The sequence below is a fragment of the Sarcophilus harrisii genome, chromosome 2 (genome assembly GCF_902635505.1).
Source record: "Sarcophilus harrisii chromosome 2, mSarHar1.11, whole genome shotgun sequence".
NCBI classification, from domain to species: domain Eukaryota; kingdom Metazoa; phylum Chordata; class Mammalia; order Dasyuromorphia; family Dasyuridae; genus Sarcophilus; species Sarcophilus harrisii.
Window position 1 is genome coordinate 602,211,888 of NC_045427.1, and position 288,358 is coordinate 602,500,245.

The 288,358-nt window shown below is 33.0% G+C and overlaps 1 long non-coding RNA gene across 1 annotated transcript; it reads right to left on the reverse strand.

Annotated features, from left to right (window-relative positions):
* Nucleotides 1-28,497: 28,497 nt before the first annotated feature.
* LOC116421934 lies at nucleotides 28,498-145,849 on the reverse strand. The gene is made up of 4 exons (XR_004232530.1): nucleotides 145,730-145,849; nucleotides 128,161-128,278; nucleotides 70,482-70,575; nucleotides 28,498-29,887 (listed from the first exon to the last, which is right to left on the reverse strand). It is a non-coding gene; the product is annotated as an uncharacterized LOC116421934 (long non-coding RNA).
* Nucleotides 145,850-288,358: the final 142,509 nt, after the last annotated feature.

Consider the following 288,358-nt stretch of genomic DNA (forward strand, 5'->3'; position numbering starts at 1 on the left):
ATTGCATGCAAAGTGATATAATGAGGTCGTTGGTCACAAATATATTTTCCTTCTACAAATGAAACATACACACCCGTGCACACAAGCACACAGAGGCAGGTCAATTCATCTTTCAGACTCTCTGGATAAAGACAAGCTAATGAGGCTCATCAAACATTTACTTGCCCAGTCCCACATCAACATCTGGGAAATAGGGGTTACCATATGTATTATCAGGGTCAGGTTGAAGCTGGTCGAACTAATACTCCAGGTGATTTTTTAAAGCTTTTAAATCAGAATGATTTCCTGTCACTCCAGATGAGGCAGGTACTAAAATCACTTTCCATCACTTAGTGCTTGGGTGCATAAAAGGACAGGACACTAATCTACTTTGTCACTAAATCCACTCAATTACTTTTTCTAATCTTTTCAACATTAAGGTTTGGGAACAAAGGAGAACAGGCACCTACTTACTTGGGGCACAAATATCAAGAAGAACACAATGGGGGAAATTGTTTTTGTTTTTTTTTTTTCCTCCTTAAACAGAACATTTGTTTGGTTCTGATCATTATCCAAATCTTTAAAGCCTAAAGACAGACAAGGAAGCCTCCAAAAGCTTGTGTATTCAAAATTCTGTAGGAAGCTGTTATTTAAGATATTATCAGATGCTATGAATAACAAAGAAATCCTTGTGAAGAATTGCTATCCAGGAGGGAGCTCAACTTAGAATTGACAAAGAAATAGTATATTCACTCAAGACAAAGCCTATGATAATGAATACATGCTGCTAAAATTTTAAAAACATGGTTTTTAATCACTTAATTCAGTGAGATGCTATTGCCAAAAATTATGTATTTATCACCTTTATTTTTTTAATCATGCTTTTTTTTGGGGGGGTGTAGAAGAAAGGTGATTTTTCTGGGGTGAACCTAATTTTCATTGTATCCTACTTAAAAGTAAGAGTAAACTAATTTGATTTGAGATTTGGAAGAAATTCAGGCATTATATGGGACAGTCAAGTTTTGGAGTCAGCAGTGTTTGTAGTAGAGAAGCTTAGATACCAAACTTGCACTCTCATGGGATGCAGAGTTCACTCCACAGATTACTTCTCCTCAGTCAACACTATTTTCTATTCTTGCTGGCTGAAGGAGAGGAGGCTGGTGGAGTTTAGAAGGAGTCTGAAAAATAGCCCCAGAAATTCTTAACCTGGAATCTGTGAATCCATGTTCTGAGCACTTTGATACCTCCAAGGGTGTTCTGCAGGCAATTCACACACCTTATGATAGAAGTTTTTCACAAATTTGAAGAAAGAATTACTAAGCAACTGAAGTCTTGCTCATCTCCATAGTTGGCTTAAAAGATCCAATTGTTAAATTTTCAGCATGACCATTTACAACTCAGAAATCAGCAGTTCCATGAATCCAGACTGGATTAATTTATTTTTTGATTGTCCAGACTTCAGAGAGTATTAAAATGAAGATTAAAAATAAAAATTAAATCAGTATGTTTTCCCTAGAGAACTTCATTGTTAAAACACTTACCAACACACCTGTGTTTTGTTCTATAAACATTGCTTGAGCACAGAAGCAATTAGAGAAAGGTTCATAGAATGAAATCATGGAGATGGTGACTAGAGACTAGTAGTTGTAGGAGTGGTGATAAAAGCAGTGGTATTATATACACCTCTCAGATTGGCTAAGATGAAAGGAAAAGACAAGGATGAATGTTGGAGGGGATGTGGGAAAACAGGGACACAGATACATTGTTGGTGGAGTTGTGAACGAATCCAACCATTCTGAAGAGCAGTTTGGAACTATGCCCCAAAAGTTATCAAACTGTTCATGCCCTTTGACTCAGCAGTTTCTCTGCTGGGCTTATATTACAAAGAGATCTAAAAGAAGATAAAGGGACTCACATGTGCAAAAATATTTGTGGCAGCCCTTTTTGTAGTGGCAAGAAAATGGAAACTGAGTGGATGCTCATCTGTTGGGGAATAGCTGAATAAATTGTGTTTTTATTGTTCTGTAAGAAATACAGAGGCTTGGGGAGACTTATATGAACTGATGCTAAGTGAAATGAACAGTAAGATTGATGAAGTTTAGGTTTTGGGGTTCCCTTTCATAGGGAACCAAATGATGAGGTTTATATTTAGGGAACAAAAATGAGATTAGGGTTCCTGGTGATCAGGGAGTTAAATGATAAGGTCTAGTGGCAAGTTCAGGGTTCAGGGAACCAAATGGAGGGATTTGGCTCCCCTGTACCCCCTTGGGATGCAGTGCTTGGGTAGGGAATTTTGGGGAACCCCCTTCTGGCAGCTCAGAGATTCTCTGTAAAGGCATTTACAAACCTGAAAACTTAGATTGATAAAAAAGGTTTAATATAGGGATTGGGAAGTAAGCTAAGACATCCGGACAGAGAGGCATAAAGTCTCATTAGGGAAATAGAGAGGGTAGCACTGGAAAAGAATATTATCTAGTGGGCAGAGGCTTCCTTGGCATGGCATGGCATGGCATGTTTAGAACTTCTGCAAAGAAATGAGTTTTTAATTACTATTTTTATAAGGAAGTCTTTGGATGCAAGGGAGGCTTGCTCCCCCTTCCATTGAAGCTGGTGGGTAGAACTGAATTGAATAGAAGATCTTTAATTGAATAGGGTTGGAATTCTTTTAGCTCAGGACTGAACCAATCCCTCCTAGATAACAGAATGAAACTCGGGTAGGGTCCCTCACTGAGGCAGAGTCCAAGGAGAATTTCTACTTCAAGGAGTTTTATAGTTTTGGGGTCCCTTCTTCAAGATTATAGGATGATCAATGCTGATGCACATGGCTCTCTTTAACAAGAGAAAATTCAGACCAGTTCGAATAGCATTGTGATTAAGAGAGCCATCTACACTCAGAGAGAGGGCTGTGGGAATTGAGTGTGTATCATAACATTCTCCCTCTTTTTGTTGTTTTTCATTTGCATTTTTTCTTACTCATTTTTCTTTCCTTTTTGATCTGATTTTTCTTCTGCAGAAAGAGAATTGTCTAAATATGTTTATACATATTGGATTTAACATATATTTTAACATGTTTAACACATATTGATTGCTGTCTAGGGGTGAAAGTGAGGAAGGAGGAGAAAATCTGAAACATAAGGCCCAATGTTGTCAAATTATCCATGCATATGTTTTGAAAATAAAAAGCTTTATAGAAAAAAAAGATAAGAACTAGTGTTAATAGTGGCTGTGGTGATGGTAGTCATAGTAGTAGTAATTATTATAACTAGAATTTATAGTCATGTGAGTTTTCCATGTTCTTTACATTCACTATCTCATTTGAGCTTCATAATACCTATGTCCTTGCCCTAAGAAATCATAGATAACTCTGTTTCAACATAATAACTTTTATTTGTTTATATCTATAATTATTAATACATATTTATATATGAGTTTATATAATAAAGATATAATAAAATAATAAATATGTAAATATTTAACATTTTATATTTATATTATATATAATAAATATTTTATATTTATATTATATATATAATACACAAAGGAAACTAATTTTTGTGTGTGTATGCATTTTATGTCTTTAAAAACATTATTCTAATAAATCCATCAACTTCACTTGTCAAAGGGACATATCACACACACACACACACACACAATATATGACCTAATCTGAGAGTGGTAATGCAGCAAAATGATGAAAGTCAGCAATTGTATTGAGGAATTATAAAAGAAATGGAAACAATGGTTAAAAAAGGTTCAGCATTCCAAATTGAACAAACAGTATCAGATATAGGGGAAAGAGGCAGCAGAGTTGACATGGCAAGAAAAAATGGAAAACATCATCTTGTATTTCAAGACTAAAGTGGATGAGACTGAAGTCAGAGGTGTTCTAAGATGTGTCAATTACTCTAAAGTGAAATATTACCTACAAGAGAAATAGTTCCCCTATGCTATAGGTTTTTCTCAAATTTAAGGAAGAATTGTAAAGGCACTTCAGTCTTGCTAATCTCCATAATTAAAGGAAAAAGGGGACTTTTCTTAGTTCCAGGATTAGTTCTTTATAATCTGAGTGAGAAAAGAATAGTAAACACCTAAGAGAGTTGAGGACAAGGTGACTAAAGTCTTATTACTCTGAAAAAAATGGGGGGAAATCTGGAATGAGTGTTTCATGCCCTGGAAAAACAATTGTATAATTCACACACTTCTACTTGTAAACACACACACATGTATACTTATATATATACAAGATGTCATGAGGAAGACCCATACTAGTATTTTCTATATTACAATCAAAAACATAGATACCTAGTACCCATGTTAGTCTTCTTGATCATATTGTTTTGAAAATAGGAGATAATGAGTTCTCCCTGCCATTTGTGGTAACTTGTACCTCAAATTCCTCTTAATCCTACACCAATTTAATTCAAGAAATAATTCTTAATTAAGTATCTACAATATTTCAAGACCTATGTAAGACAAGGAGAATATCAAAAATAAATAAATGGATGAATGAGTTAAGGAATGAATAACCAAACAATAAATAAATAAATAAATGGTCCCTATTCTCAAGAACTTTTATTCTTATCAGGAGAGACAACAAATGCACGAGTAATAGAAAATATAAACAAAATGAACATGAGGTTTTGGGGGGGAGTTGTTTTGTTTTGTGGGGAAGAGTTACTCATGGATCAGGAAAGTGCTTTATCTGTTTCCAAGGAAACTCAGTTTTTAGTACAAATTTATTAAGTATCTACTATATGCAAGGAATTGAGCTATGTTCTGGAAGTACAAAGAAAAACAAACCAATATCTGATTTTAAAGAGCTTATATTCTATCTCTTACCAGCATGAAATGTTGGTATGAGGTTGTTATATTTTCAAGTTGAGATTCAGGTGGGGAAATTTCCAACAGAGCAGATAGCGGTGACTTGGGGAGGTGGAGATTGGTTAGATCATATATGTGCAATATGTACAATCAGGCTTCTAACCAAGTCTGGGGCTTTTATAATGCTGCTGCATTCATGCAGACATATATGACTTCTACTTGGTCAATTCAAAGTTAACATGACTCTATGGACCTCATTGAAAGCCAGAATTTCTCCACAACTTCTTGGGACAGAAACAAATTCCAAAAAATTCTTTAAGATATGTGAAAAAGAAAAGAAAAAGACTTTGGAAGTTATGAACATGGTAGAGGAAACTGGTTCCTCAATATGTTCTTGATTTCTGTTTTACTTTTTTAAAGACTTGAGAAAATTTCTCCTTAGGTGATATTGGTGACTCTGGATAAACTGAATTGATATCTTCTTTAGCTTCTATTTAATAATATATTCATTTTTATCTTGAATCTAGTATCTTCTAATATGTATAACTTCTCTGATTTTTATTTGCTATTTACTTGGATAAATGAATCTTCCCTATTTATGAAGATCTTTTGTATATACTAAGTATGTTAATTTTTTTTTTCTTTTGGGGAGAAGAGTTACTTGGGGATCAAGTAAGTGGATTTAGCTGAGTTTTCAAAGGAACTCAATGCTTAATTAACATTTATTATTAATGTGGAGAAGACCAAGACAATATGTATAAATTTGGGATTACTCTCCTCTCTTTTAAGAATGACTTGGCCAAAACATTATTTTGCTGTACAAAAAGAATCAGACTCTGAAATATTGTACAATTAGCTTGTGAAGGAAATCAAAAATGCAGGTGGGCATAAATATAGGGATTGGGAATTCAATGTAATGGTTTTTAATCATCTCCCAGAGTTCTTTCTCTGGGCATAGCTGGTTCAGTTCATTACTGCTCCATTGGAAATGATTTAGTTGATCTCGTTGCTGAGGATGGCCAGGTCCATCAGAACTGGTCATCATATACTATTGTTGTTGAAGTATATAATGATCTCCTGGTCCTGCTCATTTCACTCAGCATCAGTTCGTGTAAGTCTCTCCAGGCCTTTCTGAAATTATGTCATGTATACTTATTGTGTATCTAATTTATATTTTAATATATTTAACATCTACTGGTCATCCTGCCATCTAGGGGAGGGGGTAGGGGGTAAGAGGTGAAAAATTGGAACAAGAGGTTTGGCAATTGTTAATGCTGTAAAGTTACCCATGCATATATCCTGTAAATAAAAAGCTATTAAAAAAAAAAAAGAATGACTTGGAAAGTGTCTTTGTTTTGAAACAATCTTAGTCTTAGATCAGCAATTTGTTAAACAGAAGATCTATATTAATCTAGACTGGCACTACTCGTGGGGATAGGCAAGGAAAGAAACAAATGTCAAATCATGCATTTCTTCTCTCACAAGAGAAATTTTAGTCTCCCTTGGAGAGGGATGGACCAAATTCCCCCACCAGCCTCATTTATACATTAAGGCAGTCTCTCTGTCTCTGTCTCTCTCTCTGTGTCTCTCTAAAGATAGCCAGATAGATTACATATATACATACATATATATGTATCTATCTATATCTATATCTATCTATCTATCTATCTATCTATCTATATCTATCTATCTATATAAGCTTTTGGTGTAGGGGAAGAAGAAATAAGCATTTATCAAGCACCTACCATGTAACAAAGGGACAGCTAGGTGGTATGGTGAATAGAGTGTTGGGCCCAAAATGAAGAAAAAAGACAATCTATATTGACAAACATATTGTGTATGAGCAGACACATATAATAGTAATGAATTAATTATGTTTGTAATGGGAATGGCATCTTGTTGATGGGGTACATTAATACAGTTTTAATGTACCTGAGAATTTGTCTAATTATTCTGAAAAGCATTTTGGAAGTATGCTAAGGCAATGTCTAAATTATTCATATCCTTTGAGCCAAAGATCCTCCTGCTAGGCATATGTCCTAAGGAGGTCAAAATTCGAAAGAAAAGTTCCAAATATATCGAAATATTTATAGCAGCACTTTTTACTGGCAATGAATTGGAAACAAAGTAGGTGTGCATTGGCTGGGAAATAACTAAATAAATTTAATTGTCTTGCAAGAATATAATAGAATATTATTTTGCTCTCATGGCATAGTAAACAGACATTGGATATGAGGCCCCAGATACCTAGATTTATTTATTTTTGTATTTATTTTTTATTAAAGCTTTTTATTTACAAAACATACATGAGTATTTTTTTTCAACTTTGACCTTGCAAAACCTTTTGTTCCAAATTTTCCCCTTCTTCCCCCCACTCCCTCCCCTAGCTAGTAGGTAGTCATGTTTAACATACTTAATATGTTAAAATACATGTTGAATCCAATATTTGTATACATATTTATGCAGTTACCTTGCTGCACAAGAAAAATAAGATCAAGAAGGAAGAAAAAAAAACTAAGAAAATGCAATCAAATAATAACAAAGTGAGAATCCTCTACTGTGGTCCACACTCAGTTCCCATAGTCCTCTCTCTGGATGTAAATGGCTCTCTTCATTCCTGAACAATTGAAACTGGTTTGAATCATCCCATTTTGAAGAGAGCCACACGCCTTAGAATTGATCATCATATAATCTTGTTGTTGCTGTGTATAATGATCTCCAGCAGATACCTACATTTAAATCTTTTTCTTCTGATACTTACTAGGGACACATACAAATGTGTCCAGTTAATGCAATGCAATGCAAGCTGATTAACCTTTTGCTGCCTAAGAGTTTTGAACTGTAAAATTAGTAAGTTGAACTACATAGCCTTTTCAGGACCTTACACTAAGATTCTATAATACTACAAAGTTGATGAATATAGAGAATCATGGGAAGATTTATTTGCAGTGAGGTAAAGTGTATATAATTCAAGAAAAATAATATTCACAATGCTTACTGCAACTTAAATGGAAAAAAAAAACAGCAATGGGAGCAAAACTGAATGTTGTGTCATAATGACCCAATGTGGACCCCAAGAAGGGATGTGGAAATGTACCTCCTTTTCTTTGCAGTGGTGAGAAATATTTTGTATAAAACATGGCATATACTCTGAGACTTCATTCTTTTTGTACTATACATTGCTCAGAGAGAAGATTCCTTCAGTCATGGGCAAAACTAAGTGGAGGACTATGAGTTTCAACTTACCACATAGCTTCCTCTATGGATGATCCCAAAAAATTATTAAAGGAAATCTTTTTAGCCATAGTAATAGAGTAGATTTAGTAGAAAGTCAAGCACATAAGTTTGTCAGAAAATGGAGCTCAGCAAGCAGTAGATTTTTGATATAAAGACCAAAGGGAAAAGAGTAATTGGTAAATGCTGTGCAGACTCAGTTTAGTGAAAATCCACAAATGCTCCAATGATAATTAATTGAAATGATAATTTTATGTTTTTATAATTATGAACATCATAATAATATGGTGTGATATATAATCCAATGATAACTATTTAAAATATTTGAAAATTCACTGAATTATCAGTCCATGTTATACACATTTCACATAATGTTATGTAGTTTCAAATATCACTTTGATGATCAAAGCCATTCTCTCAATCAATAAATCTCCCAGCACTTATTAAACATCTATTTTATACAAAGAATAAATCAATAAGTATGTTCCAGCTATAGTGGTATGCACCAATCATAAAGACAAAAGTCAAACAGTTCCTGGACTCAAGGTGGATAAGATTCTTTTGGGCAAAGCAATATATACATGCATAAATACTTACAAAATATAAAAAATGCATGATAATTTTGAAGGATTGACTTTCCATTAACAATAGGGACTAGAATAGTTCTAATAGTAAAGAGGTTTCTCGATTTGAGCTTTGAGGAGATCTAGGGTTTCAAAGAGGATGAGAAGAAGAGAGTGAATTATAAGCATGGGAGACATTATGTTCAAAGACTCTGAGATATGGCTTTACATGTCATCTCTGAAGAATATAAAGAAAAACAAATTGTTTGGCTAGTAAATAGTGTGAAGTCCAGGAATATGTGTAGGTCCTTTTAAAGGCCCCTGGGGGAGATGATTGATTTGTCTCAGAAAATTGACCTCCTCAAAATTGAAAATGAGCTTCTGCAGCTTCCCACAGAGTTGTTATTGCCAGAAACAGGCAGAGATAGTCTGGATGGGTACTGTGTGGTTTCCTGTGTATGTATAACCATCTTGAGGATTATTAAAATTAACTCAACACTCTCTCCTCAGGTACATTTAAAAAAAACTGTAGGTGATTTGGGGTGGTCTTACTATAAGGCAGAATAATAAACCAAATCAACTCCGGTGGTCCTTTGTCCCAACTCTAAACAGCTAGGATCCTCAAAAGGAGGGTTTGCATAGCCCCTACTCAAGCCCAGAGTCTTTTATAAGTAAAGATCCAAGAAAGTTTAACCTTTTTTCTATTCCAGAGGTATTTTCAGATCACAAGAATGGATCCTCAGTAGATCTTCTTCCTTTTCGCATTCCCTTTGACTTTCCTCTTTTCACATTATCTATTAGGTAATGGGTAAATTTGACATCACTGCCTAAGATTCAGAAAGACCAAGTGCTTTGTCCATGGCTACTCAGCCAGTTTAGGCTTCAGAATTTGAATTTAGATCTTCCTCACTTGAGGCCCAATACTTTTTCATCATTCTCATTTCTCTCTCTCTCTCTCTCTCTCTCTCTCTCTCTCTCTCTCTCTCTCTCTCTTTTTTTTTTTTTTTTTTTTTTTTTGCAGTACTAATATTAAAAAGAAACTTCTGTATTAGGATATATTGACCTTCTTCTCCTCAAAGCCAAATCTGTTTTTTTTTTCCCCTAGGAAAGATTAAAATTAATCCCAGTTTACAGGGACAACCCCTTCATAAATTCTGGAATGAGTGCTGTCCTTAGGCAGAGACAATGTAAATAGCATTAACTCTTTTTGTTCACTGATTCAGTATTGAATCAGACTTGTTCCTTTTCTTTGGGCAGACCTAGGGGATTCAGTTTCTCATTTGCTACCTCTTGCTTTTTTCAACAGACTTGTATGCTCTTGCTTTCTTTCTCTCTGTCTCTGTCTCTGTCTCTTGGCTCTTTTTCTCTCTGCATCTCTGTCTCTCTCTCTCTGTCTCTCTCTTTCTGTCTGTCTCTCTCTGTGTGTCTCTGTATATGTTTTTATGGTGATGACACAGATGATTATTATAAAGGATCAGTCTTGGGGATAAAAAGGTTAGAAAGCAGTATGCTGTAACAATTTAGGTATGAGATAAGGATGCTAATCAATCCATTAACAGTGGGAATAAAAAAAAAGTGTGGATGTGAAAGGCATTGATTAAGAATTAACAGGCTATGACAACCCATCAAATCTGATAGTTTTAATGGAAAGAGACCAGGCAAAGTTTTTAATTTGGGTGACTGTCAGCTGTTCATGACTAGAATTTAGTCCTACCATCCCCACCCAAAGAAGTGAACAAGTCAATATGTATTTCCTGAAAGTCATGCCCACCATTCAGTCTCATGAAAAAACAGTTAACTCTCAAACATGGAGATTGAGAGCCCTGGCAGACAGGCACACAACAATAATTACTTGGCAAGCACAGCTAAGGCATCTCCTTAGCTACTGTTTTTATTGATAGCAATTAGTTAATCCATTAAAAAATTAAAAGCAATTCCACACTAAAGTGTCTGCTCTCAGACAGGAAGCTTGAACAGGTCCCTCTGACCCAGAGACTTTTTCCCCATACAATATTAGGGGATCTCATCTGTCACCCATCTGTGGTGTGAACTTCTGTGTCTTCCTTGAGATTTACCAGAGAGATATCCAGTGTCATAATGTTTCCACATTAGCACAAGACAGAGGACTATGGTACTCCACAGATATCAGAAATTAATTGGGAAATTGTTGGAACTCTTCAAATTATTAGCAGCCATTGGTGAGAACTCTGAGGATCCTGAAGTTTTTCCTCTTGTCATTTTGTTCTCAAAGAGGACCAGAATGATATCACTGTTAGAGTTAAGCACAGTGAGTTACAGTCTCACAGCGGCTGATCTGACCAATATGAGCTCAAAATGTTCTGCCCTAGGTTGGGCACAAATAGTTCAGATGAACATTTGGGGTAATTTCTCTGACTTTGCTCATCTCGAGTCCCATCTGAGCTAATTTAATTCTGTTTTGCTCATAAAGCACCATGCCTTTTCTGATGAGGGCACACCATTCTAAGCAATCCTATGCTAGTCTCCTATGCCATGCAATCAGTTCTAAAGTTCCAAAGGGAAACTTTGCCTTGCATTGCTTTTTCTGACCATCAAGTGAATGTTTGCCCTGAGTGAATTCTCCACAAAATACTCTTTTTGGCAAGTGTACCTTTGGCATTTGAACATTGTGGCCAGCCCAGTGGAGTTGTACTCTCTGCAGTAGAGTTGGACTTCTTAGCAGATTAGAGCAAGGACTTCAGTTTCTAGTATCTTATCTTGCCAGGTGATCCTCAAAATTTTCCTAAGACAATTCAAATAGAAGTGATTCTATTTCCAAGGTGGCACTGGTATACTGTCCAGGTTTACCTGGCATAAAAAATGAGCTCAGCACAACAGCCCTGTAGACCTTCAGAATGGAAGTCAGTCTAATACTTCTCTCCCACACTTTCCTTAGGAGCCTGCCAAACACTGAGTTAGCTCTGGCAATGTGTTTGTAAATCTAATTATCAGCATAGATATCCTTGGAAAGTATACTGTCAAAATAAGTGAACTTATCCACAGCTTTCAAAACTTCATCATTTGCTGTGACTGATGGCTCGACATATATCTAGAAGGTGTGGTGCTGGCTGATGGAGCACCTGTGTTTTCTTGGTGTTAATTGTTAGGCCCAAATTAGCACAAGCAGCAGAGAATAGATCCATACTTTTTGCATCTCAGTTTCAGAGACTGCAATGGGTGAATGATAATCTGCAAACAAAACAAGTATGCACCAACAATCCTTTTGAATTGTAGCTTTTTCAAGTTTAAAAAGTCACACAATATTTGCAGATCTGATTGCTTCTGATACTGTCAGTCATGAAGGCAATATCAAAAGCACTGATCAGATCAAAAAATGTGTGAATTGTTAAGCTGGAATTTTTTTTCAGTTTTGTTATTTTAACATTTTTTCAATTGGAAACTTTTTCAAAGTGTATTTGCCCAGAAAAGTTGATAAGTATTATACATCCATTTCTCAGTATATGCTTGCCTAGGTTCTGTGCAACGAACAATGCTTTTGCACTTTCCCAGTCACAGAGGGGCTTGTTCCTATTCTTTTCAGCATGATGAAGATTAATACAATATCAAGGTCAGCTCCTCTAACCCAATTCTTAAGGGAGAAGAAGAAACTAAACAATAAAGTCATAGTAGGAATATATTATTTGAGAGTTTGTAGACAAAGTGATTTAGTGGGTAGAATATTGGACCTAGAGTCAATAGAACACATCTTCCCAAGTTCAAATTTAACACAAGATATTTAGTGACTATGTCACCCTCGGCAAGTCACTTCATCCTGTTAGCCTGTTTCCTCATCTGTAAAATGTAAGAAAATGGAAAACCACTCCAGTATTTTTTGCCAAGAAAACCCCAAATGAGGTAATAAAGAATTGAACACAATTGAAAAAATGAATCAACAACAATATATATGGTTCAAAAACCTTAACTAGACCATGGTGACCATGGCTTTACACCCAAGAAAACTTGGTAGCCAATATGAGGTTAGTTTCATGATGGTCCTTTAGTTTACTGAATCTATGTCTTATGGTCTTATACTATTCCAGAGGCAATCACCTCCCCACTCCCCCACCCTCCAAGGCTGCCTCCTGCCACCACGTTCTACCATCTCTTGGGGAAATCAGTCTTAAAGGACTGTCATATCCACACATACTCCCCCCTTTCATCCATTCAAAAAGTACTGTGGCTGCTTCAAATACCATAATTTCTCCTAATGTGTGAATGAGAGTACAACTAAGAAAAGGTCCAGATGTGAGGAACAAAGCAAGGGTCCTGTAGCACAATTAAACTGTACGAATCAATTATATAAATTCCTCTCAGATGTGCTATAGTGTAGAAATTATTAAGCTGAGTTCTATTAACTTTTTTAAAAAATTCATATTAGTCTTTAATATAATTGGATTTCTATGTTATTCTCTATATTTTAGTTTATGCATTTATAAATATTATTCTAGAAAAGATCTATTAGCTTTACCATAAAGACTCTTTCCCTCCCTCCCTCTCCTCTCTCTGTCTCTGTCTCTCTCTCTGTCTCTCTCTCTCTCTCTCTGTCTCTCTGTCTCTCTCTGTGTCTTTCTCTGTCTCTCTGTCTCTGTCTCTCTCTGTCTCTCTCTCTCTCTCTCTCTCTCTCTCTCACACACACACACACACACACACACACACATACAAAGAGAGGGAATATTTCAACTATGCTTATTCTGTCTTCAGTGCTGTTACACGCTTGTCAGATCAGACCAGCCTCTGTAAGACTCATAGTACAATGTGAAAGAGACTGAGGAAATAAAAGGCAAAAAAGGCTATGATAAAATGATAGATATTCAGCTATGATGACCCAGATTTTCACTGCTCTCTAACCAATCAATCAATCCACAATCATTTATTAAACAGTTTTTATGAGCTAAATACTACACTTCCTTGTATACTGTGGTGGTCAGCCGTTTTCCAACATTCCTCTGAGCATCTCATATGGTCTCAAGTGAAGCTCTGTGGTTTTCTGATACCAGAACACACAGCATATTTGAGGCATATTAATGAACAGTGGTGATGAACCTTGCTAAATTGGCCTTAGAGATACATACATATCTGATCTACCACAGTGAGTCCAATCACCCACCACTGGGAAAAATTGCCCAAAGCAGTGGACATCTATATGACAGTGATAAGTCCCATATGAGGAAAAATCTGGGTATAAATAGGAAGGAGAAAAGAAATGTTATAATAGAAAAATTTCAAAAGTGATCTTGTTAAGAAAAGAGAGCCCAGGTACCAAAAGCTAAGGTATGATAGCTAAGGCAAAAGGACTAGGTTCAAGTGGACATGTCACTGAATAAATTCAAGAAGTTCAGTAATTTTATAAAAGGGAACTCTAGATTATAGACAAGCATGTCACAAAATGAATTTTCAAACCTATTGCAGAGTAAATATTTGGCTATACCCCAGCTATATTTGTCTGGGCCAGAGTTGCTAGAATAAGCACATCATAGAATGAAGGCTGTCAGTAAAAACTGATTATCTCTTAACAACTATAACCCACAGAGTGTAACACAATTCTGACTGGACCACTTTACGGAACAGTGATATAGGTTGACAGCTCAACCAGGGTGTGAGTGATATCCTGTGATTAGAAAATCAACTTTTACAAAGCTTGTAGGGAGAGGGCCCTAAGGCTAGCTACAGGTCAAAAGATCAAATTAAGAGTTGAAAGAAAATAAAATGAAACTCTTCTGAAGTAAACACATGGCTTACTCTCTGAATTATATTTTCACCCTGAGTGCTTAATATTTGGAAGCAGGACCAGAATCAGAAATCCTAAGTCCTCATCTCTGTAGTAAATCTATCAATCAATTAATTAATTAGCAATCCTTTTTTAACTTCTTACTATATTCTAGGCATTACCAAGCTATGTGACTACTAGCAAGTTCTTATCTTCTTCAGTTTTTAGTTTTTTTATTTTATAGAAAAGATCTCTTAGTACCCTTTCAGCTCTGATATTCCAGGCCTTTATCATAAAAAAGGACACTCTATGATGCTGGAACCAAGCACTGTGTTGAGTCAGGAGACCTAAATTTTAGGCCAGATTTTACCAATAGCTAGGTGACGACTATAGACCCCATCTGCCATATGAAGGAACTAGACTAGAGGGTCTCTAAGGTCTCTTCCAGCTCTGAAATGTGGTGATTTTGTAATTAGAAACACTGAAGGTTGTGGCCAATTCTGAGCTTGAAGGTTACCTTATAAAGAAATAAAATTATGCCTGACACATTCTTGGGAATGTGTCAGGGAATATTAGGATTGTGAGCAAGAACTAATTTGAAATCCCTTACATATCTATGACCCAGTCTGTCCTTCAGAGCACTGGATAATATTAATGGTTGGTAGGTAAGAATAAAAATGACTCCCAAAGCCACAAGGAGTTCTTGTGGCAGGCAGCATTCTAAAGGCCTATGTGCTTATCAAAAGGACAAATAGTCATTAAAACAGGAAATATTTAAAAGAGGTTTATTTTACATTGCCTTGAGTCTCATGTAGGTAAAATGCTTATATAAATCTTCCAAGGAGAAGGGAACCAAAGGACCCACTGTGTTTATGTTTATGTATGTATGTATATGTTTAATTCTATCCATCTGGTGATACATACATATATGCACATACACATATATGCAAGCATGCACACACATACATAAAGACAGACAGATAGGCAGAAAGACAGACAGATGGTAGATAAATATTTCTTTCTTGTTGCTATCCTTAATCTGATTACTCAGTTGATAGGTCTCTGATACCCCACATCTGTGTTGAAAGAAATAAAATTCACTTTAGTTTTGATATTAATTTCTATTCCTTGTTCAAAAATAGAAACACTGCTTCAAAAGAGGAACAATAGTAATCACATTCATGTCTCTTTATGAAAAAAAGAGAATGAATATTATCATTACTCTTTAGCTCATTCTAAAGCTCATTGGGACACTATAAGGTGTCCCAAAAGTCTCAGTGTAGTTTCAGGTTATTAAAGCTTAAAGCTCCTCTAAGAATTATTGAGCACCCTGTATAATGGTGGCATTTAAGATAGCTCATGTTTACCACAATATACATTAAAAAGGGGAAAAATTATTCTTTAATCATTCATTTTCTACATCTCAAAAATGAAAGGTTGAATTTCAGTGTCATGTACTTTAAAAAAAAATGTACACTACACTCCCTGGGAAAGTCCCATAACCTACATATATTATGAATCTTCAAAACAAAAGGTTTCTTCAAATAACTATAGAAAACAATGATTTAAAGAATCATATTCTAATTATTTCCTATGCATGTTGAATACCTACCAATTATTCCAATAAACAGAGGAATGAAATACATATCTTGTAAAGAAATAACTCCAAAGAAGAAAGTTATGGGTCTTTAAAAGGGAAAAGCCCAGGCTAAGCCCTCCTTTAGGTTTTATTTACTCTTCAATGAGCCATATCCTTTAGTTAATAGAATAGCAGTGCATATGCTCTTTGTAAATCAATTAAATCAACAGCATTTGAGTTTCTATAATGTGCCAGGTGTGCTAAACTTTGGGGATATAGACAAAAGTGAAATAGTTCTTGTCTTCAGATTACCTTCTAATTGGAAAGGATGGGAAAATTGTGTGTGTGTGTGTGTGTGTGTGTGTAAGTACATAAAATGAATGTAAGAGAGTTTTGAGTACGTTCCCATTGAGACCATGATGGCCAGAAAAGGATGGATGTAAAAGATGGTCCTTGAGCAGAGTCATAAAGTAAATGAAGGAAGAAAACTTGTCTTGAAAGTGTTAAGAGGAGAGAGAAAATTCTTGCCATTGGATCCAGACAGGCACAAGAAAACTAGGTAATATCTTTTTTGTCACTTCTTGAACATAGGACATCATTGGAAATACATGTCCTACTAATATGCTCCATGCAACTCTATGCCTTTTGAATCAAAGTAATTTTGATTCATTAGAAATAATGGTGCTTCAAGACACAATATTAATGGGAGAATATTGCTATTAGAAAGAGAATTGGTTTGTATCAAGGAGCAACTTCAAATTATGTTGAGATTAGAAACACTGTGAACTTAAGTTGGTCACAAATACTTTTAGTTGATAAATGTTCAACAACAATGCCCTAGTTGAACAATGTTCAACTTGTGTCCATCAGGTTCTTGCCTAACATTTGGTGTTAAATGTCATTTTAATCTAGCTTATGTTACAAGCAATCAATCATTACATTGCTTAATATCCTATTATATGAATATCCCAATATTTTTTTCTTAATAATCATGTTCCTAGCATTTTTATTAGCAAAATTGTCATCATTTTACTTGTTCTTATCACCAGTAGTAGCAGCAGCAGCATTACCTTTCTTGGGTTTAAATTTAATAGTAGTAGTAAATGAATGAATTGACATTTATATGGTATTTTGTGATTTACAAAACTTATTTCAACAAAAAATGAAATAATTCCTTTTCCTATTTTAAAATTAGAAAAATGAGGATTCAAGTAAGTGACTGGTTTTCCCAAGGGCTCATAGACTTGTTAGCAACAGATCTAAGGCTTAAAACTAGGTCTTATGTCTTCATTATTATTTTTCCTCTACTATGCAAATTAACCTTGCTACAAAATATGCATTAAAATATTTATGAGTTGACATTATCTTTAGTAAACTTTTTGATGTTAACTACTATCATGTTAATGATACATGGCAATTTGACCTAAAAAAGGACAATATATGGATTGTAGATTTTCTTCTTGAATTTTTGGTATTTAAAAAAATATATTTTCAAAGTTTTATCTTAAACTTAATCAATTTAGTGCTCAGATCCATGGGCATATAACAATGTAAACAAGATGGTTTGGAAGAGGGGCAAAATAATTTCTAAATTATTCCAACTATAATGTGGGACTCTGATAATTTTTCTGTTATGTTGATAGACTGGGGATAATCAATTCATACAAGAGGCATTCTGGTTTTTTTTTAGGTAAATAACATTTTCCCCAATTATAGATGAATATAGTTTTACATATTAAGTTTATAAGATTTTGATTTCCAAACTTTTTTTTCCTTCCTCCCCTCATAATACCTCCCTAAGAGAGTAAGCAATCATATATACATGAACAATCATGTAAACATATTTCTACATCAGGCATGTTGTGAAAGAAGAAACAAAAGGAAAAAGCCACCAAAAACCAACCAAACATAAAAGTGAAAACAGTATACTTTGATCTGCATTCAGACTTCATAATTCTTTTTCAGAATGTAGAAATAATTTTCTATCATGAGATTTTCATATATGATCATCACACAATGTTGCTATTATTGTATACAGTGGTCTCCTGGTTCTGCTCACTTTACTTAGTGTCCATTCATTTAAGTCTTTCCAGGTTTTCTTTTGTTTTGTTTTGTTTTTCAGAAATCCATCTGTTCATTATTTCTTCTACCACAGTAGTATTTGAATACATATATTATATTTGAATATATTTTATATACTCATACATATATATTTGAATATATAATACATGTTATATTTTAAGATATAATGAAATACCATTCTTTCAAATCCAAAATTTTTGTCACCACAAAAGAACTGCTAAAAATATTTTTGTACACATGGGTCCTTTTCCATTTTTTATGATCTCTTTGGGATATAAACCTAGTAGTAGTACTGCTGGATCAAAAGGTATGTGAACAGTTGATTGTCCTTTGGGCATAGTTCCAAATTATTTCCCAGAATGATTAGATCATTTCAAACAACTGACAGTGCATCAGTGTGACAATTTTTCTACATCTTTTCTTTTCTTTAAGAGTGAAAATGCTATGTTGTGAACCATACTCAGTTCCCACGGTCCTCTCTTTGGGTGTAGTTGGCTCTCTTCATCACAAGATCATTGGAACTAGTCTGGATCTTCTCTTGTTGAAGAGAGCCATGTCCATCAGAATTGATCATCATATAATCTTGTTTTTGCTGTGTATAATGATCTCCTGGTTCTGCTCATTTCACTCAGAATCAGTTCATGTAAGTCTCTCCAGGTCTCTCTGAAATTATCCTGTTGGGCATTTCTTACAGAACAATAATATTCCATAACATTCATATTCCATAACTTATCCAGCCATTCCCCAACTGATGGACATCCATTCAGTTTCCAGTGTCTTGCCATTACAAAAAGAGCTCCCACAAACATTTTTGCATATATGGGTCCCTTTCCCTCTTTTAAGATCTCTTTGGGATGTAAGCCCAGTAGAAACACTGCTGGGTCAAAAAGTACGCACCACTCAATAACTTTATGAGCATAGTTCACAAAGTCTCTGCATGTATATCAGCAAGCAAACTTCCAAATATTTTATATCATTCATAGTTATTTTAAATGGAATTTATCTTTTTATCTCTTGCTTTTGGGCTTTGTTAATAATATGTAGAATTTCTAATAATTTGTGTGGGTTTATTTAATATGATGTGACTTTTATTAAAGTTGATAATTGTTTCAATGAGTTTTTTAATAAATTCTCTTGAATTTTCTAAGGATAACATCAGATTATTTGTAAAGAGTGACAGTTTTGTTTCCTTGTTTCTTCTGCTAATTCCTTTATTTTTCTACTCAGTGCTAAAGTTAACATTTTCTAACAGTTTTGTTTCCTTGTTTCTTCTGTTAATTCCTTTATTTTCCTACTCATATTGCTAAAGTTAACATCCTCAGTATTATACTGAATTATAGTGCTGATAATTGGTATCTATGTTACCCCAATTTTACTGAGAAGGCATGTAACATCCTCATTGCAGATATTGCTGCCTGATAGTTTAAGATATACAATATAAATCATTTTAAGGAAAACTTTATTTATTCCTATGCTTTCTATGTTTTTTTTTTTTAATAGGAATGGATGTTTTTTTCCTTTGGAAAAGTGTTTTTCTGCATCTATTGAAATCATACAATTTCTGTTAGTTTTGTTATTAATATAGTCAGTTATGCTCATAATTTTATAATATTGAACCACTCTTAAAATCCTGCTATAAATCCCTCTGTGGTCTTAGTGTATTACCCAGCAAATAAATTATTGTAATTTCTTTCTTAATATTTTATTTTGAAATTTTGTTTCAATATTAATTCAAGAAATTGACATAATTTTTTTCTCTATTCTGGGTTTTACTAGTTTAGATATCAGCTCAATATTTGAATTACAAAAAAAGATTTTAGTAGGACTCTTTCTTTGCCTAGTTTTCCAAATAGTTTATATAATATTAAAATTAATTATTATTTAAATGTTTACTAATAATTTGCATTATATTATATATAGTTATATATATTATATAATATATATTATATGCTAAATATTCACATTTGACTTTGAAGATTTTTTCTTAGGTAGTATATGGATAGCTTTTTCAATTTATTTTTTTCTAAAATGGGGTAAAGTATTTCATTTCCTCTTCTGTTAATCCAGGTGATTTATATTTTTGTAAATATCCATCCATATTATTTGGATGGTTATATTTTTTGGCATACAATTGGACAAAAATGTTCATCATCATTGTTTTAATTCTCTCTTCATTTATGGTGAATAAACCCTTTTCATTTTTGATACTATTAATTTGGTTAACTTCTTTTTTTACTCAAATTAACCAAACATTTTTATTGTTATTTTTAATAAATTGAGCCCTTAGTTTTACTTATGAGTTCAAAAGCTATTTTTTAACTTTCAATTTTATTAATCTCTTCTTTGATTTTCAAAGTTTCTAATTTGTGATGTTTAATTAAGAATTTTAATTTTCCCCAAGCTCTTTTAGTTGAATGTTCAATTTATGAATCTGTTCTTTTTCTGTTTTATTTACGTAAGCATTTAGAGATATAAAATTTCCCCTCAATACTTTTTTTGGCATTATTCCCAAAATTTTGGTATGTTGTCTCCTTATTGTCATTCTCTTGGGTGAAGTTATTGATTGTTTCTATTATTTATTATTTGACTTATTCATTCTTTAAGATTACATTATTATTTTTTCAATTACATTTCAATCTATCTTTCCAGTCCTTTTATTACATGTAATCTTTATTACATCATGATCTATTGAGGATGCAATTAATATTTCTGTCTTTCTGTATTTGATTGTGAGGTTTTTTTGTGTCCTAATACATGATCATTGCTTGCATAGGTGCCTTGCTGTTGTAAGAAAAACGTATTACTTCATATTCCCATTCAATTTTTTTCAAGAGGTCTATCATATGTAACATTTAAAAATTCTATTTGCCGCTTTACTTTTTTTTTCATTCATGTTTGGTTAGATTTATTGAGTTCTGAGAGGAGAATGACGTCCACCCGAAATTACAGTAATTTCTATTTCTATTTCTTTTTTTCTAATTCCTTTAAATTCTTCTCTAGGAATTTGGATGCTATTCCACTTGTTGCATATATGTTTACTACTGTTATTAATTTATTGTCTGTGGTACCTTTTAGAAAGATGTAGGTCCTTTTCTTCTTTCTTTAAATTAGATCTATTTTTGTTTTGCTTTGTCTCAGCACAAGATTGCTACCCTTGTTTTTTTTTTTTTAACTTCAGCTGAAGTATAATAGATTTTTCTCTAGCATTTTACTTTTAATCTCTGTGTGCCTTTTCACTTCATTTGAAAAAAAAAATAACATATTGAAGAATTCTCCTTTATAATCCATCCTTAATTTTATGGGAGAATTCATTCCATTAGCATTCATTTCATGATAATGACTGTGTATTTTCTTTCATCCTATTTTCCTCCGTTTATACTTTTCTCCCCCTCCCATGTTCTTTCTCACCAGTCTTTTGCTTCTAACTACTGCCACCCTTAGTCTAGCTTTCCTTCTCTCGCTTCACCCCTTTTCTTTTCTTGCTGCCCCTCCTACTTACCTATATGATAAGGTAGGTTTCTTTTCCTGATTAAGTATGTATGTTATTCCCTCTCTTAGCCAATTAAAGTAAGGTACAACAAGGCTTACCCTCTTTCTTCTTTTCTTCTACTGTAATAGGTCTTTCATTACTCTTCATGTGGTATAATTTACTCCCTTCTGCCTCCCACTTTTCTCTTTTTCCATTATAACCTTTTTTTCAACCATTAATTAATTTTTTATCATAACAATGCATTACCCACATCCTCTAAGTATATTCCTTCTAATTGCCAAGGCTTCATATACTTTAAGGTAGAGGCTGCAAAGTTCTATGTAATCCTGACTGTGGCGCTGTAATATTTGAATTGTTTTCAATGGCTATTTTGCCCTCTAATTCTAGAATATTTAGGGGAGTTCTCTTTGATCATTTCTTGAAAGGTGCTGTCCAGGTTCTTTTTTTTTTTTTTTTTTTTGATCATGACTTTCATATTCTCTAATAATCCTTAAATTATCTCTCCTGGTCCATTTCTCAGGTGAGTTGTTTTTCCAAAGAGATAATGTTGATTTCTTCTACTTTTTTCATTCTTTTGAATGTTTTTGATTAATTTTTGCTGTTTTATAGAGTTTTAGCTTCCTTTTACATAATCCTAATTGTTAAGGAGTTATTTTCTTCAGTTATATTTTCTACCTCCTTTTCTATTTTGTAATGGTAGAAAACTAATCTATTTATACCTTCCTTTTTCTAATGACAAGAAAAATAAGCAATACATATTTGATTATTAAGATGTATTTAATGGATATATTATTTGTTTTCAAGATGGACTATAAAAGAAATTAAAATTACACTCATAAGGATATACTAATCAAACTCTTCCTTTTTCTGTTGCTTTTAGAAATTAAATACTCAGTCTGAAAATCGTGTTTTGTGTAAATACATACTAGCATTGCCATCACTTTAAAATATTATTTTCATTTTTTTACATAAAGGTGGTTCAGATCTTAAATTTGTATGACATGATACATGGCAACTGTTATATTTCTGTATGGGGTAAGAGGGTGAACTAGATGACTCTTACGGTTGATTTCCATTTTGAAATTCATTGATTCCATGAATCAAATATGAGAAAAAAACACAAAGATGAATCAATACATTGAAGAATTAATGTGCCATACTACATCAAAAGCTGAGCAATTTGAAGTAATTTTTGAGACTTCTGATGCATTAATCATTTGTTGACCTAGACCATTGGAATGAACATGGTCTATTTCCTTAATAGAAAGTGATGGTCAATGCTAGACTAACTTTGGTTCTTGAGTTGCATAGGGAATTTCGTAGAACTGGGATAGGAATTTTTAGTTGTACATATATTTATCATAGGAATTTTTGAAAAATATATAGAAAGCAAAATTAACTCATCTTCTATAGATTGTGCTATGTGTATGATGTTCTAATACTGTATGGTCAACTGGATTGCTGCCATTTTACTGCTTTTTTTGGATGAAGCAAGTTACTATAATTTTTTTTACAAAGTCATTAAATGCTAAAGGATACAAATGAAAAATGTCCAAGAATGATTCATAGACTGAAGCATGAAAGAGACTTTACCCTTAAACTTTCTTATCTAATGCAAAAAAATAATAAAAATATACAATGCATGTAGAAAAAAATCCAATTATGGTATACTCTCTGTTCCTATAAGGTATACCATCATACATAACTAGCATTATGTGAATCTTACTCTCATCAAATTTGGCTCAAATAGAAAATATCAGACATATTTAGTTTCACAGAGAAATTGGTCTCATCTTATAGGAAAGTGGGAGGGGAAAGGGGAAAAGAAAGTGAAAGCCTAATAGAAAGGAAAACAAGTAGTAGGGGAAAGAGGTGCTCATGGGTAGGCTGAGTGAATATAATAAAAATAACAATACTAACTAATTTAACCTATTTATTTAGTGCCATGCTAATCAAACTTTTGATTTGAAATTTTACAGATCTAGAAAAAATAATAACAAATTTCATCTGGAAGAATAAAAGATCAAGAATTTCAAGGGAATAAATGAAAAAAAAAATTCCAATGAAGGTGGCCTAGCTGTGCCAGACCTAAAACTATATTATAAAGCAGCAGTCACCAAAACCATTTGGTACTGGCTAAGAAATAGAATAGTCGCTGTATAGAATAGATTAGGTTCACAGGACAAAATAGTCAATAACTATAGCAATTTAATGTTTGACAAATCCAAAGACCCCAGCTTCTGGGATAAGAACTCACCATTTGACAAAAACTGCTGGGAAAATTGAAAACTATTATGGCAGAAACTAGGCATTGACCCACATTTAATACCATATACCAAGATAAGAATGAAATGGGTTCATGATTTAGACAAAAAAGAGTGGTATTATAAGCAAATTGGAAGATCATAGGATAGTTTACCTCTCAGATCTGTGGAGAAAGAAAGAATTTGTGTCCAAAGAACAACTGGAACTCATAATTGAACACTAAACAAATAAATTTGATTTTATCAAGCTAAAAAAAAGTTTTTGTACAAATAAAAGTAACGTAGACAAGATTAGAAGGGAAGTAATAAATTGGGAATACATTTTTACATTTAAAGGTTCTGATGAAGGCCTTTTTTCTAAAATATATAGAGAATTGGCTCAAATTTATAAGAATTCAAGCTATTCTCCAATTGTAAATGGTCAAAGGATCTGAACAATTTTCAGATAAAGAAATTAAACCATTTATACTCATATGAAAAGATACTCTAAATCACTATTGACTAGAGAAATGCAAATTAACACAATTCTGAGATAATACTACACACATCATATTATTTCAGGAAAAGATAATGACAATGTTGGAGGGATTGTGGGAAAACTGTTAAAACTAATACATTGTTATTGAAGTTGTGAACTGATCCAACCATTCTGGAGAGCAATTTGGAATTACACTCAAAAAGTTTAAAAAAAAAACCAAAACTGTGCCTACCCTTCTTTATTTATTTATTTATTTATTTATTTATTTATTTATTTAATAGCCTTTTATTTACAGGATATATACATGGGTAACTTTACAGCATTAACAATTGCCAAACCTCTTGTTCCAATTTTTTACCTCTTACGCCCCCACCCCCTCCCCCAGATGACAGGATGACCAGTAGATGTTAAATACATTAAAATATAAATTAGATACACAATAAGTATACATGACCAAAACGTTATTTTGCTGTACAAAAAGAATCAGACTCTGAAATATTGTACAATTAGCTTGTGAAGGAAATCAAAAATGCAGGTGTGCATAAATATAGGGATTGGGAATTCAATGTAATGGTTTTTAGTCATCTCCCAGAGTTCTTTTTCTGGGTATAGCTAGTTCAGTTCATTACTGCTCCATTAGAAATGATTTGGTTGATCTCGTTGCTGAGGATGGCCTGATCCATCAGAACTGGTCATCATGTAGTATTGTTGTTGAAGTATATAATGATCTCCTGGTCCTGCTCATTTCACTCAGCATCAGTTCGTGTAAGTCTCTCCAGGCCTTTCTGAAATCATCCTGTTGGTCATTTCTTACAGAACAGTAATATTCCATAATATTCATATACCACAATTTATTCAGCCATTCTCCAACTGATGGGCATCCATTCAGTTTCCAGTTTTTAGTGTGCCTACCCTTCTATTTAGCAGTGTTTCTACTGGGCTTATATCCCAAAGAGATCTTAAAAGACCGAAAGGGACCCCACATGTGCAAAAAATGTTTGTGGCAAGAAACTGGAAACTGAATGGATGCCCATCAGCTAGAGAATGGCTGAATAAGTTTTGGCATATGAATGTTATGGAATATTATTGTTCTGTAAGAAATGACCAGCAGGATGATTACAGAGAGGCCTGGAGAGACTTACATGAACTGATGCTGAGTGAAATGAGCAGAATCAGGAGATCATTGTACAAAGCATCAAGAAGAATATACAGTGAAAAATTCTGATGAATATGACTCTTTCCAACAGTGAGATGATTGATACCAATTTCAATGATATTATAATGAAGAGATCCATCTATCCCTAGAGAAAGGACTGTAGGAACTAAGTATGGATCATAACATAACATTGTCACTCTTTTTGTTGTTTTTATTTGCTTTTGATATTCTTATACATTTTCTTTCCTTTTTGATCTGATCTTTCTTGTGCAACAAAATAATTGTACAAATATGTGAACTCAACAAATAAATAGCATTAAGATTGGCTTATTTTTGCAGACAGAACTATTGCCCACCATCCTTCAGACATAAACTCAATATACAAAAAGTTAACAAGTAAATTTTAATGAATAATCTTATTTATTTTTATTAAACCAGAACAAATAATCTTAATCTTCAAGTAATACTGAATAAAAATCTTTTGAAATATTAACAGCTAGCAGATGTTTTAGCTTAAGACTTTATCCAGTCATTCAGACAGATCATCTCAACATCTGCTTGCTGCCCCTCACCTCTATGTTGTTTCTCTCCCAGAAGAAAACTTCTTCAGTAATCTGCTGCAATATGCGTAGCATCCCCCATTAGATACAAACTTTTTAAGGCAAAGTCCTATCTCTGGGTTTGTTATTGTTGTTGTTGGATTTGTTTTTGTTTCTGTTTTTCTTAATTTTTTTTTGTTCTAAGTGCTTATCTCAATGTTTGGCATATATACACTTAATTGATGTTTATTTTTTATTATTCATTATTTATTATCTTATTATTATTAATGAATATGCATATTCATTATATTTTATTATACATTTAATATTCATATATTATTATATATCATTCACATGAAAGATATCTCAAAAAGTATAATCAAGTTCTCAAGATGTTTGATTCTTATCTAAAGCATTGCCATCAATACATTCCCAGCTGACAATTTAAGAAGCTTATAGGTCCTTCATTAATATATCTTGCTATAAATTTCTGCTCCTTAAACCCAAATAAAAGTACCTGAATTTAGCAGAAGTGCAGGATAATAGTGAATGTAGGCATATACTACTTGCATCCTATCTTTCTTTCATGTATTTGAATATATCCATGGATTCATGGTCTTATTGAAAGGAATACTTCTTTCAATGTTGAGTACCATAGTTGGGGATCTTCTCATTTTATGCAACTCTTGCTCATGTCCTTCAATAATCTATAAAAGACCCACCCAACCTAGCATTTTTAAAGTCGTTCTTCTTGATAAAAAATATTAATATTAAAAAGATGTCTTTTCTGATACTGGGAAAGTTGATTGAACTGTTTTTTGTTAGTTTGTTTGTTTTGATATTGCCATAATTATATTGCCATAAGACTTGTATCCATGCAAAGATGATGTCCCTGTTAAGTAGGTCAAGGGTATAATCTTAATTGTGATATATAGAAAGCAAGGCCATCTGATCCTAATAAAGATATTTGGCAAATCCTAATATTGCAATCATATGGGTGGAAGGATAGGAAGAGAGGAAATAAGAATTTAATAAGCACTTTATATGTACTAGGCACTGGCACATAATAATAGATATCACATAATAGTTGATATTTATACAAATAATTTCATTTACAAAGCTGTACCTTTACTCATTTTTGTCTCATTAGAGCCTTACAATAACCCTGTGAAGTCCATGCCATTATAATCTTCATTTTACAGTTGAGGAAACTGAGGCAGAAGTTAAATGACTTACTGAAAGTCACACAGCTACTATCTGAGACTGTGTTAGGACTTAAGTCTTCCTGGTTCTGGAACCATAAACTCTATACACTGTGTCACCAAAGCTGCTTCTCATCCCAAGTAACACTATTCCATGAAACTAAATCTTCTGATCTTCCGAAAGTCATGGCCAGGAGATAGCTCAAAGAGGGAAATGACAGTTAACCTCACAGTCACAAAAAAAGTAAAGATTATAACTCAATTTCTTGATTTCTAATTAAGCCCACTTTCTACTTTCTCTCACTGCTTCACTCATTTTCCCCCCAACTATTCCTTTTCTATGTTCCCAAATCTGATTCCATCCTCTCTTTGTGTGCAATGGATTATAAAATCGATCACTGAATTAAAAAACTCTGATTACAAAATGTTCTACTAGCCAATTGTCACTCAATGCCTTACAAAGCATCACTCCACCAAAACTGTTTATAGTGTAACAAGTCTTTTGTTCATGTTTATTATGAGAGTTGAGCAAACTAAGACAGAGGCCCATTTTGATATATACATCCATCCTATTGATTATGAGATAGTTTATTACATGCAACATTATATAATTCATATTATCCCAAAATTCTCCCTAAGGCTTCATCTATACCAGACATTCCAGGAAGATAGAGAAAAAAGTAGGATTTTGATTAGATGGAACTACTATGTGTTGGGCTTTTAAGTTATCTGCAGTTTGTAGGGGAGAATTTGAGACACATAGAGACTCTATCATCACTGCCCAATATTTGAAAACATTTTCCCAAATATAAACAGCCACAGTCCGCAAGTTTCCCAGGAAAAGGAAACATAAAGATAAACTCATTCCATTAGGATGCAAGTTCCTCGAGTGTAGGGACTATTTGTATTGTTTATTGTTTATTCTTGTACACTTGGTCCCTAGTAGAATAACTGGCTCAGTGCTCATTTTCCTTGTATTCTCTGTGGCTTTTGACACTGTGGCTCATTCTAATCTCTCCTCCTTGCTACTTTCTTCTTGTTAAGTTTTCTGGACACCACTATGTTCTGGTTTCCTAGTACCTATTTGATCACAATTTCTCTGTCTTTTCTATTGGATCCTAATCTAAATTATGCCCTTTAATTTAATTAGATATGTTCCATAGGATTTTGTCTTAGATCCTACCCCCACCTCTCTCTATGTGTCTCTATCTCACCTCCCTTCTCTCTGTCTCTCTCTCTCTTCTACTTTTTTCTCTCTATCCTTGTCCCTCTGTTTCTGCTTCTCTCTTCCCCTTCCGTTCTGTTTTTCTCTGTTTTTGACTCTGTCTGTCTCACTGTCTCTCTGGGTTTCTTTATGTTTCTGCCTCTGTATGTGTCTCTCTCTCTGTTTCTTTATCTCTATGTGTGTCTCTCTCTCCTCATACTACTTTTCTTGGTAATCTCATGGACTTTAATAGATTTAATTATCATCTGTGCTGGTTATTCTCAGATCTTCGTTCCTGCCCTAACCTGTCAGCAGAACTCCAGTCTTGCAGTTGTAATTGGAATTCTAGAACTTACAATTCTAATTCAAACATTGGAACTGGATGTCCAGTAAACAGCTTAAACTCAAGATGTCTAAAATCCATTTCGCCCCATTAGATCCTCCTAATCCCTATAGCTTCCCTCTTCCTGCTCTTACTATCCAGAATAGTACTTTAACACAGCTGAGTAAAGAAAATCTCAGAGAATTACCTTGCAAAGCACTGATTCAAAACAATAATTCTCAACTTTCCTATCATCTCCCACCAGAATACAGAAATTCAGGTCTCTCCCATCTAGCACATGTAGAGTAATATAGGATAGCAATATACTGCAATGAAAATGTTCTGTTTTGGAACAAGCTTTTCCAGTAAACCTGCCTTTGTGATTAATCACCACCACAGACATCAGTACTAAAATAGCGTCACTCAGTCAATTGTACTTAGATTCTCTACTCATCCATCTGCTGACTAGAAATGCGTGCATATTTTTCACTTATGACAAATGATCAGTCACTGAAAAGAGTAAAGACTTAGCTAACCTTCCTGAGACAAATACCTGCTCTACAGATGAAATGCAAGAAGAGACTGTGTGGTATGTTAGCCAAGGAAACAGACCCTTGTTCCTTTTCCCCATCTCTTGAATGAAAAGTAGAAAAAACACAGAATAATCTATATATCATTCAATGTCAGTGGCAGCATGGAATGTCATCAACAGGTTATAAAAGAGGTGAAATTAACTTCAGAATTAACACATATTTCATCCTTCTGAGATTGCAGAAGTGAAGGAATTTAACATATATCAGTAAAGTGTAATATGGGCCAACAGCTAAAGTAGGGCAGCTTGGTGAATAAGATATGGAGATGGAATAGGGTAGCCTAGGTACTTGGCTCTTAATGATTCTGAATTTAAGAGCTAGTTTTTAAATGAATATTCAATTTATTCAATTAGCACCTTAGAAAGAAATCATTACTGGATAGAACAGAAGATATCTCTCCGTACTTTATATCTTACTGTTCTCAAACACATAAACACATATTAGCCCAAAATATATCTTTTTTTGTTTGTTTGTTTTGGAAGCCAGAAACTGACACTCTTTTATGACAGCTTACAATTTGTATAGCTGGTGGCTAATGTTCTGTAAGGTACAGTTTTTCTTGTTCTTCTAAAAGCTTTATCTGGCTTGTCTCTTGGTTCTTTCTCAAAATAGCATCACACTCTTCATTTTGCCAAGATCTTCATCTTTTCTAAGATCTAAAAAGAGAGAAGCAAGGGAAAAACATCTAAAGTGAATTCCTTTTAAACCAGATTTGAGAGATTTTATTTTTAAGAAAGCTGGAGAAATACAATATTCAAATAACTTCTTCCACTCTTCCCCACTATCATAAATAAACAGCAGGAAGCCAAGAATTGTTTTTATGTTAATATTTTCTGTTTTCCTTTGTGCTTTATTTTTCATTTCTAAGAAACACTATTGCCTTTCAAGTAAAATACACCAAAGGTAGGAAAAAAATGTCAACAAAGGATAGTTCCAAGTAAATAAAAGAAGTTTCCTACAGATCTCCTGCTAGGAAAGACACTCCTTACATGCCCTGTGAAGGGGATAGTTTTCTGGTCCACATGAAAGAAATGTGCTAGCCTAGAAGCCATTGAGGTCTTTTGAAGTTCATTTGAAGATAACCTAAGGGTGTTAGTGAGTCATGCATGAGACATGAGTTAGCAGGATGCTCATGTCAGTCAAAACAGCTCATGCAATCTTTAGTTTCAGTAACAGAAGTACAGTGTTAGAGATAGGAACTCAAAAATCCTGGTACTCTCTGATCTGGTCACACTTCAACTATCATACTATTTTGAAAGTGACATTGCGAAGCTGGAGCATTTCACAGGAGTGTGATGAGACTGGAAGCTATGCCATATGAAAAACAGCTAAAGGAATTAAGACTAGTTCAGAAAGTGTTTAGGAAACATGATACTTCAACAAATAGTCATCAAATATTTAAAGACTAGGTTTTCTAAAAGAGAAAATGGATTAAAATTTTTTCTTAACATTCTAGTCACTCAATCTTCATTTTGAATCTTACTTATTAGAAAATTAGAAATAAACAAAACTATCCAATATAGAGATTATATATAACAAATACATATTTTGTTCTAATAGTCCATTCTTCCTTGTCCCTTCCTCTATCTAAGGTCATAATATGATTCACTTTTTCTTTTCTAGGACTGTCATTGCTTTCTAATTGCTTAGTGTTCCACTTACTTTTAGTGATCTTTTTTATGTTTTTGCAGTGGCATATATTACCTTTTTAGTTCTGCTTATTTTCCTCTACATAAATACATATTTCTCCAGGTAATCTGAATTCTTACAGTTGTAATTTCTTATGTATAACATTGCATTGCATTCATATACTACAGAGATTTTTTAGTCATTTCCTAATCAATAAGTATTCCCTTTTTTCCAGTTTTATTACACTTATCATACCCCTTTTATAGATTAAGAACCTGAGGTTTTGTGAGAAATTAAGTAATTACACAGCTAGTAAAGTACCTGAAATATAAGTTGAATTCTCATCTCCTGACTCTAAATTTAACACTCTATACTTTATGTGACACTGCTTCTCAAATTGCTCAAAACAATAATTTTTAAATGAAATTTTCAAATTTTTAATAGTCATGCAAAAGCCTTTTGCTTGTATTCTTTATTTTAAAAATCAGATACAATTTGAAGAAAATAGAAAAATAAAAACAAGTATAGCCTGGCTTAACTAATTTAATCATGTAATATATGAGTGATTAATCTGATAATTCATTATTTCAAATATATTAAGATTGTGTACTTTTTTTTCTGAGGCAATTGGGAGTAAGTGATTTGCCCAGGGTCACACAGCTAGGAAGTGTTAAGTGTCTGAGACCAGATTCTAACTCAGGTCCTCCTGACTTCAGGGCTGATGAAGATTTTGTATCAAAGCAAGCTAACATTAAAAATGATTAAATGTTATAAAATCAATATAATTCAAGAAATAGAACTTCATAGTTTTGTCTTTGAGCATACCTTTTTTATGAACTGATGAATTTTAAAATTTTGCTTGACTGCCTGCTAGAAGAAATTAAAATATATTTCAATTTAAAACAAAATAACAGATGCCTATACTCCTAAATTAATCTGATTTAAGAGAGTCTCTGTCACCTGCTGCTTGTGTGAACTTACAGACACAAATCTGGCAAATTTCAAGTGGTAGAAGAATTTCATCATCAAAGGGAATATTAATATTAATATTATTTCCTATAGAAATAAAGGCACAAGTACAGTTCTAAAAGAGAGGCTGCCTATTGAAATGGGAAAAGCACTAACTTTATAGTAAGAAGACCTTGGTTTGGTGCCATTTGAAACATGGGGAGGCAGTTCAGTCAGTTACTGACTCCAATTTTACTACTATTAGGCACTTTACCACCACTGCCTTAAACTTAAAGCACTGTATTAATATCAGTTATTAGGATCAGGATTGATATGTTCCTGCAATCAGGAATAGTTTTCCCATAACAAATGAAGCTGAACTGGTGGTTAGGATCTTTGTTCTGAACTGGATATAAGGAATTCTTGCCATTTTTATGGAATTTCAGACAAAAGTAAAGTCCATAATACCTCAGTTATTTTTCAGGAGACTCAGAGTGATTTCACATTTTTTACCTGAAAAGTAACAAAGATTGAATACCACAAAACCGAGTATTGTAAATTGAAGCTCAAATACAGTCTAATAAGTCAAGTTAAGATTTGCAGGGTTGGAGAAAGAATAAGAAGTATGAAAAGTAGCATAAAAATAAAGAACTTAGTGTCCAATGCTATTTTATTTTACTAAGTATCTTCCACAACTTCAATTTTCATGATTCAATATGGCATCTATAGCTCTACTAAGTTAGTGAGGGTGGTACTGGAGTTAGAGATGCTGATCACATTAGAACACCAGCTGGTACCCATTTCTCAATACTTTTGCCTACATTATCCCCACAACCGACAATCGGAATTCTGTTGCTGGCAGCCGTACAGCACTGAATTTCATAATGATCTGCCAGACCATTGTGGTGGGCACCTGCAGCTTTCAAGAAGTTGTCATTTAGAATCATCATAGGGACAGACAATGGGTAGCAAAGGAATGCAGTGAAATGGGATACAAAGGGTCTGTGAAAGTACGAAGAAAAAATGAGTGGGCAATCAAGAGAAAGACAAAAAGGATTTGATGTTCCCTAAATATTTTGGAGAAACAAAAGATCCCTTAAGGCTATAACCTTCCAGGAATCAGAGAGAGTACATGTGAAGTACTTTGTAAACTTTAAGTCTCTGTGTAAACTACTATATTCTCTCTTGACTTTTTGCATGGTTAGAAAGCAAAAGCTTAGAAGAGATTTGTTCATAGGCAAGCTGAAGACATAAGAAGATGAGATCCCAAGGGTTATGATTGGATCACTATGTTGACACTATTCAGAATGCAGTAAGGATCTAAGCATAATCCAGCATATGTATACAAGGGTTTGCTTGTAAATGTACATATTTGACTGATCAGGGTGAGGGGTGGTGGAGGGTACTGTATGTCCAATACCCATTTATGTTTAGTCTGTGTTAGCATTTCTTCCCAACACTTTTTAAAATCTAGACAAGACACAAATTTATCAATCATACACTGATTTGTAGTTTGCTAATTTCTAATGTATACATGTTCCCAATGAAAATTTAACAACCAGTTCTTTTATTTTATTTTATTTTTATTTTTGCTGATACAATTGAGATTAAGTGACTTTCCCAGCGTCACATAACTGGGAATTGTTAAGTGTCTGAGGTCAAATTTGAACTCAGGTCCTCCTGACTTCAGGGCTCCTGCTCTATCCACTGCATCATCTAACTGCCCCCCCCAACCAGTATGAACATATATTAATCACCTTCATTTCAATAAGGAATTAGTCTCTGAGTGACATTTTAGTTAAATGTAATCCTGTAGGCATGGGGAAATTTTGGAGTATTGGGCCCTCCCCATCTCTTTTCCCTTAACTAGATTTTTTTCCTATATACAATTTACTCATAATTCCTTTGTCACTTTCTCTATTCTCATAAACTAAGACAGAGAAACTACAAGTTAAGGATTAGAATTTCATATTCTCTCATGAGACTTCCCATGTCTTCTCAATCTCTGCTATTTCAGTACTTATGAAAATAGAAAAATAGTCAAATTGGGCTTTATGTGTTTTCCTTTAAAATATGTCTTTTAATAAAGCCACCATGGGGAGATCTACAACTGTATTTTGATTTTCACACTGTACTAGGAAATCCAGAAGTTGAAAACAATTAGTAATGGTATATAATCAAGGGACTTGGGGTGCAATGGAAAGAATGACAGTTTTGGAGTCAAAGGATCTGAGTTCAGTGCTTAACTTTCCTAATTACTTCTTATGTTACTTGGGGCAAGTGACAGATCTGTTCTAAGCCCCAGTTTCTTCATCTCTAAAATGAAGAAATTAAAATAGATTGACTCCAAGATCCCCTTGAGATTTAGCTCTGTTTAATAAGATCTCTATGATATCTCTAGAAAAAGAGAACCAGATATCTCTTTATGATATTTAGCTTGCTTGAATCTGGGTAATTGACAATTTAGTATGAACTTGAGGATCACCTTCAAATATTTGAAATGTTGACAGAGGAGAAGATAGTGATTTATCTTCCTTGGTCCCAGAGGACAAAACTAGGACCACTACACAGAAGTTAAAGTAAAGGGATAGAGCTTTTGTCTCAATGTAAGGAATGTAAGGAAGAACTTCATAACAAAAATAGTAAAGGCTGCCTCAAGAAAAGCTTGAAGATCTCATTAAAGGTCATGCAGGTTCTTGTCAGTATTGTATGTAAATGAGATCTAGGTTATAGGCACTAGTTATTTCAGATGGACTCTGAGCTTTCTATGAATCTGAAATTCTATGATTTGAATGAATACTCCATTACTGCAGATATAAAAGTTGAAGTAGGAAGATTAATTGCTAGATGTGCTATGTTTAGGATTCTTGCTCCAAACACAAGTTATATTAGATAACTTCTCAAGAGGCTTCTCTAAAATTGGATAATTTCTGTTATAGTCATCCTCACACAGAATCCTCATCTATAAATATTTTACTCTCCTAAGAGATCTTGATACATGGAGCATACATGCTATGATCCAAAAAATACCCAATTCTATATTAAGGAATTTTGTTGTTGATGATGTTGTTCATTCTTTCTTTTCTTTTCTTTTTTTTTTAATTAAGAGGACCAATGACACTACAGGTTCTGATTTGTGTGTATATGTGAGTTAAGTGAATCAGAATTGCACTAAGTCATCATCCTCACTAATCCTGAGTGTCAAAGTTCAGTGACAAAACAAATGTGAGAATTACTGGTGATGGCCCAGGAAGTGGTGGATGACCTTTCTATTTTCAATGTCTGACCAAATTTTCAGCACTTGACAGCCACCCATTCTGGTGGGGGGAGTTTTCACATGCTTATGGTAGACACTCCTCTAAGTCGCTAAGGGGTCTGAAGCCCATTAGTTCCTCTCGACCTGATTTAGTCCATCTGCCAAGTTGATTTTACTAGGTTCTGGCTGCTGTGCCCTCTACAGCTTGAAATTACAGGTGAGATCAAACCTATGTCTTAACCCTCACCATTGCTATGTAATAATGAGAGATCACAATAATTACATATCCAAAGATGATGGTAGAGATTGTAGTGAATCATATCATAGAATAATTATCAAACTGAATAAGATAAAGTTGTGTAGTATACAGCTATTGGGACAGAATTGCCAAACTGGAAAAACTCTAGTGAATCTAGATCAATCTCAGGCTGAGATTAATTTATCACTCTAGCATTTATTGACTGTGCTGTTTTGTGCTCTGAGCAAGTGACAGTCTGCCTCAATTTCCTTAACTATAAAAGGAAGATTAATAATATCACCTTGTTTGTCAAATTGTTTTGAGGATCAAATAAGTTAATATTTGCAAAAGCACTTAGCAAACTATCTACTACATAGTAGGCTTTTAATAAATACTTATGTCCTCTCTTCTAATTTTGCTCTAAATTCCCTCTAAAAATTTTGGCTTGAAAACCATGTGAACATGTAAAAACTCTTGTAAATAATGTGAAACTGGAAGTTTTTTTGAATAAAGAATCTATAAGATGGGAACGTGTCAGTCATTCCAGAAAAGACAAGCAGATGAAATGAGAGGATCATTGCAAAGGGCTAACTACCAACAAAAGATTTTGTGTTCATTTGTTTGTTTCTGCGGTTGGTTTGGGGGGTGGCTTTTGGTAGATCATAATGTTATGTTAATTTTATTTTGCTTTTTGATACAAAAGATTGTGAAGATTTCTGAAGTATGCAACAAAAATTGTTTACTTTCTAGTAGAGGGGGTGCCCATGTTAATTAAATTATGTGTCTTTGAAATATTGAAATAGAATTACCAGTACTGGACTAGGAAATCCAGAAGCTGAAAACATTCAATAATGATATAATCTGAAGCAAGTATCAAAGGACAATATCTTTCATGGGAGAAGAGTGACAACTTTAAAGTCATAGGATCTGAGTTTAGTTCCTGGGTCTCCTACTTACTACTTATGCTATATGGGGCAAGTCATGTATTCTCTCTAAACCCCAGTTTCTTTATCTGTAAAATGAAGAACTTAAAATAGATTTGCCTCTAAGATTAAGAATAGAGGATTGTGGGAACCCAGTATGGTTCACAGCATAGCTTTTTCACTCTTTTTGTTGTTGTTTGCTTGCAATTAATTTTTTCTCATTTTTTCTTGTTTACTTTGATTTTCCTTGTGTAGAAAGATAATTGTATAAATATGTATGCATATATTGGATTTAGCATATATTTGTACCATGTTTAACATATATTGGACTACTTGCCATCTAGAGGAAGGGATGAGGGAAGAGGGGAAATGGGAGCACAAAGTTTTGCATGTGTTAATCTCAAAGAATTATCCAAGCAGATGTTTTGGAAAAAAAAAAAAAACTTTAATGAAAAAAAAGTTAAGTGTAGGTTGTACAGTAGACAAGATGAAAGACATGGAGTCAGGGAGACTCATCTTCCTGAGTTCAAATCTGGTCCAAAATATTTAGTATTTTGGTGACCCTGTGTAAGTCTCTTAACCCTGTTTACCTCAGTTTTTCATCTATAAAATGAGATAGAGAAGGAAATAACAAACCACTGTGGTATTTGCCAAGAAAGCACCAAATGAGGTAATAAAGAATCACATGTAACTAAAAATAACTAAACAACAAATCCTCAGTATGCTTGTCTTAGTAATGCTAGGCCATATCAAAATAGGGTGTATAATTCCTGCCCTTGATAGCTTTTGTTTTTGTCTTAGGAAATCTTATTTTATTGAGCAGATAATTATTTGCAATTTACACAGTAACTGCAGTCAAGATAAAAATTAACTATTAGCTATGAGGGGGTAAATGATCTTGCTTAGAAAACAGAAACAAGAGAAAAAGGGTAGTTTAGCTCATTGGAGTAAATAATCCCCCCATTTTATTTCTGCCAAGATCATTGGAGTTAAGTGACTTGTCCAGATTCACACAGCTAGTAAGTGTTAAGTGCCTGAGGGTAGATTTGAACTCAGGTCCTCTGATTTCAGGGCTAATGCTCTATTCACTGCACCATTTAGCTGCTTCCTACCCATGATATCCTTAACATATAAGGTATAGATGAAAACAATATATACATGCAAACATATATATATATATATATATATATATGTATGTATCAAACAACTGAACAAGATAGATGATCTCTGAGGTCTCTTGGGAGTTTATAAAATTACATATTTTGTTTAGAGATTAATTAAATAGAGAAGTGTGACACTGATCATATAGTCTCTAGGATTTTGTGGGAAATGATAGAATGTATTGAAATAGAATGTGGTAAGAGCTAAGATAGAGGAGAAAATAAGCATGGTATTAAATAGACAAAATGGACTGTATATTCTGGGGAGTAGTCCAATCATAATTTATAAACATAGGGCAGAGCTAGATCATGGGAAGCCTTGAAGACCAGTGAGAGAGATATTTTACATGATCCTAGAAGTCCATAAGGAATCATCATTGTTTCTTGAGCAGCAAAAAAAAAAAAAAAAAAAAAAAAAAAATACAGTGAAAGAAAAGTTTCAGAACAAAGAGACTTTATTTAAGAAAAAGGGACTTTAATTAATCACAGTGCTTGAAAAAGTATATAAGGTTGCTAAATTTCAAAGTACTAAATGAAAACACAAATATGTACATATATAAACACGTCTAAATATTATGTATGCTTTATATGTATTGCATATATTTATATATACATTTATGCATACTGATATAGATATATAGTATTAATACATACATATGTATATATAGACCATTATAAGCATATATAGGGTTTTATACGTTATTGTGTTAATAGTATGTATTTATGTGGCAAAACAATGCTTATATGTATATTTATAATATATATGAGTATATTCCAAGTTTTAAAACAATTCTAAGATTTTAAAGTTTATATATGCACTGGATACATATACATGTATAGGTATATACATATATAGATATGCTTGTATACATACATGTGTATGTTTATATGGACTTGTGTGTTTGTGCATATGCATTATATGTATATATACATACATGTGTATGTATATACATACATGCTTTCTTCTTTCTATATAGGTTCCTGAACTCTAAAAAATGTAAATATATAATATATATATAATTAAGATAATATCTCAATATAAAAATCTCTTATAACTACTGTTATCAAGAAATATATGTCCCAGGTTGAGCATCAAATTATGCAGTTTGATAATTGCCTTAATTAAAATATCCCTTCCTATTAATTACCAATTGCTTATTTCAACCCAATACAAAATTGTTTTATTTGTCTGAACAACTAGTTTTTATACCTATGAATTTCCCATTTGCAGTGTATTGAATGGAAAAAAAACATTTATCTAAGAATTAAATCCATGTAAGTTTAAAAAGTATATATTGTATTTGAAATTATTGTAGTAATATGCCCTAAGCTAAACCAAAAATTTCATTCTCATCCTTTTTATGTAAAGGAATATTATGTGTTTTTGTTCCTTCTTAATTAAAATAAAACTATATTTTTTCTACTCCTTTAAGGCCTGATTTTTCTATAAATATAATTCATGAAAATGTGCTTTTGGTATATTCCAAACAAAATCTTTATAGTTTTTTTTTTTCTTATAACATGATACTGTGTATAACTCTGTATATAAAGAGACAATTTATGAAATACCAAATGGGAGCAGGAAGAAAAAAACTGTTGTCCCCTATTCTTCCAAGGCCCAGAACTGGAAAGTTTTTGTTTTGTTTTGCTTTTTTTTTATTTTGTTTTGAATCCTAAATGTATTCCAGGGAGAAAAATAATTTGGAAAGCTTCAAAAATAAGAAAATGTTTGCCAATCCTAGTAGCATAAGTGATCTATTTCATATACTGTTTTATTATGTTTCTTCATTGAAGTCTACTCTCAAGTCTCAATGCAGCATAGATATGATTTTTGGCTCTTAAAGACTGTTATATTAGTATACTGCAAATTCTGGAAAGTTCCTATAAGCTGCAAAACCTAGTGAAAGAATATCAGTCCTTTCAGGATCATCAAGAAAATCTAGATAGACTCATTACACAGAAGATGGTTATCATTTGGCAATGCATTCATTTTGATCATACAACTCACAGATCTACTAAGATGTGAAGGGTTATGATTTATGGTGAGAGTACCCTCCACATTAGAAAACCATGAAAAAAAGCAGAAAAGCATGCCAAAAGTTTTATAAACTGACCCACAGCAAAGGAAGCAGGGCCATGAAAACAATATACTCTATGACTACATAAAAATAAATAGAAGTAATTAGAAAAAAAATCAAAAGTTAGTAAAATTAGTAAGAACTAGTATAACTGCAACAAATGAATATGAAGAAAAACACCCATCCTTTTTTTTTTTTTTGCATGTGAATGGTTTACAAATATTATATATTGGTAAGTTTTCCCTTTTTTTCTTTTCCTTTGATTTTTGTCTTAAAATATTATTTATTAATTTACTTGACTCTCTGGGAAGTGAAGGAAGAAGGATACTAGGAAAAAAGTCTTAGTGTAAATAAAAAAAAAAAGATAACTTTATTTAAAGGGCATGAATTACAACCAAAGAGAAAAGAATAACAGAGAATATATCAGAAACTACAAACCCATATATCTACTTTCTCATCTCTATAAAATATGAACATGCATCAAAGTTATGCTTTGTAAAAACATAAGAAGGGAAAAGGCAGGTTTTCACACTCAATTTTCTGTAATAGATCATGTGTACACAGCAACACAACTACAAAGGTGTAGATAAAATAAGATATTGCGGCATCCATTTTTTCTTGTAAAATTTTGACCTGATAGAAGAAAATTCAATCTTAAAGGTTCTTCTGAAAATTGTATTTTCATTCATGTAGATTAAAATCATAAAATATAAAATTCCAAGATGTTTTTGATGAATTTAATTTCATAAAATAATTTATCCTTAAATATAATATCATCAGAATATACAGAAAATAAGAAGAAATCATACTACTGCATATGTTTGAAAAAATCATGGAAGACACCCAGCACTAACTTAAAGCAGAAAAAGAATCAGAACATTTAGATATTAGATTTAGTGTTAGATTAATGGAACAGTTCTTCAAAAGACTTTTAAATCTAGGTCCCTCAACTATTTGAAGCTTGCCTTGGTTTAAATTGTGAGATGTTGGTGTATCTCTGATATGACATATATATACATACATATACATATTATATATATAATATATATATATATATATATATATATAATATAGTTATACAATTATTTTTGGAACAGGTTTTTATTTTTATTAAGCTTTTTTATTTTTCAAAATACATGCATGGAAAATTCGTTAAGATTAGCCCTTGCAAAATCTTCTATTCTAATTCTCCCTCCTTTCCCCACACCATTCCCTAAATTGCATGTAGTTCAATGTATGTTAAACATGGTAGAAATATATGGTAAATCCAACATATGCATAGATATTTATACAATTACTATGCTGCATAAAAAAATCAAATCAAACCAGTTAAAAAAAAAGAGTAGCAAAATAAAATGCAAGCAAGCAACAACAAAAAGAGTGAGAATATTATATTGGGGTCCACACTCAGTTCTCATAGTGCTCTCTCTGGGAGCAGATGAGTCTCTTCATCACTAAACAATTGGAATTGATTTGAATCATCTTATTGTTGAAGAGAATCACATCCATCAGAATTAATCATATAATTTTTCAGTTACAATGTACAATGATCTCCTGACTCTTTTCATTTCACTCAGCATCAGTTCATGTGAATCTCTCCAGGCCTCTCTGAAATCATACTGCTGATCATTTCTTATAGAACAATAATATTCCATAACATTCATATACCATAATTTATTCATCCATTCCCCAGCTGATGGGCATCCACTCAGTTTCCAGTTTCTGGCTACTACAAAAAGGTCTGCTACAAACATTTTTGCACATGTGGGTCCCTTTCCATCCTTTAAACTCTCTTGGAATATAATCCCAGTAGTAACACTGTTGGATCAAAGAGTATGCACAGTTTGATAACTTTTTCAGCATAGTTCCAAATTGCTCCCCAGAATGGTTGGATTTGTTCACAGTTCCACCAACAATGTATCACTGTCCCAGTTTTCCAACATCTTCTCCAACAATCACCATTATCTTTTCCTGTCATCTTAATCCAGGTGTGTAGAGGTATTTCAAAGTTGTCTTAATTTATATTTCTCTGATCAATGGTGATTTAGAGCACCTTTTCATATCACTAAAAAAGCTTTTAATTTCTTCATCTGAAAATTTTCTGTTCATAACCTTTGACTATCAATTGGAAAATGACTTGAATTCTTATAAATTTGAGTCAATTCTGTATAGATTTTAGAAATAAGGCTTTTATCAAAACCTTTGCATGTAAAAATGTTTTCACAGCTTATTGTTTCCTTCAATAGTTTTCTTTATACAAAAACTTTTAACTTAATATAATCAAAATTACCTATGTGTGTTCAGTAATGAGCTCTAGTTTTTCTTTGGTCACAAATTCCTTTCTCCTCCACTAGATATGAGAGGTAGACTATCTAATGTTCTTCTAATCTGTTTATAATATCATTCTTTATGTCTAGATCATGAACTCATTTTGACCTTATCTTGGTTTACAGTGTTAGGTATGGTTCAATGCATAGTTCCTGCCATACTAGATGTAACAGATTTTTTAGAAAGAAATAATGACCCAATAAGATCAGGGGTGAAACAAGGATGCCCATTATGACCACTATCATTCAACATTGTATTAAGAATGTTTGCTTTACCAATAAGAAAATAAAAAGAAATCAAAGAAATTAGAATAGGCAACGAGGAAATAAGACTATTACTCTTTGCAGATGATATGATGATATATATAGAGAATCCTAGAAAAATCATCTAAAAACCTACTATAAACAATTTATAGCTTTAGCAAAGTTGCAGGATATAAAATTAACCCATCCAAGTCATCAACAATTCTATATATTTTTGACAAAACCCATCAGTAAGAGATAGAAAGAAAAATTCCATTTACAATAACTGTAGACAAAATAAAATACTTGAGGATCTACCTGGGGTAGGTATGTCTGCAAACCCAAGAATAATATGAAGACAATTACAAAACACTTCTCACACAAATAAAGTCAAATCTAAACAATTGGAAATATATTAATTGATCCTGGGTAGACCTAGTTAATGTCATTAAAATTGATGATTCTGCCTAAATTGGTCTACTAGTTCAAGTGCCATATCAATCTAATTGCCAAAAAATTATTTTATAGAAGTAGAAGAAAGTAACAAAATTCATCTGGAAGAATAAAAGATGAAGAATATCAAGAGAATTAATGAAAAAAATACAGAGAATGATGACTTAACAGTACCAAACCTAAAACTATATTATAAAGCAGCAGTCATCAAAACCATATGGTACTGTCTAAGAAATAGAGTTATGGATCAGTAGAATAGAATAGATACATATGACACAATAATCAAGGTCTATAGTTATCTAATTTTTGATAAATCCCCAACTCCAGATTCTATCATAAGAACTCAATATTTTATAAAAAATTTTTGGGAAAACTGGAAAATGATATGTCAGAAATATGCCATAGACCTACATCTCACACCCCATATCAAAATAAGGTCAAAATGGGTACATGGTTGGAGTATAAAGGATGACACCAAAGGATAATTAACTTATCATCCACTTTGGAGAAGGGAGAAATTTATGACAAAGAAGAACTAGACAACATTTTAAAAGGCAAAATGGATAGCTTTGATTAAATTAAATTTTAAAGGTTTTGCACAAACAAAGCCAACAAAAACAAGATTAAAAGGAAATCATAAAACTGAGGAAAATCTTTAGAATCAGTGTTTCTGATAAAGGTCTCATTTCTAAAATATAAAAACAACTATGTCAAATGTATAACAATACAAGTCATTCCCCAATTGATAAATAGTCAAAAGATATCAAAAATTTTCAGATAATGAAATTAAAGTCATCTGTAGTCATTTGAAAAATGCTCTAAATCATTATTGATTAGAGAAATACAAATTACTCTGAGGTACTATCTCATAACTCTCAGATTAGTTAAAGTGAAAGGAAAATATAATAAATGTCGGAGGGAGTGTGGGAAAAATAGGACACTAATGCACTGTTGGTGGAGTTGTTAAATGATCCAACTATTCTGGAGAACAATCTGGACCTATGCCCAAAGGGCTATAAAACTGTTTATACCCTTTGATCCAGCAATAGCATTACTACATCTGTATCTCAAATAAATCATTAAGAAAGGAAAAGGCCCAACATCTGCAAAAATATTTGCAGCAACTCTTTTTTGTTATAGCAAAAAAAAAAAAATGGAAAGTGAAATGGAGGGACTAAACAAGTTATGGAATATGAAGATAATGGAAGACCTTAAATTTCTGAAATAAAGCATGTTGTTGATTTAAAAAATATATAGAAATAATGAATCCCTATCCTAATAAATTAGGTTGAGCTTTATACAGAAGTCTATTTTTCCCTCTTAAAAATTTCTTTTTTTAATATTTAGTTTAACGAAATCAATTTTCTTTCCTCTCCTCACCCACCCCACTCCACAGGGAAAAGAAAAGAGGAACAATAATCCTTGTAACTAGTTTAAAAAATTAGTTAGTTTAACTTAGTTAATTTAGTTAAATTTTAACTAGTTAGTTTAAAAAATTACTTAAGCAATATGTGGAGAATCAAAAATAATCAATTGAAATGATAATTAAATATAGCATAGACAGAAGATAATAATAGATAAAATGAATAATTGGATTGCATTAAATTTTTAAAAATTACCACAAGCAAATACAATAAAGCTATGTTTAAAAAGAAAATAAGAAAGCGGCAGCTAATTGGTACAGTGGATAGAGCACCAGCCCTGAATTCTGGAGGACCCATATTCAAATCTGGCCTCAGACATTTAACACTTCCTACCTATGTGACCTTTGGCAAGTCACTTAGTCACTTAACCCCAACTGCCTGAGGAAAAAATAAATAAATAAATGGAAACATGTAAGAAAAACATCTTCCTAGCAAGTTTCTGTGATAAAGGTCTCAATTCGAAATCATATGAGAAAGTGATTCGTTTTTTTAAATAAATAAAACCTACTCCCACTTACTAAATGATTATGGATATGAATAGTCAGTTTTCAAGCCATTCATATGGCTACCTATAGTATGCAGGTTAAAGAACACATTGATGTATTATTGGCAGACCTGTGAATTGGTATAATTTTGAAATACAATATGGAATTACATGCAAAACACAGTATTGCTAAGTCAAAAGAGAGTGAAGAAGAGTACATCCTTTATATGAAGGCAGATTTACTGGCCTTTTTGTGGTAGTAAAAATTTGTAGACTAATAGGATGTCAGTAAATTGGGGATGGCTGAACCATTTGTGGTATATGAATAATGGAATGCTATTTTTCTGTAAGAAATAAGGAAAGAGATGATTTTGAAAAGAAAATAACTTTTATTAACTGAAGCAGAACTGGCACCAATTAAGCACAACCAGAAGAACAATTTAGACAATAAAAATGACCATCTTGAAGACTCTTATAAATTGATGAAGAATTAAATGATCAAAATCAGAACAATTTATACAACATTGCAATGACAAACAATTTAAATGCTATAAGAATCTGAACAATTCAGTGATAGCCCATGATTTCAGAAGACAGAGGAGAAAGTGTAATTTCTATCTTTTGACAGACAGATGATGGATGCTGGGTATAAAAGGAGACTTTTTATTAAATATAACCAGTGAAATAAATTATTTTGTTCTACTATGCACGTTAGTTACAAGGATTATTGTTCCTCTTTTCTTTTCCCTGTGGAGTGGGGTGGGTGAGGAGAGGAAAGAAAATTGATTTCGGTAAACTAAATATTAAAAAAAGAAATTTTTAAGAGAGAAAAATAGACTTCTGTATAAAGCTTAACCTACAAATTGTACAAAGTTCTGGAGAATTATAACGATGATATCTGTTACTGGCTGCTGGCCTCTGGACTTCTCCACCATGCAGCAGAGTGAGGAACCTTTCCTTTCCTCTCTATCTTTTCAATTATCTTGACTCATTAGGTTGCAAATTCTTTGAAAGAAGGGTTATCATTCATATATATATATATATATATATATATATATATATATATATATGTATGTATGTATTTGTAATCCCTAGACTTAACACAGTATCTGGCATATAGTAGGTGCTTATATAAATGGTTATTGAAGAGAGTATTCTGGAAAGATGCCAGAGTACTTGAGAAAACTTTCAGCTTTCCTAATTTTCTTAAAACAAAAAGACAGGTAAAACAGCAGATATAAACATGGAGTAAGGCAGTTGTCCTCCTGAGACAATTTGAGAAGATTGTAGGAAAGAATGACCTGCAGGACAGGCCGAATGAAGTACAATCACCTCCCAATTGACTCTGGTAGCTTTAGCCTTACAAACATTCATCTTTCATATGGAGATTCATCTTCAGAGAAGATTGAAGGATGGGTGGTGATCAGAGGGAGATCCCTTTGTGGATTCCAAGGAGAAAGAACAAGCATAAATCTGGTGGATACTTTAATGAAGAGGAGGAACTCTGTTGGCTTTGCACCCTTGCAGAAAGAACAATCCTTGCTTTCAATACTGGCCAGAGAAGATAGCTGAATGATAGAGGAATGGCAGGGAAACAGATTGTGTATAGGATGATATGGCTGAGGGACTTGACTGAGGTTTACAAGTGGAGAAGAGAGCCCCAAACATTGAGTCCAAAGACAGACCTCAGAAAATGAACAATAAGAAGCACCTGGAGATTGGGGCATCATTCCCCAGACCTTGCAACTACAACTTGATTACTCTAATAGCCACTAAAACCAAAATAAAAAATGAGTAAGTGAAGGAAAAAGAAGGCAATTATAGAGATAGAGACGATCTGGGTTCATATTCAGTAAAAGATAATAAAGCCAAAAAAGTCACTCCTTTTCCAAACAGAAAAATCAAATGGTCCCAAACACAAAGTGAGTTCTTGAAAGAAGTTAAAAAGAACTTTAAAAATTATATAAGGGAGTTGGAGAAAAAACAGAAAAATAATTAATAACAATCCAAGAATATCAAGAATATTGTAAAAAGAAGTCAACCAACCAGAAAATAGAAAATCAAAAACTTAAAGAAGAAAATAATTCCTTATAAACTAGAACTGGCAAAGGAAAGCTAATGATTTTCTAAGACACTAAGAAATCATAAAAAAAAAGAAAAAGCAGAAATAAAAAAAAAAAAACAAAAACTACTAATCATCACTTGAAAAAGATCCCAGAAGAAAGATTAAAGGAATATCATACCCAATTTATAGAGCTCCCAGTTTAAGGAGAAACTCTGAGACTCTGAGAGCGTGCTGAGACGCTGTGCGGTCTCAAGGAACTCCAGCTGTTTGGGGTTGTATTCTTCACCCCTGGTGTTTTTAGCTTCTCTGCTGGGCTACTGACTTGCTGCCAGAGCAAAATATCCAATCCTGTGGTGAAGCTCTCCCCACAGAGATGGCTGAGATCACACCCCAACCCCCTCCAGTCTGCTCGGCTGTGAGCTGCCTGCCGAGCTCTCACTGCTGCTGCCTGCCCTCAGCCTGTGCCCGATCTAAAACCTTCCCGCCCTTGAGCAAAAACAGACCTTTGCTGGCAAATCTCAAGGATGTCTTCTCTTGGTACTGTTTGTGGGTTTTTTTCAGTCAGGCATTAATTCAGAGGCTTGTAATGAGATGGATTCTGAGAGAAAACATGGAGCTTACACAGCTGTGTGCCTCCTCGCCGCCATCTTGGCTGGAAGTCCCCTTTAAAAGTTAAAAAGATTTTATTTCTACATCGGAAGATGATTTGTTTAGCTCTTGAGATCTGTATCTCTGTTATGGGTATACTTAGAGGGTGCAGGTGTAATTGATGATTTACAAAAGAAACTAAGGAGGTACAATGATTCTACTGGAAGAAGAGGAAATGGAATTAAAATGAGGTTAATAAATTACATCTCATAAGGAGGCAAAAAAAGACTTGTTGCAATTGAGGGAAAGAGGGGAGGGGATGAACATTGTACAAATCTTACTCCCTGAGATTTGGCACAAAGTGAGAATGTCAGACACTTTTAGCTTCACAGAGAAGCATGTATCACCCTACAGGGAAGTTAGAAGGGAAGGAGGAAAGGAAAGGAGAAGGCTAATTAAAGGGAGAACAGAAGTAGAAAGGGAAAGGTATACTAAAGGGGGAGCAGTTGTAAAAGAGGAGAGTTGTTGGAGGGAAGGGTTGATCAGTGACAAAATACTGGGGATGAGGAAGAGGAAGAAAGGGAAGAGAATAATATAACTGAAGGTAAACAAGATAGGAGAAAATACAGTTAGTAATTTTATCTGTGAATGTGAATGGGATGAACTCTCTCCCATAAAATGGAAGCTGGTAGCAGACTAGATTAAAAAGCAGAATTCTACAATTTATTGTTTACAAAAAATTCATTTGAAGGAGAGGGATACATTTAGAGTAAAGGTAAAAGGCTGGAGCAGAATCTATTATTCTTCAGGTGAAGTAAAAAAACAAAGCAGGGGTAGCAATCCTGATTTGAGATCAAAGAAAAGCAAAAAATAGATCTAATTAAAAGAGATAAAGAAGGTAACTACATCTTACTTAAAGGTACCATAGATGATGAAGTAATATCAATACTAAGCATATATACACCAAGTGGTATAGCATCTGAATTCCTAGAGAAGTTAAAAGAGCTGCAAGAAGAATTAGACAGCAAAAATATACTAGTGGGGGATCTCAACTTTGTTCTCTCAGAACTAAATAAATTGAACCGCAGAATAAATAAGAAAGAAATTAAGGAAATTAGTAGAATCTTAGAATAGTGATGGGTGACATACCTTTGGACAAAATTGAATGGAGACAGAAAGGAATATACTTTTTCTCAGTAGTATATGGAACCTCTACAAAAACTGACCATGTATTAAAGTATAAAACCTCATCATCAAATGCAGAAAGGCAGAAATACTAAATGCATTTCTCTCAGATCATATTGCAATAAAAATACCATGCAATCAAAGGCCAAGGGAAAATAGACCAAAAACAAACTGGAAATTAAATAATCTGATCCTAAAGAATGAGTGGGTGCAACAGCAAATCATAGGAACAATCAATAATTTCATCCAAAAGAATGGCAACAATGAGATTACATACCAAAATTTGTAGAATACAATCAAAGCTGATGTTAGGTGAAATTTACTCTAGATGTTTACTTGCATAAAATTGAGTAAGAAAAGATCATTGAATTGGACTTACAACTAAAAAAGATAGAAAAGAACAAATTAAAAACCCTCAATTAAATATCAAATTTGAAATTCTGAAAATAAGAGAGATTAGTGAAATTGAAAGTAAGAAAATTCTTTAATTAACAAATAAAACTGAGTTGGTTTTATGAAAAATCATCAAAATAGATGAGCCTTTAGTTAAATTGATTAGAAAAATAAAAGAAGAAAATCAAATTGTTAGTATCAAAAATGAAAAGGGAGAATTTTCCACCAAGGAAGAGGCAATTAGAGCAATAATTAGGAGTCATTTTGTCCAACTATATGTCAATAAATTTGATAATCTAAATGAAATGGAAAAATACCTCCAAAAATATGCATTGCCCAGATTAACAGAAGAGGAAATAAAGTATTTAAATAGTCCCAGTTTAGAAAAAAGAAATAGAAAATGCTATTAATCAGCTCCCTAAGAAAAAAATCTCCAAGGCCAGATGGATTTACATGTGAATTCTACCAAACATTTAAAGAACAATTAATTCCAATACTATTCAAAATCTTTGGAAAAGTTAGGAAAAAGGAATCCTACCAAATTCCTTTTATGACAAAGGTATGATACTGATATCTAAACCAGGTAGGCTGAAAACAGGGAAAGAAAATTATAAAAAAATTTCTCTAACGAATAATGAGGCAACCATCTTAAATAAAATATACGCAAAGAGATTACAGAAAGTCATCCCCCAGGTAATACACTAGTAATGCAGGCCTGGTTCAATATTAGGAAAACTATTAGCATAATCGACTATATCAATCACCAAACTAACAAAAATCATATGATTATTGCAATAGATGCAGAAAAAGCATTTGATAAAATCCAACACGCATCCCTATCAAAAATACTAGGGAGTATAGAAATAAATGGAGATTTCCTTAAAATGATCAGTAGCATTTATCTAAAACCATTAGCAAGCATCATATATAATTGGGAAAAACTAGAACCATTCCCTCAAAAAATCAGGGGTGAAACAACATTCCTAGTATCACCATTACTATTGAATTTTGTATTAGAAATGTTAGCTTTGGCAATAAGGATAAAAATAAATTAAAGTAGGTAATGAGGAAACAAAATTACCACTCTTTTTAGATGATATGATGGTATACTTTGGAAACTCTAGAGAGTCAACTGAAAAACTGCTGAAAACAATTCCCAACTTTAGTAAAGTTTCAGGATACAAAATAAATCCACATAAATCATCACCATTTTTTATATTTCCAACAAAGTCCAAAGTAAGAGATACAAAGAGAAATTATATTTAAAATATACTTACCAAGGCAAGGGCAGAAACTATATGAACACAATTACAAAACACTTTCCACACAAATAAAGTCATATCTAATCAATTGGAAAAACATTGCATGTTTATGGGTAGGCTGAACAAATATAACAAAAATGAAAATATTACCTAAATTAATCTACTTATTCAGTGCCATACCAATCAAATTCCCAAGAAATTATTTTACACATCTAGAAAAAATAATAAAAAAGTTTATCTGGAAGAACATAAGGTTTAAAATTTTGAGGTAATTAATGAGAAAAATGCAAATGAAGGTAACCTAGCTTTGCTAGCCCTAAAATGATTTTACAAAGCAGCAGTTAGCAAAACCAATTGGTACTAACTAAGCAATAGAATAGTTGATCAGTGGAATAGATTAGGTTCCCAGGACAACATAGTCAGTCATTAGAAAGATTGACTCTAGTCACTCTAGACTAGAGTCTATATCTAGTGTTTGACAAACCCAAAAATTCCAGCTTTTGCAATAAAAACTTACTATTTGAAAAAAAATGTTGGGAAAATTGAAAACTATTATGGCAGAAACAAGGCACTGATCCACATCAAATATCCTATACTAATATAGGTCAAAATGGGTTCAAGATTTAGACATAAAGAGTCATATTATAAGCAAATTAGAAGAATATAGGATAGTTTATCTCTCAGATCTGTGAAGAAGGAAGGGATTTGTGGTCAAAGAATTGGAATTCATTACTGAATACAAAATAGGTAATTTTGATTATATTAAGTTAAAAAGTTCTTGTACAAACAAAACTAATGCAGACAAGATTAGACAGGAAACAATAAACTGGGAAAACATTTTTACATTCAAAAGTTCTGATAAAGACCTCATTTCAAAAATATATAGAGAATCAATTTAAATTTCTAAGAATTCAAGCCATTCTCCACTTGATGAATGGTTAAAGGATATGACCAGAACATTTTCAGATGAAGAAATTAAAACCATTTCTAGTTATATGAAAAGATATTCTAAATCTCTATTGATCAGAGAAATGCAATTCAAAAGAACACTGAGATATCACTACACACTGCTCATATTGGCTAAGATGCCAGGAAAAGATAATGATGAATGTTGGAGGGAATGTGGGAAAATTGGGACACTAATACATCGTTGGTGGAACTGTGAATGGATCCCAGCCATTCTGGAGAAAAATTTGGAATTATGCCCAAAAGGCAAAATGTGCAAACCCTTTGATCCAGCAGTGTTTCTACTGGACATATGAGATCTTAAATGAGAGGACCCACATGTACAAAAATGCTTGTAGCAGCTATTTTTGTAGTTGCAACAAACTGGAAACTGAGTTTATACCCATCAGTTGGAGCATGACTAAATACATTATAGTATATGAATGTTATGGAATATTATTGTTTCATAAGAAACGATCAGCAGGATGATATGAGAGAGCCCTGGAGAGACTTACATGAACTTATGGCAAGCGAAATGATCATAAACAGGAGATCATTGTACATGTCAATAACAATATTATACAATAACCAATTAGAAGGGATGTGGCTGTTTTCAGCATTAAGATGATGTAGGCCAGTTTCAATTATTTTTGATAAAGAGAGCCATCTATACCTATAGAGAGAACTATGGGAACTGACTGGATTATAACATAATTCACTCTTTTTGTTGTTGTTTGCTTGCATTTTATTTTCTTTTTCAGTTTTTTTCTTTTTGATTTGATTTTTCTTTTGCAGCAAGATAATTTATTGAATTTAACATATATATTTACCGTGTTTAACATATATTGGATAACTTTCCATCCAGGGGACAGGATGGGGAAAAAGGGGGAGAATTGGAATGCAATGTTTTGCAAGGGTAAATGTTAAAAATCATCCATGAATGGTTTTAAAAATAAAAAGCTTTAATTAAAGAACAAAAAGTAAGGAGAGATAAAAAAGGAGCAATTATCTCATGCAAATGAGGCATAAAGGAAAAACTGATACAGCAGAAATTAGTTGGAGCTCCCTCCCAGTGGGTAATACTGGACCCTCACTTTCATCAGGAATAGGCTAATGAGGGAACACCATATGTATCCATGAGATAATAAAAGTCTTTTAAATTCAGAAAGAAATAAGAGGGTACAAGGAGAGAGACAGTAAGGGAGGGAGTCTTGGATGGGTAAGTTAAGGAACAGAAGTAAAGTTGAGTAGGGAGGAGATAGGGTGACTAGATAAGAAGGATTGAGAAAAAAAATAGAAAGGAAAATACAAATAAATGTCTAGATCATGAATCCATTTTGACCTTATCTTGGTACATAGTGTTAAGTGTGGGTCAATACCTAGTTTCTACCATACTAGTTTCCAATTTCCCCAGCAGTTTTTGTCAAACAGTGGCAATTCTAACATTTAAGGAGCTATTTTCTTCACTTAACTTTTGGATTGACTTTCCCATTTGGCCTGTTTTACTTCTTAAACAGTTGCTTTCTTTTTCCAAACTGTTTACTCATTTTTTTTTTTACTTTTCTTTCATCACTCTCCTTTTCTCAACTTTTCTTCCATTTATTTCTATACATGATTTTTAAACTCATTTTTTATGTCTTCTATGAGGTGTTTTTTTTCCCATTTTTCTTTAGGCTCTGATAATAGGGATTTTGATATTGTTGTGCTCTTCTAAGTTTGTGTCTTGATATTCCCTAACACCATAATAACTTCCTGTGTTCATATTCTTCTTTTGTTGGTTTTTTTTAACACTTTTTGGTGTCTTTTTTATTTCTGTACATTTGAGCTCTGTTCTCAAGGTGGGAGGTGCTCAGTCTTAAGATTCTTGTACCTGAGCATGTAAGCCTTGGTTGTTTACTAGTTATTGCCATGATTTTGTCCTAGGATCCATAGGGACACCTCATATCTTATGATACAATGAAGGAATGGCATAGGGAGCGAGACAGAGCTGCTGGAGATTATAATGGGGCTGACAGCTTACCTAATCCTGAGCTGGGGTCCTAGTGCTGGTGTCTGTCATGTGCTGAGAATGGTGGGCTGTTTCTTCATTTCCCTGGGTTTATACTGAAGCCCGGGAACCCAGCACTGGTGGATGCTATTTGCTAAGGCACCTGTGTGGTTGATGTTTACCTGTTAGTGCAGGCCTTTGCTGAAGCATGTGGAGATCTGGCCAATGTAGGTTAACTATTTGCTCAAAGTTATGTAGAAGCGCATGGTGTTTCTAAGAACTGGAGTCTGCCCAATACCTTATGAGGTACATGGAGGATCCAGGTCCTATCTGTTGCCTTCTCTACATTCTATGCCTCAGAAAATCCTGCTGGATTACTTAGGAAGAGATTGCTGCTGGTTGGCTAGGATACCTCCTGTTCTATATCATGCTCTCCTCTTACCCAATGAGACAGATTTCCTCCCAAGTTTCCAAGTTTCTTGGGCTAAAAAATGTTTCACCCCATGTTTTACTGGCTCTGTTATTTCAGGATTTGTTTGGGAGTACTGTTTTATATTTGTTTGAGATAAATATGGGAAAATCATTGTGATTTACAACTTTCTCATCTAGGCTTCATGAAGTATTTCCTTTCTTTTTCATTATTGGTCACAGAATAAATTTATCTTTATTAATTGTAATCATCATGGAAAAGTGCAAAGAAAACTGAACTTAGAGTAAAAGATCTGTAAATGAAAGTTTGACTCTGATAATTAAATTAATTATGATATGTGAATGAGCAGGTAATTTGATCTCTCACAAACATATTAAAAAGAGGAATTTGGACCAGATGAAGTCTGAGATCTATTTTAGTTCTAATTTTATAATAATAAACTGCTTTATTCCTTTCATCAACAAGAACATTATAGATATCTTTCTATTTTAGGTGTAATTTTTAAAAGTATCACCTTTTTATTTATTTTTTCAGTCAATACTATTTTATTCTCCCAAATCCAGGTAAAGATAGTTTTCAGCTTGTAAGACTTTGTGTTCCAAATTTTTCTACTTCCCTCTTATCTCCCCCTTCCCCAACACAGCAAATAATCTGATGTAAGTTAAACATGTACAATCCTTTTAAACATATTTCCATATTTGTCAGGTTGATCATCATGTTTTTTATTTAGAATAACTATATATATATATATATATATATATGACTTTACCGAAATTATTTTTTGTTATTATTGTTCAGATGTTCAGTTGGATCTAACTATGTACAGCTCCATGGAATGAGATCTTCTTATCAAAAATATGAGAATTGTTAGCTATTTTCTTCTTTATTGTGTCCCCATTTTAAAGAAGAGAAACTGAGTTAAATATCAGCTAAATGACTTGTCCAGAGTCACACAGCTAATAAGTCTCTGAGGCTGGATATTAACTCAGAGTTTTACTGACTCCAGACCCATTGCTCTATCCATTATGCTGCCTACAATGCACCTGTTTATTGGTGCTTGGAACAACATTGCACATTGGACATGAAAGATTAAATTATATATGTGAATAGCCTATAAATCAAATGATTCTTAGCAGATGTAATCTTATTTTGGTCACTTGGTCATAATCTAGATGTAAGCACAAAAAAACTCACAAAATAAAAGAAGAATGATGAGCTTCTCCATATTTAATTTGACTAGATGTTAGACAGTAAATCAAATTTTTCTTTGTATCTGTACATCAGGAATTTATAATTTGCTGCAATTATTCAAGAGCTTGGTTTATGCTGTCATGCCTTTAATTAAACAGGGTCACTTCCATATTTTGCTGAGGCTTTCAAGTAGAGTAAATTTCTGCATATTATATATATATGTGTATGTATACACATCATTTTAGCCAAGTTCATAAAAAATAATTATGTTGCATCACAAATGAAAGAAAGATCCAGTTAAAACACAGTGTAATGAATAAGACATTTCCCTCTGGAACTTTACATTTATATTTATATTTTATTTTTTTTATTTTTCACTGAATATTTCCCAATTCAAAACAAGATTTATTACAGACTCTTTGTTAAATTGCGTTTGGGAACTGAAAATTGTGGTGTAACATGAAAATACTTCCTTAAGTAAATCTATTTTCAAGTCCTAAATAGATAACAGAATATGAAATATTGGCATGTTTGAGGATTTATAAGGATGTCAAACTCCACAATTTAAATACAGGGGGGGAAAAGGATGAGAACCAACATGCACACACACACACACACACACTCCTAAACAAAACAAATATAAAAGAGTCACTTGAACACATACAAGAAAATTTCAGTATGTACCACCTACACAGTTGTTCAAAATAATCACATGAGACTTATAAACAAGTCAGGATGCACAATTCAATCTCTAAAGAAGGGATAATAACAAATAAAGCAAAGTAACTTTTAGATACAATTAAACACATAATCATTATAGAGGTTTAGTTATACTGCTGGTTGAATTCTTCAGCAAAAACACAAATAATTTGCAAAAAAAATCCAATTCAATAAACATTCAGTTTTCTCAGTTACTGGCATCATGGTGGAATGGAAAAATAAAAATGAAATTTTCCTTGACCTCAAAGAGCTGACATTCTACCAAAATTAATGAAATCAAATCCACTTAAAGCTATAATTACTTCAAAGTACTTTGTGGGAAAAAATCTTTTATCACCAAATAAATACTTATGACCATAGATGTTGGTCTTTCATTAAATAAAATTATGTGCACTTAAAAATTAAAATATTAGTCATTTAAAATTAATGATATAGTTCCCAGGGTTGAAACAGGATGGAAGAGTGAAGGTAGCAAGCTACTCAAGCTCTCCCAATTTCCCTCCCACACCTCAGAACAGAGTCAGCACAAAATCGTCAGTTTAAGATAGATTGGAAAAAACTTCAGGGTTGGTGGAGCTAAGATGGCGGAGAAGGCACACATGGCTTTTTAAGCTCCATTCTTACCCTCAATATAAATATTATATCCAGCCTCAAAAATAGGGCTTGACTGCTACAACTCATAAAGATTAGCAGCACAACAACTCACCAGCCGAAGATTATCTGAAGTCCCAACAGAAAAGGTTTGCTCTGAAAGGCTTGGAAGAAGATTAGTATGGGAAGGAGAGAACTAGAGGCTTCGAGTGGAGCCCCAAACCGGAAATGAGAGCACAGAGCACAGCACAAGCTCACAGCTCCAACCCGCAGTGCGGGGCTTTTACTTGGGGCAGTTGTGAACCTGCATGGGAGGGGAGTACAGCCCAGGTTAGTCTCTAATCTGCACAGTCAGGTGCTTGGCTTGGGGCAATAGAACTTTTGCAGGGCGATTTGCTTCCCGTAGAAACTTCCAGGCAGAGACTTCCAGTCCAATCCAGGCTGTTTGCTGGTCAGCTGCTAATACCCACAACCACACAAGGGGCTCTGTCCTGGGGCAGTAACACCTTCACCCCTTACTCTCTGGCCTTAGGGCAGTTACTAAACCACACAGCTAAACTGAGCACTTTGATAGCTCAGCCAATGCTAAATCCACCTCCTGTAGGGGAAGGGGAAACTGTCACTCAAAACACTCCAGAAGCCAGTTTACATCTCTTGCTCTGCAGAGGAAGCTGGTAACCCCCTTACCCTGAAGGCATACCTCCAAAGGCTTTAAAAAATGAATAAAAAAATGAAAAGGATTGTCTATAGCTTCTGTACAGAAAAAGAGCAGGTCTGCAAACCCAAAGAGACGAATAGCAGTCACCAGATAATACCCCAAAGGAGAATGTTACCTGTTCCTTTTTACATAATACTCTCATAGAAGAGACCATTAAAGTTTCAAAAGAGAGTTAGAAGAAAAATGGAGAAAGAGAAGCTTTGAAATATGAATTGGAAAAGGTAAAAAAAAATTCTGAAAAGTAAGATTTGTAAACAAGAAAGAATTGTGGATTGGAAAAGACAAAGAACATGCAAGAAAGTAGGATCTTTGAATTGGAAAAAGAAAATAATTCACTAAAAAAAAATAATTAGTGAATTGGAAAAAACTCCATAGAGTAAAACAATTCATTTAAAAACTTAATTGGAAATATGCAGAAAGAAGTAAAAAAAAAGCTAATAAAATTCATTAAAAATCAGAACTGAACAAATAGAGACTAATGATTTATTAAGACAGCAAGAATCAGTCAAGCAAAACCAAAAAAATGATAAATGGAAAAAAACATGAAATATCTACTTGGAAAAATGACAGATCTGGAAAATAGATCTAGGAGAGATAATATGAGGATTATTGGACGTTCTGAAAATTATGATGAAAAAAGAGCCTAGATACTATTTTACAAGAAATCATCTTTTTTTTTTTTTAATAGCCTTTTATTTACAGGATATATGCATGGTAACTTTACAGATTAAAATTGCTAAACCTCTTGTTCCAATTTTCACCTCTTACCACACCCCTCCCTAGATGGGGATGAGAGTAGATGTTAAATATATTAAAATATAAATTAGATACACAATAAGTATACATGACCAAAAGTTATTTTGCTGTAGAAAAGAATCAGACTTGAAATATTTTACAATTAGCTTGTGAAGGAAATCAAAAATGCAGGTGTGCATAAATATAGGGATTGGGAATTCAATGTAATGGTTTTAGTCATCTCCCAGAGTTCGTTCTCTGGGCATGCTGTTCAGTTCATTACTGCTCCATTGGAAATGATTTGGTTGATCTCGTTGCTGAGGATGGCCTGGTCCATCAAAACTGGTCATCATATAGGATTGTTGTTGAAGTATATAATGATCTCCTGGTCCTACTCATTTCACTCAGCATCAGTTCGTGTAAGTCTCTCCAGGCCTTTCTGAAATTATCCTGTTGGTCATTTCTTACAGAAGAGTAATATTCCATAATATTCATATACCACAATTTATTCAGCCATTCTCCAACTGATGGACATCCATTCAGTTTCAGTTTTAGCCACTACAAAAGGGCTGCCACAAACATTCTTGCACAGACAGGTCCCTTTCCTTCTTTATAATCTTTTGGGATATAATCCCAGTAGTAACACTGTTGGATCAAAGGGTATGCAAGTTTGATAACTTTTTGAGCATAGTTCCAAACTACTCTCCAAAATGGATGGATTCGTTCACAACTCCACCAACAATGCATCAATGTCCCAGTTTTCCCATCCCCTCCAACAATCATTATTTTGTTCCTGTCATTTTAGTAATCGACAGGTGTGTAGTGGTATCTTAGAGTTGTCTTTAATTTGCATTTCTCTGATTAATAATGACTTGGAGCATCTTTTCATATGACTAGAAATAGTTTCAATTTCTTCATCTGAGAATTGTCTGTTCATATCCTTTGACCATTTTTCAATTGGAGAATGGCTTGATTTTTTATAAATTAGAGTTAATTCTCTATATATTTTGGAAATGAGGCCTTTATCAGAACCTTTGACTGTAAAAATATTTTCGCAGTTTATTGCTTCCCTTCTAATCTTGTCCGCATTAGTTTTGTTTGCACAAAAACATTTCAGTTTGGTATAATTGAAATTTTCTTTTGTGATCAGTAATGATCTCTAGTTCTGCTTTGTCATAAAGACCTTCCCCTTCCACAGGTCTGAGAGGTAAACTATCCTGTGTTCCTCTAATTATTAATAATTTCATTCTTTATGCCCTAGGTCTTGAACCCATTTTAACCTTATCTTGGTGTACGGCGTTAGTATGGATCAATGTCTAGTTTCTGCCATATTGGTTTCAATTTTCCCAGCAATTTTTATCAAACAGTAAGGTTCTTATCCCAAAAGCTGGATCTTTGGGTTTGCGGACTAGGTTGCTATATTTGTTGACTGTTTTACCTTGAACCTAATCTATTCCACTGATCAACTAATCTGTTCCTTAGCAATACCAAATAGTTTTGGTAATTCTCTATAATATAATTTTAGATCTGTACAGCTAAGCCACCTTCATTTGATTTTTTTTTCATTAATCCCTTAAATTCTTGACCTTTTGTTTTCCATATGAACTTTGTTGTTATTTTTTCTAGGACATTAAAATAGTTTGTTGGGACTCTGATTGATATAGCGCTAAATAAATAGATTAGTTTAGGTAATATTGTCATCTTTATTATATTTGCTCACCCTTTCCAAGAGCATTTAATATTTTTCCAATTGGTTACATCAGACTTAATTTGTGTGAAAAGTGGTCTGTACTTTTGCTCATAAAGTTTCTGATTTTCCCTTGGCAGATAGATTCCAAAATATTTTATATTATCAGTAGTTACTTTAAATGGAATTTCTCTTTGTAACTCTGTTGGGTTTTGTTAGTCATATATAAGAATGCTGATGACTTATGTGGGTTTATTTTATAACCCGCAACTTTGCTAAAGTTGTGATTATTTCTAACAACTTTTAGCAGAATTCTGGGTTCTCTAAGTATACCATCATGTCATCACCAAAGAGTGATAATTTGGTTTCCTCATTGCTTATTCTTATTCCTTTAATCTTTTCAGCTCTTATTCTAAAGCTAGATTTCTATACAATATTAAATAGTAATGGTGAGAGTGGGCAAGCTTGTTTCACTCCAGATCTTATTGGGAATGGTTGCAGTTTGTCTCCATTACATATGATGCTTACTGATGGTTTTAAATAGATGCTGCTGATTATTTTAAAAAAGAGTCCATTTATTCCTATACTCTCAAGTGGTTTTAATAGGAATGGATGTTGGATTTTATCAAATGCTTTTTCTGCATCTATTGAGATGATCATATGGTTTTTGTTAGTTTGCTTATTGATATAGTCAATTATGTTAATAGTTTTTCTAATATTGAACCAGCCCTGCATTCCTGGTATAAATCCTACTTGATCAAGTGTATTATCTTGGAGATGATTTTCTGTAGTCTTTTTGCTAATATCTTATTTAAGATTTTAGCATCAATATTCATTAGGGAGATTGGTCTATAATTTTCTTTCTCTGTAATCAGCCTACCTGGTTTAGGTATCAGTACCATGTCTGTGTCATAGAAGGAATTTGGTAGGACTCCTTCATTCCCTATTTTATCAAACAATTTATATAGCATTGGTGCCAATTGTTCTTTAAATGTTTGGTAAAATTCACATGTAAATCCATCTGGTCCTGGGGATTTTTTCTTAGGGAGTTGTTTAATTGCCTGTTCTTTTCTTTTTCTGAAATGGGACTATTCAAGCAATTTACTTCCTCCTCTGTTAAGTCTGGGAAGTCTATATTTTTGGAGGTAGTCCCATTTCACGTAGGTTATCAAATTTATTGGCATAAAGTTGAGCAAAATAACTCTTATTATTTCTCTAATTTCCTCTTCATTGGTGGAAAGTTCTCCTTTTCATTTTTAAGATTACTAATTTCATTTTCCTCCTTTTCCTAATAGATTTACCAAAGGCTTATCTATTTTATTGGCTTTTTCTAGAACCGACTCTTAGTTTTATTAATTAGTTCAATAGTTTTTTACTTTCAATATTTTTAATTTCTCCTTTTAATTTTAGAATTTCCAATTTAGTATTTATTGGGGTTTTTAATTTGGTCTTTTTTTTTAGTTGCAAGCCCAATTCATTAATCTTTTCTTTCTCTATTTTATTCAAGTAAGCCTCTAAGGATATAAAATTCCCTCTTATTACGCTTTGGCTGCATCCCACAAATTTGGTATGATGTCTCATCATTGTCATTATCTTGAGGAAATTAGAATTGTATCTATAATTTGCTGTTTCACCAATCATTCCTCAAGATGACTTTTGGTCTATTTCTAACTTTTGTTGAATGTAGTTTTTATTGCATCATGATCTGAAAAGAAAGCATTTGCTATTTCTCTTTCTTGCATTTAATTTTAGGTCTTCATCTAATATATGGTCAATTTTGAATAGGTTCCATGAACTGCTGAGAAGAAAGTATATTCCTTTCTATCTCCATTCAATTTTCTCAAAGATCCAACATACCTAATTTTTCTAATATTCTATTTACTTTTTAATTTCTGTCTTATTTGTTTTGTGGTTTGATTTGTCTAATTTAGAGTGCAAGGTTGAGATTCCTATATTACAGTTTTGTTGTTTTCCTTCTTGAACTCTCTTAACTTCTCCTTTGGAAGTTGGATGACCCTTGGTATATATGTTTTTGATATTTTGTTGTTTATTACCTTTAGCAGGATGAGTTTTTCCTTATCTCTTTTAATTGACAATTTTACTTTTGCTTGATCTGAGATAAGGACTACCCTCTTTTTGATTCACCTGAAGATAAATGATTTTTGCTCCAGCCTTTTACCTTTACCTATATGTATTCCCTGCTTTAAATGTGTTTCTTTAAACAACATATTGTGGGTTCGACTTTTGATCCAGTCTGTATCTGCTCTCTTTATGGGGAGTTCTCCCATTCAATTTATTAAATTACTAAATCTGTATTTCCTGCCATCCTAATAACCCAGATTATTTTCATTTATTTTGCCTCCCCAACACTCTTTTCCCCTTTTAAACTTATTACCCTTTTATCAGTGCACCCTTTTATAATCCCTCCCTTCCCCGAGTCTTTTTCCCATTTCCCCTTATTACTCTTTTCTTTTCCTTTTTCCCTCCCGGTTTTAATGGGCGGAGAATTTTCTAAAACAAATGTCAATTATTTTTTCTTTGAGCAACTCTGTAGAGTAAGATTCACACAATGTTCCTCCCCCTCTCTAAATTCCCTCAGATATGATAAGTTTCCTTTTGTTTCGTGGGATGGGTTTCTTTTTATTCCTCCTTCCCACCTTATTCTGCCATCATCCCTTTTCCATATCTATTTTTTTTATGTTATATCACTAAAAAAATTATAATGTATTCTTTTTGTATATCCACAACAAAATACAACTGAGTTCTTTTACATTTTCTACATCTTTGGAGTTCTATGGTTGAGATCAAATTTTTGTTTGTTCTTTTTTTTTCAGAAACAAATGGAATTATTTGTTTCATTAAATTCCATCTTCCCCAAGAAAATTTCAGCTTAATGGGTAGTTTATTCTTCGATCCCGCTTGTGCCTTTCGGAATATCAATTTCCAGGCCCTTTCTTTCCTTTAATGTAGAGGCAGCCAGATCTTGGGTGGTCCTTATTGTGGCACCTCGGTATTTAAATGGTTTTTTTTTTTGCCTTGTAAAATTTTTTTCCTTAATCTGATAGTTCTGAAATTTGGCCACAATATTCCTTGGGGTTTTTATTTTAGGTTTTTTCAGGGTGTTGATAATTCTTTCCATCCTATTTTCCTTCTGACTATTACATTCAGTTCTTTGATGATTTCTTGTAAAATAGTATCAAGGCTCTTTTTTCATCATAGTTTTCAGAAAGTCCAAAATCCTCAGATTATTCTTAGATTATTTTCCAAGTCTGTCTTTTGCAAGTAGATAATTTGGTTTTTTCAGTTTGTTTTTTTTGTTTTTGTTGATGATTCTTGCTGTCTAATGAATCATTAGTTTTTTTTTCAGTTCTAATTTTTAAAGAATTATTTTCTTTCTTAGTTTTTTTTACTTTTTCTGTATATGTCAATTGGTTTTAAATGTATTGTTTTGGTCTGTGGAATTTTTTTCCATTTCACTAATTTTTTTTTTTTTAGTGAATTATTTTCTTTTTCCGATTCACAGATGCTACTTTCTTTCAAGTTCTTTGTCTTTTCCAATTCGCAAATCCTACTTTCTTGTGAGTTCTTTATTTTTTCCAATTCACCAATTTTTTTCCTGCACTTCCTGGGAATTTTTTATTTTTCCAATTGTATTTAGGGTTGTTGTTTTCCTTTAAGGCTTTCTTCCTTTCCCCATTTATCTTCTAACTTTTTTGGCCTTTTTAATGGTTCTTCTGGAGAGCTTTTAAAGGAAGCTGATGATTTTGCGTTTGAGGTCCTTCAGGTTTCTGACTTGCTCTTTTTTCGAAGAAGCTGTCAATCGTTCTTTCATCTTTTTATTCATGTTTTCCCTTTGGTATGTCTCCAGGCAAGGGGATTACCAGCCCTCTGAGGCAGGGAGATGTAAACCGATTTCCGGCCCATTGGGAGTGCTCTGAGTAAGAGTCTTCTTTCCCCAACAGGAAGTGGTTCAGCACTGGCCGAGCTATCAAAGTGCCCAGTTGGGCTGTTTGGGTGAGGATTGCCCTCGGCTAGAGACTAAAGGGGGAAAGTGTCACCCCGGCCGGAGCCTCTTGTGGGACTGTGAGATTAGGTACCGGCCGGCCCGCCGCAGCAACTCTCCAGGGAACCCTGTCCAGTGCTTGCCTGTGCAACGGCCCTGGGTTAGGCCCCAACCACTCCCCCCTGCCAGATTGGGGCAACCCGGTTGGTCCTTCCGGAGGATCCCGTTTGCTCAAGGAAAAACCGTATAGGGGGTGGGACTTGGTAAGGTCTTTTTGGTTTGGGCTTCCGGAACCCAAATTTTTGCTGAGATCTCCCCCTGGCCCAAAATTTTTTTAGAAATTTTCTTTCCTGGGATTTTCCCAATTTTAGAATTTAGCGCCAAAACTTTTCTGATAAATAGAAAAGAAAGAAAGACTTAAAAGTCAGATGTTTTAGTATCGGCTCCGCCCCCCCATTTAAAGGGGAAGGAAGGAAAGAAAAAGAAAAAGGATGAAAGAATTATCTAAAGAAAAAGGCCCTAAAAAGAAATTTAAAAATTTGGGCCAAATTTAAACTTGGGAAAAAAATTGGGGAAAAAAAAAAAAATACCGGGGGAAAAAGGAGGTAGGGAAACATTTGTTGAATTTTACTCCATAAAGCCAAAAAGAAAATAATTCAAATTTTTACAGAAAATTTCTTTCCCTCATTAAAAAAGGGGATAGGAAAAGGGAAAAGAAAAAGAGTAATAAGGGAAGAGTGCAAGAAAGGGAAAGAGATTCAAAGGGGGGAGGGAGAGATCCTAAAGAGGGTGAGTAGTGTGGTACAAGTGGGGTGCATAAGTTTAAAACTGGGAAAGAGAGTTGGGGGGGCAAGTAAAAGAAAAACATAATCTGGGGATAATAAGACAGCAGGAAAGACAGAATTAGTCATTTTAACCGTAAATGAATGGGATAAACTCTCCCATAAAGCAGAGGCGGATAACAGACTGGATCAAAAGTCAGAACCCTACAATATGTTGTTTACAGGAAACACATTTAAAGCATGGAGGCACATACAGAGTAAAGGTAAAAGGCTGGATCAGAATGTATTATGCTTCAGGTGAAGTCACAAAAGCAGGGGTAACCATCCTTATCTCAGAACAAGCAAATGCAAAAATTGATCTAATCAAAAGAGATAAGGAAGGAAACTATATCTTGCTAAAGGGTAGCATAGACAATGAAGCAATATCAATACTATACATATATGCACCAAGTGGTATAGCATCTAACTTCCTAAAGGAGAAGTTAAGAGAGTTGCAAGAAGAAATAGACAACAAAACTGTAATAGTGGGAGATCTCAACCTTGCACTCTCAGACTTAGACAAATCAAACCACAAAACAAATAAGAAAGAAATTAAAGAAGTAAATATAAAGTTAGAAAAATTAGGTATGATAGATCTTTGGAAAAAACTGAATGGAGACAGAAAGGAATATACTTCCTTCTCAGCAGTCCATGGAACCTATTCAAAAATTGACCATATATTAGGACATAAAGACCTCAAAATTAAATGTAGGAAGGCAGAAATAGTAAATGCTTTCTTTTCAGACCACAGTGCAATAAAAACTACATTCAACAAAAAGTTAGGGATAAATAGTCCAAAAAGTAATTGGAAACTAAACAATCTTATCTTAAAGAATGATTTGGTGAAACAGCAAATTATAGACACAATAATTTTACTCAAGATAATGACAACGATGAGACATCATACCAAAATTTGTGGGATGCAGCCAAAGTGGTAATAAGAGGAAATTTTAATCTGTAGGGGCTTACTTGAATAAAATAGAAAAAAAAAAAAGATCAATGAATTGGGCTTGCAACTAAAAAAGCTAAAAAAAAGACCAAATTAAAAACCCCCAATCAAATACTAAATTTGAAATTCTAAAATACAAAGGAGAAATTAATAATATTGAAAGTAAAAAAAAACTATTGAACTAATAAATTAAACTAAGAGTTGGTTCTATGAAAAAACCAATAAAATAGATAAGCTTTTGGTAAATTTGATTAGAAAAAGGAGGGAGGAAAATCAAATTAGTAGTCTTAAAAATGAGAAGGGAGAACTTTCCACCAATGAAGAGGAAATTAAAGAATTAATAAGGGGAAAAATTGGAACAAAAGGTTTGGCAATTGTCAGTGTTGTAAAATTACCCATACATATAACTTGTAAATAAAAAAAAAAACTATGAAATAAATAAAAAAGAAAAAACTTCAAGAAAGGTCAGTATCACTGGGGTAAAAAGGATGTTCAGCCCAGCTCAGACAGACTCTGGGAAAGCTGGTGACAGGTCTTAATTACAGTGAATCATTAACTGAGTCACTCAGGCCTGGATCAGGGAGAAGCAGATCAGTGGGGAAGCCTCCAATCCCAACTCAGAAAGCAAACTGTGGGTAACTAAGTTGTTTCCTGAAAAGAGATAGCAAAGCTACCCCTGCAAACACAAGGTATCCCTCTATTCAAAGCCAAGATTCAAAGCTGCACAGGAAGCTTGGGACCATGCCCTCTTTGCCCGAGGAGCAAAGTTGAACCAAAAAAGTTTTTAAAAAAAGATGAAATACCAAAAGAAAATGAGCAAGAAACAGAAAAGAACCTGACAGAGAAAGTACTATGGTGACAGGGAATATCAATACACTAACTCAGAGAAGAATAAAAATGTCCACAGAGAAAATCTCAGTGATATAAATTAGTCTGAAGCTCAAAGAGGCTTCTTGGAAATACTCATAAAACATTTTAAAAGGAAAATAAGAGGAATAGAAAAAAATGAGAAAAGAAATGAGAGTTATATAAGGGAGAATCAACAGCTTGGAAAAGGAAGGTAATTCTTTAAAAAATACAATTGGCCAAATGCAAAAACAAACAAACAAATAAATAAATCCAGTGAAGAAACAACCACCAAAAATAGGATTAATCAAATGGAAAAAGAAAAACAAAAGATAACTGGAAAAAATACACATTAAAAATCAGAACAGGGCAAATGGAAGCAAATGACTTTGTGAGACAGCAAAAATCAGTCTAACTAAAAAGAATGAAAAAATGGAAGAAAATGTGAAACAACTCATTGACAAAACAGCTGTACAATAAAGTAGTGCCATCATTGGGTCTATCTCCCAAGGAAATGATAAAATAGGGAAAATAACCCCCTGTGCAAAATATTTTATAGCAGCTCTTTTTATGGTAGCTAAAGAATTGGAAAAGGAATAGATGTCCATCAATTGGGAATGGCTGAACAAGTTGTGACACATGAAGGTAATGGAATATTATTGTTCTTAAAAAAATGATGAATAAGCTAATTATAGAAAGACCTTGAACTATTTACATGAATTTCTTATGAGCAAAAAAACAAAATCAGGAATATATTATACACAATAAAAGCAAGAATGTGGGATGATAAACTATAAAAGGCTTGGTTCTTCTGAATAGTTCAGTGATTCAAAGCATTTACAATAAACTTTGGACAGAAAATGCCACCTGCATCCAGTAAAAGAACTAAAGTAATTGAATGTAAACCAACATATGCTATGTTCACTTCTTTTTTCTGTTTTTCTTATGTCTCCCATGGTTTTTCCCTTTTGCTCTGATTTTTCTTTATCAACATGAATCATAAACTTACTACAAGAATTATGCATTAAAATATGTATGTATTAAAAATAAATAAACTTACTACAAGAAAAGAAAATAAAAAAATAGGAACTTAGAAAATCTGGACCTCTGGAGAAAATGGATTAGAGACAGATATCTTTCTAAGAAATGTTCTTCCAATGATTATGTATTGGCAAAACCAGGAATTAATCTTTCTAGAAAGCAATACATAGTATCTTCCTTTCAAACAATGATAATATGTATAGTCAATAAAAGACTCAGGAATTAAATTGCAGACAATGAAAATTAAACTATCTAATTCTAAAATGAATGGAAACACAAATTGAGTAAAATCAAATTCATCAAGATACAATAATGATAGATCAAAACATAGGATAAACCAAAGTACTCATTAGAAAATTAATACTAATTCTAAAATATGCAAGTGAATACAAATTACAGAAAAAGTCCAATATTGCATCCAAGAATGACAATAACTGAATATAAAACCTATGGAATGCACAAGTACTCAATTAGAGTGACAATTTATATCTCTATAACTCAGCGAAAGATTGAAAAAATGAGAACAAGAAACGTTGACTAATAAATGAATGACATTGCAAATTAAAAAATCACAATGGATAATAGAATATAAATTAAGAAAACCCCAATTAAATAACGCAAATGTAGAAATAATCTATACACTTTCAAGGAAATGATAAGAATAACTGAAACTAAAGATCCAAAACTTTGAACTAATAAATCAAACTTTAGATTGTTACTGAAATAAAAAATCAACAAAATGATACATAGATATTACTTAGCAATAAGCAAAAGAATGAAAAGAATTATGAATAGTAGACAATGAAAAATATTAGCTATCACTTTTCAACAGATGATATGCATGAACTATACTTAGAGAATCCTAGAAATTCATCCAAAAACCTATTCAAAACAATTCATGGCTTTAGCAAAATTGCAGAATATTAAATAAAGTCCCACAAATCAGCATTTCATTATATTACTAACAAAGCCCAGCAGCAAGAGATAGAAAAAGAAATTCCATTTAAATTACTGTAGACAAAATAAAATATTTGGGCGTCCACCTTCCAAGACAAATACAGGAACTATATGAACACAATTACAAATCACTTCTCACAAAAGTCAGATCTTAACAAATGGAAAAGTATCAATTGCTCATGGGTAGAACAAGCTAATATAATAAAAATTACAATTATACCTAAATTGATCTACTTATGCAGTGCCATACCAAATAAACTGCCAAAAAAATTTTTTTATAGAACTAGAAAAAAAATAATAAAAAATTCGCCTGGAAGAACAAAAGATTAAGAATATCAAGGGAATTAACGTGAAAAAAGATGCTAAGTCCTAAAATTTTATTATAAGGCAGCAGTCACCAAAACCATTGAGTACTGGCTAAGAAATAGCATGGTGGATTAGTAGAAATGATTAGATACACATGACACAATAATCAATGTCTATAATAATCTATAATTCAATAATCCCCCAAACTCCAACTTCTAGGATAAGTCTTCACTATTTAATAAAAATTTCTGGGAAATAATATATCAGAAACTTGGTAGAGACTTACATCTTATACACCATATCAAAATAAGTTCAAAATGGGTAGGTACATGATTTGGGCATAAAGGATGATAACATAACCAAATTGGGAGAGCAAGAAATAATTTGATTACATTAAATTTAAAAGTTTCTGCGCAAACAAAACCAAAACAAACAAGTTAAAAAAATAAGTATAAAGCTCAGAAAAAATAATTTACAACCAGTGTTTCTAATAAAGGTTTCATTTCTAAATTATATAAAGGACTGTGTCAAATATATGATGGGTGATTTCAGATGATGAAATTAAAGCCATCAATAGTCATATGAAAAATGCTCTATCATAACTGATTACAGAAAGACAAATTAAAACATCCCTGAGATATCACACCTCTCAAATTGACTAAGATGACAGGAAAAGATAAGTGTTGCCGGGAATGAGGGAAAACTGGGGCACTAATGCGTTTTTGGTGGAATTGTAGATTATCCAACCATTCTGGTGAGCAATCTGGAACTATGCCCAAAGTGCTATTCAATTGTTCATAACACTATCGATTTATAGCCCAAGGAAATGATAAAGCAAGGAAAAGGAGCCACATGTGCAAAAATGTTTGTAACAGCTCTTTTTGTGATAAAGAGCTGGAAAATAAGTAGATACCCACCAATTGGAGAGTGGCTGAATAAGCTGTGGTATATGAATATAATGGAAGTGTAACAGTGATGATCCATTATAAATGACTTAGATTTTCTCAATGGTTCAGTGCTTCAAAGCAATCCCAATAGACTTTGAATAGAAAATGGCATCTGCATCCAGAAAAAGAACTGTGGAGATTGAATGTAAATCAATACATGTTATGTTCACTTCATATTTATGTTTTATTTTGTTTTCTCTCCCATGGCTTTTCCCTTTTCTCATTTTTTCTCTCCCAATTTGATTCATAAAGCAATATGTATTTAAATAAATAATGTAAAAAACAAAAAAATAATTAATGATATGATATATGATGTAGCAGTTCCAAAAACTTCTTAAAGTACCAAAGATAATGAGCAATTGCCTGAAATAGGTCTCATGGTAGTCATATACACAATATTGTGATAATATTTCCTTATGAATATAGGGAAGTGGTGAAGCTCATGTGATAAACTGATGGAGAGTTCTTCCTGACCAAAGTCTACTGTTGAAACAGAACAGAATCTTTTCCTCATTGAACAGGTTTTATTACCAATGTCCATCATAAAATTGTCTGTGATCCCAAAATTATAGTTTTTCTTAATAATCTATGTAGGAGAGCTTATCCAGATATCTAATTCATTTCAAATTCTATATCTGAATTGTTCCTCACTAACAAGTGACTATCATTACCTTTAGATGCTACAGATGCATAAAGGAGTGGCAATTAGTCATTTGAAGCTTAATATCCAAATATTGACCTTTTCAGGAACTGAACTAAATAACTCAAAGCAGAATAACAAAATGAAAAAAATGCAATGAAAAGATGAATGGTGATAAAAAAAATTTGAAGTGAGAATACGGAAGCAAGATATTTGGCATTTTGAGTCTTTAAAATGTAAAAAATCAAGCACATTGAGAAGTAAAACTTTAAAAACTGTGTGATTCTTATCTAACTATACTATCACATAAATGTTCTAAAAAACTGAAGTGAAATAAGCTTCTAACTCACCACCCAAGGTTCAGTTATAGAAAGAAAGCAGAAGAAAGAACCATAGCTATAGATAATCCCTTTCAAAAGGGGGGAAATAAATGAAAGATTTGTTATCCTTTATATATATATATATATATATATATATATATATATATATATATATATTTGTTATCCTTCTATACTCAACATTTCTCCTGTGAGGAAGGAAAGCAGTGTGATAAACTAAATCTCACAAAGGTAACAGCATTGGATGATAATATCTACATTTCAAAAGGAAGCACAAAAAGAAGGCATAATCACCTACTGAAATGAAACTATAAGACTAAAATTGCAGACACCATGGCAGCCGAAAGTTGGAAACATTTAGAGACAGGAAATACCATGTATTTGATTACCACTTTCTTAAAGATAAGAGTGTGTCCCATTTTTGTCTATATCCAATACCCATCATACCCAATACCTAGCACTCAGTGAATGCAATACTTTACCAACTAATGCTTGTTGAATAAGTTTAAATTGTTGCCTAACTTCAGTCACACCACAGATAATGTATAGAGAGACCTTGGCTTTTTAGAATACTCAATTATAACATCTTTATTTTTAAAAGCCTGGAAAAATCACTTCATAAGATTATCAAATCAAATTAACAAGTATTCATTTTGTTCTTATAACATGCAACACAATGTACTAGGAGTAAAATTCTATTATTTTCTTAAACATCAATTGAAAGTTGGTTTTCTCAAATTACCTTTTATCCAGTACTTCAAGTTTAACTGTGACAGTTAGCAAAGCTGTGAACACATCCCTCTTAGAGATAAAACTTGTTCTTCAATTGTGGCAACCTGTGAAAGAAAGAAAATTGTATGTTCCTCAGTCCTGGTGGCTTCCCTTAATTTTAATAGTGGCTCTTATTTATATGGTAGAAGAAACAGAAAGCATTGAGAATCAAAGGGCTTTCAGAATATCTGTACATTTTAAGCGATGGCATTATAAATCTTAATGATCACTGTGAAATCTTTAGCCAATGAAGAAGGAATCAGGGAAGCATCTAAGAATGATAATACTGATCATTTAGTGGTTTAAGAAAAGTAGATGGTTACAGGTCTCTTTCTATAGGAAATAAAGAATTTAAATAATATAATATCTGAAGAAGATGAATAAAAAATACAAGTTGGGAAAAAAAAAACAAGTGTTTTGTGTGAATTCTATCATTTAAATAACTAATTCTAATTATATGAATTGTTTTTAAAAATAAGAAATGGAGATCATCCCAAATTCCTTTTTTGACACAAATGAAGTTCTGATAACTAAACCTAGGAGAGCCAAATCAGGAAAGAAAATTATAGAATAATATCCCTAATGAAAAATTATGTGAAAAATTTAAATAAAAAGTTAGCAAAGATACTACAGCAATCTAGCTAGCTAGCTAGTTCCATACACTAGGACCATATTCAATTCTAGTAATACAAGATAGGTCCAATATTAAGAAATAGTTCATGTTAAATAACAAATATCATATGATCCTATCATAAAAATACCTTTGTCAAGGCAGAGCAATTTTTAACAGAGCAACTCTTAAAAGCATTAGAAATCATAGTAATAAATGGAATATTCCTAAATAGTACTCAGTATTTATGTAAAACCAAAAGGTGAAGGAATTTCCATAATATTAGGAATTTCTCATAATGTTAGTAAAGGAAAGAGGTCCATTATTATCATTACTACTTGATATAGAGTTAGAAAATTCCAGCTAAGGTAATGACAGAACAAAACAAAACAAAATAAAAACCCTTGAAATTGAGGGAACAAGCATAGTCAAAAAAAAGAAAAATACTGTTTTACATTTGATATTATGGTTTATTTAGAGAAATCTAAAGCTTCAAATAAACACTAATTTAATTTAATATTAATTTAAGAAATCAATTTGTTCAAGAAACTTGGAGAAGATAAAATAAAGCAGCATTAATCAATATTTCTATATATTAATAACAAAATTAATTGAAAGGAAGAGCAACAGAAATTCCATTTAAGGTATCAATGAAATATATATAATAAACAGAAATCTATCTATCTAGCAAGATACAAACAAGAATGACATGAACACAAATAAAAATACTCTATATAAATAAAAACTGAATTAAATACTTGGAGAAATATCAATTATTCATGAATGGGACAAACAAATATAATACATTTGACCTTACTAGATAAAATTTAGATCCTAAAGTATTTTTCTTTACCCAACTATAGTTAAAGTGCTATACCAATCAAACTCTTGGAGAGTTATTCAATGAGGAAAAGTCAAAAATCTCAAATGAAACAATATTTTTAAAAAATTAGAAAGTACCCTAGCCATACCAGATCACAAGTTATACAATAAAAAAACAGTAATTGTGCAAACACTTTTGCATTGCTGAAAAAATATATAAATAGAATTAGTAAAACAAATTAGACACATACACACACACCCCTCAAAAGCTAAAGAAACTAGTAGCTTAGTGATGGATTAAAAGAAGGACCCAAGCTACTCTTATTTTAATTCACTATTTCAGAAAAACTTTAAAATTTTGGAAAACAATATAGTAGAAATTTTATTACCCCCAAAATGCATACCATATACCAAGATAAGTTCTATCCAAGATATTGCTTGGATATAAAAGATCATATCATAAACAAATTACAGGAGCAAAGAAGAAATTATTTTTATGTATCTGGATAGGGAAAAAATCATAAGAAAGGTATAGAGAATATCACAAAAGATATAATCAACAGTTTCAAGTATATACAATTAAAAACAAATAAAATTTATACACCAAAATTAAAAGGAAAGTAAGTGTTTTAGTAAATATGTTTGCCGCAAATCTCTGCTACAGATCTCATTGCCAAGATAAATGAAGAAAAGATTAAAATTTAATAACAAGACCCATCGCCCAAAATCTTCAATAAATATTTACTAACACCTTCTATGAGCTGAACAACAACAAAAAAAAGATGCAAAAAATCCTTCCTGGACTCAAAAAGTTCACTATCTAATGGTGTAGATAAGAAAACAAATATATACAAACAAGCAATGTGCAGGATAAAGAGGAAAAAATAGAGAGAGAAAAGACTCCAGAATTAAAAAGTACTGGAACAGATACAATTTTAGCCAGGACTAAAAGCAAGTCAAGGTTGACTGTAGGTAGTTATGAGGATAGTCAGAGAAAATTCCTGGAGCTCAGAGATGGAGTGTCTGGTTCATGAAATAGTCAGGAGTCAGTGCTTTTGGATCAAAGAGTCTGTGATAGAGAGTAAAGTATGAGAAGACTGGAAAAATAGGAAGATGGTAAATTATGGGATGGTATTGCCCTTACAAGTAATAGCAAAGATATTCAGGAAAGGTAGAGAATTTCAGGGAAAAGATAATGAGTTTGGTTTGGAATATATATAAAATATCTACTGGAAATCTAATTTGAGATGTCTGAAATGCAGTTGGAGATGAGAGATTAAAGATCCAGAGAGATTAAGGAAGGATAGTTTTGAGAATCATTAGCATAGATGTGATAATTAAATCTAATTGAACTGATGAGATCATCAAGTAAAGCAGCATATTGTCTGCAATTCTTACAAATAGAACATATATTTCTATCTACCTTCTAGATTTTGTTGATAATATATAAAAATGCTAGTGATTTATGTAGTGTTTATTTTATATCCAGAAGCTTTGCAAAAGTCATTAATTGTTTTAACTAGGTTTTAGCTGATTCTCTAGAGTTCTCTAAGTTTACCATCATATCAATCTGCAAAAACTGTAGTTTTTATTTTTTGTTGCCTATCCTAAGTTGTCAATTTATTTTTCTTATTTAATTGTTATAGGTAGCATTTCCATTACAACATTGATTATGGACATCTTTATTTCACTCCAGATCTTATAAGAATGGAAACCTTCTAGATAATCTTGAGTACGAATAATGTTTGATCTTAGTTTTAGGTAGATATTCCTCATCATTTTTGGAAAAGCTACATTTATTCTTGTGCTTTCTAGTGTTTTTAATAGGAATTTTTTTTAATTTTTAATTTTGTCAAATTTTTTTTCTGCATCTATGCAATCATGATTTTGTTTTTATTATTGATATGGCAACTTATTCTTATCATTTTCCTTATTGTCAATCAGTCCTATATCAATGATATAAATCCAACCTAGTCATAGTGTATGGTTTTGTAATAAGTTGTTGTAATGATCTTCTTAATATTTAATTTAAAAATTTTGCAACAATATTGATTGGAGAATTTGATTTATATTTGCTTTCACTGTGTTTGCTCTCTTTAAATATTAAAATCTTAAGTGTGCCATAAACAAAATTTGGTAAGACTCCTTTATTTTTTCTCAAATATTTTATGTGATATTGGAATTATATATATAAAATCTGGGGGAGAACAGAGTTGTAAAATCATCAAGGCTTGTTCAATTTATTTTTTTCTGAGATATGATTAATTAAGCATTCTGTTTCCTCTTCTCTTTATCCAGGCAATTCATATTTTTGTAATTGATCAAGGTCATTTAGATTATCTGTTTATTGACATATATTTGGGCAAAATAGTTCCCAATAAAATCTTTACATTCCCTTCATTGATAGTTAATTCCCATTTTTTTCATTTTAGATACTAATGATTTTTACTTTTTAAAAATATTGAAATCAACCAATGGATTATCTATTTTATTATTTTTTTGTTTTGATTTGTTTTGTTTTCTTATAAAACCAGCTTCCCTCCCCTCTTTTTTTAAAATTGGTGTTTTGGGTTACTGTTCAGATGTTCTTCATGATTCCTTTGGAGTTTTTTTGGTAAAGATACTGAAATGGTATGTAATTTCATCTCCAGCTCATTTTAAGGATGAAGAAATCAAGACAAACAGTGTTAAGTGACTTGCCCAGGATCACTTAAGTGTCCATGACTTTACCTGAAGTTATCTTAAGCTGGATTACTGTTTCACTCCATTCTTTACTGGGTTCCATTCCTCCAGAATTATTTTAGAGTCCTGGTTTAATGTTGTATCAAAGGGAAAATGGGGAGAGTTCAGGAAGCTTCATCCCTTCTTTCTACCATTTTGACTCTATCCCTCCAGTTCTAATTTTCAAGAAATTATTTTCTTCTGTAAAGTTTTGTATGTCTTTTTTTCCATTTGACTGATTCTGCTTTTTAAGGGCTTCTTTTCTTCAGTGAAGTTCTGTATCTGTTTTATCATCTGACCAATTATTTTGTTTTTAGTGTTTTTTACCAAATATTAATTCTATTTTGATAATTTTCTTGTATTGATTTCATTTTTTTGGTCATTTTTTCCTCTGCCACGGTTATTTGATTTACTTGATCAATTCTTTCAAGAATTGTTGTAAGGCTTTTATCAATCTTCACTTTACTTTAAGGACTTGGTTTTACATGTTTTCATAGCACTTTGTTACTAGTTTGTGTCTCGTTCTTTTCTGTTATCATACTAGAATTTTATGATAACTCTGGAGAGAATAGTTTGGTAGAATCTAAGGTCAGAAATTAGATTGTAAAAGACTATGAAGAAAGTGATAGGAAAAAAAGTGGGTGCACCCATTCTAGATGATTTACAAGGAGTTTAGCTATAAGATGCAAAAGAGATATAGGATGGTAGCACTGATGGAAGCATCAAGTGAAAGTTATTTTTCTTTCCCTTAGATGGAGGTGATATAGATATATTCTTAGAAAATAAGATGATAAAAAAGTATAGATTTAAAATCATAAGTAGACTAGAGATGACCAAGAGGATAATATATTGGAGGAGATAGGAAAGAATGATAATTCTTGAACAGTAAAAAGAATTAGTCTTGATAAGGAATAAAGTCACCTTATGAGATAGAGAAACAAAAGAGGAGATAATGGCACATGATTTATAATTATATGAGTGGAGGAAAGGGGGAGAAGAAAGAGCTCCCTATACATAGCCTTTATTTTTTTTTTCTGTAAAATATGAGGCAAGGTTTTCAACTGAAAAGGTGGGGGTAGTAGGAACCATGGGAAATTTGGGGAAGATGAAAAGGTTTAGAAGAGCCTCTATAGAGAGTGGGACAGTGATAAATTGATGAGACAGGTTTAGAAGAATTTCCTATCAACAGTATGGGCCCAATTGAGGTTGTGTAATTCAAATTTATAGAAACCTAGTTAGAATGGCTGCATGAATTTTTATTACTTAATTCCACAAACTGCATGGTGGTAGTTATTCACAGTTTAAGCTTAGTAAGGTGTAATCCTCAAATTAATAGAGTAGGTAGAGACTCAAGAGAAGAGGACAGTGATGATTTGAATTGATTCACCAAGGGGACAAGATGAGGAAAACAAGAGAGAGTAGCTAGTGCAGGGGAAATAACCTGAAATGGAATGGAAGGGTCAAAGCTACTGAGGTCATGATGCAGATAGAGTTGAATTTTATAAAGTATGTTAGAGGGAGAAGTGGGGAAAATAGATTTAATTGTATAAGAGAATTTTAAAATTCTTGTATGTTGAGATATTATATTTGTGGGTGATGTCAAGATCAAGATTATGAAATACTTTGTGTTATGGCTGAGATGGTGTGGAAGAGTAAGTCCTGGGAGACTAGTATGTTGAGAAACTAAATGTTTGTACACAAACACACAAACACATATGAGAAAGAAATGTTTAAATCCTTTTTTTGGGTGCAGAAGTTGGAGAAAAAAAAAGAATAGTTGTGAGCCATGGTCTAAATTTATTAAAGAAGGAAGAAAAGTAACTTGGAAGTTGGTAGACAACAGCTATCAGGATTTTGATTTGGGTAGCAAATATAAATAGCACAAATCTAAAAGAAAGAACTGAGTAATATAAAGAATGGGGGCAAGAAGAGAATGAGGAGCAAGGAGTATTCCATCACCCCTACCTCAACTGATGAACTGAGGGGAATGAGTGTGAAAGGCAACTGGTACTGGAAAAGGTGGCCAATAGGTATATATTATTAAGGGGGATGCAGATATTAGCTATAACTAATAAATGGAAAGATTAGGAAAGGAAAATACTTAAGATAAAGGGTAATTTGCTGCCTATGAAATAGTCACTCTATAAGGCACATTGTAAAGGATGTGTGATTTGTTTAGGTCTTTTTGGTTGTTTGTTGTTGTGAATGTTGCTGGAATTTTTGGTTAGAAGAGTTGAGTGAGATGGGAATAAAGTAATTAAGCGGTTGAAAATAGAAAATGTGGTTTGAATTATGACCTACAGGATGTTTAGGATATTTGGGATGTATAGGAAATAATCAGTAGATTAATTTTCAAAAGATTTGAATACACAGTCTCATGCTAAAAATAGCCATATGAAAAGTTCAAACTACATAATTAGGCCAAATTAAATCAAATCTGAGGCTCAACATCAAATCATGAAATTGAATGGAAGAATAATACATTGAAAATTTTTCATGGAATTATTAGAATATAAAGAGCAAGGAATTAGTACATTCATTCTGAAAAGCAATTTATAACTATTCCAAATGTTACTAAATTCTGTAGAACATTTTAGACCACAGGGATTACTGCCAAATTTATGCCACCAAGAATTCAAAGAACAAGGAAAAGGATTTATATGCACAAACATATTTATACCACTTCTTTCTACTATGACCAAAAAAAAAAAAAAAGAACTGAAGCCTAAGGAAATATCTATCATTTGGGGAAGTGCTAAACAAATCATATCAAATGAATATAATGGAAAATGATAATACTAAGAAATGACAAAAAGGATGTTTTTAAACATCCTTTAAACGTTGGAGAAAATGGAGAATACTGATATGAACAAATTCATAGTGAATGAGCAAATCAATAACATTATACATTATACAAAAACTATAAACTCCCTTTAAGTCTCACTTGAAGTCCCCCTTTCTACAAGAAACCTTTCCTAGACTTCTTTAAACATAGTTCCTTTACTATGAGATTATCTCCAATGTTTTTTATATCTATAGAAAGCTTGACATGAACCCCTAACATGCCATATCATCCTAATAGTATTCTTACCTCAGACTATCAGGGAAAAAAAAAAGAAATAAAAAAATGGAACCATTTTTCCAGGAAGAAAGAATGTATTTATATTTCATTAAGGTATCAAAGAAAAAAAAAAAAGAATAAGACTGAACTGCTAGCCACAAGTCTGCCAGAAATAACTTTATATAATTCAATATTATTCTAAATCTAATCATATCTAGCCTAAAGAGAGAAATGTCCAATTTAGATAATTCTTAACTACCCCACTCACCATTTCATCAGGCATTTGTCTTTCTGAATCTGAATTGGTCTGATCAACTACAGCTGAACACATTCTACCTTCATTACAACATTGTTATATCATTTCTTTTCTATTAAATCAAGTGACAAACAATTCCTTGCATGGGGTCTAAAACTATTTTTTTAACTAAATGATGATTTACTATCTAAAGGCATATTAAGAAAATATTTATAAAACTCCTGAACAAAGAAATCTTAATAGATTAAAATTCAGTTTGGCTTTAACATTCCATAATAGTAGTGATTACTATTAGTCATTATTACTATTATTAGTGACTACTAAATTCCTTTGGTCACCATTCATACCTCAATCAAGTGATGTCTAGGAGTAGTCAAAAAGAATCCCACTCTGATTAATATCTTAATTTTTAATGAATGAAAAAGAAGATGCTGCCCTTAGGTGGTTATAGGGCAAACATTTCAGGGGAAGAGAAGGTTAAAAAAAATAAGGTAGTCTTCGAAAACTATGATTTTCACCTTTAATCTAGTTCCCTGTAACAGTCTTTTTGTTCTTGACTTTCTGTGTACTATCAAACAAGGGAAAGATTTGAAAGGGATTTTTTTTAATTAGAAAAATATTTTTCAATTGAATGAAAAATGAGATTTTCTAATATGTTTCCACAGAAGCAAAGATATCACAAGAATTTAAAAAAATGAAAAGAAACATTATGATGAAAAAAGAATAGTCAAGAGGACATCAACAACTAACAAGCAAGACATTGAACTGTTTTCTATAAAAGATCACATCTTTACAACCCAGCAGTTAACTCAATCCAGGCTTCATATAGCTGCCAAAATAATTTTCCTAAAGCACAGGTCTTATCTTGTCACTGAATCTCCAGTAGCTTCCTATTGCCTCCAAGGTAAAATACAAATTTCTTAGCTTGATAGTTAAATTCTTTTCAAACTTGCTTCATTCTATCTCTATTTGTTTTTCTCCATACATTGTACTTTTGAACTTCATCTGTATCACATGGGTGCAATTCATGGTCATTTCCTACTGTAGATCTTTCATGAAAGCTCCAGTATTATTAGCACTTTCTAGAATTATATACATTTACTTACCTATGCCATTTATAAAATGTAAATTCCTAGAGGATCTGGCTGTTTTTCATTTGTCTATAGATTCAAAGTACCTAACACAGTGTTTTGCACAAAATAGGCATTTAATACAATTTGTTTAAATTGGATTGCACAAAAACTACATGATGTTACTGTAATCATTATTTGATGATATTAAAAAAATTACTAATTGACTCAGTAGAGCAAAAACCACATATTAAGGCTGTGAAAAGGAAATTATCAAATATAAATATCCTAAAAGTTTCATTGAGAAATGCTATCACAAATAATTGTATTCAACAACCCATGGGTTATAAATGTGAAATGAGATATAAAATTAGAATATATATGCTCGATATATATGTTTCTGACTATCATGAAGGATATCCTGATCAAGGATTAAATAAGAAAGGGATTCCATAAGATGGTAGAGACTTCCAAATAATTCTGTTTGAAGATTGCATTGTTATTTACTTTATCAGTAACATTAGAGGCCTTTCTCACACCTGATTTTTTTTTTTGGGGGGGGGAGGGAAAGTCATTTGGGGTTAAGTGACTTACCCATAGTCACACAGCTGGTAAATCTCAAATGTCTGAGGCAGGATTTGAATTAAGGTCTTCCTGAGTTCAGGGCTGTTGCTCTACCAAATGTGTCATCTAGCTATCCCTAGAGGCCCTTCTTAATAAGAACTATGGTTTCTGAACAGTAGCTATCTTAACAACAAAAGTAAAAAAAATTACATTTATATAGTACTATATAAGTGTTTTATAAATTTTAAAATATATTTATAAAATATAAAGCAAAGTGCTTTATAAATATTATTACTTTATAAATATTAGTGAACATATTATACTCACAATATTTCTGGGAAATATAATAATATATAATCCTCCTCCTTCACTAAGGTGAAGGGACCTGTCCAAGATTACATAGAAGCAAGTGTCTGAGGCTGGATTTGAACTGGTGATTTTCTCATTTCAGATCTAGAACTCTATTCACTGAGTTATCCAGCTACCAGTTTCCTAATGGAAAGCTAATGGATAAAAAAACCCTTATTGTCAAGAGGTGTATGGTTACAAGGACAATTTATTGAATATTCATATCAGGATGTAGGTTTATATACGCATGTTTGCATGTACATACATATATATATATATATATATATATACACACGTGAGCATGCATGGATGCACACATGTACACACACAGAGCACAGGTACTTCAAATGGACAATAAACTGAGCCTAGAATTATATAAGCAGAACAAATTAAAATACTTTGGGGAAATTGCCTAATGCTTTTAATTATACCAAGTAGCTCTGGCACAAAGGTGCAGTTTTCCAGCACAAATGTTTTTCCCATTGTTATGTGTTTTCTAATCTTGGAACACTACAATCTCTGAAGAATAATAGCTATGTGTGACCTTGAGTTAAAAGGAAAAATGCATTATTTGTTAAAGTGAAAAACAAAAACAGACATCTATATAGACACTTAAGCTTTGAAAATGCTTATATTATCTCATTTGAGATTCACAACAACCTTGTAAAGTAGGTACCATTGGTATTATCCCATTCTGCGTAAACAAGATAACAGACAAAGTGAGGTTAAGTCCCTCACTTGTATACAGCTAGGTAATTCTTAATGTAAAAGTGAACTGAACTTGGATTCCTTATTCTTTAAATTCATCACTCTTCCATTACACTCCCTATGCAACCATATATTTCTAATGATTTTCAGTATTAAAGAAGTGGCATAAGGACCAATGACTAGGTAATGAATTATACAGAAGGAGGTGGGCTGATCTTAATGTGAGATAAAAGGAAAACAGGTACATAGGAAGAATAATTATCTGGTGACACAAATCCATTTGAATTAGAGGGCATTCTCTCTGGTTCTGAGTAAAATCCCTATTGAAGATCCAAAAGATAACATGGACAGGACTTCCTAAACATGTGGTGGTAGTACAGAGAGTACTACTCTCTGTAGCACTGGGTCCATATTTGTCAGATTATTGATCTGTTAAGCCATTTCAATATTAATAGAAAATGTTTTGAAGTTCCCAGCAATGGCGAAATTACAGAACCACATTAGAGTTTAAATTTCTTCCTATTGACAAATGAATACTCCTAAAATTTGCAACCATTTTCTTTCTTGGGTTAAGTATATGTCTGATAATTTTCAACACATTCTGTTTCGGTTGCAAATTACTCTACAACAGAGTTGTACTTTCAAAAGGACTTGGAAGATGTTTTAAATACCTTTAAAAAGGTGAAGAAAATTAATATAGCAGTTGAAGGTTTCAGGGATGGTGGAGTTTCTCCTTTATTAATTATTATTCATTATATCACATAATACACATTTATCATAGAGGTTTAATAAAATGGAATTATATTTAATCTTTGTAAACAGGCTCTCTAGGAGTTTATGATTGTGTTTAGTTCCCAATATCCTAAACTAGGACATGGGAAGGCATGTGGAGATGATTGTCTGATGTGCTGCCCATCACTCCATCCTTACAAAGTTATTCTTGGAATTTCCTTTGGAAAATGTGAATAATAACAGTACCTATTTCCCATGATTTTTGTAAAAACTAAAATTAGATTATATTTGTAAAACACTTTGTAAAATATATTTTAAATGCTATTAATATCATTTTGAAAGTATATAATGTTAGCATATAACAAAAAGAATCAATAATTATAATATAAACTACTGAACTTACAACTAGTTATCAAGAATAATTGAGTAAATGTGTAGTTTAATGATTGGTTAAAATGTAGAGTTGCCAAATGGCATCTTCTCTCCATGGAAGTATATTCATAGTGTCTCATCCATAGAATGAATCCATCCGTAGAATGGAGTGCCCTACTAGAGTCTGTCTTCTTGCCTGGGACATCTGTTTATCCTTTCCTCTGAGAGCACCTTTCCTACTCCTTAACTTTGGTGTAATTTGTAGAGCTGTACTTGTGTGTCTCCCTTCCCAAATTTAAAAATTCCTGATGACAACTCTGCCCATTGATGCCCATTAAAACCCTTGAATATTATTATTAGCCATTGAGTTACAGCCTAATCTAAACCCTGATTATTTATAGTCATAAAATAATTCATTCCTACCTCACAAATTCACTGAAATAATTTTTATTCCTATGTAAGGGAAGCAGAGATTAAGGCCATAATTTAAATATAAATAGTATAGGAAATGCTTGTCTTCTCTTCCTTGAGGGCAATTTATAGAGCTTATTAAAAACATCCAACCTCAAGAAATTCTACCAGTAGGCTTGTGTTTTAATTTAAGAAATACTCATTTTGTGATCTTGGGCAATCTAATTCATTTCCTTGAACTTCTGTTTTCCCAAACTGAAAGAGCAGTGTAATGCTCGCACCAGCTTTCTGGAGGACCTCAGGATCACCCCCAGTCCTTGGTCTTAGTGGAGAAGTTATGAAGGCAGAAGCCCCAGGAGGATGGTCAAAGATGGAATGTCTCATTTCCAGTCCTTCTCAGCTCTTAAATACCCTATTACAATTACATCATTAGAGCAGACTGATTATGTGTGAACTAAAGAGACATTATATCACCATGCTAAGTACTAAGTATATGTATACTAAAGAATTATCATCTCATCAGTTCCACTGTTAACATCTTGTTTAGGTATCCTTATTTGAAGTATACTTCTCCAGAGTTCTGACCCATTACAGAGTAGAAGATTGTCCTAGATGGCATCTGAGTTTACATGCAGTTCTAACCCTCCATGGTTCTGTGATTTTAATTCCTAGAGGGACAAGTCTTTGGGTTTTTTAGAACAGGAACCCTAAGTCCTTGTCCACTATTTCCTAGATGTATGAGTTTAAGTCATTTTATTTCTGTGGACTTCAATTTTCTCTTGTGTAAAATGAAGAGATTGTATTAGATGACCTCTAATGACCCTTATAGAAACTTCATTTTTTGAAGACTTTATTCCAAGACTGTTAAATTATATATCACCATTTTCTGAACATGAGAATAAATAGCAAAATTAGTAGTAAGGATTAATTTTTCTAAAAGTTCTAAAAGTATCAATAAATCAGTCAAAATAATCTGCATTTAAGAATTTATGCAATCTGCCAGGTATGGTGCTAAGTGCCAGGTTACAAAAAGGATCAAAAGCCTTGAGGAGCTCATTGTCACAGTGGGATAGGAGACAACAAATAACACTATATGAGATGGAATGATAGATAGAGTAAAAAAACCAGAATCCTCTGTGCTATAGATAAAAAACATCATCAGCTCCCTGCTTCACAGTACTACTTTGCCTGTAATTTCAAGGAGCCCATATCATTTGAGAAATATATTAATTCCTCAGAGGCTGAAGACTTTTCCTTGAGAAAGAATATATCTTCCACAGGATTGAAACAAAGGATCAATTAGTAATTCCCAGAATTTAAAAATGAGTATCTAAAGGAGAAATTTTAGTAACAGTGATTCTTAAGCAGTTGCAGCTTTCTGCTGCCACACTGTAATGTATGACTTTCTCATTTGGGTAGCTCAAATAGAGAATTACCAATATCAATTAATTACATGGACTCTGATGTTAATAAGGATTGTTTCAAAGGAGCCATGATCTGTCATTAACTCAGCATGAAAGAACCCATTTTAGGCAATATCTTGCTGGGGAGAAAAGAAAAGGCAAAATTTTAAAACTCTTAGGGGGAGGGGAGTAGAAGAGAAAAAGAAATCTCTACTTGAAATTCAGAAATCCTGGAATTGTCCTCTGAATGAAAGGAGTCAAAATGTTGTAGGTCAATTTCATTTTGGTCTTCTGATTTACTATTAAAAAAAATTACAGTTGTGTGTGTGTGAGAGAGAGATGAATGATTATGCAAAAGAAATTTCAATGTGTGTTCATGAGGATGGAAAATAATGGATGACATTATTACCTTTAAAAAAAAAAAAAAGAACCTTTGCACCGAAGTAGAATTCAGCCTTGATCTGTAGTTGCCTTTTTTAATCCCTCAAACTTTCCAGAACGACAACTACTTTGAGAATCTATAGTTAAGTGCCCTTTAGGGATTGGCCAAGGTCAGCTCCAATCACTGGGAACTTAACACTATCATTTAGCATTTAGTGTCCAAGGGAGGAAGGTTAAACATATTAGCCTGAGTCCTTTAGGGCCCAAAACATTTACAGGCTATATGAATGTATAATCTGCAACTGGAAATTTCCCCCCCCCCCATTGGTGCAGCTCAGACAAAGCAATGTTGATGGTTATAATAATGTTACAGTAAAAGGCTCCCAGACTAAATCAGAGTTTATATATGGTTTATTTTTTCCTCCTTTTCTGCCACTGGAGATTCCCCCTCCCCCATTGGTATAGCTCAAAGTAGTGTTGATGATTTTAATAATGTTACAATAAGGGGCTTCCAACTAAAACAGAGTTTATACATTTTATTTTGTTCTTTTCAGTGCCATCAATATGCCCAGGCCTATATAACTGTTAGGTGTGAAACAAAATGCTTTGGGGGCACATCCATTCTTCAAAATACTGCTTTTTGTGATTAGATAAAGCTCTTGTTTAGTCCAAAGTACTGATTTGGTCATTGGAAAGAGGGAAGTTCCTATATTACAGTAAGAGTTGTGACTTCTCATTGTTATTATTTCTAAACTCCTTCCCCCCTCTTGTATTTTGTTGTTCAATTATTATGCAGATATATCTCACTTTTCATGATCCCATTTTGAGTTTTCTTGGAAAACATACTGGAGTAATTTGCCCTATCTCTCTCTAGTTCATTTTACAAATGAGGAACTAAGGCAAAAAGGGTTAAATGATTCATATAGCTAGTAAGTGTTCTAAGGCCAGATTTGAATTCATATAGATGAGCCTTCCGGATTCCAGGTCCAATGCTGTAGCCTCTGCACTATCTATTTACCCAGTCTTATTGATTTTGTTTCTTTTTTGCTTATATTTATCAGTGTACTTGGTATTAAGTAGAACTTTGTATCCCAGTCATCTAGTATAGTGTACTTAATTTTGTTGATGTATATATAGTATGTATGTTGTACATATAGTAAAAACAAATACGTTAATGAACAATTAATACATATGCTCTCCAAATTAATTTTATTATTATTTATAATATATATTATATAGTATATATTATATAATTATATATAATATAAATTAATAAATATGCATTTTTGCTGCCATTGTAAAGGGTCTATTATATAGTCTCAATACTGTGGTATCCAAGATGCAAAGACAAAAGTAAAATCATTCTTGCCTTCAAAACGCTTAAACCTACTGATACAGACTTTGCTTTTAATGAATTTCCATAAGAAGTAAGAAATACAGAAAAAAAAGATAATACAAGATAAAAGTGAAATAAGAGATATAAAATATACTATTCTTGCCTTATGTTGGGAGTAAGAGCTGCTGGGAAGTAGTTTTCACAGATGGAAAAAGAAATTCAACAGCCAAGTTGTGTGAAAATCTATATTGAAAGAATATAGCAATGAGATGTGCCTACCAAGGAAAAAGGGTGCTGATCCCAAGGACTGACTATAATCATGAGCTTTTATATTGTTCTCTGGCTCACTAATCCTCTTAGAAAGAAATCTCCCAGAACATACTTGCAGTTTGTCTTACTATATACCCTACCTCATGAGAATGCTGGGACTACTTTCACTTTTTATCCTTTGACTTCAAAACTAAGCAGGTAATTGAAGAATATCTCCTCCTTCTCTCTCCTTCCCTCTCTCCCTCCCTCCCCTTCCCCCTTTCGCCATCTCTCTCTCTCTCTCTCTCTCTCTCTCTCTCTCTCTCTCTCTCTCTCCCCACCCTCTCTCTCTTTCTTCTCTTCCTCCATTTAGGTAGAGTTGATTTATATTTCTCTCTTCCATGGCTGATAGTACTTTGTAAGCCTTATTCCCTTTTACGAGTGAATAGGGTCCAGTTGTCTATTTTCCTGACAGGTCATCACTTGAAATTAGAGTTTGAATAGGTTGAGGAGAATAGACAGGTAATGGTCTCATGAAGTTTTACTTTTCACACACTTTCTCTGCTAGGTCTTAGCTGCTTTGGCATAAGAAGTTGTAATAACTCCTTGGGGTCTACTAATTCACAGTTTAATGAGTGGTTCTGTAACTCTCCCAAAAGGAACCCTGTATCTTGGGCTTGAGGATCTCTTACATTTTCCCTAGTGAGCTATTTGGAGCTATGTTGCATCTGGAAATTTAAGTGCTAGTCCTTAAGGCAAAATGCAGCCCCTTTACCAGATGAAAGAAGGAAGATAGGAGAAAACTCCAAATCTGTGCTAATCTAATAGAAAGAGGCTATAAAGATTTTGACTACACCCCCTTCTGTCTTGGAAGGAAAAGTGAAGAAAAACTGAGATCTTTACAATCCACATAGACTGCATTTTAAACTGTGTTATTTTAGAACAGTGGTCTCTAAAATGAAAATTATGAGATGATTAAACCAAGGGTAGGAAGAAATACAGTACCAAAAATGTTTCTGCAAAACTATGGGAGTTTCACAGAGTTTGAAATCTGAGCAATCATTAAGTAAATCTAAAGATATGATAGAGGAAGACCTTGATGACTGTCTCAACACCAAGATTTTCTAAAGGAGAACAAAAAGGCAGGTAAGGTTATGATGAATTGTGCTTTCCTTGTTATTTATAGAGTGCTTGTAGGGAGAGGCATAATAATAAGTAATTCTCAAGGAATTGGTATATAAACATATATTATTCAGTCTTCCAGCATGGCCACTCCAACATGACTATTTCTGTAATTCACGCGAGAGATGAATTAAAGAAAATTCCATCTACTAATCAATATTCTTACCCTAGATTCTAATAATTTGACTTCCTTATAAGTAGAATGCAATGCACAAAGTGTACACAACCCTGAGCTCCACACTGATCAAAAGTGAAAAATATAAGTTCCACTTAGCCCTTAGTATTTGATTAAGTAGCAAATGAAATATTGCTGATTAGGATGTGAGAAGAACAAGGTTAAAACATGAGGCAAACATGCTAGTGAAATAATTTTAAAAAATAAATGCAGTTTTAATAATATTTAATTTATGGATTAACACTGATATTTTAATTTATTCAGTATGACAGATGGACACAGTAACATATGATATTCATGGTACACTCAAGGAAGAGCAGGAGTACTACATTAAAAAAAGAAAAAAAGGATTCACCAGAGGCACATAATTTCAAATGGCTTAACTTGACCAGAGTAGAATGTGAGTGAAATTGAACAGTGAAAGAGAGGTTTGGAAATATAGGTTGGGATCAAATTGTGTAATGCAGGATAGAGGAGTTTGGACTTTGCCTTTGGGTTAAATGATAAATGCTAGTTTTTAAAGTTCTACATAATCTTGCTCTGATCTCTCTTTCCAGTTTTATTGGACTTGACTCTTCCTCCCATACTCTGTGATCCAGCCAAACTGTAGCACTTAATCTTTCATCCCCATATCTTTTCATTGGCATCCCCCAAGCCTAGAATGCATTCCTTTCTACATTATCTATCTCATAGAGTCCACCACTTGTTTTAAGATGAGGCTTAGGCATCATGTGCAGGAAGATTTCAAACTAGCAATGACTAGTGTCCTCCCTTCTTCCCCCCCTCCACTATCTTATTTTTAATCCTTTATTTTTATTTTCATCTATAATTTTACATTTATGAAGATTATCTATATCGAGCTAAATAGCTATATATATGTATAATTTTATATATAATATCCATCATATATGCATATATAAATGTGCATATATTTAGCTATAGGAATAAGGATGGATAAATAAATGATAGATAGATAGATAGATGATAGATAAATCTTTGCTGTTGTCTCTTTGATTGTGAGCAGGGATGGTTTTATTCTTTTATCTATAACCCCAGAACCTTACAAATTTCCTAACTTAATAGGTCCTTAATAAATATCTGTTGACTGGCTAATTAATTTGACAAAGAGTGGGAAAAAGCTGATTTTCTTAAAACTTGAAGTAAGAATTTATGAAGATGTTTTAGTATCAGTTTATAGCATAGATAAGAATGGAGGAAAATTGTAGGTAGGGAGATCAGATCAGCAGTTATCACAATACTACATGTGAAGAGAAAAGTCTATTTCCCTGCTTTCAAATAAATACCAAGAAGATGAGAAAAAATTGAGGCAAATAGAATCGAAAGTGGCATCATTTGATATAACTAATAAAACAAGTTGTCTCTGACTTCTCAGGAGTGCAAAAGGCTGATGGAGATCTGAGTGACCTTATTCAAAGACAATTTTCAGAACTTCAATCACAGAACATGAATGATTTGACAATTTCTTGAGTAATCCACACTGAATTTTTCAGTTTTGATTCACAATCACAGTTCTCTATCTCTCCAAATGATGGTCTAAGGAAAAATAATACAAGATTAAACTTGTTTTTCTTGAGACTCATCCATCCTCTACAGCAAGATGAGGATCTTGGAATATATTTTGTTTGGGATGAAATTTTCAGTGTGGTTTATTATTCTAGTTAACACAATACTAAATAAATAGTGAGAATAAATAGAATGCAGTGTCATTTTCTAACTCTAAATAGTATGGCTGAAAAAGGCCTTGATTTCAAAAGAAGGAAAAGAGGAAAGGGAAAGAGTGAGAAAGGAAGGGAGCAAGGAGGGAAGGAAGGAGGGAAAGAAGGAGGGAAGGAAGGAGGAAAGGAAGGAAGGAAGGAAGAAAAGAAGGAAATGAGAAGGAGGGATGACATGGGAGGAATGGAGGGAGGAGTGAGGAAGAAAAGGGAAAAGGAAAAGTAAGGAAAAAAGAGAGGGAGAAAAAAAGAATTATATGTTTGTGGTTATTTGTAAAGGCATTCTGACCCTCCTGGTTAATACACACTGGGAAGCATGATGTCTTACCTTTTTTTGTCATAAGGCATTGTTAGCTTCTTCCCATTCTGCAGTGACAAAGTGAATTCTTAATACCAACCTAATAACACATATACTTATTTAAAGGAATATAAGTGAAATATAGTGATGTATATGAATAAAATTACTTAATGAATATATATTAAGTATCTACTATGGCCAAAGTACAACATAAAACAATGGGAAGAAGAAGAAAAAACCCAAACATTCCATGTTCTCAATGAGCATAAACAACAATTGTGGAAATAAATACAGAATATATACAAAATATGAGGAAATTATTTTTTGCTGATGGACAGGAATGACTGGGAGAACAGATATCTCTTAAAAAGATACCACCTGAATTGAGCTCTAAAAGAAGCTATGGATTCTAAGAGGTAGAAAGTATGAAGGAAAAACATTCTAGGAAAAAGAGAAAATCTAGGCAAAAGTATGAAGACAGGAAATGGAATATTGTTGATGAGATACAGGGAACATGTCAGATTTTTTGAAATTTAGATTAAAAGAAGAGAAATATCGGCAGGTTTGTCTGAAAGATAGGTTAAAGGCAGACTGTGAACAGCTTTAAATCATAGTGTACATGTAGCATAATAACTGGAACTTCATAAAAAATGTTCAAATAATATATCTGTGAAAGTGGGGTACTAAAGTAGCCATTATTTAAATTGTATAATGTATAATATATTTCCAGTTAGAAATTCCATCTTCTTACTCAGTATATTCATCAGTCAATCAACAAATGAATGTTCATTATGTTTCAGTCTCTGTAGTAGGCACCACAACTGATAAGGAGAGTAGGGGTGGATAGAAATAGAGCTGAATAAGACAATTACTCTCTAAGAAACAGATGGACATCACAATTACATAAAAACATTTAAAAACCACATGAATATTTTATATGTGATCTAAATCCACTAACATTTCAAAAAGTCATTAAGCAAAGAAAAGTTTTCAAAAACCATTTGTATTAAGGATTTAATACCATACTGTGTAAGGATAAAGAATGTTCAATTGAAATTTTTAAAAAGTCAGTTAATATATGAATTTTAATTGGTGTTCTGCATCAATTCAGAGTATGCTAGAGCTTTTAAAAACTTGTTGAGGCTGCGTTATTTGTAATTTGCCAGGAATTAAGTAATGTCAAAAGCAAGAAAAATTGGATTTATTCTGAAAAGTTAAAGTGAATAGAATTGAAAATGTAAAAATGCCATAATTAAAAAGTTTATAAGTAATTGCTACAGTTCAAAGTATAATTGAGTCATATTGTAATTGAAGGCATTGCTAATCATTTTTTTTCCCCTGGGAGGGAAAATGTTTCATGATAATAAGTAAAAAAAAAAAAAAAAACAAAAAAAACACTTTTTATCAGAGAATCTCAAAAGTGATTCTCCATTAGTTGATATTCATAAGACTCTTCTGGTTCACAATAGCTAAATTGAATTTGTGCATTTTAAAGAGAAATAAAGAGGTCAGAAAAAAAGATGACGATAAGGAGATGAGAGGGTTGATATAGGCAATTAGTAATTTTTTTCCCCTAGTTATCTCGCATGGTCTGGCACTCACCATTAGGCTGTATCTCTACCTTAATGTTTATAATGACTATTATGAACTTTAATGTAAAACTAAATAAAATGAAATTAAAGGACTATTCAGCCCCACTTGATGAAATCAGACATCAAAATTATTTTACTAAATTTTGACAAATGTAAAGTATACCAATGTATACAGTTCAAATGTGACATTTCTTGCCACCCCATTGTTGTTGGGTGTTTTTGTTTTTGTTTTTGTTTTTGTTTTGTTTGTTTGTTTTAAAATTTTTTTATCATTAAATGTTTTTATTTTCATAATATATGTATAGATATTTTTCAACATTCATCTTTGAAAAACCATGTTCCAAACTTTTTCCCTTCTTTCCTCCCACTCCCTCTCCTAGATGGCAATAATCTAAGAAAAGTTAAACATGCACAATACCCCTATATATATTTCCACAATTATCATACTACACAAGAAAAATCAGATCAAAAAGTAAAAAATGAGAAAGTAAAACAAAAGCAAGCAAACAACAACAAAACAACAAAAAGAGTGAAAATACTATGTTGTGATCCACACTCAGTTCTCAGGTGTGCATAAAAGGAAAGATTAAAAGGAATAAAAGGAACTCCGCAAACATGAGCCCCGCCTGTTTACCAAAAACATCACCTCTAGCATTAGAGGCACTGCCTGCCAGGTGAGTTGTGACTTTAACAGCTGTGGTATCTTCTCTCTCTGGATGCAAAAGGCTCTCTCCATCACAAGACCATCGAAACTGGTCTCAGTCATCTCATTGTTGAAAAGAGCCATGTCCATCAGAATTTGTCATTGTATAAACTTGTAGTTAACGTGCACAATGATCTTCTGGTTCAGCTCACTTCACTTAGCATCAGATCATATAAGTCTCTCCAGGCCTCTTTGAAATCATCCTGCTGGTCATTTCTTATAGAACAATAACATTCCAATACATTCATGTACCATAACTTACTCAGCTATTCTCCAACTGGTGAGCATCTATTCAATTTCCAGTTTTTTGCTACTACAAAAAAGTTGCCACAAACATTTTTGCACCTTTGGGTCTCTTTCTCTCCTTTATGATGTCTTTGGGATATAAGACCAGTAGAGGTACTGCTGAATCAAAGGGTATGTATAGTTTGAAAGCTTTTTTGGGCATAGTTCCAAATTGCTCTCCAGAATGGTTGAATCAGTTCACAGTTCCACCAAAAAAGCATTAGTCATTCGTCAATATTTTTTCCTGTCATCTTAGCCAATCTGAGAGATACTTAAATGTACCTCAGAGTTGTTTTAATTTCTATTTCTTTGATCAATAGTAATTTAGAAGACCTTTTCCTATGACTAGAAATCATTTTAGTTTTTTCATCTGAAAATTGTCTGTTCCTATCCTTTAACTATCAACTGGATCATGGCTTATATTTTTTTAAATAAATTTGAGTCAACTCTCTATATATTTTAGAAATGAGGCCTTTATCAAAACTCTTAAATGTAATTTTTTTCACAATTTATTACTTCCTTTCTAAACTTGTCTGCATTGGTTTTATTTGTAAAACAAACAAACAAACAAAGCAAAAACACTTTAAACTTAATATCATCAAAATTATCCATTTTGCATTCCATGATGTACTCCAGGTATTCTTTGGCCACAAATGCCTTTTTTCTCCACTTATCTGAGAAGTAAACTACCCTTTGTTCTTCTGATTCACTTATAATATCACCCTTTATATGTAAATTATATCTAAATCATGAACCCTTTTTGACCTTATGGTGGTATAGGGTATGAGGTGTGTGTCATTACTTAGTTTCTGCCATACTAATTTCCAAATTAGTAATTAGTAATTTTTATCAAATGGTTTGTAAAAAAGCTTTTAGGTAAGGAAGAAGTCACTCAAACAAAAAGAAAATTGGGACATAGGGAAGACTTTAACAAAAATTCCTATTAGAAATTACAAAAAAGATAAAGATGATATACTTGTCAGATTTGCAGATGATACAAAAAGGGGAAAATTATATACTTCAACAACAACACTATATGATGATCAATTCTGATGGATGTGGCCCTCTTCAACAATGAGATGAAACAAATCAGCTCTAATAGAACAGTAATAAATTGAATCAGCTACAGCCAACTACACCCAGGGAAATGAGTGTGAACCACTACATAGAATTCCCAATTCCTCTATTTTTGTCCGCCTGCATTTTTTATTTCCTTCACAGGTTAATTGTATATTATTTCAAAGTTCAATTCTTTTTGTGCAGCAAAATAACTGTATGGACTTGTATACATATATTGTATTTAACATATGCTTTAATATATTTAACATATATTGGTCTACCTGCCAACTGAGGGAGAGGGTGGAGGGAAGGAGGGAAAAATTGGAACAAAAGATTTTTCAACTGTCAGTGCTGAAAAATTACCCATGCATACATCCTTCCTCCTCCACAAGTCTGAGAGGTAAATTATCCTATGTTCTTATAATCTCATTCTTTATTCCTAGATCACGAACCCATTTTGACCTTATCTTGGTGTATGGTGTTAAGTGGGCGTCAATGACTAGTTTCTGCCATACTAATTTCCAATTTTCCCAGCAGATTTTGTCAAACAGTGAATTCTTATCCCAAAAGCTGGAGTCTTTGGGTTTGTCAAACACCAGATTACTATTGACTATTTTGTCCTGTGAACCTAACCTATTCCACTGATCAACTAGTCTATTTTTTAGCCAATACTAAATGGTTGTGATGACAGTTGCTTTATAATATAATTTTAACTCTGGTACACCTAGGCCACCTTTATTTGATTTTTTTTTTTTCATCAGATTCCTTGAAATTCTTGACCTTTTGTTTTCCATATAAACTTTGTTATTATATTTTCTACGTCATTAAAATAGTTTTTTGGGAGTCTGACTGGTATAGTGCCAAGTAAATAGATTAGTTTAGGTAGCATTGTCATCTTTATTATATTTGCTAGCCCTATCAAAGAGTATTTAATCTTTTTTTCCAATTGGTTAGATCTGACTTTATTTGTGTGGAAAGTGTTTTGTAGTTTTGCTCATATACTTCCTAATTTTCCCTTGGCAGATAAATTCCCAAATATTTTATACTATCGATAGTTACTTTAAATGGAATTTCTCTTTGTAACTCTAACTCTTGGAATTTGTTAGTGATTTATAAGAATGGTGATGCCTTATGTGGGTTTTTTTAGTGTCCTGCAACTTTGCTAAAGGTGTGGATTATTTCTAATAGCTTTTTAGTAGAATTTCTGGGGTTCTCTAAGTATACCATCATATTATCATCAAAGAATGATAATTTGGTTTCCTCATTATCCACTCTAATTCCTTTAATTTCTTTCTCAACTCTTATTGACAAAACTAGCAATTCTAATACAATACTGAATAGTAATAGTGATAATGGGCAACCTTGTTTCATTCCTGTAATGGAATATTATTGTTCAGTAAGAAATGATGAGGGGGCAGGAGGTGGTGCAGTAGATAGAGCACTAGCCCTGAAGTCAGGAGGACCCGAGTTCAAATCTGGTCTCAGACATTTAACACTTCCTAGTTGTATGACCCTGGGCAAGACACTTAATCCATTGCCTCAGAGGGAAAAAAAATAAATGATGAGCAACCTCATTTTTGAAAGGCCTAGAAAGACTTACATGAAATGATGCTGAATTGAGCAAAACCAAAATAATATTGTATACAGTAACATCAAGATTATATATGATTGATTGTTATTGACTTGGTGTTTTCTTTTTTTTTTTTTTTTTTTTATTTAATAGCCTTTAATTTACAGGATATATACATGGGTAACTTTACAGCATTAACAATTGCCAAACCTCTTGTTCCAATTTTTCACCTCTTACCCCCACCCCTCCCTAAATGGCAGGATGACCAGTAGATGTTAAATATATTAAAATATAACTTAGATACACAATAAGTATACATGACCAAAACATTATTTTGCTGTACAAAAGAATCAGACTCTGAATTATTGTACAATTAGCTTGTGAAGGAAATCAAAGATGCAGGTGTGCATAAATATAGGGACTGGGAATTCAATGTAATGGTTTTAGTCATCTCCCAGAGTTCTTTTCTGGGTATAGCTAGTTCAGTTCATTATGCTCCATTAGAAATGATTTGGTTGATCTCGTTGCTGAGGATGGCCTGATCCATCAGGACTGGTCATCATCTAGTATTGTTGTTGAAGTATATAATGATCTCCTGGTCCTGCTCATTTCACTTAGCATCAGTTCTTGTAAGTCTCTCAGGCCTTTCTGAAATCATCCTGTTGGTCATTTCTTACAGAACAGTAATATTCCATAATTTTCATATACCACAATTTATTCAGCCATTCTCAACTGATGGACATCCATTCAGTTTCCAGTTTCTAGCCACTACAAAAGGGCTGCCACAAACATTCGTGCACATACAGGTCCCTTTCCTTCTTTATAATCTCTTTGGGATATAATCCAGTAGTAACACTGCTGGATCAAAGGGTATGCACAGTTTGATAACTTTTGAGCATAGTTCCAAACTACTCTCCAAAATGGTTGGATTCGTTCACAACTCCACCAACAATGAATCAATGTCCCAGTTTTCCCACATCCCCTCAACAATCATCATTATTTTTCCTGTCATCTTAGCCAATCTGACAGGTGTGTAGTAGTATCTTAGAGTTGTCTTAATTTGCATTTCTCTGATTAATAATGACTTGGAGCATCTTTTCATATGACTAGAAATAGTTTCAATGTCTTCATCTAGAATTGTCTGTTCATATCCTTTGACCATTTTCAATTGGAGAATGGCTTGATTTTTTATAAATTAGAGTTAATTCTCTATATATTTTGGAAATGAGGCCTTTATCAGAACCTTTGACTGTAAAAATATTTTCCCAGTTTATTGCTTCCCTTCTAATCTTGTCTGCATTAGTTTTGTTTGTACAAAAACTTTTCAGTTTGGTATAATCAGAAATTTTCTATTTTGTGATCAGTAATGATCTCTAGTTCTGCTTTGGTCATAAAAACCTTCCCTTCCACAGGTCTGGAGGTAAACTATCCTATGTTCCTCTAATTTATTAATAATTTCATTCTTTATGCCTAGGTCATGAACCCATTTTGACCTTATCTTGGTGTACGGCGTTAAGTATGGATCAATGCCTAGTTTCTGCCATATTAGTTTCCAATTTTCCCAGCAATTTTTATCAAACAGTAAGTTCTTATCCCAAAAGCTGGGATCTTTGGGTTTGTCAAAGACTAGGTTGCTATATTTGTTGACTGTTTATCCCTTGAACCTAATCTATTCCACTGATCAACTAATCTATTCCTTAGCCAATACCAAATAGTTTTGGTAACTGCTGCTCTATAGTATAGTTTTAGATCTGGTACAGCTAAGCCACCATCATTTGATTTTTTTTCATTAATTCCTTGAAATTCTTGACCTTTTGTTTTCCATATGAACTTTGTTGTTATTTTTCTAGGTCATTAAAATAGTTTTTGGGAGTCTGATTGGTATAGCGCTAAATAAATAGATTAGTTTAGGTAATATTGTCATCTTTATTATATTTGCTCGCCCTATCCAAGAGCATTTAATATTTTCAATAAGGTTAGATCAGACTTAATTTGTGTGAAAAGTGGTCTGTAATTTTGCTCATAAAGTTTCTGATTTTCCCTTGGCAGATAGATTCCTAAATATTTTATATTATCAGTAGTTACTTTAAATGGAATTTCTCTTTGTAACTCTGACTGTTGGATTTTAGTTAGTGATATATAAGAATGCTGATGACTTATGTGGGTTTATTTTATAACCAGCAACTTTGCTAAAGTTGTGGATTATTTCTAATAACTTTTAGCAGAATCTCTGGGGTTCTCTAAGTATACCATCATGTCATCGGCAAAGGTGATAATTTGCTTCCTCATTGCCTATTCTTATTCCTTTAATCTCTTTCTCAGCTCTTATTGCTATAGCTAGCGTTTCTAATACAATATTAAATAGTAACGGTGATAGTGGGCAACCTTGTTTCCTCCAGATCTTATTGGGAATGGTTGCGTTTGTCTCCATTACATATGATGCTTACTGATGGTTTTAAATAGATGCTGCTGATTATTTTAAGGAAAAGTCCATTTATTCCTATACTCTCAAGTGTTTTTAATAGGAATGGATGCTGGATTTTATCAAATGCTTTTTCTGCATCTATTGAGATGATCATATGGTTTTTGTTAATTTGGTTATTGACATGGCCAATTATATTGATAGTTTTCCTAATATTGAACCAGCCCTGCATTCCTGGTATAAATCCTACTTGATCATAGTGTATTATCTTGGAGATGATTTTCTGTAGTCTTTTTGCTAATATCTTATTTAAGATTTTAGCATCAATTTTCATTAGGGAGATTGGTCTATAATTTTCTTTCTCTGTTTTCAGCCTACCTGGTTTAGGTATCAGTACCATGTCTGTGTCATAGAAGGAATTTGGTAGGACTCCTTCATTCCCTATTTTATCAAATAATTTATATAGCATTGGGGCCAATTGTTCTTTAAATGTTTGGTAAAATTCACATGTAAATCCATCTGGTCCTGGGGATTTTTTCTTAGGGAGTTGTTTAATTGCCTGTTCTATTTCTTTTTCTGAAATGGGACTATTCAAGCAATTTACTTCTTCCTCTGTTAGTCTAGGAAGTCTGTATTTTGGAGGTAGTCATCCATTTCAGTTAGGTTATCAAATTTATTGGCATAAAGTTGAGCAAAATAACTCCTTATTATTTCTCTAATTTCCTCTTCACTTGGTGGAAAGTTCTCCCTTTTCATTTTAAGACTACTAATTTCATTTTCCTCCCTCCTTTTTCTAATCAGATTTACCAAAGGCTTATCTATTTTATTGGCTTTTTCATAGAACCAACTCTTAGTTTTATTAATTAATTCAATATTTTTTTACTTTCAATAATTTTAATTTCTCCTTTTAATTTTAGAATTTCCAATTTAGTATTTGATTGGGGTTTTTAATTTGGTCTTTCTTTAGTTTTTTAGTTGCAAGCCCAATTCATTAATCTTTTCTTTCTCTGTTTTATTCAAGTAAGCCTCTAAGGATATAAAATTCCCTCTTATTACCGCTTTGGCTGCATCCCACAAATTTTGGTATGATGTCTCATCATTGTCATTATCTTGAGTGAAATTATTAATTGTATCTATAATTTGCTGCTTCACCCAATCATTCTTTAAGATGAGATTGTTTAGTTTCCAATTACTTTTGGTCTATTTCCCCTAACTTTTTGTTGAATGTAGTTTTATTGCATCATGATCTGAAAAGAAAGCATTTACTATTTCTGCTTTCTTCCATTTAATTTTGAGGTCTTTATGTCCTAATATATGGTCAATTTTTGAATAGGTTCCATGAACTGCTGAGAAGAAAGTATATTCCCTTCTATCTCCATTCAATTTTCTCCAAAGATCCAACATACCTAATTTTTCTAATATTCTATTTACTTCTTTAATTTCTTTCTTATTTGTTTTGTGGTTTGATTTGTCTAATTCTGAGAGTGCAAGGTTGAGATCTCCCTACTATTACAGTTTTGTTGTCTATTTCTTCTTGCAACTCTCTTAACTTCTCCTTTAGGAAGTTGAGTGCCATACCACTTGGTACATATATGTTTAATATGGATATTGCTTCGTTGTTTATGCTACCCTTTAGCAGGATGTAGTTACCTTCCTTATCTCTTTTAATTAGATCAATTTTTACTTTTGCTTGATCTGAGATAAGGATGGCTACCCTTTTTTGACTTCACCTGAAGCATAATAGATTTTGCTCCAGCCTTTTACTTTTACTCTATATGCGTCCCCTGCTTTAAATGTGTTTCTTGTAAACAACATATTGTAGGGTTCTGACTTTTGATCCAGTCTGCTATCTGCCTCCTCTTTATGGGGAGTTCATCCCATTTACATTTACGGTTAGAATTACTAAATCTGTATTTCCTGCCATCCTAATAACCCCAGATTGTGCTTTACTTATTCTTGCCTCCCCAACCCTCTTTCCCCTTTTAAACTTATGTACCCCTCTTGTATCACGATACTTATCCTCTTTATAATCCCTCCCTCCCCCTTTGAGTCTTTCCCCTTCCTTCCCTTATTACTCTTTTCTTTTCCCTTTTCCTCTCCCCGTTTTTAATGAGGCGAGAGAAATTTTCTCTAAAACAAATGTCAATTATTTTTTTCTTTGAGCCAACTCTGATGAGAGTAAGATTCACACAATGTTCCTCCCCTCTCTAAATTCCCTCAGATATGATAAGTTTCCTTAGCCTCTTTGTGGGATGTGGTTCCCTCTTTTATCCCTCCTTCCCACCTTATTCTGCCATCATCCCTTTTCCATATCTACTTCCCTTTTTATGTTATATCAGTACAATCAAATTATACATGTATTCTTTTTGTATATCCACAACAGAAATACAATTCTCAAGAGTTATTTTACCTTTTCTGCATCTCTTGAGTTCTATTCTTGGAGATCAAATTTTTGTTTAGTTCTGGTTTTTCTTCAGAAACAAATGGAATTCATTTGTTTCATTAAATTCCATCTTCTTCCTGGAAGAAAATGCTCAGCTTAGCTGGGTAGTTTATTCTTGGCTGCATCTCAAGTTCTTGTGCCTTTCGGAATATCATATTCCAGGCCCTTCTTTCCTTTAATGTAGAGGCAGCCAGATCTTGGGTGATCCTTATTGTGGCACCTCGGTATTTAAATGGTTTTTTGGCTGCTTGTAAAATTTTTCCTTAATCTTATAGTTCTGAAATTTTGCCACAATATTCCTTAGGGGTTTTATTTTGGGTTTCTTTCAGAAGGTGTTCGATGAATTCTTTCAATGCCTATTTTACCTTCTGATTCTATTACATCTGGGCAGTTCTCTTTGATGATTTCTTGTAAAATAGTATCTAGGCTCTTTTTTCATCATAGTTTTCAGAAAGTCCAATAATCCTCAGATTATCTCTCCTAGATCTATTTTCCAAGTCTGTCGTTTTGCAAGTAGATAATTCGTGGTTTTTCCAGTTTGTCATTTTTTGTTTTTGCTTGACTGATTCTTGCTGTCTCAATGAATCATTAGTTTCAATTTGTTCAGTTCTAATTTTTAAAGAATTATTTTCTTCAATAGCTTTTTTACTTCTTTCTGTATATGTCCAATTGAGTTTTTGAATGTATTGTTTTGGTCTGTGGAATTTTTTCCAATTCACTAATTTTTTTTTTAGTGAATTATTTTCTTTTCAATTCACAGATCCTACTTTCTTACGTGTTCTTTGTCTTTTCAATTCATGGATCCTACTTTCTTGCGAGTTCTTTGTCTTTTCCAAATTACAAATCCTACTTTGTAGTGAATTCTTTACTTTTTCCAATTCGTATTTCAGGAAGTTGTTGCTCTCTTGTAAGGCTTCTCTTTCCTTTCCCCATTTATCTTCTAACTCTCTTTTGAGACTTTTAATGGCCTCTTCATGAGAGCATTATGTAAGGAGGACAGATCTGATGCATTTTGCTGTTTGAGGTCTCTTCAGGTTTGCTGACCTGCTCTTTTTCTGCATAGAAGCTGTCGATTGTTCTTTTCATCTTTTTATTCATGTTTTAAAGCCTTTAGGGTAGGTCTCCTAGGCAAGGGGGTTACCAGCTTCCTCTGCAGAATAGGGAGAGATGTAAACCGATTTCCGGCTCCAAGGTATGGGAGTGCTCTGTGTGAGAGTTTTCCCTTCCCCCAACAGGAGGTGGATTCAGCACTGGCAGAGCTATCAAACTGCTTAGTAGGGCTGAGTGGATTATCGATTGCCCTCGGCTAGAGACTAAGTGGTGAAAGTGTCACCGCCCAGGCCGGAGCCTCTTGTGGGACTGTGAGTATTAGCAGCTGAGCGCAGACCGCAGAACGCAGACAGCCACAAACTCTGCCCAGCGTCTCTGCCTGATGCAAATCGGCCCTGGAAAAAAAAGCTCTATGGCCCCAAGCCGAGCTCCCCCCTGCGCAGATTGGAGGCTAACCCGGGCTGCGTCCTCCTGCCGTGCAGGATCACAACTGCCCCAAGGAAAAGCCCGTAGTGCGGGTTGGGGCTGCATGCTTGTGCTGAGATCTGTGCCTTCACCCTCGGTTTGAGACTCTCCTTGGAACCTAATTTCTCTCCCAGTCTGCGCCGATCTCCCCCCTGGCCCCGGAACCAACCTTTTTTGGCGAGACTGCAGATTTTTTTCGGCTGGTGAGTTGTTCTACTTCTTATCTTTACGAATTGTAGCAGTCAAGACTATTTTTGAGGCTTGATATATTATTGATAAAGAGGGTAAGAGAGGAGCTTAGAAAGACGCGTGTGTCTTCTCTGCCATCTTGGCTCCGCCCCCCGACTTGGGTGTTTTCAACAGTGAGATGATTCACTAATAGTCTTGTGATGGAAAGTACCATCCACATTCAGAGAGAGAGCTATGGAGACTAAATAAGGATCAAAACAGTATTTTCACCGTTTTTTTCCTTGCTGTTTATTTATTTGGCTTTTTTACTGTTCTTGTGTTATTTCCCATGTGATCTGATTTTTTTGTACAGCATGACAAATTTAAAAGTATGTTTAGAACAATTACACATGTTTTACCTATATCAGATTCCATGTTGTCTTGATGAGGGTGGAGGGAGAAGGAAAAATAGAAAAATTTGGAACACAAGGTTTTGCAAAGGTGATTATTGAAAGTTATCTTTGAATCTATTTGGAAAAATAAAATGCTACTAATAGTATAAAGAAGAAAAGGAAAAGAAAAAAGGAAAGATTCCATGACTAGGTAGTGCAAGACTCTGAGCTAGAATCCATCTCCTCTTTCTTGGTTCAGTTCTTTTTTTGCTACATTATTCTGTCTATTTTCACTTTTTAAAAATGTAGGAAACTGGAAGTCAATGGTAAGAAACTGATATTTATTTGATTGATTGCTTTGGATTCTTTATCTGAAAATTAAGATGGTAACAGTTTTGCTGTGATATATGTAATACAGTTCTGGGAAGGGTAAAATCTTTGGGAGAAGAGAAAAGGAATAGAGGACCTTAAGAAAGCCTTTGCAGTAAGCCTCTCTCTCTTCTTTTTTCCCAAGAGTCTAGCTTGCTAATAACAGTAGTTTGGGAAAAGTATGATTTTATATTAAAATATGTTTCTGCTCTTATTTGTTACCCTGCTCATCATCTAAAACTGTCTTAGAAGTTTATCACAGACAACATTATCAGGATTGCAAATTCCCAGGGAGAATCCACTTTCCCTACTGCTTCTTAGTCTATTACCTGCTTCTACAATGGGTACTCAGTGGTTAGCCACCTTACCCACACTTGCTTTTTCTTCCCTACATTATATCATCCAAATCAATAGACATAAATAAAGTTAACATGCTAATTTTTTTTGTTTCATGATAGTTTTTCTGTGGGAAAGACAGGAGAGGAGAGGGGAGGAGGAATGAAAATAGGAATTCTGCAGGGCCTAAACATTTAAGTACTGTAAGAAAAAGAACTATTTTTCTTTTTTCTCCCAGACTTAGCCACAGAAAAGGAGGCAATCAACACAGTGACTGTCATCTGTAGTTAAGAGTTTAAAATGAAGGAGAATATATGTAAGAAACAGTGTCACAGAACCAGATCCATTCAACATTATGGCCCCTCATCTGAACCAATTACAATATCAGTTATTCTCAATAGTTTCTTTAAATGAAATAACCAGTGTATGTGATTATCTGACTCTCCTCATATATTCTCAAGATGGACAATGTACCTTCATCCATTGAACTCCACCTCCTTCTCTTTCTTGATTGGTATATTTCCCTTAGGGTTCTTCACCAAATAACCATTATGTCCATACATAATCTATAACCTCAGTGGCCAGTAAAATCCTGGGAAAAGTCCTATATCTCCATGGTTAGATACAGGGGTAGATTCCCATACCAGGTAAAGGTATGAGCCTTTTTGAAGGAAACAGAAATAAAGTGAAGCCCTAAAAGATGAGTGGCTGAAAAAGAGGAAGAAAATATTTCGGAGGGGCAGAGCCAAGATGGAGGAGAAGGCACACGCGACTTTCTAAGCTCCTCTCTTACCCTCTTTATCAATATTATATCGAGCCTCAAAAATAGTCTTGACTGCTACAATTCATAAAGATAAAAAGTATAACAACTCACCAGCCGAAGAAAATCTGCAGTCTTGCCAAAAAAGGTTTGTTCTGGGGCCATGGGGGAGATCAGCATAGACTGGGAGAGAAATTAGTTTCTGAGAAGAGCCTCAAACCAAAAGTGAGAGCACAGATCTCAGCACAATCTCGCAGCCCCAACCCCCAGTATGGGGTTTTCCCTGGGGCAGTTGCGAACCTGCACAGCAGGAGGGCACAGCCCAGGTTATCCTCTAATCTGCTCAGTTTGGGGCCATAGAGCTTTTGCAAGGCCGATTTGTCGGGCAGAGATGTTAGGGCAGAGTTCTGGGCAGAGTTCTGGTAGAATCGGTGGTCTGAGGTCAGCTGCTAATACCCACAGCCCCACAAGAGGCTCCGGCCTGGGGCAGTGACACTTTCACCCATTAGTCTCTAGCCTAGGGCAATTGCTAACCCAAACAGCCCAAATAGGCACTTTGATAGCTCACCCAGTGCTGAATCCACTTCCTGTTGGGGGAAAGGAAAACTCTCACTCAGAGCATTCCCATACCTCAGAGCCAGAAACTGGTTTACATCTCTCCTGTTCTGCAGAGGGCTGGAACCCCTGCTAGGGAGGCCCCCAAAATTAAAAACATGAATAAAAAGATGAAAAGAACAGGACAGCTTCTTGCAGAAAAGAGCAGGTCAGCAAACCTGAAGAGACTAACAAAACCAAACAGGCTAGAAATACCTTCCCTTTTTAATGATGCTCTCATAGAAGAGACCATTTGTCCAAAAGAGAATTAAAAGATAAATGGGGAAAGGAAAGAGAAGCCTTTCAAAGAGAGCAACAACTTCCTGAAATAGAATTGAAAAAGATAAAAATTCCCAGGAAGTAGGGAACAAAATTTGTGAATTGAAAAAGAAAAAAAACTTTAGGAAAGAAGAATTGTGAATTGAAAAAAAAGAATTCTAGAAAGTAGGATTTGTGAATTGAAAGACAAAGAACTTGAAGAAAGAGGATCTGTGGGAATTGAAAAGAAAACAACACTAAAAAAAAATAGGAATTGAAAAAATTCCACAGAGCAAAAATACATTTAAAAACCAATTGGACATATACAGAAAAAGAAAAGAAGGAAAAAATTTTAAAATTAGGAATGAAAAATAGAAACTAATGATTCATTGAGACAAAGACTATAAAAACCAAAAGAATGACAAACTGGAAAAACATGAATTATCTACTTGCAAAACGAAGACTTGGAAAATAGATTAGGAGAACGAGGATTATTGACTTTTGAAAATTATGATGAAAAAAGAGCCAGATACTATTTTACAAAAACTCAAAGAGAACGCCCAGATGTAAAAATCAGAATAAAAAGGAATTGAAAGAAACCCATCGAACACCTTCTGAAAGAGACCCCAAAATAAAAACCCCAAGGAATATTTAGCCAAATTTCAGAACTATCAGATTAAGGAAAAAAATTTTACAAGCAGCCAAAACAAACAAAACAAAAACAAAACAAAACAAAAAAAAAACCACAATTTAAATACTGAGGTGCCCAAATAAGGATCACCCAAGACCTCGCCCACATTAAAGGATCAAGGGCCTGAAATGATATTCTGAAAGGCAAAAAGAACTTGGGATGCAGCCAAGAATAAACACCCATCTAAGCTGAGCATTTTCTTCCAGGGAAGAAGATGGATTTTAAATGAAACAAATGAATTCCATTTGTTTCAAGAAAAACCAGAATAAACAAAAAATTTGATTCCAACCAAGAACTCAAGAGATGCAGAAAAGGTAAAAAAGAACTTTGAGAATTGTATTTGTGTTGTGATATAAAAAAATAATGTAAATTTGTTTTACTGATATAAATAAAAAAAAGGGAAATAGATATGGGAAAAGGGATGATGGCAGAAAAGGTGGAAGGAGGGATAAAAAAGGGAAACCAATCCAGAAGAGGAAAGGAAATTTATCAATTGAGGGAATTTAGAGGGGAGGAACATTTGGTAACTTATTTCATCAGAGTTGGTCAAAGAAAAATAATTGACATTTGTTTTGAGAAAATTTTCTCACCTCATTAAAAAGGGGGAGAGGAAAGGGAAAAGAAAAAAGAGTAATAAGGGAAGGAAGGGGAAAAGATTCGGGGGGAGGGATGGATTCTAAAGAGGGTAAGCATCATACAAGGGAAAAGGAAAGTTCAAAAGGAGAAAGAGGGTTGGGGAAGAAGAAAAGAAAGATAATTAAGGTTATTGGGATGGCAGGAAATACAGATTTAGAATTCTAACCGTAAATGTAATGGAGAACCTAAAAGAAGGAAAAAGATGGACTGAACCCAAAAGTTTTCAAGAAACCCTAAAAAAAAAAAAAAAATTTTTATGGTTGGGGGGTTTAAACCCAAGAAAAGCAAAAGGCTAATTAAAAAAAAAGGAAAGAAAACTACATCCCATGTATAAAACAAGAAGCAATATCTATTAAAAAAAATAAAATGGTTTCCAATTTAAAGGAGAAAGGAAAAAGAAAAACAACCTGTAAATGTAAATTAACCCAATTTCAATTAAAATAAACCACAAAAAAAATAAAAAGAAATTAAAGAAGTAAAAAAATTTGAAAATAAAACTTGGGAAAGTGAGAATTTTTCCTGCATCCTGGAATACAAAAACCAAAAAGAATAAAGAAAAATTAAAGAAGAAAAGAAAATAGAAATGTTTTCAGAATGATGAATAAAAAATACTTCAACAAAAAAAAATACCAAAAATTGGAAACAAAAATCCTTTAAAATAGGGAAAGCAGAAATTAAAATCTTTCTCATCAAATAAAAATAATTCAACCCAAAATTTAGGGAACCAAACTTAATAAAGGGGAATTTAATCCAGAGGTTTACTGAAAAAAAGAAAAAATTAATTTCAAACCAAAAAAAAAAAACCAATTAAAAACCTTCAAAATTTGAATTTAAAATTAAAAGGAGAAATTAAAAATATTGAAAGAAAAAAATTGAACTAATTAATAAAACTAAGAGTTTTTATGAAAAGCCAATAAAATAGATAAACCTTTGGTAAACTGATTAGAAAAGGAGGGAGGAAAATGAAATTTAGTCTTAAAAAAAAGGGAACTTTTCCACCAATGAAGAGGAAATTAGAGAAATAATAAGAGTTATTTTGCTCAACTTTATGCCAATAAATTTGATAACCTAAGTGGAAATGGAACACCCCAAAAAAGACACCCAGACTAACAGAGGAGGAAGTAAAATACCTTTAGAAAAAGAAATAGAACAGGTAATTAAACAATCCCAAGAAAAAATCCCCAGGACCAGATGGATTTATTTGGAATTCTACAAACATTTAAAGAACAATTCCCTAATGCTATATAAATTATTTGATAAAATAGGGAATGAAGGAGTCCTACCAAATTCCTTCTATGACACAAACATGGTACTGATACCAAACCAGGTAGGTTGAAAACAGAGAAAGAAAATTATAGACCAATTTAATGAATATTGATTTAAAATCTTAAATAAGATATTAAAAAATAAGAAAATCATCCCCAGGAAATAACTATGATCAAGTAGGATTTATACCAGGAATGCAGGGTTGGTTAATATTTAAAACATCAAATAATTGGCCATATTAATAACCAAATTAACAAAACCATATGATCATCTCAATAGATGGTAAAGATTTGCAAACCAACAGCCATTCCTTTAAAAACACTTGAGAGTATAGGAATAAATGGACTTTTCCAAAATAATCCAGCATCTATTTAAAACCATCGCATCAATGTAAGGAGAAAACTGCAACCATTCCCAATAAGATTGGGGAAAAAGGTTGCCCACTATCACCGTTACTATTTATTATTGTATTAGAAACATTTGGGCAAAGACTAAAAGAGATCAAAGGAAAAGAAAGGAATGAGGAACCAAATTATCAAAATATGATGGTATACTTAGGAATCCAGAGATTCTACTAAAAAAATTATTAGAAATAATCCACAATTTAGTAAAAGTTGTGGTTAAAAATAAAACCCACATAAATAATTTTAAATCACTAAAAAACCAACAGTTAAATTTTTAAAAAAGAAATCCTAAATAACTCCGGATAATATAAAATATTTAAATCTATTCCAAGGGAAAACCCAAAAACTTTTATGACAAAAATTCAAATTTTAAACACAAAAAGTCGATTAAAAATAGAAAAATTTTGTTTGGTAGGGCGACAACAAAATAAAGAGACAAATTTACCAAACTAATTTAAATTTATTTAGCGATAAATAGCTTAAAAAACTATTTTAAGACCTGAAAAAATACCAAAAAATTCAATGGAAAAAAAAAAGGTCAAAATTTCAAAAATTAATAAAAAAATCAAATGGGTGGCTTAGCTTAAGATTAAAATTATATTAAGCAGAGTTACCCCATTTTATTGGCAAAGGAATAGATTTATTACTGGACAAAAAGAACAACTACAAACTAGTTTTTTGCAAACCCAAAGACCCCAGTTTTGGGATAAGAAATTATTTTATAAAACTGGGAAAATTGAAAATATGGCAGAAAAGGATTATCCAATTAAACCACCCAAGATAAGGTCAAAGGGTTAAAGACCTAATAAAGAATGAAATTATTTAAATTAGAAAAAGGGTAGTTTATTCAGAAAGCAAAAAGAACTAGAATCATTATGAACACAAAAAATAGAAAATTTAAATCCAAACTGAAAAGTTTTTAAAAAAACAAATTAATCAGCAAATTAGAAAAGCCATAAACTGGGAAAAAATTACTTTTCCCAAAAGGCCCATTTAAAAAAATGTAGGAATTAAACCTTTTATAAAAAATGATCCCAATTGAAAATGGTAAAGGATATGAAAGAAATTTGGAAGAAATTAAACTATTTCAGAAAGGGAAAAGATTCCAATATTATTAATAGAGAAAGAAATTAAAAACCAAATACCCAAAACCGCGATTGGCCCCTAAGATGGGGAAAAAAATTATGAGAGTTGGAACCGGGAAAACTGGGCCCAGATATTATTGGTGGAGTGACAAAACCACTGAATTTTAATCCATGCCTCAAAATTTTCAAACGTACATATTTTCCAGAGTGTTCTTTTTAAAATCAAAAAAAAAAGGGTGGAGTAATTTGGACCCTTTTTATTAAAATAAACTAAATGGATCCCATATGGAGAATGGTGGAAAAATTGTGGTATTGAAATTAGGAATATTATTGTTCTTAAAAAAAGAAAAGGATATTTCAGAAAGGCCGGAGAATTTTCACGAACTGATCTGGGGTGAAATGACAACCAGAGTATTATTCTTAAAAAATATAATGAACGGTTTGTGGATTGGATTGAATGAGATAAAAAAATCATTTCCTGGAGGAATAAGAACTAGTACGCCCAGAGAACAACCTGGGGAGACTAAAAGGAATTTTGAATTTCCAATCCCTATATTTATGCCCACATGCATTTTTGATTTCCTTCACAAGCTAATTGTACAATATTTCAGAGTCTGATTCTTTTTATACTGCAAAATAACGGTTTGGTCATGTATACTTATTGTGTATCTAATTTATATTTAAATATATTTAACATCTACTGGTCATCCTGACATCTGGGGGAGGGGGGGGGTAAGAAGTGAAAAATTGGAACAAGAGGTTTGGCAATTGTTAATGCTGTAAAGTTAGCCATACATATAACCTGTAAATAAAAGGCTATTAAAAAAATTTTTTAAAAAAGAAAAAAAAAAGAAAATATTTCAGAAAAGGACAGCAAGAGCAAAGAAACTAAATAGCAGCAAGAGCAATGGCATATAGTGGTTACTCCCTTGGTTAGGGTGTAATGATCCAACCAGATGGTAATATGTCTTTGAAAAAATATAATGAAATTATGTGAAATGTGGTATTGAAGGATGGATAGAAATGCTTGAAGCATTAAATATAATATGGAAGAATTGCAGGATATTAGCTTCCTGGGAGGAATGAGAGATCATCTCATGGGATAATGTGCTGATCACAGTTAGAATTGACAATTCCCTTATTCTACAGAGAAGAAACTTGAAAGTAGGATTATTTAAGTGATTGATTCCCCCCTCCTGACATGACCACATAAGTAATATGTTGCTTTCTAACCACTTCATTTTATAGAATATATAACTACATCCTAGGAAAAATGAAATAATTTCCCAGGTTCACATAGTTAATAACTATCAGTAACACTAACTCAGGTCAATAGATTCAAAATCTTGGACCCTTTCTACTATAACATATTCCAGGAATATGCTTGTTTTTTTCCTTATCTTTCAGAAACATCCTGAATACTTTCTAAATAGCAAACCTTCTGTGGTTTTCCAAAAAATTTATCAAATACACAATCACTATTGGGAACTTTTATTTAATATTATTTCCAAAGTTAGTTGATTGTGTTTCACAAAATGCTTATTCCTTCAACTTATAATAATAATTATTATATTTTATGGTACTTTAAGGATTAAGGTAAAAGTTTTTATATAATCTTATCTCATTTGGTCCTCACAATAACTGTAAGAAGTGTGTGCAATTATTATTTTCATTATAAGAAAACTAAGGAAGAGACTTTAAGTGACTTGTTTAGAATCACCAGGCTACTATCTCAAGCTAAATTTGAACTCAGGTTTTCATGACTTCAGGTTAGGACTCAACCGCCTCTCTTAGTGCATATTATATTGATTCAATATAATAAACACATTAGGGCTTGGAATCTTATAATTACATTAAAGTAGAACCAATATTCATGTTGCCATTTCTCATTTGATCCTTAAAATAAGCCTGGGGAAATATTGTTAAAAATTTCATTATGGGAAGATTAGAAAGTTTGGTTGGCTTGCCAAGGTTTATGTGTCAGGAGCCAGATCTGAATTCAAGTCTTTCCAGCATTCAACTACTCCATACTGCTATTTCTAGTCATTAGTATATTAGTTTACTATTCTTCATTCTTTCTCCATAGGATATTTCATTTCTGGAACAGCAAATAGTCAATGTTAGATCATAACCTTACATTCCTACTATCTTTGCCCTTCTGGTTTTAACCAGGAATAATTTTCTTTCTTCCCATATAACTTCACGCCCATGCCTTCCTAACTCCTGCTGTTTCTTTCCTTTTGTGATGATGACAGATAGAATTTTCCCCCTACGTATATTTCCTTTATATTGCTCTCTCTCTCTGTTTCTTTCTTTCTTTCTTTCTTTCTTTCTTTCTTTCTTTTCTTTCTCTCTCTTTCTTTCTCTCTCTCTCTCTCTCTCTCTCTCTCTCTCTCTCTCTTCTCTCTCTCGCTTTCTTTCTCTCTCTGTGTCTCTGTGTGTCTCTGTCTGTTTCTCTGTCTCTGTCTCTTTGTGTGTCTCTCTATCTCATAGTCATACACACATACACATAAGCTTCGTAAAGTGCTGAAAATATTTAGCTCTTGGCAGTCTCAACTTAGATTTTTATATCAAATAAAATTAAGTCATACTACATGGCAATTAGTTTCCTCACATACACCTGTACTTGAACTGTTGTAGATAAAACATATATTTGTTCATTGTTCATTTGATTACTAATGGACTGAGTGATTTGCACATATTGCCAAGAACTGCTTATACCTAATGAAAAAATGAGAAAATTATTCTATCTAGAGAAACCTTTTGCATATATAATTATTATGTATTTATTTTCCCCTACAATTTATGCTTATTTCCCTGCAAGAATAGTGAAATACAGCAGGGTGAAGTCACATCCCTGGGATACTGCCATTATCCAGTTCCTACCATTCCTGTTCCAGAGCAGCCGAATACCAATGGAGAATGTCATAACATCCAGCTGATTCTACCCACCATTAATTCACAGTATATAATCACAACTAGGCCTTCCAGAAGCTCAACAATCCTTCTTTTCCACCAACATTATTGAATTGTTCTATCTTACTCCTGCTGTTGACTATTATCTCCTCTCACCACCACCCTCGGCTACAGCCAGAATGTTTATAGCAAATTACCTCATCCCCTTACTTTATTGAAAATAGTGAAACCAGCTCATGTGAAGAATTACAAAAGGTCCTTGTCCCCCTGAAGCCTAATAGGAAAAATAAGACATGTACCAATTATAAGGTGAAGTGTGGGAAGAGCTCTGGGAGAGTACAGAGTACTCTAGAAATTTAAAGGAAGGAAGTAGCAGTTCTATCTGGGGAATATCAAGGTATGGAGGTGATAATATTTGAGCTGGAACATGAAGGAAGAGTAGGAATAGAATAGGCATAGGTGAGAGGAAAGGACCTTTCAAGAAGTAAAATGCTTTGTGCAGTCTAACTATGTTGTAGGCTTTTGAAGATCAGAGTTCCCTACTTCTAGTACATTCTCTCTTCTGTCAAAATAAATTTTTTAAAAAGCTGTTTACAGTACTGTTTTGCTCAGAATCTTTAGAGGATTCTTATTGTCTTAAGCCTCAAGAACAACAACAACAAACAAACAAAAAATCCTCCCCAGTAGTACTCCAGGATATTTTCCCAAGTATACTTCACAGTATTCCAATTCACACACTTTTCATTCTAGCCAAACTGATTTTCTTCTTGCTTTTCCTAGAACTCAGTTCCATCTCCTTTTTTCATACTTTTACCTCAGATGAGTTATCAATTCTGGAATGTACAACCATTTCAGTTTGGATACTCCCTCAAAAGCTTGCTTCAATACAACTAGTTGTGAATGTTCTCTATTTCCTCAAATTACCCTTTCATAGGATGTATGATCCTTCAGGGCAGTTTTGTCTTGGTAATGCTAGAACTTTGAACTTAGATCTAAATGCTTAGTACATACTTAGGAAATTCTTTATTTTTATTATTCTGCTTTCCATCTTGATGGGCATATAGTGGATACTGAATAATATGTTAAAGGTCTAAAGATTGTCTCTCCTCCATTCCCTAGATATTACCACTCCTACAGAGTAAGAAGAAGGAATATTATTATATCTTAGAATTCTAGTTCTTATTTACCATACTTCAATTCCATTCAATACCATTGCTAAATGATAAGCTCATGGCCCCATTGAGTCACCTCTAATACAGTGAGTTAAAATGGGTTTCTTTTTATTATCTGATGGTTCAATGATTTCACCTGTATAGAGAGTCCATTCCATGAAACTTAGTATGCTAAACTATTCTGCACAACTCATCTATATCCTCCCATAAATCCATCATAGGAATATGTTCAATGATTTAAAAGTCTTTTTTTAGTTCTCTTGAAATGACTTCTTATAGCTTACCAGCCATGAAAAGATATTCTTGACTTCCCTAGCTACTTCTGTGTTCAAAAACATGTGAGCAATAGATTTAATGAGAAAAGAAATCAATATCTATTGCTTCTCCTTTTTCCTTTGATTGTCTTGGGAATTTATGTACAGAAGAGGTTAGGTAAATCTAAAGATGTTTGGAACTGGCTAATGTCTTTTGTTTCAATGAAGCTGAGGTAATCCAGGAGTGAGAAAAGTAGGAGAGAAAGAATAGTGGTCCCATTACTGATTTATTGGTCTGAGACCACTGCACATTCTCTATCATTTTGGTAGGTCTAATGATTAAAAAAAACTAGCTATTCAGAAGTTAATTAAATCATTTTAGATGATGATGATGGTAAATGTACAAATAAAAATGACAATTGCTGATTTTTATTGAATAACATTACTCTACAGATCATTAGAGAGCTATCAATCCCAAACCAGAAGGCTTATATTCAAAGTACTTAGTCCAAGATTAATGATTATAATGTACCAATTGACAAATTTAATATAATAATAATAAAAATTATTTTCTGTGTTATAGTTGAAATGACATTTTCTTCCCTTACTCAGTGGTACTTCTCATGAGTTCTTTTACTACAGCCTTTTAATCTACTTCACCCAAGCTTTTATATATTTTGCAAACTAATTTCCAAGCAATTTTAAGAGTTTTCCACCATTACATACTTCAAAAGGAAAATATCTAAAAATCTTGACTGATAACTTGAAAGTCTTATAGTCAAAGTCTGTTCAGAGGAAAGTAATGGAAGAGAATGTTTTGGAATTTCTTAGGACCAAAAAAATGTATTAATAGAGCAATAGAACAATGTACAAGTTTAATGTGCACATATGAAATGTATATGAGATGTGGATTTATGATTAAGAATTTTATATATAAGCTAATCTTAACCTATATAAGGTCTTATTCAATATGCAATGAAAGTAACATTCAGTTCACAAAGTCTACGCTATTTAAGAGCAAGCTATCGCATATTTTATCATGTTGGAAAAGCTTTAACTATATTCCTGGCATTTAATTATGACTGTTTTCTAATAACAAGACTAAATAAATAAGTGGCTCTTAGATAATACCCCAGTGATTTAGTAAGGAAGTCTTTACCCATGATGAATTTTGAAGCAAAGAATCCAAAATGACCCTTAATCTTATTTATGTCCCCTTTTCATCAACAATGCTGGTGGCAAATTGATGGCAAAGTAGGCTAAGAATCATACATTTTTCAGAAGGTTGATAAACAATAATTTAGGCTCTAACTGTGAGATACTAGTGCCATAGTCAGTGAATTAACACTCTAGAAGAGGAACTGAATTTTATCCATCTTGATATTCTTGTTTTCAGTGAAGACCAAAAAGGAAGGTGGCCAAAGTGAAGGATCATAGATGGAGAGCCCACAAGCTCCACTGGAATTTACAAGATGCTGAAATATCAAGGGGAAAACCATCAAAATATCTGATTTGCACTTCCTATGGGGTATCTAGAGTAAGGCACAGTCAAGACCCACCAAAGATGAAAGGCCAGCATGAAGATTTTCTGGAGGCAGCCTTAGTCTCAGTTAAAATAAATAATTACTCCAAAATCGCAGCCAGCTGATAAAAATGCAAACGTTTATTTCTCCTTCCAAAATAGCCTGGTTAGCTGAGGCCTAACTCTCTGCCTGGCTCCAAGAGATCTTGCAGCTTTGTCCTTGGCTTCTGCTTCTGCTTTCTTCAGCCTCCAGCCAGCACCAAGTTGGAAGATATGATGAAATCTCTCTTGCCTCGAAGATACGGCTTGTGGGTTCCAAGAGCTCTCTCTGACTCCAAGTAAAACTCTCTCGAGCTCCCAAGAAACCTCTCTCAAGTAACTACTTAAGTAACTAACTCAAACTCCAAGAGCTTCCTATATATGTGATCTCCCAAAGATTAACTCTGCCTTCTGGAGGGAGAGGGATTCTGGGTTATCTCCCAGAGTGCTCTCTGGCCCTAAGGGAGGTTTGAATTCAGTGTTTCTTTCTAAACCCTGAACTCTCCCAAACATGTGAACTCCATTGAGTACTTAGATACTTATGAGCTCTCTAAAGGTGTGAACACAAGCATTGTTTCCATCAGTATTAGCAACTTACCACCTTGTAAGGATTTGCTCTAAGGTGTGAACCAATAAGCACTGTATCAATTCTATTGAGTTAACATCAGGATGCTGACATCACCCTTGAGTTTTCACCTTGTTTCAAGTTGAGTTGACACTAGGATTCCAACAGGCCAGGATTGATGGTTACTTGCTCTTTTAGGGGAATTAACCTCATTAATGAGATCATAGATCAATTGAAAAATAATTGCAAGGAAAAGGACTGATTTAGTAGTGCCATTATACTTGTATTTTACTACAATGAGGTAAGTTAAAGAGTTCTAAACTAGAGTCTCAAGTTTGTAAGATGAGAAGGGAATAGATTTAATGATTCCTTCTTTATCTTGACTTCAAATGGCAAATTTCTGCTAAAATAACAGTAGACAATGGGACTGCAGGATTTAGAAATATAAGGGATTTTAGAGGAAATTTAGACTAAACACTATATTTTGCAGATAAGGAATCTGAGACCTAGAGCAGTAAAGTCATTTTCGCAAAGGTCACACAAGTAGGAAGCAGTCAATTAAAACCCAGATCTGGTAGTTTTCAAATCAAATCACCATACCGTGTTATTTCTTTATAAATCTCCTTAGTATTCAATACAATTAAAATATCCTAAATTTAGAGAAGAATGAAGGACCATCAGCAGCTTTTTGTAGTTCTAAGTGTCCTTTCTTTCATTCATTTTTTAAGGATATAGCGACCAAAGGTATAAATACCCAGAGAATGGGTCTTATTTCAAAGAAAAGATGACAGGCAATATATACATAGATCAAAACATATGCAAATATATATATATATATATATATGTGTGTGCGTGTATATATATATATATATATATATGTGTGTGTGTGTGTGTGTGTGTTACTTGTATATCAAATTATATCAAGATATATAATTACATGCTAATAATTATATTATTTTAAATCAATAAATAGATAAAATGAAATTTATTCTCACTATAGCACTGGACCTAGAGCCAAGAAGAGGCTGACACTTCCTAGCTATGGGAATCTGGGTGAATCATAGTCTATTAAATTACTATTGAATCAATCAATGAATCAAGGCTTGATACTAGGTTCAAAAAAAAATTGAAAGGAAATTGAATTTAATCTCCTAAGAAACTTCTAATCGATAATCTTAACATAGGGATAGGAACTGGGCTTGAAAATTCATAAATATGGAGAAGTTGGGTCTTTTCTGTGACTTAGAGTGTTCAAAAATTGACTACAACACTGAGAGATCAGGTGACTTCTTGAATTAAGGTCATATAATCAGTATTTAAATTTATTGGGATGGATGGGATGAGGACTAGCACCTTTGGTGGGAGGATTTACTGAGTCATTTTCTAGGCTGTTAATCTACTTTGGGTGTCCATCTAATCTCACTTGTGGCTCCAAGAAGCTGTATTTACCCAGTGTCACATGCCTGGTAAATTATGTCAGCAGAAAGGCTAATCCAGATTGGGGATAACCAAGAGACCTCAAGACTGTAGGTGCATTAGTGGAGAGTCTACATTAAGTATGTGAAGACTTTCCTGGTCAGAATAGATAAGTTTGTTTCAACAGCTTTTGTGGCTGCTGAAGCAGGCTTTATAGTTTATACATCAAGGATACCCAAGTTATCCTTCCCAGGCCGTTATCATTTGTTTTGACCTTTGTCTTGCCTTTGGACTTTAATAATTTAGGAAGAAAGGATAAGTGCTTTTGTGTAGCTCTGCCTCCTTTAAATCTGAATCACAAGCAAGTCCTGATGTCATCTTTAGTGTCATTGGTCCTCTTTGAAAAAGAATGACAAACAGTAATAATAGGGATGAATCACAGGTGGATCCACACCCAGGTATTTCTGGCTTTGATACCAGCTCTCTCTATTCCTCTTGACTCTACATAAGGATAATAGTAATGAGCATAATGGAATACACTTTTTGAATGACTTAAGATTACTTTATCTTTTCCTGACTTTTCTCTAAACCAGTCTCAGAGGTATTCTACTGATTTAGACACCCAGGAGAACTAAGCAGAGCTAGATAAGAATGACTAAATTCAATGCAAAAATATAGCATCCTCTGGGGAGTGAGACAGCAGCTGTTTAATGGTACATACTGGACTTGGACAACAGTTTAAAATGAAAAGGGAAGGGAAAAAAATAACATCTCTAATGAAACTGCAGGGAATATTCAGAAGAGCAGAACCAGTTCAAAATGTGGTCAGTGTTTGAAAAGATAATATTCTACCTAATTTAAAAAATTAATAAAAAGGCAATTATAAATAAGCATTCTTTTTTAGAACCATCTGATTTGGAATTGAGATCATATTGTTTTTCAGGGTATGCTATCCTCAGAGCCATTTGAATGAGGGGACAATAGAGTCAAGCATATGTGAGAATACTGAGCCATACGCTTTGGGTACAAAACCAATCTACCAAGTTGGGGAGGCTGGTGCAACTGAATTTAAGAAAGGGCCTGTAATATTTAAGAATGGGGATATTACTGATTCCAGAAAACTGATAAAGGAGTACATGACCCATTTCCTGCCAGAGAAGGGGTGGACTTAAAATACAGAATTAAACTTAAATGGACTTAAAATACAATCCAAAAATAAATTTTTGAATGTGGCCAAAATAGATTTTTTTAAAAATTATGAATATTTGCTAAGAGGCTTTTCCTTATTACTCAGTTGGAGGGGGAGGAGATGAGAAAGACAAAATAAAGACTCCTTAATAGGAAAAAAATAATCAAACAATGCATAAAAAAATGTGAATATAGGAGGGCAGAGTAGTGGGATAATAGTAAAGGAAACCTAGGGAACACAATGGACTTTTGAATGCTAGAGACTAAGACTGTTTCCCTAAATAAAAGAAACCAGTTGTTTCATTTAATGAAAGGGAAAAAAATATATTGGTTCAGTGTGAGAATTATTTAATACTTTCTGATGGCTTAATGGGAAGTTTAGTCTACCTTAAAGTAAATTTAATGTACCAAAGTACACATAAAAGGTGCTCAATAAATACTACTTGAGTTTGATTATTATTCTATTCAAATCATTCTTGCTATAGGACAAAGCTCCCACTTCAACTATTACTTGTCCTTGAAGTTACCTTCAAGATAAGGAACACAATTACCATAGGGTACTAGAACTGGAGCCAGGAAAATCAGAATTTGAATACCATCTCTTGCACTTGGCCAACTTATGTAAACATATGTAAGACACTAAATTTCGTTCTTTTTCTTCTTCTTTTTTTCTTTTTTTCCTGAGGCAATTAGGGTTAAGTAACTTGCCCAGAGCCACGCAGCTGGGAAGTTTTAAGTGTCTGAGGCCAAATTTGAGCTCAGGTCCTCCTGACTTCAAGACCAGTATTCTATTCATTGTGCCATCTGGCTGCATCCTAAAATACTAAATTTCTTTGGACCCCACTTTCCTTATCTTTGAAATAAAACTAATAATAATCACCATTATTCTAACTCTGTATGAGGGTGTTTTGAGACCCAAATGAAAAAATGTATATAAAGGATTTTGCTATATAAATGTCAGCTATTATTATCGTTAGCAACAATATACAATCACCTACATACATGGTATGACTTCCAGAGCATTAATGAAGGACTTAGTGCTCAAAATATCTTCTCTTACCCTCTATCTGACATCTAAATTCCATTTAGAGCTTAATACATTTAGTGTGAGGCTTCAATCCTTGTTAAATGAAAATATCATTAGAAAGGCTAAAACTTTGAGCAATGACCACTTCTTTACACCTTTAGGTAAATGACATATGTTATAGAAGGTTTATTAGGGTGTTGAGAAAGAAAACATGATGAGACTGGGCTTCTGAAATGCATGTAAGGTAGAAATGGGAAAAGGTGGAGAGTATAGTCTTTCCTGAAGATATCCATTGATAGTCTTTTGCAGTGATGACAAATTGAGTTTAGCTATGAAAAGTCAACTATATAGCACTGTGGCAAAATCAATTAGCTTCATTACTGCTGTTCAAATTCCCACTTTGAAGTATTTTGATCAGGCCCATATAATATCACATAACTCTAATAGAAGCAAAGATCTTATAATCTTCTGGCTGACTTTTTTCCATATTTGGAACAGATAAAACAGGTAGGGCCACACATAATTCAAGGCAGGATGCTAGAGGACAATTTTTAATGGAGAAGGAAGGATGTTGTCTGATGAATCAGTGTATGCATCCAGGGAATTTTTTGCAAATATTTATTTTCTAGTCAACTATAAAGATTATTATTTCATCAATGTTAAAGAACTTAAAACTTAACGAAACTATTTTTATTAGCAACTAAACTAACATAATGAGTCTATTTTAACATAAACTATTTAAAATATCAAAACTGAGTCATAGAATGCCAAATTTCTACTATAGTTATAACCAGGGGTATGAAAACAATATGGCTGATATTAATAAGCTTTCATTTTAACCTGATAATGACCTAGCTTGAATTAAGAAAAAATATATTTGGTTGTCTTCTTCCTATTCTAGAGAATGAAATGTTACAAGTTTATAGAGTCATGAATTTAAATTCCATAATCATATCACTGTAATTAACGGACAAAGCCAATTCTTTGTAATAAATAAAGTCTCTGATATAGCTTATAAAATGATGGGTGGTGATTATATATATATATATATATATATATATTTATATATATGTGTGTGTATACATACATACATATATATACATATATGTACATATATATATATACATATATGTACATATATATATAAAATCTAAATTAGATTATTTGCCATCTCAGATAGGGGATGGGGAGGGAAGAAAATAATTTGAAACTCAATTAAAAAAATGAAAGAAAAATTATTTTACATATAATTAGAAAAAAATTAAAGAATAGAAATGAAATAAAAAATAAAAGGATACATGCATTTTGTTTTATAGTAATCAAATCAATAAACATTTATCAAATACCTATTATGTACAAGGTATAGTGCTAAGCACTGAAGTACAAAAGTGAGCAAAACACAATACCTGTTCTTAAGGAACTTACAATTCAAAGCAGAGACAACATAAAAGCAAATATATAAAACTAAAAACAGGATATACATACAGGCTATTTATAAGCTATGTACAGGATAAATAGGAAATAATTAACAGATGTAAGACATCACAATTAAGGGGATTGGACAAATCTTGCAATAAAAGACAACACATTATCTAGGACTTAAAAAAAAACATTTTATTTAGACTGACTTAGTATGAGAATTCTCAGAAAATCTTTTCCTTTATTGCTTGTTACATAGGACTCCTCCTCATGGAATCATAAAAAGTAAAAATAACAGGAAAAAAATAGTTATCTTATGTCTTTGAAGTTTATGTATCTACTAATAAAAGGTTCAAACATTAGCCAGAATCTCCATGTTTCACTATTTCTTTCCATTTCATTTGATTGCCAAGAGCATTTCAAAGTATAGCATTAGCATTATCACATTCTACAGATATAAGTAAGCATTAGTCAACTTAAAAAATATCAAAGACATTTACTGTAATGGTCAAAAATAGATGGAGCACAATTGTTTATATTATTTGACCAGTTACCAAATATTGAACTGGACAATGATTTTCATTTTGAAAATGTCCATTACTGAAATTGTTTTGCCTTTTAGTGAAGACACAGACTTTTGCTACACACTTGGTTAAGGCGATAATTATCATAATTAAACCATTTTCTATGTGATTATAGAGCAGGGGTAGCTTTCTAAGGAGATTGCTACATATTTTTCATGACAATATTATGATTTTAGAATATAATGGCAAGTTTTAGAAATAATTTTTTCTCAAAATTGTGAAATTTTTGTAATGATCCCTAATGGTCACCAACGTTTTACAAAGCAAAACAAACAAACAAACAAACAAAATAATATTGATTAGATACTCTTCAATCATGGTATTGGCATCAATTGTAAAATCTTATGATCACTTATTAGATTCTAGCCTAAGCATCTATATTTCTCATATTCAATAGATTGTGAATTTGTTTATTTGTCATTTTACTTCTAGGGATCATAGTCGATCTAGGCTACTAAATATTTAATTTTGTATTTGTAATTGTATTTGTATAATTTATAATAAGTATTTTGTTTTGTATAGTATTTGTATAGTAAGTATAGTAAGTATTTAATATTGTTTTGTTTGGTTTTGTTTTTTCATAGAATGAATCATTAGATAGAATGTCTAATGATTTTGGACAGGAGTTGCATTGATTTGACCAAAGAGAAAAATGTGTTTCTACTGCTCTTTAATCAATTTACCACAAAAATTTGTATAGATGACAACTTTAACTTTATTCATCTTCTTAACTAAGGAGTCCAAGATATTAAGAAGTACTAGCTGCTTATTCATTAAAATGTGTACTTTTTTGCTTATTTTAACCAACAAATTCATACATACTAACACTAATTCATACATATATCCTAAGATTAAAAAAAAAAGGCAGGATGATAAAATTAACTCATAAAAGAAACACAGACTTTTGGTGCTATTTCAGTAAGAGTACTTACAAAAAGGATTACTACCATTATAGACATGATGTTGGTTATGCTTGATAAAAGCATTGTTCTGTGTTATTTTATTATTTATATATTTTTGTATGTATATATACATATATATATATATATGTGTGTGTGTGTATTTATTAGAAATGAGAGGTCCAATGATAATGCAGTTCTATAGATGGTGATGTATGCTTCCAGTAAATGTAGCCTTTTTATACATTTCTCCAAAATCTAGGTTATACTCTATGTGCTTTTGTGGATAATATAATAATCAATAATTTGTTGCCAAGTTATTAAATCAAAATAAAAAGACACTTTTTGGAGGGTCACTGGGACATATTTGGAAAACAAATTCTTGAAACCTTAGTCAATCAAACATTTATTAAGCAAGGAGTATAATTGTAGAGATAATATTGATAATCAATGTTCATCCTGTTAAAGGAACATTAAGGTAAATCAGGAAAGACAGAAGGCATAGTTGTAGTTCAGATTTAAATGAGGTCAGAGAAACAAGGACATAAAAATATGGAAGAGAATTCAAGGCATGAAAGACAAAGTATAAAAATGCTCAGTTGAGAGATGTAGTGTCTTGTTTGACAATGCCACTGAATCAGAGTATGTAGAGAAAAGCAAGGTGTGAAAAGATTGGGAAGATTTGAGGGTTGGGAAGGTGACTAATTTAAATGCCAGCACTTTTATATTTAGTCAGGGAGTCACTGGAGATTATTATGTAAGAAAGGTAACATGGTCAGACCTGGGATTTAGGAAGATCAATTTGACAACCAAACGACTTGAGCAGAGAGAAATTTGTGATAGAGACCAACTAGCAGGTTATTGCAATTTTCCAAGATGAAATAATGAGGGTCTATACCCAAATGATGACAGATTGTTAAGGTCTTTCCTAGTCTTGGAAACAGATTGGATATAGCAGGTCAAGAAAGGGAGGATTTAAATATAATAATAAAGTTCTGCTTTGAATATATTAAGTTTAAGATGTCTTTAGCATGTCTGGTTTGAGACTATTTCTGTACTACCTTATTACATTATAACCTTTGAAGATGTTCTTACCAGGATGAGGCTTCTTTGACCAGGTTAAACTAAAGGCAGTGCAGAACCAGCTTCAATAACCTATAGATTTGTTATATTCATCAATAAGAATTTACTAAATATTTGTTTTGTTCCAGATATTGCACTAAAAGGATACAAAGAAAAGGCAAAATCTATCCCTGTTTTAAAGAATTTATAATGGAATACTGGGGTGTAAGACTGGCATGAGCACTTGCCAAACCCTTTTCTACCTTTGGCATCCTCCTGGTTCATACAACTCACAACTGTGGCTCCAGAATGCACAAAGATCTCACCCTGGTAAATTGTCACTGCAGACAGGCTAAATCTGATTGAAATCTTGACCTCAAGACTATTGAGTTAGGGGGATGTTTATCCCAAGTATGTGAAGAATTACCCTGGAGGAATGAGAAGATGAGTACAGTTTGTTCCAAAGGCCATGAAGGAGGCTGAAGTAGGTATTGTGAATAGCTTAGAGCTTGGTCAGACATTGAAGACATCAAGATCATTCAGTCATTCTGCCTTTTGTCTTATACTGGACTTTGATGACTCAGGAAGTGAGTGAGTCTGACAATGCTGTGGAACTGTGCATCATTCTAATCAGCTCACATGCAATTCAAGATATCACTCATTCCTGAAGTCATTAGTCCTTCTTGAAAATGAAATAATACTACTATGCTAGAAGAAATAATAAGCTCAATTATTTTTTTAAAACCTGAATATGAATAGACTTGCATGAGAAAATGAAGAGTGAAATAAGAAGAACCAAGAAAACACTGAATATAGTAGTAGCAATATTATTTTAGGAATGATTAAACAAATAAGTTATTTTGAGTACTATAAATATTCAAAGAAGAAAAACTTTACTACTGACATTCAGAGAAAGGACTAATAAAAAAGATAAATAGGATAATTTTACATATATACAAATGTATATATATGCATATAAATATATACATATATATGCACACATATATACATACATGTATATAAAAATAAGTATGTATATATAAATATATATATATATATATATATATATATATATTTACAAATACTTATGTTAGTGTGTCCAATGGTCACTACCACCAGGGTAGGGATGAAGGGAAGGAAGAAAACAAAGAAATTTGTAAGATAATTTTGTTGTACATTTGAGATGAATAGTAAATTGTGTATAGTAGATTTGCAGTTTAATATGCAATTATTTTTTCTTGCACTGTTATGGAAATGGTTGTTTTATTCCATATTTTTAAATGACAAAATTAAAAAACAACTGGAATGTTGGAGGAAATTTTCGAGCCAAAGGTACCAGCGGTAAGGAAGACTGACAAAGAGCTCTTTCAGATGATATTTGAGCTGAGTCTTAACAGAAATAAGGGAACCTAAGAGCCATTGATGAGAAAGAAAAGTATTTGAAACTTGAGAGGTAATAAGTGGAAAGATATAGAGAGAGGAGATGAAATATTGTATGTGAAGAAAATAATGTAGTTCAATATCAATCATGGTTGGAATATAGAATCCATGGAATTAAAGTAATATATAAGAAGACTTGAAAGCTAAGAAAGGGACAAGCTATGAAGAGCTTAGAATTTCAAAAAAGGGAACTTATATTTGATCCTAGAAGTTGAAAAAAATTGATCTTTATTAATCAGGGGCTGATAGGGTCAGCTTTAGAAAAAAAAAATTATTTCATATATTCTGTGAAGGATGAACTGTAATGAGGGGAGACAAGGCAAGACATTTAGGAAATTAATAATAACCCTATGAACTAGAATGATATCTGTGTGAATAGGAAGGAAAAAAAAAAACCATTACCTGAGAAATGTTTTGAAAATGATACAATGAGTTTTGGCAATTAATCGACTACATGGAATATGTGTGAGAAAGAGGGAGGAGTCAAGCATGACACTAAAATTGTGAGCCTGAGAACCTATAAGGATGGTATTGACCTTAAAAGTAATGTCAATTAAGAAGAAAGAGATTTGGTTTTTTTTTTTTGGGGGGGGCAGTGAGATAATATTATACATTTGGGACAGGTTGATATCCATTTTGAAATGCCCAATAGGCAGTTGAACATGTGAAATTATGACTGGAACAGATTCTAGGACTAGATAGTGATTGATGAATCATTTATATAAAGAAAAAAATAAAATTCTTTGGATGATCAAGTGATGCAATAGGAAGAACTCAAAAGGAAGCTAAGGACAGATACTTGAAGGATACCCATAGTTAATAGGCATAAAACAAATAATGAAAAACCATAGAACATTGAAAAGAAGTAGGATAGACAGGAGAAAAATCAAAAGAGAGCAATGTCACAAAAAGAGAGAAGAGTATCTGTTAGAAGAATGTTAGCTGTATCAGGATAGACCATAATATATCACCTCTTGTATAATTCATTAGTTGAACTTATGAACCCCATTGTCTCTGGTGCTTTCCTCATTCGAGTTCCTCAACAGCACATTGTTGGTCAGGGGCTCAGGGTGAGTGAGAGAGAAAACCACTGAGAAAATGGAAAATGGTATGTACTGAGTGCAGCTTAATCAAATTTATTAATTTTATTTGTTGACTTAAGAATTCCATCTAATTTTTCATATAGATATTGTAACTTAGTAATTTTGTAACTTAATTTAGTATTTAGTAACTTTAATTTAGTAACTTAATATTTACTATTTAGTAACTTAATATGTACTATTTCACTAATTTACATTTTAAATATCAAGGTTTCCAATGGAAATGGTCACTAAATATTTATATGAATGTATCTTATGAAGCAGATTCACAAGCTATTATCATCTAATCTTGCACAACTCTTTTCCATGGCTCCTGGTAACCAATGATGGAAAAAAGTAGATGAAGCATTATCATTTTTTTCAGATTTTGATTTTTATTTGTCTGGATAATCCATCATAACATTTTAGAAATAAAATGTTGCTTATGGATAATTCTTAGAACTGGACAGGAGGAAGAAAATAGGTTAACTTGCTAGTGAGAAGTGATGCATTGTGGATAAAAGTACTGAAGCTCATCATTTAACAGTTGTACTCTTCCAGTGATGTTGTGTCACAAAGGCATAGTCTCCAAAAATTTTAAATCAAAGTTACAATAGAGAGGTATGTGGTAGATTTTAGGTGGGCTATAAATCAATAATGATCAAAAATCACAGAGGAAAATTAGCAGGAAGTGTTTTTTCAGATAAGAAAAGAAGGAATTTGTTACTTATAATAACTAAGGTGAGGAATATTCTATGTAAAATTCAAGCACTCCACTGATATACAGGCAATGAAAGAAATCTTGCGCTCAACCTTAATATAATGGTTAAGCAATCTGTGAAAAAAGGTCATGACTGGGGGGAACAAATTTACAAATAGAATTTTTTGAATGTCTATAAAAGGGAAGATGTTGGTAGATTTGTCCAATTACAAAAAGCAAGCCAAAAAAAGTTTCTCAATGAATTTAGTAATAATTTGTAAGCTTAAATAAGACAAAGTATGGTAAGAAGTAGTAGCCTACCTTGGAGTAAGGAAGTCCTGTATTCAAATCCCACACTTGACATGTACTAGGCAATGATCAGTGACTGGGCAAGTCACTAAATCACCTCTCAGTTCTCCAAGCAACACTATAAAACTGTATCATTAGAGGGAATTTTCTCACTAGCAATTCTCTTTAGTGATGAAATCACAACTCTAGTACAAAAAAGGAAAAGAAACTAGGGCACCCTTCTTTATAAGAGCTCAAATCTTATTCCTCATACAATTATGCATCTACAGATGACAATGATGGCTCCCAAGCACTTTAATATTTGCAAAGCTCTTTGCAAGCATGGATTTTGCTAGCTAAGGCTGAGAAAAATAAAATGTAATACAGAATGATTCCATTAAGAGCAATCCTATAAGACTAGTTCTTATAGCATGAAATAATGTGATGTTTTCTTCTTTTGGAAAGAAAAATCTTTTTTTTCCAGTTTGAATAGCCTCCTGTCTACAAATATTTAAAGGCCTAAAACATCTTCCCACAATTTCCACCCACCCCCTCCTTTTTTGCATTATACAGTCACTGTCTGGTACATAGGAACAAATATTTTGTTACACCCCCTGTGTTAAACATCCAGAAAATATTCTTATTAAATATCATAGCTACATTTTTCCATACAGTACATTGAGTTCTACTTTGGAATTTACATAATCGAAAGAGTAGAAAAGAAGGGTACAGAAACAACAATGGTAAGAAACATCTTTCAGGCTATCATAAGGAAGGACAATCACAAAGAAAAATTTGGAAATAATGAGGCTAATTAGATGATGTGGAATCAAGCCATGATAAGTGCAGTTGAGGATTATGATGCTATATATGGCTCTATCTAGATTTCTTTTTTCAGAATTATCTTCAGTGATCATTTTGAACAAATGGTTTTGTTGTGCTAGAGGCAACAAGATGGGATGGTGAATTACGTTCTGGTAGTGAAAATAAAAACACCTGAGTTCAAATCTGGCCTTAGACACTTGCTAGCTTTGTCAAGTCACTTAAACTCTGTTACCTCAGTTTCCTCAGACACCAAAAAGGGATTAAATATAATACCTATTGCCCAGAGTTGTTGCAAGGATCAAATGAGAAATATTTATGAAGTATTTGGCAAACCTTGAAAGTAGTATAAAATGCTATTTATTGTAATTGTTACCATTTTCAAGCCACCTAAGTATGTCTTATTGTTTATGTGTCCTTATTCTTGCAAAACACTTTGAACATTCTACTTCCTCACTATATTTTGTTCTAACAAAACTCAAAATTATAAACAAGGATATTCAAAAGAACTGGAGAAGAGGTTCTGAAGGTATTTATAATGAAGATATTGAAAAATGATTTCTGTTATGTAGTAATCTTTGTTACATAGGTAGCTTCGAGATAAGAACACTTTGAAAGGGCATCAGTGTAGTACCATGGAAAGACCACTGGATCATGAGGTTAGAGGTCAGAAATTTAAGTTCTGTCAATGATGTTATTGACAGTCTTTTAGTCATATTTGACTCTACATGATCATATGGACAAAATCCATGGGGTTTTCTTGGCAAAGATACTGAAATAATTTGCCATTTGCTTCTCCAGTATATCTTCATTTTACAGTTGAGGAACTGAGCAAATAGGAGTTAAGTAACTCCAGATCACATAGCTAATAAGTACCTGAGCCCATATTTGAACTCAGTCACATTCCAGGATTAGTGTTCTAACCACTCTACCACCTGGAAGCCCTAGCTTTTGTATTTGTGATCTATATGATCTTAGTTAAGTCTTTTAAATCAATTAATAAATAAAGATTTATTAAGCACTTATTGTGCACTAAGAACTATGTATGCTATAGCAAACACAAAATTTCCCGTTGTCCCCCTTACCCCAAAAAACAGTTGTAAAGTATTGCATCTTATATAAGCAGTTGCACCATGATGTGGTAGCTCACATTCATGTAATATTTTCATCATAAGCACCTTTTGAGGTAGGGAATACAACAATTATTCTCCCGATTTGCCAGATGAGTAAAATGGAGCTTAAAACATTTGTCATTCATTCATATAGAAGCAGCGATAGCTTCTCAATCCAATTCTAGCAGTTCTAATTTCAACAAATATTTAAGTTCCCACTTTGTCCCAGCCTACCCTCAGTAAACATCCATTCTATTGGGAAATTAAATGTAAAGAATACAAATATATCAATTAGATTGGCGCTAAAAGTAGGAAGTAAGATGGATAAGATGTATTTCTTATAGTAACTGGCATTTAAAATGAGATTTAAATGACCTTTGAGATTCTACAAAGTGGTATTGAAGAAGAAATTCATTCCAGGCCTTCTGAGTATAAATTGAATGCTATTTCCAAAATACCATGAAGGGCAATGCATCTTTCCAGTTGCCTTTTGTTGAGTGTATATTATTCAGGATTATTTATTATGCTATAAAATTAAGATGGCTGGAAATTTGCCTTCACTTCTAACAGGTTCGAGGCTCTTTTCTTAGAAATGTCCCCAAATTATTCATAAAGTCACCGTTTCCTTATTCACTTGATACCTCTGCATTTGTCAGCACTTTACCATGATAAAACAAATGTCCATTATCCCCTATTGCCCATCAAAATTATACAGTCCTAGAGTTAGAAGCATATTTAAGGATAGTCCACTCTAATTAATCAATCAATTAACAAATATTCATCAAAGTAGTCTGAGTTTTACTGGATACACAGAATCCATTCTGCAACATCTCTGAAAGGCTGGCTGGTAATCTACTAAAGTCTTTAAAGATATATAGTTTCTGATATTGCAAATTTGGACCTTAACAAGTAGTTATTTTAAGATACAATTGTATTTGACACATTTCTTAAACATAACAATTCTTTATTATTTGTATCAATACAACATTTTACAAAGTGTACATGAATGTCATGGTCCTTCTGAATACTCATCATCCCATGGCCACTTCCAGCAAGTGTTGCTATTGTTAGGGAGGGGGAATGGAATGGGCTCAGCCAGCTGTGGTTTGCCATTTTCTTATCCAGCTTATTTTACACAGGAGGAAATTCTAGGAAATTTTACTTACCCAGGGTCAGACAGGTAGGGTCTGAGGCCAAATGTACATTCAGGAAGATGAGTCTTCTGATTTCAGACCTACCGTTCTTTGCACTATGGCACTATGTTGCTGCCTCATAGATTATTTCCTGAAATTGTTATTATGAGAGAAAGCTTTATTGTAGCAGATAGACATCTGGAAGTAGAGCCATAATGACCTGGGTCCTAGTCTAACACATCCCAACTATATTACTCTTGGCAAGTTTCAATATTCTAGACAACTATTACTATACATTTCAGAGAAGGTGCCAAATAGAATTAGCAAAGAGAATTTTCTCAGTAAGGAATTTCTTATGTGAATGAAATTACAGGTTCCCATAAAATTCTTAATTGCAAAACACACACAGTCCTCCATACATATCCTCTTCTAATTTCAAGACCTCTTGCATTTATGTTTGAAATCCTACAAAGTAGGTTAAGGAAGGTATTATCACCCATGATTCTCAAAGAAGGAAAATAAGGTAAGGAAAAAGTAATGATATATCAGTATGTATGATCAGATGATAAAGTTAACATAATGGATTTCTATGCATAATTTATTTGGGTACATAGTCATAGTATCTCTACTGTGGCTAAAGATTCAAAATTTATCAATGTAGCATTGACCATATTTCTTCTTTTTTCTTTTATCAAAGTTTTTTATTTTTCAAAACATATATGTGGACAATTCTTCAACATTAACCCTTGCAAAATCTTGTGTTCCAATTTTCTCCTTCTTCCCCATGCCCTTCTCTAGATAGCAAGTAGTCCATTATATGTTAAACATGGTAGAAATATATGTTAAATCCAATATATACATACATATTTATACAATTTTACAAATATCAAATCAGAAAAAAAGAGAGAAGCAAACTAAGATGCAAGCAAGCAACAACAACAACAAAAAGAAAATGCTATGTTGTGAACCACAGTCAGTTCCCACAGTCCTCTCTCTGAGTGTAGATGCTCTCTTTATCACTGAACAATTGGAACTAGTTTGAAGCATCTCATTGTTGAAGAGAGTCACGTCCATCAGAATTGATCATCATATAGTCTTGTTGTTGCCATGTACAATGATCTTCTGGTTCTGCTCATTTCACTTAGCACCAGTTCATGTAAGTGTCTTCAGGTTTTAAATCATCATGTTGATTGTTTCTTATAGAACAATAATATTCCATAACATTCATATACCACAATTTATTCAACCATTACCTAGTTGATGGGCATCTAGCCAGTTCCAGTTTATGGCCACTACAAAAAAGGCTGCCTCAAACATTTTTCAATGGTTCCCTTTCCCTCTAAGATCTCTTTGAGATATAAGCCCAGTAGTAACACTGCTGGATCAAAGGGTATGCACAGTTTGATAACTTTTTGAGAATAGTTCCAAAATGCTCTCCAGAATGGTTGAATCCGTTCACAAATCCACCAACAATGTATTATTGTCTCAATTTTCTCACATCCCCTCCAACATTCATCATTATCTTTTCCTGTTTTTAGCCAATCTTAGAGGTGTGTAGTGGTATCTCAGAGTTGTCTTAATTTGCATTTCTCTGATCATTAGTGATTTAGGTACCTTTTCATATGACTAGAAGTCATTTCAATTTCTTCACTTGAAAATTATCTGTTCATATCCTTTGACCATTTATCAGTTGGAGAATGACTTGAATTCTTATAAATTTGAGTCAGTTTTCTCTATCTATTTAGAAATGAGGCCTCTAACAGAACCTTTGAATGTAAAAATGTTTTCCCAATTTATTGCTTCCCTTGTAATCTTGGCATTGATTATATTTCAATCTTAATATCCTTGGGAGCAATGACTCAGGAGAGAGCTGGGGGTATATTACATAATAGTTCTTCTGAATGTTCATCTGCACTAAGAGCCTGATGAACTTAGAGAGAGGCAAGAAACCATTAAGACAGTTCAGCAAGTAGAACAACCTTTCCATAGACATAAAAACTAAGCAAAGTAAACATAAAGGCCATTATAACTATATGCTGTTGAGATTAAAACTAAATCAGCATATGTAGTCTATAAATTGTTGCATATAGATCTGCCATCTTGTGGCCACTGTAGCCATAACCCTACATTAAACTTGTCCACTAAAAAGGTTGTACACACATCCTAATGAGATTAATAATGTAATGATAGTCCTAATAAAATATGGACTCAGCTATGATACTTATAATTATGTATTAACCTATATTATGGAGTTTTAAGTATTTAAATGTTCTATGTCCATGATACCATCATACATGTTCAGAGGGGAGATAAAAGAAGTAGAAGAAGAATCCCTTGCCCTGGGGGACTCTATTATTTAATTAGAAAGAAAATAACTCAAGAACAACTATAAAACAATGTGCTCAATGTGAGCAGTTACTTGACTGTGTAGTATCCATCATAAAACATAAACCATGAAGTAATGATAAAGTCAACATTAGAGTTCAGTCATTCATGGAACGTTTTGTGGAGAAGATGAACTGAACCACATGAAAGAATCTATCAGGAAAGGACTTTTCTTTATAATATAATACATAATCTATCAGGAAAAATGACTATTCAGTGTTGCCTTTGTAACTAAATAATAAAGTGCTACATAGGCTTGAAACATAGACTGATGAATCATTAGAACTAGCAATATTTTTACTAATTGTGATCTTGAATTCAGAACCTAGTTTCAAATACAAATCCTTTCCACTTATTACCTGTATATTTTTGAGTAAGTCACTTAACTCCTCTATGCCTTCTTTAGTTGTTGGTCAAATGGGAGAGGGAACTATACCAGATGATGTATAGGATTCCTTCTATTTCTAAATATATTAAGTGGTTTTTCCCCTTCTTAGTAGAGTGCCAGAATAGAAAACTTTAGTTATGTGATTTGTCTTTTTTCAGTGACGAAGGTTACCATTTAACTCTTCTGTTGTCCAGCTAAGTTAATGATTAACTATAAATCACACTCACCAGGTATTAGTTGAAGTTGCTGATGAGACAAAGGTTTGGTTCTGATTACTAAGTGTTTATCAGATGAGGTTTTCTGATTTCTCCATTTTTTTCTCTTCTATGTCATATTCAAAAATTGGAGGAAAATGTTTTCTTGGGAAGATATTTTAAAAGTAATGAATTTCTCTTTCCCTTGACACAATATGTGACTTCTATGGGAATTGTGATATTGTCTGTTTCTTTTCTAATTCTTCACCTAGAGTGGGTCTATTCTACAAAAGCACATAGAAGATTCCCTGGAGTTATATTGTCTTGAATCTCCATGATAAATATATGTACATATATATTTTTTCTTTAAATAGACTTATTAATGTTTATTTTTCTAAATGATTTGCCATCAAATTCACCTACTGGTGATTTAAACAAAAAAGAATGCTGGAGCTTTGATCATGAATTAACATATGAATGTATGCTAGATGAAAAGATTAACATAAAATAGAACTGAAATGTGGAATGAATGAAAAATAGGTAATCTTAATTCAGTTTTGGTTAACTTGTGGAGAAACAGCTACCCTCCTTCATTGCTGGTAGAGTTGCAAACTAGAATTGCTTTGGAAGGATTTTAATAGTATTCAAGAAATATTTTAAGCACATTTCAGCCTCTAATTCCACCATCAGGAACATATCTCTAAAAGTGTTATCAAAAGAAAAAATAGAGTTATATTTTGTTCAATTATTTTTATAGCAACATTATTTGTAATTGGAAAAAAAATCTACAAGCAACCTAAATGTCCAACAATAAGGGAATGGTTAAATAAATTATGGTACATTAATGTAATGGAATATTATAATGAAATTAAACTTAGCAAGCATAGGGAATATAAATAAGTCTAAAAGGACTTTTAGAAGATAATGCAAATGAAATAAAAATTTGAAAAATAACAGTACACAGTAACTGTAGCCATGTAAAAGGAAAATAAATGTAAATAAAATAACAACAACAAACCCTGTTTGAGATGGAGACTTAAAAGGAGGGAATACATTCATTTAAATTCAGTTTAATAAGCATTTATTAAATATATATATATATATATATTACATTGTTTAGTGCTGTGGATACAAAGGCAAAATAACAACAACATGTTCTTTTAAAAGATGTTTAAAGATCTATGTTGCAACACAGAAAATAAGTAGATATAATTGGGAAAGGGAGAAAATAAATAGATACAAAAAGAAAGGCTTGCCATGGGAAGTATTATCTCCACTGTAACTTAAAGGAAGCTAAAGCAGTTGTGAGAGACAAAGGAGGAAGGACATTCTAGATATATAAGAAAGACACTTAAACAATGGCATGAGGGCCATATGTACAATCATAAATCAGAGGGTTAGCAATTAGGCCAGTTTGATTTGAACATAGGATACATGTGCCAGATTTAGAAGAACTTTAAATGGTTCATTGAGGAATAGGTATTTATCTCCAAGGCAGCGAGGTGACACAGTGGATGGAACAGCAGACCTTTAGTCAAGAAGATCTGAGTTCAAAATTAACCTCAAACACTTACCAGTTGTATGATGCTGAGAAAGTCATTTAACCCTGTTTGCCTCAATTTCCTCATCTGTAAAACGATTAGAAGAAGGTAAAGGCAAACCACTCTGATATTTTTTCTAAGAAAATACCAAAGAATTAGATAGAATTGAAATGACTGAATCTCGAACCATCTTATTTCCAGGCAAAAAAGAATCATTCTTAGAACAGGGGTATATTTTGTAAGTAAAAGAAGAAATTTTGGCAAGCATGTGGAGGATAAATTGAAGAGGTTAGAAATTAGAACTATGAAATCCAATTAGGAAGCTCTTTTGGTAGTACCAATAAGAAGTGATGAGGGCCTAAAACTGCATGGTGACTCTGTGAGGGGAAAGAATGAGATGCATACAAGAAGTGTGAATGAAAAAAAAAAAATATATATATATATATATACTTTATTCACCAAAATTAATGTTTTTAATGTAATAGTTGCAAACAAGTTTAATACGTTTTATTATATATAGATATGGATATTACATTTATATTCTTTTCTAAAAAAAAAAAAAGGATTCTTCTGTTACCTAAGATCTGGAGTGACAGTACAAATTCAATCTACAATATTAGATTCTAATAAAATATAAGCTTTAAGATTCTAAGGATCTAGAGCTAGAGACAGGAAAATGTTAAAAAAGGATCTTCTTTAAATAGTGGGTGCACATACACAAACACACACATATACACCCTGAAAAATATCCTTGTCTTAATAAGATAACTTATTCCTTCCTGAGCACATGCTAATGTGGAAATCAATCTTCAAGCTGTATTTTATTCATCTTTGCTAAAGTTATTCACTATTCTTCCTCCCTGAACAGCTGGAAACTCTCCTTTCACTGAGTCTTTGATTGGCCTATGATCTAGCCTGGGTCGTCTGTCAAATTGTCTATGAGATATAAATTCATAGTAGTTTGCTGCAACTATTTGGTAATATACAGTTAAAGTATAACAGAGTCAATGTAAGGATCATTAGATTACTAATGAAGTTTATTAAAAAATTGTGATTTTCAAGGTCTTTCTTGATCATATCCAGAGAAATTCTAAAGATAGAATAAAAAAGAGACAACCACAGGCCTTGGGCTTTGGTAGCAGTTGGTGTTGGTACAATGACTCAGAGGAAGAGGCCAATGCTGAGAGATAATTCAATCATATGAAAAAGTAAATGAGTTGCAAATAATTGGTATTGATCCATTATAACTGATCTAACACCACCTCTTAACAAAGCTTAGTTATGCTTTCTTATATAATATCCTTTATAATAGCTTCCCATTATGTATAAATAGATAGTAAATGTTTCTATGGCACTGTCCAAACTGTCATATGGACAGAGTATGGAGCTGAATAGCCTCAAAACAGATTTAGATTTGAAGGACCACAATCAGAGGGTCATAAGAGGTCTTAAAGCTCTGGTGGAAACTTCAAAAAAGTGAAGTAGCACTTAATGTCATTTTCCACTGGGAGTGTCATGCAATTGAACTTTCTAGTTCCAAACTTCGTGAACATTTTCCTCTGGCTCTCTGGATTTCATGTAGCATGAAAGAAGAGGAGCAATTCTTGCATCAAAATAGACAGAGAGGAAAAAAATGGCCCAGCACATGAAAGTATTCAATAGTAGGTACAACTTTGGTGTGTTTGCATTCACTGACTAAAATTACTGGGAGATAGATGAAATCTCATGTGAAAATCCAGAAATAAATGGACCCCAATCATTACTGAAACTGGCAGAGACAGCTGATGCCTAAATAAGCTGCCAGCTGGCTAAATGAGAGTCAAAAGAAGATAACTTTTTTATTTGGATTTCTATACAGGAGCAGGAGCACGAGCAGGAGCAAAACTTGTGATTTTGTTAGGGAATATTTAAAAGGATGTCTGTATCACGTATGTCTTGATATGATATTCTCTGTCAAAGTCAGAGAATGCAATAGATGAGGGAAGTTCAATGGACTTTTGCCCCTTTAACAGTTCTATTTTCTTCATTTTAATTTTGTATTATTAAATGAACTTAAGTTACTATGTGAGTGAATAGTTAAAACAGGGTCTTGTGAAATTAGCAAATAGAATGAGTTCCTACAAAGATTTATGGCTACAGTCTTTTGAAAATTATGAGTTATTTAATACATTTTTATGCCTTTATAGTAAACAAAAATTATGGATCTACAATGAAATGAATTGGTGGTCCTCAAAAACTAAAATTTAGAGTTCAATCTTATGTCTTAAATGGATGTTTTGCATCATTTTTCTCTACTCATACTTTCCTGTTATTTCATTCTCTTGTAATGTCAATGAAATCAGTTGCCATGTGAAGAGGATGTGTTCCATTGTATTTATACTTTAAGATAGCATATTGTTCTCTTGTTACATTTATAATGTAGTTCTTCTCCGGAAAACAGAATGCTAAGAAAAAATTCAGATACTTTAGGCTTTAAATTAGTTTAGGTCAGAGGAAGAGGTAGATGGAGAGTGGTGATGTTAGGAGCTGGCAAATAGGCGTACAACATAGGAGGCTCAACTTAATAGAAAATATGAGTCATGTAAGTGCTTCAACCATTCACAATTTATTTAACTATTTCCATATGCTGTTATTTCCAGTTTTTTTAATCACAAACAATTACACTATAAAATAATTGAATAAGTCATTTTTTCCCTTGAATCCTTATGCTTAATCTATGTTTTATCTTTAAATAGACTTATTAATGTTATCTAAATATCTTGCTAGAACATTAATCTAGTGAATCAGTCAGTGCTCCTACTACCTCTTATTGAGAAATAGTGTGATGAATTCCAAATGTTTTGCATTCAGGCAAGAGATACCTATTATAGAATCCTATCTTTTATATTTATAAACTGAGCCCAGGTAAATCACTTAATCTCTATGAAACCTCACTTTTATTATCTGTAAAACTGGAATAATAATAGTACTTGTACTATCTATCTCACATTGTGGTAAAAAGTGACAAAAGTGTTTAAACTATAAAGTACTCCATAAAGGTGAATTTTGAGAAATCAATACAATACAGCAATATTTCTTTTTTTTTGTTTTGTTTTGTTTTGTTTTTTTTTTTTCATTTTTTTTCTTTTTTTTTTTTATTTAATAGCCTTTTATTTACAAGATATATACATGGGTAACTTTACAGCATTAACAATTGCCAAACCTCTTGTTCCAATTTTTCACCTCTTACCCCCCCCACCCCCTCCCCTAAATGGCAGGATGACCAGTAGATGTTAAATATATTAAAATATAACTTAGATACACAATAAGTATACATGACCAAAACATTATTTTGAATACAGCAATATTTCTACTGCAAACTATGTTATCAAAAATTTCCTATTTCAACATTAAATTTGTATTCTTTCCATATCACTGGATATAATCGTTCCAAAAGATACTACCTATCACTTGACAGAGGAATGATGATGCACATAAAAATCAAGTGTATGTGTATATATATATATATTTTTTTTTTCCCTAAAGAGATAATTGCTAAATATTTACCAGCACACTGTTGAATGATATGAGTTTTTGAAGTGGCCATGATTTGTTTGAGGCAATTCGTTGTACTTGACCATGTATATTTGTTGCTAGAATTTTGTTTTGTTTTTCTCTTTTGCTTAATTGGAGAGAGTGAAAAGAGAAATAATAAAGAGAAGCAATGCTCACAAGTTTTAAAATAAGTCAATGAATTTAGAATCACATTTAGATATAATGTAACACTATGACAAGCAGGAAATTTCCAGAAAAATCTATAAAGACTTACATGATCTTATGCTGAATGAAGTAACCTGAAATAAGAGAACATTGTTCACAGTAACAGCAACATTGTGTGAAGATCAACTATGATTGACAACTATTCTCAATAATACAATGGTCTAAGACAATTCCAAAAGTCCCATGATGGAAAATGCAATCCATATCCAAAGAAAGAACTGATGGCATAAGAATGAGATCAAAACATACTATTTTCACTTTACTTTTTTCATATTTTATTTTCCTTTTGCCAGTATTTGTTTTTGCAAACTATTTCTTCTTTCATAATACAACTAATATGAAAATAAGTTTTATATTATTGTCCATATGTAACCTATGGTTACATACATACATACATATGATATATGTAACCTATATCAAATTGATTACCATGTTGGGAAGGAAGAAAGGAAGAAAGGGAGAGAGAAAAGTTGTAAGTCAAATTTTTATTAAAAATGAATGTTAACAATTGTTTTGACATACAGTTTGAAAAATACTATTAAAAAGAATCACACAGTGCAATATGTATGCAAATAACTGCTTGATGCTTGATTCTCAAAGAGGATGAATATGACATCACTCTGTTGGAGGTCAAAGTACAGTGTGTGTGACTGTAAATGATTAGATCAATATGAACTCAGAAAGTCAGGCACAAATAGTCCACATGAATATTTGGAATGAAGATGATTCTAAATTTGTGACTCTCATTTTTCTTTTCACTTTTCAATTCTGTTTTGCTCATATGGCACAGCATCTTTTTTGATGCAGTTACACCATGCTCGGCAACCCTGAACCAATGTCTCATATGTGTCATAATTGATTCCAAAGTTTTTCAAACAGATCTGAGAGTGTGCTTGTATTGCTTCTTCTGACCTCCATGTGAATGTTTTCCTGGTATGAATTTTCGGTAAAAAGCATTATAAGCATTTGAACAATGTGGCTAGCTCATAGGATTTGTGATCTCTGCAGTAGGATTTGAATAGTTGGCAGTTCAGCATGAGAAAGGACCTCAGTGTACCATAACTTATCTTGCTAAGTGATCTTCAGAATCTTCCTTAGATAGTTCAAAGGGAGGTGATTCAGTTTCTTGTCACGGCAATTGTAGTCTGTCCATATTTCACAGGTATACAACAATGAGGTAAACACAACAGCTCAATAGACTTGCAGTTTAGTAGTCAATCTAATATGTCTTCTGTCTCACACTTTCTTTTGGAGACTCCCAAACACAGCTAGCTCTGGCAGTGTAAGCATCAACCTTATTATCTATGTATACATCGCTGGAAAGTATATTGCCAAGGCAAGTATACACATTTACAGCATTCAACATTTCTCCATTTACTGAAACTTGTAGTTCCACATATGGATGGTGTAGTGATGGATGATGAAATTGCCTTTTTTCTTGCTATTAATTATCAGGAAAAAATTAACACAAGCAACATACAATCAATCAATACCTTGCTGTATTTCAGCCTCAGAGACTGCATTGACTGCACAATAATTATGAACTAACTCTCTCTCCACTTTAGTCTTGATTTATATCCTTTTCAATTTAAATAATTTATTATCAGTGCAGTATCTTAACCTGATACTGTTTTCATCCTTATTGTAGGTGTCTGAGAGCATCCTTGAAGACATAATGCTAAAAAACATGGGAACAAGCACATAGCCCTGTGTTATTCCATTGGTCATTAGAAAAACATGAGAGCATCATCCATTATCCGGAACCCAGAAAGGCATTTTGTGATGAAACTAATGTACAATAATGGTGAACTTTTGCAGGCAACTAAATTTTGCTATAATTTTTCACAAGTTCTCTCAACTGGCAGTTCAGTTCAGGCACTAAATAATGTTGACCATTTCACAGTCCTTTCTGAAGCCACTTAGGTTCTTGTATAAATAACTATCTTCCAGATGAAGGATAATTCTACTAAGGCAGAGTCTGGTTAAAATCTTGCCATCAGTGACAGAGAGAGATCCCATTGTGATAACCATAGGATTACTTATTTCCTTTTCCTTTAGAGAGATGAACAATAAAGACATCCTTGAATCCCTGAGGGATAATTTCTTCCTGGGGGATAATTTACCAGGGCTCAGTTTATAATGGATATAACTCAGAAAATTTCATTCAGTTTTTGTAGGAGCAATAGACCCTCCTGCATTGTATATCTCAGCTGGAATAGAATCAGCACCAGGCACTTTGACACATGAGAGGACCCTAATGACATTCAAAATCTCTTCTTCAGTTGGAAGTATGCTTAGAGAGGGACTGACTTCAACCTGAGGTATATGGTCAATGGCTTCAGGATTGATGGATGAGGGCCTGTTGACAACTATCTATTGGCTAAGCTTTTTCTCTAAGTTAGCAATGAAGAGGACTTAGAAAAAACATTCTAATCTTTTAGCATTAAGTTTTCTGGTAATCATTTTGCCTTGGCAGAACCTGCATTTGCACAGTGAGAGTATTTAGCTTATAGAGAATAAATCCATGATTGGTCAAGCACTATGTTCCACACATTACTTTTGTTCTTCTCATATCTTGTCAGTCTCTTATCCTTACATTGACATAATCTAGTATTTTGCCATAAGGTGGTATTCACAAAGTTTTATTGTATTTAAATAAATGGAAAACAGTGTTGGAGTTGAGTTGATGAGACACACATATCTTCTATGGTAAGTGATCATTGCTTGTTGCTGTTTCTTTTCCTCCCAACCTCCTGCCATGTCTGCTAGTTTTTGCCTAGTTATTGCCTAGACTTGGCAATAAAGTCACCAAAAATTACAACTTTGTTCTCTTTCAACATATTAATTATAAGGATCTCCAATTTTCATAAAATTTTTGGGGTCATAGACACTGGTGATATTGGGATAGTGCTTTTTTTTGCAAGTGGTAATCACTTTATCATTAACTTGCTGTTCAACTTTTTTGGTGACCATTCATAATGAGTTTTAGATGCCTTAGTTATCCTCAATCTGGTTTAGGTTTTCTGCCAAAACAGTTTCCTCAGGTGTTGCTTCTATACATGCTATAGCTTCTTGGAGCCCCAGGTAAGGGTTGAGTGAGTCCTATATATATATATATATATATATATATATATATACACATATATATGTATATATGTATATATATATATGTGTATGTGTGTGTGTGTACACATCATATATCTAAGAATGTGTATACATACATATGCATATGTATATAATGTGTTACAATAAAATGTAATAAAAGATGTACATGCATTTGCATATGTGTGGCTGTGTATTAATAAGCAAAGAAACTAAAAAATTCTGCTCCAGTGGTATCAAACTCAAATAGAAAAGATACCTCTAATCTGCACACAAGGAGCTTTGTGATCCACAGATTGATTTAATTTTAAAATGTAATGTTACCAATGATTTATTTTGTTAAATGTTTTCCAGTTACATTTTAATCTGGTTCAGGCCACTCTTGACCATATTGAGCATGTCATGTATGACAGGTAGTATATTTGATTGCTCTGATATAATTCATTCTTTCTCATTTTATAGATATGAAGCCTGAGACTAAAACAGATAAATAAATAGGAATATCAAATAGTTAGTAAGTGATGGAACCAGGGTAAAACCCAAATGTCCTTGAAGTTTTATTATTATTATTGTTTTACTGGCACTCATAGTATTCTCTTCTTCATTCCAGATTTCTATTTATAATAGGGAGGGGAGCCATGCATTAGAGAGAAGGGAATGGAAAGAGAAAGGGGGAAATCTGGGTAGAAAGCTTAATTTTTGAGGAAATCTCTGCCTTTTGAAATACTTGGAATGCTTCTTACACTTCAGTTCTCCTTGTAACAAGATATGCTATTTGTTCTGCTTGAGGGAACACTTCCATATGGTAGATTATGACCCTGCTTCTGGAGGATTCAGTGCTATACTCACACCCAAAGTGAACAGTAAGAACCTGTTAAGACCATCCCTTATAATGACTTTACTGCTTCCTCAAGGCCTGTTTGCTGTTTGCTGTTTGTTCACGAGAGCAAAGTGAAAAGTAAAAAGCTAATAACTAGCAGGAACAAAATAAGTTACATTAGAAAGGAGCTCAGTCATCATTACTGCTGCCTTCTTAATTTTGTCTTCTACCAAGGAAGAGTAAGATGATTTTTTATCCTTCCCAATATACTTACCATGTTGTTATATGTTGTAAAAGCAATCAATCAGCATTTAGTTAGAAGTTATTATATCCCATACCTGAATTTAAGAAGTTTATACTTTTATCAGAGGAAATAGCATAAACACCTGAATGTTTATATCAAAAAAAAATTGAAAGAAGGATTGAAAGAGGTCCAGGAGCTCAGGAAATATGGAAATGTTTCATATATAAGGTGAAGCTTGAGATAGATTAGAAAAATAGATAGGCAATTAAATAGAAAAAAATTTATCAGAGTTAATAGCTAACATTTATATATTGCCAACTATATAAGAACAATGCTAAGTTCTTTACCATTATTATATCACTGGATACTTACAACAACCCTGGGAGGTAAATGTTATTATTTTCATTTTATGAGGAAACTGAGGCAATGTTTGGAATTTTTCAGAAATAATGGCACAGGTATCAAATTCAAAATCATTCAGATGAGGACAAAATTATCCCAATCATACCCAAATCTTTCAGTTTATAGGTGGTGTTTAAAGATAAAAAACAACTACAAATATAATTAAAACACTTCTCATTTATGAAGGTTCCATTTTCACAAAAAAAAAGTGCCTCTATGGTAATAAATTAATTCCTTAATCTGGTCTTTTATGCTCATTACCAAGTAACTCCAATCCAGCATCTCAGTCTTACTACACTTTTCTCATAATACTCAGTTCATGTCAGTCAAACTAAATTAAGAAGAATAGAATTGAAGCTCCTTAAGGACAAGTACTATTTGGCTTTTATTTGTTTATTTTTATATCAGAATCCTACTAGATAGAACCTTTCATTTAGTAAATATAATTGGTTCTGATTGAATAATAATCAATCATAATTGAATTTGTATCTTCCAGATTTCTTACTCTTTTACTTTGTTCCACACACTTTACAATCCAGTTATGCTGGCCTGTTTACAATTTCTTGGCAATCTCCCAACTCCAATCTCCATGCCTTTGCATGATTGTCTCCAGGCTTATAATGCTCTGCTGCTTCAACTCTACCTCATAGCTTCCAGTCTTCCTTCAAAACATAGCTCAAATTCCAACTTTTTCATGAGGCATTTATAAGTCCTGAGAGAATTATTTATATGTTGTATCTCCCATTAGAATGCAAACTTCTTGAGAGTAAAAAGGATTTTTCCTATCTTTTGGTGGGCATGGGGGGGAATACCCCAAGTATCCATACATAGTTATTAATAAATACTGGAGACTAAGTGATATCATCATATACCATGTTATGATATAAATGAGATAGATAGATATGGATTGGTTGGTTTTTTTCTCTCTCTCTCTCTCTCTCTCTGTCTCTCTGTCTCTGTTTCTGTCTCTCTGTCTCTGTTTGTCTGTCTGTCTCTCTCTCTCTCTTTCTTTCCTTCTCTTTGATTATCGGTTTGTTTGTGTGGGGGAGATGGGGATATGGCAGAGATTGTTTTTGAAAATGGAAATTTATTCTCCTCATGATTTATATCTTCTCCGTGTGTGTGTGTGTGTGTGCATGTATGTGTGCATGTATATATGAATGGATATATATATATAAATGTGTATATGTATATTTATATATACTAAATCTATACTTTCATATTTATCACAAAATATTAGGCATATTTCTGTGTATTTCATTTTTCCCTCTTCTGTTTCTCATATATTTTAATACAACAATAGTTTCTTTTTTATTTTCAAATTTATTTATCAGGATCTTTTCTCATAATATAAGTAGGATTATATAGCTTGGGGGAAAGAGTCCTCATTAGCTAACAATATCAACAGTAAATGATCCAAAGGAGCCAAACTATTTAACTCTATTTAAAAAAAAAATCAATGAGAATCTTTCAAAGTCCTTTTTTCATACTTAACTGACCCATAGGGTAGTTTACTTAAGGAGGCTTTAAAGGCCACTTGGCTTTAAAAGGGGCCTTATTTAAAGGGCCCTCTCATTTAGGAAAATCATATTTCTTGGCATTAATATCCTGTTAAACTAACTGAAAGAGATTACCCTAGATAGAAAATCGGCAAATTTTAGACTTATTTGGAACACAAAATGGTTTAATGTGTTAATCACTAAATAGAATTTTAGGACCACTTGGCCTTAACTCTGGCTCTAATGACTAAGATGTAGTGATAGCCAAAAATAAAGAGAATTATATGTAATTAAGAGGGAAAGTTTTTTCAGAGGTTTGGATAGACTATTATGCAGAATGAGAAATGTATTTTTAAACACATGGAGATTTTATTTACTTAGCTCTGCTTTTATATGATATAAGGATACTGTATTTTTTTCCAATGGGAAGGCAGGAAAGAGGAAAAAAAGTACTTGCTAATTTAAAAAAATTAGAAATGTATTTTAATACATTAGTAATCCTAGCTCCATTGCTTTCTGGAATATCATATTCAAAGTTCTCTGATATGTTAATTGAAAAGCAGCTAAATCTTTTGTTAACCTGATTGTAGCTCCACTATACTTGACTTGTTCATTCTGGTTGCTTGTGATATTTTTTTCTTGTCCTAGGAGTTCTGGAATTTGACTATAATATTCCTGAGAGTTTTCATTTTGTATCTCTTTCAGGAAGTTACTAGTGGATTCTTTCAATTTCTATTTTATCTTCTGGTTCAAGAATAACAAGAGAGTTTTTCTTGATAATTTCTTGAAAGATGATTTCTAGGCTCTTTTTTTGATCATGGTTCTTAGGTAGACCAATAATTTTAAAATCATTTATCCTGTATCCATTTTCTAGATTAGTTGCTTTTCCAATGGGCTATTTCACCTTTTTTTCCCCTACTTTTTCATTCTTTTGGTTTTGGTTGACTGCTTTTTCTTATAAAGACATTAGATTCTATTTGCTCAACTCTAATTTTTAAGTAATTATTTTCCTCAGTGAACTTTTGTAACTCCTTTCACATTTTTGCTTTTTAAACCATTCTTCTCATTAGCTTTTTGTATTTACTTTTGTACCAATATCAATTCTTTTCCTAATTTTTCCTTTATCTCTCTTCTTTGATTGTCAAAATCCCTTTTGAACTCTTCCATGGCCTAAGCCTAATTCTTATGGTTTTTTTGGAGGCTTTGAATATAGGAGCTTTAACTTTGTTATCATATTCTGAGTGCATGTTTTGATTTTCATTGTCACCATAGTAACTTTCCATGGTCAGAATCTTTTTCTGTTTGCTCATTTTCCCATCCTATTACTCAGCTTTTTTTTCTTATTTTTTAAAATTTATTTAATAGCCTTTTATTTACAGGTTATATGCATGGGTAACATTACAGCATTAACAATTGTCAAACCTTTTGTTCCAATTTTTCACCTCTTACCCCCCACCCCCTCCTCTAGATGGCAGGATGACCAGTAGATGTTAAATATATTAAAATATAAATTAGATACACAATAAGTATACATGACCAAACCGTTATTTTGCTGTACAAAAAGAATCAGACTCTGAAATATTGTACAATTAGCTTGTGAAGGAAATCAAAAATGCAGGTGGGCATAAATATAGGGATTGGGAATTCAATGTAATGGTTCTCAGTCATCACCCAGAGTTCTTTCTCTGGGCGTAGCTGGTTCAGTTCATTACTGCTCCATTGGAAATGATTTGGTTGATCTCGTTGCTGAGGATGGCCTGGTCCATCAGAACTGGTCATCATATAGTATTGTTGTTGAAGTATATAATGATCTCCTGGTCCTGCTCATTTCACTCAGCATCAGTTCGTGTAAGTCTCTCCAGGCCTTTCTGAAATCATCCTGTTGGTCATTTCTTACAGAACAGTAATATTCCATAATTTTCATATACCACAATTTATTCAGTCATTCTCCAACTGATGGGGATCCACTCAGTTTCCAGTTTCTAGCCACTACAAAGAGGGCTGCCACAAACATTCGTGCACATACAGGTCCCTTTCCCTTCTTTATGATCTCTTTGGGATATAATCCCAGTAGTAACACTGATGGATCAAAGGGTATGCACAGTTTGATAACTTTTTGAGCATAGTTCCAAACTACTCTCCAGAATGGTTGGATTCATTCACAACTCCACCAACAATGCATCAATGTCCCAGTTTTCCCGCATCTCCTCCAACAATCATCATTATTTTTTCCTGTCATCTTAGCCAATCTGACAGGTGGGTAGTGGTATCTTAGAGTTGTCTTAATTTGCATTTCTCTGATTAATAATGACTTGGAGCATCTTTTCATATGACTAGAAATAGTTTCAATTTCTTCATCTGAGAATTGTCTGTTCATATCCTTTGACCATTTTTCAATTGGAGAATGGCTTGCTTTTCTATAAATTAGTATTACTCATCTTTTAATCCTATATCCAGGGTTGAGAGTACAGTGTCTGAAGCTTCAGTAGTTTTGTACAGCTGTTTTCAAAGATCCTTCTAAATAGCTTTGTGAGTCAGCATGGGCAAAGAAAGAAGATCCCTATCTCAGTGAAAGCAAAGAGACCAGATGTTTGACCCCCTTACCATCTCTGGCCTAAGACCTCTAAAAAAATTACTCCCACTGCCTATGCTGTCTCTGCCTCTGTTGCTGCCTTTGCTGATGTTTCCATAGGCCTTCATTTCTTTGAATGAAACTAAGGACTATATGAAGTTAAATATATATTATCAAATTTATAACAACTAGATCTTAAAACAAATATAGGCATGATACTTTAAAATTTAACCTATATTATTCATTAAAAATGCATTATTTTCATTATCACTTTCTTAGGACTAGGGAAAAAAAGCAAAATTAAATAAGCCCTGATTTGTAGAGTTCGCACACTAATACCCTTCTCTTATTGATTAGTTTAATCTTGCATATCCCTTTTTTGAATATTTTTTCTTCAATGTGTGATCTCTAACATTAGACTGAGGTCCTTAAGAAAAAGGACTATCTTCTGCTTTGATTTATATCTACAGGATTTAGCACAGTATTTGGTATTTAGTAGACGCTTTATATATGTTTATCAATTGACTGACTACCAATGAAAATTTAATAATAGTTGTTGATTATACAATCATCTCTAAACTATTTTTCTTAGAAGTAGAGGTAAGACTGGAGTACATTTCAGGCTTGAGGCACAGCAAACACAAAACTGAAAAGGAACAGTATTAAATATCACTGACAGTATTTCAGCAACCTCACCTGCCAGTTGTTTCAAACCCTATGGGTATGGTTCACCTGGGTAAGGTGATTTGAATCCATCCAGGACAACTAGGTATTGTTCACTTACTCTTTTCTGATTGATATTGAGTATTAACTCCCTAAGAGTTATTTTTGTTGTCATGGTTACTCTCCTTGGCAGCACAACAGAAGCCAATGGGAATTGAAAGGCTCTGACTCTGTTTTCAGTTATTATAATCGTATCCATTCCTTTGATTTCCCCCCCCCCAATAAATTGGGGAGAGTGTTTATGTGCTTTATTTTTGTCTGCCTCAGATCATTCAGAGTTTTAATGCTTCTGATACTATTTTTTTTCAAAATTATGGCATGCCCTGATAAGCTATCTTCAGTTATTGTTGAGTCATTTCAGTCAAGTTCTTCATGAACACATTTGTTGTTTATATGGAAAAGATATTAGAACTGTTTGTCATTTCCTTCACCAGCTCATTTTATAATTGAGGAACTGAAGCAAATAGGATTAAGTGGTTGCCCATGATCACATCACCTCACTGATGCTGGCCTCTAGACTGGAGCTGACTGGGCCTCTGCTGGGATTGTGTGCTGGTTCCCACTCTGGTACCACAGAACTTTTCTCCTGACATTTCAGTTCTTCTTTGGTGTCTCTGGGCTGAGGGGTCTGGAAGCCACAAGAACTGCTGCTAATTCAGAGGTCAGCCCCTGGCCATGGCTGGGGTTAGGTCGGGGGTTGCATGTTGGACTCCCCTCTTTTCTGTTAAGCTTCTAAGTTGCCTTCAGCTGGAAAATGTTCTATTCCTTATTTGTGGTTGTTCTGATAGTTAAAACTTTTTTAGAGTCCTTATTTAAAGGAAATTGGAGAAGTTTGAGGGAAAGGTTGGATAAGTCCCTGCCTATATTCTACCACCTTGACTCCTCCTTGAGTAGTTAACATCAAAGCAAATGAATTAGAAGATTAGGACAGGAGGAGGTTTCATGGTTTGCAGTGGCAAAGAAAAAAAAATATGCACTGATGAGAAAAATTGGAGAAGTGGCAAGCAAGAAAAAAGTAATTTCACATGATGGGGTTTCGTGAGGAACAAACTTTTTAAAATAAATAAAGCATAAGTAAGCCTAGAAGAAGAATAGTTAGCAACCCTACATCCCAAAATACTAAAAGGAAATGTTCTGTTTTCTTACATATACAAAATTAATTCTATATCTGACTGGAAGGAGAGAGAAGGTATAAGCAATTAGAAGGGATAAAAGAAGCATGATGATGGAATTGGCAGATAAGTTATATTATAACAGTTGGGTATGATTTCAACAGTTAGTAAGGGAGAAATGAGATATTTCAACCATTGCAATGAATAAAAACATTTAGGTAGGATACATCAAAGTGTTTCTTAGTTGTAAAATATAATTTAGTTTGTGTGGAGTGCAGAGTACATGGAAAAATGTTTTATATGATAATGCTTAAAGATAAGGTGAAGAGGCTTGTTTAGCAACCAAAGGAAACAAATTTTATTCAACAGGCAATGTTTTCTTTGCATTTTTTAAAATGGTGTGCCTTCTCTATTGCCATAGCTCCAATGTGATTCTACAATAGAGTTTTTCTACAATCTGGTTGTAAAGTAGCCAATTATGTTTAATTTATATAAGTGATAAGGCTACTGATTTTTAAGAGGCCTAATTTACTTTCACAGATAGGGTGACAATGAAGCAGATTAAGCTTACTAATGGTACTTACATGCATGACCCCATGTTCTTCAAAAAAAGCTACTATGCTGTCTTCTGGTTGGAAGGAACCATGATGCCTACCTACTAAACTGGGCTGAGAGAATTCTTTAAAGAGGATGGCAACTGAATTCTGGCATCATTAGCTTCTATAATATTTTATAGATACATTTTACTGTCGTTCAAATCATTCCATCACATAGAGAGGAGAAACACAATAACAATACATAAAACATATTTGTTCACCATATAGGCTTGTGTTGAAATGTGAAGTTCCTTTGGCTTGCTGTAAGAACCATCACAGTTGATAAACTAGAAAGTGGTGGCTAAACCAAAGAAGGGTAACAAAACACTATATTTGAAAAAGTGTCATTTTAATTTGTTATTATCAGTAGTAAAATCATCCACATCTACTCTGAAGGACTTATGATAAAAATTCTATTCATACCCAGAAAAGGAACTGATCAAGTCTGCATATAGACTGAAGGATTCTCTATTACTTTCTCTCTTTATTTTCAGCTTAATTTTTCTTGAGTATTTTAATTTTCATTAGGGTAGGACATCTATGTTTTCCTTCACAATATAAATTTTATGGAGATGTTTTGTGTGGTTTCACATGTAGTTTCTTGGTTGTAGGTGGAGATAAGGGAGAAAACCTGGCACTCAAGAGCCTTAAAAACAGATGTTTAAAACAATGTAAGTGGGAAAATATTAAATAAATAAATTAATTTAGTAAAAAAAAAAGAAAAGGAAAAGTGTCACATTCTGAATTGAAGACTAAATTACTTTAGAAGAATAGATTTTTCTGTGAAAATTTCATTCTATTTAATACATTCTTAGAAGGCATTCCCTTAATATAGCCATAGATATTATCATGAAGTCACCAAAGAAAGAAAGGGAGAGTGAAATTCTAATTAATAGGACAACATTAAATTTTATCTCTAGCTTCCATAAAGTTATGGAACATTCTAATATTTCCTCCCAAATTTAAGAAATTTCATAAGAATAGCATAAACAATCTATATTTAGCCTTATATATGAAAGACAACATTTTAGAAAGGACAGGAAGGGTAACCAGATTCGGAAGGGGTCTAGACACCAAATCCAATGATAAGGCAAAGGAACCAGCAGTATAGAGCCTTATTACAAAAAAAGAAAGAAAGAAAGAAAGAAAGAAATTTAGAGTAGGAAAAGTTTTCGTAATAGTTATCTTTAGGAAATTGGTAAGTTGTCATATGTAAGTAGAATTCAACTTATTATTCTAGGTTTTAAAAGGAAGAATTAAGAGCAATACATGAAAGATGCAAAGTGGTATCTTATCAGTCAATTAACAAATATTTATTAAGGCTTTAAAAGATACAATAAGGTGAAGGAACAAAGAGTAGGCAATTCTGACAGGAGATAATTTGTATAAACTAGATTAATATGGTATAAGGTTTAAAAAACTGGTTGGAGTCAGATTCTAGAAGACCCTCAATGGCAGGTTTTGAATTTATTTTTAATTTGGTACATAATTGATAGCCAATGAAATTGAGTAGAGAAATGATATTATGAGAAAGATTGCTTTCCCAATAATGTGAAGGATGGATGGGAGAAGAAATAGACAGAAGATTAACTCTATGTCTATTATTGTTGTTTAGACAAAAAGAGATTATGACCCAGTACTCTAAAGCCTGGTATTATTCATAACACATAAGAATTGTTTGAAAGCATTGGTCAAACTTAGTCTGGGATATGAACAATGCATGAGAATTGTATTCATATATTCTGTTCTGAAAAAATATTTGATAAAATCCAACATCCATTCTTATTAAAAACACTAGAGAATATAAGAATAAATGGGCTTTTCCTTAAAATGATCAGTAGCATCTATTTAAAATCATCAGCAAGCATCATATGTAATGGGAGCAAATTAGAACCATTCCCAATATGATCAGGAGTGAAACAAGGCTGCCCAGGACTAGTCAACATTGTACTAGAAATGTTACCCTTGGCAATAAGAAAAGAAAAAGAAATTAAAGGAATTAGAGAAGGCAATGAGGAAACCAAATTATCACTCTTTGCAGAAGATAGGATGGCATACATAGATAACCTTGAGAATCAACTAAAAAACTACTAGAAACAATTCAAAATTTTAGTAAAATTGCAGGATACAAAACAAATCTACATATCTACATCCATAATATATGTATACATGCCCAAATAGTTAATATGCTGTATAAAAAGAGTAGGACTTGGAAATAGTGTACAATTAGCCTATGAAGGAAATAAAAAATGCAGGCAAATAAAAATAGAGTGATTGGGAATTCTATGTAGTGTTTCATACTCATCTTCTAGAGTTCTTTCCCTTTGTGTAGCTGGTTCAGTTAATTACTGCTCTATTAGAACTGATTTGGTTCATCTTCATTGTTGAAGAGGGCCCTGCCATCAGAATTGATCATCATATGCTATTGTTGTTGAAGTATATAATGATCTTCTGATCCTGCTCATTTCAGTCAGCATCAGTTCATGTAAGTCTCTCCATGCCTTTCTGAAATCATCCTGGTGGTTATTTCTTAAAGAACAATAATATTCCATAATATTAATATACCACAATTTATTCAGCCATTCTCCAATTGATGGGCATCCACTCAGTTTCCAGTTTCTGGCCACTACAAAGAGGGCTGCCACAAACATTTGTGCACATACAGAACACCTTCTGAAAGAAACCCTAAAATAAAAACCCCAAGGAATATTGTGGCCAAATTTCAGAACTATCAGATTAAGGAAAAAATTTTACAAGCAGCCAAAAAAAGACAATTTAAATACCGAGGTGCCACAATAAGGATCACCCAAGATCTGGCTGCCTCCACATTAAAGGAACGAAGGGCCTGGAATATGATATTCCGAAAGGCACAAGAACTTGGGATGCAGCCAAGAATAAACTACCCAGCCAAGCTGAGCATTTTCTTCCAGGGAAGAAGAATAGTTTTAATTTCTTTGGCTGAGAATTATCTGTTCATATTCTTTGAGCATTTATCAGTTGGAGAATGGCTTGATTTCTTATAAATGAGAGTCAATTCTCCATATATTTTGGAGATGAGGCCTTTATCAGAACTTTTAACTGTAAAAATGTTTTCCAAGTTTATTCCTTCCCTTCTAATCTTGTCTGCTTAGTTTTGTTTGCACAAAAACTTTTCAATTTGATATAATCAAAATTTTCTATTTTGTTATCAATAATGATCTTTACTTCTTCTTTGGTCATGAATTCCTTCTTCCTCCACAGGTCTGAGAGGTAAACTATCCTATGTTCTTCTTATTTATTTATAATCTCATTCTTTATGCCTAGGTCATGAACCCATTTTGACCTTATCTTAGTGTACAATGTTAAGTGTGAGTCAATGCCTAGTTTCTGCCATACTAATTTCCAATTTTCTCAGCAGTTTTTGTCAAACAGTGAATTCTTATCCCAAAAGCTGGGGTCTTTGGGTTTGTCAAACACCAGATTATTATTGACTATTTTGTCCTTTGAACCTAATCTATTCCACTGATCAAATAGTCTATTTTTTAGCCAATACCAAATGGTTTTGATGACAGCTGCTTTATAATATAATTTCAGATCTGTTATAACTAGGCCATCTTCATCTGATTTTTTTTCATTAATTCCATTGAAATTCTTGAACTTTTGTTTTTCCATATGAACTTTGTTGTTATTTTTTCTTGGTTGTTAAAATAGTTTTTTGGGAGTCTGGTATAACGCTAAATAAAGAGATTAGTTCAGGTAGTATTGTCATCTTTATTACATTTGCTTGCCCAATCGAAGAGCATTTAATATTATTCCAATTGGTTAGATCAGACTTGGAATTGTTTTTTCCTGGCTGCTTGTAATATTTTTTCTTTAGTCTGATAGTTCTGAAATTTGACCACAATATTTATTTTGGGGTCTTTTTCAGAAGGTGTTTGATGAATTCTTTCAACACCTATTTTACCTTCTAGTTCTATTACTTCTGGGCAGTTCTCTTTGATGATTTCCTATAAAATCGTATCTAGGCTCCTTTTTTCATCATAATTTTTGCATAGTCCAATGATCCTCAGGTTATCTCTCCTAGATCTATTTTCCAGGTCTGTTGTTTTTTCCAAGTAAATATTTGACATTTTTTTCCAATCTTTCATTTATTTTTGGTTTTGCTTGATTGATTCTTGATGTCTCAATGAATCAGTCATTTCTATTTGTTTAGTTCTGATTAGTGAATTGTTTTGCTCTATGGAATTTTTTTCCATTTCACTAATTTTTTTTTTAAGTGAGTTATTTTCTTTTTCCATTTCCCAAATCCTACTTTCTTGGGAATTCTTTACCTTTTCCAATTCAAAAATTCTATTTCCCTGCACTTCTTGGGAGTTTTTTACCATTTCCAATTCACATTTCAGGAAGTTGTTGCTCTCTTGCATAGCTTCCCTTTCCTTTCCCCATTTTTCTTCCAGTTCTCTTTTAAGGTTTTTAATAGTCTCTTCTAGGAGAGCCTTTTTTGCTGGGGACCAACAATTGTCTGGATACTGTCTGTTATTAGTCTCCTTGGGGCTGAAAACCTGCTCTCTTTTTGTATAGAAACTTTCGATTGTCCTTTTGATTTTTTTACTCATTTTGTTAAAGCCTGCAGGGTCTGCCTTCAGAGCCAGGAGGTTACCAGCTTCCTCTGCAGAGCAAGGATAGGTGTATGGACAGGTAGCTGTCATGCCAACCAGCTACAAAGAGCAGTGAGGTATGGGAGTGCTCTGGGAAAGAGTTCCTCCAGAAGTAACTCAGGCCTGCACTGCAAAGGTGTGAAAATGCTTTGCAAAGAACCCTGATGTGTGAGTTAAGAACTGCCCTGGGCTAGAAGCTGGACAATGAAAGTGTCACTACCTCAGGCCAAAGCTCACCAGGGGGCTGTGGGTATTAGTGGCTGACCAGTGAGTAGTCCCGCATGGACCAGAAGTGTCCCTGCCCAGGGAAAAAACGATCACCACTGTGAAAGTTCTATTGCCCCAGGCCGAGCCCCCCACTGTGCAGATTAGAGGCTGCCCTGGGCTGTGCCCCCCTGCCATGCATATTTGTAACTGCCCTGAGCAAGCCCGTGCTGCAGAATGAGGATGCAGGGCTGTATTATGGTCTGCACTGAGTCACTTCCGGTTTTGGCTTGTTATAGCCAGATCTTGTTAGGTTCTGGCGTCTTTTTAGGGAATACTCTCTGTCTTTGACTTTAATTTCCCTTCTGGTTTACTGCTTTATAATTAAAGCAGAGCAGTTAGCCTATGGCAGAGTCATCTGTAGCCGCAGAAGTCACCCTGGCTTGGGATGCTAATCTCTCCCTGCCTGTGTTGGTCTATTCCTGGCCCCTCAAGACAAACTTTTCCTGGTGATCTTCCAGATTATCTTTGGCTGGTAAGTTGTTGTGCTTCTAAACTTTGTGGGTTTTACCACTCAAGCTATTTTTTGAGGTTGAATTTAATAGTTGGTCGTGAGGGCATGAGAGGAGCTTAGAAAGTCGCGTCTTCTCCACCATCTTGGCTCTCTAAATCACTCTTGATCAGAAAAATGCAAATTAAGACAACTCTGATATACCATTAGACACCATTCATATTGGCTAAGATGACAGGAAAAGGCCAGAATGAATGTTGGAGGAGATGTGTGAAAACGGGGACACAAATACATTGTTGGTGGAGTTGTGAATGAATCCAGACATTTTGGAAAGCAATTTGGAACTATGCTCAAAAAGTTATCAAGATGTGCACACCCTTTGACCTAGTTTCTACTGGACTTATATCCCAAATAGATCATAAAGGAAGAAAGGGGACCCACACGTGCAAACATGTCTGCGGCAACTCTTTTTGTAGTGGCAAGAAACTGGAAACTGAGGGGATGCCCATCAATTGGAGAATGGCTGAACAAGTTATGATATTTGAATATTATAGATATGATTATTCTATAAGAAATGATTAGGAGGATGATTTTAGAAAGGCCTGAAGAGTGTTACATGAACTGATACTAAGTGAAATGAGCAGAACCATGACAACATCAATATTATATGATGATCAATTCTGATGAACATGAATCTTTCCAACAATGAGATGACCTATTTCAGTTCCAATGATCTTGTGATGAAGAAAGCCATCTATACTCAGAGAGAGGACTATAGGAACTGAATGTAGATCATAACATAACATTCTTACTCTTTTTGTTGTTCACTTGCATTTTGTTTTCTTACTCATTTACTTTTTTTTTTATCTGATTTCTCTAGTGCAGCAAGAGAATTGTATAACTATGTTTATACATTGTGATGACCGCATATTTTAAAATCAGCTGGAGTCAGGAATTCAGGTTAGGGGAAAATTGTCAATCTTTATTCTCAGTGAAGAAAGATTGGAGGTGGAAGAGAATCAGCAATAGCAAAGTGTGCAGCTGAGTCAAGAAGCTAGCTAGACTAGAAGCCATGGGACCAGCACCACCAGAGTAGAACCCAGGCCCAATCTCTCCCAGCCTCTCTTCCTGTCTCTCTCTGCCTCCACCCACCAAAATCGTCATTCCTATACAACACATCAGGACTTGCACAGAGAGTGGGCGGGGGCCATTCTTTATCCAAGCAGGTATATTAATATAGTATAGTCCAATTACTATTTAGCCTCAAGTGCTTGGGACCTTAGTGCATCAACTCAAGCCTCAGCCCACTACAATACATATTGGATTTAACATGTATTTTAACATGTTTAACATATATTGAATTACTTGCCAACTAGGGGAGGGCTGGGGGGAGGAGAAAATCTGAAGCACAAAGCTATGCAAGGGTCAATGTCAAATTATTCATGCATATGTTTTGAAAATAACAAAAAAGTTTTATTGAAAAAAAAAAAAACCATTCTGTTCTGTACTTTCCACAGCATGCATGTTCCTTTCATTGGTCCCTACTTCTGAAAAAGTTTCTTGGACATCACGGCAGCTCACTCCTCTATGTCATCTCTGAATATTTATATATATGTGTGTGTGTGTGTGTGTGTGTGTGTGTGTGTGTGTGTGTGTATTTTTGTATGTTTTTATTTCTACATTTATTTATATGTACTTAATATATATTTATTTTATGCTTACTGAACACTTTCCTCAAACTATCCTATGAGGTGGTTAATTCATTATTATTATTATCCCCAATTAAAAAAATGCAAAAAGCTGAAAAGGCTGAGGTGAGTACTTATAGTCACAAGTCAAGTAAGCATTGGAGCCAATGTTCAAACTCAGGTCTCCCAAATCCTAGATCAAAAGGTATATAATTCAGAAGAGTTATCTTGCATTTAGGTTTTTTCTAGCACCAGATCTAAGATTCCATGGTCCATTTCCTCTATACCATGTTGACAAACCATAAAAGCTGGAAGGGACTAAAACCATCTACTACATCTCTGTCTTCTTAAAGATGAAAAAAAATAAGACTCATAAAATTTAAAAGACTTGTCCCAAGTCACAAGGTAGTGAGCATCAAGGGTAGGGTTTAAAGCCAACTGCTTTGACTATTAGAGCCAGTCTACTGCACTATGTTTAAGGCATGGTCCTTAGGTGTACTGGCTAGATTTCTTTATTTAGGATCATGCCTTCAACCAAAACCAGTCTGATTTTCATTGTCCACCAATAAGTCCTAGGCTAAGCCCCATTTGCTCATCGTTTGGGTCCTGATGGACTCAGAGAAGATGTAAATAGCATTCATTTCTTTTTTGGTCAGAAACCCAGATTCATTTATTCATTTATTTATTTCATTTTTTTCCCCTGGGGGAAGAGGGACTAGGTGAAAGAGGAGATTCTCTGCCTTAATCCCAAACTAGCATTACTGACTGAATAGGTGCTGCTTCATTCAAATTGAGACCTGTTGAAGAGTTTAGTTTAAAAAAGCCAAGCTCTCCCATTTCACCCAGGGCCTTCTCCAGTTGCCTGGATTTATATCTTACCATTCACCCCAGATAGCCTGGAAGGGAAAGTGAAGCAGGTGACCTTGTCCAGTCCTCCTTCACTGAAATCCAATTCACTTGAATGTCATGGCATCCCTTTCCTGACATCACAGTCCTCTTCAAGAAAGGAAGGACAAACAGTCTCACTATGTTGTCTCCCACAAATTTGATAGGTTAAAATGTGCATAGATAGATACACTTAAATATATTACATGTGCAGTTTAAATATATGACTTTTATCACACCTCTATCCTATAAGTTGTGAGAAATGTATTTTACATATCATAATACTATATAGATTTATATATGAACTTTAATATTTGCAAAGTGTTCTCTCTATATGTACATATATGTATATATGATATCTCATTTGATTTTCACATCATCCCTATGAATTAATCTCTAGAATTACCCCATTTTATATATGAAGATACTGACATCTAAAGTGAACATGTGACTTCCCCAAAGATTATGTCTCAGATAGAATTCAAACTTAAGAATACAAGAGCAGCACTCTGTCCACTATACCACTTAGTTTTCCCCTACAAATATATTTAGCACACAGAAATGCACATAAACACATACACACATATGCATGCATGTACACACATGGGTATGTTTAAATAGAAGAGCTTCACCTTAAATGTAGAACATTTTAATTATAGGAATAGCAACAGTAACTTTCCTTTCTAGGCAGAGAGTGAAATCTGATACAATGATTTCCAAGCCACGATGCAGTGGAAATAAACCTGGAAATGATTCCTTGCGACAATTTGTCACTTTCCTGATGTCATGAAAGATCCTAAGATGGGTGGTATTCTGAGTCTGTCAGGCTGCCTTCACCAAGGATCCTACGACTGGCACCCAAGTTCATGGGCCTGTGCCATGAGCCCCGTTTTGCCATTCGAGAACAGCTGTGAGTGGGAGGTTCGATTTGCTGAGCAGCAAGGCACAGAAGGCTTATGGCACAGTGGGAGCTTGCACTCCTGGTGCATTGCATGAAGAAGGGTATGGGCGATTATTGAAGATGATTGTCTTAATGAGGACCTTATGTTCCCTATAAAGGTTAAGGAAACAAGTCTTTTAGTAGCTCGTATTTTTGTTTTGAAGGTGGTTGTGGTGTGGGGTTTGGGTTTTTCTATCTCTCGTGTTTCATTTTCTCTTCTTCACTTTCCTGACCTTTTAATCAGAATGTTTTCAGTTCAGAAATATGTTTTGAATCCCAAAAGATGTTAGTGTTACTTCAGATCTCTTCTTTATCATGACAACATACCTTGCCCAGAACTCAGAGAAGTGGTCTTAGGAAATGTCTGGAGTGGGGACAAAGTCTCATCAATATAAGACAGGCTCACATTCACTACAGGAAGACAGAGTGGCCAACTTAGACAAATTAAGGACAACCCAGATGCTAAATGCCTCTCCAAAGAGACCAATAACCACTTCAGAAGTCTTCTTAAGAGATTATTACAGTCAGAATATGCTAAGGACAATTTTACAATCTGGTTTGTTGTTCATAGGCAAAGAGCCCAAAAGCAACCATTTTCACCCATAAGAGGAAGAATTAAAAGTAAAAAGAAAAGAAAAACAACTGAAAAAATACAGAAGTAGAAACATGCTATCTAGTCGACTGTTGACTTGTATTAATGTCTCCCTCTTCTCAAAACTACATTTATCTATAGTCAGTGCCACACCCTTCAACATATTATTATTCTTATTGTTTCATTCCCAGAATCTCAAGATTAACTTAGAAAATCTCAAGAAAGGGGAAAATGTCTTATGTTTCTTTTTATAACTTCTTAGCACCCAATAGGGTTGCCTCCCAAATAGGCACTCTGTAAAGACCTACAGCTTGCAGAGTGAGCCTTACTACTCTTCTGGCTCCTTTAATGTCAGTTAAGCTTTCCTTCCTCCTCGCCCCCACCCCTCCCTTCCCTCCCCCTGACTCAAACAGGTGTTTTGTACTCTAGCCCACTAAGGTAATTTATTCTCTTTATTCCAGAATTGTCTTGCTCATTCTAACATGCGCATTTTGTGTTCATGCTATTTCTTTTCTAGAATGTTCTCTTATCACCTCTCTACTAGCAAAAATGTTGCCATTAACTATACTAAAGGTAATGAAAGATATACTTAAAGTCTTAGTGCAGCTTTAAACTTTAATAATGTAATCCAGTGCTTTAAAAGACTTATTATTTCAATAGGGTGTTTGGTCCATTGGGTGACACTATCACCACTCTAGGGAAAGTCCACTTCCTTATACTTGGAAAATTGCAATAGTCAGATACATGCTTTGAAACCAGATCTTCCTAGCTCCACAGATTTTCTCTATCTATTATTATAAACTGCCCTTCAGAGTGACAGGAACTGACATTAATTTGGGACAAAGCTCTATTTATCATTATCTCATTTATCAAACATCTCTTGGGTATAGACAACACAAGTATTGTTTTGCAGATATGGAAGCTGAAACTCAGAGAAACCAAAAGCCTTACCAATGATTATATACCTATTAAAAATCAAGAACAAGATTTGAATGCATGTCTAGCTAATTCCAAAGTTCTATATTCTATTCATTATGTTACATTGCTTCTCAATACTAAATTTTACCACCTTTGAAAATTGGAGGATTACAAAATATTAAAAATATCAGTGACCTTGGAGAGTGTCTGTACCAAGCCCCTTCATTTTACAGGTGAGAAAATATGATTCTCAGGGAAGGTACTATTAGATCCAAAAATATATATCATCAGGTTAGGGATAAGAATCAAGATCTCCTGATTCCCAGACTCAGTCCTGTGTCCTTTTCATTAAGATGCTTATGAAGTTGTTGCTTTATTGTTGTTTTTTACTCATCTTGAAATACTCTCTTATGAAAAAATAATCCTGCATATGGAAACAAAGTTCTAATTCTCCTTCTAGATTTCTCCCTTGAATGTTTTGTAAGTCACCATTAAAGCCTGACAGGCAGTTTGGAAGTTTGTTGTCCTTGCCCACCACTTCTCTGTCAATGGAAAACTCTGAGGTTTCAATTCTTTCTCAAAGCAGCATCTGAAATCGCAAAAGTCGCATTGCTCTCCAGTATGATAAAGTAATTTTGAAGATAAAGTCTCTTTAGGGAACATTCGTTACTAAGAACTGCTTTTGAATTTAAGAGTACAAAATCTTTTCTACCCCCCCCCCTTAGTTCTCTTCCATCCATGTCTTTTTACAATCAAAGAAAGAGCCTGGTACTTATAATCAGGGACTAGAAGTGAGATTATATCTCTACTTCAAGATTCAATACCTCCCAGGAAAAGGTACATATCTGTAGTAACTGATCACACTGTTTTTGAATCTCCTGGGTATAAATGCTACACATTAGCACCTCTTAAATTTTCTAGCATTAATAGATACCTTGTCAAGCCATATCTCTTAACTACAACATTTCCAGAATTTACAAATAATCTACTATATGGTAATCAGGGTTTTATAGAATTGAAGTCATGGAATATTTTAAGGAAGAATTTAATAACTGAAAACAAAACACTTCCATTTAGCAAAGGTTAGAATAAAAAGATTAATAATTAGCACACATAATGCTTTCAGATTTGTAAAAGATTTTATATGCTATATCTTTTTTAGAGCTAAGCAAAAGCAAAATAAAAGTATGAGGTAGTTAATAGAGACATCAACATTCTTTTTTGCATTTGAGAAAGCCACAACTGATAGCCTTAATGATTAGCCAATATTCAACAAAACAATATTCAAGCATGATTCTGAGTTGGCATTTGGAAGATAAATCTTTCTAAGTATAAGTTCCACATGCTGCTGATGGAATAAAAGTAGCTTTGCAGCTAAACTCTCCCAAAATTAATTACAAATAATTGCATAATAATGCCTCAAATCAAATTCTAGAGAAAAAGAATCAATAAAAATTTGGGGTGAGGCATTTTTCTAACCCAAGTCTACTTAGGAAAGCAGAAGGAGAGGTGTAAGCCATCTGAGTAACAGAATGCAGAGGGGAGCAATATTATCCATGGATCTTGGAGTGGGTGTAGCACCAGCAACAGCAGCTTCAGAAGCTCTCATCTCAGAGATGATCAGGAGACTTGGAAATTGGTCAGAAAGAGATTAAAGAAAACCCTGTGCTGGAGCTGTTTGGTAACTGCATTGCCCAAACCCACATTCTAATTCAGTTCCTGGATGAAAAGGAACATTAAAGTTTGTAGAAACAAGAAATCAAGAGCCCTTCCTAGGTATGGAGTGGGACACAGATAAGAAGAGCAATGACCATACTTCTCCCCAGATCACACCACATTGGGGATACTGAAAATTTATAAGCCCTCAGAACTAGCTCTAAAAAGGGCCACATGAAAAAGTCTGAACACTGTTAGTGTTCACCTTCCCATTGGTAAGCAAAGCTCAATTGTAACCCTGAAGTTCAATATCAAGAAATAGGAGAGACCATATCAATAACTAAAACAACAAAATATTGTGTCAATAGTTACATAAGACTTCTAACAAAATGCAACATTAAATCTGATTAACATAATAGAAAGCATAGGAATACATGGAACCTTTATAAAAATGATGAGTAAATACATATTTAAATCTGCAGTTCAGTTCTGTATTATCTGCAGTGGTATAAACAAGAAGGCTCCTTAATTAAACAGAGGATGAAGCAAGGATGTTTTTTATCACTACTGTTATTCAATATTGAATTAGAAATGCTACCTATATCAAAAGGACAAGAAAAAATTGGAAAAAATAAAAATAGCAATAAGCAAATATAACTATCACCCTTTGCAGATAATCTGATGATGTATTTAAAGAACCCAAGAAAATCAATCAAAAAAGTATTTGAAGTAATCACTTGAATAGAGTTGTAGGATATAAAATACAATCACATAAATTATAAGTATTTTGCTAGGTTAACAATAAAATCTGGCAAGAAAAAATAGAGATAGTTTATTTAAAGTAAATGCAAACAATGCAAAGTATTTGGGATTCTACCTGTCAAGACAACCTCAGGTACTATATGAACATAATTACACGTTTTACACAATTAAAGGCAGATTTAAATAATTGAAGAAATACCAATTGCTCATGAGTAGGTTGAGCCAGTATGATAAAAATGGCCATTCTACCTAAATTACAGTGCTTTACCAATAAAACCAAAAGCATTTTATAGAAGCAGAAAAAAATTATATCAAAATTCATCTGGAAAAAACCATGCAAGCATATAAAAGGAATGAATGAAAAAATATATTGTAAAGTTGGACAGCCTAGTAGTAACAATTTTAAACTATATTATAAAGATGTAATCATCAAAATAATCTGGTTCTGGTAAAGAAATAAAGAGGTTGATTAATTACATCAATAAATACATAAAATACAGTAGTAAATGACCAAAATTACTTTGTGAATGATAAATCCAAAGATCCAAACTTTAGGGGCCAGAAATCTTTGCGTGCCAAAAATTTCTCAGAAAACTAGAAGGCAGTTTGGCATAAACTAGTTTTAAATCAACATGACACATTGTATACCAAGATAATGTCAAAATGAGTACATGATTTAGACATAAAGCGTAATATAATCAGCAAATCAGGGAAGCAAATCAGCAGATCCTATCATGTTTGAGTACAGGAAGAGTTTATGACCAAATGAGATGAAGAGAATCACAGGAAGTGAAATTGATTATTTGGTGTGTATCAGATTGAAGGCAAATTGGACAGGCAAAAAAACAATGAAGCAAAAATTAGAATCAAAGCAGGAAAGTAGGGAAGAAATTTCTATCAAGTATCTCTAATGCAGAGCTCATTTCACAAAGTGTTAAATTGATTTTTAAAAAGACCTATTCCCCAACTGATAATCAAAAGATTTGAATAATCGTTTTGAGAAGAAACCAAAGTTTTTAATAGTAATGTGAAAATTGCTCTAAATCTCTAATAATTAGAAAAATATAAATTAAAAAATTCTGAGATACTATCTCATATCAAATAGATTGCTTAATATGACACAAAAAGAAATTGGCAAATTAAGGAGGGAAAAATTTGGACAGTAATGCATTGTTGTAGAGTTCTGAAGTAGTCCAACTGTTTAGAACTATTCCCAAGGAGATTTAAAATTGGGGATATCTTTTTACCCAGCAATATTACTACTAAAACTGTATTTTAAAAAAAGATAAAAGAAAATGGAAAAGGATCCAATTGTATAAAAATCTTTACAGCAGTTCTTTTTGTGGTGACAAAAATTTGTAAATCAATTGGGGTATGACTGAATACATGGTATATGATGATAATAGAATACTATTTATTGTGCTTTAAGAAATATTGAAGAGGTTCAAACTTAATTACAAGATTATTAATTTGAAAATAGTTATTTTTTCCTTCAAGGACATAAATGTTTCAATGAGTGCTGTATTTCAATAAATCATTTAAAGTAGTTCCAAAACTGTCTAGAAAATTGACTTCTTCCCCACAATGGAATTTAATATATTTGTACAAATATCTGAATAGGTTGTTGTTATATTCTGTCAAACTATGTTTTTGATATCTTTCTTTACTATAAAAGGAAATATTCAACTTTTTTTTTACTGTACAGACATATACATATTTGATTTGAATCTCTAATTTGTATCAATATAGATCAGTTGTGAAAAAAAGAGAGAAAAACAGAGAGAGAGAGAGAGAGAGAGAGAGAGAGAGAGAGAGAGAGAGAGAAAGGGAGAAAGGGAAGGAGGGAGGGAAGAAAAAAAGAAAGAAATTCTCAGCAGGAAGGTCTAAAAAAACCAGAGAGGACTTATCTGAGTTGATGCAAAGTGAAGTGAGAAGAATCAGGAAAACAATATATGGTGACAACAATATTGTAAGGATTATCATCTGGGAAGAGTTAGAAATTCTGATCAAGACAATTCCCAAATACTCATTGTGGGGAAGGAAAAAAAAACCCCAACAACTACTTCAAGAGAAAAAAACTGATGAACTTTGAATGCCAATTAAAGCATGCTTTTTTTTTAATCCCTCATACTTTTACTTTTCTTTTGCAACATGGCTAATATAGAAATATATTTTGTATGATGTCACGATTACAATCTTAATTGAATGAATTACCTTCTCAAGGGAGAGAAGCAGTAGAGAGGGAGAGAATTTAAAACACACAATACTAAAAATGAATTTAAAAATTCCTCATCTATCTGGGAAATATTTAATGATATAAATAAAAAATATATTTAATAAAACAATTCTGAAGTACTACCTGTGACAAGTGAAATATATTAACTGGGATAAGAAAAGTTTAAGCTCCCAAATATATTTATTTTTTAAGCAATGCATGCAGGTTGCATAACAAATAAGGACCAAGACTCTTTAGCTTGGCACTAGACCCTGCATATGGTGGGGGAAGAAACAGATTTTTATGCATTAAAATAAAATAATGAAAAGGATATAAACCAGAATACAAGATTAGGTCATTTTATTTCTAATTGGAAGAAAGATCAAGGACTTCCCATTTTTGAAAGGGGAAAGAAAACAAGTAAAATTCCCTGAAGTCAGAAAAAAGAGGCGTTCTGCAATTCTTGAAGGGTTTGTGTTTTATCAAAGAAACATAGAAATAGTAACTCATTAATCAATATGGGATTAGTTTTTAGATAGAATATATGAGTTACTTGAAATGTATAATTCTGAAAAATTTCTTGCATCAGTCTTTGGATCTGAATAGGTGTCTGGTCAACATAACCCAGGTCCTTAGTGAAGATTCTCTGAGTAATTCATGATAAAAGTGCAACTTCCCAACAATGCAGGGCTAGACCCAAATAATGTCATAAAGATTTTTCCTACACGCCTATAATTTAATAAACTATTCTAACAAAAGAGAAACTGGACTATATGCATAAGAGAATACAAAGATAACTGAGGTAGCTTCAGAATTAAATCACATGATAGTCAATATAGCTTATTTAATTCCCACAGAACCCAAACCCAGTCATACCTATCTGATTGATTAACAAGATACAAAGGGAAAATGACAAATGCTGAAGGGATGTGAAAAATTAGGTACATTAATACAATATTAGTGCTAGTTCAATCATTCTAGAAAACAATTTGGAACAATTTCTAAAGGGCTAGAAAATAATGCATACTCTTTAACTTAGTAACACCACTACTAGGCCTGTATCCTAAAGAGATTAAAGCAAAATGAAAAGGAGCTATTTGCAGAACAATTATTTTACAGCAAATAATTTTTTTTTAATGGGGAGACAGAACTGTAAATCAAAAGAGTGCCCATGAGTTGCAGAATGGCTGATTAAGTTGTGGTATATGACTGTTATGAAATACTATTGTGTCATAAGAAATAATGAGTAGGGTTCAGAAATACTTGGAATACATATCAACTGGTGCAAAGTGAAATGAGCAAAACCAGAACACTGTGCATAGTAACAGTGATTTGTTATGATAATCAAATATGAAAGACAACTACTCCAATCAAGACAATAATCCAAGACCATCTCAAAGGGCTCATGATGAAAAATGCTATATACCTTAAGGATAGAACTGATGAACTCTGTTAATTTTTTTTAATTTTTTTCTCTTTTTTTCCCTTTATTTTTCTTGCTCCTTTTTTCCCCAACATGGCTAATATGGAAATATCTTTTGCAAGACTTCACAAATATAATTGAAATTAAAATGTTTGTCTTCTTGAGTAAGGGAAAGTTTACAGGAAGGGAAATATTTGGAATTCAAAAATTTTTTTAAATTAATGTTATAAATAAATAAATTTTGAAAAGGTAACCCACTTACTGTTTAATATACCACACTACCACTTCATCAGGCCCAAATGTGAATCCATTAACTGACAAACATTTATTATGTGCCAGATGCTTTAGCCAATGAGTCATACTGCCTCTAAATGTATATATTTATTGATCAACTCTAACAATTGCTAGTACATGAATTGGTCTCACTCCCACCCCAATTTATGAACTAGATATTATGCTAGAATTATGTTATTTCTGTGTTTAGACTATAATATTTGTCATTCTGTAATTTATTCTTGCAATTATTCTAATGAGGTCATCTAATAGAGATTGTTTTGGTTACTTCTAATGATTTGCTGTATAATTAGCACTTGAGTTTCCTTTTCATTAATGGGTTTTTGATGATGTCACCAAAAGAAATACTTCCAGGAACCAAATGAAAAGACCCCAAAGTAGTGATATAAAATGTGAAAAGCAGGAATCAAATAGAGTTAAATTGCTTGTGGTCACTATCTACCCAATGATGTCTTGTTATTCTTTTCCACCTTTTTTCCCCTTCATAATCATATCAGTCCTGTGGAAGTTATGAAATTTAAGATTTTATGTACCTGCTTTAATGAATAAGTATAGTCAATTAGAAAACAGGCTTAATATTCTACTTTGTTGTATATTTTTTCCATTCTTTTATTTCTATCTATAAATATTGTAATATAGTGGAAAAATTACTTGGGTAGAAATGAGATATTCTTCATTGTCATTAGCTAGCTGAGTGAGTTGAGTCACTTCCTTGCCTCTAATTCAATTACTTTGCCTGAAAATGGAAACTCCAATATGTTCCTCCTTTTAAAAAAAATTGTCTTCTGATGTCTATTATATCTGATGTCTATTAAATCTGTTTGTTATGTTGTAAGAGAAGTTTCAATGGAGATGAGAGAAGATAAAACGATAAGTGATTCTCCTGTTTAAAAAGTCATAAAAAAGTTATTAACTGAAAAAGGTATTGATTCATAAGAAATATTCCACTTTCTAAGTTCTGTCAATTCAATGACCTCTCTCAACAGAGGATCCTGCCTCTAACAGTGATTCATCATATAAGTTACTTTGAGTGATCCTATTCTTCTTAAAGTCGGGCAAATTAAACTTCCTCTAATATTCTGTAAAGATATTCCCAAAGGGAAAGTTATTTATTCCTCTAGAAATGTCTTTAAACTTTATCTGTAATGTATCAGAAACCAACATTTCACTTTGCTGTAGGATAAATTACAAGCTGAATTGATTATGAAAGCAAATATCCTTAAACATAAAATCAATAATAAATACACTGAGCACAATGTGACTTTTAGTCTTTTCCTTCTGAATATCAGATTTTAGGAAAAAGTTCATAAAAAAAAAGTTTTGTGGACATTGGCAAAGACATTAACAGTCTTTTTCTGGGAAATGGTTGTTATTGCAAGGAAATATAAAAAGAAAGCTTTTTTCTTTGAAAAAAGATAAAGTTTCAGAAAACGTGGTCCCCCAAAGGACTTTATAAGCATCTTAATGCTGACCCCTGTATATGATCTTTTGGAAATTTTTTATTTCTTGAAATAATTGTAATTAACATAATCATCAATAATTATGTGCTTAAAAGCACATTGAAACATTTATTTTAATTTATTCAAAATTCAATGTAATAAATCATTTAACAAAACAAAACAGCAAAAAGAACTAATAAGTCCTTTCATTTTATAAAAGAATACATTTTATGACATTAAGTGGTTCCAGGAAAAATAAAACTTAGCTAGAATTCTACAACTGTAGTCTGTCCTCTTTTTAAACAAATAGGGTAGAAAGATTAGGAGGGAGTACCTTCTCATCTCTTTTGAGAGCAAACTTGGTCCTTATAATGTCAGAGTTTTTAGTTTTGTTTTCTTGTTCTTTCCATCTTCACTATTGTCTAAATGTGGCACAGTGAATGGAGTTCAGAACCTGAAGTCAGAAAAACTTGAGTTTGAATCCTGCTTTACTGTGTGACCATGGACAAGTCACTATGCTTCAAGTTCCATTTTTGTAAAATCGGGATAGTAACAGCAACTATTTCATAGGGTTTTTGGAAAGATCAAATCTTATTGTAAAACTTAAATGTAAATACTAGCTGTTATTATTTTGTGCTTGTTATGCTATGCATATTGTTTGTTTGGGTTCTGTTCAGTTCAGTTTGTTAGGTTCAGATGAGCCTTTCCATGCTTCTCTACATACAACATGATAAAGTTTTATTATATTCATGAACTACATAAATGGTGCTCAATCTTGTCATTTTTATTTTTAGTGTGTCTTGTTTGCCTCCTCAATATTAGTTAATTATTTAATCAGTCAACATTTATTAAGCAATTACTATGTGCTAGGCTCTGTACTAAGCACTGAGACAAAATTTACACTGACTCTACTCTCAAGCACTTTACATTCTAATGACAGAGGCAGTATCTATCTATCTATCCATCTATCTATCTATCTATCTACACACTATTATTTGTATAATAAAACCAAAATCAATATAAGGTGATTTTGGAAGTTCAGCAACTCGATAGAATCAGGAGATGCTTCCTGTGGAAGATATCACTTGAACTCAGCCTGGAGGGAGACTAATGATTTTAAGCTCTTGAAGATGAGAGATTCTAGAAATGGGTAAAAGCCACTTCAAATGCATGGAGAAAGTAAATGCAATATCATGTCTGTGAAATAGGAAATAAACCAGTACTGCTGGATTGCAGTGAAAGGAGTGGACTAATGTCTAAAAAGTCTGGAAAATTAGGAAGGAAAAAGGTTGTAAAAATTTAATTTTTTAAATATTGCCCTTGATAAGTTTTCTCAAAATGTGAAATTGGATAATTCATTGTTATTTAAATTTAATCCCTCCTACTTCTTAACATCTTGCTATTGTTTGCTAGAGACTCCCATTCACACACACACACACAATCACAAACACATGCACACACACACACACACTTTGCCATATCTTTATGCACATTAAAATTTATAGTATGCTTTAATATGCATATTTAGGAAGATTCTTTCAGTAGTATAGGAAGAAAGATGTTTGTCCTAAGAGGAAAAGAAGGAAATTCATTAAATCATTTATTTCAAATTAAAAAATCAGAAGAAAGGTCAGAAGAAAATATAAAAAAAGGATAGCTTTGAAAGGTATATGCTAAATTTATTAAACAACAGGAGAGAAAAAAAAACTGTATATAATAATATCCATCATCTTAAGTAAAGTTCATATTTTTTCTGTTCCTTTTAGAATAGTTAATTTTATTTGTTGTTTAAATTCAGATTAAAAATTATGATAATAAAACCTACTGAAATTCAATCCCTTATTAAAATTTCCCTTAAAATTCAAATAGAAATAATTATTTCTTTTCCAGATCTGTCAAAATACTGTGTTCATTTCTCAAGCAAATATTTTTATTTCAATTTTAGTACCTCACTGTTTGAGTGATCTAATGAATGGGAAATGCTGTCCTAATAGAGAAATTTTAACTACCTCATCCTTTCTTCTGTTATTCCTATCCATTTTTTCTCCTGATGCTTCAGTCTATCAAGAGTTCAGTTTCTTTGTTTCCTGTTTATTTTTTTCTTCCTTCTTTTCTTCCTTCCTTCCTTCTTTCCTTCCTTCCTTCCTTCCTTCCTTCCTTCCTTCCTTCCTTCCTTCTTTCCTTTTTGCTTTCTTTTTCCTTCTCTCTCTCTTTCTTTTTTCTTTTTACATTTCATAACAGTTACTGTAATACTGTAAAAATAGTTTGCATCAATTTCTTCCTTTCTCTTGCGTATATAACTAGCATATCCTCATTGCCAATCATCTCCTTAGTGACATCCCTTTTGCTTGAAGGTAATTATTGAAGTGATTTTGTAACCTACCTGTAAACAGAATGCATCTCTCTATTAACCTTTGGGGTGATCTTTTACTTTTGATTTTTTTGAGATTGTGGTATTCTAGAATTTAATGCCAGTTAGCACTATCAGGAGAATTTATTTTTTGAAAAGGAGATATTAATTCAGGGTAAGGCATAGGGGAAGAAAATATCTTATTACTCCTAGTACAAATCACTGGAAGTTAGGGTTCAGTCTTTGTGTGAACCCTGAATTGATGAATTAAGAAAATTAGTATTAGAAAGGATTGTGAAGGAAGGAACCCCCACTTCTCCCTCCTTAGTTTGCCAGGGAGACAAAGCACATACTCTTTCTCACCCACCCCTCTGGAACAATTTTAGCTTCCAGCCAAAGTAATGATAAGCTGTGATAGTTTGGAATGGAATCTTTCTGAGCATACAGTAGTCTGCACATTAGAAAAGAAGTGCTGCAGGGAAATAGTCTGAGAAGAGTACTTGAAGACAACACACTATTTTGAAAGAAGAAGACATTAAACCAAATAGTCTTAGTTTGCCCTCACATACTGTGTGTAAAATATACATATTGTGGTTTTATATTAAAAAAATAAAAGGGGGTGTTTTAACCATTTGGCACAAATCATTAACTCAATGAATTTCTAAAATTAATGAGTCAAGCAATGAAAACTTTTTCCTGGCTTGAGCCAATTTCACACGAGGCTATTCACAGTAATAATTTCAACATGCCTTTTTTTTTTTCCTTTCCTAATTTTCTTTAATGCTTTTTGAGAGTTCAAATAAAAAGGTGTATTTAATTGCTCTTAACAGAAAACTTTATTCTTCCTTTCAGATACATACTTATGGCTTGTCTGAGGCTTATAATTTTGAATATATGTGAATAGTACCAATATTCTTTCATTGGAATCATACTAAGATATTAGGCCTTCGGTCTTCCCTTGACAAATTTTGAGATTCTTTATTTTGGCTCTATGCTGATGGATGAACATAACTTAACTTGGTATTTTCATAGTACTTTCAGGTTTTCAAGCTACATATATCCTTAAAACAACCTTAAAACACTGTTAGTATAAATACTGTAATATATGAGGAAAAAGCCAAGGCCGCGAGGATTTCTGCACTTATGACATCCTCTCTCCTGGTGAATCATCTGCTGTTCTTTATTCTTTTTCCTTCTAGTATGTTTGTTTTCTCTCAAACTAGAAAATATATTCCTCAAAGGTGGAGAATTTATATCATCTTTCTTTTGTACCTTCACTAAAATCTTTCTTTGTTTAGTATAGGTAAATATAGATATGGTTAGTGGAGGTTATGTGGTAGTTGGATATTATGGCCATTCCAGAAATATTCTATCTTCTATTTTCAACAGAATCATAGAAAGAGGAAACTACACAGAGCAATGAAAGGAAGGACATCTGTTCCTTTGATCTGCTATTTTAGATGTTGTAAACTCTTACAGATCAAGACAACCTACCCAACTTAAAGTTCAATTTAGAGAGATCAAGGGGTCAGAGTAGAATAGCAAAAAGATGCCTATTGAGTAAAAGATGGTAAAAATGGTTTGCTTAGTATATTTCATTTAATTCTTCCACTTCAAAATTTGTTTTCATAGGAGAAATAATTTAAAGCCATTTTAATTATCAGGGAAAGTGGACATAGCTTGGGCTGGAGAAAAGTTTTGTTTTTCTGGACAAATCAGGAGACAGCTAACTTATAAAAGGAGGGGACTCAGAAAAGTACAGGTTTGGGTTACACTACCGTTGATTTATGGGAAAGTCATTTTACCACTTGTGCGCTAAGTGCAAATATGCCCCAATATATAAAATGATTAGAATTTGCAATCTGGAAAAGACCTTAAAGAGTATTTACTTTTACTTCTCCAGTTTAACAAATGAGGTCATTATGGTTTGTTGAGATAAGGTGACTTCATCAAGGTTATGTATAACTAGTTTACAGTCTAAACTAGGCTCTCAGCCTCATGTTTCAAATAAAACTGACCTAGGTCTCTTACATCCATCAGAGCAAGGAAAAGGATAAACCTGTTTGAACAATTAATAGCACTATTGACATGTTATGAATATCAGCCTCTTTTTGCCCAAACCTTTTTGCTAAATAAGCCCTTCTGACTGAGGCATTTTTAGTCTAGGATACAGCTGATTAAACTAGAGTAACAAATAGAGTGGTAATCAGATAAAACACATTTCCCACAACAGACCCAAATTAGGAAATTCATCTCCTGTACTTTCTTGAGCATTTAGTTACAAAGTTAAATCATTATACAATAACAACTTTGGTGATGGAGACAGAAGCACAATTTTGAAAGCCCATTTATCAACTTCTCTTAGGCACACATTCACACATATCAGTTGCACTCAGCTTGACCTTAGTCTTTGCACTTGTAGGTAGCTGACCCATGATAACACAAGGAAAAGAATTAAACATAGAAATTCTGAGTATAACTCTAAAGAGCTCTGCATACTAAACTGATGCCTTTGGTTCCAATTACCAGTAGTTTTCCAAGAATATTATAACAAAGGAATTTGAAAATTATGAATGAAAGCAAACCATCTAAGAAAGAACACATCACTTTTTTGTGTTATAGACATTTTTGACCATCAGTAAAAGCCTTTGGACTCCCTTCTCAAATATTTAAATGTGTTAATAATAAAATATTTTGTTCTAATAATAATACAATTATATAATAATAAATAATGAAATAATAAAAATATGTTAAAGAAGACAATGTGGGTACATGTGTGTTCCCCATATAAATTCATGGGCCTCTTGAAATATATTTCTGGTTTTCAGATTAAGAACTCCTACGTGGAAGAATTGTGATCTGGATTGATAACAATTCTTACCCCATAGCAAAGAATTGGAAAATGAGTAGATGCCCATCAACTGGGGAATGGCTGAATGAGTTGTGGTATATGAAGGTGATGGAGTATTATTGTTCTATAAAGTATGATGAATAAGCTTTTTACACGAATTGATGCTGAGTGAAATAAACAGAACCAGAAAAACAAAATAACAGCAAGAATGTTCAATGGTCATCTATGAAAGACTTGATTGTTCTCAGTGGTACAATGATCCAACACAATCCCAACAGACTTGGACCAAAAAACGCCATCTACATGAAGAAAAAGAATTAAGGAAACTTAATGCAAATCAACATATGATATATTCTCTTCTTTTTTTTTTAACAGAAAAAATGTTTTTTCCCTTTTGCTATGATTTTTCTCTTCCAACATGATTCATAAAGCAATGTGTATTAAAAAAATTCTTGCTCCAATGGAATCTCAGGGTCTAGAATTATTCAACTAGAACTTTAATAGCAAATAGTGCAAAGTATAATCTCCAATAGTACACTAAATGAATGGTATATATACAACCCTGGAATATTTCTTTCCCTTTTTTCCTGTCAATATAATCTGGAAAAGTCACACTGAGTGACCAAGAATTTGGATGCTGAATGCTCAATGTACATCAACTGTTTCATGAATGAAGCTATGACTTCTAAATGATAAAATTACAGACTATAGTCTGTGCAAGGATAGAGAGTGTAGAAATAAAATATGCAAAGTAAAGATAAATGAAGATGGGTAACATGAAATAAATTTGGAAGAGTAATCTAAAGTCAAATTATTGGTTTTTTTAACTTATTTATTTTTTGTTACATTTTAAGTTTCAAACTGTCCCTCTCCCTCCTTTACCATCCCCTGTTAGAGAAGAGAAAGTCATCAGTTAATATTTATCTATTTATCTTCTGTAAAGAAAAATATCTGTGTGTGTCTATAAAGTCATACTCTGTATACTTCTATTTATCAGTTCTTTCTTTGGAAGTGAATAACATCTTCTTTCACAGGTCCATTGTAGATGATTTGAGTACTTATAATGTCCAAAATAACAGTCATTCTTAGTTATTTTTAAACTAAATTACTGTGTTGCTATGATGTTTTCTTCATTCTGCTCATTTTTCTCTTCATATTTCATATGTCTTTCCACATTTTTCTAAAAAAAAAAAAAAACAAAAAAAAATCCCACTGATTGTTTCTTATAGCATGTCATTATTGCCACATGATCATATACCACAACTTGTTTAGTCATTCCCCAATTTCTTTCAATTTACAGGTTTTTTGCCACTACAAAGAGAGTTGCTGTAAATATTTTAGAACATATAAATTATTTTCCTTTTTCCCCTGATCACCTTGGGAAATGGACCTAATAGATGGTATTACTGGGTCAAAGATTATAAACTGTTTTATAATTTGTGGGGCATAATTCAAGATTGTTCTACAAAATGGAGTTAGGATCAAGGACAGTTTCACCACCAATGTATTAGTGTCCCAATTTTTCCACATCAATAACTTGCATAACTTTTGTCAATCTGATAAGGGTAGAAGATATCTGAAAATCTTCTTAATTTTGATTTCTCTAATCAATAATTTAGACCATTTTAAATATATATTTATGTGCATAACTTGTATAATATATATGCTTTATCAAAAAACTGCTTTTTTATCCTCTTAACATTTATCAAATGGTAAATTAAAATCAGATTAAGTGTTTTAAATGTCAAGTTCAAAAATATATACTTTAATATAAAGGAAATAGGGAGCCACTAACAATTCTTTAGACTAGGAATAATATAGTCAAACTTTTATTTCAGAGAGATTTTTTTGCAGCTTTAAAAAGAGATTGCCAGCCAGCCCTTTTTGTAGTGGCTAGAAACTGGAAACTGAATGGATGTCCATCAGTTGGAGAATGGCTGAATAAATTGTGGTATATGAAAATTATGGAATATTACTGTTCTGTAAGAAATGACCAACAGGATGATTTCAGAAAGGCCTGAGAGACTTACACGAACTGATGCTAAGTGAAATGAGCAGGACCAGGAGATCATTATATACTTCAACAACAATACTAGATGATGACCAGTCCTGATGGATCAGGCCATCCTCAGCAACGAGATCAACCAAATCATTTCTAATGGAGCAGTAATGAACTGAACTAGCTATACCCAGAAAAAGAACTCTGGAGATGACTAAAAACCATTACATTGAATTCCCAGTCCCTATATTTATGCACACCTGCATCTTTGATTTCCTTCACAAGCTAATTGTACAATAATTCAGAGTCTGATTCTTTTTGTACAGCAAAATAATGTTTTGGTCATGTATACTTATTGTGTATCTAAGTTATATTTTAATATATTTAACATCTACTGGTCATCCTGCCATTTAGGGAGGGGTGGGGGTAAGAGGTGAAAATTGGAACAAGAGGTTTGGCAATTGTTAATGCTGTAAAGTTACCCATGTATATATCCTGTAAATTAAAGGCTATTAAATAAAAAAAAAAAAAAAGAGATTGCCAGCTGCATAGAAAAGGAAATTGAGAGAGAATAATTGGAAACTAATTAGGAATCCATTGCAATAATCCTGGTGAGAAGTAATGAAGCCTTGAAATAAGAGTTATAGAGTATATCAATTGAAAGAACTGAACAAACACAAAAGAAATTATGCAAACATATTTAACAAGACTTGTAAATTCATTAAATATGGGGATTAAGAGAGAATAGGTGACAATTTAAGGTAATTTTGTTGCAATTTAGCTACACATACTGTGTTGAGTGCACAATCTTCTAAAAACAAGAACATCAGGCACCAATACTCCCTACACATTAGTTTTGGCTTGTAGCTTTTTCAAGTTGAAAAATTTACCATCAGTGTGGTACCTGACCTTGATGCCATGCTTAATCTCCCTGAAGCCATTTGACAGCATGGATGAAAATATGCTAAAAATTATAGGAGGGGGCGGAGCCAAGATGGCGGAGAAGACACACGCGACTTTCTAAGCTCTTCTCTTACCCTCTTTATCAATATTATATGGAGCCTCAAAATAGTCTTGACTGTTACATTAAAGATAAGAAGAAACAACTCACCAGCCGAAGAAAATCTGCAGTCCACCAAAAAGGTTGGGGGCCAGGGGAGATGTGCAGACAGGGAGAGAAAAGTCCAAGGAGAGTCTCAAACCGAAAGTGAAAGTAAAATCTCACAAAAGGGGCCACAACCGCAGTACAGGGTTTTTCCTTGGGGCAGTTGGATCCTTCACGGGGAGGACGCAGCCCGGGATACCTAATCTGCATGGGGGGAGCCTTTGGGGCCATAGAGCTTTCCGGGCTGATTTGCTTGGGCAGAGACACTGGGCAGAGTTGGGGTGGTCTGGCTGCAGTCTGTGGTCTGAGGTCAGCTCACCACGTCCCACAAGAGGCTCCGGCCTGGGGCAGTGACACTCACCCCTTAGTCTCTAGCCAAGGGCAATCACTAACCCACTAGCCCTACTACAGTTTGATAGTCCGCCAGGGGAACCACTTCCTGTTGGGGGAAGGAAAAACCCACCAGCACTCCCATACCCGGAGCCGGAAATGGTTTACATCTTTTCCCTGCTCTGCAGAGGAAGCTAGACCCCTTGCCTAGGAGACCACCCAAAGGCTTTAAAACATGAATAAAAGATGAAAGAAGGATTTGTTTCATGCAGAAAAAAGCAGGTCAGCAAACCTAAAGAGACCCAAACACCAAAAACAATCAGACTGTCCTCCTTACATGATGTCATAGAAGAGACCATTAAAAGTCTCAAAAGAGAAGAAAAAATGGGGAAAGGAAAGAAAGCTACAAGAGAGCAACAACTTCCCTGAAAAAGAATTGAAAAAGAAAAAATTCAGGAAAGTAAGAATTTGAATTGAAAATAAAGAATTTAAGAAAGTAGGGATCTGTGAATTGAAAAGACAAAGAACACCAAGAAAGTAGGATCTGTGAATTGAAAAAAAAAATAAAAAAAAAATTAGTGAAATGGAGAAAATTACAGACCAAAAAATACATTTAAAAAACCCAATTGACATATACAGAAAGAAGTAAAAAAAGTTAAGAAGAAAAATAATTTTAAAAAATTAGAACTGAACAATGAAACTAATGATTCATTGAGACAGCAAGAATCAGTAAAAACCAAAAATTGACAACCTGAAAACCATGAATTATCTATTAAAATGAAGACTTAAAAAATAGATCTGGAGAATAATCGAGGATTATTGATTTCCAAAAACTATGATGAAAAAAAGAGCCTAGATAATTTTTTACAAGAAATCATCAAAGAGAATCCCAGATGTAATAGAACGAAGGTAAAAAGGCATTGAAAGAATTCATCGAACACCTTCTGAAAGAAACCCTAAAATAAAACCCCAAGGAATTTGGGCCAAATTTCAGAACCACGATTAAGGAAAAAATTTTAAAGCAGCCAAAAAAAATTTAAATACCGAGGTGCCACAAAAGGATCACCCAAGATCTGGCTGCCTTAATTAAAGGAAAGAAGGGCCTGAAAGATATTCTGAAAGGCACAAAAACTTGGGATGCAGCCGAATAAACCCCCAGTTGTTGACATTTTCTTCCAGGGAAGAAGATGGAATTTAAGAAACAAAATGAATTCCATTTGTTTCTGAAGAAAAACCAGAACTAAAACAAAAATTTGATCTCCAACCATAGAACTCAAGAGAACAGAAAAAGGTAAAATAACCTTTGAAATTATATTTCTTTGTGGATATACAAAAAGGATAATGTAAATTTGATTGTACTGATATAACATAAAAAAAGGGAAGTAGATATGGAAAATGGATGATGGCAGAATAAGGGGGAAAGAATAAAAAAGAGGGAAACCAATCCAAGAAGAGGCAAAGGAAACTATCAAATCTGAGGAATTTAGAGGGGGAGAAATTGTGGAATCTTACCTCATCAGAGTTGGCTCAAAGAAAAAAAATTGACATTTGTTTTTAGAGAAAATTTCTCCGCCCATTAAAAAGGGGAGAGGAAAAGGAAAAGAAAAAGAGAATGGGAAGGAATGGAAAGACCCAAAGGGGAAGGAGGGATTATAAAAGGGGTAAGCATCGGTTCAAGAGGGGTACAAAGTTTAAAAGGGGAAAGAGGGTTGGGGAGGCAAGAATTAGTAAAGCACAACTGGGGTTATTAGGATGGCAGGAAAACAGATTTAGAATTCAACTGTAAATGTGAATGGGATGAAGTCCCCCAAAAGAGGAGGCAGATACAGACTGGATCAAAGTCAGAACCCTACAATAGTTGTTTAAAGAAACACATTTAAAGCAGGGGATAATATATAAAGGTAAAATTTGACAAAACTATTACTAGGTGAAGTCAAAAGTTAGGGTAGCCATCCTTATCCGATCAAGCAAAAGTAAAATTGACTAAAAGAGATAAGGAAGGAAACTACATCCTGCAAAGGGAGATAAAAAGAAGAATATCCATATTAACATATATGCACCAATGGTATGGCATCCAACTTCCTAAAGGAGAAGTTAAGAGAGTTGCAAGAAAAAAGACAACAAAACTGTAATAGTAGGAATCTCAACCCTTTAATTTAGAATTGGGACAAATCAAACCACAAAAACAAATAAGAAAGAAATTAAAGAAGTAAATAGAATATTAGAAAAATTAGGTATGTTGGATCTTGGAGAAAATTGAATGGAGAAAAAGGAATATACTTTCTTCTCAGCAGTTATGGAACCTATTCAAAATTGACCATAATTTAGGGACATAAAGACTAAATTAAAATGCAAGAAAGAAAATATAAAAGCTTTCTTTCAGATCATGATGCAATAAAACTACATTCAAAAAAAATTAGGGGGAAATAGACCAAAAAAGTAATTGAAAACTAAACAACTTATCTTAAAAATGATTGGGTGAAGCAAAATTATAGATAAATTTAATTTCCCAAGATAATGAAATGGTGAGACATCATACCAAAATTTGTGGGATGGCCAAAGGGTAATAAGGGGGGAATTTTATATCCTTAGAGGTTTACTTGAATAAAAAAGAGAAAAAAAGATTAATGAATTGGCTTTCAACTAAAATAACTAAAAAAAACCAAATTAAAACCCCCAACAAAACTCTAAATTGAAAATTTAAAATTAAAAAGGAGAAATTAAAAATATTGAAAGTAAAAAAACTATTGAACTAATTAATAAAACTAAGAGTTGGTTCTAGAAAAGCCAAAAAAATAGATGTTTTGGTAAATTTGATTAGAAAAAGGAGGGAGGAAATGAAATTATAGTCTTAAAATGAAAAGGGAGAACTTTCCACCAATGAAGAGGAAATTGAGAAAAATAAGGAGTTATTTTGCTCATTTTATCCAATAAATTTGATAACCTAAGGAAATGGATGACTACCCAAAAATATAGACTTCCCAGACTAAGAGGAGGAAGTAAATTGTTGAATACCCCTTTTCAGAAAAAAGAAATAGAAAGGCAATTAAACAACCCTAAGAAAAAATCACCAGGACCAGATGGATTTAAAAAAATTTTACCAACATTTAAAGAACAATTGGCCCCAATGTAAAAAATTATTTGATAAATAGGGAATGAAGGATCCACCAAATTCTCCTATGACACAGACATTATGATACCAAACCAGGTATTGAAAAACAGAAAGAAAATTATAGACCAACTCCTAATGAATATTGATAAAATCTTAAATAAATATTAGCAAAAAGACTACAGAAAATCACCCAAGATAATACATATGATCAAAGGATTTATACCAGGAATGATGGCAATATTAGGAAAATATCAATATAATTGGCCATAAAACCCAAATTAAAAAAACCATATGATCATCTCAATAGATGCAGAAAAAGCATTTGATAAAACCAACATCCATTCCTAATAAAAAACACTTGAGGTATAGGAAAAATGGACTTTTCCTTAAATAATCAAGCATCTATTTAAACCATCAGTAACATCATATTTTGAGACAAACTGCAACCATCCAAAAAGATCTGGAGGAAAAAGGGCCCACTATCACCGTTACATTTAATATTGTATTAGAAACCTTTGTATAAATAAAGCTAAAAGAGATTAAAGGAAAAGAATAGGCAATGAGGAAAACCAAATTATCACCTTTTCCTGATGACATGATGTTATACTTAAGAACCCCAGAGATTCTTAAAAAGTTAAAAATAACCCAAAGGTTAGCAAAGTTTCTGGTTATAAAATAAACCCACATAAGTCATCAGCATTCTTATATATCACTAACAAAATCCAACAGTCAGAGTTACAAAGAGAAATTCCATTTAAAGTAACTACTATTTATTCAGCCATTCTCCAACTGATGGACAACCATTCAGTTTCCAGTTTTTAGCCACTACAAAAAAGGGCTGCCACAAAAATTCATGCAATAAGGTCCCCTTTCCTTCTTTATAACCTTTGGGAATAATCCCAGAAAACTCACCAAAGGGATGATATTTGATAACTTTTGAGCATAGTTCCAAACTACCTCCAAAATTTGGATTCGTTCACAACTCCACAGGATAACCCAGGGCCTGAGAGAAACGAACTGATGCTGAGGAAATGAGAAGGACCAGGAGATCATTATTATTCAACAACAAACTGTATAATCCAGTTCTGATGGGACCGGATCCCCAGCAACGGATCCCAAACATTTCCAATGGAGCAGAATTATAACCGTTATGCCCAAAAGAACCTGGGATGACTAAAAACCAAATTGAATTCAACCCTTATTTATGCACACCTGCATTTTTATTTTCCCAAGTAATTGTACAATATTTCAGAGTCTGATTCTTTTTGTACAGCAAAATAACGTTTTGGTCATGTTACTTATTTTATCTAATTTATATTTTTAATATATTTAACATCTACTGATCATCCACCATCTAGGGAGGGGGGGTAAGAGGTGAAAAATTGGAACAAGAGGTTTGGCAATTGTTAATGATGTAAATTTACCCATGTATATATCCTATAAATAAAAGGCTATTAAATTAAAAAAAAATAAAGTAACTACTGATAATATAAAATATTTAGGAATCTATCTGCCAAGGGAAAATCAGAAACTTTATGAGCAAAATTACAGACCACTTTCACACAAATTAAGTTGATCTAACCAATTGAAAATATTAAATGCTCTTGGATAGGGCGAGAAAATAATAAAGATGACAATATTATTTAAACTAATCATTTATTTAGGCGCTATACCAATCAGATTCCCAAAAACATTTTAATAACCTAGAAAAAATAACAAAAAGTTCATATGGAAAACAAAAGGTCAAGAATTTCAAGGGAATTAAGAAAAAAAAAATCAAATGAAGGTTTTGCTTACAGATCTAAAATTTTTATAGAGCAGCAGTTAAAAAAACTATTTGCTTTTAAGGAATAGAAGGATCAGTGGAATAATTGGTTCAAGGGATAAAACAGTCAACAAAATAGCAACCTTGCTTTGAAAACCCAAAAGACCCAGCTTTGGGATAAGAACTTACTGTTTGATAAAATTGGGAAAAATTAAACAAAAGGCAGAAACTAGGCATTGATCCATACTTAACACTGACACCAAGATAATAAATGGGTTCAGACCTAGTAAAAGAATGAAATTATTAATAAATTGAGGAAAAGGATAGTTTACCCTTCAACCGGAAGGGGAAGGTCAGACCAAAAAGAACTAGAGATCATTACTGATCACAAAATAGAAAATTTTTTATACCAAACTGAAAAGTTTTTGACAAACAAAACTAATGAGAGAAAGGTCTTTATGACAAAGAGAACTAGAGATCATTACTGATCACAAAATAGAAAATTTTATACCAAACTGAAAAGTTTTTTGTACAAACAAATCTAATGCAGACAAGATTAGAAGGGAAGCAAAAATAAAATATTTTTAATAAAGGTTCTGATAAGGCTATTTAAAATATATAGAGAATTAACCTTAATTTATAAAAATCGCCATTCTAATTGAAAATGGTCAAAGTAGAACAGACAATTTCAGATGAAGAAATTGAAACTATTTCAGTCATAGAAAAAGATGCTCCAAGTCAATTAATCAAGAAATGCAAATTAAGACAACTCTAAGATACCACTACAACCTGCGATTGGCTAAGATTACAGGAAAAATAACGATGATTGTTGGAGGGGAGGGGAAAACGGGACATTATGATTGTTGGTGGAGTTGTGAACGAACCAACCATTTTGGAGAGTAGTTTGAACTATCCAAAAAGTTATCAAACTGTGATACCCTTTGATCCAAGTGTTACTACTGGGAATATCCCAAAGGATTTAAAGGGAAAGGGACCTGTTTGTGCAAGAATGTTTGTGGCAGCCCTTTTGTAGTGGTAAAACTGAAACTGAATGGATGTCCATCAGTTGGAGAATGGTTGAATAAAGCATAGAAAATTATGGAATATTATTTTGTAAGAAATGACCAAAGGATAATTTAGAAAGGCCTGAGAAACTTACATGAACTGATGCTGAGGAAATGAGCAGGACCAGGAATCAAATATACTTCAACAAAATACTAATGATGACCAGTTCTGAGGATCAGGCCATCCCCAACAAGATCAACCAAATCTTTCTAATGGAGCAGAATGAACTGAACTATATGCCCAGAAAAAGAACCTGGGAGATGACTAAAACCATTACATTGAATTAATCCCTATATTTATGCACACCTGAATTTTATTTCACAAGCTAATTGTCAATATTTCAGAGTCTGATTTTTTTACAGCAAATGTTTTGGGTCATTTATACTTAGGTATCTAATTTATATTTTAATATATTTAAATCTACTGGTCATCCGCCATCTAGGGAGGTTGGGGGTTAAGAGGTGAAAATTGGCAAGAGGTTTGGCAATTGTTAATGCTGTAAAGTTACCCATGTATATATCCTGTAAATAAAAGGCTATTAAATAAAAAAAAAAAAAAAAAAGAACTCTGGGAGATGACTAAAAACCATTACATTGAATTCCCAATCCCTATATTTATGCACACCTGCATTTTTGATTTCCTTCACAAGCTAATTGTACAATATTTCAGAGTCTGATTCTTTTTGTACAGCAAAATAATGTTTTGGTCATGTATACTTATTGTGTATCTAATTTATATTTTAATATATTTAACATCTACTGGTCATCCTGCCATCTAGGGGAGGGGGGAGGGGGGTAAGTGGTGAAAAATTGGAACAAGAGGTTTGGCAATTGTTAATGCTGTAAAGTTACCCATGTATATATCCTGTAAATAAAAGGCTATTAAATAAAAAAAATATAGGAGCAAGCTTATAGACTTGTTTCACTCCATTAGTAACTGGGAAAGCTCGAGAGCTTTGTCCATTGTCCAGAACCCAGGTCATTCTGAAATTCATGTGATGTAAATTTGACAGATAATATTGATGTACTTTCCTGGGCAACAAAATTTTTAGATAATTTTCCATAAATTCTCTTGACATTACTGTAACAAAGGCTTTCGTCAGATTTACAAGAGTTGCGTGCAGACCTCTGTTTGTAGCATGTAATTAAGGGAAATAATTATCCCATTGTACTCTGAGTTGAACACATCTGGACTGTTTCCCATTTTAGGAGGGACTTCAGTGAACTGAAACATGCAAGGAGGAGAGAAACCAGGATAGTGAATAGATTAAATTATTTTATATATGAGGAACAACTAAATGAACTAGGTATATTTGATCTTCAGAAGAGAAAAGTTAGGGAAAACGATATCTATTTAAAGTATAATTTGAATGACTTCCATGATAACTTTTCATTATCTTCTATATAACTTTAGAAGTATGAACTGTGACTTATAGAAGAAAAGTAGAAGTTATAGCTATAGAACTTATAAACATTATATAGGTAGGATTGTGGAAAAGGTACTTAAACTTAATAGAAGGAGGGACCTTTTAAAAGTAGGACTGTCCAAACATGGATGAATTTTCTTTTAAAGTTGTAAATAAATAAAAAGTGTGATCAAGAAAAGCCTGTACAGTTAATCATATAGGAGGTTGTGAAGGGGAACCTAGCACTGGGTGACAAATAGACTGATAAGCCATCACCTTTAAGATCTATAATAAAACTGGAATTCAAAAATAGAATCAGGATTATTATTCATATTTTAGAAATGAAGAAATAAATTCATGTTGTAAACTCTGATTTAAACTATGTAACACGATATCCTCAAAGCACATCTGAAATATTAAAGTTCCACAAAAGAAGGATGCCATGGATTTAGAACCACCAGGGTGAGGCACTAAGAAATTAGTTCATCAGTATTTATTCTAAGAAATGATTTTCAAGTCCCAACTTTCTATGCTAAGAACTATGTATTTTTTTTCCTTCTAGCTTACTATTCTGCTAAGCTCTTGGCCATTTTTTCTTTCATCCTGCCATATAGGAGGACAATTCAAATTAACAGGGATATTGTTGTGGTGGTTGTTTTGCTCTTAAATCACAAAGACTGGGACTGTCCCAATCTCACTCCATCTGGATGCTGGAGGGAGATGCTACCAGAGTCACCTCACTAATCTTATTCAGTTGCTGCAAGTAACTACTGAGGATGACACCATGATGTATCTCCTCTCCTTTGAAAGGCTCTGCTGGACAAATTGCAAAAAGTGTGAAAAGTGATAAGAGGAATGTATCACTGCAAATTTTCTTTATAGGCAACATATATAAACAAAATTCTCTCTCAGATGTGAAGACAGTGTTGCTTGGTGTTTTAAAAAATTACATTTTCAAGCAGCAAAAATCAAAGGTTGGAGTATACTTTAACTGAACTACAGGAGAAAAGCAATAGTTAGCCATCATAGAAAATCACTTTTTCTTTTAATAGCTTTATATGTCACATTATGCTCTTGGTATAATGAAATAAGGCTTGGTTTGGAATCAGATGACTTAATTTCTCTATTAAGTCAAGTGAATTATTTAACCTCTCTGGACTTTTGTTTCTTCTATAAAATAGGGACTTGGACTGAATGACTTCTAAAGCTCCTTGAATATGTAATCATCATGATCTTCTGTTAGTTTTATATGTGTGTATATTTTTAAATCATTTGTATATATTCTATTTATTCTTAGCATTTAGCACAGTGAGATCTTCATACCTTTTCTTCTTCATATGATTCATTAATGGTTATCATAAGAATTTCACTTTCCTAAAATATCATTATGAATTATACTCATTAATATCAACTTTACTGTCTCTTTAGCACATATATAAATATATATAGGATTTACTTGAATTTCTTCTTCTACCCTGAATATCATGTGGAAAGGTTGATTGGAGTATAGACAATTGTGATACATAAATGCAATACACTAAAATATAAAAAATACTAAAATACTAAAAAATAGTGAAAATGATTAATTTAGATTAGCAAGGAAGTTTTTTATATGAATAGATGCAGAGTAAAGTGAGTGCCAAAAAGAAATTATATTGATTATAACAATGTAAAGGAAAAAACAACAATGCTATGTAAGTATAATGACTAAACTTAGTTCATAAGAAAAGTGAAATAAAAGTGCCTAATTCTTTTTTTATGATCTTCAACATGTCACTTTCTGACTTGTTTTTCTTCACTTTCTATTGACTTCAGGATCACTTTGAAACTTCTTAATTTTACCTTTACTTTGATGCTAATTTCTTTCTCAACTTCTTCATCTGGTGTATTGCTGTTCATAAGTTCTGCTCTACCTTGGTTGGGTTACTTACTTTCTTGTAAATATATGCTGCAATTTCCATGCCTCCAAAACATTCATATCCCAATTGAAAGCTTCTTCCTTTCATACTTTCCATCTCAAACTTGTAGATATTTTTCAAATATCATCTTACACATCCAATCTTCTTTCTCAAGGTTTTCTAACACCTCTCATTCTATAAAAAAATCAAAGAATTCAGAGTCAGAGTTAAGAGTCAGATGCTTTCTAAAATATAACCTATACTTAAAAGGAATTCCCATTCTAATATATACAAAAAGTAGCCATCAAACCATGTCTTTAAAAGCCAAGGTTTTAAAAATATTCATTGAATCCAGTGAAGTAGCTTTAATCTTCTTACTTCTATGGTAGTCTATTCCAGTTTTGAATAATTCTAATTCTTAAGAAACTTTTATTTTTACCTGATTTCAAGCTTAAAATGGCCTCTTTATAATTTCTAATCATTGTTTGTTATCCACTTTTGATGAGCAACTGTCATATTCTACACAAGTCTTCCCTTCTCTCGATTAAACATGCCAAGTTCCTCTAAGTATTGTTTCTATACATTCCATCCTTTTATTTTTTTTTCTATTCTAGATGATGTCCTGCTCCTAAATGTCCATGTAAAACTCTGTTATCACATCTGAGCACATAGGGTCAGACTATTGCAGAGAACAGAAAAATTATTCTTTTCCCCTGAAAGGTGTGGTTTTCTTAGCAAAGGTCATAATTATATTAACTTCCCCTGCCCCTCCACCTGCTTATTATACTGTATTACTTGGTTGTATTGAAGCTGCAGTCAGCTATAACCCTTATTTTCCCCCCAGAAAAACTATTTTCAAACTATGAATTTCTGTCCAATACAGGTCCATTTGATTTTTTTGAACCCAGGTGTAAGACTTTATGTCTATTATTATTAAATGTCGACTAGTTAAATTCTGCCCAATCCTCTATAGAAACTGGGGGGGTCATATTATGGCCTAGTCTGGCCTATTACCTGTATATTGATTTGTTTGTTTGTTTTGCTTTTGTATGACCCATGAGCTGATTTTAAATATAATAAAATTATATATATATGTGTGTGTGTGTGTGTGTTTATTTAAGTAAAATGAAACATTTTAAATATATATTTTTTAAATCCTTAGCTATTGGACATTATAAAGGCAGATAGTGGACTGGATTTTAACATCAGAGTATACTTTGCTGATCCCTTGGTCTAGCCTGTAAAGCTTACTGCCTTATAGTTTGAACACTCTTCTCTTAAATTCTAAGAAGGAAGAAGTTAAGTTATTGACCAGTCATTGTCAAGTGCTTTTTAAAAGAAAATACTTAACATGGAAAAATGGAAGAAGCAATTTTGAACCTTCATACTTATTTCATCAATAATAACTCTTAAAAGCAATTGATTTCTGTGAAGTTCCAAATTATTCTGTTTATATCATTTTTTAAAATCTAAAGTAGTTAATAAAATTGTCAGTTGCACCTACATTGATCGCTTAGGACAAGTTACATTTTTGTTCCTTATTGAAATAGTTTTCCTATTTTGATTTCAGAATTTTACTTTTGAAAGTTTCAATTATTCCAACTAAATTTCCACATAGAATTTTAGTACATGAGATACTAAACAGACTTTTTACATACTAAGTTTTACTAAATATCTATTCCTGTTCAAATATAATTTGTCTCTCCAACTAAACTATAAGATTTTGAGGACAAGCTCCTACAAATATGGATATCCTCTATAGCTTTCATTATAATTGTTTATTTGCAATAAGTATTGGTAATTGGATGAAAAACAGTCTGTAATTCTGAATGTCCATTTTAAATTTAGTACCTTAAGCCAAGAGCTTCTACCAAAGCTGGTAAGGCTCCTAGGTACCTGAAGCACTAAGTTTGTTTTGATTAATTCTACTCTAAGCACTAAAGGGAAAAAATAGAAAAATAATTTAAAATATTACTTTGCCACTTATTTCATCACTTTAAATAAATAAACATTTATTCAGTGCATATTGTTTGCACAGCACTGTGGCAGGATAAGATAATTCTAAAATGTTATAGAATGGTAAACTGACTTGACCAAAGAGGAGGTGATTATTGAGAGATTTTGCCAATATACTGCAGCATTTTCTGTGTGTTTACTGATTTATAGACTGATGATCACAGAAAAAAAAGCCATCATGTCTATCTTTAAAAGCTTAAAAAGACACTTTTAATTGTAAATTCATTACAGATTTGTAAAGTAGCAGGAGCCTGAAGGAAAAGAGAAGCAACACTGACTTAGAAGTACATTCCCAGAAGCCCAGATTGGTAGTGAATAGATGAAGCAAATATCTTCCATGGGGAACCCATAATTCTATACCCTCATTTGAGATCCAGGATAGAAAGTGAGCAAATTGGTCTATGAATCAAGTTTTTGTTATCTTGTTTTCCTTCTGGAGACATTCATCAATTATTCAGGTGTTAAATACAAACATCTCTTTTTAAAAGAATGTGTTAAAAGATGTTAAAAGATTTATATTCATGAGTGGAAATGTGAGAAAATCATGAAGCTTACCAGAAAGAAAAAGGAATGAATGATTCTGAGAAGTAGAAATCAAAGTCAATATCAAATAATTTATAATTGGAAAAATATATATTCCCTGTGTCTCTGAAGACATTTAGCAGATGTAAATTTCCTTTTATAGAGGGCAAATTCAGTGTCTTAAAAGGAAACACATAAACAAACAAACCCAATAACAACAAAAAAGTAGCAACTTATATGTGGTTTAGAAAGGAAAGTTCATAGCAGGTATCAGAATATCTTTTATATCACAGAAGGAAGAAATATGTCATCACAGTGTGTAGTTATTCCCTACTAAGGAAGTATAGAAGTACTCTATATGCTTTTTAGAAGAAGTAGCATCACTTAAAACCAAAGTTCTTAACCTCTGAATTCCTTTGCTAATCTGATGAAATCTATAATGCCATGATCAAAACCATAATTTTAAATGTATAAAATAAAATATATAGGATTTCAAAGACAAAAAGTCATATTGAATGTTATCAAAATACTTTAACAATAGAATAAGAATTATTAATTAGTGTTACTTAAGAACCTCTGCTCTAGAATCTAAGATGTATGGCTCCATAAGCATATTCAAAGATGTTAACCTGATGAAGAAATGAGTAGCTAATCAATGAATAATAAAGGTGTAAAAGATGTAAAACAAACCAAATATCTGTAACTATCGAATAAATTTCCCTGTTTCTAAACTGATTCATCTTAATCAAACAGAGTACAAATAATAAAACCAAAGCTGAAATTTGTGAAAGCTTAGGGTATTTATTATTTAGGATAAATGCCAGAAAAACAGTAGCAGTTCAGATATAAAAATCAGGATAGTTTATAAAACATGTAAACTATCTCAAGAACTCCAATTCTATATTCCTGGCTTTGACAATGAACTCTAGAGCTCAAAGTAAACCCTTTACTATGCCTGTAGACAGTAAATGTTAGTGCTCCACCTCCTGAGCCTTGAAGCTTATTGCCACACCAATAAGGGATTTTTTTTTTCTCAATCAGGCCTGGAGATAATCCAGGGTTTCTCTACTAAGAAAAGGAGCCAAATTTAAATATCTGTCATGTTTGTCGGCCAAATTTCTTTCTTGATCTCTAGGCATCTTTAGTAAACATTTCTGTATTTCAAACTTACTCTTTGCTGATCATACCCTGCTGTTATTTAGTAGCCAGATGTTCTCCTTTTTTCCAACAGCACTCTCTTGAATTTAATATTTGCATCACTAGAAACAGAATATTTGACTATCAATTGACCCTATATCTATTTCTAGACTGCACCTACTCCTATCTCCTTGAAAAAAATTTCTCACCCTTAGAAATATGATTGGTTGTGAAAGGAAAAGAATCAGTCTGGCAAACTAGTATTTATAAAGTAATCACAGTATTCCAGCACTGTTATTTTTAGTTGTTTTTTGTTGTGTCAAACTTTTCATAATCTCATTTAGAGTTTTCTTTGACAAAGTTAATAGAATGGTTTGCTATTTCCTTCTCCAGTTCCTTTTACAGATGAGGAATTTAGGCAGAGTTAAGCGAATTGTTCAAGGTCACACAGCTAGTAAATGTCTCAGGTAGGATTTGAATTCAGAAAGATTAGACTTCCTGATTCTCAGCCCAGTGCTCTAGCCACTGAAGTTTCTTTCCAGCATTATTTTTGTGAGAACTAAAAATATTCCTTGCTCTTAAGGAAGAATGTTTTCTAAAAGCTAAAATAGCAAACATTATAATGGGGTATGTAATGAAGATGTGTTAGATTCCAGGTTACTTTGCACCTTATATATCAACATAAGTGGCACTTAACAAATGCTTATTTCCTTCTTCTCTCTACTTAATTTCTTCCCCTATTCCTTCTTCCTTTCCTTCTAGGGATCACATGAATTTAGTGAATAACATTTCAGAGAATATAAGGAAAAGGACTGACAGCAACTACACCTCATGTTACATTGCTTTAACAAATCCCCATGTGAAGAAATTTTCTCAAATAATGTAGGTTGGTACCTCTTCTACAATTTATATTCTTACATGGAAAGACCTATGAACTGATGCAGAGTGATGAGCAGCACTATTATTAAAACAAACAATTGTGATGCTTTTTATTATAAAATTATCAAAGAATGAAATTAACAGACCAGTCTAGATGACCAAGATGCTATAATAACAAAGTTTTAAAGCTTTGGCAACAGTGATCCATATAATGACCCTTCCAGAGGACTGATGATGAAACATGCTATCCATTACAGAGAAGTGATAGATTTAGGGTACAAAGTGAGATTTATTTTGTGTGCTGCCATTGAAGATGTTTGTTTTCCTTGACTAGATATTTGTTACAATTTTTTTTCCTTTTAACAGTGCAATAGGGGTAGGTAGGAGAGAAAATAGATTTCTTTCTTTTTTTTTAATAGAAAGGGGGTCTACACATGTGAAATGTGAAATAAATTTTCAAATAAAGTCACTATTGGTTAAGTTGTTAAAAACAGTATATTGGAGCCACCTCTTACTGATTAGAGGGAATTGAATTTTAAATTTTCTATATAAACATTTATGTCTAAGAAATCAGTAAATGGGGCGGAGCCAAGATGGCAAAGATGACACATGTTTCTTTCTGACTTCCTTTACAACCCTCACACTAATAAAATCTAACCTCTGAATTAGCTTTGTACTGGCATAATCTATAAATATTGGGAGTGCAACAAATTATCATCAGAAGATAATTTTGAAGATTGCCAGAAAATGGAAATGGGAGGGAGGCCAGTAAAGCACAAGCAGCTGAGTACAAATGTCAGCACAGACAGCACAGAGTTCTGGGGTGGTGCAGACTCCATGGGGCAGAGAATCTATGGGGAGGAATCTACAGCACTGCTGGCTACTCTACCCTGATTGCAAGTCAATAGATCAGCAAAGAAATTATAAAACATCCAACACAAACACAAAAAAATCAATAGTGAACCGCAAAATGCCAGAATCTCACAGGACTTGGCCATACCCACTCAGCACAAGGAGTGAATCAGTACTGCTGCAGGGCAGCTGTGGTCACTTGGAAAACCTCCCCCTCCCTAAAGGCAGACCTTAACTATTGTTTTTAATGAGTTAATACACATCTCTCAGATTGGCTAGGATGAGTGGAAAAGATAATGTGGAATGTTGGAGGGGATGTGGGAAAACCGGCACACTGATATATTGTTGGTGGAATTATGAATACATCCAGCCATTCTGGAGAGCAATTTGGAACTCTGCTCAAAAAGTTATCAAAGTGCAGATACCTTTTGATCCAGAAATGTTACTACTTGGCTTATATCCCAAAGAGATCTTAAAGAAGGGAAAGGGACCTGCATGTGCAAAAATGTTTGTGGCAGCCCTCTTTATAGAGGCTAGAAACTGGAAATTGACTAGATGTCAATCAATTGGAAAATGGCTGAATAAATTGTGGTATATGAATATTATGGAATATTATTGTTCAATAAGAAATGACCAGAAGGAAAATTTCAGAAAGACCTGGAGAGACATATATGAACTGATGCTGAGTGAAATGAGCAGGACCAGGAGATCATTATATATTTCAACAATACTATATGATGGTCAATTCTGATGAACGTGGATCTCTTCAACAATGAGATGAACCAAATCAGTTCCATTTGTTCAATAATGAATAGAACCAGCTACACCTAGGGAAAGTACTCTGAGAAATGAGGGTGAACCACTACATAGCATTTCCAATCCCTTTGTTTTTGAAGCCCCCCAAAGCAAAATAATCTGGTCCTCATCACGCAAGGATTTAAAGAAATTAAAAAGGATCTTAAAAGAGAACTAGAAAAAAATGGGGAAAGGAAATGAAAAATTTGCAAGATAGTTTGGAAAAGGCATATAAATCATTGAAAGATAGATTCAATAAAATGGAAAAATAAAGCAACTCCCAGAAAAACAGAATTTGTGAAACAGAAAAAGAAATAACTACATAAAAACAGAATTTGTGAAATGGAAAAAGAAAATAATTCCTTAAAAAAACAGAATTTGTGGGTGGGGGGAAGCAGAACCAAGATGGTGGAGAGAATGCATGGTTCTTTCTGAGCTCTCCTACTACCCTCACACTAATAATAAAATTCATCCTCTTAAATAGAGATTGACTGGTAGAGTCCACAGATATTGGGAGTACAACAGATTTTCATGGGACCTGACCATGACCACTCAGCATTGGAGTGACTCAGCATGATCCCAGTGCAGCCTTTGCCACTTCCTGGTGTCTGTAGAGGAATCTTAGAACTTCATTGCCTTAAAAGCTTATTCCAATATTTTTTTTAAATGAGTAAAAAAGCAAAGCGAGCTCTAACTATAGACAGCTTCTATAGTGAAAAAGAACAGATTTCAAACCCTGTGAAGAATAAAAGCAGATTGTCTCCAGATGAAGCCACAAACGGTGATATGATGAGACATCAAGAGTAAGTCAATCAAAACCAAAAAAAGTGAAAATAAATAGAAAAGTATGGTAAATATTTACTTGGGAAAATAATAGACCTGGAAAAATAGATCTAGGAGAGATAATCTAAGGATTATTGGACTCTGCAAATTATGATTAAAATAAGAGCCTAGACACTATTTTTCAGGAAATCATCAAAGAGAACTGCCCAGTATAAATAGTATAAAATATTTGGGAATCTATCTGCCAAGGGAAAGTCAGGAAATATATGAGCAAAAACTACAAAACACTTTCCACATAAATAAAGTGAGATCTAAACAATTGGAAAAATATTAAGGGCTCTTAGATAGGTTGAGTGAATATAATAAAGATGACAATACTACCTAAACTAATCAATTTATTTATTGCTATACCATTCAAACTCCCAAGAAACCATTTTACTGAACTAGAAAAAAAAATTCATCTGGAAGAATAAAAATTCAAGAATTTCAAAGGAATTAATGAAGAGAAAATCAAATGAAGATGGTCTAGCTGGACCAGACCTAAAATGGTCATCAAAACCATTTGGTACTGGTTAAGAAATAGAGGAGTTGATCAATGGAATAGGTTAGGTTCACAGAACAAAATAGCCAATGACTATAATAATCTAGTATTTGACAAACCCAAAGGTCCCACCTTTTAGGATAAGAATTCACTATTTGACAAAAACTGCTGGGAAAATTGGAAATTATTATGGCAGAATATAGGCATAGATCCACACCTAACACCATATACCAAGATAAGGTCTAAATGGGTTCATGATCTAGAAATAATGACAGTATAAACAAATTAGAAAATATATGTTAATTTACCTCTAAGATTTGTGGAGAATGAAAGAATTTGTGACCCAAGGAGACCTAGAGATCATTATTGATCACAAAATAGATAATTTTGATTATATTAAGTTAAAAAGGTTTTGTACAAAAAAAACTAATGTAGACAAGATTAGAAGGGAAACAATAAACTGAGAAAACATTTTTACATGCCCAGGATCTGATAAAGGCCTAATTTCCAAAATATATAGAGAATTGACTCAAATGTATAATAGTCCAAGCCATTTTCCAGTTGATAAATGGTCAAAGGATATGAACAGACAATTTTCAGATGAAGAAATTGAAACTATTTGTAGCCACATAAAAAAGTGCTCCCAATCACTATTGATCAGAGAAATGCAAATAAAAGACACCTCTAAGATACCACTACACACCTGTCAGACTGACTAAGGTGACAATAAAAGATAAAAGATAATGACAAATATTGGAGGCAATGTGGGAAAACTGGGACACTGATACATTGTTGATGGGACTGTGAAGGGGTCCAAAGATTCTGGAGCAGTTTGGAACTATGCTCAAAAAGTTATCCAGCTGTGCATACTCTTTGATCCAGCAGTATTTCTACTGGAATTATATCCCAAAGAGATCTTAAAAGAGACTCACATGTGCTAAAAATGTTTGTGGCAGCCCTCTTTGTAGTGGCAAGAAACTAGAAACTGGATGCCCATCAATTCAAGAATGGCTGAATAAATTATGGTATATGAATGCTCCGGAATACTATTTTTCTATAAGAAATGACCAGCAGGATGATTTCAGAGAAGATGGAGAGATCTACATGAACTGATGCCAAGAGAAATGAACAGAACCAGGAGATTATTATACACAGAAATAACAAGACTACATGATGATCAATTCTGATGGACCTGGCTCTTTTCAATATTGAGATGATTCAAAATAATTCCACTTGTGCCGTGATAAAGAGAGCCATCTACAATCAGAGAGGGAACTATGGAAACAGAGTGTGGAACACAACATACCATTCTCACTTTCTCTGTTCTTATTTGCTTGCATTTTGTTTGCTTTCTCAGTTTTTCATTTTCTTCCTTCTTGATCTGATTTTTCTTGTGCCACAAAATAACTGTATAAATATGTATATATATATATATTAGATCTAACATGTATTTCAGCATATTTAACATGTATTGGACTACCTGCCAGCTAGGAGAGAGTGTAGGGGAAAGGAGGGGAAAATTTGGAACAAAAGATTATGCAAGGGTCAATGTTGGAAAAATTACCCATGCATATGCTTTGTAAATAAAAAGCTTTCATAATAAAAAAATGAAGACAAAAAATCATTAAATGTTATGAATCAGTTTTTGTTTATTGTTTTGTTGGTTTTCTAGACTTAAAGGAATGAAGAAAACATTATTGATGTAGATTAAACTTGAATGCTGTATGTACTTTTTTTTTCAGAGAGCTAATTTCAAAAGTTCTTCCTTGAAGAGGAAGTAATCTGTAAATGTTTGTAAAATGCAAACAAACACATCATTAAATTCAAAAGTGTAAAAATGAAAGGAAAAAAAAAAACAAGGTCCTACAGAATTGGCTAGAAACTAGTTTCCTATACAGTATGCGATATTACATCTCAGAAAGAATATTTGAGGAATCTTTTATTTTGAAAAATAACAGCAATTGATATACATGATACAAAATTTTCCACTTTATCACTTACGTGAGAATTTATATAATTATTTCTCTCTTCCTTTAAATATATATCAATTCTAGAATAGACCATAGCCTTCTTCAATCACCACAATATTACATCAATGTATATTCTCTCTTCCAATTAAAATGGGGAGGTACCTTTGTATTTAATGTTGTCCTTGTTGGGAAAAGGAAAGCAGTATTCTAGAGGTTCATAGTGTAGCATCAGGTTATCTCGTTGCTGTGCTTTTCTGGTCAATTAATTTCGGCTCTCTCCTTTCTCAAATGTATATATTTAGGACTATATTTGATTCACAAAGTACATTTAAGGTCTTTGAGGGCAGGAACTACTTTTCATTTTATCTTTATTTCCCTAGAATCTTAGCACAATGTTTGACCATAGGAGATGGCTCATGAATTCTCACAGAATTAGAATGAATCTTAAAATTGGCTCTACATTTTTTCACATTTAATCCCAAAGATTTAGTTACATAAGAAGCTTTATCATTTAACCACAAAATTTCAGTTTTAAATTCATATATATATATATATATAATATGTTTACATTTATATTCAGAATTTTATGTCAATTATTTGGTGATTACGATTCTTGGTGTGCAATATATTATCTACCATCTATTGTATTTCAATGTTATAGTATTTTAAAAGAAAGGTTTTTATGAGAATCTTCAATATTGTCTGTAAAGAAACAAAAGAATTAGACAAATTCAGGGAATAATGATAGTAATCTTTAAGGTACAGTTCTCTGCTTGAGTAGGAGCTGAAGTAGAATAGAGATGTAGGTAATGGGAGTTCAAAAGACTGGGGAAAACAGAGATCAATTCAATTCATCAAACATTAATTGCCTCTTATGAATAAAGTATGATGCTTCTTCAGAACCTACTTAACATTTTGATTACATTAATTTATCCTTTGTAGTATTTCTTAAATTCCGTTCATTCTTGAGTGGTAGCAACCAGAACTGTAGCCAATATCAGCCAGTGCAGAACCACCTTCATGTTTCCATTTTGTTCTTCATTCTGATGGTCTTGTTCTCAAAAATAACATGCAGAGTTATTGTCTGTTGGGAAGGGATCATCATTGACTACTAGCATATTTCCCTTTTACATAAATGCCAACTAAAATCAATCATTCTATGAATAAAAGTCTAAAATGAATTTAAAAGCATGAAGAGGGAAAATATTTTTTAATTTAAATTTCTATTTTCAGGTCCAAATTCTCTTTCTTCCTTCAGCCCTCTCCCATCCATTGAGAAGGCAAGAAATATGATACCCATTATAGATATGAAGTCATATAAAACCTATTTCTGCATTAGTCATGTTTCCAGAAAAAAAGCAAGAAAATAAAAGAGAAAAATATGCTTCAGTTTGTACTCTGAATCAATCAGTTATATATCTGGAAGTTGGTGGGATTTTATATCCTCAATCCATTGGCATTGTGGTCAAAAATCTTATTGATCTGAGTTGCTAAGTATGTCACAGTTAATTATCTTTAAAAATATGGCTGTTACTGCACAGATTTTTCTGGTTCTTTTTATTTCATTTTTATCACATCATCCAAGTCCTACTTATTTTTTCTGAAACCATGCAATTCATGCTTTCCTATTATAACTTGTTCAACTATTCCCCAATTGATGAACATTTCCCTCAGATTACAATTCTTTACCACTACAAAAATCTAAAATACATATGGTCCCTTTTTTACTTTCTTTGATCTCCTTGGCATGGACACCTCATAGAAGTTGCTGGGCCAAAATCCTTTGAGTACAGATGAAAATTGTTCTCTAGGATGGTTGAACTATTTTATAATCCCACTAAAAGAAAAGGTATAGAAAGGAATCTGTGGAAAGAGTAAAACAGGAAACGGGAAATAAATGATTAAAATATTGTCAGTTTTTCAAAGAACAAATGTAAATTTTCAATTGATATATGGAAACTAATATTCCAAATTACTTGTAAGAGCTGTTGTTTTCCCTTCATTCTCAAAAAGGACCACGATATCAGGGAGCTGATGGCATGAAATGTAAGTGAATTGTATTTTTTAAAATTAAAGCTTTTTATTTTCAAAACATATGCAGGCATAATTTTTCAATATTAATCTTCACAAACCTTGTGTTCCAATTTTTATATCTTCTTCTCCCCACACCTCCTCTACATGGGAAGAAATCGAATATATGTTAAAAATATTAATATATATATATATTAAATCCAATATATACATCCATATTTATACAATTATTTTCCTGCACAAGAAAAATCAAATTAAAAAGAAAAAAATGAGAAAGAAAATGAAATACAACCAACAACTACAAAAAGAGCGAAAATGCCCACAGTCTTCTCTCTGTGTGTAGATGGCTCTCTTCATCACAACATCATTAGAACTGGCCTGAATCATCTCAGTTCCCACAGTCCCTTTTCTGCACCAATTGAGATAATCATGTGATTTTTGTTAGTTTAATTTTTTTATATAGCCAATTATGCTAATAGCTTTCCTAATATTGAACCAGCCCTGCATTCTTGATATAAATACTACTTGGTCATAGTGTATTATCCTGGAGATGACTTTCTATCATCTCTTTGCTAAATCTTTTTAAGATTTTTGCATCAATATTTAGTAGGAAAATTGGTTTAATTTTCTTTCTCTGTTTTGACCCTACCTGGCTGAGATATCAGCACCATATTGATGTTATAAAAGAAGTTTGGTAGGACTCCTTCTTTCCCTATTTTTTTCCATATAGTGTGCATATTATTGGAACTATTAAAATCATGAAGCAAAAAAAAAAGCATGAAGTAGTCTAGGTGCCAAAAATGTTGATTAATAATAAAATTAGTTAACATTTATATAATATTTAATATATTTCAGGCACTATGTTAAGGATTTTCCCATTTGCTTCTCACAGTAACCCTGGGAGGTAGATGCTATTATTATCCTCATTTTACACATGAAGCTACTGACATAAAGGTTGAGTAACTATACCAGCATCACATAGCTAGCAAATATGTAAAATCAAATTTGATCTTATGTCCCCCTGACTTCAGCTTCAGTGCTCTATGGAGCCACTTATTTCTCCCATGATTGTTGCTACATTAAGGCAACAAACCCAAGCATGATTTCAAAATACTGATTTCATTAATTAAAACTCATCTATAATTGTTCTATTACAAATTATTTAAATCACAAGATGAAAACCAGGAAATGTAATTTCTTTTTAATTTATACATCATTCTATTGTAAGCTCACCAAAACAATAGCACTTGATAGGTATAACACTCTCACTTCCTTCACAAAGCCTGTAGTGTTACATTGAACAAAGTCACATCTATAGCTAAGAGACAGTCAAAGATTTTACACTTTCTGCTGAGATTCACTTGCCATTGGGCTTATATATTCCCATTATGAAAAAATTATTGGACATTTTTGAGTATTTTACATTATCAAGTAGAGTTTAGAATCACACAAAGTATAGTACTATTTTATATGTCTTTGATATTACCAAATCTTGTAAAGTAAAACCCAGCTATACAGAGCCTTCAAGAAATCAGTCCTTTTAGATACTCTTGGAAGAGTAGTTTAGACTTGACAAATGCCTTTTTTCAACCCAACTCACCCCTTCACACTAGGCAACTTGATTTCTGTCCCTAATAATTATCAGATATTGCTCTTTAAAAGAGCAATATGAATTGCCAAGTACTCCTAATTGCCTGTTCCCATGATCTTTTCACATTTCTCATTTCCTTGATATCTCTATGCAGGGTATGACACTGTTGATTACCCCTATCTTTTTTGATACACCCAATTGTTTGCTTTTATGAAACTAAGATGTCATCTTTCTCTATATGTCCTCCCAACAACTTGTTCTTTATGTTTCTGTTTTCTCTTGCTCATTCATAGCCATTAAAGTCATTCCCCAAAGAGCTATCCTCTGATTTATTGTCCTGTCTTTTATTATTATTATTATTATAGCTTTTTATTGACAAAACATAGGCAGGGGTAAATTTTCAACATTGACCCTTGCAAAAACTTCTGTTCCAACTTTTCCTCTCCTTCCCTCCATCCCCTCCCCTAGATGGCAGGTAGTCCTATGCATATTAAATATGTTAAAGTATATGTTAAATGCAATATATGTATATATACACATATGCATATATAATACATATATATGTATATATACATATACACACACACAGTTGTCTTGCTATACAAGAAAAATCAGATTTAGAAAGAAGGTAAAAATAACTTGGGAAGAAAAATAAAAATGCAAGGAAATTATAATAAAAAGAGTGTAAATATTATGTTGTGGTCCACACTCATTTCCAAGTGTTCTTTTGCTGAGTATAGCTGATTCTGTTCATTACTGATCATTGGAATTGATATGGATCCTCTCATTGTTGAAAATAGCCACTTCCATCAGAATTGATCCTCATATGTATTATTGTTGAACTGTATAATGATTTCCTGGTTCTGCTCATTTCACTTATTATCAGTTCATGTAAGTCTCTCCAAGCCTCTCTGTATTCATTCTGCTGGTCATTTCTTACAGAACAATCATATTCCATAACATTGATATGCCACAATTTACTCAGCCATTCTCTAATTGATGGGCATCCATTCAATTTCCAGTTTCTAGCCACTACAAAAAGGCTGCCACAAACAATTTTGCACATACAAGTCCCTTTCCCTTCTTTAATATCTCTTTGAGATATAAGCCCAGTAGTAAGACTGCTGGATCAAAGAGTATACACAGTTTGACAATTGAATATAGTTCAAAATCGCTCTCCACAATGGTTGGATCTGTTCACAACTCTACCAACAATATATCAGTGTCCCAGTTTCCCACATCCCCTCCAACATTCATCATTATTTTTTCCTGTCATCTTAGCCACTCTAAGAGGTGTGTAGTGGTATCTCAGAGTTGTCTTAATTTGCATTTCTCTGATCAATAATAATTTGGAACAAGTTTCAATTTTATAATCTGAAAATTGTCTAAAGGAAAAAATGTATCCTTTGACCATTTTTCAATTGGAGAATGGCTTGATTTCCTATAAATTTGAATCAATTCTCTATAGATTTTGTTGTCCTGTCTTTTTAATACCTTTCTGGGGCTGTTCCCAGGACCAAGTATTAGACAGTTATATATGCATTATTTTTTCTATTTACCATGTATCTTCTTTGACAATAGAAAAGTACTTTTCTAGTAATAATTAATTTTAAATATATATTTAAAGATAACAATGTATATGAAAATATAGTTAATATTTCTGAAATACAAACTGTAGTATTGGACATCTATAGAAATTTACTAATTATTCCAAAAATTGCTTAGTCTATTCAAAAAGCAAACACAGTAGTACTAGTAATACCATTTGCTTGTTCTAATCTTCTAAAATGAAAAGAAAATGTCTGTTCATTATTCTTTTTAATGAACTCACCCCTTAGAGCAGGGATGGGGAATATTTTTTCTGCCAAGTGCCATTTTGATATTTATGACATCATTTGTGGGATATTCAGGATTATCAATTTATGGAATTCAAGTAGTAGAAGGTTGTTCTACCTATTTTTAAATTCATCAGTGCCTGATATTGATTAAGCAAATTGTTTTCAGAGCTTTATATGGCAGGGGGTCAGAGTTTGTCCAACACTGCCTTAGAGGAATTTGTATAAAGACATAGTGCATGAAGTGATTATCTGTTAAGTGAATGATTCAATAAATAAATTAGAGTTACATTGTTACTATGTGTGTGTGTCTGTGTGTGTGTGTGTGTGTGTGTGTGTGCACGTGCATGTGTGTGTTTTCTTTCCAGCATTGGGAAATTATTCTTCTAAGTTTTGGGGGAAAGTAAATAAATTAACATCACTTTTGAAGAAATCCAAAGACAAAGATTTATTTTAAAATATTAGAGTGTCAAGATCTCCTTTTCATGTAACCAAGAAGATTTAGTATTAGACCTTTGTTCTAATCTCACTAACTCTTTAAAAATGTCCAGGAAAGGAATTAGTACCATGAGTGAAGCAATAACAGTTCAATTCACAGACCAATGAGCTGATCAATAAGGGATTTTTTGGTTACTAAGTAACTTTCATTTGTGTCTGACAATGCATTTGGTGTTTTCTTGGCAGAGATAGTAGAGGAGTCTGTCATTTCCTTCTTCAGCTCATTTTAGATAAGAGGAACTTGAGGCAAAAAGAGTTAAGTGACTTGCCCAGGATCACAAGCTAGTAAGTATCTAAGGCTGGATTTGAAATCAGGTCCTACTGACATCAGGCATTGTGTTACCTAATATCCCAGACCAATAAGTTAATGGAATTAATTAACAATGGAGAATGCTAACACTTAATGTTCACACTTTTATTCACTGACAAAGTACTCAAATTAATCAATGACTGTATGCTTTGAGGCACTACACAGTGACACCTCTTCTGCTAATGAGAATCTGCTGGCAGAAATAATCTTTTACCCATTTCTGACTTAGGAGTAAAAAACTACAAAACATTGATTATTGGTTTTACATCATAACATGAGGAGGAAAGATAGACTTAGGAAGATTGAGTGTCTGCTTCCTTGGGTTGACCCTTAGGTTAAGGAATGTAAAAAGCTGCTGAAGTTCTACCTGAACTTCCTATTTGTGATTTAATGTGTTTCCCAGGACTAATTTACAGAGAAAAGTCCAAAACTAAAAAGATAGCAGGTAAGCTGGAAGTGAAGGATAAGGGAATAAACATTTATTAAGTGTCTACTATGTTACGATGCAAAATATTTTACAAATATTATTTGAGAATAAAGATAGAAAAATGATATATCCAAATCAAAAGCATCAATTAATAATGAAGAGGAAATGGCTCATTTAATCTTTTAGTAAAAATAAATTACAAGAGAATGAGAGAAGAGGCATAAAAGAGGAATTGAAAGGGTAGGTTTGAAGGAGTAGTTCTTAGCTCAGTGAAGTGCAGATCCCAATATAGAGTACTAGCAAAAGAAAAGAACTATATGTTTTAATTGAGAGAAGGGACCTTTATAATGGGTTTAATATTAGGAGAGTCAGTGAAAATGGAACCCAACCATATATTCTAAGAGAACACTGTGCCTTCATGGACAACAGTCTGCCTCAAGTAAATAGAGCTCCTGGGGCCACCTACAAACCAGAAGAATAGTGTATCACAGAACCAGAAAAGTAATTGCAGAACATATGGGAAAGAGAATGATTATAGAAAGGAAACAAGGAAGAATTGGAACACATAAATTGTGACACAGAATAATTTCTACTATCTTAAAATACTTCACAGGAAATGATTGTACTCATAGTTAGGTACAATAAGAAATTAAAAAAAAAATCGGGATCAACAAAGGCAGTAATAAAGAAATACAAAAGGGTCATAAAATTGTATCTCAAAAGTTTTAATTCCAAAAGGAATACAAAGAAACAAAGGAAAGAATGAATAAATTTGTAGATCGTGAATGTAGATCATCAAGAATGTTCATAATATGTAGAAAAGGAATCCAATCAATGAAGAGGAAAGTGTATATGGAAACTTAAACAGAAAAAAATCCCAGAAAAATTTTTTTAAATGGGGACAGAACCAAGATGTGAAAGAATAGACAGCTAGCTATCTGAGCTCTTCCTGGCTTCCCTCAGAAGAACACCAGATCAAGTCTCTAAAATGGTTTTGGATTAACAGAACAAACAAATATTTGTAGTGAAACAAATTTCCAGCAGAAGATGTTTTGGAAAAACTTCAGAAAAAGTCTCTTTCAATTGGGCATGAGGGAGGCAGCTGAGCTCAAGCACAAGGCAAGGACCCAAGGCTGCATGGCAATCATGCACTAGGGCAAACATCCAGGAGTCTCTTAGCTAAAAATACAGCAGCTTTGGCTACTGTGGCTACTGATTCAGTAGTCAGTGGTTCAGCAAACTAGGTGTAAGACATCCAACACAACTACAAAAGGCAAATGGTGAGCCCCCAAGCCACAAAAGAATGTGCAATTTAGCCACACCTATTTAGCATAAGAAGGAAGTCAGCAGCACTGGTCCCATTGCAGCATAAACCCACTGTTTCCTAGGAAGGAACTTTGAAATAATCTCCCCTTTGCCCTAAAAGCAGACCTCAACCTTTAAAAATGAACAAAAAAAGGAAAAAAAAAAAAAAAAGAAACCTTCTGATTATAGATAGGTATTATGAAAACAAAGAACAGACCTCAAACCCTGAGGATCTTAAAGGCAAATCATCTCTAGATGAAGCTCCAAAGGGGTGATATAGGTTGGTCTTCCATTTCACAAGGTTTGCTTGGAAAAATTCAAAAAATATCTTAAAAGAGAGAACAAAAATGAGGAAAGGAAATGAGAAATTAGCAGGAGAGTTTGGAAAAGGAAACATTGAAATTAACTGAAGAAAACTCTTTTAAATATATATTTAAAGAAATGGAAAAAAAAGACATTTAACTTTTTAAAAAGTAGATTTGACAAAATGGAAAAAGAAAAGAACTTTAAAAATCAAAATCTGTGAAATAAAAAATAAAACAAAATGAACAAAAGAAATCATTTAAAAGTTCATTCAGCCAGATTAAGAGATAAAAAAGCTAAGTGAACAAAATAATTCACTAAAAATTAGAATGAACAAATGGAAGTGATTGATTAATTGAGACATCAAGAATAAGTCAAACAAAACCAAAAAAAATTTTTAAATAGAAGAAAATATAAAATACCTCATTGGAAAAATAACAGCCCTGGAAAATAGATCAAGGAGAGACAATCTAAGAAATATTGGATTTCCTGAAGATCATGATGAAAAAAAAAGTGCTTAGACAACATCTTTCGGGAAATCATCAAGGAAAATTTCCCTGAAAAATTCACTGATCACTTCCTGAAAGATACCCCTAAATGAAAACAACAAGGAATATCACAGCTAAATTTCAGAATAATTACATGAAGGAAAAAATATTGCAAGCAGCTAGAAAGAAACAATAAAAATATTGAGCAGCCACAATCAGGATTGTCCAGGACCTATTTCTACCTTAAAGAACCAAAAGGCAAAGGAACTTGGATTACAGCCAAGAATCAACTATCCAAAAAAAACAAAAAAAAAAAAATTAAGCATTATTTTTCCCGGGAAAAGATTGGCATTCCATGAAACAGGTGTATTTCCTTTTTTTTTTTTTTTTTTTTTTTTGACAAAAAGACCAGAGTTAAAAAGAAATTTTGATCTTCAAATACAGAACTTGAGAGAAGCATAAAAAGATAAAAAGTAAAAAAAAAATTTTCTTTTAAAAATTAAATGTTTAACATCTCTACATAGGAAGGTGATATGTTTAATTCTTGAGAACTCTATCTCTGATATGGGAATACTTAGAAAGTGTAAGTAAAATTTGATTTTATTGTGATAATATCAAAAATAAACTAGAGGTAGAAGGAAATTGTACTCAAAGAAGTGGAAATGGGAGTAAAATGGGGTAAATTACACCTCATGTAGAGGTAAAAATAAAAAAAAGACCTATTACAGTTGAGGGAAGGAAATAGAGGGATAAATATTGTATGATCCTTACTCTCATCAGGTTTGGCTAAAAGAGCAAATATCAGACAAATGTAGATCTCAGAGAACTTTCTCTCACTGTATCGAGTAGTAGGGGGAAAAAAAGCAGGAGCCTAAATAGAAGGGAGAACAGAAGTAAAAGGGAATAGAGATAATAAAGGGGTAGGGACTATAAAAGGGGAGTGCTTTTTGAGGGAGCTCTTGGTCAGATGCAAAACACTGGGGATGAGAGAAAGGTAGAAAGAAAAGAGAAAAGCCTTACTTGGGAAAAATGAGAAGGCAGGTAATATAAAGTTAATAATTTTAATTGTGAAAGTGAATGGGATAATTTTGCTCATAAAACAAAAGTGGATAGCAGACTGGATTAAAAGCCAAAAGCCTACAATATGTCCTTTACAAGAAACACATTTAAAGCAGAGCGATACATACAGAGTAAAGATAAAAGGCTGGAGCAGAATCTATTATGCTTCAGCTAAACTAAAAAAAGCAGGAGTAGTGAAACCAGTTTCAGATAAAGCAAAAGCAAAAATAGATCTAATTAAAAGAGAAAAGAAAAGAAACTACATTTTGTTAAAGGGCATCATGGATAATGAAGTAAAATCAATACTAAACATATATGCCCCAAATGTTATAGCATCCAAATTCCTAGAGGAGAAGAGAGCTCCAAGAAGAATTAGACAACAAAATAATATTAGTGGGAAATCTCAAGCTTGTTCTCTCAGAAATGCATAATGCAAACCCCAAAATAAATAAGAAAGATTAATGAGGTAAATAGAATTCTAGAAAAGTTAAGTATGATAGACCTTTGGAGAAGATTGAATGGAGACAGACAAGAATATACTTTTTTTTTCCAGTGGCAGCTGAAACCTACACAGAAAATTGGCAATATATTGGGGCATAAAGTCCTCAAAATCTAATACAGATTGGCAGAAATAGTAAATGCATATTTTTCAGATCATGATGCAACAAAAATAGATGTAACAAAGGATCAGGGGAAAATCAGCCAAAAAGTAATTGGAAACTAAAGAATCTAATCCACAAGAATGAGTGGATGAAAAAACAAATCAAAACACAAAATATAATGTTATCAAAGAGAATGACAATAATGAGACAATATACCAAAATTTATGAGATGCAGCCGAAGCAGTTCGTAGGGGAAATTTTATATCTTTAGATTGTTACTTGGATAAAATAAAGAAAGAAGAGATTAATGAATTGGGCATGCAACTAAAAAAGCTAGGAAAAATACAAATTAAACCCCCCCAAAATAGCAAATTTGAAATTCTGAAAATAAAAGAGGAGATTAATAAAAATGAATGTAAGAAAACTATTAAACTAACAAAAAAATCCTAAGAGCTGGTTTTATGAAAAAGTTAATAAAAATAAACATACCTATAGTTAATTTGATTAGAAAAAGAAAAGAAGAAATTCAAATTGCTAGGATCGAGAATGAAAAGGGTAAACTTTCCACCAATGAAGAGGAAATTAGAGCAATAATTAGTAGCTATTTTGCCCAACTATACAGTAGTAAATCTGATAATCTAAGTGAAAAGAATGAATATTTACAAAATATAGATTACCTGAATTAACATAGAGGAAATATATTACTTAAATAGTTCCATTTTAGAAAAAGAAATTGAACAAGCTATAAATCATCTCCTTAAGAAAAACTCTCCAGGGCCAGATGGATTTAATGTGAATTCTAGCAAATATTTAAAAAAACAATTAATTCCAATAATATATACACTATTTGGAAAAATAGGGAAAGAAGAAGTCCTACCAAATTCCTTTTATGACACAGACATGATGCTGATATCTAAACTAGGTAAGGTCAAAACAGAGAAAGAAAAATATAGACCAGTTTTCCTAATGAATATAGATGAAAAAGACAAATAAAATATTAACAAAGAGATTACAACAAATTCTCCCCAAGAATATACCATGATTTTTGAGGGAGCTCTTGGTCAGATGCAAAACACTGGGGATGAGAGAAAGGTAGAAAGAAAAGAGAAAAGCCTTACTTGGGAAAAATGAGAAGGCAGGTAATATAAAGTAAGATTTACACTAACAATGTAGGGCTGGTACAATAATAGGAAAATTATTATATTATTAGGTATAAAATTATTATTCCTATAGGAATAAATATTATTATATTATTATAGGAAATAATTGACTGTCAATAAACAAACTAACAAAAATCACAAGATTATACCCAATAGTTGCAGAAAAAAGCATTTGATAAAATCCAACAAACATTCCTATTAAAAACACTAGAAAGTATAGGAATAAATGGACCTTTCCTTAAAATCATCATTAGCATAAATTTAAAACCATCAGTAACCATTGTATCTAATAGGGATAAACTAGCACCTCCCAATAAGATCAGGGATGAAACAAGATTTCAAGGTTTACTAGCACAATTACTATTTAATATTGTATTCAAATTGTTAACTTTAGTAGTAAGATGAGAAAAAGAAATTAAAGGAATTTAAGTAGGTAATGAGGAAACCAAACTATTACTCTTTGCAGATGATACCATGTTATATACTTAGAGAACTATAATCAACTAAAAAACTATTACAAATAATTCACAACTTTAGCAAAGTTGCAAGACATAAAATAAACACACATAGATTATTAGTTTTTCTATATATTATTTGCAAAGTCCACCAGCAAGAAATAGAAAGAGAAATTCCATTTAAATTTACTTTAGACAAAGTACTACCTTCCAAGAGAAACCCAAGAACTATATGAACTCAAATACAAAACTCTTTCCACACACATAAAATCAGATCTAATCAATTGGAAGAATATCAAGTGCTCATGGGTAGGCCAAGCTAATATGCTCACTGTGAGGTGATTCAGACCAATTCCAATGGTCTGATGAAGAGAGCCATCTGCACCCAGATAGAGGACTGTGGATATTAAGTGTAGATTATAACATATCATTTTCACTTTTTTATTATTGTTTGATCATATTTTATTTTATTTCTCATTTTTCCCCTTTTTGATTTGATATTTCTTGTGCAGTATGTATAGAAGAATTGCACATGATTAATATATATGGGATTACTTGCTATCTAAGAATGCAGGCAAGGGAAAGGAGGGGAAAATTTAAACACAAGGTTTTGCAAGGGTGAATGTTGAAATTTTCTATGTATATGTTTGAAAATAAAAAGCTTTAATAAAAATAAATAAAGCTAGGGTTGAAAAAAATTAAAATAAGTTGTAGGGAAAGAGAAAATGAATGATTTTGAAATGATCACTTAACTTCTCTTTTTAAGAGCAGGGGAATAATGGAAATACAAAGGAAGAATTAAATAACTCAATGAAATAAGAGATAAATTAATCAAAATTCAAAAATATTAAGAGCTGATAAATGGAAGTGGGTGAGAAAAAAGAGCATATGAAAATAGGATTGTATTAAAGTTGATTAATAAAAATTATTCATAAGCAGAAAGTGCTAAATTAAAAGAGGAAAGTAAACTTTTTAAATCTTGAAATACAAAGAGAAAAACATAAACCTAAATCATAAAATTTAAATGAGAATAGATTAAGCAAACAATAACAAAGTCACTGATTAGATAATAAACCAAAACCTCACAGTCTGCTGCTTGGAAGAAACATCTAAAAATCAAAGACATGCAAAGAATAAATATCAGAGACAGAGGGAGATATATTATCCATCAGGTCCTGATGAGATAAAAACAAAGAAACAGGATTCACAAATTATCAGACAGATCAAAAATAAAATTTCACTACATAAATAGAGTTAAACAAGAACATTACATAATTTTAAAATAACCATTGAGCACAAACCGATATCAATATTAAATTTCTATGATCAAAATGGCATTTAAATAAGTAATAAAGGAGAAACTAACTTAATTACTTAAAAAAATAGACATATAGTAACAGGAGAATGTAAAGTTCTCTTCTTAGTTGGAAAATAAAATGTGTATTTAGAATTTAATATAGAAATTATTTGAAAAATTGAAATTATTAAAATATGTTTAAGAGGAGCACTAAATATTCATATATTTATTATATTGTTATTAATATTATACTTTAGTATTACACAAAGTACCCTTTGAATAACTGACCATTATTGACAAAGAAAATACAAGTCAACATATAAAGAAATACCAAAAATATAATTTATATACTTCAGCATTATGAAAATAGTCAATGATTTTGGAAATGAAAGCAAAATATACAGAGGCTTTGTTAGGAAATTCTAAATAAAAATTGGAAAATAAAAAATAAGATCTATAATTACATGAAAAAATTTTAATAATAAGACTTCAAACAATATGATTCCTTTTGCAAATAAAGATGTTTTCAGAGGAAATACTGCAACCCTAAAAATATGCATCAATTAAAAAGTAAGAGAGAATAGGCAAATTTAGTTTTTTTTTAAATATAAGCTCAACAAATTCACAAACATAAAAGAGGAAATCTTCAAAATTGAAGAAAAATAGGCAAATTAGTAATAATAATGACTTCAAAACTCATGAAATCATGAGCCATTTGATTTCAGAAATATTAGTCAACCTAATGAAAAAGAAGAGGTTGGAGAACCAAGTCAATAAAATGTAAAAGAACAAATTACAATGAACCCAGAAGAAATAAGGGGGAAAAACTTTATGACTAAGGATATACAACTATATGCCAATAAACCTGACAATAAAAAGTAATAATTTACCATCAAAAATATAAAACATTTAAATAAAAGACCACATAGAGAGATTAAATTAGCCAATCTTAAAAAGGTAATTCATCTAAATGTAAAGTTACTACTAAAGAAAACTTTCCTATTTATAATAATTTACTTAAAAGCAGTACTAATGAAACTATAAAAGAATTACATTATAGAATCAAAAAATAATAATGAAATTCAGTTGAGTGAACATATGGTCAGGAATCTCAAGAGAAATAATGAATTTATTTTTTTTAAAGGAGTCTAGAATTAGATGTAAACTATACTTATCAAAATGTTTTGGTATAGATTAAAAATGAAATGTTTAGCCCATAATAGATTATTACATAATACAGAGAAGTAACAAATATAGTGTCCTTCTGTTTAGTATACTCAAAAATCCTTGCTACTAGGATTTAGTGGGCAGCTAAGTGATATAGAGAATAGTGTGACACCTGGAATTTGGAACTCATCTCCCCAAGTTCTGGCTTCACACATTTACTAGCTGTTTGACATTAAGTGTTATGGGCCAGAACTCTGAACTAAGGATTCTTACAAGGTGTTAAATCAGTGGAATTGATGAGACAATGGTTATCTAGTTTAGCATCAGTATGAGTGATTTAATCTTACAACAAATAATGGTTTCCTAGTGATATAATGATTGGTTTATACTCAGTGTAGAGCATATAAGCTGGGACTCAGACTCAGAGCCAGAGAAGACAGAGGACTGGAGGCAGGATCTCAAGCTCTCCAGCCAAGGACAGATTCATTCATCCCATCTCACATCACCTTGGTGGCAGGGCTCTCCTCCTTATCTTCTCCACTGAAACCAAGACTCTGGAAGGCCTCTAAAAAAGCTAGCTCAGGCCCCAGGAGAGGAGACAGGATTGTAAAGGTGATAACAAAGGATTTGGACTTTAACACCCAGCTATTCTTGTGGTAATTACTCTACTGAGAAGAAGACTGCCCCACAGACCTCCAGAAAACCAACCAAGATCATGATACGTAACCCTGCTTGCCTCAGTTTCTTTATATATAAAATGAGCTGGAGGAGGAAATGGCAAGCCACTCCAATATCTTTGCCAAGGAGATTCTGAATTGAAGCACCAAGAGTTGGAAATGACTAAACACAAATGAACAACAAAGATTTATTATTCAACAAATTCTAATGGAATACAAATAGAAATTAAAGGCAGAAATTAGACTTATACCAGTGTCTCACACCATATGCCAAGATATTCACTAAGTAGATACAAGACTTAAATATGAAAGATCACTTCATAAAGAAATAAAAGAAGCAATCCATTCCAGTGACTTCTTATCACTTCTAGAATTAAATGTAAATTCCTCTATATTTTAAGAGCTATATATACAATCTGATTCTATCCTATCTTTCCAGTTTCATTGAACATCATTGCCTCTTCTTCACTCTGTGAGCCAGCTAAACAGAACTCACTTTTCATTATACATCACATTCCATCTTTAATTTCTGTGATTTTTTTAATTGGCTGTTCCACCTGATTTTAATGCATTCCTTTCTTACCTCCAATTTAGAGACTGATTCTCTCATTTAAAATCCAGCTTTTTTTCTCATTAGAAATTTTTAAGTGACTAGGAAAAAATTGTTAAATGCATTACAGAGGATAAGGTTATATTATAATATATTATATATATTATCCTTATGTTTATTATTTTTTCCTAGTCACTTAAAAATTTCTAATGAGAAAAAAACCCCTTAATCCCAGAAGAACCTCTTACTCCAGAGATACTATTTTATTCCATGTAATTTGTAGAACTTTTCTTCTCTAACTTGTAGAACTTTTCATATTAATAGTAATAAACCAAAATCTGTTTCTCTGCTACTTATATCAACAATTCTTTTTTTCCTCCTTCAGGGTTCAAGTAGAAACAAACATAATTTTTATCTTACATTATCCTTCAAATCTTTTAAGATTTTTAAAGTTATCATTTCTATATCTCCAGTGCCACCTCAACTCTCTTATTCTACATACTAAATATTCCCAGTTCCCTCAAACAGTTGATTTTTCCCCTTGATGTCCCATAGAGATCTTAAACTCCACAAATCTAAAACAGAACTCATTATTACTCCCTCCAAAAAACTTATTTCTTATTTTCCCATTTTAGTTAAGAGCAGCATTATCTTTCCAGTCTCCTTGTTTTGTAATATTCCAGTTATTCTCAACTCCTGACTCTATCCCTTCTTCCCATACAATAATTCACTAAGTCTCATTAATTATTCTATCCTTATGACATTTCTCATTACTATGCCTTTGCATAGATTCTCCTTCCTATCTAAAATACATGTCTTCCAACTGGCCTTTAGAAGTTCAAAATTATTTAATAATTTTTTTATGTTCCTCTCTTCTAGAAGGTCTTTTCTGAAACCTCTTCCTCTTGTTTTTCCCCTTAGAAATGCTTTCTTTTTACTTTGTAGTGTTCAAATTCATAAATGTATAAGTGCATTTTTCTTCAATTTAACATAAATTCCTTAATTACAGACACTTTTCCTATTTTGTCTTTGTATGGCCAATAATTAACACAGTCTAGAATTTTTGTATGGTATGATATGGTAGGAACTTTATGAATTTTCATTGAATGAACAAAATTGAGCTCTTCATGCATGCACTCCATAAAGTTTATATAACTAATTATTACTATTGCTAATATTTGGCATTAACTTATTTAAAACTATTAAGAATAAAATTTATTTTAAATTTTTAATTGAACAACAAAAATATTGGTGGGAGCAGAGGTTGTTATAAAAATTCTAAATGACAAGAGGAAAGTAGATAACATGTTTACATACAGTTACATAAATATTATATTGTACCAAAGCTCACAGGATTATTAGCTGATTTCTAGACACTTTTCAGTAACATCTAAGTTAATAACTAGAGGGAAGTATGATTGAAAATTCTGCTTTATTTTCATAATGATAAGTTGACCAATAACATTAGCATGTGTAAAAATTCCTACTCAAAGCAAATTTTAATAAACAATTCAATTGATTATTGTATGCAAAGAATTATAATCAAAGAAATATCCAGAGGCCTGACACAGTTTTCCTACCTTGCTCGCCCACAAAATTTATTCCTTCTTCCCAGGCACCTTTGTGTGGTTCCTTGATTTTTCCAGAGAAGTGGAAGTGAAGGGAATACACATTACTATACCACCTCTTACATCTCAGGGACAGGTACCAATCACTTTAAAAATATTATCACATTTGATCCTTACAATATCCCTGAAAGGTAGGGGCTATTTTTACATCAAGGCAAACACAGGTTGACTGATTCAACTAGTGTGTCACAACTAATAAGTATCTGAAGTCATACTTGAGCTTGCCTTCCTGATTCTAAGCCCAAAGCCCTAATCCACTGTGACACCTATCTTTTTTAGGCAAAAATAAAAATGAAATAACAACAAAAACAAAACAAAACAAAACAAACCTTTTCAACTATGTTCACCTTGCATTATCATAGTGATTTCTTAATTGTCACCAACATGTCAAAAGATGATCTTAGAAAAGTCACACAAGCTCTTTGTCTCAGTTTTTTCTCTGTAAAATGGGAATAATAATAGTGCCTACCTCCCAGTGTCATGAAAATCATGTAAGATAGCATATGTAAAGTTCTTTGTAAACCTTCAAGTGTTATATAAGTTGTCCTTGTTCAGCTGTGTCTTCATGACCCTGTTAACCATATTGTCCATAGGATTTTCTTGGCAAAGATAATTGAGAAGTTTGTCATTTTCATATCCAAGCGGATTAAGGCAAATGTTAGGTAACTAGCACAAGGTCTCCCAGTTAGTGCTTGTTTAAGGCTGGAATTGAACTCATGTTAATCTGATTCCAGATCCAGGGTTCTATTCACTAAGTACCTACCTCTGTACAACTACTATCATCATCATCATTGTCATTATTGTTTTCATAATCGTTAACCCTTTGAAATGCTGGTATCTGATAGAATTGGGAAGAAGGGCACAGATTCCTACCCACAATTCCTCTCTAAATATGGCTCAGTGCGCAGCTTGAATGGCCATTTTTACAAGCACAATATATTCACACATATATACACACACAAACAATCATACTAATCAAATCAATCACACCAATGACAAATTGTATACATATTTATTTCTCTATAATCTTACATGATAATGGAAGACATATTTGAGGATGCAATAATCTTCATTTGGTCTGGGAGGAAAATTAACAAGCCACATTCCCTTGCCACCTCTGCTACATAGTTATTTACCCCTTTTCAAAAATCCCCAGACTCTATTAATTTAATCTATAGAAACTGTGTGTACATTGGACTTGTGTTCTACAATTCCCCTCTGAAAATATCTATCCTTTCATTACAGTGCTATGATCCTGTAAAATACTAGGTAGGCAGTGTGATAGATGAGGATTCAGTACAATATATTCTATTTAGTTTAAGCTCCTATTTTTATACCATTGCTGTTCTGTTTGTTCCTTTGGGAATTTCAGGTTTGCTCACAGAGATATATTAGCTGTTTAGCATTAGGACACTACTTAATAAATTATCTTTTTTCAAGGTGCCCTAGAAAAATCACCTCACCTGTTTGAACATTATTTTAATAGTTTGGAAGTGAAGTTATTTTATCCTCTATGTGTCAGAGGAAGAAAAAAGGTAGGGGTATTCAGAAATAAATTTAGAAAATAATGTACTCAAGCTGTTTTATAGGACAAATATCTTCAAAGTGATAAATGAAATATGTACCTAAAAAAGCCTCTAGTTTTGTTTAATGGCTTATTCTTTTTGATTGAATTGTTGATTGATTTGATGTTTAATTCAAATATAGAAGTTTGAAAGATGGATAACTAGTCTCAATATAAGAAAGGATCTTCATCATCACAATATCACCAGGACAGTGTGATGCCATAGACTCACATTTTAGGCAAACTAGCAACAATGATATTTCTGAAACTTCTCAGTGAAGCTTTTACATTTGATTTTGAGGAATTGCATTAATAGTGAGTGAGAAATATGCCCAATCTCCCTCGGAAATAAAGCAAAATAGATCTTGTATGCAAAGAATTATAATCAAAGAAATATCCAGTTTAGAGGAAGTTTTAGGGGCCAATATCAACCTTCCTATTAATCAGTTTTGTTACCTTCAGAAAATTATAATTTGTCTAAACTTTAGTTATCTCACCTACAGTACCTGGCATAAAATAGTTGCTTAATAAAAGTTTACTGTTTGAATGAGAATGAAAATACTTCATTAAGAAGTTTTGAGAATTTACAGAAATAATGCATAAAAATACCTGTCAAGTAATATTGTTATTTGCAGAATAATACTTTTATATATTCAATAATATTCCAGGAGATTGTGCTATTAGCCTTGGGGGATTAAGAGTATGGGTGGTGGAATCTGTGCTTAATAATAATACACTGCTTTATTTTGTTTTCTTTATATTCCTAAAAAGATTCAAAAGGTATATGTGTATAGTCATGTGTTTCTCTGTTTATACACATACATGTATACCTATACCTACCAGAAAGATTTTGTTATTGGAAGAGACTCATAGAAGGGCAACCTGTATGGTAAAGGGTCTCAAGTTAATGTTACAGAATGAATGGCTGGAGGAAGTGGGGTTGTTGAGCCTAGAGAAGACTAACTTGATAGTTGTGTTCAAGAATTTAAAGGTCTATCAAGTGTAAATTAGACTTGTTCTGTTTGATTAAAGAACGGAGATTTAGGCCCAAAGGAAGAAGTTCCAAAGGGACAAATTTATACTTAATGTCAAGAAGAAAACATCCCAAATTTAGCTATAGCCCAAAATGAAATGGGCAGATTGATGAAGAGACAGATTCAGTCTGTTTTGAGATCTTCAAACCCAGGTCAGATAAACATCTATCATATATGAAGCTGTGAGGATTCTATTAGAAGCATAATTTGAACTAGATAATCATGAAGTTCTTTCAAACTCTGAAATTCTATGATTGAGTGACAGATCCTAGTAATATATCTTAGCTGAAAAAAGAAGAGCACAGTTACTCATACATCTACTATTTTCTATCTTGTCTACACAAGTTATTTATTTGGTTCTCAGCTTTCAGCTTCTAGCCATTCAGTTCCCCATGCCCAGTCTAGAGGTAGACTAGTAACACTTGAAAAAGTTCAAGGACATTTCAAACTCACCAATTATTTTCTCAAACTTCTTTTACCCCATCCTCATATGAATTCCCTTTCTTTCAAATATATAAGTTGGATTGTACTCTCCATCATGTTTCTATCCATAAATATTAGTGTCAAACAACCAAAAGGAAAGAATGCAATGAGAGAAGGTTTTCAAGTGCCAGTTCATGAGTTTGTTTATTCTACAGAAATTTTAGTGCTGCCCAAACTGACTGCTTTTTTAGTACTTTAAATCAAATAGCATAATCTGTGGGCTCAAAATCAGAAGAGAACCATAAACATCTCTGAATTTACAGGCTCAGGAGAACACCAGTCAATGGGGGGATTTTTTATTCCAGTCCCTTTCAGACATTTTTTTTCAACTTTCATTGCTTTAGGAATTCACAGGAAACATAACAAAGCTGTGTATTGCTTTGAGTACAAGCTCTACTTTCCCCAATCTTAGTCCCTGAAGAATTCTAACAGAATCTCCAAAAAAAGACCCCACATTCTACTTATAAAAACCATGGGGTGGGATTTAGAAGTATTTATTTCTCTACTGTCAATAGCCAAATTCTATAGTAAAGTGTTTAACCTAATCCCAACCTTCAGAAAACCATATTTATAGAAACAATCATGAGCAGAATTATTTTTGTTCATAGGAGTTGATTAATTATATATCCACTACTAGTGCACATCATATGTCATTTATCAATGTAGTATGACTCATCAAAGGGAAAATAGGAACTCTGGCAAAGAGATGAATATGTATTATTTCCCTACTGTTTGTTTTTTCTCCATTCTTTTTAAATTCAATATATGTTGTGTTTCTTCAGTCAAAAATAGGGTGTTTCTGAAAGAACATATAAAGGATTTACAGATGTGGCTGTAGTTTCTATTCCACCTACACAAACTAGCAGGATTATTTTCTACCTAGGGTAATGAATTACATGTCCCTTAACACCTAGAACATCTGTTATCTCTCTTAAATAGCTGTCAGACAAAAGTGTTGAGTAAGCAAAGTGTTGCTGGATTATGAACACATGAAGAATTATAAATTTTTACTATAGTACTTTTGGGGAACATGCTGGCAATAAAGCTATCTCGGAGGTCAGAAAATAACACAAATGCCACTCACAAGCACAAAGCATAGGCAGAGAGATACAGGAAAAACAACATAGATTGGATTCAAGAGTCCTAGGTTCAAGCCTCATTTCTCGTGTTCATTCCCTGTGTGATGATGGGACAGTCACTAAACCACCCTAGGTCCAAGTTTTCTCAATCATAAAATGGAAAGGGGAGAGGAGTTCCTAAATCTACCTTCAACTTCATATTATCATATTATCAAAGAATTTATAAAAGAGGGTTCAGAAAAAATAGAGGAAAAGAAAAAAATAGATTATATCATAAAAAAGAAAAAGAGGAGAGGAAAGGCGGGAAGGAAAGAAAGAAGAACTTGATGGGGAAGAGGAAGGGAAGAGGTGAGAACATGAAAGAGGGAAAAAAAAGGGGAATGAAATGGAACAGAAAGAAGGATGAGGAAGAGAGGAGGGGGAGGAAGAGGGAATAAAAGGAGGAAAGTAAAAAGAAGAGGAAAAGAAGAGGAAGAAGGAGAATGTGAATAAAAGAGAGAGAAGGAAAAGATAAGGAAAGAAAAAATGTAAAGGAGAAAAAGAAAAAGAGGTGGGGAGAAATATATTGATTTCAAAAGATTAAGAAGTACATATTGTGAGGAAGAATAAAAAGCAATCAGCAGCATTCACTGATGATTCTAATGGATCTCTAACACTACTTAGTTGTGGAATAATTATATTAAAATCAATCAACAACAAATATTAATTGATCCATTGTGAATATATTATGAACCATTCAAGAGGCTTTGTCTTCAAGAAACTTGTGATCTAGGTATTGCATTTATAGGTTTTAGGTTGCTATGGAGATGAGAACTTTAAGCAGATGCTACCTGAGAACATACCAGTTGGTGGTATTTTTGAATTTAAGACTATTAGAAATGTTTGGAATGAGTATATTTGTGAGTTTAAGACTTTCCCCCTTCATTTTGGGGCTACATGGACACTTAACAATCAAGCAGAATTCCTGGATGTGTGTTAACTCTTTCTAAGTGACAGTTGAACTACCATTAATACTGTTGTTTTCTTCCATGAAGTCATTACATTGGATAGGCAGAAGAGCCTGAGAGACTACCTAAAACCTGAGGTCAATAAATAGTGAGACACCTATCTCAACCTTTACCTTCGGTCAGAGGGATGAAAGCAACTTTCTTATTCTTCTGATTTTGTTGTTTTCCATCATTTCCATTAGAGAGAGAGAGTTCGAGGTAGAAATTAATTTCTGATCCTACATTTGACAGTGACATTGGCAATGGCTAAAATGGACTGCTTTTTAATTAATAACTAATTTGTCTCAAATTAATGGCTAATTTGATTCCTATTTCATTCACATTTATGTAAAAGAAAAGTATCTTCTATTTGTTTTATTGTGATTAGTGCTAAATTGTGTAGAGAGTTGGGAAAGGCTTAAATATGGGTAATATAGAAGAACTATTCCCATTAGCCAGAGAACAGGTAACAGTAAATCTATGTCTAAGTCACAAATACAATGCAACAATTCTCCTAATTCACCTCAAATTGTATAAGCAGGAGAGCTCTTTTTTTATTAAAGCTTTATATTTTTCAAAACATGCATAGATAATTCTGTAACATTAGCCCTTGCAAAACTTTATGTTTCAGTTTCCCTCCCTTCTCCCACCCATAGATGACAAGCAATCCAATAAATGTTAAAAACAAGATAGAAATATATGTTAAATCCAATATAAGTAAAAATATTTATACAGTTATCTTTCTGTACAGGAAAAATCAAACCAAACCAGAAAAGAAAATTCTGAAGAAAATAAAACAGAGTAACAACAGCAGAAAGAGTGAAAATACTATGTTATGAACCACACCCAATTTCACAATCCTCTTTCTGGGTTTAGATGACTCTTTTGATCACAAGACCATTAGCATGTTCTGAATCACCTCATTGTTGAAGAGAGCCACATACAGAACAGATCATTGTATAATATTGCTGTTGCCGAGTACAATGATCTCCTACTTTTGCTCATTCCACTTAGCATCAGTTCATGCAAGTCTCTCCAGGATTCTCTGAAATCATCCTGCTTATCGTTTCTTATACAGCAATAATATTCCATAGCATTCATATACCATAACTTATTCAATCATTCTCCAACTGATGGGCATCCACTCAGTTTCCAGTTTCTTGCCACTACAAAAAGGGCTGCCACAAACATTTTTGCACTTGTGGGTCCCTGTCCCTTCTTTAAGAATTCTTTGGGATATAAGGCCAATAGAAACACTGCTGGGTCAAAGGATATGTACAGTTTGATAACTCTTTTGATATAGTTCCAAATAGCTCTCCAGAATGGTTGGATCATTTCACAAATTCACAAACAATGTATGAGTGTCCTAGTTTTCCCACATGCCCTACAACATTTGTCATTATCTTTTCCTGTCATATTATCCAATCTGAAAGATGTGTAGTGGTATCTCAGAGTTGTCTTAATTTGCTTTTCTCTGATCAATGATATTTTAGAGAACTTTTTCAAATGACTAGAGATGGTTTCAATTTTTTAATCTGAAAATTTTCTGTTCATATTCTTTGACCACTTTGGAGAATGGCTTGAATTCTTATACATTAGGGTCATTTCTCTATTTTAGAAATGAGGCCTTTATCAAAACCTTTGAATGTAAAAATGTTTTCCCATTTTATTGCTTCCCTTCTAATCTTGTCTGCATTAGTTTTGTTTGTACAAAAACTTTTTAACAATATAATCAAGATTATTTATTTTGTGATCAATAATGATTTTCAGTTCTTCTTTGGTCACAGATTTCTTCCTCCTCCACAGATCTGAGAAGTAATCTATGTTTTTCTAATTTGCTTATGATCTAATTCTTTGTCTAGATCAAGAACTCATTTTAAATTTATCTTAGCATATGGAGTTAGGTGTGGGTCAATGCCTATTTTCTGCCATATGAGTTTTCAATTTTACCAGCAGTTTTTGTCACATAGTAAAGTCTTATTCCAAAAGCTGAAGTCTTTGAGTTTATCAAAAGTAGATTTCTATAGTCATTGACTACTTGGTCCTGTGAACCTAACCTATTCCACTGACTACTCTCTTTCTTAGCCTGGGATGAATGGTTTTTGGTTACCACTGTTTTATAATATAGTTATAGATCTACTACAGCTAAGCCACCTTCATTGCGGTTTTCATTAATTCCCTTGAAATTCTTGTTTCAGATGAATTTTGTTATTATTTTTGGGGATCTGTAAAACAATTTCTTGAGAGTTTGATTGTTATAGCTCTAAATAAATAGATTAACCTAGGCAATAATTTCATTTTTATTATATTCACTTGACCTTTTCAAGAGCATTTAATATTTTTTCCACTTGTTTAGATCTGACTTTATTTTGTGCAGAAAGTGGTTTGTAGTTGTTTTTATATAGTTCCTGACAATATGTATATTGTGCATACCTATATAGTTCCTGTCTAACTGCAGGTAGACAGTTATTTTAAATGGAATTTCTCATTGTACCTCTTGCTGCTGGATTTTGTTGGTAATATATAAAAATGCTGGTGTGTTATGTGGATTTATTTTGCATTCTCAAACTTTGCTAAAGTTGTGGATTGTTTCAAATAGTTTTTTTGTTTGTTTGTTTATTTTCTAGGCTACTCTATATATTCCATCCAGTCATCTGCAAAGAGTGATAATTTGGTTTCCTGTTACCTACTCTAATTCCTTTAATCTCATTTTCTTTTCTTATTGACAAAGCTAACATTCCTAATACAATATTGAATAGCAATGGTGATAATAGGCAACCTTGTTTCACCCCTGATTTTACTGGAAATAGTTCTAATTTATCCCCATTACATATGATTCTTGCTGATGGTTTTAAATAGATGCTACTGATTATTTTAAGGAAAAGTCCATTTATTCCTACACTCTCCAGTGTTTTTAATAGTAATGGGTGTTGGAATTCATCAAATGGTTTTTTCTGCTTCTTTTCAGATAATCATATTTTTTTTAATTTGGTTATTGATATAATCAATTATACTAATAGTTTTCCTAATATTGAATCAGCCCTGCTTTCCTGGTATAAATCCTCACTTGGTCATGGTATATTTTCCTGGGGATGACTTTCTGCAATCTCTTTGCTAATATTTTATTTAAAATATTTTCATCTATTTTCATTAGGGAAATCTGTCTATAATTTTCTTTCTCTTTTTTCATCCTATCTGGTATAGCTATCAGTATCATTAAAGGAATTTGGCAGTAGTCCTTCTTTCCCTCTTTTTTCAAATAGTTTCTATATTATTAGAGTTTATTGCCCTTTAAATTTTTGGTAGAATTCACATGTAAATCCATCTAGTCCTGAAGATTTTTTCTTAGGGAATTGATTAATGGTTGATTAAATAATATTTTTAAATATGGGAATATTTAAGTAATTTATTTCTTCTTCTCTTAATGCATGCAATCTATATTTTTGTAGGTATTATTCCATTTCACTTAGGTATCAAATTTATTGAAATATAGTTAGGCAAAATAACTCCTATATATTGCTTTAGTTTCTTCATTGGTGGAAAGTTATCCCTTTTCATTTTTGAGAGTAACAATTTTATTTTTCTCTTTCCTTTTTCTAATCAAATTAACTAAAGGTTTCTCATATTGTTTTTTTTTTCATAAAATCAGTTCTTAGTTTTATTTATTAATTCAATCTTTTTTTTTATTTTTCACATTCATTAATCTCCTTTGTATTTTTAAAATTTCAAATTTTAGATTTCATTGAGATTTTTTAATTTGTTTTTTTTCTTAGATTTTTTTAGTTAGAAGCCCAATTCATTAATCTCCTCTTTCTCTATTTTATGCAAGTACACATCTATAGATATAAAATTTCCTGTTATTTCTGCTTTGGCAGCATCCCACAAATTGTGATATGTTGTCTCATTATTGTCGTTCTCTTGGATGAAATTATTGATTGTGTCTATGAGTTGCTGTTTTACCCATTCATACTTCAGGATTAGATTATTTAATTTCCAATTACTTTTAGTCCATTTTCCCCTAAACTTTTATGGAATATAATTTTTATTGCATCGTGATCTAAAAAAATGCATTTACTATTCTGCCTTTCTACATTTGATTTTGAGGTCTTTATACATAATATATATATATATTCAGTTTTTGTATAAGTTCCATGAACTGCCAAGAAAAAAGTGTACGTTCTATCTCTATTCAATTTTCTCCAAAGATCTATCACACCTAACTTTTCTAGGGCTTTATTTACCTCCTTAAATTCTTGTGTATTTTGTGGTTCAATTTATCAAGTTCTGAGAGAGCAAAGTTGAGATCCCCCATTCTTATAGCTTTACTCTTTATTTCTTTTTGTAGCTCTCTTAACTTGTCCTTTAGAAATTTAGCTGCTATACTACTTGGTACACATATGTTTAGTTTTGATATTTCTTCATTATCTGTGGTACCCTTTAGCAAGATATAGTTTCCTTCCTTATCTCTTTTAATTTGATCTATTTTTGCTTTTTCTTGATCTAAGATCATGATGGCTACCTCTGCTTTTTTACTTTACCTGAAGGGAGATTTCTTTTACATAGAAGAATATTAATAACATAAATGAGTAATTGAACCACTAGACATAATAAAGATAAGCCATTGAGACATATGCAAGTAAAGAACCAAGGGAAAGAGGATTCTTTATTGTGCATACCTAAGGCATAGAACTTCTTTTGATTCCATGTTGTCACATATTCTCATATGGTACTCCTTGTGTTACTTATAATATTCTTCAAAAATGTTTTTTTCACATAGATGGGGCTTTATTTTATATGAGAAACATCACAATCTTTACATTTCCCAGTCTCTGGGGACACAGACAAATACTCTCTCTGCTGACATGTGGAAAATTAGATCTTCCCAAGTTTTGGGACTCTTCAATAAGAGGCAGAAATCTTTATTTGACATGATCAGGAGAAAACATACTGGACCTATAGTCAAGAAACTTAAACTTGTTGATAAAAGCCAACATCCATTCCTATTAAAACACTAGAGAATATAGGAATAAATGGACTTTTCCTTAAAATAGTCAGGAGCATCTATTTAAAACCATCAGTAAGCATCATATGTAATGCAGATAAACTGGAACCATACCCACTAAGAAGAGGAGTGCAACAAGGTTGCCCACTATCACCATTACTATTCAATATTGTATTAGAAATGATAGCTTTTGCAATAAGAGATTAAAAAGAGATTAAAGGAATTGGAGCATGTAATGAGGAAAATAAATTATCACTCTTTGTAGATGATAGGATGGCATATTTAGAGAACCCCAGAGAATCAACTAAAAAGCTACTAGAAATAATCCACAACTTTAGCAAAGTTGTAGGATACAAAATAAATCCACATAACTCATCAGCCTTTTTTCACATCATTAATAAAATCCAATGGCAAGAGATACAAAGAGAAATACCATTTGAAATAAATGTTGATAGTATAAAATATTTGGGAATCTATATGCCAAGGGAAAGTCAGGAACTATATGAGCAAAACTACAAAATATTTTCCACACAAATATAGTCAGATCTAAACAATTGAAAAATATTAATTGCTCTTGGATAGGTAGATCAAATATAATAAAGAAGACAATAGTATCTAATCTATTTATTTGGTGCTATACCAATCAGATTCTCAAGAAACAATTTTACTGACCTAGAAAAAATAACAATAAAATTCATCAGGAAGAACAAAAGGTCAAGAATTTCAAGGGAACTAATGAAAAAAAAAATCAAATGAGATGATCTAGCTTTATCAGTTCTAAAACTATATTATAAAGCAGCAGTCTTCAAAATCATATGGAAAAAAAAAACTAGTTGATCAGTGGAACAGATTAGTTTCTTTTTTTTTTAAATAACTTTTTATTGACAGAACCCATGCCAGGGTTATTTTTTACAACATTATCCCTTGCACTCACTTCTGTTTCGATTTTTCCCCTCCCTCCCTCCACCCCCTCGCCCACATGGCAAGCAGTCCTATACATGTTAAATAGGTTACAGTAGATCTTAGATACAATATTTGTGTGCAGAACCGAACAGTTCTCAGGGAGAATTGGATTTAGAAGGTAAAAATAACCCGGGAAAAAGAACAAAAATGCAAGCAGTTTACATTCATTTCCTAGTGTTCTTTCTTTGGGTGTAGCTGCTTCTGTCCATCCTTGATCATGTGAAACTAAGTTAGATCTTCTCTTTGTCGAAGAAATCCACTTCCATCAGAATACATCCTCATACAGTATCGTTGTTGAGGTATATAATGATCTTCTCATTCTACTCATTTCACACAGCATCAGTTCATGTAAGTCTCGCCAATCCTCTCTGTATTCATCCTGCTGGTCATTTTTTACAGAACAACAATATTCCATAACATTCATATACCACAATTTATCAACCATTCTCCAATTGATGGGCATCCATTCATTTTCCAGCTTCTAGCCACTACAAACAGAGCTGCCACAAACATTTTGGCACATACAGGTCCCTTTCCCTTCTTTAGTATCTCTTTGGGGTATAAGCCCAGTAGTAATGCTGCTGGATCAAAGGGTATGCACAGTTTGATAACTTTTTGAGCATAGTTCCAAATTGCTCTCCACAATGGCTGGATGTGTTCACAATTCCACCAACAATGTATCAGTGTCCCTGTTTTCCCACATCCTCTCCAACATTCCGCATTATCTTTCCCTGTCATTCTAGCCAATCTGACAGGTGTGTAGTAGTATCTCAGAGTTGTCTTAATTTTCATTTCTCTGATCAATAATGATTTGGAACACTCATACGAGTGGTAATAGTTTCAATTTCATTATCTAAAAATTGTCTGGAACAGATTAGTTTCACAGGACAAAATAATAAGTATAGCCATCTAGTCTTTGACAAACCCCAAAACCCCAGGTTTGGGGATAAGAATTCATTATCTGACAAAAACTACTGGGAAAATTGGAAAGTAGTATAGCAGAAACTAGGCATTGACCTACACACAACACCATATACTAAGATAAGGTCAAAATGGGTTCATAATCTAGACATAAAGAATAACATTATAAATAAATTAGAAGAACATAGGATAGTTTACCTCTCAGACCTGTGAAGGAGGAAGGAATTTGTGACCAAAGAAGAACTAGAGATCATTATTGATCACAAAATAGATAATTTTGATTATATTAAGTTAAAAAGCATTTGTACAAACAAAACTGATGCAGATAAGATTAGATGGGAAGCAATATACTGCAAAAACATTTTTACAGTCAAAGGTTCTGATAAAGGCTTCATTTCCAAAATATATAGAGAATTGACTCTAATTTATCAGAAATCAAGCCATTCTCCAATTGATAAATAGTCAAAGGATATGAACAGAAAATTTTCAGATGAAGAAATTGAAACTATTTCTAGCCATATGAAAAGATTCTTGAAGTCATTTTAATCAGAGAAATTCAAATTAAGATAACTCTGAGATACCACTATACAGCTCTCAGATTGGATAAGATGACAGGAAAAGATAATGACAAACATTGGAGAGGATGTGGAAAACTGGGATACTGATCATTGTTGGTGGAACTGTGAATGAATCCAACCACTCTGGAGAGCAATTTGGAACTCTGCTCAAAAAGTTATCAAACTGTGCATACTCTTTGATCTAGCAGTGTTACTACTGGGCTTATATCCCAAAGAGATCTTACAAGATGGAAAGGGACCCATATGTGCAAAAATGTTTGTTGTAGCCCTTTTTGTAGTGGCAAGAAACTGGAAACTGAATGGATGCCCATCAATTGGAGAATGGCTGAATAAGTTGTGGCATATGAATGCTACGGAATATTTTTGTTCTGTAAGAAATGACCAACACGATGATTTCAGAGAAGCCTGGAAAGATTTACCAGAATTGATGCTAAGTGAAATGAGTAGAACCAGGAGATTATTTCCATGGCAATAACAAGAATATGTAATGATCAATTCTGATGGACATGAGTCTCTTCAACAGAGGGATGATTCAAACCAGTTCCAGTTGTTCATTAATGAAGAGAGTCCTCTATATCCAGAGAGAAGACTATGGGAAATAAGTGTGGAGCAGACCATAGCATTTTCACTCTTTCTGTTATTGTTTGTTTGCATTTTTGTTTTCCTTCTCAGGTTTTTTCTTTCTTTTTAGATCCAATTTTTCTTCTTATGGCATAAATACGTATACATATGTTGGATGCAACATATTTTAACATATTTAACATGTATTGGACTACTTGCCATCTAGGGGAGGGAATGGGGGAAGAAGGGAAAAATTTGGAATAGAAGGTTTTGCAAGAGTCAGTATTGAAAAATTACCCATGCATATGTTTTGTAAATAAAAGGCTACACTAATAATAATTTAAAAAAAAAACCTAAACTTGCAAGTTGGGTTTTAGCTCTTACAAATTACATCACTTCTGAGTTAGTCTCAGTTTCCTCATCTGTAAAATAAATGTCATAACATTTACACTACTCATCTTACAGGGAGAATCAGAAACTCATAAAGAATTTATCAAAAAAATCAGGATGATCTGAATTCAAATCCCATCTCAGATGCTTCTTAGCCATGTGACCCTGGGCAACTCTCTTTGCCTCAATTCTCTTCTGTAAAACAGATAATAGCACCAATTTCCCTTCTTGTTCTGAGAATCAAATAAGATATTGATTGTAAAGTGATTAGCACAATGCTTGGCTAACTGCTAGCTAGCTTAAATTTTTGAGGACATCTTTACCTTTATACCCCCCACCACACACACACACACACACACACACACACACACACACCTAAACATACACACTTACCTCAAGATAGCAGCCATAATAGGTATTCTGATTTAAATAAATAAATTATGCTAACTTTCCTATAAGTATTTGGCATAATTTTGTAAGAAATTAATCAGTCCTAAAATTTCATTTAAAATGTGACTAACAAAAATGAAAAACAAAACAGGATTTAATTAATTTGCTCAAATAAAATATTGGGAAAATATATAGTTAAAAATTCTGGGTTTTCTACTTTTATACAACAGGAGTAATTTATGCATGTATTTTTTTCCTTCCTCCAAGCTAGTAAGGTACTATCAAATCAATTTTCAATGTTAACAGAAATGTCATTATTTTGAACAGCATGGTTCTGTAGGAAAGAGAAATAAATACATATTTTACAATTCAATTATCCCGAGTAAAGAAAGTATAGTGGCCTAAAAATTTTGTAAGCTGGAAAAATCTAAAATGAATATGCAAAATATATTGAATATTTAAGAAATTAAATTATTTTTCTACCTTAAATAAAAAAATGTTGGAAACATGACATTTTTGGTCAAGAAATGTTCAATTAAAGAATATTAATCAGTAAGTGTTTATTGCTATTGTAGGATTTTCCTACCCTGGATTCCATGAGAAACCTGAGAGGATCTCACTTATCATGAAATCTTCAATAATGGGTAGCCAGACTGAAAGAAAAAGAAATCTATTAGTACACTGAGGAAGACTTCTTGGGCTGTTTGCAGCTTCAACTATTAGAGTACAAATTGAATTTTCACAGCTTTGTTTAGATTCTTTTAGAGTACAGAGTCAATCAGCAAAATTCTAAGGCACAATGAAAAGAAAGTATGCAAGCTCTAGGGTTACAGGAATTGCTAGAGACTAGCTGTGTTCCCATGGGAAAATGAATTTCCCAAGGGTTAGTCTTATCAGAATAGTCTATGTTGATAGTTAATCTTTAAGATGATGGAGGCTCTTCAAGATAAAATCAGTCACACTCATCATGATATTATCAGTAATACAGGGAATAAAATATAATCTGAGAATCTTTATTTACACTACCTCTTAGTTCTGTTCTCTTGATCTCAGAAGTTACTTTACCTACAAAGCAATTTTTTCCTCAAAACGTATTGTGAATAGATTTATCCACTTCATCCACTTTGAATACCTAACACATGCCCAATGTCCCCACTCCAAATCCATAATATAGAATAATAGTCTTTCAAATTGAGTAGTTTTTGATTAGCTTTAAGCCCAAATGGAAACATATTTCTATTGCAGCTAAAGAAATTTCTTACACCAAGTGCATACCCAAAATAGAATGGTCTACTTTATTCAATAATGATGAATGAAGAAAGCAAACCATTCTATTTTTGTATTCTTCAAAAGTGATGCAATATCCAAGAAGAATATAAATATTTGCTGGAAATTATGTAAAAGGATTCAGGTATCAGGTAGAAGATTGAATTAGATAACTTGCCAAGTCTGAGACTCTATGATTATAAATTGCATTTTCTTACATATTCCCTACCAAACTTTTTTCTTGTTTATATAACCAGGCAAAATCAAAAATGCTGTATAATTGTGTCACACTTTCCAAAATAGCACTCTTCAAGACTTCTATTCCCCACACTATTCAAATTCTAAACTGTTCAGCCTGTCTCCCCCTAAAGTACCTCTTTCCTCTTTTCTATCATCAAATATGACCTGATCCGTGTTTTACTGTCTCAGACCTTGTTCTGGCCTCAATTAATATTATCTTGAAAATCTGCTAATATATATTACTGGATGTTAAAAGTTTACTCCATTAATTCTATCACATAACCTCTTTGTATTTACAAGAGATCAGAAATGGTACACTAGAAAAGATATTGCCTGGACTTAATGTCAAGGTACATAAATCCAGAATGTTAGTACTGGGAGGGATTTGGATTCCCAAAATAATATCATCTATGATATCCCTAATAAATGGTTCTTTGAACTTAAAAAAAATCTCTAGTGAAAAGATATTCAATATGTCTCACAGCAGCCCTTTCTGCTTTGCAAAATCTGATTGTTAATTAAGGTTTCCCAACCCCCTTATTTTATATCAAGCCTAAATGCTTGCTTTTGTTTCTGCCCTCTAGGACAGAAGGGCCAGATTGAAAAGCTCTTATTTCTTTTCTTTTCTTCATACAATAACCATTCAAACCTACATAGCTTTTCGATAACAACCATACCCCTATCAAACTCTCTCTCTTTTTTCAATCAAATATTTGTAGAGTCTGCAGCCAATACTTAATATTTCATGAACTGAAGATCTTTAGTTATCTTGTTCGTCCTCCTCTAGTCACTCTCCATCTTATAAATTCTAAATTCTAATTCTAAATTTCTATAGGCATGTTCTAACCAGAAGAATTAAATGACTGTGCCATCCTCATTATCCTGAATACTCAGATTTTTAATGAAGCCAAAGACCTTCCTATGCTTTGCAGCTGTCATGCCCCACTATTAACTTTCCTTGAGTTGATAGTATCACTAAAAGACTAAATCTGTTTTTAAATCATTTGTGTTAATACTGTTTGCTTATAAAATCTACTTTTTTGTAGTTCTACTTTTTTTACTTTGCAACAATTCATCATTCTTTTTTCTTATTTCTCCTATTTGTCATTTTTATTCTATTTGTCATTTCTCCTTTTTGTCTTAATATCCCAATATATTTATATTCTGCAGCTTATTTGGCCATCTATCAAAAAATAAGTCACAGCTCTGTTGCTACATCTTTGCTACTTAAAAATAAAATATTAGTGCTATGAATATTTCAATTTCTATGAGCCTATCTTGGATGAGAATTCAAATCTTCTAATCTACAGTATTCTTTCATCTGCAGGATGCTCTCTGAGTCTATCATTATCAAGTTTTCTCATGATAAGAATACCTTTAAGTCACACTTTATAGTGTGATGTTATAGTAAACCTATTCAGAGGACTGTTTCTGACCTATCACTTTGCTTTCAGTTGTTTGGTATTTATGATACTCTCAGAAGCCTAAACTAAACGTATTTAACCTTGGCTTGTAGGAAAAGTTTTTTGTTTGTTTGTTTGTTTGTTTTTTCTTAATTTTAAAATTGCCAATGCAAAGAAACTTACAAAAAAAGAAAAGGCAATTTCCTTCCATAGACCAAAGACCTCACAAACCTGACATCTAAATGGTAAAAGTATTTGAGTGCATATGTCTATCCAACCATCTCTAATCTTTGTGATGCTCTCATCAGCACTTCAAGCCTATTGCTAAATGCTGAGATAGAAGGGATAGAATGTGATGCTCGGGGATCTACTTAATATAATTACACAGTTCTCTCCAGGAACATGAGATGATTATGGGCATCATTCTGAGGGTGTTAATAGGCCAAAGTCCCATCAAAATTAATTACTCTAGCAATGAGCCCTTGGCCTGAAGCAGGACAACCAAGTTATGGCTTGTAAAATGTCATTTTAAGCCAGGAAGCCACATTAAATTTGACACACAATGAAATTACAGACAATAGACACTAGAATGTGGGCCCACATGTTGTCCCATATTTTAAAATGTAAAAATGAGGTATAGCCATATATTCAGTTCTCACCAGCAAGACATTACCTAATCCCTAGGCAAATTTTAAGGACCAAAGAATAGACTTCTTAGATAAACTACTAAGTTCTAAAGATTTTGCCTAGACATTGATCTTGGAATTAATATCCCCATCCTGCTTTTCTAATTAGTGAGAATAAAGAAAATCTGCAGTTATTCTTTTTTTATTATAGCTTTTTATTTACAATATATATGCATGGGTAATTTTTCAGCATTGATAATTACAAAACCTTTTGTTCCAACTTTTCCCTTCCTTCCTCCTGCCCCTTCCCCCAGATGGCAGGTTGACCAATACATGTTAAATATGTTAAAGTATAAATTAAATTATATATATATATATATATATATATATATATCCATACAATTATTTTGCTGCACAAAAAGAATTGGACTTTGAAATAGTGTAAAACTACCCTGTGAAGGAAATAAAAAATGCAGGTGGATATAATAGAGGGATTGGGAATTCTGTGTAGTGGTTCATAGTCATTTCCCAGAGTTCTTTCGCTGAGTGTAGCTGGTTCAGTTCATTACTGCTCTATTCGAACTGATTTGGTTCATCTCATTGTTGAAGAGGGCCATATCCATCAGAATTGATCATCATATAGTATTGTTGTTGAAGTATATAATGATCTTCTGGTCCATCTGCAGTTATTCTTAAACAACATTAGTGTTAGAATTGTACTTCTTAAAAATGTATTATATTCTAAAAACATTCCTTTGAAAGGGGGCTTTGAACAATGTTGTAGAGCACTTGAAAAAAACTAAAATCCTTTCATCCTGCACTAACAGATATATAGAGCCCAGAATGAGCCTGGCATTGTCCTGTTTTATGCTTCCCTAGTTGGCATATCTTGGGAACATTGCATCCTGTTCAGAGTACCACAGGAGTATTAACAATAAACTGTAGCTTATAGACTACTAGATAGTGTAGTGAGTAAGGGTCTGGATCTAAATTTAAATTCCCCTCTATGTATTGATTAGATACGTAATATTGGCAAATCTCTGAATCTTTTTCTGCCTTAGTTTTCTCATTTTCAGAATAAGGACAATAGTATTATCCTTTCAGGTGAGGTAATTCCTATTGATAGTAGTTCCAACTATGGTACACCTTGAAGCCAGGATTTTGGGCGAGTTAGGGCAACAAAACAGCCTCAAATGGAAAATCAGGGTGCTTGAGACTCTAGTCAGGGGCTTGCATTGGAAATGAAATCGAGAATGCATCCAACTGCTAAGCTCTGAACTCTATTCCCTTCCCTAATTCCTTACTGAGGTGGTAGTAGGAGTAGGGTGCCTCTTACATGGTAGGAGAGTAAGTTTAGATATTACTATGTTTATACCTTTGGAAATAAATATTCCTTCATACATATTCCTTTGTATTCCTTTGTAAAAACATTATATATGCAAACCATGTATAATTTGAGGAAAAATCAGTAGTGGGGTCTGATACCAATGGCAAAATCATACATCCATCAGAGAAACTTGGTGGAGGAGTCAAAATTCTAGCATATCAGTCTTTGTTGGGAGTCAGTATAGGCTTTGGTACATAGATATGAGAAAAATAGCAAATCAATTAATATTTTCAAGCATTAATATGCTCTCTAGAGATTCAAGTAAAACATTCGCTTCCCTAACCCCCAACACTGCATGGTAGAAAGCCTTTAGCTGTCTCCAGCTTCAATGCGATAATTTGAGTTCTAAGAATAAAATTCCAGAAGGTGTCAATAACCAGGTCTGATACTGGTATAATAATAAAGAAGTTATTTACTTTTTCTGTCCTATAAGAATCTGCTTAAGAAATTTAGTTGCAAGAAATAATTCACATAACCAAGGACCAAATCATTAAAAATATTGTAACCAAGATAATATTGCTAGGTCAATACAAAATAATTATGGTGTTTATTAAAAGGCTTGATAACATGTAGCTAAGCTCACAGTTGTTTATGTTTGTTTACATGGCAAGAGGGAACACATTCCAGATATTGTTAGAGTACTTAAAAGCACAGCTGTGAAAATAGCAAGACACACAAGGAAGCTTTGTCTTGCTACATTAAGCACTAGGATTGAAAAAACATTAAAAAAAAAAAACGTAAAAATATTTGCTTTTTCTGACTCAATGGTTTCCTCCTTCCCTTCTCTATCCAAATCCCAACCAAATTTAAATGGGGCACATGCAAATTAACACAAAAATACCATTACTTATTCCCAGCCCAAATCACTGTAAGATCTGGAAATGTCTACTTCCCAAACAATTCCTGGGATTTCTTAATGATATTTTTAGTATCAGATTAGTATTTGCAGAACTGAATATTTAATGAATTAGTTTCAAAATTTTATAACCTAATAGAGAAAATTCACTACGCAATTGACATTGAAACCATGTTTTCCCTAAGTGAATTGACTGCTGGAAAAACAGCATGTTCAAGCATTTGAAGACAAATGGTGTTTAGAATAACAGAAATCCTTCTAAGGTGTTTTCTTCTTCTTCTTCTTCTGACAATGATGCTCACTTATATTATCCTCAATGTTTGCAAAGTTTCTACATATTGTCTCATTCGATATTCATTAAAATCACATAATGTTACTACAAGTTTACCTTGAAGCATGAAACATAGGATTTGGAGTCAGTAATTCTACTCCAGATATTTACTGACTCTATGATCCGGAACAAGTAACAATCCCAGCTTCGGTTGCTGCCCCAGTAATGAAGGCAGCAATAGCCCTCAATAGTCCTCATCTGTAAAATAAAGACTAAAAATAGCAAAGAGTTTGTGAAAATCAAATGGGAGATGATATATAGATAGATAGATAAAGATATAGATATATCATGAAAACCTTAACATGCTATGTAAATATTAGTTGCTCTTTTCATTCTCATTTTACAGATGAGAAAGTGAAAGCTGTGGGAGGGTAGGCAGGGAGAGAAGAGGGAATCAGTGTTGGAAAATAAAGTGATTTGCAATGGATCAAACAGTAGAGTCTGCAAAATGTTTGGATCTTGAACTTCAAACTCTAAATTAAGGGCTTTTCTTTTCCTACTCATCTGTATATATAACAGATTAAACTGGACAAATGACAAGTTCAATCCTTTTATTTAACAGAGATCCTTACCCATGATTTCAGCAATGTAAGGCAGGCTCATTATAGAAACGTCCTTCACAGATACAAGCAATGGATTTCTTAAGAATTTTCTGATTCTGTACAAAATTTTATCTAAAGATATTCTAATTTGGGGGGGGGGGGAGGAGAGACACGAAAGTATTGAGTGACTTTCAATAGTAATATAAATAGTACATGAGAAAGGTGCCTCTTAATTTTAGTCTTTTTGATCCTGAGTGGAATCTATTATACTATCATTTTATGGGTATCCAACACTGCCACTAAGATAAGATTTTATTATTGCCTTTTTTTACCACATGCTTTTCTGGAGATATCCTCTCTTACCTCACAATACCAATGAATTATTCCTTATACAAATAAAAAGATATGAATACTCAACAGTGGTTGAATTTCTTATTGTTTGAATCATGATATAACTATTGTCACCTAACTCTCTACTGACAAAGTTTTATACTCAGTTCAATAATTTAAAAATTTTTAGTGTGTTATCAGCAATATAAGTTTTTTTCCTGATGATTACCTTCACTATATCTTTTTTTTTCTTTAATAGCCTTTTATTTACAGGATATTTACATGGGTAACTTTACAGCATTAACAATTGCCAAACCTCTTGTTCCAATTTTTCACCTCTTACCCCTCCACCCCCTCCTCTAGATGGCAGGATGACCAGTAGATGTTAAATATATTCATTCAAATATAAATTAGATACACAATAAGTATACATGACCAAAACGTTATTTTGCTGTACAAAAAGAATCAGACTCTGAAATATTGTACAATTAGCTTGTGAAGTAAATCAAAAATGTAGGTGTGCATAAATATAGGGATTGGGAATTAAATGTAATGGTTTTTAGTCATCTCCCAGAATTCTTTTTCTGGGCATAGCTAGTTCAGTTCATTACTGCTCCATTAGAAATGATTTGGTTGATCTCGTTGCTGAGGATGTCCTGGTCCATCAGAACTGGTCATCATATAGTATTGTTGTTGAAGTATATAATGATCTCCTGGTCCTGCTCATTTCACTCAGCATCAGTTCGTGTAAGTCTCTCCAGGCCTTTCTGAAATCATCCTGTTGGTCATTTCTTACAGAACAGTAATATTCCATAATATTCATATACCACAATTTATTCAGCCATTCTCCAACTGATGGACATCCATTCAGTTTCAGTTTTAAGCCACTACAAAAGGGCTGCCACAAACATTCGTGCACATACAGGTCCTTTTCCCTTCTTTATAATCTCTTTGGGATATAATCCCAGTAGTAACACTGCTGGATCAAAAGGTATGCACAGTTTGATAACTTTTTGAGCATAGTTCCAAACTACTCTCCAAAATGGTTGGATTCGTTCACAACTCCACCAACAATGCATAAATGTCCCAGTTTTCCACATCCCCTCAACAATCATCATTATTTTTCCTGTCATCTTAGCCAATCGACAGGTGTGTAGTAGTATCTTAGAGTTGTCTTAATTTGCATTTCTCTGATTAATAATGACTTGGAGAATCTTTTCATATGACTAGAAATAGTTTCAATTTCTTCATCTGAGAATTGTCTGTTCATATCCTTTGACCATTTTTCAATAGGAGAATGGCTTGATTTTTTATAAATTAGAGTTAATTCTCTATATATTTTGGAAATGAGGCCTTTATCAGAACCTTTGACTGTAAAAATATTTTCCCAGTTTATTGCTTCCCTTCTAATCTTGTCTACATTAGTTTTGTTTGTACAAAAACTTTTCAGTTTGGTATAATCGAAATTTTCTATTTTATGATCAGTAATGATCTCTAGTTCTTCTTTGGTCATAAAGACCTTCCCCTTCCACAGGTCTGAGAGGTAAACTATCCTATGTTCCTCTAATTTATTGATAATTTCATTCTTTATGCCTAGGTCATGAACCCATTTTGACCTTATCTTGGTGTACGGCGTTAAGTATGGATCAATGCCTAGTTTCTGCCATATTAGTTTCCAATTTTCCCAGCAATTTTTATCAAACAGTAAGTTCTTATCCCAAAAGCTGGGATCTTTGGGTTTGTCAAAGACTAAGTTGCTATATTTGTTGACTGTTTTGTCCCTTGAACCTAATCTATTCCACTGATCAACTAATCTATTCCTTAGCCAATACCAAATAGTTTTGATAACTGCTGCTCTATAATATAATTTTAGATCTGGTACAGCTAAGCCACCATCATTTGATTTTTTTTCATTAATTCCCTTGAAATTCTTGACCTTTTGTTTTTCCATATGAACTTTGTTGTTATTTTTTCTAGGTCATTAAAATAGTTTTTTGGGAGTCTGATTGGTATAGCGCTAAATAAATAGATTAGTTTAGGTAATATTGTCATCTTTATTATATTTGCTTGCCCTATCCAAGAGCATTTAATATTTTTCCAATTGGTTAGATCAGATTTAATTTGTGTGAAAAGTGGTCTGTAATTTTGCTCATAAAGTTTCTGATTTTCCCTTGGCAGATAGATTCCTAAATATTTTATATTATCCGTAATTACTTTAAATGGAATTTCTCTTTGTAACTCTGACTGTTGGATTCTGTTAGTGATATATAAGAATGCTGATGACTTATGTGGGTTTATTTTATAACCAGCAACTTTGCTAAAGTTGTGGATTATTTCTAATAACTTTTTAGCAGAATCTCTGGGGTTCTCTAAATATACCATCATGTCATCGGCAAAGAGTGATAATTTGGCTTCCTCATTGCCTATTCTTATTCCTTTAATCTTTTTCTCAGCTCTTATTGCTATAGCTAGCGTTTCTAATACAATATTAAATAGTAACGGTGATAGTGGGCAATCTTGTTTCCTCAGATCTTATTGAGGATGGTTTGCAGTTTGTCTCCATTACATATGATGCTTACTGATGGTTTTAAATAGATGCTGCTGATTATTTTAAGAAAAAGTCCATTTATTCCTATACTCTCAAGTGTTTTTAATAGGAATGGATGTTGGATTTTATCAAATGCTTTTTCTGCATCTATTGAGATGATTATATGGTTTTTGTTAATTTGGTTATTAACATGGCCAATTATATTGATAGTTTTCCTAATATTGATTCAGCCCTGCATTCCTGGTATAAATCCTACTTGATCATAGTGTATTATCTTGGAGATGATTTTCTGTACTCTTTTGCTAATATCTTATTTAAGATTTTAGCATCAATATTCATTAGGGAGATTGGTCTATAATTTTCTTTCTCTGTTTTCAGCCTACCTGGTTTAGGTATCAGTACCATGTCTGTGTCATAGAAGGAATTTGGTAGGACTCTTTCATTCCCTATTTTATCAAATAATTTATATAGCATTAGGGCCAATTGTTCTTTAAATGTTTGGTAAAATTCACATGTAAATCCATCTGGTCCTGGGGATTTTTAATTAGGGAGTTGTTTAATTGTCTGTTCTATTTCTTTTTCTGAAATGGGACTATTCAAGCAATTTACTTCCTCGTCTGTTAGTCTGGGAAGTCTATATTTTTGGAGGTAGTCATCCATTTCACTTAGGTTATCAAATTTATTGGCATAAAGTTGAGCAAAATAACTCCTTATTATTTCTCTAATTTCCTCTTCATTGGTGGAAAGTTCTCCTTTTCATTTTAAGACTACTAATTTCATTTTCCTCCCTCCTTTTTCTAATCAAATTTACCAAAGGCTTATCTGTTTTATTGGCTTTTTCATAGAACCAACTCTTAGTTTTATTAATTAGTTCAATAGTTTTTTTACTTTCAATATTTTTAATTTCTCCTTTTAATTTTAAATTTCCAATTTAGTATTTGATTGGGGGTTTTAATTTGGTCTTTTTTTTAGTTTTTTAGTTGCAAGCCCAATTCATTAATCTTTTCTTTCTCTGTTTTATTCAAGTAAGCCTCTAAGGATATAAAATTCCCCCTTATTACCGCTTTGGCTGCATCCCACAAATTTTGGTATGATGTCTCATCATTGTCATTATCTTGAATGAAATTATTAATTGTATCTATAATTTGCTGCTTCATCCAATCATTCTTTAAGATGAGATTGTTTAGTTTCCAATTACTTTTTGGTCTATTTCCCCTAATTTTTTGTTGAATGTAGTTTTATTGCATCATGATCTGAAAAGAAAGCATTTACTATTTCTGCTTTCTTGCATTTAATTTTGAGGGTCTTTATGCCCTAATATGGTCAATTTTGAATAAGTTCCATGAACTGCTGAGAAGAAAGTATATTCCTTTCTATCTCCATTCAATTTTCTCCAAAGATCCAACATACCTAATTTTTCTAATATTCTATTTACTTCTTTAATTTCTTTCTTATTTGTTTTGTGGTTTGATTTGTCTAATTCTGAGAGTGCAAGGTTGAGATCTCCTACTATTACAGTTTTGTTGTCTATTTCTTCTTGCAACTCTCTTAATTTCTCCTTTAGGAAGTTGGATGCCACACCACTTGGTGCATATATGTTTAATATTGATATTGCTTCGTTGTTTATGCTACCCTTTAGCAGGATGTAGTATCTCCCTGCTTTACATGTGTTTCTTGTAAACAACATATTGTAGGGTTCTGACTTTTGATGCAGTCTGCTATCTGCCTCCTCTTTATGGGGGAATTCATCCCATTCACATTTACGGTTAGAATTACTAAATCTGTATTTCCTACCATCCTAATAACCCCAGATTGTGCTTTACTTATTCTTGCCTCCCCAACCCTCTTTCCCCTTTTAAACTTATGTACCCCTCTTGTAACACGATGCTTACCCTCTTTATAATCCCTCCCTCCCCCACTTTGAGTCTTTTCCCCTTCCTTCCCTTATTACTCTTTTTCTTTTCCCTTTTCCTCTCCCCCGTTTTTAATGAGGCGAGAGAGAATTTTCTCTAAAACAAATGTCAATTATTTTTCTTTTTAAGCCAACTCTGATGAGGAGTAAGATTCACACAATGTTCCTCCCCTCTCTAAATTCCCTCAGATGATAAGTTTCCTTTGCCTCTTTGTGGGATGTGGTTTCCCTCTTTTTCCCTCCTTCCACCTTATTCTGCCATCATCCCTTTTCTATATCTACTTCCCTTTTTTATGTTATATCAGTACAATCAAATTATACATGTATTCTTTTTGTATATCCACAACAGAAATACAATTCTCAAGAGTTATTTTTACCTTTTCTGCATCTCTTGAGGTTCTATGCTTGGAGATCAAATTTTTGTTTAGTTCTGGTTTTCTTCAGAAACAAATGGAATTCATTTGTTTCATTAAATGTCCATCTTCTTCCCTGGAAGAAAATGCTCAGCTTAGCTGGGTAGTTTATTCTTGGCTGCATCCCAAGTTCTTGTGCCTTTCGGAATATCATATTCCAGGCCCTTATTTCCTTTAAGGTAGAGGCAGCCAGATCTTGGGTGATCCTTATTGTGGCACCTCGGTATTTAAATGTTTTTTTTTTGGCTGCTTGTAAAATTTTTTCCTTAGTCTGATAGTTCTGAAATTTGGCCACAATATTCCTTGGGGTTTTATTTTGGGTTTCTTTCAGAAGGTGTTCGATGAATTCTTTCAATGCCTATTTTACCTTCTGATTCTATTACATCTGGGCAGTTCTCTTTGATGATTTCTTGTAAAATAGTATCTAGGCTCTTTTTTTCATCATAGTTTTCGGAAAGTCAATAATCCTCAGATTATCTCTCTAGATCTATTTTCCAAGTCTGTCGTTTTTGCAAGTAGATAATTCATGGTTTTCAGTTTGTCATTTTTTGTTTTGCTTGACTGATTCTTGCTGTCTCAATGAATCATTAGTTTCTATTTGTTCAGTTCTAATTTTTAAAAATTATTTTCTTCATTAGTTTTTTTACTTCTTTCTGTATATGTCCAATTGAGTTTTAAATGTATTGTTTTGGCCTGTGGAATTTTTTCCATTTCACTAATTTTTTTTAGTGAATTATTTTCTTTTCAATTCACAGATCCTACTTTCTTGCGTGTTCTTTGTCTTTTCAATTCACAGATCCTACTTTCTTGTGAGTTCTTTGTCTTTTCCAATTCACAAATCCTACTTTCTAGTTAATTCTTTATTTTTTCCAATTCACAATTCTTACTTTCCTGAGATTTTTTTTACTTTTTCCAATTCATATTTCCTTTCCCCATTTATCTTCTAACTCTCTTTTGAGACTTTTAATGGTCTCTTCTATGAGAGCATCATGTAAAGGAGGACAGTATGATGCATTTTTGCTGTTTGAGGTCTCTTCAGGTTTGCTGACCTGCTGTTTTCTGCATAGAAGCTGTAGATCGTTCTTTTCATCTTTTATTCATGTTTTAAAGCCTTTAGGGTGGGGCTCCTAGGCAAGGGGGTTCCAGCTTCCTCTGCAGAGCAGGGAAAGATGTAAACCGATTTCCAGCTCTGAGGTATGGGGAGTGCTCTGTGTGTAGGTTTTCCCTTCCCCCAACAGGAAGTCGGATTCAGCACTGGCCAGAGCTATCAAAGTGCCAGTTGGGCTGAGTGGGTTAGCGATTGCCCTCGGCTAGAGACTAAGGGGTGAAAGTGTCACTGCCCCAGGCTGGAGCCTCTTGTGGAACTGTGAGTATTAGCAGTTGACTGCAGACTGCCCCGAACTCTACCCCAGTGTCTCTGCCCAATGCAAATCGGCCCTGGAAAAGCTCTATGGCCCCAAGCCGAGCAGATTGGAGGCTAACCTGGGCTGTGTCCTCCTGCCATGCAGGATCACAACTGCCCCAAGAAAAGCCCCATACTGCGGGTTGGGGCTGCGCACTTATGCTGAGATCTGTGCTTTCACTTTCGGTTTGAGGCTCTCCTCGGAACCTAATTTCTCTCCCAGTCTGTGCTGATCTCCCCCTGGCCCCGGAACCAACCTTTTTTGGCGAGACTGCAGATTTTCTTTGGCTGGTGAGTTGTTCTCTTCTTATCTTTAGAATGTAGCAGTCAAGACTATTTTTGAGGCTCGATATAATATTGATAAAGAGGGTAAGAGAAGAGCTTAGAAAGTCGCGTGTGTCTTCTCCGCCATCTTGGCTCCGCCCCCCACCTTCACTATATCTTAACAAAAGATTTTATCTCATTATTATTCTTTTTGACATGATTATTTATTTCTGTTTTCCTTGATTCACTCAATGTTTCTTTTTTACTTGCTCCCTAATCCTGTAATTTTGTGTATTTCTTGCATCAATAATTTCTTATTCTTTTAAAATCTGAATTTGCAATATATATCTATAATATCTTTATGCCCTAAAATGAGTTCTTTGTTATTTAATGTCTTAGATTAATTTATCCTTTTCTTGTGTGCCCTTTTAATATTATTGTATTCCTAACCATCATTTCTATCTCCATCAAAATCATTTTGAATTTTTATTCTGTTATTAATATACTATGAACTTACATGTTCTTTTAAAATTCTATATCCCTCATGAAAATTGGATGTTAAAATTGATATTTTCCTGAATCCCAGTTATATATTACTCAATTTGTTTATCTCGAATGATATTTTCCCTCCCATCATTTTCCTCTTATTTTGGTTAATTTTATTTTTTTTGTTGTTTTTTTTTTTTTTTTTTGTACTGCTTTCCTATGCTTTGCCTCACTCCTAAAAAATACCAATTCATTATAAGAACAGTACAATGTGATAGAATGGATCATAAAGCCCAGTCCTAATCATCACTGCTCCCTATTTTTAAGGATAGTATATCCTTGCTCTGGATCTATGTCATGTCATCTTCCCTGGATGCCAACCATCTTTAGGGGAATATATATCCTATGTTTGTGGTGAAATGATATCTTATGAAAGAAGGTGGCTTTCTAAACATTACTCAAAATGAAACCCATTGTGAGGTTATTTTCTCTTTCTCCATAAATATATATGCTTTTATGGCATTTTATCATTTTCTCTTTTGGGAAAATAATATTTATAAAACCAAGTTATATCTCTCCTGCCTCAGTCTTTCCCTCTTTCACTCATGAAAATCTATGTTGCTAAGAGACCAAAAGAATCTATTGTTTCTTTGTTTACATCAAAGACAAGTAGGGAGATATATTGATCTCCCCTTTGTGTTTTGTTTTTCCTCTCTTCATTCAAGTAACTTTATTCCTTACTAGCATCTCTATCCTCAAATAATGATACATTTGGGGAAAATTGAGATTCAGACTAGGAAATATAAATTTAATTCTTCCTCTTCCATTCTTCTGGCACTTTAGCTTCCCTTTAAATCTTCAGCACATTGGACCTTTTATTCCTCATTCATGATTCCTCATTGTTCTTTCATTAGCTTTCAATTCACAATTTTTATTGTGTTTCAGCTGTCATTCTTTTCAAAAATAATTATGTTTCCTAAATAAACCTTGCAATCCTTCCTTCAACAATGATTTGTCTTATATAAAATTGGCGTGGGGTAGAGGAGGGACTAATTCTTTTGTTTTTTTCTTCTGTCAAATTTTAATTTAACAGTTGGAATATAGACTTACAGCTCTATTATTCTCTTTTTTCAGAGTTTCTAATATTTTTGGGGAAGTCCTCCATTATATGCTGTGCGGTGTTTATTCCTTTTTTTGTTTTATTTATTTCTTCTTTGAATTTTCTGATGCTGGACAAAATTTTATCTAAATATATTCCTTTAAAACTTTTATTTCCCTTTTGAACTATCCATTATTTCCTCTGATTGGTCTCTGAAAAATCCTGAGAAGTTAATGTTTTACTTGCTTCTCTCCCCATTTCAGAGGTTTGGCTCACTTTGCATTAAAGGATAATACAAACTCATTGTGTGGTGATTTCTTTTTGAAAATTTTCTTGTTTTTTTGCCTTTGTTTATATGAAATCTGCTAAACTTATCTGTTTGAAAACTGGACTTAAATCTAATTTATTTCTTGACTTTTTTCTTCTTCAGCTTCTTTTTTTCAAATAGTTTATAAGAATTTGCATTCCTCAGTGTTTGTCCCTTCCCATGTTCTACTACCTCATAAATATTTTTCCCTTATTTCAGCTTCCATGTGAGATCAAGTGTCACCTCTTATATTAAGGCTGTCTAGTGCACCTTAGTTGCTAGTTACTCTCCCTTAAAATTACTTCATATTTACTTTTAAAAATATTTTGTATTTATTCATCTATATTAACATTCTTCTCTTTTTTCCAAATGAAAATTCTTTAATGGTGATATCAGATCCCTTCGTGTTTTGTATGTGTATTCCCTAGTATAAAAACTTAATTTATTGAGAAAAGATCTTCAGCTACATTTATATATTTATATATATTGGCCAAGTCTTCATTATTGGGAATTTTAACCCTTCTTACTTCAATGCCCTTTCCATAAAGGAGCAGGTAGGATCAATATTTCCAACCTGTTTTAGAATTTTAAGGAGATTAATTCATTCCTAGGAGGGAAAAATTTGAAAATTTGAAATCCAAGTCTGTCAGATTGCTAGAATTATTTCACTTGAAAGGCAAAGAGATTAAGATTGGTTAGGATGAGTGTGAGATTGAGGTAATTTCACCTTACACTCTTATTTATAAAGAGTTTCCATTGTGGGTAGTTTTTTTTTAATTTTCTGCCTTCCTGCTATAGTTTTAATTACGATAATTCTGACATACATTGTTCTTTATAAAGGAGGTTTAGATAGTTATGCTTAGAAATGCTTCAATCATTTACCAATCATATAACTTCTACTATTTTTTTAAAGATTCATTTTTTTTCTATTCTCCAGTGTCTCATGACAATATGAGGGTAACATTAGATTTTTGGCAATGCCTGTGCCATTAGAACACAAAATTTCACACATCCTATTGAGCTGAAAATATTCTGAGTGTGAGCCTAGAGTAGAACTGTATTTCTGTGGCCCAAGGACTGAATAGTTCAATTCAGAGAAGCTCAGAATGCATATGATTGTAGTGACATCTTTTTTGTTTCAACCACAGAAATGCTTGAATATAGTTAATGAAGTTACAGAGAGCTAAGGAGCTATATTAACAGGTGAGATTAAGAGAATCCACACCTATATAAGTAAAAATAGTGCAGTTATGGAGGCCTTTAATCAGATTCAGGATTTTTCCTTTACACAAAGAATAAAGAATAAAGACTACTCCTGGGCTTTCTCTTATTGAATATTCCATACTTATTCTCTTATCATACCATGCACTATGCCTGCCCTAATTAGAAGGAAAATAAAATTCTCATTAACTCTAATCTTAGAATAACCTTATGTCTTCTCTACTTCATTATCATTCATCATTTCCTCTATTCCCTTTCTTTCCCTAATATTTCTTGTATTTCATGCTATTTTTGTGATCTCTTTGTGATCTCCTTGGCTTTTAGCATCTAAGTGTCATTTAGTGACCTACCCCAGTGTTGACATTCAGTTAGTGCTTTCATTAATGACAGCCTCATTAAAGTATATCATCTATTGGTCCAGAATTAATTTTAAAAAGAGTGCAGGAATCAGAGAAGGCCATTGATTGTCTGAGTCTCTGTGATACTCATACTGAATACTAGCCTTACATTTTACAGATCTGTTTGGATTATTGACCTGGTAATGGATGAGTAATAATTTATTTTTTTTTAAGTCAAAAATTGCTAACTGGATTAAGTATATGTATTTTGTGGTGAGAGGAAGATATCTACAGGTTGGAATCAATTTTGTGGCTGTGGAAGTAAGAAAACAACATTTTACAGAATGGAGGCAGCTGGTGCTTCAATGAATGGAACAGTGGGTTTGGAGTACAGAAGACCTGAGTTCAAATTCAGCCTCAAACATTTCTAAGCTGTGTGATTTGGGGCATGTCCCTTGACCTTTGACTTCATGGATCAAAGGATCCACTAACAAAGGGAATGGCAAACCATTCTAGTACTTTGCCAAGAAAACCCCATGAAGAGCTATGGTTCAGAAGGTCACAAAAATTGGGTATAACAGAACAACAAATTTTATAGTATGATTAAGTTACAGATTTTAAAAAAATTGAGTTTCATAGTCTAAGCTATATTAGATCAGCTATTTTTACAACAAAAATCCAAACCAATTGTTTCTCAGGAATTTGGAAAGAATTAATAATATATGGAACTATCTATCTCCTGAAATAATCCATTGTCATTTAATTTACATTTCAGAATCTAAGGATTTTTTATCATCTTTCAAAACCTATGCTTCTGGCACATATACCCATATCTCTTACTTCTTTTTCTTCAGAGTAAAGCAGAAGAATTTAACTCTCTCATGCATATATAGTCTTTTTTTTTCTTCAAGAAAAGCATTATTTGTAGTTAGGAAAAACCTAGGTACAAATTCAGCAAGGTGACCCTCGATAAGTCACATAATCTCTTTCTCCCTCTATTTCTCTAAGAAGAGGTTAGACTTGATAAGTTCTGAGATGTCTTCTAACTCTAAACCTAAGATCTCATGTTCCTTGTTTTCTTCAACCAATCCCAGATAGTAAGACCTTCAATAATGTCATTAGACACTTTCCAGATTGTTAAAATCTCTTTTTTAAAGGGTCAACAAGAATTGAGCACACTACTTTGCCTATTGAGTGACCAGGACTGAGGACAGTGAAACCAGAATGTATTTCTCTGTCCGTGTCCTATAGTTTAAAACAATGGGGTCTTCCCTCTTAATGCTTTCTCTCAACACCTTGCAAATTATGGGTACCAAACAAAATATTTGTTGAGTAAAGAAACAAATCAACTAATGTTTTAATTAATGAAACAGTCAAGTAGGCTGCACAATGGATAAAGCACTGAACCTGCTGCCAGGAAGAAATTGCACTCATATACAACTGCACTCATATACAACTACAGACACTTACTATCTGTGTCACCCGAGCTAAGTCACTTAACCCTGTTGCCTCACTTTCCTCCTCTCTAAAATTATCTAGGAAAGGAAATGATAGACCACTCTGGCATCTTTGCAAGAAAATTCTAAATGAAGCCACAAGAAGTTAGACATAACTGAAGGACAACAAAACAACAACAACAACAAAAGCTACCTCTTGAGGCTTCTGTATACCAAAAATGAAATTGGTTAGAATCAGAACAAATATAGAGTCATATCTACCCTGCAGAAATACCTAAAAGGGGCCAGGACATCATGGGGAGATTGCTATTCTATATTCTGCCAACAATCACATTAAGAATCTTTTCTTACTGTCCGCTTATTCACACTGACTTATCCCAAAACTGATCTGCATGATAGAATGAGGAGAGAAATAGGAAAAGAGAGAACTTCTGTATGATCAAGACCTAAACGGATGTCTTCTAGTTTCTAATCTATTGCCAACTCCAGATGGGCATAATTAAATTACCAAGATCTCTTGCCATAGGGGGAAGGTTTCCACTGCTTCTTGTCTATTTCCACATGTTCAACAAATTATCTACTGCAATGAGATTTCTTCACCCAAGAGTTGTTAGTCTCCCAAAGAAACAACATACCTGTTCATAAAAAATATAATTCCTAATAAAACAATGGTCAGGAATTCTGCACAATCACTTTCAATCTTGATGTACGGTGGGAGCAAAAGTTTTGGGAAAATAAAGAGCATGGGAAAGGTGGAGTAAAAAAAAGTGGTACCTTTAAAAAAATAAGAAATATTGTAATGTTTTGAAAAATCCCCAAAGAGATATTTATATAATAGCAGCTTCTATCTCTCATATGAATCATATGTATTTTTATAACTGCCTCCTTGCCAGTGTATTCTTAGGGATTTAATATTTAACTAGCATAAGGGGGATGGGAGACGATTCAACTTCAGCTAAAATTAAATATGAAAAAGAATCCAATTTAAATCAAGAAAAATCTAGGTGAACTAGAGCACAAACCAAGTCTAATTTAAAAGATAAGTATTAGCAAAATATTTTGTAGTTTCATTTGAAAATGATGTCTAATAGTTCTTGGTTTCAGAGCTAAGAGTTCTGACATTGAACCTTCTATATTGTCTTTCTGATCATGTATGTAATCCCAAACATAACCTACCTCTATAAACCAATAACTCTCAAGTCAGTGAAAAGACATTTTCATTTCTCTCTGCTCTAGGTGACTCAATTCTTACCCCAACAGGAGGCAAGGAGACATACAACTAGAGTAGGAAGATGCCCTCTCCAATTGTTTTTTTCCCCACTTTGGCTACCTAGAATCCATATGTTATTCCATCTTGTTGTACCTTCTTTTCTCCCTGCTCAGTGAGATCTCATAAAATAACCAATCCAGAAGATCACCATAACTTTTCATATTATTTAAATAAGATATGAGAAACCAATTAAATTCCTTTTGCTGATTTATAAGACTGCCATTACTTACCATCTGCATTTTAAGATTCTTCAGGTCTTGCCTTTTTCCCCGTGCACTATTATCAGACCTACTGATGTAACCTGAAGACTTCTGTTCTATGCTTCTGAATCTTTCTAAATCTCCTGAAGCTAGGCTTTCTTTTATATGTTATCTCATCTAATTAGACATCAAGCTTTTTGAGATCAAGGACTATCTCACTTTTTCAACTCACATCCCCAGCATTTAACATGATGCTAGGAATATAATAAGTACATAATGCCTTTGTATTCATTCATTCATTCCAATTAACAATTATTAATTCATTCAACAAATATTTCCAGGTCTGAATTAAACATCTTTGATACATACAAGGTACTAGGAATGTAGGACAAAGAATATAACAATGTAACTACCCTTAAGAAACTTATAATGTTTTATAAGAAATAAGACAAATATGTAATTAGAATGCAAGACAGAATACGAAAGCTGCTCTATCATAGGAAGTTAGAGAATGGGGATTTTTTTTTAAAAAGAGACCCAAATATACCTTTATGGATGGAATGATTTGCCCAAGGTATCAGGAAATTACTCTTCACATTGTAGGTAGAAATTATGTATCATTATATCTATGTGGTTGTTCTTTTTAAGCATTATAATTCTATAAAAATAGAATTCTAGAAAAATCACAAATGGGCATTCAGCACCCATTTGAGTGATAGATGTGTCACCAAAAAGCAACTTGGAGAAGTAGGTGGAACTCAAGGTCAATAGGACAAAAAAAAATCATTGAACTCATAATGTGTCAGGCACCTAAGCTTAGTAAATAAGCTGAGAGTAAGAGATCTCCCTCAGAGTAGGAGAATGGACCTAAAATAGAATTGTGAGTGGGGGATGGAAAACGGAAAAAAGTGAACTTGCTGGAGGGCACTAATAACAAGCAGAGGATTGAACCCTATGAGTTATTGCATGTGACCTTTAGGTACTGTTCAGTACAGGGAAAAGCAGGCCTACATTCTGGCCTAGAATAAGAAGTAATAAGAGTCACGTTTCACCTGAAAAGGAGAAAGAATCTGAACAACCATATCATAATTTTTTTTTACTATTGGTTAGGACAGAAAGTGATAAAATAAGGGTAAGTAAGGAATTCCAAGGAGCTGAAATAACAGAGATGGACAGTGAGGACAAAGGAGGCAACTGAAAAATGGAATGCAAATAATGCTTCTGGAAGCAATTTTAGGCAGGACAAATATAGAAGTTTCTTCCTCTTCCTGAATCCTTATACCTTAAAAAGAATGAAAAAAATCAGATTTATTTTTAAAAGATGCAGAGAATCCTAGCAGTGTTGTCAGCTTGAATCAATCTCAGCTAGATATCTGGAACTTTTCTTTAGTATTTTCTCACTCCAGAGAAGCTGTGTAGAGTGATGAAGACCTGGTTTTAAAGTCCCACAACTGAAACTTACTACATGACACCAAACCAGAAATTTGATCATTCTGAGACTTGGACAATTTTCCAAAACCATAAATTTTATACAGGTTATACATTAAATATTTGCATAGGGTGTAAGGAATTCCCATTCAGATCAATCAAACAAGCACATATTATCTACTATGTGCCAATTAGCATTCTAAATACCAAGAAGGCAAAAAAACAACAACAACAATAACAAAATAGACCCCGCTGTCAAAGTATTTATAATGTAGCCTGGAGAGATACCTGTGTGTTTGTGAAATATATACAAAGTATATGAAATCACAAGCCCCTGACATATTGAGATAGCCAACCAAGAGTAAAGTTTGGAAGCCCTAATTTCAGGGGAAAAACCAAAAGAAATTCTATCATAAGATGAGCCAAAAATTATGTCTATCATTTATTTTGTTGCACAAAAAGAATCGGACTTTGAAACAATATACAATTAACCAGTGAAGGAAATCAAAAATGCAGGCGGACAAGAATAGAGGAATTGGGACTTCTATGTAGTGGTTCACACTCATTTCCCTGAGTTCTTTCCCTGGATGCAGCTGGTTCAATTCATTACTGTTCTATTGGAGTTGATTTGTTTCATCTCATTGTTGAAGAGAGCCACGTCTATCAGAACTGATCATCATATAGTGTTGTTGTTGATCTCCTGGTCCTGTTCATTTCACTTAACATCAGTTCATGTAGGTCTCTCCAGGCCTTTCTGAACTCATCCTGCTGGTCATTTCTTACAGAACAGTAATATTCCACAACATTAATTTACCACAATTTATTCAGCCATTCTCCAATTGAGGGGCATACACTCAATTTCCAGTTTCTTGCCACTACACAGAGGACTGCCACAAACATTCTTGCACATACAAGTCCTTTTCCCTTCTTTAATATCTCTTTGGGATATAAACCCAGTAGTAACACTGTTGGGTCAAAGGGTGTGCACAGTTTGATAACTTTTTGAGCATAGTTACAAATTGGAGAGCTTGTGTCTTGGGCAATTGATTAACTCTCCTCTATTGCCTTTATATGGATGGTATTAATGGATGGCAAGTAAGGGGAAAGTCCAATTTGGTTGACTCTAATAGTCATAATTAGATATGTCTGTGGAAACCTGGACTTCTCCCTCTTCCATACAGGGAGAGGGGAGTGAAAACAGCTCACATGCTAAGCCATGATGTGGTGTTAGCTAGGTGTAATATGGATACTTTTAGATGGAAAACTCCATGGAGTCTCAAGTTTATACAGGGAAAGAAGTATACTTAGGCCAAGGGTAACAAAGTAGGAGAAATTTCAATAATTTCAATAATAACATAACAAATGAATCAACAAATATTTAATAATCACCATTATGTGTTGGCTAGTGGGGTAAGTTCTGGGCTCCTTCATACAAGTTATAAAGAATAAAATGATCCCTTAACTCACATATTTATAATCACATTTGATCTTGATAGGAATCCTATGATTTCGATTCCAATATAGATTTTATCATCTGTTTCACACATGAGGAAAATTAAGGCTTAAATGGATTAAATGATTGTCCATGGACAAATAAGTACTTATTTAAGGCAGAATTTGAACTCTTGTATCCCTGGCTTTCAAATCTTTTAGTCTTTCCATTATATTCTCTCCCCTGGAAACCTGGGTCCCTTACAGAGAGGAACTAAATGATGAAAATCCAGAAGACAGTCAGTATGTAGTTAGTAACTGAAAATTAAGCACCAGGATCCAAAATGAGATGCAAAAGTATCCTCATGGGGTTGTAAGTAGAAGCCATGTCATTATCATGTCATATAACAGAAGTGAGACAAATCCACAGGTCTTTCAATTATTGTAACTATTTCCAGTATCACTCAATAGATTGATGAGTAATATTCTCAGTGACAGTAACTAATGTCAGCAGCAGAGTAAGGTAATATAGACCATAAACTACTTGTGGACATTTAATTGTTTTTCATTCTTGGATGCTTAGTACCGGTGCTTGATAAATACTTTTTGACATATTAATAAGGTACAAAATCATAGGGATTATTCCTTATTATCACTGACACCAGAACTTTATAGACTGAAGTCTGCTTCTAGACTTCCTATTACCTAAAAGCCAAAGTCTATGCTATGGAAAGGGTAAAGCTACATAGCTTCAAAAATTTGAGGGGGAGGATAAAGAGGTAGAATCAAGATGGCATAAAAAAAGTCAAGAAGTTGCCTAAGCTTTACCCCAGTTTTTCATTGAAAACAATAAGAAATCAAACCTTTAAATGGATTGCAGAGCAACAGGATCCACAGAAAGACAGAGAAAAATAATTTTCCAGTTTAAGATAACTCAGAAGGATTTCAGAAAAGGTCTGTTTCACTTGGATAAAAGGAGATCACAGCCCAGCACAGATAATGGTGAGCCAGCCAGCACAGCACAGATCAGTAACCAACGTCCCCAAGTCCTCCTTCATCATACCAGTGATACAACATGCCAATTGTGAGACTTCCAGCAACTGTGAAGAAGGCAAATTGCTAGCCTCAGCACCCCAGCACAACAGATGCAACTAGGCCAACTGACTCAAGCACAGTAGACAAGTTCTAAGCATCTGAAGCCTCTGTATGGAAAGCTAGTAACCATTCATATAGTCATATCAAAATCAACTTATACTCATATCCTTCATGTATATTCCTTTTAACTGCTCTAATAGAAGTTTTCAGTTTTCAAGAGTTACAAGTATCATCTTCCTGTATAAGGATGTAACTTGGATGCATCCATATTTGACTTATTCACTGACTGTTGATGCCTCATAATGTCATCAGCTTCTAATTACCCAATTCTCATTTTTAAAAAAAAAATTATTTTCTTCAGTTAGCTTTTTGCCATTTCCATTTGGCCAATTCTAATTTTTTTAGGATTGCATTTTAGTCCTTTTTTGTGCTTCCATTTTCAAACTGATGACATTTTTTAAATGCCTCTTACATATAACTCTCATTTGGTTTTCCATTTTTTTTCTTCTACCTCTCGTTCTTGATTTTTAAAATTTTTTTTCAGCTCTTGCCATAGGACTTTTTGGATTTTAGACCAATTCATATTTCCATTTGAGGGTTCATATGTAGGCATTTTGTCACTACTGCTCTCTTCTGAATTTGTTTGTTGATCTTTCCTATCAATCTTTGACCAAGATTTTTATTGGCTTTTTGCTCATTTTAATATTATTTTATTTTTCCAGATGCATGTAGAGATAATGTTCATTGTTCATTTTTGTAAAACTTTGTGCTACAAAATTTTTTCCTTTGCTTCCTTAGCCCTCCTCCTCCAGATAGCAAGCAATTTGACATAAGTTAAATGCATACAATTTTAACATATTTCCATATTTGTCATATTGTGCAAGAAAAACTGGAGCAAAAAGAAAAAAAACACTAAGAAAAAAATGAGCAAATAAACAAAAACAGCAACAAAAGGTGGAACTACAATGCTTTGATCCACATTTAATCTCCATAGTTCTTTTTTTTCTGGAATTCTCTTTTTTTGTATATGAATGTACTTTGAAGAAGAAGAATACTAAGGCAGAAGCATATAATAAATTACAGCATACAAAGAGGCATCGAAGACATATTGCCTTACAGGGAAATAATGGAATGAGCATCATTTGAATCTTATTCCCTTCAGATTTGACTTAAAGTGAAAATAACACACTTCCATTGAGTATAGAAGTTTATCTTGCCCTATAGGGAAATATAAGAGAAAGGGAAATTGGTATTGATAAAAGGAAGAGAAAATTAAGGGAAGTGGTGGTCAAAAGCAAAATACAGCAGAGGAGGGAGAGGAGAGAAGAAAGTATAATGATAAACAAGTAGACTCCTGGAAAAATAAACTGCAAAAACTTATATGAACTGATTCTGAATGAAGTGAGAAAATCCAGGACAATATAGTACACAATATAACAACATTGTGTGATGGTCAGTTATACTAGACTTAGCTTTCCTGCAACATCATGATCCTAGACAATTCCAAAAGACTTGAGATGGAAAATGCTATCCATACAGAGAAAGAACTATGGAGTCTTAAGATAGATCACAGCATATTATTTTCATGATTTTTTCCCCTCATGATTTTTTCCCTTTTGTTCAGATTCTTATTTCACAACATAACTAATGTGGAAAAAAAACACAATGATACATGTATATATACATATCAAATCGCTTGCTGTCTTCAGTAGTGGCAATGTAAGTGAGGGAGGGAGAAAATTTTGAAACTCAAAATCTTTCAAAAATGAATGTTGAAAACTATATTTACATATAATTGGAAAAACTTCTTTATCCTTTCAGTCATATCACTAGGAGCATAACTTTGCAATGAGTTTCAGGTATCATCTTAAACATGAAAATATCTTAAAATAAGAATATGCATAATCCTTAACTCTAAAAAAGCATCTATAGTTGACCTATAACTTAATTCTCAAGTCTTTGTAAAGGAATCCTGGACAAAACCAGTGTATACATTATGGCAACTCAAGAATTTGCTGTAAGAGTGTGAGGGAACTGTGGCCCAGACTAATCAAGCATCATCACCCCTAAGACAGTTAGAACTCAGAAGTTATTACAATAGAGTGGTGTTTTCTTGCTCTCAGACCTGTTGTTAACAAAGCAGGTGTTTTCCATTAGGAGTTTAGTTTACTAACCAGGAACTATTTTAAAGCTTTAAAAAAAAGTATAGTCAATACCAATTACATTTTGTCTATTCCCCTGCATTAAGAAAACAACATTTCTTGTTGCCACCTAAGTCTCCCCCTCTGTGGCAAAACTTAATGTCTCAGTATGCCCCAACTTTAGACTTGGCTGGTTTGCCTACCTCTCACCATCAAATTTATTTCTGTCATTATATTCTTAGCATTTTGCCAAAAACTCCAAAGATAAATGAATTTGAAGTTGCAATAGGAGAACAGTCAGGTAGCTAAACTTCATGTGGAATTCTGTTTTTAAGTTATTTTATTTCTAATAATGGAATAATGCATTATCATAACTATAATTTTAAAAAATGATTGCACATAAAATTGCAATTCTGTTTTATATAACTTGCTATTCCTTTCAAATATATAATAAAGTTATCATTCAAAATTCTTTTCTTCACATTTTTCATAATAAAATAATATAATAAAAATAATTCGATTAATTAACAAACATTTGTTATATTCTAGGTAACATCCAATAGTGACATGACTGCAAATAAAAAAAAAAGTACTCCTTATTTGGGGGAAATGCTTTGTACCAATTGTTCTTACTCTACTATTTTAGGAAACAGCTATTGTGATTGATTTTAGCTGCTTAGCTGGCAATCAATGGAGAGCTTGTTGGTAGGCATTCATGAGTGATAATATTAGAAAACCATAACCCTCAGGATTACACCTTGACCTCAGAAAGGGGATTGGGGAATAACTTAGCAGGACATTAGAATTTGAGAGTGTGAACATACAGGGCAATAGTAACTCACAGAGCTTTACATTCTAAAAGACTATTCAGCAAGTATGTCCAAAAAAAAAAAACTATTAAGACAATAAAATAATTTGAATAAATGCAAAACAGGGAGGGAAGGAAGTTGAAACTTAATGCAAGTTAGATACTGCTGGTCAAACTTAAAAGTTATTAATGGTACCAAAGTGCTTTTGACAGGGTCATTTTCTTTTTCTAGTATAAAGAAATTCCTTGAGGTTGGGAATCAGATCTATGATTTATAAAGTACCTAGAACCCTTATTCAGTAGTAGCTGATAGGCTCGGTGATGGCAAAGAGTATCTCCTTCAATTTCAAGGGACTTCAATGACACTTTAGTGATGGTCCAAAAGGACCACTTGTTCTCAGGTCAGAAGTTCAATGTCAACAGGACTGGTGGCTATGATCAGTCAGGAGAAGAAACACATGTAATCCTATGGGAGTGTGAAGAACATGGTGCAAGACTAGAAATGTACAATGAAGTATGGAGCTAGAAGGCCTGAAGGAACACTAAGGAGGCAGTACAACTCTCTATTTTTCTGTATCCTTGAACAAAGCATCAGTCCTCCTAGTTTAGTTATAATACCATTTGTGGTAGTGACAACCAAATAAGTTGTTCTCTTTAAAATCAATCATCAACTGTCTGAACAGCAAAGAAAATCCTTTGGGATCTAAGTATCTACTAACCCTCTTTTTATAATCACCTCCTTTATATCATCCTCACACCTGCCTGCTTCTTCTTTGCTTTATTTAAAGCTACTCTGATCTCTCAATTTCAATCTCTTTTATATTGTTTCTGGAAAACATTGCAGCATGCTAATTTTCCCCTTCCCTTCAATTCAAATGAAATATTTATGAAGTACCTTCAATCTGCAAACTACTTACAATAAAATCAAAATACCCCCAAAATACTGCTATCAATTAATTTAGAGTCTAAAATGAGAGAGAAAATATGTACATGGAATATATTCATTGATTTATTAGTGCTGCATTCTTTTTTAAAAATCACTGGCATTTCCCAACATTAACCCACTGTCCTTCCCTCTTAAAAAAATAAAAACAATCACCAGTTTTTATATCACACATAGCATTCCATACTAGTAGTCAGCCACCTCTAAGCTGAGAAGAAGGAATCACATTTCAGCCTCAACATTCTGGAATCAAGAATGGTAATGCTGTACTCTTTCTTTAAAACTTATTTTTTCTTTAAAACCTGTCTTATATAAGACATACTGCATATTAGTAGATACTGATCAATTTCAACATGGCCACAAATCAATCTTATGACAGAAAATACTACTACTATTACAGATATTGTCATCTAGTGACAGACTGTAATAAACAGTTATTCCCTTCCACTCCTTTCCTCTTCATAACAACATTAAACATGCTGTATTTGTGATCAGGCAAAAAATGGGTTCAAATACTGCCAGAATATTTATGAACTGTGTGACCCTGGACATATCACCTAATTGATGAATAAAATGAGAAAAATAAATACTTGTGCCACTGATCTCACAGCTTTGTTATGGACAGAGAACTTTGTAAACCTTAAGTCACTGAATAAACTATCTGTTCAAATGACAAGAAGAAAAAAATGATAAAAACATTTGTGTCAAAAATACATGGTTCGGAACATATGATAAAACAGTGTTCCCTGTCAAAACAGTTGTGGAATAATGATCTGACACATGGTGTGACAAATGGTAGTTCCTTGAAAAGAATATCTTCTGATAATTAGAGTCAGCTATAAAGATGAAATTGACATTGATTGCTTCAGAACTGTGACAAGGTGTTCATGAAAGCATCGCTCTTTGTGGGACAGTGGATTAGAAGGCAGTGACATTTCTTCTGCTACTTTGCTGTAGGCTCAACTTTGACATGCCACATATGGGACTCTTCCTCCCCAATTAGAATCAGGAAGTCTGAGAAACAGATGCCTGATCTATAGTGGCAAGTGGTATATGTCCCTATTGAAGATATTATCTGGAGAGTTATATTACTCCTTCCAAAGCCATGGCTAGCCAAGTAAGAAGCACAACACATATAGAAGGGGGGAAAGAAAAAATGGGGAGAGTAAAAGCTCAGATTGATTTGCTGAAAGCACTGAGTCATAAGGGATAATTTGTTCTGCTTCTTCCAGTTGAAAATACAGCTGAAAGTTCTATCATGAACCTCCTGTTTCTGACTATTTTAGTGGACACAATTAAGTTTTTAAAAATTATTTTGGTCAATATGTGTTCATTAAGCATCTACTGTGTATCAGGAACCATACTAAGTACTAAAAGATGCATGATGATGATTCTGATGATGATAAAAAGTCCTATGGCATTTTATATTATGCAAAGTATTTTATATACATATGTGCATCTATATACATCTACACACACACACAAACACACACACACACACACACACACACACACATATATATATATAATTTAATTTGTATCTCATTAAACTCTCTTAGTCACTACTCATCTTTAAGTCTTTAAGACATTTATTTACTTCCTAATAGAGAATAGTCATGCCAGAATATCCTTTCATACCCTAAGTTCCATGAAGACCCAGGCTGACTCTTATCTGAGCTGGCCAATTCCCCCTTCCCCCCCATATATAACTACACATAAATATACTCTCATACACAGTACCCTGCACAAAACATGAATTTATTGTTTATTGAGTAGAAACAAGCCTCTTTAGATGCTAAGACTATGGTTTTTACAAATTGTTAAGGAAGGAAAATGTGAATTCTATACAGGCCCCATTTAATGTTTTGTGATGTTGAAATGAATTATGTGATAGGAGATGAAGAGACAAATCCAAAAAATCACGGCAGGTTTGATGGAGAGCAGCAGCTGGTAAAAGATTATAAGACAATTTTCATGAGATTTATAATGAGCTACTAAGCAACAAAACGGTAAAGGGTGAAAATGAAATTAGTCAGCTGTACATCAGTGGTGATTTTTGTTTTTAGCTTCTATGAACTGTAAGATGAATTAAACAGAAAGTGCATGTATACTCCAGAAGCTTTCAGAAATATTGCATGACAAGCCCAATGAGGAGATCCAAATATAATCCAAGCGTTTTAAACTACCATATTTGTACTAATTATTAAATAACCTCTCTCTGTCTCTCCCTGTCCCTTCCCCTCACTGCCTCTGTCTCTCTGTCTTTGTCTCTCTCTGTCTCTCTCTCTCTCTCTCTCCCTCTCTCTCTCTCTCTCTCACACACACACACACAAACACACACACACACACATATTTTAAGGGAGTAACAGGGGAACTGGGACTATTGAACTAGAATAAGGGAGATAAGTGGAGGTGGGATATGGGTGGAAAGAGTAACTACAATGTAGTTTCCCACCCAGTTAACTTAGATAGTTGTTATTCAATAATAGAGTTCTATCAATTCCTATTTCTAGGATTAAGACTTTACTAAATAATAATGATAAAAGTCATCAAATAACATCCTCATGTGCATAACTGCTATTAACATATCAATATCTATTGAAAAGAAGAAAACAGAAAGGGAGGGAAAGAGAAAGGGAGGTGAGACACACACACACACACACACACACACACACAAATAGAGATACAAAGAAAATGACAAAGCTTTGTCCCAGTTTTCCCACATCCCCTCCAACATTCATCATTATTTTTTCCTATCATCTTAGCCAATATGACAGGTGTGTAGTGGTATCTCAGAGTTGTTTTAATTTGCATTTCTCTGACCAATAGTGATTTGGAACACTCTTTCATATGAGTGGAAATACTTTCAGTTTCATCATCTGAAAATTGTCTGTTCATATCCCTTGACCATTTTTCAATTGGAGAATGGCTTGATTTCTTATAAATTAGAGTCAATTCTTTATATATTTTGGAAATGAGGCTTTTATCAGAACCTTTAACTGTGAAGATGTTTTCCCAGTTTGTTGCTTCCCTTCTAATCTTGTTTGTATTAGTTTTGTTTGTACAAAAGCTTTTTAATTTGATGTAATCAAAATTTTCTATTTTGTGATCAATAATGGTCTCTAGTTTATCTTTGGTCACAAATTTCTTCCTCCTCCACAGGTCTGAGAGATAAACTATCCTATGTTCCTCTAATTTATTTATAATCTCATTCTTTATGTCTAAATCATGGGCCCATTTTGATCTTATCTTGGTATACAGTGTTAAGTGTGGGTCCATGCCTAATTTCTGCCATACTAATTTCCAGTTATCCCAGCAGTTTTTGTCAAATAATGAATTCTTATCCCAAAAGTTAGGATCTTTGGGGTTTGTCAAACACTAGATTGCTATAGTTGACTATTCTGTCTTGTGAACCTAACCTCTTCCAATGATCAACTAATCTATTAGCCAATACCAAATGGTTTTGGTGACTGATGCTTTATAATATAGTTAGATTAGGTATACCTAGGCCACCTTCATTTGATTTTTTTTTTCATTAATTCCCTTGAGATTCTTGACCTTTTGTTCTTCCATATGAATTTTGTTGTTATTTTTTCTAGCTCATTAAAATATTTTCTTGGGAGGCTGATTAGTATAGCACTAAATAAATAAATTAGTTTAGGGAGTATTGCCATCTTTATTATATTTGCTTGGTATATCCAAGAGCACTTAATAGTTTTCCAATTATTTAAATCTGACTTTATTTGTATGGGAAGTTTTTTGTAATTTTGCTCATATAGTTCCTGACTTTCCTTTGGTAGATAGATACCCAAATATTTTATGCTTTCCACTTCTAATTTCTAGAACAAGGTGTACATGTATTCTTTATACATCTTTATAGCAGAAATATAGTTCCCAAGATTTCTTTTTAATCTTTTAGGTTTCCCTTGAGTTCTATATTTGTAGATCAAACTTTTTAGGTGAAATTCACTTATTTTGTTGAATGTCTATCTTTTTCCCTGGAAAAAGATGCTCATTTTGGCTGGATAAGTTATTCTTGGTTGCATACCAAGTTCCTTAGCCTTTTGGAATATCATATTCCAGGCCCTTTGGTCCTTTAATGTGGATGCTACTAAATCCTGGGTAATCCTTATTGTGGCTCCTCTACATTTGAATTGATTATTTCTAGCCACTTGCAGTATTTTTTCCTTTGTATGATAGTTCTGTCATTTGGCCACTATATTTCTTGGTGTTTTGATTTTAGGATCTCTTTCAGTAGGTGATCAATGAATTCTTTCAATGTCTATTTTGCCCTCTGTTTCTATGACTTCTGGGCAGTTCTCTTTGATAATTTCCTGAAAAATAGTGTCCAGGCTCTTTTTTTCATCATATTTTTCCAATTGTTCTCAGAGAGATTGTGTCTCTCCTAGATCTATTTTCCAGGTCTACGAGTTTTTCCAAGAAGGTATTTGATATTTTTTCCACTGTTTCATTTTATTTTATTTATTTATTTATTTATTTTTTGGTTTTGCTTGACTGATAATCTTGGTGCCTCGAGTCATTCAATTCCATTTGTTTGATTCTGATTTTCAATGAAGTATTTTCTTCACTCACTTTTTTTATATCTTTTTCTAATTGTCCAATTGTGCTTTTAAGTATGTTGTTTTGCTCTCTGGATTTTTTTTTTCCATTTTGCCAATTTTATTTTTTAGAGAATTATTTTCTTTTTCCAGCTCACTAATTCTATTTTTCAAGGATTTGATTTCGTTATCCACTCTGTCTTTAAATGAATGGGATGACTTCTCCAGACTCTCTTGGCAAGCCTCCCTTTCCTTTTCCTATTTTTCTTCTAGCTCTCTTGTGAAAGCCTTTTTAATTTCTTCTATGAGATTCATCTGTGCTGAGGACCAGATGATATCCTCCTTTGGGGATTGACCGGGAGATAGTCTGCTTTTAGTCTCCTCAGCGTTTAAAGTCTGCTTTCTATCCATAGAGAAGCTATCAATGGTTAAGGTCCATTTAAATTTTTTGCTCATTTTGTTAGGGAAGAATCAAAGAAAACAAACTAGCAAAAAACAAAACAAAACAAAAAAACAAATGGACTCTTTTTTTTGGGGGGGGGACTTGGTGGTGTTATCAAGCTTCCTCTACAGACTGCGGGGTGGCAGCAGCGAGGCACTAGCAGGACAGCAATAGCTGTGCTACACCTGTGCTCTCTGAGACTCTGAGAGCATGCTGAGACACTGGGGGGGGGGGTGTCCAGATCCCAAGAGACCCTAACTATTCCGGATTGTATTCTTCACCCCCTGTGTTTTTAGCTTCTCTGCTTGTCTGCTGGCTTGCTGCCAGGGCAAAGTATCCAATATTGTAGTCAAGCTCTCCCTGCTGAGAAGGCTGAGATCACACTCCACCCCCTCCAGTATGCTCAGTGTGAGCTGCCTGCTGTGCTCTCACTGCCTTTGCCTGTCCTCAGCCTGTGCCTGATCTAAAACTGTCCCCACCCTCGAGCAAAAACAGACCTTTCCTGGCGAATTTCAAGGATGTCTTCTCTTGGTAATTATTTGTGAGGTTTTTTTCAGTCAAGCATTAATTCCAAGGCTTGTCATGAAATGAATTCTGAGAGAAAACGTGGAGCTTACACAGATGTGTGCCCCCTCTCCACCAACTTGGCTGGAAGTCTCTTTATAACTATTTCTTAACACTTCAAAGATTTCTTCCTAAAGTGAATATTTATAATATTTAATTTTCTAACAAGTTTCTTTACAATGGCCCTGGGAATGTCACTAACAGTTAAATTTTAAAAGGGGAAAAGATCCTGAAAATCTTTGTGGATTATATTTAACATATAAGACGTGTGTGTGTGTGTGTGTGTGTATGTGTGTGTGTGTGTGTGTGTGTGTGTGTGTGTAGAGAGAAAATATCGATTATATTTAACTATATATATATATACGTATGCATACACACACACACATCCGCATGCACACACACATGTAATCATTTTGGAAGTAATGTTTTTCTCCTAAAAAAGTAAACACTGAATCTAAAAACAGGTAGTTGTCAGGAAATACTATCAATGATAGTAAATACTAGTATTTGCATCTAGCCATTCTGGAGAGCAATTTGGAACTATGCCCAAAAAGTTATCAAACTGTGCATACCCTTTGATCCAGCAGTGTCTCTACTGGCCTTATACCCTGAAAAGATACTAAAAAAGGGAAAGGGACCTGTATGTGCCAAAATGTTTGTGGCAGCCCTGTTTGTAGTGGCCAGAAGCTGGAAAATGAATGCATGCCCATCAATTGGAGAATGGTTGAGTAAATTGTGGTATATGAATGTTATGGAATATTATTGTTCTGTAAGAAATGATCAACAGGACAAATACAGAGAGGATTGGTGAGACTTGCATGAACTGATGCTGAGCGAAATGAGCAGAACCAGGAAATCATTATATACCTCAACAGCAATACTGTATGAGGATGTATTCTGATGGAAGTGGATTTCTTCAACAAAGACAAGATCCAACTGAGTTTCAATTGATCCAGGATGGACAGAAGCAGCTACACCCAAAGAAAGAACACTAGGAAATGAATGTAAACTGCTTGCATTTTTGTTCTTCTTCCCAGGTTATTTATACCTTCTAAATCCAATTATCCTTGAGCAACAAGAAAACTGTTCGGTTCTGCACACATATATTATATCCAAGATCCACTGCAATCTATTTAACATGTATAGGACTGCTTGCCATCTTTGGGGAGAGGGTGGAGGGAGGGGAAAAATCGGAACAGAAGTGAGTGCAAGGGATAATGTTGTAAAAAACTACCCTGGCATAGGTTCTGTCAATAAAAAGTTATTTAACAAAAAAAACTAGTATTTGTTCTGTTCTGAAATTTTCTTTCATTTATGATACTGAATCAGAGGCAAATTATTGGCACTGTATTGTGTCAGCCCTGGAGATACAAAGACAAAAATGAAACACTCTCTGACCTCAAGAAGTTTACAATTTATAAAGAAACTCAGTATGTATTTTTAGTTATCAAAGGTAGCTAGAATCAAGTAATCAATCCATATACCTTCCATTCTGTCCAGACATTTTTCATTTTTACTTCCCTAAAGATCCCAAGGTGGAAGTGTGGAAAGGAGAGTGTCAGTTGCTTTTTCCATTCTTGTACTGCCCCAGAGCCATAGGTAACTCATTCACAAGTTTCATGATAGTAACCTTGATTAGAAGCTCAACACATTGCTATGATTTTCTAGCAAGTCTGAGGGAATTGGAGGAGATCACCATGGATCAGGAACAAGAATGCTCTGTTTGTTCAGCAACTCATGATTCAGACCCTGGATTTCCATGTGATTTTTGAGAAAGTGATGACTTCTTTCAGATTCTGTTTTCTCATCTGTAAAACTGGGAGAGAGAAATGAATTATATCAGGAATTCTTGAACTTTTTTCACTCAAACCCCTTTTTATCTAAGAAAGTTATATGTTACCCCAAGAATATAGATATATAAAATAGGTATACCAATCAAGCATTTACTGATAATAAATCAATTTTGCAACTCCACATTCAGTTCTGTATGTGATCTCATATGGGGTCACAAACTACAGTTTAAGAAGCTGAGGACTGGATGATGTCTAAGAATTTTTAAAACTAAATCTGTGGTTTTTATGTTCAACTCCAACACTTATAAGACCCAAGATTAGGATAAAGCTAGAAAAAATGTCATTTGCATTGCTTTTTTTACAGGATTTGAGAGTGTATTAGGGACAAAGTCCAATGGTAGAACCTTGTTAGTTTCAGGTTGAAAAAAACACTTTATAGATTAGTTAATAAATAAACAAAATGAAGTTTTCCTATCTCTAATATAGTAAGGAATGTGCAAAAAAGCATTTAATTTCTGTAGACACTTCCCTATTCTCCCAACTCCACATAGAATAATGTCTTCTCAACACATTGCTGATTTTCTAGCAAGTCTGAGGGAAAACAATGCCATGTGGGTGGGATCTTTTATGCCCATAGATGATGAAAAAGCCACATCAGCATGATCAAAAGCCACCAAAAAAAACTTATCAAGGGAAGTTCAATTACTGGGTAAAAGAAATTATGGCTATATTAACTTTTATGGATAATTTAGTTGAACCTAAAGAAAATGAAAAAGGAGGGAGGGAAGATATGAGTTCAATGAAAGAAAGGAATATAGAGGGAAAGGCACATGATAATAAAAACAGAAACTGATTTTTTTTAATCTTAAAAAATAAGAAAATGATTCCTTTTTCTTATCCCACCAAATGATGTTTTTAGCAGTTTTCTGTAATATGATGATGATTTATGATCTTATTGACTTTTATTAGCTGATAAAAAGAGTAAAGTTTAGATATGGGCAGGTAGTGAAGAAGGTATCAGAAGGGACCAGAATCTAAGCATCATTATAACCAGTGGTTTGAAATTCAAATAGAAGTGGACTACTGGGTCCTGTATGTTGACTTAGAAAATCACAAATTAGCATTATCTCTGTTGTATTATACTTTTATTGTTAATAATTTCCCAATAATTTTTATTATTACATTTTTATTTTATCTTTAAATATAAAATAGGATAAAGAAGAAAAAAATGTCATGTGTATGACAGAATATAATCTAAAACAATAAATTTCCATTTCAAGAAAGCCTATCTCATCAATACTAGACATTATATTCAGAACTGTTCATTTCTTCTTTGTTGCCTTATAGGTTGTCTTTTTTTTTTTTTCTGTATACTTTTTACTTTATTATTTCCCCTCAAGATATACACACAAATATATACATATATACAATGCATATACACATATGTGCACATATATACATATGCATAAACCTATATATACATGCATGTATATTCATAAACACACATATGTATATACACAAATATATATATAATCATGCATGTATATACTCATATGCATTTATGTAAGACTGCTATGCTTATTCATCCTCTATTTCTTTGAAAATGGATAACATCTTCCTTCATTAGTCCAAGTCTTTCCATATTTTTCTAGTTGTACCAATTCATCATTTCCTGTGCCACAGCAATACTAAAACCTTATACTGTCTGGTTATTTCTAAAACAATAGTGATCAATTGGGCTGGCATGTATAGTTTTTGATTAAATCTGTTTTATCTTTAACTTTGTTTGAGATCAGTGATTACTACCTGATTTTTTATGTTTCTTCATTTTTTTTATTATTTCTTTTAGGTGACAGTTATTTTTGGAGAAAAACACATTTGGAGTACATAAAACACAAGCTTTAAGTGTATCCAAAATATTACCTGAGTGAGATGGTTGCACTGGCCCTTACTTAAAGTTTGTGTTGGATAATTTTCTAACCACCCAAAAATATTAATAAATACTGAATTTATAAATAAAGTATTATATTAGTAAACATGAAATAATAATATATTTTCCCATGATAGGTAAGAATATCACTTACTTGTATTTATAGCCATCACTTACTTGTATTTATAGCCTATTAGCTTTTAAAGGGATTAAGGCATACAGAAAATAATTATAGCCTCTGAAGGTGCAGACATTCCATGAATATACAAATATGGAAAAGTGTTATGGGCCAGAACTCTGAACTTGAAACAAGGATTCTTACAAGGTGTTAAGTCAGTGGAATTGATAGAGACAATGGTTAGCTAGTTTAGCATGGTGATTAATAGTTCTCTAGTTCAGTACATGTACTTAGTACTTAATATAGTTCACAAGATTCACACCTATGATAATGGAGTATATAACAGCAAGCAAGGACTGAAAAACATTCATTCAATCTTCAGTTAGGCTCCTGGGGGATTGAGAGACTCGGATGGAGAGGCAGAGAAGACAAGAGAACTAGAGGCAGGACCTTAAGCTCACTCCGAGAGCTTCACTCTCGAAGTGAAGTGGAGAAAGATTCAATTTCACCTTCAGTCAGGCTCCTGGTGGCAGACTCCTCCTTCATTTTTCCACTGAAACCAAAACTCTGGAAGGCCTTTAAGAAAGCTGCCAGGCAAGGAGACAATAAAGGATTTGATCTTTAACACCTAGCTGTTCTTCTGGCGATTACTGAACTAAAAAGAAGGCTGCTCCCAGAGACCATCAGAAAATCAAAAGAAAGAACATTACAGAAAGATCAGATACTATTAATTCCTTTTATTTGTTTGATCCATCTCAAAGTTCTTGGATCACTTCTTTCTTCTCAGTGTTTGAACCACCTCATCTGGGTTTGTGTTGACTTATACATAAAGGAAAGTGACAATAAAATCACCTATGAGAACATTTAAATGAAACAATTCATTTGCTAAATTATTTTTGCCCCTTAAGTCTCTTTTTCCATTGAATGATTTATATATACATATATACATATATGTGAGAATAAATCTAATATTTCAGATATCCAGTATTAACCAAGTAAATTACATGAGTCTAGAAATGGACATCAGTGAACAAGCATTTATCAAATGTCATTCTAGGTATTATGAAGACTAAGAATACAACTATCCCTAATTCCAGAGAGCTTTCATTCTAACAACTACAAATCAAAGTATATACAGACCAAATATGAACAGAATTCATTTTAAAGGTGGACAAAGGAGTTAAGAACAAGATAATTAGGTAGGGAATACACTAGTTATTAGAGAAGAGGGATGAATAATGATTTTTGAAGGAAATTGTTTTTCTGAAGCAAAAGTAAGGGGCAAGTATGTTCCAGGCATGAGAGACAGCTGGTACAAAGGGACAGAAAAAAAGGAGGTGGAATGTTGTGTAAGACAGAGAGAAAAGACCCCACTTGGGGCATCATAAAGTGTGGGATGACTAGTAATGGACAATGAGACTAGAAAGCTAGATTTATAAAAGACATTAGAAATCAAATAGCAATCGTTTTGTTTAAATAATCAATTGCTTATTCTGTTAATGTATGTTATATTGTATAAATATCTATATAATTCATTTTAATTGTAAATTTTATTGGCAAATTTTGGGCAAAATAATTTCCAGTACCATTTTTTCACCATTTATTTTTAATTTTCCTTTTTATATCTCTAATTTGGTTGTCCTTTTTCTTATTTTTAATGAAATTATCTAATGGTTGATATATTTTCCCACAAAAGTTCCTAGTTAATTAAATCAATGTTTTGTTCTCTTTTTCTGTTTTATTTATATGTTTTTTGTTTTTTCAAGACTTCAAATTTTGTTTGTTTGTTTGTTTTAATATGTAGGGTTTTTTATTTTCCAATTTTAGTTGCATGCCCAATTTGTTGATCAGTTAGTTCTCTCTTATTTTGTTGCTTAGATGTAGAGACATAAATTCTCCCCGTCAGACTGCTTTGATTACATTCCAAAAACACCAGTACATGACCCAAATATGAAATGTCACTTAATATATAGAGGAAGAAGAAATGACCTTTTATATCCAGGAATAAGGGACTAGGAATATGTCCTATTCAAAGAAAGAGCAAGGATGACATGATTTAAAATGGGCAATTTAAATACAAAAAATCAAAAGTTTTTTTGCATAAAAGGGTTTAAAATAGTTGAGATTAGAAAGGAAACAATAAATTTGGAAACAAGTAAAATTTTTGTTTCTCTGATTAAAATATAGTTTTAAGATATGTAAGGAACTTATTCAAATTTATAATAATAAGATGATAAAAGATCTAACGATATGAACAGGCAGACTTCAAACAAAGAAAGCAAGGATATGCTGGAGCTAGAGAAAATTAGCTCAAGAGAATAACTTGTGAAGTTCTGGGGTATGATTATTTATACCCAAGAAACCAAAAAATGCTAAAAATTCTATTTTGACTTATTGTTTTTTTTTTATTGCTTAGACTTAGTAGTAATGTACATTAAACTTTAAAGTGTGTCATGAGTACATCTTTTTTAGAGAGCTAATTCTTAAACATTTAGTAGCACACTCCTAGAAGTAACTCAAATTATCTATTTGTATATGAAAAAAGTTCCAAATCACTAATAATTAGAGAATTTAAGTACAACTCTGGGATTTTACATCATAGCTTTCAGATTACCAAAGCTCTCAAGAAAAGAAAAATGGTAAGTGAAGGGGATGGGAGAGGGGAGAGATAGTGTTTCAGGCCAGATTTGAACACAGGTCCTCCTGATTCCAGGGCCAGTCTTCTATCCACTGTGTCAACTAGCTGACCCAAGAATATCTATTATAATATTAACATTTTTAAAAAATAATGATTCTGAAAGATTTAATAATTGTGAACAATGAACTATCAACAATGATTCCAGAGTAATGAAGAAAAATGTTACCCCCATTTACTGATAGAGAACTAATAGAATACTATACCAAATGAGAAGTGTATTTTTGGACACAGACAACACTGGCATTTGTTTTGCTTCACTACAATTACATGATACAAGTATTGCTGAATTTTTTCTTTTTCCCCCCTCTCTCTAGTGAGTGACTTACATGAAGAAAAAAAAAATGCTTGATAACTAAAAATAAATAAAGAAAAACCAAACAGAAGCAAGTATGTTGTATTTTAGAGGCAATGGGAACTGAAGCTTATTTAGTAAAGAAGTCCCATAGCTAGATCTGTACTAAAGGAAAACAACTTTTGTTATGATATAGATAACAGACAGACTAGAGTAGGAAGAGACTTGAGGCAGTGAGAACAGTTAAGAAGCTACTGGAATGTTTTAAGTGAGACGTTCTTAGAGCTTGAAATAAGGTGATTACTGGGAAAATTAGAGAAAGGATTAGATGGAAGAGATATTAGTGAGGCAGAAAGAGAAAAAAAAAGTTGGTCATTTATTGTGTTTTACATGAGGATGATAATACAGACCAAAAAGTACAATAGCTATCTGACTAAAAAACTTGGATTTTCATTTTTTTCAAATAAATAAAATTTCAAGGCATGACAGGTTCACTGAAACATACTAAAAGTTACCAGTAAAGTTAGTCCTTTAGTTTAAAGATCAACACTTTTAAAGCGTAACCAAATTTAACAGAATATTTTTCTTATATATTTCCCTCTATTTATAAAGAGACAATGAGGAACTAAGAGAAAAAACTTCATATTTAGGTGAAAAATTAGGCCAAATATATTGCTTTGTACTCTAATCAACATTATATTTTCCCCAAGAAAACTTGGGTACAGGAGGGCAAAGAATTTAGAATTTATGCATCCAAAACATAAAGAAGGCAATTTTTTAGGGAGTGACTTACATAAACCAAAAAGTTAGAATTGAAAGTGGCATTCAATGTTTGTTGCAGCCCTTTTTGTAGTGGCTAGAAACTGGAAACTGAGTGGATGCCCATCAGTTGGAGAATGGCTGAATAAATTGTGGTATATGAATATTATGGAATATTATTGTTCTGTTAGAAATGACCAACAGGATGATTTCAGAAAGGCCTGGAGAGACTTACACGAACTGATGCTGAGTGAAATCAGCAGGGCCAAGAGATCATTATATACTTCAACAACAATACTAAATGATGACCAGTTCTGATGGACCTGGCCATCCTCAGCAATGAGATCAACCAAATCATTTCCAATGGAGCAGTAATGAACTGAACCAGCTACACCCAGCGAAAGAACTCTGGGAGATGATTAAAAACCATTACATTGAATTCCCAATCCCTATATTTTTGCCCACCTGTATTTTTGATTTCCTTCACAAACTAATTGTACAATATTTCAGAGTCCGATTCTATTTGTACAGCAAAATAACGGTTTGGTCATGTATGCTTATTGTGTATCTAATTTGTATTTTAATATATTTAACATCTAGTGGTCATCCTGCCATTTGGGGGAGGGGTGGGGGGTAAGAGGGGAAAAATTGGAACAAGAGGTTTGGCAATTGTCAATGCTGTAAAGTTACCCATACATATAACCTGTAAATAAAAGGCTATTAAATAAAAAAAAAGAAACCCCCCCCAAAAAAAGAAAGAAAACCATAAAAAAAAGAAAGTGGCATTCAAAGTCATCTCATACAAATGCTTCATTTTAGACAGGAAGAAACTGAAGTTCAGATAGATTAATCAAGTTGACTAACAAAAATAATTTACTGAATGTAAGGGTCAGGATTAAACTTCAGCACTCCCAATTCCCTGGCCAATATGCTTTTTTTTTCATTTTCCCAATTTAATATGATCATTTTTCTCTATATACTATTATTTTTACATTAGGAAGAAATGTCTTGCTGCTATGGAAGAAAAGTAGCTAACTATAAAATAGCCCTTAAAATAATGACATATAATGGAATCAGATACAACTTGGCACAGATTGAAAATTTTAACAAAGAAAAATTAACTACTGAGAAACAAAAATTAAGTACTGAGCAAGACTCAGCATCATATTCCAGGGGAGAAGATGGATATTCAATAAAGTAAGGGCCTTTCAAATATTTCTATTGAAAAAACAGAACTAAACAGAAATTTTAATCTACAAATACAGGACACAAGATAACCATAAAAAGGTAAACAGGATATATATATATATATATATATATATATATATATATATATATGCATCCCTATATGGGAAAACAATAACAAACTTTTAAGAACTATATCTGTCACTGAAGCAGAAAGAAAGGGCATCACACGGATTGAGGATATGGTTTTGATGACATCAAAGAAAAAAAATTAAGAGGTGGAAAAGGTCTGTATTGAAAAGATGAAAGGGGAGATATAATAGGACAATTAGTTCACATGAAGAGGTGCAAAAGACTTATTACAACTGACGGAAAGAACGAAGGGGGATTGATCCCATCATTTTTTACTTTAAGAGGGAATAATTTAATCATGCAGTTATGTATAGAAATTTATCTAACCCTATAAAGAAGAAGGAGAAAGAGAAAAAAAAGGGAGGGGCAGGATAGATGGGAGAATAGGAACACAAGGGGAAAATGTAAGAGAAGGGGGACGGTTTGTTAGAAATTAAGGTAGTGGGAGGATTGAGTAAAAAAATGTAATACAAAGAGAAGGGGGAGAGGTGATAAAAGATAAGGTAGTGGGTAGGAGGGGTTTAAAAAATCAACACTACTAAGAGAAAGGGAGAAGGGAGATAAGATATAGGGTAGTGAGTGGAGTGGGTAAAAAAAAAAAGAACAGAGTAGAAAGAGAGAACAAAATTAAATGAGTGGACAAAATAAGATGGAGAGAAATACAGAGCTGGCAATTATAACTGTGAATGTGAATGCTATGAACTCTCCCATAAAACGAAAGCAATAACAGAGTGGATTAAAAACAGAATCCTAAAATATGTTGTTTACAAGAAGTACATTTGACACAGAGAGACACAGAAAGAGTAAAAGTAAAAGGCTAGACCAGAATTTATGCTTCAGCTGAAGGGGAAAAAAAAAAGTAGTGGTAGCAATTCTGAGCTCAGATAAAACAAAAGTAAAAATATATATTATTCAAAGAGATAAGGAGGGAAAGTACATCTTCAAAAAGCATATTGTACATAATGAAGCAGTAATGACACTAAATATGTATGAACCAAGTGGTAGAGCAGTCAATTTCCTAGAAAGATTTTAAGCCAGTTATAAGAAGAAATAGGCAGAAAAACTATTCTAGTTGAGGACCTCAACCTGCCCCCCTCAGAATAAGACAAATCTAAACACATAATAAACAAGAAAGAAACTAAAGAGGTTAACAGGATCCTAGAAAACCACAATATGATAGAGCTCTGGAGAAAATTGAATAGGAACAGAAAGGAATACACCTTTTTCGTGACAGTATATGGTACCTACACAAAAATTGACCATTTATTAGAGCATAGAATCCTCACAATCAAATGAAGAAAGGCAGAAATAGTAAATGTTTCCCTTTCAGATCACAATGCAATAAAATTGTATTCAAAAAAGGACCAGAAAAAGATGGACTAAAAAACAATTGGAAATTAAATAATCTAATTCTAAAGAATGGGTGGGTTAAACAACAAATCACAGAAACAATCCAAAATTTCATCCAAGAGAATGACAATAATGAGACAACATACCAAAAGCTATAAGATGGAGCTAAGAAATTCTTAGGGGAAATTTTATATCTCTAAATAGCTATGTGAACAATATAGAGAAAGAGGAGATCAATGAATTGGACATTTGACTAAAAAAAAAAACTAGAAAAAGAATGAAGTAAAAAACCCCAATTAAATACTAAACTTGAAATTATGAAACTCAAAGGAAAGATTAATAAAAGACAATCTAAGAAAGCTCTTTAAATAATAAATAAAACTAAGAGTTGGTTTTATGAAAAAAAATAAAATAGATAAACTTGTGGTTAATGTGATAAGAAAAAGGAAAGAAAAAATCCAAATCACTAGTATCAAAAATGAAAGGAGTGAACTTACCACCAATGAAATTAAATTAATAATTAGGAGCTATTTTGCCTAACTCTAAGGTAGCAAGTCTAACAATGTAACTGAAATGGATGAATATTTATAAAAATACAAATTTCATAGCTTAACAGAAGAGGAAATATATTACTTAAATAGTCCCATTTTAGAAAAAAATATTGAACAAATCATTAATGAATTCCTTAATAAAAAATCTCTAGGGCCAAATGGATTCACAAGTAATTCTACCAAATATTTAAAGAACAATTAATTCCAATACTATGTAAACTATTTGCACAAATAGGTAAAGAAATAATGCCAAATTCCATCTATGACACAAATGTGACACTGAAACCTAAACCAGGAAAAGCCAAAACAGTGATGTAAAAATTTTAAGTAAAATACCAGCAAAGGGATTACTAGCAACTTATTATCAAGATAATAAACTATAATGAAGTGGGATTTATACCAGGAATGTGGGGCTGGTTCAATTGCCATAATTGACCTTATCAATAATAAAACAAACAGAAATCATATCATAATCTCAATAGATGCAGAAAAAATTTTAACAAAATACAATACCCCTTCCTATTAAAAACACTAGAGATCACAGGGAGAAAAAGAGCTTTCCTTAAAATAATAAGCAATATTTATCTAAAACCTACAGCTAGCATTTCTGTAATGGCAAGTATTATTTGTAATGGAGGGAAAGTGGATGCATTCCCAATAAGATCAGAAGTGAAACTAGTATGCAAATTATTAAATTAATTTTTAATTTAATATATTTAATAAAAGTAATTCTTTTTTAATTTAATGTAATCAAAGTTGTCCATTTTACCTTTCATTATTTTTTTTAAGCAATTGGGTTTAAGTGATTTGCCCAGGGACATATAGCTAGGGAATATTAAGTGTCTGAGGCCAGATTTGAACTCAGGTGTCCTGACTTTAGGGCTAGTGTTCTATCCATTGTGCCACCTACCTGCTCCCTTTCATTACTTTCTCTAGGTCTTCAGTCATGAATTTATGCCTTTAAGTTTTACATGAAATAATGGAATATTATTGTTCTATAAAAAATGATGGGAACTCCGCCCCATATGGCAGAGAGGACACAAGCATCTACTTAAGCTCTTTCTCGCCCTCAGAATACTTTTTTTTCCATCACAAGGCCTTGGAATTAGTGCTTGACTGAAAAAACCCACAAATAATTACCAATAGAAGATATCCTTGAAATTCTCCAGAAAAGGTCTCAGGTGCATATTGCAGGCAGGCAGCAAGAGCACAGAAGGCAGCTCACACTGAGCAGACCAGAGGGAGGGTGGGGTATGATCTCAGCCATTTCTGCAGGGAGAACTTTACCACAGGATGGCTGCTTTGCCCTGGAAGCAAGGTAATAGTACATCAGAGAAGCTATAAACATAGCGGATAAAGGCTGAACATTCAATGAAATAGGTGAAGTTCATCTATTTCTGATGAAAAAGCAGAACTAAACAAAAAGTTTGATCTCCAAATATAAGACTCAAGAAAACCATAAAAAGGTAAAAATAAACCCTGGGAACTATATTTCTGTTATAAATATACATAAAGAACACATGTATAATTTTGTTTTACAGTTATAATATAAAAAAGAAACTAGAGATAGATGAAAAAGGAAATTGTACCAGAAAAAGGGTAAAATGGGGGTACTACATCTCATGAAGAGGCAAAGGAAAACTATTACATCTGAGGGAAAGAAGGGAGGAGGATGAACATAGTGTGTCTCTTATTCTCATCAGAACAGGCTTAAAGAAAAAAATATTAGATATATTCGATCTACAGAGAAACTTCTCCAACCTCATTGAAAAGTGGGAGGGAAAAAATGAAAAGGGAAGGAGTAAGCTAAGAGGAAGGGAATACAGAAATTGTGAGGAAAAGAGGAGGAATTCTAAGGTGGGGGGGAGGGATCCTAACAAGGGAGGGCTGTGGAGGCAAGTGGTACTCACAAGGTTAATACTGGGTAGAGGTAAGGGAGAAAGAAAGGAGAAAAGCATAATCAGGGGTTAGCAAGATGGCAAGTAATATAGAATTAGTAATTTTAACCATAAATGTGAATGGGGTAAAGTCCCCCATAAAGCAGAAAAATATAGCAGACTGGATTAAAAGCCAAAATCTTACAATATGTTGATTAAAGGAAACACACTTTAATAGGGAGATACATACAAAGTAAAGGTAAAAAGCTGGAGCAGAATCTACTATGCTTCAAGTGAAGTCAAAAAACCAAGGGTAGCCATCCTGATCGCAGATCAAGCAAAAGCAAAAATTGATCTAAATAAAAGAGATAAGGAAGGGCACTATATCTTGCTAAAGGGTAGCATAGATAATGAAGCAATATCAATATTAAACATTTATGCACCGAGTGACATAGCATCTAAATTCTTAAAAGAGAAATTAAGAGATCTACAAGAAAAAACAGACAGCAAAACTATAATAGTGGGATATCTCAACCTTGCACTCTCAGAATTAGATAGATCAAACCACAAAATAAATAAGAAAGAAGTCAAAGAGGTAAATACAATACTAGAAAAGTTAGATATGATAGCTCTCTGGAGAAAACTAATTGGAGACAGAAAGAAGTATACTTTCTTCTCAGCAGTTCATGGAACCTATACAAAAACTGACAATATATTAGGACAAAAAGACCTCAAATTCAAATGCAGTAAGGCAGAAATAGTAAATGCATCCTTTTCAGAACATGATGCAATGAAAATTACATTCAATAAAAACCCAGGGGAAAATAGACCAAAAAATAATTGGAAACTAAATAATCTCATCTTAAAAAATGATTGGGGGCGGGGGGGCAGAGCCAAGATGGCAGAGAAGGCACACATGACTTTTTCTAAGCTCCTCTCATACCCTCATTACTACCTATTAAAGTCAGCCTCAAAAATAGTGCTTGACTGGTAAAATTCATGAAGATTGGAAGTACAACAATTTACTGGGTAAAGATAATCTGAAAGATCACCAGAAAAGGTTTGTCCTTAGTGGCGGGAGCGGACCAGTGCAAGCAGGGAGATAGGAAAGGCTAGCAAACAGAGCAGACTGGAGGTGGGGGTGGTCTCTGTGACTGGAAAATTTACAGGTGGACTCTACCACAGGTTGGATGCTCTGCTTTGGTTGCAAAGCAGTAGACCAGCAGAGAAATTAAAGCCAAAGGTAGAGGGTACTCTAAAAAACACCAGAACCTAACAGGATCTGGTTATACCCACCCAAAACAGGAAGTGAGTTACTCAGCACAGACCACAACACAGCTGTGTAGCCACATTCTGCAGCACAGGGCTTTTGCTAGAGCAATCACAAATCTCCACAGCAGGGGGTGCAGCCTGGGGCTGCCTCTAATCTGCACATTGTGAGGCTCGGCTTGGAGCAATAGAACTTCTAGCAGGACTGTGCTCCCAAGGGCAGAGACACTTCCAGTGCTGTGTGGGGCAGGGCAACTGCTAATACTGAAACAAGGCTTTTACCTGAGGCAGTGACACTTTTGCTACTCAGTCTCTAGCCCGAAGGCAGTTGCTAATCCTCACAGGGGCCACTTTGCAAGGGCACTTCCACAGACTGGCCCATGCTACCCAGACCTGAGTCACTTCTGGTGTGGAGCTTTTCCCAAAGCACTCCTCAGCTTGGCCGCTCTTTGCAGCCCAATGGCAGGATAGCTACTTTCCATATATCTATCCCTGCTCTGCAAAGGAAGCTGGTAACATCCTTGCCCTAAAGGCAGACACTAAAGGCTTTTTAAAAAATGAATAAGAAATCCAAAAGGATGATCAATAGCTTCTATATAGAAAGAGAGCAGGTTTTCAACCCCAAGGAGACTAATAGCATACAGTCTCCAGACAAAACTGCAAAGGGGGATATAATCTGGTCCCCATCACACAAGGCTCTTCTAGAAAAAACTTAAAAGAGAGCTAGAAGAAAAATGGGGAAAGGAAAGAGAAGATATGTAAGAGAATAACAACTTCCTGAAAAGTGAATTGGAAAAATTAAAAAACTCACAGGAAGTGCAAGGAAACAGAATTTGTGAATTGGAAAAGGTAAAGAATTCCCAGGAAAGTAGGATTTGTGAATTGGAAAAGATAAAGAACTCTCAATAAAGTAGGATTTGTGAATTGAGAAAGAAAATAACTCAATAAGAAAAATTAGTGAAATAGAAAAAAAAATTCCATAGAGCAAAACAACTTATTTAAAAACTCAATTGGACATATACAAAAAGAAGTACAAAAAGCTAAGGAAGAAAATAACTCATTAAAAATCAGAACCGAACATATAGAAATGAATGATTCATTGAGACATCAAGAATCAGTCAAGCAAACCCAAAAAAATGAAAAATTAGGAAAAATGTTAAAAATCTATTTGGAAAAACACCAGATATGGAAAATAGATCTAGGAGAGATAATCTGAGAATCATTGGCCTTCCCAAAAATTTTGATGAAAAAGAGAGCCTAGTGTTTTACAAGAAATCATCAGAGAACTGCCCAGAAGTGATAGAATTAGAAGGTAAAATAGGCATTGAAAAAATTCATCAAACACCTTCTGAAGAAGACCCTAAAATAAAATCTCCAAGGAATATTGTGGCTAAATTTCAGAACTATCAGACTAAGGAAAAAATATTACAAGCAGACAGAAAAAAAAATTCAAATACTAGGAGCCACAATAAGGGTCACTCAAGCTCTAACTGCTTCCACATTAAAAGATCAAAGGGCCTGAAATGTGATGTTCCAAAAGGGAAAAGAATTTGGAATGCAGCCAAGAATAAACTACCCAGCTAAGATGAGCATTTTCTTCCAGGGAAGAAGACGGATGTTTAAAGAAACAGATGAATTCCATTTGTTTCTAAGGAAAAAACCAGAACTGAACAAAAAATTTGATCTCCAAACATAGGACTCAAGAGAAGCAGAAAAAGGCAAAAAGAACTCTTGGGAACTGTGTTTCTGTTCTGGATATACATAAACACCACATGTATAATTTGATTTTACTGATATAACATAAAAAAGGAAAGGAGAAATGGAAAGGGGATAGTATCAGAAAAAGGGAAAAGGGGAAATAAAAAGAGGGAAACTACATGCGACGATGAGACAAAGGAAACCTATAATATCTGAAGGAATTTAAAGAGGGGGAGGAACATTGTGTGAATCTTACTCTCATCAGAGTTGGCTCAAAGAGAAAATAATTGCCATATTTGGTTTACAGAGAAACTTCTCTCATCTCATTAAAAAGTGGGAGAGGAAAAGGGAAAAGGAAAAGAATAATAAGAGAAAGGTACAAGATAGGGGAAAGGATTCAAAAGGGGTGGGAGAGATTCTAAAGAGGGAGAGCTATGTGAGGCAAGTAGTGCCCATAAGTTTAATACTGGAAAAGGGGGTAAGGTTGGGGGCAATAAAAAGAAACATGATGTCAGGAAATACAGAATTAGTAATTTTAACTGTAAATGTGAATGGGTTAAACTCTCCCATTAAGTGGAGGTAGATAACAGACTGGATCAAAAATCAGAACCCTACAATATGTTGTTTACAGGAAATACATTAAAGCAGGGAGATAAATACAGAGCAAAGAAAAGGCTGCAGCAGAATCTATTATGTTTCAGGTGAAGTCAAAAAAGCAGGGGTAGCCATCCTTATCTCAGATCAAGCAAAAGCAAAAACTGATCTAATTAAAAGAAATAAGTAAGGAAACTATATCTTGCTAAAAGTTAGCATAGACAATGAAGCAATATCAATACTAAGCATATATACACCAAGTGGTATAGCCTCTAACTTCCTAAAGGAGAAGTTATGATAGATACGAGAAGAAATAAATAGCAAAACTATAATAGTGGGAGATCTCAACTTTGAACTCTCAGAATTAGATAAATCAAACCACACACACAAAAAAAGAAAAATTAAAGAAGTAAATAGAATATTAGAAAAATTAGGTATGATAGATCTTTGGAGAAAACTGAATGTTGACAGAGAGGAGTATACTTTCTTCTCAGCAGTTCATGGAATCTGTACAAAAACTGACCATATATTAGGACATCAAGACCTCAAATTAAATGCAGGAAGGCAGAAATAGTAAATGCTTTCTTTTCAGATCATGACGCAATAAAAACTACATTCAACAAAAAGTTAGGGGTAAATAGACCAAAAAGTAATTGGAAAATAAATAATCTCATCTTAAAGAATGATTGGATGAAACAGCAAATTATAGACACAATTAATAATTTCAACCAAAATAATGACAATGATGAGATATCATACCAAAATTTGTGGGATCCAGCTAAAGCTGAAATAAGGGGAAATTTTATATCATTAGAGGCTCACTTGAATAAAATAGAAGAAGAGAAGATCAATGAATTGTGCTTGCAATGTAAAAAGCTAGAAAATGACAAAATTAAAAACCCCCAATCAAATAATAAACTTGAAATTCTAAAATTAAAAGGAGAAATTAATAATATTGAAAGTAAAACAAAAATCTATTGAATTAATAAATAAAATTAACAGTTGGTTTTATGAAAAAAACCAACAAAATTGATAAACTTTTGGTAAATCTGATTAGAAAAAGGAAAGCGGAAAATCAAATTGTCAGTCTTAAAAATGAAAAGGGAGACTTTTCCACCAAATGAAGAGGAAATTAGAGTAATAATAGGGAGTTACTTTGCCTAACTTTATGCCAATAAATTTGATAACCTATTGAAATGGATGACAATCTCCAAAAATATAGGCTTCCCAGATTAACAGAGGAGGAAGTAAATTGCTTAAATATTCCCATTTCAGAAAAAGAAATAGAACAAGTTATTAATCAACTCCCTAAGAAAAAATCCCCAGGACTAGATGGATTTACATGTAAATTCTACCAAATGTTTAATGAACAATTAGACCCAATGCTATATATGAAGTATTTGATAAAATAGGGAATGAAGGGGCCCTACCAAATTCCTTTTATGACGCAGACATAGTACTGATACTTAAATCAGGTAGATTGAAAACAAAAAGAGAAAATTATAGACCAATCTCTCTAATGAATATTAATGTTAAAATCTTAAATAAGATATTAGCAAAAAGACTACAGAAAATCATGCCCAGGATAATACAACATGACCAAGTAGAATTTATACCAGGAATACAGGGCTGGTTCAATATTATGAAAACTATTAATATAATTGACCATATCAATAACCAAATTAATAAAAATCATGTGATGATCTCAATAGATGCAGAAAAAGCATTTGATAAAATCCAACATCCATTTTTTCTTGTGCAACAAGAGAACTGTATGGATCCACACACATATTTTGTATCTAAGATATACTTTAAGATGTTTAACATGTATAAGACTGCTTGCCATCTAGGAGAGGGTGTCAAGGGAAAGAAGGGAAAAGTTGGAGCATAAGTGAGTGTAAGGGACAATGTTGTAAAAATTATCCAAGCATATGTTCTATCAATAAAAAGCTATACTTTTTTTTAAATGATGAACAAGCTGATTATAGAAAGGCCTAGAAAGTTTTACATTAACTGATGATGAGTGAAACAAGAAGAAACAGGAATATATTATACACAATGTACAATGATCAACCATGAAAGGCTTGGTTCTTCCCAGTGGTTCAGTGATCCAAAGCAATCCCAATAGACTGAACAGAAAATGCCATCTGCATCTGAAAAAAAATAGGGAGACAATGTAAATAAACATATGCTATGTTCATTTTTTTTTGTTTTTTCTCTCTCCCATTTTTTCCCTTTTGCTCTGAATTTTCTTTCTCAACATGAAGCATTAAACACTGTGTATCAAAAATTTTAAATATCTATAAACATTTAATTGTTGTCAACCTACATGTGAACTCTTTGTTGAATAACCATTTATTGAACCACCCAGAGTCAGTCATAACAACCTTTGTTTTCTTATTCTAAATCTCAATAGAACAAGTAGAGAAGTTGAAGCTATGTAGAAGGAGTACTAATAAATTATCCCGTAAAAGAAAATTTTAGAAATTGACTGAGTTACTTTCATCATGCACCTAAAGCTTCATTTCCTAGGAAATTTGGTCATTTTGCCTTGCTTTGTATATAAAGCAAAAAGATAATTGCAACTTATATAAAATCCATTGTCAAGAATGTGGAGAAACCCTGTGAAGAACTTGATAAGTTGCTCTTAAAAAAAGGTAACTTTTATCTTGATATTGAAACATTGATGAACATGAATGAGAAATTTTGAATTCCAGAAATGAAAATATATATATATATATATATATATATATATATATATATATATATATACAATTTACTCAGAATGAATAAATGTTTATATCTTGAATACTTTATTTACCAAAAAAAATCAGAAAGCAATACTTATAAGCTCTAGATATTTTTTAAAGAATTTTTGAATTCTTTAAAAACTGATGATATAAACAGAAGTAGACATTACATAGTGACTTTCTGTCAATAAGCCTGAGTCATTCCATAACTCTCCTGACTACATGGGGTTTTATTATACATGATAAAGAGAAAATTGGGTTTTATACTTAATTAATTCCAGTAACTAGCTGACTCCAGATAGTAAAAGGCCATTAAACTTCTTATATGATCTGATATTGCTGCTCAAATTATTTCCCAAATAGATGGCAGTCATTTAAATTTAGCCCAGGTTCAGTCTGTGATAAAGCCTTTAGGAGTTAACTGAGTTCATAATTCACTAATGAATTATCCATTTAGAACATTCAAAAGCAACTTGAAACTGTCTTAGTGATAGCAGGATTGCATGGAACAAGAGCTGATTTGGGAGTCAGAGGATGTGGATTTGAATCCTTATTCCAATGTATGTCATCTAGGTGATTTTGTGCATGTTATACAATCCCTCTGGACCTCAGTTTCCTCATATCTAACACAAGGGATTGGTACTAGATGACTGAGAAAGCAAGGTAACTCAGTTGATATAATTCTGAACCTAGAGTCAAGAAGACCTAAATACAAATCTGGTCACAGGTATTTACTAGTTGAGTAATACTGGGTAAGACACTCTATCTCTTTTTGCCTAATACACCAGAAAAGGACATGGCAAACCACTCCAGTATTTTTGCCAGGAAAATTTCATGGACAGTATTAGCAAGCCAAGGTCTACAGAGCCATAAAGAGTAAGACATGATTGAATGACTGGACAAGAACAATGTTATGTGATTGCTAAAATCTCTTCTAGCTCTAAATGTAAATGTTTATGTAAAATCATAATTTCATTTAAGAGAAGCCACCAAACATTAATGTGTGCTTATATTTGTAGTAAATAATATATATATATATATATATATATATATTTAAGATATAGACACATGTATACTATGTGTGTATATGTGTATAAATATATGTGTGTGTTTATGTTTGTCCATCTTGTAAAAGTTGGATAATTCATTTTCAGGCACTAGAAGCCTATTAGAATTTGTTATCTCCTCTCAGCTCTTTATCTAACCTCCAATGCAGTTTGTCAGAACATGCACTACACTGGGAATAATGGGATTTAGGTGCTATTCTGAGTTTTCTCACTGCCTTTCTACACAATATTTGATAAATCATCAAAACTGTTTTGATCTGTTTCCCCATTTGTAAAATAAAAGTGTTGAAGCATTTATAATGCCAAAAGTCCTTCTCAACTCTCAGATTATAATTTTTCTGTAAATAAATACTGCTCACTAGTAAGCAGTATTCAAACAAAAATAAAAGGTGATTCAATTACATTGAATTCTTTTAAATAGATATACATTTCAGTGCTGACTTGATGATCAGGAGGGAAAAAATAAACCTGATGTTTTTGTGGTAAAGTAAATTTGAAAGCTACAAAATGATCATCTATAAAGAGAAACAGAAAAAAAAATAATTAGTTGAGCTCTTTGGCATAACAAGTGAAACAAATGTGAAAAGGAGTAAAATAAATGCTTAGGAATCAAGAGGTGGGCTATTCATTTAATCATCACCAAGAAGCACTGTATATAATAGACACAGAATTGAACTTGTACGTAGTAGATCTGACATTATGTCTAAGCCTCAATACTTACTAAATATAGGACCTTAGACACTATTCTTTAAGCCTCAGTTTACTCATCTGCATATGAGAATTAAAATAACAGATGACCTACCTGACAGTAGCCATTATTACCATTTACATCAAATAAGAATTCTATTAAAATTCACATACAAATGTGTTTGTATCTAGGAATATATATAAATGTGCATATGTATATAAGTATTATATATACATATATATAAATATATAGATACACATGCATCTATATTGTATATAGATGTAAAAAAACTAAACTAGTATTGATAGGAACACCATTTAAAGACAATAGAATTTAGTTTATCATAACTCATGCTTTCCAAATGACTTAAAATAAAATTTAATCCCTTACTTCCATTAAAATAGAAAGTCAAATATAGAATGTGACTATATCAAATAGATTTAATGATTTTTTGTTTTTGTTTTTCTTGTTATAAAGAAGGGTGGGAAGTTAATGTGAATTATGATCATTGCATTGACAAAATACATGATTAAACATTTTTAAAATAAAAATATTTGGCCTGTGTTTTAATAGATATTATCCAAGTTCAATATCTTAGAATACCAATGAAAGCACTGATCAATTTCCTTGAATCTGCTATTCACTTCAACTAAATGAAGAGTACTAGATTTGAAGTCACTGGCTGTGTAAAGATAGACAAATCACTAAATGTTTAATTTCTCTTTTTGTAAGATGATAGGATTTGGACAATATAATCTTTTTTTGATACATATCGGAGGTGAAAGTAATTTTATTTTATCTTAATTTTTAAAGCTCTTTATTTATAAAATATATGCATAGAATATTCACCCTTGCAAATCCTTGTGTTCCATTTTGTTTTCACTTTCCTTTTCTCCTATCCATTACCTAGATGACAAGTAATTTAATATATGTTTAAATATGTGCAATTCTCTTATACATATTTCCACAATTATCATGCTACAAAGAAAAATCACATCAAAAAGAGAAAAATGAGAAAAAAAACAAAAAGCAAAAAATCAACAACAAAAAAGTGAAAACATTATATTGTGATCCATACTCAGTCCCCAGGGTCTTCTCTCTGACTGCAGATGGTTCTCTCTCACAAGACCATTGCAACTGGCCTGAATCATCTCATTTTTTAAAAGATCCATATCCATCACAATTTACCATCATATGATCTTGTTTTTTTTCTCATTTCACTTATTATCAGTTCATGTAAGTAAGTTCATGTAAGTCTCCAGGCCTCTCTGAAATCATCCTGCTGAACATTACTTGTAGAACAATAACATTGCATAACATTTATATACTATTATGTATTCATTCTCCAATTGATGAGTATCCACTCAGTTTCCAGTGTTTTGTTTTCCCCACTGCAAAAAGAGCTACCACATTTTTGCACACATGAGATCCTTTTCCTCCTTTATGATCTTTCTAGGATACAAGGCTAATAGAAACATTCATGTATCAAAGGGTAATTGTAAAGGGCTGAAACTCTGAGTTGATGCACTGAGGTTGGACAACCGAGCACTTAAGGCTAATTACTGATTGGACAATACTCCATTAGCATATGCTTGAAAATGGCCCTTCCCACTATTCTGTGCTGGTTCAGTCTTTTGGAGTATACAGAGAATTGTGAGAAAGATTAGGGGGTGGAGTAAGACAAGCCAGAGTGACTTTGGCAATAGACAAGGGAAAAGGAGGTTGTGGAGATCCTGTATCCATCCAATTCACTTCTATCCCTAAAGACCAAGAATAAAAACCAAGGACTTTTGCTGATCCTGACTCTGGCTGATTCTAAGGTATTCAGGGTGCTGACTCAGTTTCATAGATAATTATAGTTTGATAGCCCTTTAGTCATAATTCATAATTGCTCTCCAGAATGGTTCTATCAGTTCACAACTCCACCAAAAATGTATTCATGTCCTAGTTTTCCCTTATGTCCTGAAACATGTCATTATCTTTTCCTGTCACTTTAGCCAATCTGAGAGTTGTGTAATAGTACATTAGAGTTGTCTTAATTTATATTTCTCTGACCAATAGTAATTTAGAGCACCTTTTCATATGACTAGAAATCATCTGAAAATTGGCATCCTTTGAACATTGATCATTTGGAAAATAGCTTGAATTCTTATAAATCTGAGTCAGTTCTCTCTCTTTCCTCTCTCTCTCTCTCTCTCTCTCTCTCTCTCTCTCTCTCTATATATATATATATATATATATATATATGTATGTATATATATATATATATATACACATAAATACATGCATATATATGGCCTTTACCATAACCCTTGATTGTAAATTTTTCCCAGTTTATTGCTGTGCTTCTAATCTTGTCTGCTTTAGTTTTGTTTATACAAAAACATTTTAGCTTAATATAATCAAAATTATTCATTTTGCATTACATAATGTACTCCAGTTCTTTTTGGTCAAAATTTCCTTCCTTCTCCAGTCTTATGTTCTTCTAGTTTGCTTATAATATCACTCCTTCTGTCTAAATCATGAACCCATTTTAATTTTATCTTGGTATAAGATGTTGAACGTGAATCAGTGCCTAATATCTGCCATACTAATTTCCAATTTTCCCAGCAGTTTTTGTCAAATAGTGAGTTGTTATCTCAAAAGCAGAACTCTTTTGGTTTGTCAAATACTAGATTACCATAACAATTGAATATTTTGTCCTTTGAACCTAACCTATTCCAGTGATCAACTATTCTATTTCTTAGCCAGTAACAATTGGTGTTGATGACCACTGCTTTATAAAATAATTTTAGCTCTGGTACAGATAGGCCATCTTCATTTGCATTTTTTCATTAATTCCCTTGAAATTCTTGCTCTTTTGTTCTTCAAGATGAACTTTGTTATTATTTTCCCTAGATCTGTGAAATAATTTCTTAGGACTTTGATTCTTGGGAGTATTACACTGAATAAGTATATTAATTTAGGTAATATTGTCATTTTATTATATTAGCTTGCCCTACCCATATGCACTTGATATTTTCCAATAGATTAGATATGACATTATTTATGTGGAAAGTGTTTCATAATTGTATTCATATAGTTCCTAATTTTGCTTTGGCAGGTAAACTCCCAAATATTTCATATTATCTACAATTGTTTTAAATTGAACTCTTTTTTAAACTCTTTCTGTTGAACTTTGCTGGTAACAAATAGAAATGCTGATGATTTATGTGGACTTATTTTGTATCCTGCAACTTTGCTAAACTTGTGAATTGTTTTTAGTAGTTTTTCAGTTTATTATATAGGGTTTTCTAAGTATATCATCATATCATCTGAAAAAAAGAGTGACAACTTGATTTCCTCATTACCTACACTAATTCTTTTAATCCCTTTTGATTCTCTTATTGACAAAGCTAACATTTCTACTATATTGAATAGTGATGGTGATAGTGGGTAAACTTGTTTCACCCTGATCTTATTGGGAATGGTTCTAGTTTGACCCCATTACATATGATGCTTGCTGATGGCTTGAAATAGACATTATTGATCATTTTAAGGAAAACATTTATTCCTATGTTTTTATTTTAATAGGAATGTATGTTGGATTTTATCACATGCTTTTTCTGCATCTATTGAGATAATAATATGATTTTTGTTGGTTTGTTTATTTATATAATCAATTATGGTAATAGTTTTCCTAATATTGAAGCAGCCCTGATTTCCTAATATAAATTCTACTTGGTCATGGTGTATTATCCTGAGGATAATTTGCTGTAATCTCTTTGTTAATATTTTATTTAAAAATTTTGCACCAATGATTAGGGAAATTGATCTATAATTTTCTTTCTCTTTTTTAACCATACTTTATTGAGTATCAGTACCATGTCTGTGTCATAGAAAGAATTTGATAGGAATCCTTCTTTCCCTATTTTCCAAATAATTTGCATAGTATTGGAATTAATTGTTCTTTAAATGTTTGGTAAAATTCAGATATAAATCCATCTGGCCCTGGAGATTTTTTCTTAGGGAGTTGATTAACAGGTTCTTCAATTCTTGTTTTAAAATGTGACTATTTAAGTAATTTATTTCCTCCTCTGTTAATCTGGCCAAACTATATTTTTGTAAGTTTTCATCCATTCCACTGACACTATCATATTTATTTACAATAGTTGCACAAAATAGCTCTTACTTATTGCTCTAATGCAATTTTCATTAGTGGAAAGTTCACATTTTTCATTCATTACATGTGATTCTTACTGCATCATGATCTGAAAATGATGCATTTATCAGTTTTGCCTTTCTGAAATTTTTGTATAGTTTCCATGAACTGCCAAGAAAAAGTATACTTTAGAGTAAACTCTAAAGATTTATCATATCTAACTTTTCTAAAATTCTATTTACCTCCTTAACTTCTTTCTGATTTATTTTGTGGTTCAATTCATGTAGTTCTGAGAGATATTGCTTCATTATGTATAGTAATATATCTTGCTAAATGGTACCATAGATAATAAAGGAATTTCAATACTAAACATATATGCAACAAGTGTTATAGCATCCAGATTCCTGGAGGAGATGGTAAGAGAACTAAAAGAAGAAATATACAGAAAAATTATACTAGTGGGGGAACTTAATCTCGCTTTCTAAGAATTACATAATATTAGGTATGATAGACCTTTGGAGAAAATTGAATGGAGACAAAAAGGAGTTTACTTTTTTTTCTCAGTGGTTCATGGAAGCAATACAAAAATTTACCATGTACTAGGGCATAAAAACCTAAAAATCAAATGCAGAAAGGCAAAAAAAAAATACATTTTTTTCCATATTGTGATGCTTGCTAAAAATCACATGTAATAAATTGACCAGAAATTAACTGCAAACTAAATAATCACATCATAAAGAATGAATGGGAGAAACAATAAACCATAGACACAATCAATAACTTCATCCAAGAGAATGACAATAATGAGACAAACAACCAAAATTTGTGGGATGCAGCCAAAGCGTCATTATGGGAAATTTTATATCTCTAGATGCAGACTTACATAAAATAGAGAAAGAGAAAAGCAAAGAATTAGGCTTACATCTAAAAAAGCTAGAAAAATAACAAATTTAAAATCCTCAATTAAATACCATATTTGAAAACATGAAAATAAAAGGGGAGATTAATAAAATTGAAAGTAAGAAAACTATTGAATTAATAAATAAAACTAAAAGTTGGTTTTATAAAAAAAAAACACCCAAACACATGAATCTTTAGTTAATTTGAGGAGAAAAAGGAAAGAAGAAAATCAATTTGCAAGTCTCAAAAATGAAAAGCAAGAACTTTCCACCAATTAAGAGGAAATTAGAGCAATAATTAAGTTATTTTGCCCAACTATATATCAATAATTTGGTAATCTAAGTGAAATGGAAGAATATCTACAAAAATATTGATTTCCTAAGTTAACAAAGGAGCATATAAATAATTTAAATAATCCCATTTTAGAAAAATAAATGGAACAAGCTATTAATCAACTTCCTAAATAAAAATCTCCAAGGTGAGATGGATTTACATGTGAATTTTACCAAACATTTAAAGAACAATTAATTCCAATACTATATAAACTATTGGGGGAAAAAAAAGGGAAAGAAGAACTCCTACCAAACTTCTTTTATGACACAGATATGGTGCTAACACCTAACCAGATAGGTGAAAACAGAGAAAGAAAATTATATACTAATTTCCTTAATGAATATTTATACAAAACTCTTTAATAAAATATTAACAAAGTGATTACAAAAAGTCATCCCCTGGATAATACACTATGACCAAGTAGGATTTATATAGGAATGCAGGGTGAAAACTATTAGCATAATTGATTATATCAATTACCAACCAAACAAAAATCATATGGTTATTTCAATAGATGCAAAAAAAAGTATTTGATAAAATTCAACACCCATAACTATTAAAAATACTAGAAAGTATAGAATTAAATGGACTTTTCCTTTAAAAGATCAGTAGCATTTATTAAAAACCAACCACAAGTATCATATCTAATGGGGCCAAACTAGAATCATTCCTATTAAGATGAGCAGTGAAACAAGGTTGCCCATTGTTACCATTACTATTCAATATTGTATTAGAAATGTTAGCTTTGGCAATAAGAGAAGAAAAAGAGATTAAATGATTTAGAAGAGGTAATGAGGATACCAAAGTGTCACTCTTTGCAGATGATATGATGGTATTCTTAGAGTACCCTAAAGAATCAACTAAAAAACTATTAGTAACAATGAACAAATTTAGCTTTAGGTTCACAACTTAGAATTTTCACTATTTTTGTTGTTGTTGGCTTGCGTGTTATTTTCCTTCTTATTTTTTCCTGTTTGACTTGATTTATCCTGTGTAGCAAGATAATTGTATAAATATGTATTTATATATTAGATTTAACATATTTCTACCATGTTTTACATATAATAAATGATTGTTATCTAGTGGAGGAGGTCGGGGAAGGTTAGGAAAAAATGGAACACAAGGTTTTGCAATACTTAATGCTGAAAAAATTATTCAGGCATATGTTTTGAAAATAAAAGGCTTTAATAAAAAAAATAAAAGAAAAATATCCATGGGTACAAAAATAAAAATTGTTCTCTAAGATTTTGATGAGTGGGCTAATTTCAGAAAAGCCTGAAACAATTTACGTGAAGTAATGCTAAGTGATGTGAGCAGAACCAAGAGAATGTTGTACAATAACAGTAAGATTATGTGATAATCAATTGTGATTGACTAGGCTCTTTACAACAATGAAGTATTCAAGGTAATTCCAATAGACTTGTGATAGACAGTACCATCCACATCCTGGGATAGAACTATGGAGACTAAATGTGGATTAAAGCATAGTATTTTCCAAAAATAAATAAATAAATAAAGTGGAAGCAGCTAGATCCTAGGTAGTCCTGATTGTAGCTCCGTGGTATTTGAATTATTTCTTTCTGACTCCTTGCAATATTTTCTCCTTGATCCAATAATTCTGAAATTTAATTATGATATTCCTTGGAGTTTTCATTTTGGGATCTCTTTCAAGAGACAATCAGTGAATTATTTCAATAGCTACTTTATCATCCAATTCTAGGATATCAGGGCAGTTTTCCTTGATGATTTCCTGAAAGATGATGTCTAAGCTCTTTGTTTCATCATGGCTTTCAGGATGTCCAATAATTTTCAGATTGTCTCTCCTTGCTTTATTTTCTAGGTCAGTTGTTCTTCCAATGAGATATTTTACATTTTCTTCTATTTTTTTCTTATTCTTTTTTTTTTTTGGTTTTGTTTGATTGATTCTTGATGTTTCATTGAGTTATTCACTTCCATTTTTCAATTCTAATTTTTAATGAATTATTTTTTCACTTATCTTTTTAGTCCTTTTTGCATTTGGCCAATTGAATTATTAACTGAGTTGTTTTGTTCAATTGATTTTTTTCATTTAACAAATTCTGATTTTGAAGGAGTTGTTTTCTTTTTCCATTTTATCAAATCAATTTTGTAAAGAGGTATGTGTTTTTTCCATTTCACTAACTCTATTTTTAGTAGTTTTCTTTGGATAATTTCTGTTTTTTCCTTTTCCAAACTCTCCTGAAATGTTCTTATTTCCATGCTTGCCATCTGGGGGAGGGGGTGGAGGGAAGGAGGGGAAAAATCAGAGCAGAAGTGAGTGCAAGGGATAATGCTGTAAAAAATTACCCTGGCATGGGTTCTGTCAAAAAAAAGTTATTAAAAAATGTTCTTATTTCCTTTCCCCATTTTTTCTTCTCATTCTCTTTTAAGATCCTAATTGAATTATTCCAAAAAAATGTCTTATGAGATGGGAACCATCTCATATCCCCCTTTGGGGCTTCAAGTGAAAATTATTTGCCTTTATTTGCCTGAGGGTTTGATGTGTCTCCTCTTTTTTTCATAAAAACTATGTATGATTAGTTCTTTTTCCTTTTTGCTCCCTTTTTAAAGGTTAAGGTCTGATCTTAGGGCAAGGGGGATATTGTCCAAGCCTTCTCTACAGGTGAACAAATGTTAATAGAGTATTAACTGATCCATGAAAGAAGACAGCACAAAGGAAATGCAGAAAAAATGGGGAGAAATTACTTGAAGTTTTATTTTTAAGAAAGAACTAAATATTACATACTCAAATTAAAATAACTAAATACTTTGCAAATTCAAACACCATGATTAAAAGTTATTCTCTTATTGATTGAAGTTAAAAATTACTTATTTGAATGAGGACAGACCTGTAAATCTGGGATTTTTCATTTATACAAAATGATGCTTTCTCCTTCAGTATTAATATGGAATTAGTGATTTGGGCAGAAAGTAGCTATACAAATATAAGAAATTTTATCCTCACCATTTAGAAGTCACTGTTTTCAGGTGGAACCCATGAGTTTTTCTGTGTATGAATCTGATTGAGAAACTTTGTGTGGCAGCCTTAACTCAGTCTACTGGAAGTTTGATTAGATATCAAAAAGGCAGAAGTGTAATAGTAGCCTATATGCTTTGAATAAGAAGTGAAGGAGAAATCAATTTGTTAGTCAAAGTGGTTATTGCTGATAATGGAACAAATAGTTTAAATAAAAGGGAGCAAAGATGTCTAATAATTGCATTGGTTGAAGATGAAGTAGAAGTATCATATACATCTAGGGCAAAATAATTTCAAGCCAGATTGGATAAAGAATTTAATATTTTGTACTTAGTGAATGATCCTGAATGCTGAGCACTGAGGACAGTACAAGCTTATATCTTTTTTTTATTATTATTATTATTCTCACTGCTAGGCATTGTGGCTCAACGGATAATAGTCTCATAGACATTGAACTAGGAAGAACTTTTTTTATTATTATTATAGCTTTTTATTTACAAGATATATGCATGGGTAATTTTTCAGCATTGACAATTGCAAAACTTTTTGTTTCAATTTTTCCCCTCCTTCCCCCACCCCCCTCCCCCAGATGGCAGGTAGACCAATACATGTTAAATATGTTAAAGTATATGTTAAATACAATATATGTATACATGCCCATACAGTTATTTTGCTGGACAAAAAGAATTGAACTTTGAAATAGTGTACAATTAACCTGTGAAGGAAATTAAAAATGCAGGCAGACAAAAATAGAGGGATTGGGAATTCTATGTAGTGGTTCACACTCATGTCCCAGAGTTCTTTCACTAGTTGTAGCTGATTCAATTCATTACTGCTCTATTGGAACTGATTTGGTTCATCTCATTGTTGAAGAGGGCTACTTCCATCAGAATTGATCATCATATAGTATTGTTGTTGAAGTATATGATGATCTCCTCCTGCTCATTTCACTCAGCATCAGTTCATATAAATCTCTCCAGGCCTTTCTGAAATCATCCTGATGGTCATTTCTTATAGAACAATAATATTCCATAACATTCATATACCACAATTTATTCAGCCATTCTCCAACTGATAGGCATCCACTTAGTTTCCAGTTTCTGGCCACTACAAAGAGGGCTGCCACAAACATTCATGTACATACAGGCCCCTTTCCCTTCTTTATGATCTCTTTGGAATATAAGCCCAGTAGTAACACTGTTGGGTCAAAGGGTATGCACAGTTTGATAACTTTTTGAGCATAATTCCAAAGAAGAACTTTAAAAAACATTCTAGTACAACTCCTTAATTTTAAAGGCAACTTAACCCGAAGCCCATTCAGATTAAGTGATTCCTCCTGACCCCTAAGATTGCAAAAATAGTATGGGTTAAAGCATAAGAAAGCATGCTGGACTGAAGTCCAAGCTCATTATTTATTTATTGGAGGACCATGGACAGCACACGTAGCCTCTTAGTCTCCACAGATTGGACATGGACATGGACTCAGGAAAACCCTAGTTTAGTTCCAGCTTCAAATGTGCTACAACCCTAGGCAAGTCCCTTAACCTCTGCCTGCCTCAGAGTCCTATACTGTAAAATAGTGATAATGATAG